The sequence below is a fragment of the Salmo salar genome, chromosome 19, assembly GCF_965601325.2.
Source record: "Salmo salar chromosome 19, fSalSal1, whole genome shotgun sequence".
Lineage (NCBI taxonomy): Eukaryota > Metazoa > Chordata > Actinopteri > Salmoniformes > Salmonidae > Salmo > Salmo salar.
The window spans coordinates 9651861-9940218 of NC_138309.1; the positions used below are offsets into that span (position 1 = coordinate 9651861).

The following is a 288358-nucleotide window of genomic DNA, read 5'->3' on the forward strand; positions in this document are numbered from 1 at the left end:
GCTCAAAGTCGCTTAGGTCACTAATTTCGCCCATTCTAACGTTCAATCAAACCGCAACTGAATGCCTCAATGCCTGCTTTATATAGTAAGCCACGTGACTCACTGTCTGTAGGAGCGATCCAATTTTGTGTACGGGGTAGTGTACCTAATAAGATGGCCGGTGAGTGTATATCAGCTCTTTCTGAGAACAATGATGGAGTGATAATTTTGTTTACTGGAAGAAACGTCTTGGCTAATTTGGCACGTCTGAGGACATCTCTCAATTTTCACCACATCCTGTTTCAGTTCTGTTGAACAGCCTTGTCTCTCACCAGATGGATTACACACTCACACACAGTCTATCTTATGAGGCTGAATAATGATGTATGGAGCTGCTCACAGCCTTTGTAAACCCTTTGAAAGACTTTAATATAGAGTCCATCCAGAGAAAGACACGGAAAGTTCTCTCTCTCTCTCTGTCAGTGTGGGTGCATAGAGCCGGTCAGAGGAAGTTGTCAGTTCTGTGGCTGAGCTGCCATATGTGTAATCCCTTTTCGTGAGTGTGGTGTTGTGTGTGCTTCTGACTCTGCAGACAGTATGCAAAAAGGACCTGTCAAACGCACTGTGCTGTTTTACAAAGAAAAGGGGGTGGTGAAGCAACTCTGGTAAAAGTGCAGGGGTCACACTCTCTCTCACACACATACTGTATGCCCTGGCACTCACAAAAACGTCCTGACACTCACACCACCCTGGTTTCCTTCTCTGTGGAAAGTTTTTACCTGATCCATCAGAAGGTAGGTCTAGAGAATGATTTGATTTGCTATTGCTATATACTCTGTCATTTTTCAGAACTTAAGACTTCTGTAATGACATGAGACTTATTTGATAGATTTTAAGGTTGTGAGGAGGATTGTGTTGCGCATTGGTTGTTTTCCTAATAGTTGAATTTTCATTATTTTGTCACTCCCAGTAGATATGGACAGGTACAATCAGTCACTGTATTACAATATGTGCCCACTGTGACCGACAGTATGTATATAATGCAGTGCTGTAGTACCCGAGACCACATATTGTGTGTCTCAGTGTTGGATACATTTGTACTCGGTCTGGGACAGTGAGGACTGGTCATTTCTTCCCGAGACCAGCCAAAACCAGCAGAGTAAAAACTCAGAATGATCAGCTTCCTTTCAGTCAGCGCATAAAACCGCTTCACCAGGCCAAATATATACACTCCTTTCTTGAAACATTAATATCTTAACAGCCTTTATAGACATGTTTGCGCAGTGGTGAACCTATAGGCCTTTAGATTGTGACAGGTTGGTGATTCTGAAAGGACAGCAACCGTAATACCAGCGCACTCATGTAGGAGAGGACACTTTTTGTAAAACACAAAGGGCCAGTGGTGTAGTGGAGGGTATACACAGGTATACCCACTTGTTTTTCAGTGGGCATTGTGTATACTCACTTCTTAATCCCTACTGGTGCGTATCAAAGTAGTGTAGTGGAGGTATACGACTTATCAATTACGTAGTACAATAGAGAAATCATGCACAAAGTAGCCAACACAATCGCAAAGCCCGTGAAATATATTCACATGCATGTGCGCTGCACACATAGCCTGGTTACAGCAGAATATCATCTGCAGGCAGCAAGAGTGTGCAGCTCTCAACTGGTTTTGCCATGGAGCAGCTCACAGAAGAATGACATCGGTAGCCCGGTGGGTAGGAAAGACGTTTCAACGTATGATATCTACCAGTAAATGTTAATGTCAACTAAGGCAACAATGGGTGTGTAAACCAGGTATTGAAGAGTTTAGTCCGAAGTGTTGGTTAGCAGGCTATTTGTGATGTGCAATTGTCATCATGCCTGTTTGTATCACGGGCGTATACATGGATGGGCCTGGGTGGACACACCCTGACTGGCCCACCCAATCAGATTGATGTGGTTTAAGCATTGTTGTGGACTCTAATTTGTGTATTTTTCCTATAACAAAGTGTCATTTTGAGAGTGAAAATCTGAAAAATGTATAGGAAAACTCACAAAGAAATATACAAAACATGGGATTTTTCCACACGGTACCTTTCCTTCGCTGGGTGGGCAGTTTGGGAACTTTTTGACAAAATTAGACTATACTACTGTCACGACTTCCGCCAAAGTCGGTTCCTCTCCTTGTTCGGGCGGCGTTCTGCGGTCGACGTCACCGGTCTTCTAGCCATCGCCGCTCCACTTTTCATTTTCCATTTGTTTTGTCCTTGTCTTACACACCTGGTTTCATTCCCCCAATTACTTGTTCATTATTTAACCCTCTGTTCCCCCATGTTTGATTGTGAGTGATTGATTGTTTGTTTGTAATACGGTCCGTTATTGTGGGCTCTAATTATTGTGTTGTATTTGTGATTATTGAGTAAATTACGTTTATTACTCATATCTGCTGTCCTGCGCCTGACTCCTCTACACCAGCTACACACAGGCAATATTACAACCACCTTCTCCAGGCATCACTACATAGGGCCGATGGAAAGACAGCAGTAGGTTTCAATCATAAAAATACAAAAAAACAACCATTAAGCATTTCCCAATCGAAATGTACAACTATCACTTCCCATTGCACAAAACATTTCACATTTAGTACAAAGTAACCAGTGACGTAAAGTTTAAAGTGGAACTGACAGCGTTTTAACTTCTCTAGGGTAGGGTGCACTATTTTCACCTCCGGATGAAAAGCGTGCCCAAAGTAAACTGCCTCCTACTCAGGCCCAGAAGCTAGGATATGCATATATATATATATATGGATATAAAACACTCTAAAGTTTCCAAAACTGTTAAAATAATGTCTGTGAGTATAACAGAACTGATTTGGCAGGCAGAAACCTGAGAAAAATCCATCCAGGAAGTAGGATTTTCTTTATTTTTGTAGTTTTCTATTGAATGCCTTTACAGTATCCATTGACTTAGGACTCATATTGCACTTCCTATGCCTTCCACTAGATGTCAACAGTCTTTAGAAATTGTTTCAGGCTTGTATTCTGAAAAATGAGGGAGTAAGACCAGTCTGAATGACTGGACCCTACAGTGTCACAGAGCTTTTTCATGCGCACGACCGAGAGTGCGCCTTTCTTGTTTACCTTTTATATTGACAACGTTTTTGTCCGGTTGAAATATTATTGATTATTTAGGCTAAAAACAACCTTAGGATTGATTATAAACATCGTTTGACAAGTTTCTATGAAATTTACGGATACTATTTGGATTTTTCGTCTGCCTGTTGTGACTGCGTTTGAGCCTGTGGATTGCTGAACAAAACGCGCAAACAAAACAGAGGGTTTTTGGATATAAAGAGAGACTTTATCAAACAAAACGAACATGTATTGAGTAAATGAATGTCTTCTGAGTGAAACCATATGAAGATCATCAAAGGTAAGTGATTAATTTTATCTCTATTTCTGACTTGTGTAACTGTTCTACTTGGCTGGTTACTGTTTGTAATGATTTGTCTGCTGGGCGCTGTTCTCAGATAATCGCATGGTATGCTTTCGCCATAAAGCCTTTTTGAAATCTGACACCGTGGTTGGATTAACAAGAAGTTAATCTTTAAACCTATGTATAACACTTGTATGTTTTATGAATTTTTATAATGAGTATTTTTGTTTTTGAATTTGGCGCTCTGCAATTTCACTGGATGTTGGCCAGGTGGGACGCTAGCGTCCCACAGACCCTAGTGAGGTGATATGAAACAGACAATCATAATATCAGTAAAAAATATAAAATTCCCAGTTCATCCTACAAAACCAACTTTATAAAAGGTTTTAAAAATAGGTTATATTTGAGTCAACGTTCCATGGCGTACACTAAGCCATTGTTGGCAGAATAGATGGATGCAGTTCAATGTATGATTCATATAATTCACCAATACATTTCTTGGTAGTCCAACAAATATTGCTATCAGGTTGTAAGTCACAGCTGACCTGGTACATTGTTTGCTGCCTCCATTCAGGATGTACTGTTTCAGTTTCAATGATTCAATATTCTGGACAAAAACAGACGAATGTAACTAAGGCTGGGAATGTCAATACAATCAAACTAGGAAGAGCAATGATCACAAGTCAGTCATAACGTAGCTAATAAACTAGGTCATCTATTTATGTAGCAAGGTTAAAAACACAGAGCCTAACGTTAGCTAGCTAGCTAGCTAGCTAGCTGCTAGGAGGATGTCATGTCATGCCATTGGAGGAGTGTTTGAGTGACTGACTTTTCCCCCTTATGTACTTTTTCGGTGGCTATACACAGCTTTAGATGCAGGTGTCATTTGGTTAGCTAGCAAGAACTTGAACGATTGTTATCCAGTTAGCATATTTCTTGCGTTCGCAAATTCACTCTGGCTATCTACTCCGATTTCAGAGCACTCTCGTCTGAGTGTGCCAGAGAGCAGAATAACTGATGAATTTACAAATGTGCAACACCCGCTGAATGTGACCGGTGTCAGTAAACGTAGGCAAAAAAATGTAATAGTTAGTCACGAACGCTAGATAACATGCTCTGCTACGGCGAGTAAAACGGTAAGAGTAAGGTGTTCTCACATTTGTGTCTGGAAGTAGCTGGCTAGCAAGCTAGACAACTTTAGCCAGTTAGCTTGGGTGCTTGGTTGGGACAAGAATGCATTAGCAGGCAAGCTGCAGAAGGACGAGGAGGCTACAATTCCACATCGTTTATCTGTGCAATTTTGACAGACAACTATATGAAAAAGTTTGAGAGGGTTTATCTAATGTTCCTTTGTTAGATTTGAGCTCATCTTGCTCTGGCTAGCACTAGTTGTTGATCTTGTTGTCGTTGATGTGCATAACTGAGGGAGAGAGAGCACACGTTTTCATGGTTGTTTAATCAATAGAACTGTGAAGTTCCCAAATGTAAGAGGACTCCCATGGTGTTTACATACTTGCAGAAATCCATTCAGGTGTATTTTGCAGCTTTTGGCGAATGCGTTCTAATGATCTAAAGTCGCGCTGTTGTAACCGCCTGTAAACACACAGTCCAGTTCAAAGTGAATGATGGCGGGCCTGTGTGGCAAATGGCTTATTTGTATAAAGGTCTACTGTAGTTCTGATTGGCTACAGCACACCGGTCTGTGTAGATTCCGGTCCTGGACAAGACAGATGTTTTTATTCGGTTTTATTTAATGCAGTGTTTATTAATTGTCCAAACGCATGGCCGATTCCCACTCTATATTGCTGTAGATTTTTCACAAATGCCTTAGTATACGTAATTCCCAAACATTCTAAGAATTTATGAAAATCTGAAAATGACCAAATCTAAGTGCTCGCTTGTCAAAAAATGTTTTAAAAGTATCATATTCTTCCATGGGGTGTATATGAACAGATTTTAATAAGATTTCATGTTGCTAAAATGCTGTCGTTTCCTCTTTAAATGAAACAATGTTTCACACACAAGTTATTTTCAAAGAGATGGCTGGTCCCGTGTGGCTCAGTTGGTAGAGCATGGTGTTTGCAACGCCAGGGATGTGGGTTCGATTCCCACGGGGGACCAGTACGGAGAAAAAAAATGTATGAAATGTATGCATTCACTACTGTAAGTCGCTCTGGATAAGAGCGTCTGCTAAATGATTAAATGACTGCAATAAAAAGCACAGTTCCACTCACCATATTATGATAATTTTAAATGTAACTTTCTAAGAATTTCTTGTTGAAAGTTATTCTTGAAAAGGAGAAAGCTAACAAATTAGCAACAACATCCTCTTTGATAACACCTGCTGCAGCAACTGCAAACTAGCTGACAACAAAAGTTATCTAGCTAGACTGTGGGAAAACTATTGCTCGCTTTTGCCCATTGGCAGGTTGGCCTTCAAGAAGGCAGAAGATTCCATACGTTTTTGTAAAAACGGTCAAACCCATTGTGTTGCCCTAATACAGTTGAATGGCAGATGCCTTTATCTACAGTAGCTTCTGATGACCTAGCCAATAGCTGACGTAGGTATCTAGATTTATCTCCCCTGAGACCAGCAAACAAACATCCAGATTTGTTTTTCTCTTCAGCATTAACCCTTTCCAACACAAACTGAAGAGATTTAAATCAGAACATCATTGAAAATAATAATATAATTATAATAATCATTATTTTAGAAATCTTCTCAGAAGGTGTAGAAGGCCCATTGTTCCCCACTGTGTTTGGGTTAGTAATAATTTGTAGAGTGGCTATATTTTCCCTCAGCATACATATTTTCACTATTCTGAATTTCTAAAGAATCCATATGTTGTTCTGAAATATGAACACAGAAATACTGGACATTTAGAACTCTTATTATGATGGTGATTTGACTAAATTAGAATTATGGTCTTGAATTGGACTCACATTTTTCTGGTCTCAGTCTTGCCTTGGTCTCGGTCCCCTTGTCCCCCTCCCGGTCTTGACTCTGATTTGATTTTCTCGGGTCTTGGTCTTGAATCGGTCTTACTTTAGGTGGTCATGAACACAACACTGATATATAATGTCACTCACATTACCTACAATAATGATATTGTGTGGTTGGTTGTTTACCCTCCTAATTTGAATTGATTAGAGTGTCTACTTTACTGCATTCTGTTCTGTCTCTCTCTCTTCTCTCCCATTCCACAGCGAAGTTGGCGTCTCATGGTTCCCTCAAACTCTAAAATGTCCGATAAGATGGAATCCCTGTCCGTCTTCAAAAGTCTTACCCTGGTGTCCATCTATAGCCTGGTCCTGGTCATTGGGATCATCGGGTTGGCCCTGATGATCCACATCCTCCAATCCAACATGCGATCAGTCATCACCATTGCTATGCTCAACCTCACCCTGGCCCACTTCCTGTTCCTAATCACCGTACCCTTCAGGATCTACTACTATGCTGCTGGTTACTGGGGGTTGGGGATGATGCTGTGTAAGGTGGTCAGTGCCATGATCCACGTGCACATGTACATGGCGTTTATATTCTACGTGGTCATCCTCGTCATACGACTGCTGGGGTTCCATAGCAAGAAGGATCACTACGAGTTCTACAGGTAGTGAGGTTAACTACGTTCTACAAATAGTTAACTGTGTCCTACAGGTAGTTAATTTAACCGTGTTCTACAGGTAGTCAACCTCATTGTACAGTTAGTTAACTGTGTTCTACAGGTAGTTAACTGTGTTCTACAGGTAGTTAACCCTTTGTGTTCTACAGGTAGTTAACCCTCTGTGTTCTACAGGTAGTTAACCCTCTGTGTTCTACAGGTAGTTAACCCTCTGTTCTGCAGGTAGTTAACCCTCTGTGTTCTACAGGTAGTTAACCCTCTGTGTTCTACAGGTAGTTAACCCTCCAAGTTCTACAGGTAGTTAACCCTCCGTGTTCTATAGGTAGTTAACTACCTGTAGTTAACTACCTGTAGAACACGGTTAAGTTAACTTAACTGTGGTCTACAGCTAGTTAATCATGTTCTACAGGTAGTTAACTTAACCGTGTTCTACAGGTAGTTAACCGTGTTCTACAGGTAGTTAACCGTGTTCTACAGGTAGTTAACTGTGTTCTACAGGTAGTTAACCGTGTTCTACAGGTAGTTAACCGTGTTCTACAGGTAGTTAACCGTGTTCTACAGGTAGTTAACCGTGGTCTACAGGTAGTTAACCGTGTTCTACAGGTAGTTAACTTAACCGTGTTCTACAGGTAGTTAACCGTGTTCTACAGGTAGTTAACCGTGGTCTACAGGTAGTTAACTTAACCGTGTTCTACAGGTAGTTAACCGTGTTCTACAGGTAGTTAACCGTGTTCTACAGGTAGTTAACCGTGTTCTACAGGTAGTTAACCGTGTTCTACAGGTAGTTAACCGTGGTCTACAGGTAGTTAACAGTGTGTTCCACAGGCCATATAGCACAAATATTATATTGTATATTGGCCATATACCACAAACCCCCGAGATGCCTTACTGCTATTATAAACTGTTTACCAATGTAAATAGAGCAGTAAAAATAAATGTTGTGTCATATCCGACCATATACCACGGCTGTCAGCCAATCAGCATTCAGGGCTTGAACCAACCAGTTTATAATGGTAGTTAACTGTGTTCTACAGGTAGTAGAGGTAGAGAGGTGTCTCTCAATGTGTCATGGCATGGGGGATGGGAAAGGCAAATATCTGTTTCTCACAAAATCACTAAGGGTCTCCTCTCTTCTCCAGGAAGTTGCATGCTTTTGGCGCCAGCGTGGCAGTGTGGCTGTTGGTGTTTACGGTCATCCCCCCCATCCTTCATTTCAAATACGGCATGGACGTCCACGATAACACCACCAACAACAAGACAAGCAAAATGTCCAACAATGACTCCCACTGTTTCCAGTTCGGCAACCACCTGGAAGAACACTTTGGTGTCAAGGTGCTGAACTACATCATGAGCTCTGTGATCATCATTGTGGCCTGTGTGCTGACGGCACTGCAGTGTCATGTCATGGTCCTTCTGACCAGGAAGTATGGGCGAGACTGCATGTCTCACCAGGAGTTCTGGGCTCAGCTGAAGAGCCTGTGTTTTGCTTTGGTGCTGCTGGTGTGTTTTGTCCCCTATCACGTGTTCAGGATGTACTACCTGGGACACCTGTACCTGGAGAACACTAACGAGGTATTCCTCAGTCTCACGGCCCTCAGCTGTTTCGACATGCTTACCTTCCTAGGGAGGGGACACTGCTATATGTGTAACAGAGCATGGACTGTGTGACATCTTCTCACACAAACTCAGAGCCAAAACCTTGCTGTAAGAGTGTTTCCCTTTTAAACAGTACTTTAGCGCCATCTGCTGCTTATTCATATAGCTACACAAGAGAGTCTGTGTCTACTGCAGACTTCACTATAATTTATTTATTATCATATTGGAATTTAAAATAACTTGTGCCAATGATTTCTCTCTATATGTGTCGATTTTAATGTTTGCCAAAACTATTTTTAAGGGCGAGATCTGGCTACATATGGTCTAAATATTGTAATAAATAAATACATTGCTAAAAGGTTACTGTTCTACTATTAATTTGTGAAACATTACCTCCTCTTCACTCTTTCCCCCGTCTCGACAGAATTGGCAATGCTGACACCACACACACACACACACACACACCTATATTCCTTTTCCTCTGGGTTTTATGGAGGCTAGTTACTGTTTAACGTCCCCACCCTACTTTCAGTTTGTTTAGTAAATCGATGTAATGAGAGCCTATGCCGGCGCCATCAAATGTGTCGCTCAATGAATTATAGGCCCATAGCTTTCCCTTCCAACCTTCCGTGTGTTGTTACAACTCCTCGCCCACGACTCTCCCATTTCGTGCGGTGACACCGTGGGACAAGTGTCGCTTCAACGCTGGTGGCTAGTTTACAGGTGGACTCACGTTCTGTTGAATTAATGTACATAGCTGACGGACAAAAAAAAAAGGTAAGCGGTCTCCTTTGAAAATCTAAAGAATGAACATGATGTTTGTAGCCTACATCGTATACAGTGACATTATCACAGCGATGATAATTAACGTTGTTGAGTGTTCAAAAGTGAGACATCAGCTGCGTTCGTACGGTTCCTTGTCGGGTCAGCTGTATTTGGGTCGTAGCGCTCCAACTAGAGACATTGACTTGTCACGTGGTCCTGTGTTTGTCTAGTGGGGTGTTACCCCACCTGCACAGGACAGGACAGCTAGATTATGGGAGTTACAGTATGAGTGAGCTAGCTCTCAGGTAGCCTAGCCTATATCCCACAGACATGAAACAGAACCTTTCCATGAATTGCCTACTAAAATAAATATAATTCATGTAGTTCATTCTGAGGAGGATAACCTTTCTCCAAATAGAACAACTAAAGAGGGTGGTAGTTGGGCTACGCCATAGCTTACTTTACTTGTGTGAATTGTAAAACTGTGTGAAGTGAGAACTTCCTCATACAGTTCCATAAAACGTGTGTTAGCGTATGGCTGTAGTCAACCTCGTTGTTCTCATTGCATGTATACCTACCCACCCATCAACGGTAGAGCTAGACCCTGACTTCCTTATATTAGACCAATGTTTTTAAAGGATCATTTAATCAATTCAATGCCTTTGATACGAGACCATTGGCTCTCAGTCAGAAGATGAAAGGATGACACCAGCTTGAGATAGTGAAAGTGTAATATTCAAGATATTCTTTTCAAAGTAATCCAAAAGTTGGAATGCTGCAACTTTTGCTAATATCTAAATTGGATAATTAAGTAATAAGGCACGAGGAGGTGTGGTATATGGCCAATATACCACGGCTAAGGGCTGTTCTTATGCACAACGCACGCAATACGGGGTGCCTGGATACAGCCCTTAGCCGTGGTATATTGGCCATATACCACACCCCTCATGCCTAATTGATATTATAAACTGGTTACCAACGTAATTGGAGCAGTATGAATAAATGTTTTGTCATACCCGTGGTATATGGTCTGATATACCACGGCTGTCAGCCAATCAGCATTCAGGACTCGAACCACCCAGTTTATAATGTAGAATAATCTCCCCTGGTTGGAAGAGAGAAAGACGGTATGTATTCAACACAGGTGTTTTCTTGTGGTAAAACAGATAAGATCTCTTTGTTGCACACAGGATGGTAAAGATCGAATGATAACCCATTCCACGTTCTCTACTTGAACTAAAAGGTACTTTTAAATCGGTTTCATCAGACTCACTTCTAATGACAATCTCTAAAGGAAGACCAAGATCGCTCCATATTTTTTTGCATTGTGTGTGGTCTGTATACCTGTGCTATACAGTGTTTAAAAGGTTTGAAATGTCAAACAGACAGATAGGGTTATGAGTGTTTCACACAGTGCTAGCCTGTTAGCTCTGGGAAGAATGGCCCTGCTGTGGTGTTTTAGTTGCTAACACACCAACCAGACATGTGACTACAGTGTGTGTGCTCCGGGAGAAACAGGCATTGATGCTAGGCAGCAGAGACAGAGACTGTAATATGGTTCGGCTGCTGTGTTTGAAAAGAAAGCTCTGTTTGTTACTAATGTCACTAAGCAAACACATTTTCACTAGCATGGTCTTCATCAGGTAACCTTATGGGTGATGTTATCTACCTTTGTCTATGTCTCTCTCTCCCTCCTCTCTCTCTCTCTCACACACACACACACACACACACACACACACACACACACACACACACACACACACACACACACACACACACACACACACACACACACACACACACACACACACACACACACACACACACACACATGCACACAACTCCTTTTTCTCTCTCCTTTTTCTCTAGTGGATTAGTGCAATAGATGTAGGGTCTTAATTTGAGCCAGTTTGCAACAGCAGAAAATTATCCTGCAGCAACAGGAAATTTGAATTAATGGACATTTTTTGTAGGGGTTAATAATTTTTTTGTCAGGGCAAATCAATTCTGAAATGTGAAAGTGGAAATTACAAACTTTATTAAACGCCTTTTTAAAAATCAAATATACTAGTTTGCATTTTCTGCTGAGCAGGAAAATTCTCAGTAATTAAAGGTTAATCAAATTAAGATCCTACATTTGTATGTGCCATTAGGAAACATTAACCACAGTAACTGCTCTTGGTGTACTGTATATCCCCACACCCTCCTTCCTACCATCATGATTATTGCCCTAATCATAAACGGAATGATGCAAGCCATTCAATTATATTAGATTCATTATATTACCTCAATCAGATTGCATTCAATCTCTAACAGAGGTATTTAGTGCAGTGAAACTATGTGAATAGTGGGAGTAGAGGGTCAACCATGTCTTGTTTATGATCAGCAATACAAAAGGATAGAGAGAAGTTAATGGGAGTCAATGGGTGTTTTTCTCTGTCCTCTCTGCCTCCCTGTAGATTAGATGCTGTTGTATTGCTCAGCTATTGATTAGATTAGGCAGGCTATGGAGGCCACAGAATACTGGCTACAAACACACACACCTAATGACATCATCACCACCCTGTCAAATCTGCCAATATGTCTCACAAACAGAGAATATCTATCTCTCCCATATCTCTCCAACCCTGTGATAAGTGAGGGAAATAAGGACAGATAAAAGAAAGAAAGAGATAAGTAATGTGCAACTAGGTGAGATGCCTTCGTCAAGGCCCACCCACTTTCGTTGTAGGTGACCAATCAAATGGCAGGGACCTTAGGTTACCTTCTGCACTCCGAAAGGTGGAAGAACTGTATGTGACAGAAGAAGGTGAAGAAGAAGAAGGTGAAGAAGAAGAAGAAGGTGAAGAAGAAGAAATAGACAGAAAGTGATAGTGAAAGAAATTGGAACAAATAAACAGAGACAGAGAGAAAGACGGGCAGAGAAAAAGAGAGAGGGAGAAGAGCCAGTAAAAGGATAGAGTGGGAGAGAGAGAGAGAGACGGTGACAGAGGGAAAGAAAGTGAAGGATGAAGTATCCATCTGCGTCAGTGAGTAACTCCCTGTTGGACATGGATGTAGCCAACTACAGTGAGGGACTGGACCCAACGTACAGCACCCTGGGCTTCGATCATGCTGACGTCCTCTATGGTGGGGGAGGTGAGTGGACCCACACGCACACAAACACACACACACACATAGTTTACATACGTAGACATGTAGTTTGTCATTCTACTTATACACTCACACTCATTACTGCACTCAATCCATGAGTGATACGAGGTCTGTTTGGATGTGAATCTACAGTGTGTCATGAAGACAGGTTTATTGTGGGCCTACAGGAAGAGGAGAAGTCATCTCAACACGTTGATGGTTAAAAGGAAAGTTGGTCAAACACTGACTTTCTCCTCTCTGGCATTGGCAAGATGTATTCCTCCACCTTGGACGTGGTTGGTGTATGCAAGAATATTTCTGGTGTGTTTTTATTGCTATATTTATAAGTCTTGATCTCATGGTTTTGGTCTTGACATCACATGGGGTCTGGGTCCATGTTCCAATACTCTGGTTCTTGTTCTAAGTCTGGGTCTGTGGAGGTTGGGACTTGGGTTTTTAAGGCTCTTCTCATCTCTGGAGCCATGTAGATATAGAAAAACTAGATCAACCCTAACCCTGCATGGTTTTGGAGTGAGGTTTAATATTATTGCTGTCCTTCACATGTATCCCAGATAAAAGCACCAAAGGCTTTCCTAATCAAGCCAATTCCCTATCTGTCACCATACAGATACCAGTCAGCTAGTACAGATCTGAATCCCCACTGAGTCCTTCTCTTCCTTTGTCAAGATGCCTTGATTTCACTTGCACAAAGGAATGATTGATTCTCTATTTCAATTGAGGAGGTTTTCTGATGCCAGGAGGATGCGTGTGTACGGGGGTGTGTGTGTGTGTGTGTGTGTGTGTGTGTGTGTGTGTGTGTGTGTGTGTGTGTGTGTGTGTGTGTGTACATGCATGATGAGTAACCTTTTCAGAGGCCATAAAACTTGTATTAGCTCCCTGCACTAATACCTATAGACTTCAGCTCAGCGGTCTAACCCAGTCTTTGGATAATGTGTGTTCCAGACAGTATGCCAGCGGAGCCGGGCCTGTCCCAGGCAGATGTTGGGAACTCTAACTGTGCCATATGTGGAGACAAGGCTACAGGGAAACACTATGGAGCCTCCAGCTGTGATGGATGTAAAGGCTTCTTCAGACGCTCCATACGCAAGAACCACATCTACTCCTGCAGGTAGGGGAGTGTGTGTTTGTGTTTCCAGCCTAAAGCTGCAGCTACCAGAGCCTATGTCTACACTAACAGACACAATATTAGCATTACACTCCTGCAGGTACAGTACACTCTTAGAAAAAAGGTGCTATCTAGAACCGACAAGGGTTCTTCGGAACCCTTTTTGGTGCCAGGTAGAACCTTTTGGGGTTCCTTGACTTTCCACAGAGAGTTCTACCTGGAACCCAAAAGGGTGCTCCTATGGGGACAGCTGAAAAACCCTTTTGGAACCCTTTTTTCTAAGAGTGTAGTCATATTGCAACGAACAGAAGTACAAGGTAGGCCCATAGAGTTAAGACATTGACAGTAATCTGTCTGTGCGTCTCCAGGTTTAACCGTCAGTGTGTGGTGGACAAGGACAAGAGGAACCAGTGTCGGTTCTGCAGGCTCCACAAGTGTTTCAGAGCTGGCATGAAGAAAGAAGGTTGGCCACATCAAACCAGAACCATCAGTATTACTGAATACCAATAGAAATGGAGCTCATCTCCATCAATGTGCAGGCTTTTGTTCCAGCACTAGCTCTGTACTCACAAATGAAACAAATCAAGCAGTCAGTGTGAGGAGGGCATCAGGGCTGGGAGGCTGAAACCAGCGTTGCCATAAACTAAACATGATTATTCAGAGAACACTGTGTTTACGACGGATATCAGAAAAGGATTGTGTGTGTGTTTGTGTGTGTGTGTGTGTTTATGGGCCCTGTAACCTTGGCAGCGAGATTTATGACACCCAATCATGTGCCTTTCAGACATGTTGTTCAGGGCTGCTATTGGTTAACTTTTGACTTCACCTCTCTACACAGCCTGTTCTCCTGCATTGGTCTGAACTAAAAGTCAGCTATTCAAATGATTATTATGATATTGTAGCAAACTGGGACTTGAATATATGTGTTTCTCAGTCCTATACCTTAGATTCTGGAAATGGTAACATGGTAATATCATTCTAATAGCTCGGATCTGATGTGTGTGTGTGTGTGTGTGTGTGTGTGTGTGTGTGTGTGTGTGTGTGTATTTCAGCGGTTCAGAATGAGAGAGATCGTATCAGCTCCAGAAGAAACATTCAGGACAGTCAGGATCTCCCACCTATCACTGTTCTGGCCCAGGCAGAGTCACTGTCTCAACAGGTAAAACGCACCCGTACACACACACACACACACACACACACACGTACACACACACATCATTAGTGTTGCCAATCATCTGCATGACTACTCATTCTCTCTCCCCACTCTAGATCAGTGTGTCCAGTCCCAGGGGTGCAGTAGATGTGTCAGAACAGAAGTCAGCTGGTGTGGGTGATGTCTGTGACTCCATGAGACAACAGCTGCTAGTGCTGGTGGAATGGGCCAAATACATCCCTGCCTTCGGTGAGCTGCCCCTGGATGACCAGGTAAACAACCTGTCTAGTCTGGGCTTAGCTACATGGCCACCTAGTAGTGACTGGAACTAAAACAAAACAGTGGTTATCAAAGTTATGCCATGACTCTTCTAAAGCCTTTTGACTGTGCTTGTGACCTTCCAGAAACACAAAGTAATGGACCTAGCTTCAGTCCGTAGCTAATGGTTTAGAGTCAAATGAGTCTTGAACTGAGATATGTTTGTAGCCTGTGTTCGGTCACTCATGTCATTGTTTCTCACCCTGTGTGTGTTTCCTGTGTCTGTGTGTCTGTGTTTGTCCAGGTGAGTCTGCTCAGGGCTCATGCAGGGGAACACCTTCTACTAGGGGTCGCCAAGAGGTCAATGCCTTATAAGGACATCCTGCTTCTTGGTAAGAACTGACCAATCACCTCTCACCTGTATGCCTCAGTAACACTCAATCAGAACCTGCTATACTGCCGTGCTAAGCTTGATTTAAAGCTGACACATCAAGGCTAACAGGTCGGCTGCCCTGTAAGACTGTTATACAATCAGATAATCATTGACTCAAGTATTTGGAGGCCTCTGACTTAAACATGTTTTATCAGACAGAAAGACATGGAAGACACTTTTTGTGGATCGCCACCTACAGATGATTTGTAGATGGTAAAACTATGAAAATAATTGATAAGTAATGTAAATGGGGATTGTAAGTGACATGCTTCAAGTACATTCACCAACATAGACTCAGGCACTAATGCCACACACACCACACACACACACACACACACACACACACACACACACACACACACACACACACACACACACACACACACACACACACACACACACACACATCCCCCGCAACATGTGGAGAAACACACACTCAACCCCCCTACCCCTCTCCCAAAACACACATTTCCCTCCCCCTCTCTCCCTCTCCAGGTAATGGGTGTGTGATCCATGGTAGCAGTGCGGAGCCGGACATCGGTCGTGTAGCTAACCGTGTTCTAGATGAGCTGGTCCTGCCCTTCCAGGACATCCAGATAGATGACAATGAGTATGCTGCTCTCAAGGCCATTGTCTTCTTTGACCCTGGTAAGCACTTTAACAACCCCGACTCAGGCAGCCTTCCACTTTTACACACCCACATACCACACAATAGCTTCCGTATTCAACCAAACAAAGTTGATTTGAATGGTTTGTTAATCATTGACACGTGACTGTTCTCTGTTGCGTCTGTTTCAGCAGACGCCAAAAGCCTGCACGTATATAATTTCATATCATATCAAAAATGGCGCTGGAGGGGATGGCTGCCGTTTTATGGGCTCCTAACCAACTGTGCTATTTTGTCCGTTTTTCGCGTTGTTTGTAACTTATTTTTTCACTTATTTTGTACATATTGTTGCTGCTACCGTCTCTTATGACCGAAAATAACTTCTGGACATCAGAACAGTGATTACTCACCACGAACTGGACAAATATGTTTTCTTTAATGAGTCCAACGCGAAGGATATTTGCGTGAAGAAAAGATGGAAAAAAAGAGGGCGGATGTCGGGCTGCCTTCTGAGAATCCGTAGGCGACTGAGTAAACCTCTACTACCATCCGTTCTATTGGCCAACGTGCAATCACTGGAAAACAAAATGGATGTTATACGATCAAGACTATCCTACCAACGGAACATTGAAAACTGTAATATCTTATGTTTCCCCGAGTCGTGGCTGAACGACGACACGGATAATATAGAGATGGCGGGATTTTCCATGCATCGGCAGGACAGAGAAGCTACATCTGGTAAGGCGAGGGGTGGGGGTGTGTGTCTATTTCTCAATAACAGCTGGTGCGCGATGTCTAATATTAAAGAAGTCTCGAGGTATTGCTCGCCTGAGGTAGAGTACCTCATGATAAGCTGTCGACCACACTATCTACCAAGAGAGTTCTCATCTATATTTTTCATAGCCGTCTATTTACCACCACAAACCGATGCTGGCACTAAGACCGCACTCAACCAGCTGTATAAGGCCATAAGCAAACAAGAAAATGCTCATCCAGAAGTGGCGCTCCTAGTGGCCGGGGACTTATCTCATTTCTACCAGCATGTCACATGTGCAACCAGAGGGAAAAAAACCCTACACCACCTTTACTCCACACACAGAGACGCATACAATGCTCTCTCTCGCCCTCCATTTGGCAAATCTGACCATAATTCTATCATCCTGATTCCTGCTTACAAGCAAAAACTAAAGCAGGAAGTACCAGTGACTCACTCAATATGGAAATGGTCAGATGACGCGGATGCTACGCTACAGAACTGTTTTGCTAGCACAGACTGGAATATGTTCCGGGATTCATCCAATGGCATTGAGGAGTACACCACCTCAGTCATCGGCTTCATCAATAGCTGCATCAATGACGTCGTCCCCACAGTGACTGTACGTACATATCCCAAACAGAAGCCATGGATTACAGACAACATCCGCATTGAGCTAAAGGCTAGAGCAACCAATTTCAAGGAGCGGGACACTAATCCGGACGCTTGTAAGAAATCCCGCGATGCCCTCAGACAAACCATCAAACAGGCAAAGTGTCAATACAGGATTAAGATAGAATCCTACAACACCGGCTCTGACGCTCGTCGGATGTGGCAAGGCATGAAAACTATTACGGACTACAAAGGGAATCTCATTAACAGCATCATCCCGGATACCTTAGACCCACTCCAATTCGCATTCCGCCCCAACAGATCCACAGATGACGCAATCTCAATTGCACTCCACACTGCCCTTTCCCACCTGGACAAAAGGAAGACCTATGTGAGAATGCTGTTCATTGACTAAAGCTCAGCGTTAGTGCCCACAAAGCTCATCACTAAGCTAAGGAACCTGGGACTAAACACCTCCCTCTGCAACTGGATCCTGGACTTCCTGACGGGCCGCCCCCAGGTGGTAAGAGTAGGCAACAACACGTCTGCCAAGCTGATCCTCAACACTGGGTTCCCTCAGGGGTGTGTGCTTAGTCCCCTCCTGTACACCCTGTTCACCCACGACTGCATGGCTAAACACGACTCCAACACCATCATTAAGTTTGCTGACGACACAACAGTGGTAGGCCTGATTACCAACAACGATGAGACAGTCTATAGGGAGGAGGTCAGAGACCTGGCAGTGTGGTGCCAGGACAACAACCTCTTCCTCAATATGAACAAGACAAAGGATCTGATTGTGGACTACAGGAAAAGGCGGGCCGAACAGGCCCCCATTAACATCGATGGGGCTGTAGTGGAGCGGGTCGAGAGTTTCTAGTTCCTTGGTGTCCACATCACCAACAAACAATCATGGTCCAAACATACCAAGACAGTCGTAAAGAGGGCACGACAACACCTTTTCCCCCTCAGGAGACTAAAAAGAATTGGCATGGGTCACCAGATCCTCAAAAAGTTATACAACTGCACCATTGAGAGCATCCTGACCAGTTGCATCACCGCCTGGTATGGCAACTGCTTGGCATCTGGCCGTAGAGTGCTACAGAGAGTAGTGTGTATGGCCCAGTACATCACTGGGGCCAGGCTTCCTGCCATCCAGGACCTACAGTTGAAGTCAGATGTTTACATACACCTTAGCCAAATACATTTAAAACTCAGTTTTTCACAATTCCTGACTTTTAATCCTAGTAAACATTCCCTGTCCTACGTCAGGTAGGATCACCACTTTATTTTAAGAATGTTAAATGTCAGAATAATAGTAGAGAGAATGATTTATTTCAGCTTTTATTTCTTTCATCACATTCCCAGTGGGTCAGAAGTTTACATACACTCAATTAGTATTTGGTAGCATTGCCTTTAAATTGTTTAACTTGGGTCAAATGTTTCGGGTAGCCTTCCACAAGCTTCCCACAATAAGTTAGGTGAATTTTGGCCCATACCTCCTGACAGAGCTGGTGTAACTCAGTCAGGTTTGTAGGCCTCCTTGCTCGCACAAGCTTTTTCAGTTCTGCCCACAAATTTTCTATAGGATTGAGGTCAGGGCTTTGTGATGACTTTGTTGTCCTTAAGCCATTTTGCCACAACTTTGGAAGTATGCTTGGGACCATTGTCCATTTGGAAGACCCATTTGTGACCAAGCTTTAACTTCCTGACTGATGTCTTGAGATGTTGCTTCAATATATCCATATAATTTTCCTTATGATGCCATCTATTTTGTGAAGTGCACCAGTCCCTCCGGCAGCAAAGCACCCCCACAACATGATGCTGCGACCCCTGTGCTTCACAGTTGGGATGGTGTTCTTTGGCTTGCAAGCCTCCCCCCTTTTCCTCCAAACATAACGATGGTCATTATGGCCAAACAGTTCTATTTTTGTTTCATCAGACCAGAGAACATTTCTCCAAAAAGTACGGACTTTTGTCCCCATGTGCAGTTGCAAACCGTAGTCTGGCTTTTTTATGGCAGTTTTGGAGCAGTGGCTTCTTCCTTGCTGAGCGGCCTTTCAGGTCGATATAGGACTCGTTTTACTGTGGCTATAGATACTTTTGTACCGGTTTCATCCAGCATCTTCACAATGTCCTTTGCTGTTGTTCTGGGATTGATTTGCACTTTTCGCACCAAAGTACATTCATCTCTAGGAGACAGAACACGTCTCCTTCCTGAGCGGTATGACGGCTGCGTGGTCCAATGGTGTTTATACTTGCGTAATATTGTTTGTACAGATGAACGTGGTACCTTCAGGCGTTTGGAAATTACTCCCAATGATAAAACAGACTTGTGGAGGGATACAATTTTTTTCTGAGGTCTTGGCTGATTTCTTTTTATTTTCCCATGATGTCAAGCAAAGAGGCACTGAGTTTGAAGGTAGGCCTTGAAATACATCCACAGGTACACCTCCAATTGACTCAAAGGATGTCAATTAGCCTATCAGAAGCTTCTAAAGCTATGACATCATTTCCTGGAATTTTTAAAGCTGTTTAAACGTACAGTCAACTTAGTGAATATAAACGTCTGACCCACTGGAATTGTGATACAGTGAATTATAAGTGAAATAATCTGTCTGCAAACAATTGTTGGAAAAATTACTTGTGTCATGCACAAAGTAGATGTCCTAACCAACTTGCCAAAACTATAGTTTGAGTGGTTGAAAAACAAGTTTTAATGACTCCAACCTAAGTGTATGTAATCTTCCGACTTCAACTGTATACAAGGCGGTGTCAGAGGAAAGCCCCAAAAATTGTCAATGACTCCAGTCACCCAAGTCATAGACTGTTCACTCTGCTACCGCATGACAAACAGTACCGGAGCGCCAAGACTAGGACCAAAAGGTTCCTTAACAGCTTCAACCCCCAAGCCATAAGACTGCTGAACAATTAATCAAATGACCACCCGGACTATTTACATTGACACCCCCCCATTTGTTTTTTAACTCCTGCTACTCGCTGTTTATTTTCTATGCATAGACACTTCACCCCTACCTACATGTACAAATTACCTCAACTAACCTGTACCCCTGCACATTGACTCGTTACCGGTACCCCCTGTATATAGCCTCGTTATTGTTATTTTATTGTGTTACTTTTTATTTTTTACTTTAGTTTGTTAAATATTTTCTTTACTCTCTTGAACTGCATTTTTGGTTAAGGGCTTGTAAGTAAGCATTTCACAGTAAGGCCTACACATATGTGACAAATAAAGTTTGATTTGATTTGATTCACGTATCCTTTCTCTCCTTCCATCATCGTTCCATCCCTCCTTCTCTCCAGATGCCAAGTCTCTGCGTGACCCGTCTAAGATCAAGGCGATGCGTCTGCAGGTCCAGATGAGTCTAGAGGACTATATTAACGACCGTCAGTATGACTCCAGAGGGAGGTTTGGAGAGCTGCTGCTACTGCTTCCTACTCTACAGTCCATCACCTGGCAGATGATAGAACAACTGCAGTTTGTTAAACTCTGTGGCCTGGCCAAGATAGACAACCTTCTGCACGAGATGCTGCTGGGAGGTGAGTCTATGTATGATAACATACAGGGTTGGGTAGGTTACTTTCTAAATATAATCCATTACAGTAATTGTAATCAGTAACGTAACTTTTGGATTACCCAAACTCAGTAACGTAATCTGATTACATTCTGTTACTTTTAGACTACTTTCCCCTTAAGAGAAATTAGAAGACAAATATACATATTACCAATTTAACTACATCTATTGCAGGATAAATCAATGTTAAAGTTTACATAGCTGGCCTTATATGGATGTTGAATTTTACTTTATTTATTTGATTTATTTAACGTTTATTTAACTAGGCAAGTCAATGAAGAAAAATTCTTATTTACAACGACGGCCTGCCAAAGGGCAAAAGACCTACGGGGACGGGGGCTGGGATTAAATAAAAAAATAAAAATAACATACAAATATAGGACAAAACACACATCATGACAAGAGAAACCACACAACACTACATAAAGAGAGACCTAAGACAACAACATAGCAAGGCAGCAACACATGACAACACAGCATGGTAGCAACACAACATGACAACAACATGGTAGCAACACAACATGGTAGCAGCATAAAACCTGGTACAAACATTATTGGGCACAGACAACAGCACAAAGGGCAAGAAGGTAGAGACAACAATACATCACGCAAAGCAGCCACAACTGTCAGTAAGAGTGTCCATGATTGAGTCTTTGAATGAAGAGATTGAGATAAAACGGTCCAGTTTGAGTGTTTGTTGCAGCTCGTTCCAGTCGCTAGCTATAGCGAACTGAAAAGACGAGCAACCCAGGGATGTGTGTGCTTTGGGGACCTTTAACAGAATGTGACTGGCAGAATGGGTGTTGTATGTGGAGGATGAGGGCTGCAGTAGATATCTTAGATGGAGGGAGTGAGGCCTAAGAGGGTTTTATAAATAAGCATCAACCAGTGGGTCTTGCGACGGGTCTACAGAGATGACCAGTTTACAGAGGAGTATAGAGTGCAGTGATGTGTCCTTTAAGGAGCATTGGTGGCAAATCTGATGGCCGAATGGTAAAGAACATCTAGCCGCTCAAGAGTACCCTTACCTCCTGATCTATAAATTATGTCTCCGTAATCTAGCATGGGTAGGATGGTCATCTGAATCAGGGCTAGTTTGGCAGCTGGGGTGAAAGAGGAGCGATTACAATAGAGGAAACCCAGTTTAGATGTAACTTTAGCCTGCAGCTTTGATATGTGCTGAGAGAAGGACAGTGTACTGTCTAGCCATACTCCCAAGTGCTTGTATGAGGTGACTACCTCAAGCTCTAAACCCTCAGATGTAGTAATCACACCTGTGGGGAGAAGGGCATTCTTCTTACCAAACCACATAACCTTTGTTTTGGAGGTGTTCAGAACAAGGTTAAGGGTAGAGAAAGCTTGTTGGACACTAAGAAAGCTTTGTTGTAGAGCATGTAACACAAAATCCGGGGAGGGGCCAGCTGAGTATAAGACTGTGTCATCTGCATATAAATGTATGAGAGAGCTTCCTACTGCCTGAGCTATGGGGTCTAGGATTGAGCCTTGGGGCACTCCCTTGGTGACAGGCAGTGGCTGAGACAGCAGATTTTCTGACTTTATACATTGCACTCTTTGAGAGAGGTAGTTTGGGGGGTGTACCTGTACCAGACAGGGGGAGACAGGCCAGGGCAGACGGTGAACAGAGAGGGGGGAGTGTGGTGGGGGTACCTGTACCAGACAGGGGGAGACAGGCCAGGGCAGACGGTGAACAGAGACTGTAGCGGCTGTGTTGACTTCAAAATCTGGGGTGTGAACTATGTTTCTATTCAAGCGTTGATCGACATGGTAATGGCTCTATAGTATTGGAGAAAAGTTGAAAAAACTGACCCTCCGTTACATCGTGACGTGTCATGCCGTAACGAACAGCACGCATAAAGCAACTATTTCTGTCTTACAATCGCTCTCCACCAGGTGTAGCACTTCTCTCATCGTTTAAAAACAAGAAATGGACAGTGACGGGGGTAAGGGGGGGGATACCTAGCCATTTTTTACGTCATCACTGCAAGCGATCATGACTCTCAAAAGCCGCTGTTTACTTCTGAAGATCACTTTAGCACCGCCCTAAAAATCCGATTCAAATTCGACACAAACCTTCAAATAGGTATGTAATGACACATTCTATAAACTCTTTATAGTGTTTTATTTACATTTTAGAGACGATAAGGTGATAAGTTGGACAGATCGAGTGATAAAAAGCAGTTTCCCTTCACGACATCTCTCCTTCTCACTACCACGCATTAGTTTCACTTCCCCACCCGCCATTTTTAAAAAGACCTGACGGAGCTCATTGCCTTCTTGAATCATGCAGAAACGGGCAGCGTGGAGGTCTCGGCATGGATTTTGTTGGAAAGGGGAGAAATTGTGCTTTACAATGGTGTTAACATTACAGTTGATCTGGAAGTATTTGTTTTTTGGGGCGCTAAAATAAGGTCAATTGTACGGACCAAGGCGATGTACAAAAGTGAGTGAGTTTACTTTAGATATCAATAATAAGTCATATCCGTATCGCCGTAGACTACACCACTGCTGTCATCCTTACCTCCAAGTGTTTATTCAAGTTGGATAATCTTTGGATGCCGACAGCAGTCGTACTATTGGAAGACATAGCTTGGACTGTAGCCTACAAAAGTCCATTCCTGCTCTTTTCCACGATCCATCACATTTGGTGTATCATCATAGTGGTCTCTGACTTGTGGTCAGACTCGCTTAGGTGGAACAAACTTAAAGTAATCATCTAGTTTTTCAAAAGTATCTGTAATCTGATTACAATATTTTTGCTGGTAACGTAACGTAACGGATTACAGTTACTGTTTTTTTGTAATCCCTTACATGTAACGGATTACATGTAATTCGTTACTCCCCAACCTTTGTAACATAACATCAATATTATTGATAAGCAATATAGATGTTATGACGCTACTTGGAGGTGGGTAGTAGAGTGTACATTAACGGTGGACACAAGCAAATATATTTTCCTGTGTCCTGATTGGCTGGTTTGTCTGTTTATCTCCAGGTCTGGCGGCAGAGCCCGCCCACCTGCACCACCCAGGACACACCCAGTTAGCCCAGGACCCTCTGACTGGACACACACTGGTCATCAGCACTATGCCTGCTACACACACTACTCAGATAGGTAAAATACACACCTACACACACTGGTCATCAGCACTATGCCTGCTACACACACTACTCAGATAGGTAAAATACACACCTACACACACTGGTCATCAGCACTATGCCTGCTACACACACTACTCAGATAGGTCAAATACACACCTACACACACTGGTCATCAGCACTATGCCTGCTACACACACTACTCAGATAGGTCAAATACACACCTACACACACTGGTCATCAGCACTATGCCTGCTACACACACTACTCAGATAGGTCAAATACACACCTACACACACTGGTCATCAGCACTATGCCTGCTACACACACTACTCAGATAGGTAAAATACACACCTACACACACTGGTCATCAGCACTATGCCTGCTACACACACTACTCAGATAGGTCAAATACACACCTACACACACTGGTCATCAGCACTATGCCTGCTACACACACTACTCAGATAGGTAAAATACACACCTACACACACTGGTCATCAGCACTATGCCTGCTACACACACTACTCAGATAGGTCAAATACACACCTACACACACTGGTCATCAGCACTATGCCTGCTACACACACTACTCAGATAGGTCAAATACACACCTACACACACTGGTCATCAGCACTATGCCTGCTACACACACTACTCAGATAGGTCAAATACACACCTACACACACTGGTCATCAGCACTATGCCTGCTACACACACTACTCAGATAGGTCAAATACACACCTACACACACTGGTCATCAGCACTATGCCTGCTACACACACTACTCAGATAGGTCAAATACACACCTACACACACTGGTCATCAGCACTATGCCTGCTACACACACTACTCAGATAGGTCAAATACACACCTACACACACTGGTCATCAGCACTATGCCTGCTACACACACTACTCAGATAGGTCAAATACACACCTACACACACTGGTCATCAGCACTATGCCTGCTACACACACTACTCAGATAGGTAAAATACACACAAGCATGCACGCAGTTGTTTCTCCGGTAGGTAAGATTCATGAGCATTCACAGGCAAGCATTCATTATATTCCACCATGACTGCTCCATATTACTCTTTCTGCCCCTCTGGTGTGAGGCTCATCTCTCTCTCTCCCTCTCTCTCTCTCTCTCTCTCTCTCTCTCCTCTCTCTCTCTCTCTCTCTCCCTCCCTCCCTCCCTCCCTCCCTCCCTCCCGTCTCCAGACACTCCTATCCCGTCTCCGCCTCAGGTTGCAGAGAAGTCCTCTCCTAGCCCCTCCCTCCTCCTGGCTCCACCCCTCCCACACAGACATACAGCCGAATCCCCACTCTGAGTGTACAGCACCCGCCCCCACCACCGAATAACCAAACAAACAAAACATACTGTTTGTCCACCATGAATGCAGCCAAAAAAAATAGCAGAAAGCCTTTTCTATGGGCCAAATCCGAATTTGAGATCTACACCTGTAACCTCTTACATGAAAAAACTTGAATTTGGATCTCAAGTTTGCATTCTGCTCTATGTTTGTAAATGTGTAAAATGCTCAATGTTTCCTCCCCTATTCAGTGCCATAGGTTTTCACTCCAGTTTGGTAGTCTTGAAGTTGAATAATCTGTGTAGATTGTAGCATCTTTATAAATCATTAGATTATTTCTAAACTCAGAGGCTCTCTCATCGTGGTGTAATTGTGAGTGTATTTGAGCTTATCCTAGGCTCATCACTGAATATGGAGCAAGAGATTTGCTAATCAGCATGTACTTTATATACAGTATGTGTTACTCAAAGTGCACTTATTAGTAGTGGACTGTGTCTGGAACACATGACTGTCTGTTAATATTAATGTTCACGTGTTGCGATGTTGCTTTACAAATACACAGACTGGAGTATACTGTATTTGTCAATAATATAATTAACCCTACATTTAGTTCCTAATCAACTTTTCAGTGTCTTTCAGTCTTTTGAGATTACTGTTATAATATGAAACGATATGAAAATGTTCAAATGTAAATTCAATTGTTTGTATGTCAGAACTATTATATTGACCTTCTAAACTGTCAAATAGTGTATACAAATTAGACAATGTAAGCTATATTTTGTAACTGTATATTCTGATAAACACAGAACACTATTTTCAATGAATTGTAACCTAAGCTACACGTTGCATTTTGTACGCTCTTGCATGAACATGGACATGATAAAATAAAATGATAAAATGCACACACGGCATAATCCATTGCGCCACAACGGGGAAAATGAGGGGAAAGGGGCACCCCCATATGGTTTAAATAGAAATAACAATTCAGAATAAGAATGACATTTATTCGCCAAGAGCATTTATACCACAGCAGGCTGGTGAGGGGAGGATGGCTCATAATAATGTCTGGAACAAATGGAAGACATGTGTTTGATGTATTTGATACTATTCCACTGATTCCACTCCAGCCATTACCACGAGCCTGTCCTCCCCAATTAAAGTGCCACCAACCTCCTGTGATTTACACATACTCAGAATGTTACTTGACGATATGGTGCTGCTAGTGATAGACAACATTTAGAGACAGAATACAGAGGAATTCACACAAAGTTTACATACATTATATACAAAATAGATAAAGTGAACATAGAACTGTAAGAGTAAGAGTGAATTTATAGTATACTTTTTACATATGCTCCATGGCCTTTCACCTGACTGCTCCTATCACTGTTCTGTTCTGTGGTGTGCAACCATGGCTGTATGGGTCTGGGTTATGAGGTGTGCAACCATGGCTGTATGGGTCTGGGTTATGAGGTGTGTGTTTATGGCTGTATGGGTCTGGGTTATGAGGTGTGTGTTTATGGCTGTATGGGTCTGGGTTATGTGGTGTGTGTTTATGGCTGTATTGGTCTGGGTTATGAGGTGTGTGTTTATGGCTGTATTGGTCTGGGTTATGAGGTGTGTGTTTATGGCTGTATGGGTCTGGGTTATGAGGTGTGTGTTTATGGCTGTATTGGTCTGGGTTATGAGGTGTGTGTTTATGGCTGTATTGGTCTGGGTTATGAGGTGTGTGTTTATGGCTGTATTGGTCTGGGTTATGAGGTGTGTGTTTATGGCTGTATGGGTCTGGGTTATGAGGTGTGTGTTTATGGCTGTATGGGTCTGGGTTATGAGGTGTGTGTTTATGGCTGTATGGGTCTGGGTTATGAGGTGTGTAACCATGGCTGTATGGGTCTGGGTTATGAGGTGTGTGTTTATGGCTGTATGGGTCTGGGTTATGAGGTGTGCAACCATGGCTGTATGGGTCTGGGTTATGAGGTGTGTGTTTATGGCTGTATTGGTCTGGGTTATGAGGTGTGTGTTTATGGCTGTATTGGTCTGGGTTATGTGGTGTGTGTTTATGGCTGTATTGGTCTGGGTTATGAGGTGTGTGTTTATGGCTGTATTGGTCTGGGTTATGTGGTGTGTGTTTATGGCTGTATTGGTCTGGGTTATGAGGTGTGTGTTTATGGCTGTATGGGTCTGGGTTATGAGGTGTGTGTTTATGGCTGTATTGGTCTGGGTTATGAGGTGTGTGTTTATGGCTGTATTGGTCTGGGTTATGTGGTGTGTGTTTATGGCTGTATTGGTCTGGGTTATGAGGTGTGTGTTTATGGCTGTATGGGTCTGGGTTATGAGGTGTGTGTTTATGGCTGTATTGGTCTGGGTTATGAGGTGTGTGTTTATGGCTGTATGGGTCTGGGTTATGTGGTGTGCAACCATGGCTGTATGGGTCTGGGTTATGAGGTGTGTGTTTATGGCTGTATGGGTCTGGGTTATGAGGTGTGTGTTTATGGCTGTATTGGTCTGGGTTATGAGGTGTGTGTTTATGGCTGTATTGGTCTGGGTTATGAGGTGTGTGTTTATGGCTGTATTGGTCTGGGTTATGAGGTGTGTGTTTATGGCTGTATTGGTCTGGGTTATGAGGTGTGTGTTTATGGCTGTATTGGTCTGGGTTATGAGGTGTGCAACCATGGCTGTATTGGTCTGGGTTATGAGGTGTGTGTTTATGGCTGTATTGGTCTGGGTTATGAGGTGTGTGTTTATGGCTGTATTGGTCTGGGTTATGAGGTGTGTGTTTATGGCTGTATTGGTCTGGGTTATGAGGTGTGTGTTTATGGCTGTATGGGTCTGGGTTATGAGGTGTGTGTTTATGGCTGTATTGGTCTGGGTTATGAGGTGTGTGTTTATGGCTGTATTGGTCTGGGTTATGAGGTGTGTGTTTATGGCTGTATTGGTCTGGGTTATGAGGTGTGTGTTTATGGCTGTATGGGTCTGGGTTATGTGGTGTGCAACCATGGCTGTATGGGTCTGGGTTATGAGGTGTGTGTTTATGGCTGTATTGGTCTGGGTTATGAGGTGTGTGTTTATGGCTGTATTGGTCTGGGTTATGAGGTGTGTGTTTATGGCTGTATTGGTCTGGGTTATGAGGTGTGCAACCATGGCTGTATGGGTCTGGGTTATGAGGTGTGTGTTTATGGCTGTATGGGTCTGGGTTATGTGGTGTGTGTTTATGGCTGTATTGGTCTGGGTTATGAGGTGTGCAACCATGGCTGTATGGGTCTGGGTTATGAGGTGTGTGTTTATGGCTGTATGGGTCTGGGTTATGTGGTGTGTGTTTATGGCTGTATGGGTCTGGGTTATGAGGTGTGTGTTTATGGCTGTATTGGTCTGGGTTATGAGGTGTGTGTTTATGGCTGTATGGGTCTGGGTTATGAGGTGTGCAACCATGGCTGTATGGGTCTGGGTTATGAGGTGTGTGTTTATGGCTGTATTGGTCTGGGTTATGAGGTGTGTGTTTATGGCTGTATTGGTCTGGGTTATGAGGTGTGTGTTTATGGCTGTATGGGTCTGGGTTATGAGGTATGTGTTTATGGCTGTATGGGTCTGGGTTATGAGGTGTGTGTTTATGGCTGTATGGGTCTGGGTTATGTGGTGTGTGTTTATGGCTGTATTGGTCTGGGTTATGAGGTGTGCAACCATGGCTGTATGGGTCTGGGTTATGAGGTGTGTGTTTATGGCTGTATGGGTCTGGGTTATGTGGTGTGTGTTTATGGCTGTATGGGTCTGGGTTATGAGGTGTGTGTTTATGGCTGTATGGGTCTGGGTTATGAGGTGTGTGTTTATGGCTGTATTGGTCTGGGTTATGAGGTGTGTGTTTATGGCTGTATGGGTCTGGGTTATGAGGTGTGCAACCATGGCTGTATGGGTCTGGGTTATGAGGTGTGTGTTTATGGCTGTATTGGTCTGGGTTATGAGGTGTGTGTTTATGGCTGTATGGGTCTGGGTTATGAGGTGTGTGTTTATGGCTGTATTGGTCTGGGTTATGAGGTGTGTGTTTATGGCTGTATTGGTCTGGGTTATGAGGTGTGTGTTTATGGCTGTATTGGTCTGGGTTATGAGGTGTGTGTTTATGGCTGTATGGGTCTGGGTTATGAGGTGTGTGTTTATGGCTGTATGGGTCTGGGTTATGAGGTGTGTGTTTATGGCTGTATGGGTCTGGGTTATGAGGTGTGTAACCATGGCTGTATGGGTCTGGGTTATGAGGTGTGTGTTTATGGCTGTATGGGTCTGGGTTATGAGGTGTGCAACCATGGCTGTATGGGTCTGGGTTATGAGGTGTGTGTTTATGGCTGTATTGGTCTGGGTTATGAGGTGTGTGTTTATGGCTGTATTGGTCTGGGTTATGTGGTGTGTGTTTATGGCTGTATTGGTCTGGGTTATGAGGTGTGTGTTTATGGCTGTATTGGTCTGGGTTATGTGGTGTGTGTTTATGGCTGTATTGGTCTGGGTTATGAGGTGTGTGTTTATGGCTGTATGGGTCTGGGTTATGAGGTGTGTGTTTATGGCTGTATTGGTCTGGGTTATGAGGTGTGTGTTTATGGCTGTATTGGTCTGGGTTATGTGGTGTGTGTTTATGGCTGTATTGGTCTGGGTTATGAGGTGTGTGTTTATGGCTGTATGGGTCTGGGTTATGAGGTGTGTGTTTATGGCTGTATTGGTCTGGGTTATGAGGTGTGTGTTTATGGCTGTATGGGTCTGGGTTATGTGGTGTGCAACCATGGCTGTATGGGTCTGGGTTATGAGGTGTGTGTTTATGGCTGTATGGGTCTGGGTTATGAGGTGTGTGTTTATGGCTGTATTGGTCTGGGTTATGAGGTGTGTGTTTATGGCTGTATTGGTCTGGGTTATGAGGTGTGTGTTTATGGCTGTATTGGTCTGGGTTATGAGGTGTGTGTTTATGGCTGTATTGGTCTGGGTTATGAGGTGTGTGTTTATGGCTGTATTGGTCTGGGTTATGAGGTGTGCAACCATGGCTGTATTGGTCTGGGTTATGAGGTGTGTGTTTATGGCTGTATTGGTCTGGGTTATGAGGTGTGTGTTTATGGCTGTATTGGTCTGGGTTATGAGGTGTGTGTTTATGGCTGTATTGGTCTGGGTTATGAGGTGTGTGTTTATGGCTGTATGGGTCTGGGTTATGAGGTGTGTGTTTATGGCTGTATTGGTCTGGGTTATGAGGTGTGTGTTTATGGCTGTATTGGTCTGGGTTATGAGGTGTGTGTTTATGGCTGTATTGGTCTGGGTTATGAGGTGTGCAACCATGGCTGTATGGGTCTGGGTTATGAGGTGTGTGTTTATGGCTGTATGGGTCTGGGTTATGTGGTGTGTGTTTATGGCTGTATTGGTCTGGGTTATGAGGTGTGCAACCATGGCTGTATGGGTCTGGGTTATGAGGTGTGTGTTTATGGCTGTATGGGTCTGGGTTATGTGGTGTGTGTTTATGGCTGTATGGGTCTGGGTTATGAGGTGTGTGTTTATGGCTGTATTGGTCTGGGTTATGAGGTGTGTGTTTATGGCTGTATGGGTCTGGGTTATGAGGTGTGCAACCATGGCTGTATGGGTCTGGGTTATGAGGTGTGTGTTTATGGCTGTATTGGTCTGGGTTATGAGGTGTGTGTTTATGGCTGTATTGGTCTGGGTTATGAGGTGTGTGTTTATGGCTGTATGGGTCTGGGTTATGAGGTATGTGTTTATGGCTGTATGGGTCTGGGTTATGAGGTGTGTGTTTATGGCTGTATGGGTCTGGGTTATGTGGTGTGTGTTTATGGCTGTATTGGTCTGGGTTATGAGGTGTGCAACCATGGCTGTATGGGTCTGGGTTATGAGGTGTGTGTTTATGGCTGTATGGGTCTGGGTTATGTGGTGTGTGTTTATGGCTGTATGGGTCTGGGTTATGAGGTGTGTGTTTATGGCTGTATGGGTCTGGGTTATGAGGTGTGTGTTTATGGCTGTATTGGTCTGGGTTATGAGGTGTGTGTTTATGGCTGTATGGGTCTGGGTTATGAGGTGTGCAACCATGGCTGTATGGGTCTGGGTTATGAGGTGTGTGTTTATGGCTGTATTGGTCTGGGTTATGAGGTGTGTGTTTATGGCTGTATGGGTCTGGGTTATGAGGTGTGTGTTTATGGCTGTATTGGTCTGGGTTATGAGGTGTGTGTTTATGGCTGTATTGGTCTGGGTTATGAGGTGTGTGTTTATGGCTGTATTGGTCTGGGTTATGAGGTGTGTGTTTATGGCTGTATGGGTCTGGGTTATGAGGTGTGTGTTTATGGCTGTATGGGTCTGGGTTATGAGGTGTGTGTTTATGGCTGTATGGGTCTGGGTTATGAGGTGTGTAACCATGGCTGTATGGGTCTGGGTTATGAGGTGTGTGTTTATGGCTGTATGGGTCTGGGTTATGAGGTGTGCAACCATGGCTGTATGGGTCTGGGTTATGAGGTGTGTGTTTATGGCTGTATTGGTCTGGGTTATGAGGTGTGTGTTTATGGCTGTATTGGTCTGGGTTATGTGGTGTGTGTTTATGGCTGTATTGGTCTGGGTTATGAGGTGTGTGTTTATGGCTGTATTGGTCTGGGTTATGTGGTGTGTGTTTATGGCTGTATTGGTCTGGGTTATGAGGTGTGTGTTTATGGCTGTATGGGTCTGGGTTATGAGGTGTGTGTTTATGGCTGTATTGGTCTGGGTTATGAGGTGTGTGTTTATGGCTGTATTGGTCTGGGTTATGTGGTGTGTGTTTATGGCTGTATTGGTCTGGGTTATGAGGTGTGTGTTTATGGCTGTATGGGTCTGGGTTATGAGGTGTGTGTTTATGGCTGTATTGGTCTGGGTTATGAGGTGTGTGTTTATGGCTGTATGGGTCTGGGTTATGTGGTGTGCAACCATGGCTGTATGGGTCTGGGTTATGAGGTGTGTGTTTATGGCTGTATGGGTCTGGGTTATGAGGTGTGTGTTTATGGCTGTATTGGTCTGGGTTATGAGGTGTGTGTTTATGGCTGTATTGGTCTGGGTTATGAGGTGTGTGTTTATGGCTGTATTGGTCTGGGTTATGAGGTGTGTGTTTATGGCTGTATTGGTCTGGGTTATGAGGTGTGTGTTTATGGCTGTATTGGTCTGGGTTATGAGGTGTGCAACCATGGCTGTATTGGTCTGGGTTATGAGGTGTGTGTTTATGGCTGTATTGGTCTGGGTTATGAGGTGTGTGTTTATGGCTGTATTGGTCTGGGTTATGAGGTGTGTGTTTATGGCTGTATTGGTCTGGGTTATGAGGTGTGTGTTTATGGCTGTATGGGTCTGGGTTATGAGGTGTGTGTTTATGGCTGTATTGGTCTGGGTTATGAGGTGTGTGTTTATGGCTGTATTGGTCTGGGTTATGAGGTGTGTGTTTATGGCTGTATTGGTCTGGGTTATGAGGTGTGTGTTTATGGCTGTATGGGTCTGGGTTATGTGGTGTGCAACCATGGCTGTATGGGTCTGGGTTATGAGGTGTGTGTTTATGGCTGTATTGGTCTGGGTTATGAGGTGTGTGTTTATGGCTGTATTGGTCTGGGTTATGAGGTGTGTGTTTATGGCTGTATTGGTCTGGGTTATGAGGTGTGCAACCATGGCTGTATGGGTCTGGGTTATGAGGTGTGTGTTTATGGCTGTATGGGTCTGGGTTATGTGGTGTGTGTTTATGGCTGTATTGGTCTGGGTTATGAGGTGTGCAACCATGGCTGTATGGGTCTGGGTTATGAGGTGTGTGTTTATGGCTGTATGGGTCTGGGTTATGTGGTGTGTGTTTATGGCTGTATGGGTCTGGGTTATGAGGTGTGTGTTTATGGCTGTATGGGTCTGGGTTATGAGGTGTGTGTTTATGGCTGTATTGGTCTGGGTTATGAGGTGTGTGTTTATGGCTGTATGGGTCTGGGTTATGAGGTGTGCAACCATGGCTGTATGGGTCTGGGTTATGAGGTGTGTGTTTATGGCTGTATTGGTCTGGGTTATGAGGTGTGTGTTTATGGCTGTATTGGTCTGGGTTATGAGGTGTGTGTTTATGGCTGTATGGGTCTGGGTTATGAGGTGTGTGTTTATGGCTGTATGGGTCTGGGTTATGAGGTGTGTGTTTATGGCTGTATGGGTCTGGGTTATGTGGTGTGTGTTTATGGCTGTATTGGTCTGGGTTATGAGGTGTGCAACCATGGCTGTATGGGTCTGGGTTATGAGGTGTGTGTTTATGGCTGTATGGGTCTGGGTTATGTGGTGTGTGTTTATGGCTGTATGGGTCTGGGTTATGAGGTGTGTGTTTATGGCTGTATGGGTCTGGGTTATGAGGTGTGTGTTTATGGCTGTATTGGTCTGGGTTATGAGGTGTGTGTTTATGGCTGTATGGGTCTGGGTTATGAGGTGTGCAACCATGGCTGTATGGGTCTGGGTTATGAGGTGTGTGTTTATGGCTGTATTGGTCTGGGTTATGAGGTGTGTGTTTATGGCTGTATGGGTCTGGGTTATGAGTTGTGTGTTTATGGCTGTATTGGTCTGGGTTATGAGGTGTGTGTTTATGGCTGTATTGGTCTGGGTTATGAGGTGTGTGTTTATGGCTGTATGGGTCTGGGTTATGAGGTGTGTGTTTATGGCTGTATTGGTCTGGGTTATGAGGTGTGTGTTTATGGCTGTATTGGTCTGGGTTATGAGGTGTGCAACCATGGCTGTATGGGTCTGGGTTATGAGGTGTGTGTTTATGGCTGTATGGGTCTGGGTTATGTGGTGTGTGTTTATGGCTGTATGGGTCTGGGTTATGAGGTGTGTGTTTATGGCTGTATGGGTCTGGGTTATGAGGTGTGTGTTTATGGCTGTATTGGTCTGGGTTATGAGGTGTGTGTTTATGGCTGTATGGGTCTGGGTTATGAGGTGTGCAACCATGGCTGTATGGGTCTGGGTTATGAGGTGTGTGTTTATGGCTGTATTGGTCTGGGTTATGAGGTGTGTGTTTATGGCTGTATGGGTCTGGGTTATGAGGTGTGTGTTTATGGCTGTATTGGTCTGGGTTATGAGGTGTGTGTTTATGGCTGTATTGGTCTGGGTTATGAGGTGTGTGTTTATGGCTGTATGGGTCTGGGTTATGAGGTGTGTGTTTATGGCTGTATTGGTCTGGGTTATGAGGTGTGTGTTTATGGCTGTATTGGTCTGGGTTATGAGGTGTGTGTTTATGGCTGTATTGGTCTGGGTTATGAGGTGTGTGTTTATGGCTGTATGGGTCTGGGTTATGAGGTGTGTGTTTATGGCTGTATTGGTCTGGGTTATGAGGTGTGTGTTTATGGCTGTATTGGTCTGGGTTATGAGGTGTGTGTTTATGGCTGTATTGGTCTGGGTTATGTGGTGTGTGTTTATGGCTGTATTGGTCTGGGTTATGAGGTGTGTGTTTATGGCTGTATTGGTCTGGGTTATGAGGTGTGTGTTTATGGCTGTATTGGTCTGGGTTATGAGGTGTGTGTTTATGGCTGTATTGGTCTGGGTTATGAGGTGTGTGTTTATGGCTGTATTTGTCTGGGTTATGAGGTATGTGTTTATGGCTGTATTGGTCTGGGTTATGTGGTGTGTGTTTATGGCTGTATTGGTCTGGGTTATGAGGTGTGTGTTTATGGCTGTATTGGTCTGGGTTATGAGGTGTGTGTTTATGGCTGTATTGGTCTGGGTTATGAGGTGTGTGTTTATGGCTGTATTGGTCTGGGTTATGAGGTGTGTGTTTATGGCTGTATTGGTCTGGGTTATGAGGTGTGTGTTTATGGCTGTATTGGTCTGGGTTATGAGGTGTGTGTTTATGGCTGTATTGGTCTGGGTTATGAGGTGTGTGTTTATTGCTGTATTGGTCTGGGTTATGTGGTGTGTGTTTATGGCTGTATTGGTCTGGGTTATGAGGTGTGTGTTTATGGCTGTATTGGTCTGGGTTATGTGGTGTGTGTTTATGGCTGTATTGGTCTGGGTTATGAGGTGTGTGTTTGTTTATGGCTGTATTGGTCTGGGTTATGAGGTGTGTGTTTATGGCTGTATTGGTCTGGGATATGAGGTGTGTGTTTATGGCTTTTTGGAAGTTGGAGAATTTTGCCTGTAACACCCTAAACAGCTTCTAGAGCCATAATCATTATGCCTAATTCTATCAACCCCAAGGAAATCTATGCATATTTTTCTGCATAGGTTATATTTAAGCAATAAGGCCAGAGGGAGTGTGGTATATGGCCAATGTACCTGGATACAGCCCTTAGCCGTGGCATATTGCCCATATACCACAAACCCCTGAGGTGCCTTATTGCTATTATAAACTGGTTACCAACGTAATTAGAGCAGTACAAATATTTTTGGGTCATACCCATGGTGGCTTTCAGCCAATCAGCATTCAGGGCTCGAACCAGCCAGTTTATAATAGCTAAGATAGTTGGTCAAGCTACTCTAACTTGATTGATAGCCTAAAATGACTTGTTAGCTGGATATGAGGTTGGAAGATTGGGAACCTTTCTAGCTGGTTAGCTAAAGACAACTTTATAAAATTGCTTAGTGGCTAGTATTACAGAGAAACCACAAAACATTTGAGTTTTCTTTATTCATCAAGAAGTAATCAAATGGCTACAGAGCTTGATCACATTCATGAGCCCATTACCAGAAGCTAAAATCAAATCAAATGCTGTGTGTGTCGCTCTACTCTCTCTCTCTCTCTCCAGTCAGGGTGCCCCCTCTAATTATGATAAAACGTGGGTTATTAATTTAACATCTGACAAAAAAACAGGACAAATCTGACAGGGCACGTGCCATTGTGCCTCTATGTGCATGACGACACTGTGTGTGTGATCTTGGCTCCTGGCCCTCGTAGACAAACCTGTGTGTTAGCATGCTGGTCACATATCTCATCTCAGACACCCCCTCCCCGTGCACACACACACATACACACACACACACACACACACACACACACACACACACACACACACACACACACACACACACACACACACACACACACACACACACACACACACACACACACACACACACACACACACACACACACACACACACAGACAGCTCTGTATTACGACCCAGCAGGCACATCTACCTGCACAGGAAGGAGGGAGGAAAGGAGGGTGGAAGGATGAAAGGAGAGAAGGAAAGATGGAGTGAAATAATCATCTTCCATTTTTTTCCATACATATCTTGGTGTGGATTTGGTGAGGACGATGGCAATGGCAGAAAATTACATTAAATTAAAAAGTGCCCAATCTTCAATCAAGTCCTCCCCAATACCCCCGTGGATATTTTATATTGTACATATTCAATCCTTTTCTATACTTTATATATGCTTCTCCTTCCATGACATAGACTGACCAGGTGATCCAGATGAAAGCTATGATACCTGATTGATATCACTTGTAATATCCACTTCAATCAGTGTAGATGAAGGGGAGGAGACAGGTTAAAGAAGGATTTTTAAGCCTTGAGACAACTGAAACATGGATTGTGTATGTGTGCCATTCAGAGGATGAATAGGCAAGACAAAATATTTAAGTACATTTGAACAGGGTATGGTATTGGGTGCCAGGCACACCAGTTTGTGTCAAGAACTGCAACGCTGCTAGGTTTTTCACACTCAACAGTTTCCCGTGTGTATCAAGAATGGTCCACCACCCAAAGGACATCCAGCCAACTTGACACAACTGTGGGAAGCATTGGAGTCAACATGGGCCAGCATCCCTGTGGAAAGCTTTTGACACTTTGTAGAGTCCATGCCCCGACAAATTTAGGTGTTTCTTAATGTTTGGTATACTCAGTGTATACTCAGTGTATAATCCTTCCAGATCAAGACAGTTCCTCTGCCCAGAAGGGGAAGCATGCCATACAGAACTCTGCCACCCGATGGCAGTAGTACTCTATAGTATTCCACAATGAGAGTGAAGCCTGTCCTCTTTGCCTTTACATAATGGTAATTATGAATAAGCTAGAAACCCTCAGTCAACACTATCTGACCATGCTAGAAAGAATCAACGTTCTTAGTAAAGTTGTTTTACCTTCCTTAGTAACCCTTTAACGTTTAACTCATATTTGGTTGTTATTTATGATAATGTTACACACACACACTTTGGATTCATGGTTCAGGGAATGGAGAGGCGGGAGAAAGAAAAAGCATGCACCCCCCTCTCTTTCTCTCCCCCTCCCTCTCTTTCTCCCCCCCTCCCTCTCTTTCTCTCCCCCACCCCTCTTTTTGGAAGTAATATAGGTACAGTTTAAACTGAATGGTGTGTGTCACCAACTCTAGATTAGGGAAGAGATTTCCTCTCTCTCTGTCTTTCTCTTCTAACCCAGCGGAAGGTGGAATAATCTTTTTGTCATTCCAGAATGCATTTAGAACCGCTACTGTTTATGAAAAGAAAAAAACAACCAAAGATTGATGTCTGTCTGTGTTTTCCTCTCCCTCTGGCACCTTAACTCCCGTGGTGGTATTACCTACAGTATATGAAGAAGGAATCATACAAACAGGCTGGAGACTCGATGACACACTGTCCCTCTTTCCCACTCCCTCTCTCTCGTTCGCTCTCTCTCCCTTCTCTCTTTCTCTCCCTCTCCTTTCTCTCTTTCTCTCCCTCTCTCTCCCACTTTCTCTCTCCCTCTCCACGCTCACACAGACAAAAACATCCAGACAGCTCTTCCATCCAAGAACACCGGTCGACCTGTGGTGGAAAATGTATTCAATTCAATTCAAATTGATGTAGCGAGGAGTAATCTTTCTCTATTAAACCTGTCACTTTTACCAATTGTTCCTTAATATCTTTTACTGCCTAGCTATGAGGGTAGCACATAGCACATAACATAGACACACACACACGTTAGAGCACGCACATACACACACACACACACTTTTGTGCACACATACACACACAGTGTGAGTAAGCTGCCAAAGGAGTCAGTCAGACTTAACCTTCAGATAGGAGCTCAGAAAGACCTTGGTTAAGATAGGAAGTCGTGTGTAAAATCACTATACCGCTCACAGCTATACAGATGCAGGAGGTATTGCGTGGGGTATAATGATACGCAGGTTTGTGTGTGTGTGTCTATCGAAATCTGAATGATAATGAACCAAGTTCTACTTAAATAGTCGTATGAAATAAATTACATGCTTACAGTGAGTCCCTTTGTACTTATGAAGACAGTTCCATTGTCATTTATATGTAAACTAATTAGATCTGGAGGTATTTGGAGAACAAGACGTGCCACTGAAAGGTAAATGATTTGCACTTGGTTTGTTTTTAATGACTAAACTGTGAACAGTGATGTAACAGTCCAGTGAACACATGAGAAACCAGACTGTGGTTCACACTTGAGGATTTGATGATGAATTTGCCCCTATACAGGACATGACCACTGATAGTTCATCCCCGATCTTTCATATCCCTTTCTGAAGCACGCTCATGACAATCTACTATCAAAGTGCTTTTTAGTCCAGGAGTCGGTTCAATACGGATCCAGGAAACCATCCCTTTAGTTTAAGTATCTCATGGAACATTCCCAGATCTACATTTACATAACAACACTGTCCCTTTATGCTTTCTATTCACTTTCTATGAACTAGTATCTGTTTGAGTTGATGTTAAATAGAGGTGAGGCCTTTTATCTTTCTCTCCAGCACATATTGGTTGCTGAAAGGTTGCTGGTTCGAATGCCAGAGCTGTCAAGGTGTAAAATCTATTGATGTCCCCTTGAGCAAGGCACGTAACCCTAATTTGCTCCAGGGGCACCGTGCTACTATGGCTGACCCTGGAAAACAACACATTTCACTGCACCTATCTGGTGTATGTGACAATAAAACATCTTTATTTTATATTGACCTCAGGATACTAAAGCAGTAAAGGCCTCTTCAAACAGAGAAGAAACATGTACTGTACATTATATTTATGTTAGTTTATCATGTCTATTAATGAGGCTATTTATGTTGATGTCAAACGGAGGTGAGGCCTCTGATCTGTCACACACAAACACACACACACACACACACACACTCAACATTGACACGAGGCCTCATCCCTCTCGCATCTTTTCATCAAAGTAATCCTCTCTCGCTCTATAACTCTATCCATCTACCCATCTCCTCCTGAGTGATCTAATTTGATTAAAGGGTCTTAAAGAGGGGAATTCACCAGATGAGACACAATTTAAAGCCAGGTAACTCAAGACTCCAGTCCTTCTTATGCATATTGAATGCTCCAATTTACACAATGTGACCGAATCACCCGTAGATGGCAAACCAAGCTTCACCCTCTCTGCTTTGCTGGCAGAGGACCAATAAACAAAAGCTAGGTTTCGGCGGTGAACAATTACCCCTCCATTTGGAGAGCGAAGGAGCAAGTTCCTAATTATTGGGGCTGGCTAGAGAGAGGGATGGAGAGATGGAGAGATGGAGGGTGTAGAGTGCATTTCTACAAATGCCAGGTAAACCCACAATTAGCAGGAAGCCATCTCCTCAAGTGCTCTCTTGTACCTTCCAACCTCTCTCAATCCCTCTCCTTTCTTCTCGCCCTCCTTCTGAGAACTGTAAGATGGTCTATATCACATCCAAGTCAGGGCCCATCTTCCCAAAAAATTGAGCTGCGTTCTCAAATGAATCATGCCTTTAATCTCATTCATACAAAGCTCTCTACTTCAGAACTCAGTACTTTTAATGGATTTTTAAATGGAAGAAGATGTAATTTCGCTGGTAGTGGGTGATGTGTTTGTATCGCTGAGTGTTTTGTTGTGATGTTGTAGTTGAATAGTTGAGTGTAGCGAGCTATATGATGACCATTTCGGAGGTTTGAAAAGAAGACCCTGATCCTTTACCGAAACTCTTCAAAATTGCCTGTTACCTAAAAGGCCACTGATGTTTTTAGTCTCATAGACGTCAATATATGCTCAAACTTTCAAGAAAATATTAACTGCAACTCTGTTGATATGCAACGACTTGGTATAGCTATCGGGTTAGGGCTAGGTTTATGGTTAGGGCTAGGTTTATGGTTAGGGTTAAGGGTACTGAAGTAGGGTTAGGGGTACTGAAGTAGAGAGGGTTAGGGTTATGGTTAGGGGTACTGAAGTAGGGTTAGGGCTAGGGTTATGGTTAGGGTTAGGGGTACTGAAGTAGAGAAGGTTAGGGTTAGGGTTATGGTTAGGGGTACTGAAGTAGAGAGGGTTAGGGTTATGGTTAGGGGTACTGAAGTAGGGTTAGGGCTAGGGTTATGGTTAGGGTTAGGGGTACTGAAGTAGAGAGGGTTAGGGTTAGGGTTATGGTTAGGGGTACTGAAGTAGGGTTAGGGTTATGGTTAGGGTTAGGGTTATGGTTAGGGGTACTGAAGTAGAGAGGGTTAGGGTTAGGGCTAGGGTTATGGTTATGGTTAGGGGTACTGAAGTAGAGAGGGTTAGGGTTAGGGCTAGGGTTATGGTTATGGTTAGGGTTAGGGGTACTGAAGTAGGGTTAGGGTTAGGGGTACTGAAGTAGAGAGGGTTAGGGTTAGGGGTACTGAAGTAGGGTTAGGGTTAGGGGTACTGAAGTAGAGAGGGTTAGGGGTACTGAAGTAGGGTTAGGGTTAGGGGTCCCGTGTGGCTCAGTTGGTAGAGCATGGTGTTTGCAACGCCAGGGTAGTTCGATTCCCACGGGGGACGAGTACGGAGAAAAAATGTATGAAATGTATGCATTCACTACTGTAAGTCGCTCTGGATAAGAGCGTCTGCTAAAATGACTAAAATGTAAAAATGTAAAATGTACTGAAGTAGAGAGGGTTAGGGTTATGGTTAGGGGTACTGAAGTAGGGTTAGGGATAGGGATAGGGGTACTGAAGTAGGGTTAGGGTTAGGGGTACTGAAGTAGAGAGGGTTAGGGGTACTGAAGTAGAGAGGGTTAGGTTTATGGTTATGGTTAGGGTTAGGGGTACTGAAGTAGGGTTAGGGTTAGGGGTACTGAAGTAGGGTTAGGGTTAGGGGTACTGAAGTAGGGTTAGGGTTAGGGATAGGTGTACTGAAGTAGAGAGGGTTAGGGTTATGGTTAGTGTTAGGGGTACTGAAGTAGGGTTAGGGATAGGGATAGGGGTACTGAAGTAGGGTTAGGGTTAGGGATAGGGATAGGGGTACTGAAGTAGGGTTAGGGTTAGGGGTACTGAAGTAGGGTTAGGGATAGGGGTACTGAAGTAGAGAGGGTTAGGGTTAGGGTTATGGTTAGGGTTAGGGGTACTGAAGTAGAGAGGGTTAGGGTTATGGTTAGGGTTAGGGGTACTGAAGTAGGGTTAGGGATAGGGGTACTGAAGTAGAGAGGGTTAGGGTTAGGGTTATGGTTAGGGTTAGGGGTACTGAAGTAGAGAGGGTTAGGGTTATGGTTAGGGATAGGTGTACTGAAGTAGGGTTAGGGTTAGGGTTATGGTTAGGGGTACTGAAGTAGAGCGGAGATTCAGCAACACTGGGAGGAAAACAGAATGAAATAAAAAGCGTCTTTATTGCTAAAAGTAGAACCAACATGGTTGGGCTTTTGGATTTCATCAGAGTTTTTACAGAAGTAAAACAGAATGACATTTATACATTTCAAAGGACCAATCACAATGAGTAAGGAAATAAAAACTTGACGAAATTGTTAAAACAGTTGTAGAATGACCAACCAATAGATTGTGAGTACAAATAGGGTTAGGGATACACCAGACTGTCGTGTGATTGTATTCATGGTGTCATATAGAAAATTGATGAACTGGCAGTACGACATTGACAACCTCATATAATTACCCAGCTGTAATTGACTGATATTCTCACATTCTTCCCCAAAGAGTAATGTCATCTAATTAAAGAGAGAGTTGACAGCCTGATGTCACCTTCATTAGGTCCCCACTGGAAGTGTGATGTCCTCAGACTTCCTGTCAGACACATACTCAGCATGCAGTATGACGTGATGTCTCTGTCCACGTTGCTCTTTGGGCAGTATTTCTGTTACATGTATTCAAAATACATATTTTAAATACAAAAAAATTGTATAGAAAAGTGACCGAATATATTTTGTAAATTGTCTTTCACCAGCCTGAGCTACAATCCAATGGGATTTGTAACAAGATACTTTCAAGACCTGTAATTTATATTCTCAAAATACTTTTCTATAAGAAAAAATGTTTGCGGTTCACCATTTTGTGGCCCCCTTTCCCTCTGCATTGGTATCAGAAGTCTGATGGCATTTTCACATTTAGATGAACATTTTGGTCATTTAGCAGACACAACTACATATCCCAGTCATATCAAGTTCAACAATGTTTCGTTACCATTACAATGTTGTTGTAGTGAAGGCATGTACTTGCAAATGCATTTTGCATTTCAGAAATGACAAAATACCTCCATTTTATCTAAATACAATACTTTGCAAAAGTATTTTCTATTTTAGTTTGATACAATGGTTTTAAGAGTATCTTGTATTTGTAACAAGATCCATTTTGATGTATCTTTTGCCCATCTCTACACGTGTGCACGTACGCATGTTAAAGAGAGTGAAAGAGAGAGAGAGAGACTTCATTTGTCTTTGCAACGTCGACACAAACGAGTGCTCTCCGTTGTCTCTGTCAGCTAAGTTTCATTATCTTGCCTGACTGTAGCGCTGTGTATTACAGTGTGTGTGTCAACTCATCTAGTCACTAGCTCACCAGAGTGTTTGGTGTTAACTCTCCCTCGTTGACCTTTAGGGGTGGCGATCGATAGGAGGATATTTGGCGTGTGTTGTACCATCTTCACGGACTGAAGAGGCTCACCCCACTTCACAGAGTCATTTAGGAGGGCCTGGGGGGAGGAGAGGAGGTGTGTGTATGTGTGTGTGAGAGAGAGAGAGAGAGAGAGACAGCGAGAGTGTGAAAGTGGATGATTGTGTGCGTGCTCATGGTAGAAACAGAGCTAGAAGAGAGGAGTGATGTTGCAGTGAGTAGTTGAATTGGTCCTACATGCCTTTTAGGTGAAATCAATAATGATCCATTCATTCAGGGTCTATCTCCTGGCCAAGCTGCCTCGTCCAATAACAGCTGGGGAGAGAGGCAGGGGGTGGGGAAACGCACACCAAGCCCACACACATTTACACACCAAGCCTACACCTCGGGGTGCAGAAGCAGTCTACAGGGAGGCTGTGACAGGGAGCTGTCTGTGACAGGGAGCTGTCTGTCTGTGGCTTACTGAACACTGAAGGAGCTTTCCCTCTAAGCTCTCTCCCCCTCTTCCTTCTCTCCACATCCCCTCATCTTTCTATCTCTCCATTCTGACAGACCTAAATCCCTATTTTCCATCTTTAACAGATGGATAATCCTTGGCGGGTTCTGGGTATCTTGCTGTTTCGGGCTAATCATCTCACATGACGTTTTAATATGATAATGGCTGTTAACACCTGTCCAATTAGCTGGATTGTTATGCACCTCAACCTCCGAGAGGACGCCATGCCACGTTGCTAGCTGCTCACACATTGGTAGATGTAAACACTCTGGCTATGGTATTTTGGTATACATTGAATGCTAATATTCTATTCAAATCCTAGTTTAAGGAAGTGTAATTGATGGGGCTTATGAGAGACAGGGAGGAAGGTAGGCACAAAGGATTTTAAACTATGGTTGATTTGGGTAACGGTTGTCATGTTATTTCATTTATTATTGAACTTTTTATGTGGTGTTTTTGAGTCTCGTCTTAGTTTCTCTATGTTTCTCGCTGGATGTCATTGATTACTTTTTAAAGACGTAGTGACCGAAAATTCCAGACATGTCCCAATGTGTCTTCAACTTTCTGTTGAAAACTGAGAACAAAGCTGATACTTGGTTCTTTTTGCATACCAGATTAGTGGAGCAGCAGCCTAATGAAGAGTTTTGAAACCGCATCGAACTAATCTTGTGGCGACATTGGCTACATCCCAATAGCCTACAGTCCTAGAAGTAAGCATTGTATATGCACACATCCTTTGGGGAGAATAGCATTTATTAAGCATTTCTAAATGAATATTGTCGGTAGCATTTTCATCACTCACCGCATGTTATCTTGACCTGCGTTCAGCATTTACCCAGCTGTCAATCAATCAATCAATCAATCAATCAATCAATCAATCAATCAATCAATCAATCAATCAATCAAATGTATTTTATAAAGCCCCTATTTGTGTGTATGTACGTATAGCTGTAGCCTATATGTGTATACAGACCACATGTATAAAGGACTGTATGTACCGTAGGCCTGTGTGTATATTGGATTTGTAATATGGGTGTGTTGTTAGAGATAGATGGTGCTAGACGGTGGACCGTTGCCACACTTTAAAGGCTGGGTGTGATTGAGAAGCACAGCTTGACAACAGCAATCTGAAAATCCCAGTAGGACCTCAGACTGGTCAATCCCACTCACAGCTTCTGACATTCACTGAATATCAAAAAACTGAAGATAGTTTGGATTGAAGTTCACCACTACGGTAGAGTGCCCGCACCACTACACGCACAAGCTCACAGTCAAGCACACACGCATGCACACGCACACACACACAGACACTGATCATACTGTAGTTAATGAGTATGTATTATCCCAGCCAAACCCTCAAACCCACAGACCGTGTTTCTCTGTTTGGAGAGGAGGCGACTGGGTGGGCTGAGGTTGACACACGGGAGAAAGTCTAAGTACTCACTGTGTGTGCATTTGTGTTTTTTCATGTGTGTTTGTGTGTGTCTGTGAACTATAATAGCTTTCTAATGGTTTTACAGGAACACAGTGATGCTATTCACCCCAACAGGGCAGCTACTGGGTGGTCCAAAGTTAGACAATACATGTATCCACTTAGTAAAATATAATTTCACTGTTTAATACTTCACTATTAAATATTAAACTATTACCTGTGTACAAGTCTATACTATAAGAGCTGATTCCATAAATCTATCACCCCCATAAATGTCAATTTTTTTCTTCATTGGAGGACGAAGGGAAGAAAGAGGGAAGAAAGAGGGAGGTAGGAATAGATGAAATCTAGATGGAGAGGAGGACAGAAAGGGAACAGGATACAGGATCTATCTGTGCTCTGACATCTCTACGTCCTGTCTTACAACAGAAGTCACTAGGAGGGAACATAATAACAGGGAAACAAACATCAATAGCATCTTCAGCTGTTATACTATGGCATATAGATGTTTGTTTACATCCATAGCAGGGTTCTTCTCCTCCCCTATGCCAATGGAGACAAGGAAACACTGTCAACCAATGTTATTGTAGAGAGACAGTGTGTGTGCTTATTAACGCAGCATCTTCACCAGTCAACATCCCTGGTTCAAAATTTCTCTCTCACTTCTCTCTCACTTATGGTGTAAATGAACATTTACAGACTCCCGCCATTTTATGGTTTGCCCTGCCTTATTAGTTCATATATATATATATAAGTGTGTGTGTGTGTGTGTGTGTGTGTGTGTGTGTGTGTGTGTGTGTGTGTGTGTGTGTGTGTGTGTGTGTGTGTGTGTGTGTGTGTATATAACCGGGGTAATTATGAGTGCTAGGGGAGATCAAAGGAGCCACATTACAGCACTAGTCTCCATGTTTCAACTGGGGTGTGTGTGTGTGTCTCCAGTGGGCCTTGATGCTGTAAGCTCTCCTGGTTAATATTACAGGATAGAAACACTACAGCGTGTAATCTGGCAGTTATCCCAGCAGAGCTGCACAGCACACTGTCATACATGTCAAGAGGAGGGGAGGAGGAGGGGGATGGGAGGGTGGAGGGAGAGAGAGAGAGAGGAAGAGAGAGAGAGAGAGCGGGATAGAGCGGTATGGGGTATCAAGGAGAGACAGAGAGAGAAAGCTGAGAGAAAGATGATCAGTGAATGTAAGTGAGATAAAGAATAGAGAAATTAATTGATGATTCAGGGGAAATATCCACTTTTTCCACAAATTACATTTTCTCCCTCTGTTTGTAGTCGTTGTATCATAACTGTATTGCTAAAAACCTTATCAAGTGTATTTTGTCTAGTATGGCACCATATAGTGTGCGTGTGTGTGGGGGGGGGGGGGGGGGGGGTGACAAACTGCCCGAGGGCCAATAGAAAGAACGTCCGTCTCATGTCACCTTGGCAACGGGAGTGAAGGAAGATGTGAGGAGAGAGGAGAGGACCCTGTTGTTTTATCCCTTCCTGCCACTACCAGGCTTTCCTCAGGCTTCTGTCCATCCTCTGGTTGCTAGGCGCCCACCTTGCGGTGTGTGTGTGAGACATCTTTATGATAAACATCGTATGCAGAAAAACTGTATTAAAGAACACAAATGATTATTACATCCTCAGGGCAATGGTACTACCGCTTCCCAGTCTGATGGATGAGAGGGCTGTAGGCGAGAGAGAGAGAGAGAGAGAGACAGATTAATGTATAGAGTAGGGGTGAAAATCAGATTTCTGTTATGAGAATAATTCAATAATTCAGGGATGCAATATATGATCACAATGATAAAGATACAGGGATATAATTGTATGTAATTGTTTGTGTATGTGTGCATGCGCTAGTGTGTGTGGTTGTGTTTGTGTGTGTCATTTGGCTTAATAACAAATGTCAGGGCCCCCTGATTGGACAATTAAAACCAGCAGGGTTCCAGTGTTTGACGGGAGAGAGTGTGACATCCATCATAGGAAACAATCACCCTCTACCCTGCAGGAAACCTGTGTGTGTGTGTGTGTGTGTGTGTGTGTGTTTCACCCTAGCTAAAGCTCCTATCCCACAGTAATAATTGTCTCTCCATTCTGCAGCTGCCTAGAATGTCATAGTGTCTGACCATTCAGAAAGAAGTGAGGGAGGAAGGAGGAGCTAGGGGATGGATGGAGGGAGCGAAGGAGGGGAAGACGTGTGGGAGGGAGTGAGGGAGGGGAGGAGAGATGGAAGGGATAGTGGAGGACATAGAAAAGAGGTTTAGATGTGTTTAATAAAAATGTATAAACATTTCAGACATGGAATGAAGCTTTTAATATTTTTTGGGGGGGTTCTTAATTGAGGACCCTATCGTTTACAACAGACTATTTCAGATGTATCCACCGTACTAGCTCAGAATACTACCAGGATTATCCTTTCCTTGCTTCATCAGCAGACAGAGACAGGTGACACGATTAGTGGATGAGAACAATAGGGGGCAGTATCAGACCAGAGAACTCTCTGCTCTGAAACCTCACTGACGCACACACAAGCACGTATAAACACGCACACACGCAACTAATCTGCAGTCTAACAGAGCGTTGTGAAGAGCTGTAAAGCATGTCATTAGAAAATAATAAAATGCATTTCAGTTTTCATTAATACATTTCATTGATTGGCTTTGGGTCTTTGTTATTTGTTTTGATTAAGATAACTTTGAGTTGGGTAAACACATTGCACTTCAAAACACTGTGTGTGTGTTCCAGTGGAGGCTGGTGGGAGGAGCTATAGGAGGACAGGCTCATTGTAATGGCTGGAATGGAATAAATGGAACGGACTCAAACATGGGACTTCCATACATTTGATGTGTTTGATACCGTTCCATTTATTCCATTCCAACCATTACAATGAGCCTGTCCTCCTATAGCTCCTCCCACTAGGCGCCACTGGTGTGTGCATGTGTGTAGGTGTGGATGTGTGTGTGTAAACACCATGAGGAGTGTATTGTGTCTTTGGGTGGTCTATGGTGGTTCAGCTCTTAAATTTACCCAATAATGGAACAGAAAACCAGGCCCAACCACAAAAAGTACTGTACAACACACTCTGTTAGTTAGAGAGGAGGGGAATGCCGTAGGGGAAATGAACAGGGGTTTCTGGGAGGGGTGAACCAAAGTGGTGGGGTGAACCAAAATAGAAAACATGGTTGCAGTGTTAGAGAAGATGAAGAAAGGGAGTGCCGCGAAAGACCAAAATTAAAAAGGATAGCTGGTAGAAAACGACAAGAAAATAAACTGAAAGGCGAACATGAAAAAGGAATGGCTTTAGAGAAAGAGAAGATTGAAAAAGGGAAGGGGTGTAGAGAGAGACGTAATCGTGGTGGCGTTTAGGGAAATATCTGGCTGGAGCAAAATAAACTCAGAATGAATGTCTTACACAAACACAGAGGATTCCAAACTGTGTCCCTAGCATAATAAGTACCCCTGGTGTGTGTGTGTGTGTATATGTGTGATAGAAGAGGCAGCAAGCCCAGCGGAGCCCAGACAGGAAGTGGTGTGTGTATGTTCTGAACTAGAGTCTGTCAGCAGCAGTAGACATCTTCTCTAAAGCTATGTAATTACAGTCTAGAATTTTGCCATTCGTTCATCCAATCTCAGGTTTAAACTTAGAGTACGCACATTCACGTGTACCACAGGAGGTTGGTGGCACCTGCATTGAGGAGGAAGGGCTCGTGGTAATGGCAGACATTTTTATGAGCCGTCCTCCCCTCAGCAGCCTCCACTGTCGCACACACACACGTAGTGAACTTCAATTTGCAGTCGTTTGGTGGTAGTTCAAATCTAGGTAGTGTTTTCAGTAGTTAATTACTTATTAGCCATGTAGCGATGTAGCTAACTACTGGAACTACACACTACTTTCTTTTCAAATATACAATTAAATTGGTGGTGAAGTAGGAAATAATTTCTGACAATACAGATTTACGTACATATGATAATTTTTCACCAAGTGGTTTGGATGTAGTGAACTTCTTTTTCAAAGTAACTTTAGTTAAGTAAACAATATTTTTTCTTAAGGGCAGCTTTAATGTAGCTTTAACTTGTTCCAGTGTGAAGTAATTGTTAGCTTGGTAAACTATGTTTTTAGAGTAGTTTCCCCAACACTGCTCTTCTAACACACACACACACACACACACACACACACACACACACACACACACACACACACACACACACACACACACACACACACACACACACACACACACACACACACACACACACACACACACACACACGGCCAAGGTAAACTACAGGAAATAATTAGATAGAAATGTTTCCATCTCTGTTACTAATGTAGAAAATATGTCAGAAAAGAGAGAAAGAAGAGAGAGAAGAGAGACAGACAGAGAAAGAGAGTGAGAGAGAAAGAGAAAGAGAGAGGAAGACAGAGAGACAGAAGGAGAGTGAGAGATAGAGAACGGGAGAGAGAAAGAGAGAGAGGAAGAGAGAGAAAGAGAGAGAGGAGGAGGGAGAGAGAGAGAGAGAGAGAGAGAGAGAGAGAGAGAGAGAGAGTGGGAGAGAGAAAGTGAGAGAGAGTGGGAGAGAGAAAGAGAGAGAAAGGGAGGGAGAGGGATGAAAAGGGAGAGTAGTTAGACTGGATCAGTTAAATAAACGTGTTAATCATCTCCTGCCTTCTCTTATCTCTTGACCTGCTGACTGCTGCAGAGGAAGAACATGGCTGAAGCACTAGATCATGAAATACACTTGTGAAACAGTACATATACACTGAGTGTACAAAACATTAAGAACACCTTCCTAATATTGAGTTGCACCCCTTTTGGCCTCAGAACAGTCTCAATTCATCAGGGCATGGACTCATGTTGACTCCAATGCTTCCCACAGTTCTTAAAATTTGGCTGGATGTCCTTAGGTTGGTGTACCATTCTTGATACACACGGGAAACTGTTGAGTGTGAAAAACCCAGCAGCGTTGCAGTTCTTGACAGGTGATCACTCGGCCAGGCACCTACTATCACACCCAGTTCAACGGCACTGATATATTTTGTCTTGCCCATTCACCCTCTGAATGGCACACATACAGTATACAATCCATGTCTCAATTGTCTCAAGTCTTAAATATCATCTTTAACCTGTCTCCTCTTCATCTACACTGACTGAAGTTGATTTAACAAGTGACATCAATAAGGGATCATATCTTTCACCTGGATTCACCTGGTCAGTTTATGTCATGGAAAGATCAGGTGTTCTACATGTTTTGTACACTCAGTGTAGATATCCTACAGTATACAGACTTAACCGTTAACAGACAGGTTAGATTGTTTTTAAATGCAGAATAGGGGTATATGGAATAAGCTTGTCAGCTCAGCATGAAAGTCTCTAGTTAACAAAGACAAAACTTTGTTACCCTGACGTTGGAATGCGACCAGGACAAAAGCATTTGGGAGTCTCTTTATTTAGCGATCTAATTCCAGTCTGGTTGAGATGTGCACATTTCTGCCATGCTTTGATAGGACCTTAGGGACAGACACGTTTTAGGTAAATGTGAAGAGTCCAGTTGAACAGTTAATAAGAACGTTTCAGCGTTCGGAGAGGGAACGTCTCAGCTTATGACAGCCGTAGGTAATTAGTAGCATATGGTCATTTGCATACGCGAACCCAGTGACAGGTTGCATGTATGTGATTAGAATAAGCAGACATGTCTCAATGTGATATATTCCCCAACCTGAATACATGAATATGTCCTGCTAATTATCTAAAATCTTGCAAATGATCTACTTAAATATTAATTTCCTTTCACTTTGCATTGTTTGCTGCCCGCAAGCTATTTTGTCAGTGAGAGCAGTGTGCGTGCTTGCATGCGCGTGTGTGCATTTTGTATAACCTGTGGTGTGTACTGTGATCCCAGATGGCCTGGTGCTGTGTGAGTTTTGATTACACTAACAGGATTAAAGTTCATATTTAACACAGTGATGTCTGACAAGCAGTGACATCTGAAAACACAAGCAGGACACCAGGTGGAACAGAACCCCATAACCCCTTTCCTCCTCATTGGATTTCAACATGAATAGAGTCCAGTTAAAAATAGCCATGCCTTCATAAACTCTCATGACCAACCCACAAGGCCTAGGATATAGATAATTCAGAAATCATTCAAATACAAATGCCATGCAAAAGGATTATACCACATTTGGCAAAGCAGCAGATGGAGGGAACATTTTGTATCAGCCTTTATGTAGTGAGTTTGTCTTTAACGGATTCCTGAACCATTTATGTAGTGCTTATGTAGACTTTACAAATCCAAAATAAATGCCTTTACAAACCTTTAATACAGTATAGTTACATGTTAATTGTTACCCAAAGATATGACTTTTTCTGTGTGTTTGATGGTTAGGTACGTATGGTTACCATTTGTCAATTGCATTCATACATGTCAACTGCAGCCGTACATATGTAATGGAGAATGACTTTAGAGTGCTTTGGACCATCCACAATTGAGGTTAATTGAGTGCTTTGATTGATTTGTGATTGAAGCTTGTAGCATTCATGTTTGCCGTCCAGTGCATTGAGAAATTAAAAGCTTCTGCATTAAACCAGGCAACAAAAATAGGCCTGATGATGATGACTTGTCTGCCTTAATTGCCTGCTAGGTTTGATGTAAGGCAATCATAATGTTCTCAGTGAAGTGGATGGATTTGTTTGATGGATCAGAAAGCGATTGGTACGTGTGTGTGTGTGTGTGTGTGTGTGTGTGTGTGTGTGTGTGTGTGTGTGTGTGTGTGTGTGTGTGTGTGTGTGTGTGTGTGCGTGCACGTGGTACAGCTGAGGGTTAATGGGGGTCTGAGTGTAACTATCCAAAGCTGTGTTACACCTGAAAGCATAAATCAATCATCAACAAAAATGACAGGACATCGCTGTTTCCATCCAGACTCAATGAGCCTAACACTACACAGACGTACTTCCATCCAGACTCAATGAGCCTAACACTACACAGACGTACTTCCATCCAGACTCAATGAGCCTAACACTACACAGACATACTTCCATCCAGACTCAATGAGCCTAACACTACACAGACGTACTTCCATCCAGACTCAATGAGCCTAACACTACACAGACATACTTCCATCCAGACTCAATGAGCCTAACACTACACAGACGTACTTCCATCCAGACTCAATGAGCCTAACACTACACAGACGTACTTCCATCCAGACTCAATGAGCCTAACACTACACAGACGTACTTCCATCCAGACTCAATGAGCCTAACACTACACAGACGTACTTCCATCCAGACTCAATGAGCCTAACACTACACAGACGTACTTCCATCCAGACTCAATGAGCCTAACACTACACAGACGTACTTCCATCCAGACTCAATGAGCCTAACACTACACAGACGTACTTCTACCGTGCATTACGTTGCGTACCGTAATTGTTTTCTTGCTGGTTGTTTCAGCCTGCATTGCAAGGCATTTCTTGTTTGATATGTCTGCAGTGCCACAGGCATTTGTTTTATGATCATTATAATTTAAATGAGATGGCGTTTTTTTTTACGTCTTAAATCAGTGAGTGTAAATCCAGAGGGCTGGCATTTACAAATGACTCTCCACATAAACAAAGCTTTCAGCTTTCTGTTTAGTCCAATGAGCTCTGGGTACATGAGGAGCATTAGCTATGAAATCACAGTTAACTATTTACTAGTGGATTAACATTGTCAAAGGAAAATGTCACCTAAAAACTATCTTTTGGTATTTGTTTCATTAGTCCATTGTTGATATAGTCCCAAAACGTTTTGCATGTCAGCAATCAAGTTTTCAAGATATATAACTTTCAAAATACAAAAAGTTATATATCTTGAACACTTGATTGCTGACCACAAAACATTTTGGGAATATATCAACAATGTACTAATGAAACAAATACCAAAACAAATAGTTTTCCTGTAACTCTTGAAAGTTGTATGAAAATAACATTTGGTAACATCTTTACACCATGGTTAAATTAAATCACAAGATGTTTGGTTACTGTAAAATCCTACTACTATTTCTACCAATATGACTCCCCCAGGGTTTCAAATCAAATCACATTTTATTTGTCACATGCTTCATAAACAACAGGTGTAGACTAACAGTGAAATGTTTACTTACAGGCCCTTCCCAACAATGTAGAGAGAAAAAAAGAGAAATAATATAAAAATAATAACACGAGGAATAAATACACAATGAGTAAGGACAACATGGCTATATACACGGGGTACCAGTACCGAGTCCATGTGCAGCGGTATGAGGTAATGCAGGTAGATATATACATATATGTAGAGATAAAGTGAGTAGGCAACAGGATAGATAATAGACAGTAGCAGCAGCATATGTGATGAGATAGTGCAAAAAGGGTGAATGCAGAGAGGGTAGATATTGGTCAACTATTTTATCTAACTATTTAGCAGTTTGGGGGGTAGAAGCTGTTCTGGATCCTGTTAGTTCCAGACTTAGTGCATCGGTACCGCTTGCCATGCGGTAGCAGAGAGAACAGTCTATAACTTGGGTGGCTGGAGTCTTTGAAAATGTTGAGGGCCTATAGGTCTTAAGGCTAGGGTTATGTCTTAAGACTAGAGTTAGGTCTTAAGACTAGGGTTAAGTCTTAGGACTAGGGTTAGGTCACATGGCTAGGGTTAGGTCTTAAGGCTAGGGCTAGGGTTAGGTCTTAAGGCTAGGGCTAGGGTTAGGTCTTAAGGCTAGGGTGAGGGCTAGGTCTTAAGGCTAGGGCTAGGGCTAGGTCTTAAGGCTAGGGATAGGGCTAGGGTTAGGTCTTAGGGCTAGGGTTAGGACTAGGTCTTAAGGCTAGGGTTAGGACTAGGGTTAGGTCTTAAGGCTAGGGTTAAGGCTTAAGGCTAGGGTTAGGTTTAAGGCTAGGGTTAGGACTAAGGTTAGGTCTTAAGGCTAGGGTTAGGTCTTAAGGCTATGGTTAGGTTTTAAGGCTAGGGTTAGGTCTTAAGGCTGGGGTTAGGTCTTAAGGCTAGGGTTAGGGCTAGGTCTTAAGGCTAGGGTTAAGGCTTAAGGCTAGGGTTAGGTTTAAGGCTAGGGTTAGGACTAAGGTTAGGTCTTAAGGCTAGGGTTAGGTCTTAAGGCTATGGTTAGGTTTTAAGGCTAGGGTTAGGTCTTAGGGATAGGGTTAGGTTTTACGGCTAGGGTTAGGTCTTAAGGCTAGGGCTGGGGTTAAGGCTAGGGTTAGGTCTTAAGGCTAGAGTTAGGTTTTACGGCTAGGGTTAGGTCTTAAGGCTAGGGTTGGGGCTAGGTCGGCTAGGGTTAGGTCTTAAGGCTAGGGTTAAGTCTTAAGGCTAGGGTTAGGGTTAAGGCTAGGGTTAGGTCTTAAGGCTAGGGTTAGGGTTAAGGCTAGGGTTAGGTCTTAAGGCTAGAGTTAGGTTTTACGGCTAGGGTTAGGTCTTAAGGCTAGGGTTGGGGCTAGGTCTTAAGGCTAGGGTTAGGTCTTAAGGCTAGGGTTAGGTCTTAAGGCTAGGGTTAAGTCTTAAGGCTAGGGTTAGGGTTAAGGCTAGGGTTAGGTCTTGAGGCTAGGGTTAGGTCTTGAGGCTAGGGTTGGGTCTTGAGGCTAGGGTTAGGTCTTGAGGCTAGGGTTAGGTCTTGAGGCTAGGGTTAGGTCTTGAGGCGAGGGTTGGGTCTTGAGGCTAGGGTTAGGTCTTGAGGCGAGGGTTGGGTCTTAAGGCTAGGGTTAGGTCTTAAGGCTAGGGTTGGGTCTTAAGGCTAGGGCTGGGTCTTAAGGCTAGGGCTAGGGTTAAGGCTAGGGTTAGGTCTTAAGGCTAGGGCTAGGGTTAAGGCTAGGGTTAGGTCTTAAGGCTAGGGCTGGGGTTAAGGCTAGGGTTAGGTCTTAAGGCTAGAGTTAGGTTTTACGGCTAGGGTTAGGTCTTAAGGCTAGGGTTGGGGCTAGGTCGGCTAGGGTTAGGTCTTACGGCTAGGGTTAAGTCTTAAGGCTAGGGTTAGGGTTAAGGCTAGGGTTAGGTCTTAAGGCTAGGGTTAGGGTTAAGGCTAGGGTTAGGTCTTAAGGCTAGAGTTAGGTTTTACGGCTAGGGTTAGGTCTTAAGGCTAGGGTTGGGGCTAGGTCGTAAGGCTAGGGTTAGGTCTTAAGGCTAGGGTTAAGTCTTAAGGCTAGGGTTAGGGTTAAGGCTAGGGTTAGGTCTTAAGGCTAGGGTTAGGGTTAAGGCTAGGGCTAAGGTTAGGTTTTAAGGCTGGGGTTAGGGTTAAGGCTAGGGTTAGGTCTTGAGGCTAGGGTTAGGTCTTGAGGCTAGGGTTGGGTCTTGAGGCTAGGGTTAGGTCTTGAGGCTAGGGTTAGGTCTTGAGGCTAGGGTTAGGTCTTGAGGCGAGGGTTGGGTCTTGAGGCTAGGGTTAGGTCTTGAGGCGAGGGTTGGGTCTTAAGGCTAGGGTTAGGTCTTAAGGCTAGGGCTGGGTCTTAAGGCTAGGGCTAGGGTTAAGGCTAGGGTTAGGTCTTAAGGCTAGGGCTGGGGTTAAGGCTAGGGCTAGGGTTAAGGCTAGGGTTAGGTCTTAAGGCTAGGGCTAGGGTTAAGGCTAGGGTTAGGTCTTAAGGCTAGGGCTGGGGTTAAGGCTAGGGTTGGGTCTTGAGGCTAGGGTTAAGGCTTGCAAAGCTCCGCCAAATACAGCACTAGAGCTGTGATGTACTTTAGTAATACACCCAGTCTCTATAACTGCCTCTGAGTAGTCACAACTGTGGTCTTCAAACTGAACTAAACTAAGTCCCATCAAAAGGAAGTATACTTAGACTGAGAGGGAAGGTAACTGACCAACTCATTTCCATTAAGTGATTCATTGGTGGGGTAGCCTATATTTAGTCTATACTGAGTGTATATTTAGGTTTTCACAGTTCGTAATACTCTACTCTTTATCACTTCCACGGTCATTTCAGGTTCCTTCCTCTCAACTCCTACATTGCCAAGCGCTCCACACACACACACGCAGACCAACCCACTGGTCCCCTACGCCCCAACACACATCTCATCCGGGATAGATCCTGATTGGTTTTCCTCTCTGTGAGTATTGTCTGTAATTGAGTTTGACAGTGGAAGCCTGCATGTCCTGTAGCTATGTTAAACGCCCAATTTACATCTTCATTTACAATTCTACATGGATAAAAACCAATTAATTACACCAGACCGGGAAAGAGATTCCAGTCATGGATTTTTCCCCGTTTTGTATTTTAATTTTGTCTTCCGGGCAAATGACAAGGAATTGTTTTACTAGAGCTTAGTAGTTTAAGTACAGAGAAGAGTCCAGACATCACAAGTAATGGAATGCATCCTTTGTTAAACCTACAGCTACTCTACTGACTATGGTATTGAATAAAATATGGCTGTTATTAAGTACCCATGTAAACTAAATACATACTGAAAATATTATAGTGAATTGCCTATGGCCAAGGTAAGTAGAAAATCATGTTAGGTGGTTTTTGAGTGTACAAGCCTTTAACTGCATGGCCAATTTCATTAGCCTACATGTAAATAACTCAAATCAATGTCTGGAAGCAAAACAAATGAGAGGATTACTAAAGTTTTTCTGCATGTCATGCAAATAACCTGACACTACAACAGAAGAAAGCAAACCCTGCCAACAACATGGTAGTTTGTCTCCAAAGTGAAATCAAAAGGCAAAACCCTAAAAAGATATAAAGAAATAAAGGCTAAATGTATCTGTATACTATACATTTGGGTTGCCTTTTATGCTTTGGGATCAAGCAGGTTGTTGTCAGGTGCATCAAGGCAGCTTCAAAGCGTCTGTAAGTGGATGGGAAGTGGTTTCTCTGAGCGTTGGGGAGAACAAAAGCATTTCAGTCAACATCCCCTCACCATTCAAACACACCAACGCACGCACGCACACACACACACACACACACACACACACACACACCGACGCACGCATGGACACACACACACATACACACACACACACACCACCGCGTTTGCTTTTCAGATGAACCGATCAACGACAACACTGACCATATAATACACTTTATGAAGTTAGCACGGAGAGAACCAGAGAAAGAGGGAAAGTAATGGAAGAAAAAATCACATCACAAACGCAACTATCTTTAGAGAGGAAGACGGGGGGAGAAAAAGAGAGGAAGAAAGAATATATGATATGTCGGTGGTGAAGAATTTGCGAACCAACTCCGTCTGTGTGGGGCTGTGCTGGGATGTGTGAATGAGAAAGCTAAAAGGTAATTTCACGGATAAAGAGGAGTCCTAATGCAGAAGGGTAATGTAGCAGGGGATGGAACAAAGGCAAACTCACATCTCTTTAAGCTTGGCTGGAGAGAGAACCTTTGATGCTTTGAAAATGATAATACAAATCTCAAAGTCAGCCTACGAACACAATACTATACCCCCATATCCCCTCTGCCCTCCTCTACAGCCCCCCACCCAACTCATCTTAATGCAGCCGCATACAGACCATCTACAGGGAAGAAAGACCCCAAATTGTGACACTTAGGGTCCTTAAATTACCCGGTGAACAAACACAAAAGTAGAAGGAATAAAGAAACTCATTATAGACGAGATTAGATGACTCCTGTGGACGCAAAGAGATCAATTTATGTTAAGAATGGTATCTTATATATCATATAATGCTTTATTAAAAATAGAAATTGCAATAAAAGATTCATAGATCGCTCTCATGACAGAGAGAGATTATAGAATGGGTCTGATGACATCGTTGGGAGCCATTTTGGAGTCTGTGCTTTTCTGTTTCCTGCAGAGCTAGAGGAAGGTAAACCTTCAGTCATATTCTACTCTTTGTCCTGCGGACAGACAGACGATGAGAAACCTCCTTCCTCTTCCTCTTCCTCTTCCTCCTTAAGTGCCAGAGCTCCTGATCTCCTGACCTCCTCTTGCAGTGAAATTACCCATTAACCAACCTAATGTGTTTAGCTAAGCCAGTGTGTGTGTGTGTGTGTGTGTCTGTCCATCGCCTCTTCTCCTCCCCGTTTCTCTTTCTTATTCTCAGAAACATCATTTAACTCTGGGTTTTCAACGATTCAACCCATTTACTCTAAACTACCCTCCATCCCTCCATCCCCCAGTTCTGGGTGTTGGATGCACATCACCCAGGGAGCTTTCCCTTGCCAAATCACCTCTGCTTGTTCTGTGGAGATTTAGGCCTGGGTTGCTGTCAAGCAGTTTGTAACAAATCGAAATATAGGGTTTTGATTGATTGATTGATTGACCGATCTGTGAACTCCGGACATCAGCTCACAGGGTAGCTCCAACTGGAGTCAGACAAAGTGGACATTTAAAGTGGAACTGACAGCATTTTAGCAACATGAAATCTTATTCAAATCTGTTCCAGGAAGAATATGATGCCCTTTTTTACCTTTTCTGACAAGCGACTACTTAGATATTGTCATGTCTACTCCCGTCTCCCAGCATCATTGTTACAGATATGGTCCTTTTCATAGTTTTATAGAATGTTTTGGAATGACGTAGAGTAAGGCATGTGAAAATTCTATAGGAATATAGAGTGGGAAAGCAGCCGTGCGTTTGGACAATTAATATACACTGCAGTAATAAAACCTAATAAAAACATCTGTTTTGTCCAGGACCGGAATCTACACAGACCGGTGTGCTGTAGCCAATCAGAACTACAGTAGACCTTTATACAAATAAGCCATTTGCCACACAGGCCCGCCATCATTCACTTTGAACTGGACTGTGTGTTTACAGGCGGTTACAACAGCGCGACTTTAGATCATTAGAACGCATTCGCCAAAAGCTGCAAAATACACCTGAATGGATTTCTGCAAGTACGTAAACACCATGGGAGTCCTCTTACATTTGGGAACTTCACAGTTCTATTGATTAAACAACCATGAAAACGTGTGCTCTCTCTCCCTCAGTTATGCACATCAACGACAACAAGATCAACAACTAGTGCTAGCCAGAGCAAGATGAGCTCAAATCTAACGAGGGAACAGTAGATAAACCTTCTCAAACGTTTTCAGCTTGTAGTTGTCTGTCAAAATAATAAAGGATGGGGAATAGTAGCCTGCTCACCTTTCTGCAGCTTGCCTGCCAATGCATGCTTGTCCCAAACCACATTTTCTACAGCTGAATGGGAACTTGCCTGTCTGCCCACCCTTTTAATCAATACCAAATACATTTGATTGACAACTAAGAGATATGCTAACTGTAGATAACAGTTGTTCAAGTTCAGCATAGCTAGCTAGCAAAGTGAGTCACATTTCTTGCTAGTTAACCAAACGTTAGGCTCAGTGCTTTTAGCTTGAGAACAGAGAGCTACATAAATAGATGAGCTAGCCTATTAGTCACATTTTGACTGACTTGTGATCATTGTCCTTGCTAGTTTGATAGTGTTGACATTCCCAGCCTTAGTTACAGTCATGCATTTTTTGTCCCAAATATATATATATATATATATATATATTTTTTTTTTACCGGGTAAGTTGACTGAGAACACATTCTCATTTACAGCAATGACCTGGGGAATAGTTGCGGGGTGAGAGTTGATGAATGAGCCAATTGGGTGCTTGGGATGATTAGGTGGCCATGATGGTATGAGGGCCAGATTGGACATTTTAGCCAGGACACCGGGGTTAACACCCCTATTCTTACGATAAGTACCATGGGATCTTTAGTGACCACAGAGAGACAGGACATCCATTTAACATCCCATCTGAAAGACTGCACCCTACACAGAGCAATGTCCTTAATCACTGCCCTGGGATGTCCTTAGACCAGAGAGAAGAGTTCCCCCTACAGGCCCTCCAACAGTATCTGATCTCCCATCCAGGGACCAACCTGGACCAACCCTGCTTAGCTTCAGAGGCAAGCCAGGGGTAGGATTTTGGATGGTATTGAAACTGAAACGGTGCATCGTAAATGGCTGGAGGCAGCAAACACTGTAACAGCTGTGATTTACAACCTGATGGCAATATTTGTTGGACTATCAAGAAATGTATTGGTGAATTATATTAATCATGCATTGAACTACATCCATCTATTCTGCCAACAATGCCTTAGTGTACGTCACGGAAATTTGAGTCAAATTGAACCTATTTTGAAAACCTCTTAAGAAGTTGCTTTTGTAGTATAAACTTTGATACAGTATTTCTGACTGATATTATGATTGTCTGTTTGTTTCATATCTGCAAAAAACTGTCAGTTCCACTTTAAGGGTTCACGGTAATTGGAATGGTTCCACACTGAACTGACAATTTGTTTGTTATTTACGGTAAGATGTTAACGTTGGAAACATATTTCATTATATAATCATGAAAAGACATCCTGGTGTATCTGCTGCTTAGCTCCATCAGTTCAACGTCTGTATATTCTCCACAGCATGAGGTTCCTCTATCATCCTAACCCTGGCTGTCGTAAGATACATGTTTTAGACTTCCCATCATAGATTGAATTTCAGCATGAAATGTCCTTGCACGGTTTCTCATTGCTTATTCTGTCTTGGTTTTAACGGCAATTGCACATAGAGAAAGGCTTTCTCTCTCAGTCCTTTCTCTCCCCTGACCCCTCAGAGTATCACTAGACCTCAAAATTGCATTGAATATATAAATGCTAATGCTAATAAGCACTAGCAGGAGAAGATAATGTCCTTGACTGGAACAAGAAAAGATTCCTTTCTCTTACATGACTCGTTGGCTCTGAATAACATTATAAAGGTTCACATTCAAAGCTCTCATTTCTGTCTTTCTTTTTTTCTTCATTTATTTGACTCTCCAGTTCTCAAAGAATCTCCTCCTGGAGCAGAATTCAGCCGAAGTGTAAAATATTAATTCATTTATCTTTGGGTGAGAAGCACTTGCTGTCTCCGTAAAAAATAAAGAAATCCAATGACATCCGTTTGCCATTAGTGGAAGCAACAGAGAGGCAATGGATTCCTTGGAGCCTGACTTCATTCCTCCACACATATCTAACAGCAACGTTCTTAGCTCTTTGGAAGCTTTTCATTGCAGGAATTAAACTATAATGCTTGTTTCAATGGCATGGATGTTAATGTCTGGGGCGCAGTTTTGTCATTTAGAGAGAACATAAAGAAATACCATTTACAAAAAATGGCCTCTTGTGGAATGTCGAGGCCCTCTTTGGAATCATCAGATAGAACACATTGACAGAATCTCATACTCCACATGTCCTCTCTCCTTCTCAAAATCCCATTGGAGTAGAAGGTCAGAGGGGAGGGAACTCTGGTTTTCTCATCCAATGGGTTTTGAGAAGGATGCGAGGACAGAGGACATGAGGTGTATGCAATTGAGATTCTCCCCAAGAGTTCTAGAACGGAACCTCATCTCATCGCAGATGCTGATTGGTCTAATGTTAAAACTGTCCAGAGGGGTCCTGTAAGCTACCTAGGTCTGCACAGATGGGGCCTGTCGGCAACAATGGAGGAATTAGATGAGTCTCCCATTGCAGGCGAAAGCACAAACCAGCCATTACTGGGAATCAACATATATTGTTTCACATTAGATCTCAGCACCTTTTGAAGAAAGAAGTAAGCTGTTCGGCAGACTTTCCAGAATGTTTCTTTAGAAATAAATTATTACCCCGGCTTTTAGCTCAGAGAAGAAACCTCTCTGGAGAGGGTGAAGGCAACCAGGTACCAGTCTCCCACCTCTCCAAGTAATTGCACCGTTTGAAGGCAAAGACATCAGAGACCGAACTATTAACATTGTGCTAACTTTATATTTCTTCTCCCAAACTTTTCCTTTAATTTGGCTTCCTCTTCTCTTGTTGGGGGAAACAGAGGAGAGATTCATTATATATCATTCAATCCCTGGGTTACTCCATCAACCTTCAATCACTCACATCCTTAATTCTCTTGATGCCCAACTTTACAGCCATCATCAAAACATCACTCCCAGATACAATATGCATTGCAGTTACAGTAGTTTGTTGGAGCAGTTGTCTTTAGGGTTTAAGAAAAGTTCATCATGTAAGATAAATTATGAAATAAAACGGTAACAAAAAGCAAACTGTGAAATTAATATCTAAAAGTGTACTTACAGTACCAGTCAAAAGTTTGACACACCTACTCATTCCACGGTTTTTCTTTATTTTTACTATTTTCTACATTGTAGAATAATAGTGAAGACATCAAAACTATGAAATAACACATATGGAATCATGTAGTAACCAAAAAAAGTTAAAAGTATGTTTTATATTTGAGATTATATTTGAGAAGTAGCCACCCTTTGCCTTGAAGACAGCTTTGCACACTCTTGGCATTCTCTCAACCAGCTTCATGAGGTAGTCACCTGGAATGCATTTCAATTAACAGGTGTGCCTTGTTAGAAGTTAATTTGTGGAATTTCTTTCCTTCTTAATGTGTTTGAGACAATCAGTTGTGCTGTGACAAGGTAGGGGCGGTATACAGAAGATAGCCCTATTTGGTAAAAGACCAAGTCCATATTATGGCAAGAACAGCTCAAATAAGCAAAGAGAAAGGACAGTCCAACATTACTTTAAGACATGAAGGTCAGTCAATATGGAACATTTCAAGAACTTTGAAAGTTTCTTCAAGTGCAGTTGCAAAAACCATCAAGCGCTATGATGAAACTGGCTCTCATGAGGACCGCCACAGGAAAGGAAGACCTAGAGTTACCTCTGCTGCAGAGGATAAGTTCATTAGAGTTACCAGCTTCAGAAATTGCAGCCCAAATAAATGTTTCAAAGAGTTCAAGTAACAGACCCATCTCAACTTCGACTGTTCAGAGGAGACTGCGTGAATCAGTCCTTCATGGTTGAATTGCTGCAAAGAAACCACTACTAAAGGACACCAATAAATATATTTTGATTTGTTTAACACTTTTTTGGTTACTTTATGATTCCATATGTGTTATTTCATAGTTTAGATTTTTTCACTATTTTTCTACAATGTAGAAAATAGTACAAATAAAGAAAAACCCTGGAATGAGTAGGTGTCCAAACTGTTGACTGGTACTAAAAATCCATCAGTTTGATTGGAGCTGTTGCTAGGGACAACATATGTTGTCAGATTTCTAAGTGCTGGGCTGGAACAGATTTCTTCCCACCCTGTGGGTCTCCATTCTCCAGGACCATGGTTGGACCACTACTTTAGTCTGGTACAGCGACAGAGAGAAATCTCAGTGGAGGAGAGGAAACAAGGGAAACAGTCCGTAGGCCAAGCTTGAGAGGCAGCACACGTTTCCTTCCTTCATTAATAAGGTCAGAGTTCAGTTCAGCTCAGTGCTAGTAGCCAAACACATACAGTCTTCTAGGATAATGTTCACCACTAGCAGCCCAACACACCCAGTTCAGTCCAGATGAATGTACTAATGAGGTCATATCAGCAGGCCGGAACAGAGCCGAGCAGCCCTGAATGTTGATAGAAATGCAACTAGCTCCTCCTTGATTATTAACCACATTCACCCTAAAACATGCCCAGGTACTTTTAAGCCCTAAAGCCAAGTAATGGGCCTCTACTAAGTTCATAATGGGCTCTCCCCTTACACGCTGCATTAAAAACAATCAAATAAAACCTTGTAATTTTTGGTTGAAAAGTAAGAAACACTCACCAAAATGCATCATGAGGGCCCCAAATGCCCACAGTTTAAGACATTAAGATCATTTAACATCGTCAGCTGGTCAGGGTAATGGGTTAGATGGGGCTTCATCTATCTGACTGTCTGCTCAGTGGTGGCTAATATTTTTATCCCTCTTTCCCCATGTACTTTAGCCATTAAAGAGTTGAAATGTATGAAAATTGTGTGTCAATTTGTCAGTTATTTCTCGCTAAATGTTGTAGCACTTTACTGTCATTTGCAGTGATCAATGCTTAATGAATTAGCGATATTTCACCTCGGCTTTAAGGCAGACGTGCTTAGCACCTTCCCAACCCCTCAGAGACTGTAGCTGATGGAGGCTTCCACCCCTAATTTATGAAAAGTGAGGAGCTAAGCAGGACCAGCCAGTCTAGAAGTGCTAGCTTTTTGCTAAATTGCTTTTCGTAAATTCACTTGAGTTGAAACGGAACTCAACCTCAACTTTCATTAAACAAAAGATGAAAGTATGTCTTGAGAAGTGGGGGAAAAAACTGAAAAAAAAACAGGGAAAGAGAGAGAGGGAGGGGGGGTAGAAAGAGAGGAAAGAGAAATGACTGTAGCTCAAAGCAGTGTTTACATAGTGGCTTGGGCGTCCTAATACCCTGATGATTGCAGAGTGTCTAGAGCGATTCCATTTACCATATTGAATTAGCCAGGGCCCAGTGTCGATGCACTAGCCATCTCCCTCCCACCAGGACACGGCGTCTAAGCATCACAATCCAATTAAAGACATTTGTTAAATAATGTAATGATTGCCTAACCATACTCTCCCTCTGAGTCAATTCATTTTCCAGAAGTAAAAATGCCATAATCTTAGAGCTCAGGGAAAGGTTATGTAGATTGATATAATTAATTGTCAGGCTGGGGAAAAATGGCATTAGAACACTTAGTGTTGGTTCGTCATGATGGGCCATTCATTCCTCTAGTCAGTTAGCATCAAGCCGTTTTAATTTGTAACTCGTGATCATGTCTGAGTCTCTCTCTCTGGCAAAAGGGAAGCAAATATCCCTCAAATTGATTCAATGGGACCATTTGATCTCCAGATAGCTGGACACACACACGACTTTTAATACAAGCAACTTTGGTACTACTTTAAGGTGTTGTTATCACGGTGTAATTATCGCTGAATGTACAGTTGAACAGCTATTACACATTGTTCAGCACTACAAAGAAAAACATAAAAGACGAAGCAATAGGGGCAGTCGAGGAAGATTTGAATTCTGTTGAATTCATTGATGTGTTTCTGTTTAAATGATGCTAAGAAACCCGTGAGAAAAGGTCTAGATGGCCAAACGAGTGAAGACGCAAGCAGGTTTCCACGGCAACATATTCACGGTACAGTGAGGATGGGATCAATAAATCTGACTAGAGATCTCTAGGGGTTCACACTTGCAAACATTAGAAAAAGTTCAAGTTTCAACTTTTCCCTCAGTCTGAAAATACTAACACAATAAATGTAATTCTACATTTCAAAGGAACAAAAACTATATCTCACCTGGGATTCAAACTTGCCACATATTGCAAAATTGACTAGGAGTCAGGCTTGCTACTCTACGAGCTATTCAACCAGTTGAAAAGTTGTGCGTGTTTAATTAACTTTGATTAGCAGATGGTGCCGTTTCACTTCTGTTCAGGACACTCATGAAAAAGTGTTCAATCACGCCCAACTACGTCAACATTTGTATTTGGCTGATGCAGAATTTGTTACAAGAAAGAATCCCTGCCAGCTGGTCAGGTTAGCATAGGGCTAAATGTGCCATGTTATCTAATGGGAACATCTAAGATGTAGCGTTTGATCACGTGCAACTATGTCAACGATTTGAATTGGCTGATGCAATATTTTGAGACAGAGAAAAATTATAAAAACGTAAACTTTTTCTAATATTCGCAAATATGCACCCCAGAGGTTAGTAGTTGAGGACTGCTATGGCCCTATGGGAGCAGCCACACACACACACACACACACACACACACACACACACACACACACACACACACACACACACACACACACACACACACACACACACACACACACACACACACACACACACACACACACTATACCCTAGACAACAACTTCTGAATTTGAATCGCAGGACCGCTAAGTCTACCACATCTCTCTACTTCACACACTGTTCTTTGTTAAGCTGAGACTAAATACAGTACATCATACTTTCGCTTTGCTTACTTTCCCTGTCCATCGATGCTGTTTTCCCAGAATGCTTGAATTGACTGTAGCTTGCGTCTGTGCCATTCCATATTCTCTAGCATGCTTAACCAGCTGTCGCCCACTCTTTACCTGACAGAAAACAAAACCCAGCTGACAAAAGTAGGCTGCTACAAATTGTGTTCACCTGCAGAATGCGGTGTCTTTGAAAGGGACAAAACAGAGTCAGCCGCTTTGAACGAGAACACTCAAAAATACATGAATGCTTTTTAAAAGCCAAACAACAATATGTATAGTGTTTGTCGAACATCTCTCTCTTCTCTTCTCCCTTCCCAATGTCATGATTGCTCAGCTCGCTCGGTGACATGTTTCTTATTCTTTCTTTGAAAATGAAAAACCAAAATGATCAAACCGTTTCGTATCAAAGCGAGAGGCTGTGGGGTTTTGTCAGTGTGCTGTGTAACTGTGGGCTCATACACAAATAGTCTACATGAAAAAGAAAGGACGGTTGAAAATGAAAAATCTGGCACACTCAACTCACACATACTGCAGCCGTCATGGCTACCAGTTCAGCATGAGATTCTATTTTTCACATTACAAAAAAAAGAGGGAGGAAGAAATAACTGCAATTTACACTAATTTTCACCTTTCTGTTGTGAGTGTTACTCTGTTTTGGGGTTGGTGTGGCGGGGGCCATGCGTGTGTGCACGTGTGTGTGTGTGCATTTTTGCAATGAGAATGAATACCGTACCTCGTTCTGTACCATTGTCTGTCTGTCGGTGTCATTTCACACCCCAGTTTCCCTGTTTTTACAAAAAACGACAGGACGAAGGACGGAGAGTTCAGCACACAGCAGTATATATGTTATCCATACTATATGTTCTCCATACTGACCCACTGTTCCCTCCCTGGGTCTTCCTTCCGTATCATGTCCCCTAATCACATTTTTGAAAACGCGGTCATTTAAGATATTTTTCTTAAATTACATTTGTGTTTGTGGATGAATTTACTTCTGCCAGATGCCTTTAACAAACTTTTTGGAACTGAAGACCATCACGCTACGTTTTTGCCCTTTGAATACCATTCAAAAAGCCCACAAAAGTTGAAGAACTACAAGGCTACATGTTGGAAAACAATGTTCCACTTCCACTGGACAATTAGCTGCAAAATGTGAGCAGTGAGTGTCTGAGATGGAGGTTAATATGTAGGTGGAGAGAGAAGATCCCCAAGGTCCTGTGGGCCAATGATTACAAGTTAGATAGCAGCTCATCTGTTCATACTGGAATCTATACCCACTGCACTGTGTGTGTGTGTGTGTGTGTGTGTGTGTGTGTGTGTGTGTGCGTGTGCGTGTGTGTATGGGTTGTCTTAATGCGATGGAAAGGTCAGCTCATAATCACTCTCTTTAGCCCACTTCACATTTTAATTGACTGTCTCTCTCTCTCACACACACACACACACACACACACACACACACACACACACACACACACACACACACACACACACACACACACACACACACACACACACACACACACACACACACACACACACACACACACACACACAGGGAGAGCGCGGGAGAGAAGAGAGAGATACTTACCACATGCAACATGAATTCAAATGAGTTAAAGCCACTTTTGCGCAAGAAGGATCAGTAGCTTTGATCTGTCTGTTTACCTGCCTCCCAGTAAGAAACAACAGATCTGTATCTAATCGTACAGGAGGGGGGGGGGGGGGGGGGGGTTAACACACAAACATTCCATTTCACACACACTGTGTAATGAAGGTAGAGGGAATACACGATTACGTATCTACAATATGATTGACTTCAATGTCATGGAAACAATACAAAACAAATGTCGTGTGTGGATGTGTTTGAAGGTTAGAGAGTGACCGTAGACCACATACTATAGACCATATATACTCAGGAAAAAGGTTGTATGGTGGAGACAGAGAAGGAGCCAGCCAGAGAGAGGTAAAGGCAATCAGAAAGCTCAGGTCTACATGAGGTCTTTCTGACTGGCACAGCTCACAACACAGCTGGCTAAGCGTTTATATTAACACTCCATATCAGGGCCGCCATCACATCGGTGCAGTCAATGATACAGAGAAAGCAGGCCTAATTATCCCTGCTCCAAATGAACTGTCATCAGCACCTTCATATAGAGAGCGAGAGAAATCTAATTTCCCTTCTCAAATCACATTCATAGTCTGGGACTGGCAGGTAGCGCAGGAGGGAGGGAGGGAGAGGGGAGATAAAAAGAGAGAGTGTGTGTTTGTGTGTGTGAGTATGTGCGAGTGTGTGTGTGTGTGTGTGAGTATGTGCGAGTGTGTGTGTGAGTATGTGTGTGTGTGTGTGTGTCTTCCGCAGTAGGGACTGAGGGCCATCGGAGCCAGGGGACTAGGGCTTAGCACAGATTGCCAAATATTATGGTAATACAGACGTCCATCTATAGAGCTGCAGCTAATCAGCCGGAGCCACTATTAAAGAGACAGATAATTAATTCTAGAGTACGGGGTTATCCTGCACGCCTATTGTCTCGCTCAGAAAAAGGAGAGACAAGGGAGAGAAAGGGAGAGAGAGAAGAGACAAGGGGATAGAGGGAAGAGAGAGAGAGAGAGGAGACTGGTCCCGGAGTCTGTGTTTAACATGGGAGAGATAAGAGATGGACCCTGACTCGCCCCTCAGAGGGAGGAGAGATGGGAAAGAAAGAGGGAAAGGTGGAAGGAGGGGAATGAGGGCGAAGAAAGTGTCAAAGAAACTTGAAAGAATGTCATTAAGGCAAGCAGAAAAAGGGCCACTGTGTGTAAATTATGTCCTTACAATGTCCTATCTCTCATTCTTTATTTCTCTCCCTCTCTTTCTTTCTCTCTGTAAAAAGGGAATGTGTGGTGTGGACTGGCTTGTTTGGACAGGAAGAATGGGCTATCTGGGCTGGAGGTGTGATATTGGCTCATGGCCGGTGCACATCTCATACGCCCATTGACCTTTCTTTACAAAAGTGTTTTTCCTTTTCTTAGATTTTCTGAGATTTACTGTTGTCTGTGAGTTCACATAACATCCTTCTGCAAATCATTTTTTTCCCATGTAAGATTGTGTGAGAAAGGAGGCCTATGTTAAATTGTGCTTCTAGCGTGCGTGTGTGTGTGTAATATGGCCTCTGTGGCAATAGAAGAGGGACTGAAATGTAATGAGACTTGTTCATGTTTTATTCATGAGGAGGAGGTCTGGCAGAGACAGAGAGAAATGGAAAGACAGGCCTGCAATCCCCCCAAACACACACACACACTCACACACGCAAGCGCGCACATGCACACACACACCTAAACATGGTAGAGATTAGGCCCTGTTTACATCTGCTAATGTCTCTTAGCAGGTGTTTACTTTGAAGTATCGGCTCTGCATAAGAAAGCTGATGTTGAGGCTGTCACCAGTGGCAGACACACAGACCCACACACGCACGCACGCAGACACACACACTCGTAAATGTATGTCTAGTCGGTCTCTGAAAAGGTCTAAAAACAGACTGTCTTACAGGGGGTGTATTATTGCATTACCCCTCAGACTTCAATAGGGGATGAAAATACAGCCCCATGTATCCCACTACACTTGAGAAGATTATGAGAGGGAGGTGTTTGCCACCCTAAACGTTTCTGCTAAAATGTAATTTTCACAAAACATAATGCTTCTATTGTAGAGGGGTCGAGTGAGTGAGACACACAAACGAGAGAAGATGGAATATGACACACGAGACAGAGGTGGATGAGAGAAGAGAAGATGAAAGGAGGAGAGAGGGAAGACTTTGATAGGCTATGAATAGACTGGTGGTGAGAAGAGACTAAACGTGTTGTCAGTACACATCTGCGATTAGACAAACCTGTCGGAGGATAGGAGAATGAAAACTGTGACGGGACAGCTTCTGACGTTCACCCTCTCCCTCTTTCTTTCCCTTTACACTGGCCTGAGTTTTGTCTATGTCTCTGCTCCTCTCTCTCTCTCTCTCTCTCTCCCTTCTCCTCCTCTCTCTTTTGGACCCCAGGAAGATTAGCTGATGGTATGGCCTCAGCTAATGGGGATCCTAATAAAAATACTAATTTAAATTCTCTCTCTATATGTCCATAACTTTTAATGCTAGCAATCAATTGACCTCTATTGTCAGATAATCCTTGACCATGCTTAATTCATTTAGCCCTACTCAGTGTTTCATTTGACTTTGTCCCCTATCTCTACAATGACAGACCACCAAAATGTAGGACTTCTCTACTCTCAATAGACTCCCTTCATTTCCATCTCTTCACTATGAATAGAGCTCTGCGTTTTTTTCAGACTTCTTTTTTAACCTGTAATAACTGTTCAAACTTCTGCCTTTAAAATGGCAGAAATAGGTTTCATTTTATTGTCCGTATTTCAGCCCGACAGAGACTAAGTCATGTTGTTTGGAGCGAATATGAATGTGATCCTGATTCAATGCTAATGAAACTCTAAGACTACTGTATCCTTCCTTCCTCCATTTTAGTCCTCCTTTCGGCTGAAAGATACTGTGTCTTATTGAAACACGTCCCCTCCTCCTCTAACCTCCCCATTTCCCTTCTCCCTTCATCCTTCTTCTCCTTCCTTACCCCCTCTTTCCCTAGTCCCCTTCCCTCTCTTACCTCAATCTTCCTTCTCCTACCCCTATAACTGAAAGAGAGAAAGAAAGAAAAAAGAGAAAGAGATTAAAAAAAAGAAGAGAGAGAGAGAGAAAGAGAGATTTAATAGTCCTGTGAGGGATGGGATGGATAGATCTGAGGAAGGAAAGGTACATTGTAATGTCATTACCACAGAGGGGGAATCTCCTATGGATCTATAAGGGGACTTCATCACTTTTTATGGCCTGTTCAGGAATCTAATGAATATAATATAGTGCTCTATTACAGGCATGGAAGATGATAGGAATAGAGCTGCTGCTGATTCACCTACCAGCACCAGGCTGATCATCAGGTTTCATTTCACTGTTCACTGTTCATCTGGTATTTACATCAACATTCAATTATGTATGATAATATTGATGATAATGAGCCATGTCATAATGCATGCATGTAATTAAATTGCCATTGAATATTATAATTTTTCATTGAAACAATCACTGAAGCATAGATTTATTCAAATACACATTGTTTTGTAATTTGTTATGCCTAGTGTTCTTTGAATTCTTTGAAATAATGACCTAGCTTATGTTACAAGTTAATGTCCTAGTAAATAAATAGCAGGTAAAAGTGTGCCTCAGCAGGGCAGTAAAACCAAGTGTTTTCCATAAGTCTGTCTTGATAGTGAGAGACTGAAAACACAGATATTAACTGGGAACATTATTAGCGGTGGTTGGCAACAAGGAAACATTTTGTTCCTCAGTACAAGGTCAGAGGAGATCCATAATTGTCTAAAGTTCCTTTCTGACGAGCAGTTTGTACAATTATACCAATTTCAAATGTCAGATTTATAAGCAATTTCAGAGGGAGCAGCTTTCGGAGGGAAAAGAGTTGGCTATCCTAATTTAAAAATGCATTAAAACAATAATGATACTCTGCTTGTCAGAGAATAGCGTGCATGCGCGCGCGCGCACACACACACACACACACACACACACACACACACACACACACACACACACCACACACACACACACACACACACACACACACACACACACACACACACACACACACACACACACACACACACACTAAGAGGTGTTCCCACAGATAGCAGAGTCAATGTTCCTAATCTGAAGCAGACCTCATCTGGGTCCCATTATAAAGATTCAACCCCCGTCTTAAGAATGTCTACATTTTATAAATATGATCAGTGTGTGTCTTTGTGGAAAACTCATCTGTACAAGAGCCAGGCCAGAGAGCATTCATCAGGCCACATCAGCACATAATTAAAAATCACAACATCATACAGTACATACCATAATATACTGTTCTCCGCTTTGGCCTACTGCAGATCCACATCATTACATGAGCTAGTCAGTGGGACTGGCTGTACTGTGGGGTTTTAAAGAGCAGGAGCCCCCAAAGACAATTAGACTGAATGAATAACAACTTAAAAGTGGGTCAAGAAATCTACAATAAAAACAAAAGTTTAATGAAGTTAAAGCAAAGAGGCAAATTCTCTCCGCTTCAAATCTGTCGTTCATCCTCCACTCAGCATGAGTTTCCCCAGGGGAAAAGAGAGTGAAGGCTGGGCAGGTCAAACATACATGCTATGTCTACATGTTTCTCTTTCAGGATGAGACCAGAGAGATGGAGGGAAACAGATAAACCGTTGACTTTCGCTCAACTCTGGTTTTAAACATCTGCATTGATTCCTGCTAGGAAGAAAAAGATGACAGGAATAACTTTAAAATCCCGAAAGAAGAAAAGGTATATAGAAAAAAGGAAAAAGTTAAGTACTTCCTGAAACTTATTTCTTTGAGAGCTCTGGTTCCTCTCTCTCCCTTCATTTCTCTCTTTGAGTTAGAGAGAACGTAATAGTAATGAAATGACCCTGCGAGGCGAACGGCAGCCCTCACCTGATAACTTGTTCCTGACTGCCTTTCAAGCGGCTGTCAAGCAATTTCCCTTGAAACCCTGCTTTGTTTTTTAGGTAGGGGGGGAAGGGTGCGCTTTGACACCCCTGCCTTACTCCCAGAGGGGGCGCAGACGACAAGCTTTCAGACAGTGAAACGTGAGAGGCAGGGGAAATGGAGGCGGTTGGTTTGGTGACGAGTGTAGTAGACATCTCACAGATGACAATCCTACTAATTGAAATGACAGATTATTTTAATGTGCAGAAAGTCATTAAAAATCCCAGCTATGCTTTTCCCCCTCAGTCTGTCTGTCTGTCTATTTTCTTTTACTGGAATATCTTGCGGCTTCTGAGAGGGGAAGATGGAGAATCTGCATTTAAAAGTTGATGATGTTGCCTCTTATTTCTGCAAACTGATTATTCTTAAATCATGTAGGGAGATGACCTAGCTGGAGACGTTATTTGGGCTCCATGAATTACCTCTACAAGATAGTGAGTTAGTAAACCTCTGTTGATGGTGTGTGGACATCTAGCAGTGGCTGCCTACATGAATCATTAGCTCTCCCTTCCCAGACTCTGGGAGGTAAACCAGGTGAATTCCGAGCAGCTCTGGGATATTGTCTTCCTTACTGACAGAATCCTAAACATCCACCTCATTCTAAATTCTAGAAATAATCTCATTATTAGGGGCCGAGCAGAGAACACACACGCTGCATGCTGATAGAACATTCCATTTGGCGGGGTGGAATGTCTCCCGGTTAGCCTTGTGGCACATTGAGACGGTAAGCACCGACCGGGGACGTACCGTTTCCATCTTCCCCTCTCCTCCTTCTCCATCCCTCTCCTCCTCCACCATCCCTCTCTCCCTCCCCCATCCCCCCCCACCATCCCTCTCTCCCTCTCCTCCCCCACCACCCCCCCCCCCAATCCCTCTCCCCCCCACCATCCCTCTCCTCCCCCACCATCTCCCTCTCCTCCCCCACTGTCATTCAGTGGGAGTAAATATGAAAACCACTACTAAGCACAGCGCATGCGGCATGGCAGATATGTATATAGACAACAGACATTTTTATTAAGAGAAATAGCTGCCATATTAAGGTAGAGTATGGCTGACACACAGGCAGGAAACTGACACTATATGACACCATTCTTCAATCCTGTGGCAGCCATGTGTTCAGTGTAATATTCCAGCGAGGGTGACAGAGAGAAAGCGAGAGATACAGAAAGAGAGAGAAATGGAGAAAGTGCGAGATCAATATGTATGATGGGATAGTTGAGACAACCGTGGGTTTGTAATTACCATCTCTGTATGAGGAACTGGGCCCTCGATAGGACTGTTGGTACAAGCTATTTGTGGACATACAGGTGTGTGTGTCTACCTGCGACATCACTCTAGAGTGATGTAGAAAGCTCTCTATGGCGACATGGCTTACACTTTATCAGACAGTGTACTGTACATAAAGATTACAGCCCTACCAAGTTATAGTGTAGTCTAGTATCGGACGCTGGCCAGACAGGAGGGATGCTTTATCAATACTGATATTCTTAATTATGATAATCATCAATAAGATGCTTAGTTAAAAGTATCTTATGTTGTTTTTTTGTCTGATATAGAATACAGGGAGTAAGTCAAGCAGAGAGATGCTATCCCTTCACTGAGACATAGAGGGCGCTGTTAGCCACAATCTATCTATCCTCACAGTGCTGCTCCATTGGCCTGCGTTTCTCCTCCTCGTTAACTGGCCAATTCACCACAATCACACTAATTAAAAAGAACAACCTAATTAACGAGAGGGAATGTATTTTATAATTCTGTAATATTACCACGATGATACTGGGCTTGTAAACGATTAGCGATAAAAGGGGAAAGCATAAATTAATGTCAGTGGGTAATTAAAAAGAGAAAGATAAACAGAAGTGGGGATGTAAAGGACTTTATAGTTTGAAGTAGATATTGTTACCATGTCAAATATGGAATTTGAGCCATGAACCCTTTGAAGACTAAGCTTGAGAGGAAATTAGTTCAGAAATGGAACATGGCCCAGTAACCTCAGAGACAAACATTTAAAGGTCCAGTGCAGTAAAAAACGTGATTTCCCTATTTTATATATATATATATTTCTACACTATGCTGTTGGAATAATACTGTGAAATTGTTCAAATTATGATAATGCCCTTTTAGTGTAAGATGTTTGAAAAGACCGCCTGAAATTTCAGCCTGTTTTGGTTGGATGGTCAAATCAGGCAGTAAATTAGTTAAAGAGATTCTCTGGTACTTTTGTATATTTTTTTGCCAGTAGTTGAAAGCAATGCTCATGAGCCAAAAGTGGTCCCCGAAAATTGCATATTACGTCACATATGTGCAGATATATGCACCGCCTCATTGCTCTCTCTCTCGCTCTACTGTGTGTGCATCTTGCTAGATGTCATTCAAATAGCGAAGGGCTGAAGTTCATTGGCTGAAACTCGAATTGGTAGTGGGCCGACCCACGTGGGAGAAAATGTAGGGGAAATGGCGCAGCACAGCTTCCAGAAAACGGTCCCTTTCAAACTAGGGATTTCATGGGAAAACAGTAATTCTGCTCATAGGTTATACATGTATGAACTACACACAGTCAGCCCAAAGTGGGAAGTAAAAAAAATACTTACTAGTAGCCAAAGTTCCGGAGCATGTCTTTAATAGACCAATAAGAAAGAGAGTTCCAAACCTCTCTGCCAATAACAGGTCGTTTTCAGTTTTCCCCTCCCCACTCAGACACCTCCGAGACAGTCCTAGATAAAGTCTTGCTTGAGAAATTGCCCTTTGCTTGAGAAGCCATTTTGGTTAATTCTAGACAATTTCAATAGGAAACAATCACAGTAAGGTAGATAGTTACCCCAAAATTATTTGAAATTTAGATAAAAATGGCTGCATTGGACCTTTAAAACAAAGCATTATTTATTTTTAACATAATATCTGAATGGAACTGTCAAAGGGAAGGGATCACTGCCGTTATCTTGCTGTCCAACCAAGGTGCATGAATTGAGGAGCAGACTGAAGCAGAGAGGAGATTCAGCAACACTTGGAGGACAAAATTATTAAATAAAAAAAGCTTCTTTATTGATACAAGTTGAAACAACAAATTGTCTTTAAGCCTTCATCAGGGTTTTTCTCTGACATCGTGTTCATCAGAGTAACTCTCAGACAGTGCTAAGAAGAAATATAAAATGTAAACAGTATGCGAATGCTAGTTTACCCTTCCTGCGTGTATTAATGAATCACAACCGTTCAAAATGTTATCAGTGTCTCTGCCGTACCTCGCACAGTATGTGTGTGCGCCGGTGAGCTAGACTCAGTTAGAATCAGTGAGCAACCATTCTGCTAACATTAACCATTAGGACAAAGACTCACAAGAAATCCTAACATACTCAAAGCTGACTCTACTCAAACTCATATGTTTGACAAACCCAGCTGACAAGTTCAGCCCCAAGTCTTTTCCCACCACCCCACAACATTTGCATAACTTCATGCATATTCTATGTCCTAGTAGTACATATTTAAGTGCTGGTCACATTTAATTTGAGTACTTTGTAAAATGTAGCATTTGTTTTAATAAATTATTCTGTTACTACAGAATCCAAGCATGTCTTAGGCAAATGCAACATCCCAGAATTAGCAGGAAATATTCTGGAGTGTTCATGTCCTCATGTCCTTTATTAAAAATGCAATATAACATGCATGTGTTGCCATGATTACAATTACTATTTCATAAAGCTACTTAATTAAATTTATCCTTACAGGGGACCAGTTTTAATCTCACACATTCTGTCTCTCTCACACACACACACACGCACACACACGCACACGCACACACAGACACACACACACACACACACACACACATTACAAGAGGCCCTCCTCCCTTGGTAGGAGGTAGCATAAACCAAAGAGTGAAAGGCTGGTTTCCTGGACACTCACAGAGCCCACTAACAGGCTCCACTACACAACCATCTCTAACTGCTGCATGGGGGAAATACAGAGGGAAAGAGGGGCAGGAGGGGAATAGGGGAAGAGAGAGGAACAGAGAGAGACAGGAAGATTGAGAGATGCTACTTTTAAGCACATGACCTGATTGTGGTTCTGATAATTAGTTCTGACAGCTCTGCCCTTAATAGGAGCCTACATGTCATTTGGAATGTTTTGGTACTTATTTCAAATAAATGAATAATATAAAAGTACACTAAGCATAATACAGTATATCAAATGCGCGGGCGGGCACGCACACACACACACACGCACACACACACACGCACACACACACACGCACACACACACACGTGCGCACAAGCACGCACCATACATGAATGTCACCAGCCAACACTCAACAAACACAGCCAAACAGCAAAACAATTTGTTTAATCATAAAGTGCATTTGCATAAAAGCAGAAGCACACATAAATGAATGTATAATGGCACAGGTTAATGCATAATGTAGCATTCCCCTGGGTCGGTAAATAAAGTGCCTTTTGAAAATGAGACAAAGAGAGAGAAAGAGAGGGGGAGAGAGAGGGAGCAAAAAAAAAACATTTTGCAAGACAATGTGGCAAAACAGAGGTAGCTAGATAAATAAATAAAATAGATAAATAAATACATGGGAAAGGTAGAAGCCTAATAAAGACCTGCTTAGTTTATTTTCTTAATCTGCCTATTAACACCAAAGGGTTTGTGATTCACAGAACCTTGACAGGGCCACTACTAGTGACAAACTCAGAGCTTAGACTTCCATCCCCTGAGAATGCCTCTCTCCCTCCGCTCTCTCCCTTTCTCCTCTCCCTCCCACCGATCTCTTTCTCTCCCTCCCACCGATCTCTTTCTCTCCCTCTCCCCCTTTCCCTCACTCCTGTACCAGACATCAGAGAGACAATAAGCAGAGATGCTTCATTAGTAGGTGTGAGATGTGTCATCCCCAGTCTGGTCCAGTCTGTATGGGAACACACTCCCTCAGATCCAGTTTAGTTTGAATTCTTCCACACCGTCAGGGAGGATCTCCTTGCTTGTCACTTAACAAGCCAGCAAAGTGAAGAACAATAATTGCATTTGTAAATGAATAACACTACATGACAACGTTCCGTGACAGTTTGGGTGGATTTCACCCTCTCCACATTTGATACGGTTGATCTTTATTCCTGTTCTCATTGTTGTTGTGTTGTGGTGTTAACTACTGCTGGAGGAGCTTAACAACGTTTTGTTTGCTGTGACTTACGACTGAACATGAAGAAGATAACTGTCGTACTGAACATGATACTCACCCAGGACGAGTGAATGAACAAAACGAAGGAAAGGAACACGACTTTCTTAGAAAGAGGATGACGTGTTCTGTTGTATTCTGGTAATGACATACTAGTGACATACACTACCAGTCGACCCAATGAGGCTTAAAGTTAGAAGATGTTGATTCTACACACTTCTGTCTTCAGCCTGAAGACACACAGAGAGAGGTTGTAGTCGTATCTGAATCATGTGTGATATGCCGTGATAAACACACCAGTCTCTTCCCTGCGCCTCCCCCTACAAACCCACATCTAAAACCACGCTAATGTATTCAAACAGCAACACTAACAAATGGCATATACATTAGGGACCACGATACATCCTTAGAATACATTCAGAAAACTGACAATGTCTATTTCCATCTGAATTGTTATGCTGTTCTCTCTGTGCGTGTGTGGCTGTCAGATGAGATGGGAGCGTTTTGCCTCAATATGTCAGACCTGATTACAGATGCTGCATTTCGTGGTCAGTATAATGCTGCCGCCTGTGTGTGGTGAGTGTATGTGTGTGTCTTTCATCGCTTGCGTGGCTGTCAAGCCAAGACGTGACACACATCAGTGAGGCTTCGCTGATGATGACAATGTGCAGACCTCCATTTTGTCATCCAGCGAGTGGAGATTACCTTCAGCGCCATCTTGTATACTATATATGGTAATGAACTGAGAGAGATGGAGAGAGAGAGAGAAAATGGTAGAGGGGTATTGAGGTTCTTTCTGATAAATGGGACAGACGGGAGAAGGTTTGGGGTTCGGGGGCTGCAAAAGGGAAACATACTCTGACTTGTATAAAAAGGGAAGATAGGAGATGTGGGAGTGGGGATGTCTGTGAGGGAAGGAAAACAACCCTCTGAATGATTTTGAATAAAACAAGGGGGACATGGGGGTGTTTAGGTGTGGGGGTTTGGAGGTATTGACCCTCTGAATTTTAATATGGTTTTTGAAAATGAAGGAGGGGGGATGGGATGGGCTTGAAGGTGGGAGTACCAGGGGTGAGAGGAGGGTAATGTAGGGAAATAGACTATCTCACATTTTCAATTTCAAACAAGGACACCATGCAACCATCCTCTGTCACCAGTCTCTCTCTCTACCCTCAGCAGGGTCAGAAAGGACAAGACACCTGGCAGACACATGTGTGTGTGGCTGGTATAATTCCTCCAGTCATAAGTAACAGGACTTCCCTCAGACATCGTTAACAGAAGTTTCATTGAATTATTCCTCTAATATGGAGAATGAAGGTCTGTGGCATCTCTGTCCCTTCACCCTTCCTCCTCCCCCTTCTTCCTCCATCTCTCTGTCCGTTCATCACCCACCCTTCCTCTCCTCTCTCCTCATCCACTTTTCTCCCTGAAAGCCCAATCTGTCAAGGTTGAATAAAATGGTGGCTGTGTGTGGCAGTGTCTGGGGTCCCAGGGAGAGAGGAGGTGATGGTAACTTTAACCTTCATCTCTCCCCTCTCTTCTTCCCCTCCTCCTCCTCTCCCTCCTTCCCTCTCTTTCTTTGATGTGTGTAGAGTCGATGGGTAATCAGCCTCCATCAGGCCAGGCCTCATTTCCCCTCACACTGCCCCATTAGGGACACACACACACAGGTTCTGGAGCATGCTGATAAGGACAATAATCTTACCCTGGCATACACTCTGTTCCTCTATCCCTCTGCTCTTCCCTCCCTCTATTCTCTCTGTCCTCTTCCACCTCTGGCTTGTCCCCTCCTTCTATGTCTACCTTTCTCTCCCTCTATCTCTTTCTGAGTCAGACAAACAGGTTGACAGTCAGAGAAACCGAGATACAGCCAGACAAACTGGGAGACAGTCAGAGAAACCGGGAGACAGTCAGAGAAACTGGGAGACAGTCAGAGAAACCGGGAGACAGTCAGAGAAACCGGGAGACAGTCAGAGAAACCGGGAGACAGTCAGAGAAACCGAGAAACAGGGAGACAGTCAGAGAAACCGGGAGACAGTCAGAGAAACCGGGAGACAGTCAGAGAAACCGGGAGACAGAGAAACAGAGACAGTCAGAGAAACAGAGAGACAGTCAGAGAAACAGAGAGACAGTCAGAGAAACCGGGAAACCGGGAGACAGTCAGAGAAACCGGGAGACAGTCAGAGAAACCGGGAGAGAGTCAGAGAAACCGGGAGAGAGTCAGAGAAACCGAGAGACAGAGAAACAGAGACAGTCAGAGAAACAGAGAGCCAGTCAGAGAAACAGAGAGACAGTCAGAGAAACCGAGAGACAGTCAGAGAAACAGAGAGCCAGTCAGAGAAACAGAGAGCCAGTCAGACAAACAGAGAGACAGTCAGAGAAACCCGAGAGACAGTCAGAGAAACCGGGAGAGAGTCAGAGAAACCGAGAGACAGTCAGAGAAACCGAGAGACAGTCAGAGAAACAGAGAGCCAGTCAGACAAACGAGAGCCAGTCAGACAAACAGAGAGCCAGTCAGACAAACGAGAGCCAGTCAGACAGAACATCAGACAAATTGAGACAGTCAGACAAACAGAGAGACAGACAAACAGAACAGAGTGACAGACAGACAAACAGACAGACAGACAGTCCCTCTGTCCTCATTAATAGTCCCATCAGATCCACATGGGCATCAGAAAAATTGACTGTTTATGCCCTTCCAGTCTCAAGGAGTCAATTTAACACACACACACACACACACACACACACACACACACACACACACACACACACCACACACACACACACACACACACACACACACACACACACACACACACACACACACACACACACACACACACACACACACACACACACACACACACACACACACCCTATAGGAGAAACCCAGAGCTGTGCAAGGCTCATAATGTTCCTCTTTAAAAAGGACAAGTTGACTATTATTCACATCCATTCTCATATCCTGATCATTTCCCATTGGCCATTATGTCTCTAATAACAAGGAGTGTTCAGTATCTGCTACTCAGCTTATTGCTTCCAGTCCTCTACTGAGATAGTCCCCTAAGAAAACAGACAATATACATCAGCTAGTTTCCCCTGCATGAGGAGAAACCTTTATAGCGTACTTCTGGTCAAAAATAGTGTACTATAAAGGACTAGGGTGCCATTTGGGATGCCCACCTAAGGATTGCCTATGCGTAGCCAGTGTAGCTCCTTCCACAATGGCCACTTACGATGCTGATGCTAGTTCAGATGATGCTAGTTCAGAGGATCCAAAATAAAATAATGCCTGGTAATCATAATCATCATTCATATAAGCATCAACATCCCTCTCTCTCAGACAGAGGGCCACACACTCCACAAACAGACCAGGGCTAATTTGGGATGAAAATAAAATAGTGAGTGGCAATATTTTGTAGGTGTACCACAGATTTCTAAAAGACCACACACACAGATACACACACGTATAAGTGAAACACACACTGTCAGCCAGTCGAAACTACACATTCATTTAGTAAACTAAGGGTGGGAAGTTAGGGGATGAGAGAAAAAACAAGAAACTCTGTGTCAAATGAGCTTCCTGTGTAGAACATACATGTCAGAGCCTGTCTACTGTAAGTCTGTGAAGATGTCTGAATAATCCTTCCACAGAGCTAAAGACAGTTAAAAACAGATCAAAGACAAGCTTAACCTCTGTAAAACCTCACTGCTTTTTCAACAACAAATGATCATTCCCATCGTTGTTTCCAGGGGACTATTTTCACCGTCGCGCAGCTGCCTTAGTTTGGGCCTGGGAGTCCTTTAAATGTCTGTGGTTTCACTTTTAATGACTGTGCTCTGGTGTGTGAGAGTCTATATATGTGTGTGTGTGTGTGTGTGTGTGTGTGTGTGTTCGTGCATAAAAGCGGTGTATTTTTGACTGTGACAGCGATACCACTAACAAGCCAAGCTCTGCCTCATTAAAATGTAGAATCCTGAGAGAGAGAGAAAGAGAGAGAGAGAGAGAGACAGAGATAGTGTAATGTTTACTGCTCATTTTTTATTGTTTATTTCACTTTTATTTATTATCTATTTCACTTGCTTTGGCAATGTAAACATATGTTTCCCATGCCAATAAAGCCCCTTTGATTGAACTGAATTGAGAGAGCGAGAAGGAAAGAGTCTGTGGCTGCACGCCTCAATGTTTCTCTTTGAATAGACAGAGGGAAAGAGAGAGGTCTGAGGAAAGATAATGTTATGTGTTTAGCCGTTATCATTATCACAGTGAAATCTCCCTCCCTCCCTTTCTGTCACATGTAGGTCTTATTTAGCCAACACTGGCTTCCATGTCTCAACTATCTGGCCTACATTCTCAACTATCTGGTCTTCAGGCTCAACTATCTGGTGTACAGTCTCAACTATCTGGTCTACAGTCTCAACAATCTGGTCTACAGTCTCAACAATCTGGTCTACAGTCTCAACTATCTGGTCTACAGGCTCAACTATCTGGTCTACAGGCTCAACTATCTGGTCTACAGTCTCAACCATCTGGTCTACAGTCTCAACCATCTGGTCTACAGTCTCAACCATCTGGTCTACAGGCTCAACTATCTGGTCTACAGGCTCAACTATCTGGTCTACAGGCTCAACTATCTGGTCTACAGGCTCAACTATCTGGTCTACAGGCTCAACTATCTGGTCTACAGGCTCAACTATCTGGTCTACAGGCTCAACTATCTGGTCTACAGGCTCAACTATCTGGTCTTCAGTGACAACAATTTGGCCTTCAGTGACAACAATCTGGCCTTCAGTGGCAACTATCTGGCCTTCAGTGACAACAATCTGGCCTTCAGTGACAACAATCTGGCCTTCAGTGACAACAATCTGGCCTTCAGTGACAACAATTTGGCCTTCAGTGACAACTATCTGGCCTTCAGTGACAACTATCTGGCCTTCAGTGACAACTATCTGGCCTTCAGTGACAACTATCTGGCCTACAGTGACAACTATCTGGCCTACAGTCTCAACTATCTGGCCTAAAGTCTCAACTATCTGGCCTACAGTCTCAACTATCTGGCCTAAAGTCTCAACTATCTGGTCTACAGTCTCAACAATCTGGTCTTCAGTCTCAACCATCTGGTCTACAGGCTCAACTATCTGGTCTACAGGCTCAACTATCTGGTCTACAGGCTCAACTATCTGGTCTACAGGCTCAACTATCTGGTCTACAGGCTCAACTATCTGGTCTACAGGCTCAACTATCTGGTCTACAGGCTCAACCATCTGGTCTACAGTCTCAACCATCTGGTCTACAGGCTCAACTATCTGGTCTACAGGCTCAACTATCTGGTCTACAGGCTCAACTATCTGGTCTACAGGCTCAACTATCTGGTCTACAGGCTCAACTATCTGGTCTACAGGCTCAACTATCTGGTCTACAGGCTCAACTATCTGGTCTTCAGTGACAACAATTTGGCCTTCAGTGACAACAATCTGGCCTTCAGTGGCAACTATCTGGCCTTCAGTGACAACAATCTGGCCTTCAGTGACAACAATCTGGCCTTCAGTGACAACAATCTGGCCTTCAGTGACAACAATTTGGCCTTCAGTGACAACTATCTGGCCTTCAGTGACAACTATCTGGCCTTCAGTGACAACTATCTGGCCTTCAGTGACAACTATCTGGCCTACAGTGACAACTATCTGGCCTACAGTCTCAACTATCTGGCCTAAAGTCTCAACTATCTGGCCTACAGTCTCAACTATCTGGCCTAAAGTCTCAACTATCTGGTCTACAGTCTCAACAATCTGGTCTTCAGGCTCAACTATCTGGTCTACAGGCTCAACTATCTGGTCTTCAGGCTCAACTATCTGGTCTACAGTGACAACTATCTGGTCTACAGTCTCAACAATCTGGTCTTCAGGCTCAACTATCTGGTCTACAGGCTCAACTATCTGGTCTTCAGGCTCAACTATCTGGCCTACAGTCTCAACTATCTGGTCTACAGGCTCAACTATCTGGTCTACAGTCTCAACTATCTGGCCTACAGTCTCAACTATCTGGCCTAAAGTCTCAACTATCTGGTCTACAGTCTCAACAATCTGGTCTTCAGGCTCAACTATCTGGTCTACAGGCTCAACTATCTGGTCTTCAGGCTCAACTATCTGGTCTACAGGCTCAACTATCTGGCCTACAGTCTCAACTATCTGGTCTACAGGCTCAACTATCTGGTCTACAGGCTCAACTATCTGGTCTTCAGGCTCAACTATCTGGTCTTCAGGCTCAACTATCTGGTCTACAGGCTCAACTATCTGGTCTAAAGTCTCAACTATCTGGTCTACAGTCTCAACTATCTGGTCTACAGGCTCAACCATCTGGTCTACAGGCTCAACCATCTGGTCTACAGGCTCAACTATCTGGTCTACAGGCTCAACTATCTGGTCTACAGGCTCAAATATCTGGTCTACAGTCTCAACTATCTGGTCTACAGGCTCAAATATCTGGCTTACAGGCTCAACCATCTGGCCTACAGGCTCAACCATCTGGCCTACAGTCTCAACCATCTGGCCTACAGTCTCAAACATCTGGCCTACAGGCTCAAACATCTGGCCTACAGGCTCAACTATCTGGCCTACAGTCTCAACCATCTGGCCTACAGTCTCAACTATCTGGCCTACAGGCTCAACTATCTGGCCTACAGGCTCAACTATCTGGCCTACAGTCTCAACCATCTGGCCTACAGGCTCAACTATCTGGCCTTCAGTCTCAACTATCTGGCCTACAGTCTCATCCATCTGGCCTACAGTCTCAACTATCTGGCCTTCCGTGACAACTATCTGGTCTACAGGCTCAACTATCTGGTCTACAGTCTCAACTATCTGGCCTTCAGTGACAACAATCTGGCCTACTGTCTCAACTATCTGGCCTTTAGTGACAACTATCTGGCCTTCGGTGACAACTTTAAACATAAAACGGGATTTTTTATTTATTTGGATTTATTATCAAACTGGAACTCAGAGAGACAACAATAACTATCAATATTACTACAGTTCTCTCCATGTTACAAGGCAATGTACGAGTGCAGGCACACGTACACACATGCACACACGGCACTAACCACAAATGACGCGCAAACTCAAAATAGATTTAAATGTTAACATTTGCAGCACACGGTACATGGTCATACAGTGATCAGAGACAATGATATGGCTTCTTAACTAAACCCATCCAAAACAACAGCCAAACAAGGAAGAGATGTCAGGCATTAGAGGACAGGGGTCAGGGAACAGGGTTTATAGGTCAGCAGGAGGTCAGGTGAGGGGCGAAGCGTCCTTGGTCTGTCGTATCTCTGTAGCGAGGTGGTTGATCCTACCTGACCAGTAGAGCTCTCTGTCCTGCAACTGTACTGATAGTTCTCCCACCCTCCTCACCCAGTAGGCCTCATTAACAGCCTGGGCCTCGCCTGGCTCCCGCGGCCCAGCCACGCTCAACTCTGCTCGGGTCAGGGCACTGTCCTTCTCCCCTGGCCTGGGACTGGGGCTGTGGCTGGGGGGGTGGTGAAAAGGGGAGGGGGAAAGGTGGGAGGCAGGGGGAGGGTATCCTGTGTCTCTATCCAGAGAGGGGGAGAGGGAAGGAAGGGAGGAGGAAGACCCGTGGGTGAGGGGAAGGAGGGAGGTACCCCTCCGGTGGTTGGTAGGCGGTATCAGTTGCTCCACTCGTCTGCGCTCTGCTCTCTCCTCCTCCAGCTGCAGACGCAATCTCTCGTTCTCTCCTCCCAGAGCACTCAGCTAGGGGAAAGAGAGAGAGAGAGTTTGAGAGACAGAGATAGAGAGATACAGTTTGAGAAAGAGAGCGTTTGAGAGAGAGTTTGAGAGAGAGGGTGAGAGAGAATAAGGGAGAGAAAAAGAGAGAAAAGGCGAGGGGAATGTGGAGGGTAGAAGAGAGGAAAGCTGTTAAATGTTCCTGAGAGCTGTCATCATGTTGTAGATGTAACCAGAAATCAACAGAGACAGTCAGAGACAGTCAGAGATGAGAGAAATGGGTTTACGGCCCCTACACACTGTCAACACAAAACTCATCAGGCATGGTCAGAATGGAACTGGGCTCCAAAAACAATCATGTCCAAAACTTTAGATCATTTTATGTACGTAACTGGCAAGTTTAAGGTATGTTTTGGTTTTGGTAGGTAAGATGCATGTCAATGTGTGAGATCTGCAATGACACAGTGATCAGAGAGAGAGAGAGAGAGAGAGAGAGAGAGAGAGAGAGAGAGAGAGAGAGAGAGAGAGGGAGAGAGAGAGAGGAGCTGGCTGATTCCTGGTTATTTTGAGATGTACGGTAAGCAGACAGAGATGAAAAACAGACATATGGACAGAGAGAGAGTCTGTAGTGACAGTGACACTCATCCCCATCTGTTCCTCAGACATGTGTATGTAAGAGTGAGGGGGTGTCTGTGTGGAAGCTGCGGTTAAAGAATGATGTCACACACACACACACACCCTTCCTCTTCAAAGAGTATCTGAATAACACACTCCCCCCCCCCCCAAGTACTCGCCCCACGGCCGTTGTTATCGGTTTTGTTTGGTTGATAAAGCAGAGGTGAGGAGTGTTGCACAACCCAACAACCCAGTAAAAAACACTGCAGTACACATTGTGCTCTTCTGTTGCGTGGGCAATGATGTCAGAGGCTGAAAAAATAGTGTTCATTGTTTGCAGCAACAAACAATTGTTGTTGTAATTTCGCAAACGTATGTGGCTTTTTCACCATTAAGGATTCTTTCACCATTATGCATGCACTAATTGTAAGTTGCTCTTGTATTTGAATATTTGTTATTTAAATAATTATTTTCTGTGTATTTGAGCATTTTCAACTAATGTGGTCCGAATTAACTACTTAAATTGGAAGTATTTTAAAGTATTTTCAAAGCATTTCAGATAAATAGCCTACTATTTGAAAGTATTTTCAAATACTTATTTCAAATATTATTTTCAAATATCTAGGTTTAATGCACAGGAGTGTATTTGAGTCAGTGTATTTTAGTATTTTCAATTACATCTCAATACTTTCAAAGTGTTTTTCCAAATCCATTTCAATATTCAACTACTTGTCTGAATACTTACTTCAAAATGTATGTGGAAGCAATTGACAATTTGAAATAGTATTTGAACCTCGGTCTGACACACACAGTAACATTTCCGTTACATCTCTGTACTCTAGCCAGTGGTTCCTAACCTTATTTGATGGGATAAAAAATTCTGTGGCACACCTAAACTTTTCCTAATAATGTATTTAGTGGTAATGACCTCCATCTCATCTGATCCATACTGCAAATCATCAATTTCCTGTGACCCAAAAAAATGAATTGATTAAATACATTTAAATAGGTTTTTTAAACTATTTTCACAGCTCCTTCCTCAAGACGGTTCATTTGTGTGTACCCCTTTAAGAGCGTCCCGTAAATATCCAATAGAAAGAAAAACATAGCTCCGGTAAAATAGGTATTACTTTTGAACGTAAAGGTCTAGAAACTAGTGGTTTGTAAAGGTTTTCTGCATTTTAAAATGGGTTTGGCCGGTGTAGGACGTCATTGTAAATAATAATTTGCATAGTTAAATAAAAAAAGTACATTTTATGCAAGTATCTGGCCCAAACAGCAACAACATTTTCAGCAACATTTACAGATCCTTTTTACTTGCTATGACTGTGATACTGTATGTTATTGTTTAACTACCTTAGTTGGCTACCTTAATTCACTCTGGATAAGAGTGTCTGCTAAATGACCAAAATGTAAATGTTTATGTGAAAATGAACATACTAAAATGAACTGCAAAGCACACTGGGTATTATTTTTGGCCTTGTTATGGGGTCATGTCTAGATGGGATACAGCTTAACCTAATTCTCCTAACCTGCTACGCTCTTATCACACAATAGTGCCTTCAGACTTCAGATGCAGGGTGAAAGGGGGCCAAAATGGTATAGAAATTTATTTTGTATTTTGAAAATACAAATTATAGCTCTCAAAAGCATCTTGTTACAAAATACTCAGAAGTAATTGAAATACATATTTCAAATACATCAACAGAAATGCTGCCCACCTCTGGTGCCAGCACCACTGGTGTTCCTAAGCCAAAATCCCATGTTCATTTTGTCACGTTTACAAGTCAGTTAAAAAAAAGATTAGGTAAAGTTTTGAGGCACCCCTGAGAGTTTCTCAAGGCACAGCAGTGTGACGAGGCACCCCTGAGAGTTTCTCAAGGCACAGCAGTGTGATGAGGCACCCCTGAGAGTTTCTCAAGGCACACCAGTGTGACGAGGCACCCCTGAGAGTTTTTCAAGGCACACCAGTGTGACGAGGCACCCCTGAGAGTTTTTCAAGGCACACCAGTGTGACGAGGCACCCCTGAGAGTTTCTCAAGGCACACCAGTGTGACGAGGCACCCCTGAGTTTCTCAAGGCACACCAGTGTGACGAGGCACCCCTGAGAGTTTCTCAAGGCACACCAGTGTGACGAGGCACCCCTGAGAGTTTCTCAAGGCACAGCAGTGCGACGAGGCACCCCTGAGAGTTTCTCAAAGCACACCAGTGTGATGAGGCACCCCTGAGAGTTTCTCAAGGCACAGCAGTGTGACGAGGCACCCCTGAGAGTTTTTCAAGGCACACCAGTGTGGCGAGGCACCCCTGAGAGTTTCTCAAGGCACAGCAGTGTGACGAGGCACCCCTGAGAGTTTCTCAAGGCACAGCAGTGTGGCGAGGCACCCCTGAGAGTTTTTAAAGGCACACCAGTGTGACGAGGCACCCCTGAGAGTTTCTCAAGGCACACCAGTGTGACGAGGCACCCCTGAGAGTTTCTCAAGGCACAGCAGTGTGACGAGGCACCCCTGAGAGTTTCTCAAGGCACAGCAGTGTGGCGAGGCACCCCTGAGAGTTTTTCAAGGCACACCAGTGTGACGAGGCACCCCTGAGAGTTTCTCAAGGCACACCAGTGTGACGAGGCACCCCTGAGAGTTTCTCAAGGCACAGCAGTGTGACGAGGCACCCCTGAGAGTTTCTCAAGGCACAGCAGTGTGACGAGGTACACCGGTTAAAAACCACTGTTCTAGACATCTCTCCTCCCCTATCCCTCCATCCCATCCCTCGTTCACAGGAAAGACAGACAGACGGCAGTATTGGGATTATTAGGAAATATGTCTATCAGATGTGAGGCTTCAAATCTTTCTAGTAATGTGCGTGTTTGAACCCAAACTGAAATCTTACTCCCTTCCTTCTCTCACCTCTTGATGATTCCTCCGATCTGAAACAGCCTGAATAGGTTGAAGAAATAAGGTATAAACTCTTTCCACCTATCCTGTATATCCACAGATCCAGTAGAATCTAAGACCAACCTTATCTGTAGCCCTGCAAAAAGCCATATCCCCTGCCTTGTCCAAAACCTCAGCCATATCTCCAACCCACAGTTTAAATCCAGTAATACCTTCTTGTGAAAATATCTCCTCCCCCGCCCAGCCCAAATCAAACCCCAGTTATGTGTCTATGAAAACACAGTATGATGTAAATTAACTAATTAACTCTAACATTCTTGGGGACATGTTTCATTTCCCATCATCTTTACAAAGACTGGACATTTTCTAATTAAAAATCCCTGCATGAGTCTCTAACCCTGAACTGGTTCCGTCTAGGTGGGTGGAGTGTGTGTGCGTGTGTGATTGGTTTAGCTGATCATAGGCTAAAACCCACTGGTGACCAGTGTGAAGGCTGTCTACTACTCTTAGCAGAAGCAATAACAACACATTCAATATCCAAATGAAGAAAGGAGATTAGCTATTATTCTGAGCCACTAATCTATGGAAATTAAACGTGTTATTCTATGGAGATTAGACAGCTATAATTGAGCTTCATCTGGAGTTCTCTAGCTGCAGAATGAAGTAAGACATTTCATTAGTCTTTTGACAAGGACATGGATAGGCGTGTGTGTGGCAGATGGTGGGCTGGTGAAATAGAGTGGGAGGTTGCCTGTCTGTCTAGGTGTGTGTTGGCGTCCTCATTAAGTGTTCTGTGTAGGAGCGGACGGCTGGATCGATATGTGTAATGATTCACACAGCAGATTAAGAGGTGTCTGAGACCCAGGCTATTAAACACAAAACACACACAATGAGGTGTCTGAGACCCAGGCTATTAAACACAAAAACACACACAATGAGGTGTCTGAGACCCAGGCTATTAAATACACACAATGAGGTGTCTGAGACCCAGGCTATTAAATACACACAATGAGGTGTCTCAGACCCAGGCTATTAAACACAAAAACACACACAATGAGGTGTCTGAGACCCAGGCTATTAAACACAAAAACACACACAATGAGGTGTCTGAGACCCAGGCTATTAAACACAAAAACACACACAATGAGGTATCTGAGACCCAGGCTACTAAACACACACAATGAGGTGTCTGAGACCCAGGCTACTAAACACACACAATGAGGTGTCTAAGACCCAGGCTATTAAACACCTGACCTGTTAGCAGAACACCTTATTGGACCCCCCCCCCCCCAAAACCACAGACACTCCACAGATGATATTCGGCTGAAACTACGTGTGGTTGCTGTCTTTTCAGAATCAGGAACCTGTCACACACTGAAATTCCAATAAGTTCCCCACTGTACTAACCTGTCACACACTGAAAGTCCAATAGGTTCTCCACTGTACTAACCTGTCACACACTGAAGGTCCACTAAGTTCTCCACTGTACTAACCTGTCACACACTGAAAGTCCAATAGGTTCTCCACTGTACTAACCTGTCACACACTGAAGGTCCAATAGGTTCTCCACTGTACTAACCTGTCACACACTGAAGGTCCAATAAGTTCTCCACTGTACTAACCTGTCACACACTGAAAGTCCAATAAGTTCTCCACTGTACTAACCTGTCACACACTGAAAGTCCAATAAGTTCTCCACTGTACTAACCTGTCACACACTGAAAGTCCAATAGGTTCTCCACTGAACTAACCTGTCACACACTGAAGGTCCAATAAGTTCTCCACTGTACGAACCTGTTACACACTGAAAGTCCAATAGGTTCTCCACTGTACTAACCTGTCACACACTGAAGGTCCAATAAGTTCTCCACTGTACTAACCTGTCCACACTGAAAGTCCAATAGGTTCTCCACTGTACTAACCTGTCACACACTGAAGGTCCAATAAGTTCTCCACTGTACTAACCTGTCACACACTGAAAGTCCAATAGGTTCTCCACTGTACTAACCTGTCACACACTGAAGGTCCAATAGGTTCTCCACTGTACTTTTTACATTTATTTTATTTATTTATTTCACCTTTATTTAACCAGGTAGGCAAGTTGAGAACAAGTTCTCATTTACAATTGCGACCTGGCCAAGATAAAGCAAAGCAGTTCGACAACATACAAAAACACAGAGTTACACATGGAGTAAAACAACATACAATCAATAATACAGTAGAAAAATACGTCCATATACAATGTGAGCAAATGAGGTGAGATAAGGGAGGTAAAGGCAAAAAAGGCCATGGTGGCAGAGTAAATAAAGTATAGCAAGTAAAACACTGGAATGGTAGATTTGTTATTTGAAGAAAGTTCAAAGTTAAAATATAAATAATATGGTGCAAAGGAGCAAAATAAATAAAATAAATAAATACAGTAGGGGAAGAGGTAGTAGTTTGGGCTAAATTATAGATGGGCTATGTACAGGTGCAGTGATCTGTGAGCTGCTCTGATAGCTGGTGCTTAAAGCTAGTGAGGGAGATAAGTGTTTCCAGTTTCAGAGATTTTTGTAGTTCGTTCCAGTCATTGGCAGCAGAGAACTGGAAGGAGAGATGACCAAAGGAGGAGTTGGCTTTAGGGGTGACCAGAGAGATATACCTGCGGAGCGCGTGCTTTTGGTGGGTGCTGCTATGGTGACCAGTGAGCGGAGATAAGGGGGGACTTTACCTAGCAGGGTCTTGTAGATGACCTGGAGCCAATGTGTTTGGCGACGATTATGAAGCGAAGGCCAGCCAACGAGAGCGTACAGGTCGCAGTGGTGGGTAGTATATGGGGCTTTGGTGACAAAACGGATGGCACTGTGATGGACTGCATCCAGCTTGTTGAGTAGGGTATTGGAGGCTATTTTGTAAATGACATCGCCGAAGTCGAGGATTGGTAGGATGGTCAGTTTTACGAGGGTATGTTTGGCAGCATGAGTGAAGGATGCTTTGTTGCGAAATAGGAAGCCAATTCTAGATTTAACTTTGGATTGGAGATGATTGATGTGAGTCTGGAAGGAGAGTTTACAGTCTAACCAGACACCTAGGTATTTGTAGTTGTCCACAAATTCTAAGTCAGAACCGTCCAGAGAAGTTATGCTGGACAGGCGGGCAGGTGCAGGCAGCGATCGGTTGAAGAGCATGCATTTAGTTTTACTTGTATTTAGGAGCAGTTGGAGACCATGGAAGGAGAGTTGTATGGCATTGAAGCTCGTCTGGAGGGTTGTTAACACAGTGTCCAAAGAAGGGCCAGAAGTATACAGAATGGTGTCGTCTGCGTAGAGGTGGATCAGAGATTCACCAGCAGCAAGAACGACATCATTGATGTATACAGAGAAAAGAGTTGGCCCAAGAATTGAACCCTGTGGTACCCCCATAGAGACTGACAGAGGTCCGGACAGCAGGCCCTCCGATTTGACACACTGAACTCTATCAGAGAAGTAGTTGGTGAACCAGGCGACGCAATCGTTTGAGAAACCAAGGCTACTGAGTCTCTCGATGAGGATGTGGTGATTAACAGAGTCAAAAGATTTGGCCAGGTCAATGAATACGGTACTAACCTGTCACACACTGAAGGTCCAATAGGTTCTCCACTGTACTAACCTGTCACACACTGAAAGTCCAATAGGTTCTCCACTGCCACTATAATAGATATAAAGACTGTTATAATTCCCTGTCTCCTCTTACTAATAGTGAGCGCACAACTTTCCTACAATTTCCACCACTCTACCCTACCAGCGAGTCAAGGAAATGTAATGAAAGTAAAGGACAGTAATGTTTCTAGTAAAGTATGAATCCCAGGTTTCAATAGGCCATAAGATATTCATGTTTCAAGAAAGGAGTGTATATATTTGGCCTGGCGAAGCGGTTTTATGAGCTGACTGAAAGGAAGCTGATAATTTAGTTTTTTACTCTGCTGGTCTCGCAAAGAAATTACCAGTGCTCACTGTCCGAATCAAGACCGAGTACCAATGTATCCGACATCGAGACAAGACCAAGACACTCAATATGTGATATCGAGACTGGATTTGAGTACTACAACACTGTCTATAACTATACTAAACAACTCAAGAGCAAAACAGTTGACATGCTGCTGATACTTTTCATACCCAAAACATTCACAACAGCCAGGTGATTGATTCTAAAAGCTTTGTTCAAGAAGAGGAAGAGGAGAGAAAATAAACATTAATCTTCCTGCACGTTGTGGATTTGTTGACCATTTCTTTTGTGAAGTGACAACCCAGATAAACGACGGTGCACTTCTCTTTTGGTCAGGAGATTCTTCTGTTCTTCCTTTCTGTCTTTTATCCCAGCATACCATTTTTCTTCCCCGTCAGAGAGTGATGGGCTACAACACCATATTGATACTTCCCTCTCTCTGGTATGAAAGAGAATCATTTAGTGGTGAAGAAACGTCACCGTTATCTACTGATGAGATTGGTTCCCTCATTCCTCCCTCCTTCAGAGGAAGAGGAAATGGATGTGTGTGTGTTTGATGTCAGACGCTTTAAGGCTTCTTCTTCAGTCTGAACTACACAGCAGGTGGGCTGGTCTGTGTGTGTGTTGGGCCAGATGGACCCAGTGTGTGTGTGTGTGTGTGTGTGTTCTTACCTGTTTGTTGAGCAAGCCTATAGCCTCCAGGTTGCTTCTCAGTCTGACCTGCATGTATTGGATCCTACTCAGGTTGGTGGTCACAAAGCTCTCCCTCTCCCTGCCACACACACACACACACACACACACACACACACACACACACACACACACACACACACACACACACACACACACACACACACACACACACACACACACACACACACACACACACACACACACACACACACACACACACACACACAGGAAAGAACACTGTTAAACATTGTTACACACCGTCTAATGATGACAAATAAGAAGTTGATACCGATGATAATGATGAAGATAGAACATTATAAAGATGATATATACTGCTCAAAAAAATAAAGGGAACACTTAAACAACACATCCTAGATCTGAATGAAATAAATAATCTTATTAAATACTTTTTTCTTTACATAGTTGAATGTGCTGACAAAAAAATCACACAAAAATAATCAATGAAATCCAATTTATCAACCCATGGACGTCTGGATTTGGAGTCACTCTCAAAATTAAAGTGGAAAACCACACTACAGGCTGATCCAACTTTGATGTAATGTCCTTAAAACAAGTCAAAATGAGGCTCAGTAGTGTGTGTGGCCTCCACGTGCCTGTATGACTTCCCTACAACACCTGGGCATGCTCCTGATGAGGTGGCGGATGGTCTCCTGAGGGATCTCCTCCCAGACCTGGACTAAAGCATCCGCCAACTCCTGGACAGTCTGTGGTGCAACGTGGCGTTGGTGGATGGAGCGAGACATGATGTCCCAGATGTGCTCAATTGGATTCAGGTCTGGGGAACGGGTGGGCCAGTCCATAGCATCAATGCCTTCCTCTTGCAGGAACTGCTGACACACTCCAGCCACATGAGGTCTAGCATTGTCTTGCATTAGGAGGAACCCAGGGCCAACCGCACCAGCATATGGTCTCACAAGGGGTCTGAGGATCTCATCTCGGTACCTAATGGCAGTCAGGCTACCTCTGGCGAGCACATGGAGGGCTGTGCGGCCCCCCAAAGAAATGCCACCCCACACCATGACTGACCCACCGCCAAACCGGTCATGCTGGAGGATGTTCCAGGCAGCAGAACGTTCTCCACGGTGTCTCCAGACTCTGTCACGTCTGTCACGTGCTCAGTGTGAACCTGCTTTCATCTGTGAAGAGCACAGGGCGCCAGTGGCGAATTTGCCAATCTTGGTGTTCTCTGGCAAATGCCAAACGTCCTGCACGGTGTTGGGCTGTAAGCACAACCCCCACCTGTGGACGTCGAGCCCTCTTACCACCCTCATGGAGTCTGTTTCTGACCGTTTGAGCAGACACATGCACATTTGTGGCCTGCTGGAGGTCATTTTGCAGGGCTCTGGCAGTGCTCCTCCTTGCACAAAGGCGGAGGTAGCGGTCCTGCTGCTGGGTTGTTGCCCTCCTACGGCCTCCTCCACGTCTCCTGATGTACTGGCCTGTCTCCTGGTAGCGCCTCCATGCTCTGGACACTACGCTGACAGACACAGCAAACCTTCTTGCCACAGCTCGCATTGATGTGCCATCCTGGATGAGCTGCACTACCTGAGCCACTTGTGTGGGTTGTAGACTCCGTCTCATGCTACCACTAGAGTGAAAGCACCGCCAGCATTCAAAAGTGACCAAAACATCAGCCAGGAAGCATAGGAACTGAGAAGTGGTCTGTGGTCCCCACCTGCAGAACCACTCCTTTATTGGGGGTGTCTTGCTAATTGCCTATAATTTCCACCTGTTGTCTATTCCATTTGCACAACGGCATGTGAAATGTATTGTCAATCAGTGTTGCTTCCTAAGTGGACAGTTTGATTTCACAGAAGTGTGATTGACTTGGAGTTACATTGTGTTGTTTAAGTGTTCCTTTTATTTTTTTGAGCAGTGTATAATGCAGACAATTTTGTTGTCTGACCTCCGTTTTCTCCATAACAGAGTTGAAAAGCATAAAGCTGATATTTCAATGATAAACATGTGCACTTGTCGAACAAAACGTCTTCATCAAATTTACTTTGCTTTACAAATTCAGGGCAAAGAACAACAAATTGGCAAACATCTTGATAAAGCACATCAAAATATGTTCTGAACATGGCTGGAGGACGGAGCTAAATGGATTCCAGAATTCATTAAATCATATATAAGACATTTAACAATTTATTTACATTTTTGGGAAATTACAAACAAATGTTCCCTCTGATATCCCCAGCTCCTCGGAGACTGAGTGAGGAATGTCCATTAAATTAACGACGTACAGTAAAATAATGGTAGCCTGTACTGACTCTGTGTGTGTGTGTGTGTGTCAGTACTCTCCCAGTCCTGTGCTGTGGCTTTCATGCACCGATGGGTCCAGTTAGGAGGGTAGTAACATTAGCATGCAAGCCTTGTAAATACTTTTACTAGCCCTCTCGTCAAGCCAAGACTCCTTAGCCTATTAGACTACTGCAGTGGACCCCAATCTTCATTTTCTTGTCAAGAGGAACTAAGGGTCTGTATCTCATGTTGATAAAGAGCAGTGAATGAAAAGGCAGGGGATCATGCTTGACTTGTTTAACGTAGTCATCATATTGCTAACGAATAACAATCTCCATACGCACGCGTGCGAGTGAGCACGCACGCACGCACACACACACGCACCTACACGAACACACACACACCCTATTAGCAACAACTTAAAGAAGAAGCCAAGATGCTAGGAGCCCATTATGAAGATGAACATAGATCAGAAGTCACAGCGATATGTCTCTGAAATGTAGTCTCATGAACCACATCGACCTGCTTTATCTCAATCAATATTAAAAAGCTCAGTGGGGTCGAGACACGGGTACATATAGGACAATAATGACTTAAACTTAAAACAACAATAGGTGTCCTTCATTAGAGAAGGACATCTGCATACGGAACCCTACTGTACCTTCTCCAGGGTTATTATGGAAGTCAAGCTGTTTTAAATACCTGTATGGGACATGTACGTGAATAACTCAAATGTCTTGTCACAGAATAGCACACATCTGCATGGATATTGGGTTATTCATAATGGTTAACATCCATGCATATCATGTGATTTGTTACATGTGATTAATAAGCTGTTTGTGTTATCAGAAATATAAATAAAGCTATTGGAATACCTCTTCAAAACTGTCCTGAAAGTGATAGAGTTTTACAGTGTCCACAGAAATCCTCTGTTATCTTCATGTTTCCCAACATGTTGTTTTGGTTTTAACCAGAGCCTTCACCAGGTTGTAAAACATCTCATCAACACTGAGAAAGAGGAGGCTGAGGCTGATAGATTTATGTTCACACACTTAAACCAGTGGAACACGCTTAGTTGCTGTGTGTTTGGCACTGGGCCTGTATACGCTTATGTGTATTTGTTTGTGTGTGTGTTAAGTGTCACTGTGTGTGTCAGAGTGTGTTTGTATGTGTGTGTGAATGTGTAATTATAGGCCTAACCCAATCAGTGTGTGTATAATTACAGTCATTAGTGTTGGAGACAAGCTGACATCGCCACAGAACAAACACTAACGAGTTCGCTCTCCCTCTCCCTATCTCTCTCTCTCTCTCTCCCGTCCCGCTCTCTCTCTCTCTCGTCCGCCCCTCTCTCTCTCCCTCTCTCTCTCCATGTCCCTCTCCCCCGTTCTTCTCTCTCTCTCTCTCTCTCGCTTTCTGGCTCTTTCATTCATCACTCTTTCTTGCTCTCTGTGTCATATCTATTCATCTTTCCTGCTCACTCTCTGTATCTCTCCACCACTCTATCCCTTCTCCTCTCCCTCCCTCTAATCCTCATCTGGAATGACTGTGGTGCTAATTAAGAACATGATGGTATTGGTGGTAATTTAACGACCTTCTGGCTCCGTTGAGAGACTGGAGCTGACAGACAGATGTGACACAAGTGCCCCTAGCTGTTTTAGTGCAGCTGGAGGGAGAAACTCTGTAACACAGAATGAGACAGAGACAGAGAGAGAAAGAGAGAGAGCGATAGAGGGAGAGAGAGAAAGCGAGATAGCGAGAAAGAGTGGGAGAGAAATATATATTTAAGGCCTAGTTTCACTTTTTCCTCTCATCTTCTATCCTGCCCTTTTAGACTGAAGAAGAGCTTTCAGGGGTTTTAGTCTTCTTGCTTCTCTCATATCCTGCATGCTTCATTCTATCGCTAGAGGACTCCTGATATCTCCAGGTGTGATAAGTAGGATTTTTTGTCTCTTTATCTGTTGTGGTGTACTACTGTCTTTCTGCTAGCTAGGGTCATCTACTTTAAATCCTGCCTGTCATCCCAGTAGCCTCCTTAGTGTGTGAACTGCTGACTGCTCATAACTTACAGATAGTTGTTGACACATCAACCAGGATCAAGGGGCAGGGCAACTTGTTTTGGTAATCAGTGGCTATCAGTGGTATTGGGGGAGGAGTGGTTTCACTTCTCCTAGGCAATCAGCAATTAGTACAGGGAGGTGTGCTCTCCACCTCTGCTAGTCAATTAGCAATTAGTGTTAGTTCTTCAGTCTCCCCTTGTTTCTCAGCGGCAGCCATGTTGCTAAACTAAGACCGTCGCCGCCGAAACAAAGACTGTTCTGCTGAGTTATTAAGAAAGAGAGGAAGGCTCCACACCACTCTCTCACTTGAGTATCTTAACTAGTTATTTACAGATTCTCATTTTGCTCTTCTGTAGCTTTGTCAACTGTGTGTTTTCTATACCTGTCCGCACCTCTCCCTGTAGGCTTTACAGACACTCCCCACCCCTTGGCTGCAACTCTTCTAATTTAGTGTACCCTGCGCGCACAACCCATGTGGAATTCCGGGTCTCTGGCTGCTTTTGGAGTTCATCTCACCCTTCAGTCCCCTGTCTTTACTGCCCTGACAGAGACATGGATCCCCCAGAGAACACTGCTACTCCAGCTGCTGTTTCTTCATCTGACTATGTTTTCTCTCATAGTCCGAGAGCATCTGGTTGTCATAGTGGTGACACAGGTCTACTCATTTGTCCTAAGTGGAGATTTTTCTATTTTCTCCCTCTTACCTGTTTCTCCTCATTTGAATTCCATACTGTCACTTGTCCACTCAAGATTAACAGTATGGCCACCAGGTGCCCTTGGAGAGTTCCTCAATGAGTTGGACACTTTGATAAGCTCATTTCCTGAAGATGGCTCACCGCTCTTAGTACTTAGCGACTTCAACCTCCCGACGTCTGCCTTCGATTAATTTCTTTCAACTTCTCACCCTTTCCCAATCCCCTCCTACTCACAAGGCAGGCAATGCACTTGGCCTCGTCTTTACTAGAGGCTGCTTACCTACTAATCTCACTGCAACCCCCCTCCAGGTCTCTGATCACTACTTTCCTTTTCTGTCTCCCTTTCCTCCAACCCTAGTCACTCGGCCCCTATGCAGATGGTCATGTGCCGTCACAATCTTTGCTCTCTCTCCCACTACTCTCCTATTCTTGGATTGCTTCCTACCTGGCAGGCCGCTCCTACCAGGTGACGTGGAGAGGATCTGTCTGCACCACGTACTATCACTATTGGTGTCCCCCAGGGCTCGGTTCTAGGCCCTCTTCTCTCTATACACCAAGTCACTCGGCTCCATCATATCCTCACATGGTCTCTGCTATCATTGCTATGTGGATGACACTCAACAACTTTCCTTCTGACACCAGATGGCGCTCCATCTTTGCGTGCCTGGCAGATATCTCAACTTGGATGTCAGCCCACCACCTCAAGCTCAACCTCGACAAGACGGAATTGCTCTTCCTCCTTGGGAAGGCCTGCCTGCTCAAATACCTCTATCACGGTTGACAACTCCACAGCGTCCCATAGTGTAAAGAACCTTGGCATGACCCTGGACAACACCTTGTCATTCTCTGCAAACGTCAAAGCAGTGACCCGCTACTGCAGGTTCATGCTCTATAACATCTGTAGAGTACAACCCTACCTCACACAGGAAGCGGGTGCAAGTCCTAATCCAGGCAATCCTCCTCTCCCATCTGGACTACTTCAACTTGCTGTTGGCTTTGCTCCCGCTTGTGCCATCCAAGCCCTGACACTTACCCAGACTCCTGCAGCCCACCTGGTTTTCAACCTTCACAAGTTCTCTCATGTCACCTGGCTCCTCTGCACACTCCACTGGCTTCCAGTCAAAGCTTACTTCCACTACAAGACCACTGTGCTTGCTTGTGGAGCAGCAAGAGGAACTGCCCCTCCCTACCTTCAGGCTATGCTCAAACCCTATACCCCAACCCGAGCACACTGTTCTGCCACCTAAGGTCTCTTGGCCCTCTCCTCCGATGGGAGGGCAGCTTCCGCTCAGCCCAGTCCAAGCTCTTCTCTGTCCTGGCACCCCAATAGTGGAACCAGCTTCTTCCTGAAGCTAGGACAGCAGAGTCCCGTCCGTCCTCCCACCCACTAGCTCTGACGCTACGATAGAGGAAACATGTACTTTCTATTCCTGTGATATGTGGAAGTCCCACCTAGTTATCTTAAGATGAATACAGTAACTAAGTCACTCTGGAAAAGAGCATCTACTAAATGACTAAAATGTAAAAATATCTGCCTCTCGTCCCTTCTCACCCCTCTTCTCATGCTTCCTCTTCTCTCCTCGTTTTCTGTCCAAAATCAATAAATATACAGCTTAATGGGTGAACTTTATAATCCTGATAAAAGTATATTGTACTACGTAGCATATATTACACAGCATGTGTATATAGTAAGCTATGTAATCATCATGGACTAACCAATGATTAGAGATGGATTTCAGAAAATATTTCTAATAACTGACTCCTTACTAGGTTGATCACTGTCATGATTATACCACCTTATCCCTAGAGACTTCCTTCATAATGCATGATCATAATCATGTATAGGCCAATAGGTATATGACAGCCATGCAAATATCACTTCTCATATAGCAAGTATTCCGATTCATATATGCTATGGGGAAATTGTAATAATGACATGAAGGGGTTTTCCCATAATAAGAGACAATAGAAGACAGTTTCATTCACTGCATCTTATCTCAGTCTACATTAATATTCATCCCATCAAAAACCCTCATCTACACATCTATATGAATCTCTTCTCTCGGGAGCAATTATTCAGAAAGACAGAGATGTGACTCACCTTTCTGTCAGGGCCCTTAATAATATCATTAAAATGACTGACAGCTTTGAACTGTGTTTGAAACCAATAGGAGTCCAAACAAATTAGATCAGTTTGGAAATAAAGCCTGTTGGTTCATGAGGGGGCGTGGTGGAGGGATGCATCGTTAACAAGGTGGGGGGTGATTGCTTCAGGCAGGTACCTCTTGCCCCCCCACAACCATGCCATCTGTCCATCATTCTTTCATCCTCTTAATGAAACTAATAGATGAACCTCTCCAGTACAGATGAAACTTCATCTGACAACAATGAGGAGGACTCTGGTCAGAGACTTATCATTGTTAAAGACTCAGCATGATTTAGTTATTCAGTGTGTGTGTGGGTAGGTCACGTCACACACAGACACAGGTGGGGTCGCCTGAGGGTATTTTAATTGGCAGTACACCCCCTCCCCCTAATGTCATTATCCCAGTCACAACTTTTCATTGGTAATAACATCATTAACAGCTGCTGGGGAAGAAGCAGCCTGAGTGTATGAAACACCTGTCTGGATGTGCTCATGACTACTATGGTGACTGATTGGGAGTATACTTCCACACATGACCACACACTCACACACACCGTGTCCAGACAGAACAGACACACAGACAGTCGGTACTTACTCCTCCTGCTGTTGATCCCGGTCTTGAACCTGGGCCTACGGAAAAAAATGACAAGCTAAATATTCATCTAAGCCAACGATAGTCTTATCGGCGCTACATCCATGTAGAGTTTTGTTCTATTCTACAATATTCTATACTAATCCCTGGTGTTATTCTGAGTTCCAGTCATTAGGGTCATTCGTTTTGAGACAGGTTTTTGGTGGCTGTATGCTGACATATCAGACAGAGTGATAGGACTCAGATGCTGTTACCATTGTCTGATCAAAGTATTGGGAAATATGACATATTACAGAGACTAAATGGCATGTGTGGTTAGACCAAAGGCTTCTAAAAGAGAGAGACACAATAAGAAGAGTGGTGGGGGGGTACAAAATGTTCTACACAAACAACTGTGCATATGTCAAACTACAGAAATTCTATATCTTTCTTTCCTCTTTCTCCCGCTCTCTCAGTCTAGAACATCTCTCTCTTCTTCCTCTCATTTACCTTTAAGCGTTCCATCTCTCTCTCCTTCTCCTCCCCCTCATCTCCCAATTTCCCCAGCTCCTCCTCTAGGGCCCTGTTAGCCTCCTGAAGATGTCTGAGAGAAATAGAGACACAGAAACAGAGAGAGACAGAGAGAGAGAAAAGCGATCCATATAGATTTGTGGATGAGAGGAGAGAGACAGAGAAAGGCAACATAAATGAAGGAGATGGAGAGAGGAACACAGTGCACTCAAACCACTGTCTGGCTATAATGATGTCATTTAGGTGGAATGGCAGGCGAACACGCTGACCCAGACAGACTGGACCTTTGGTACAGAAGGAGAAGACATAGTGAGAGGACAGAAGGATAGAGAGGACAGATGGCTAGAGAGGACAGAAGGACAAAAGGATAGAGAGGACAAAAGGACAGAGAGGACAGAAGGATACAAGGCTAGAGAGGACAGAAGGCTAGAGAGGACACACGATAGAGAGGACAGAAGGATAGCGAGGACAGAAAGGTAGAGAGGACCGAAGGGTAGAGAGAACAGAAGGATAGAGGACAGAAGAACAGATAGGATAGAGATTACATAAGGATACAAGGACAGAGAGGACAGAAGGATAGAGAGGACGGAAGGATAGAGAGGACAGAAGGACAGAGAGGATAGAAGGATAGAGATGACAGAAGGATAAAAGGATAGAGGACAGAAGGCTAGAGATGATAAAAGGATAGAGTGGACCGAAGGGTAGAGTGGACCGAAGGGTAGAGTGGACCGAAGGGTAGAGTGGACAGAAGGGTAAAGTGGACAGAAGGACAGAGGACAGAGAGGATAGAAAGATAGAGATTACATAAGGACACAAGGACAGAAGGGTGGAGAGGACGGAAGGATAGAGAGGATAGAAGGATAGAGAGGATAGAGATGACAGAAGGACAAAATTATAGAGAGGACAGGACAAAATGCTAGATGGGACAGAAGACTAGAGGACAGAAGGCTAGAGAGGATAGAAAGATAGAGATTACATAAGGACACAAGGGTAGAGGACGGAAGGATAGAGAGGATAGAAGGATAAAAGGCTAGAGAGGACATAAGACTAGAGAGGACGGAAGGATAGACAGGACGGAAGGATAGAGAGGATAGAGATGACAGAAGGACAAAATGATAGAGAGGACAGGACAAAATGCTAGATGGGACAGAAGACTAGAGAGGATGGAAGGATAAAAAGGACGGAAGGATAGAGAGGACAGATGACAGAAGGATAGAGAGGACGGAAGGATAGAGAGGACAGATGACAGAAGGATAGAGAGGACGGAAGGATAGAGAGGACAGATGACAGAAGGATAAAAGGCTAGAGAGGACAGAAGGCCAGAGAGGACAAAATGATTGTAAGGACGGAAGGATAGAGAGGACGGAAGGACAGAAGGATAGAGTGGACAGAGAGGACAAAATGATAGAGAGGACAGGACAAAATGCTAGATGGGACAGAAGACTAGAGAGGACAGAAGGCTAGAGAGGACAGAGGACAGAGAGGATAGAAAGATAGAGATTACATAAGGACACAAGGACAGAAGGGTAGAGGACGGAAGGATAGAGAGGATAGAAGGATAGAGATGACAGAAGGATAAAAGGCAAGAGAGGACATAAGACTAGAGAGGACGGAAGGATAGGCAGGACAGAAGGATAGAGAGGATAGAGATGACAGAAGGACAAAATGATAGAGAGGACAGAAGACTAGAGAGGACGGAAGGCTAGAGAGGACAGAAGGCTAGAGAGGACGGAAGGCCAGAGAGGACATAATGATTGCAAGGACAGAAGGATAGAGAGGACGGAAGGATAGAGAGGACGGAAGGCCAGAGAGGACAAAATGATTGCAAGGACGGAAGGATAGAGAGGACACAAGGATAGAGAGGACAGAAGGACAGAAGGATAGAGAGGACAGAAGGACAGAAGGATAGAGAAGACGGAAGGATAGAGAGGACAGAGATGACAGAAGGACAAAATGATAGAGAGGACAGGACAAAATGCTAGATGGGACAGAAAACTAGAGGACAGAAGGCTAGAAAGGACGGAAGGATAGAGAGGACCGAAGGGTAGAGAGAACCGAAGAGTAGAGAGAACAGAAGGATAGAGGACAGAAGAACAGATAGGATAGAGATTACATAAGGATACAAAGACAGAGAGGACAGAAGGGTAGAGAGGATGGAAGGATAGAGAGGACTGAAGAATAGAGGACAGAAGGACAGAGAGGATAGAAGGATAGAGAGGATAGTAGGATAGAGAGGACAAAATGATAAAAGGCTAGAGGACAGAAGGATAAAAGGCTCGAGAGGACAGAAGGATAGAGAGGACAGAAGGATAGAGAGGACAGAAGGATAAAGAGGACAGAAGGATAGAAAGGACGGAAGGATAGAGGACGGAAGGAGAGGACAGAAAGGACAGAAGGATAGAGAGGACGGAAGGAAAGAGAGGACAAAATGATTGCAAGGACGGAAGGATAGAGAGGACGGAAGGACAGAAGGATAGAGAGGACAGAGAGGACAAAATGATAGAGAGGACAGGACAAAATGCTAGATGGGACAGAAGACTAGAGAGGACAGAAGGCTAGAGAGGACAGAGGACAGAGAGGATAGAAAGATAGAGATTACATAAGGACACAAGGACAGAAGGGTAGAGGACGGAAGGATAGAGAGGATAGAAGGATAGAGATGACAGAAGGATAAAAGGCTAGAGAGGACATAAGACTAGAGAGGACGGAAGGATAGGCAGGACGGAAGGATAGAGAGGATAGAGATGACAGAAGGACAAAATGATAGAGAGGACAGGACAAAATGCTAGATGGGACAGAAGACTAGAGAGGACAGAAGGCTAGAGAGGACAAAATGATTGCAAGGACGGAAGGATAGAGAGGACGGAAGGATAGAGAGGACGGAAGGATAGAGAGGACAGAAGGCCAGAGAGGATAGAGATTACATAAGGATACAAAGACAGAGAGGACAGAAGGGTAGAGAGGATGGAAGGATAGAGAGGACTGAAGAATAGAGGACAGAAGGACAGAGAGGATAGAAGGATAGAGAGGATAGTAGGATAGAGAGGACAAAATGATAAAAGGCTAGAGGACAGAAGGATAAAAGGCTCGAGAGGACAGAAGGATAGAGAGGACAGAAGGATAGAGAGGACAGAAGGATAAAGAGGACAGAAGGATAGAAAGGACGGAAGGATAGAGAGGACAGAAAGGACAGAAGGATAGAGAGGACGGAAGGCTAGAGATTACAGAAGGATAGAGAGGACGGAAGGAAAGAGAGGACAGATAACAGAAGGATAGAGAGGACAAAATGATTGCAAGGACGGAAGGATAGAGTGGACATGAGGATAGAGAGGATAGAGTGGACATAAGGATAGAGAGGATAGAGTGGACATAAGGATAGAGAGGACAGAAGGACAGAAGGATAGAGAGGACAGAGAGGACAAAATGATAGAGAGGACAGGACAAAATGCTAGATGGGACAGAAGACTAGAGAGGACAGAAGGCTAGAGAGGACAGAGGACAGAGAGGATAGAAAGATAGAGATTACATAAGGACACAAGGACAGAAGGGTAGAGGACGGAAGGATAGAGAGGATAGAAGGATAGAGATGACAGAAGGATAAAAGGCTAGAGAGGACATAAGACTAGAGAGGACGGAAGGATAGGCAGGACGGAAGGATAGAGATGACAGAAGGATAGAGAGGACAGAAGGACAGAATGATAGAGAGGACAGAAGGCCAGAAGGATAGAGAAGACAGGACAAAATGCTAGATGGGACAGAAAACTAGAGGACAGAAGGCTAGAAAGGACGGAAGGATAGAGAGGACACAAGGATAGAGAGGACAGAAGGACAGAATGATAGAGGACAGAAGGATACAAGGATAGAGAGGACAAAAGGATAGAGAGGACAGAAGGATAGAGAGAACCGAAGGGTAGAGAGAACAGAAGGATAGATAGGATAGAGATTACATAAGGATACAAAGACAGAGAGGACAGAAGGGTAGAGAGGATGGAAGGATAGAGAGGACTGAAGAATAGAGGACAGAAGGACAGAGAGGATAGAAGGATAGAGAGGATAGAGATGACAGAAGGATAAAAGAATAGAGATGACAGAGAGGATAGAGATGACAGAAGGATAAAATGCTAGAGAGGACATGACTAGAGAAGACAGAAGGCTAGAGAGGATAGAAAGGACGGAAGGATAGAGGACGGAAGGATAGAGAGGACAGAAGGACAAAATGATAGAGAGGACAGGACAAAATGCTAGATGGGACAGAAGGATAGAGAGGACAGAAGGCTAGAAAGGACGGAAGGATAGAGAGGACAGAAGGATAGAGAGGACGGAAGGAAAGAGAGGACAGATAACAGAAGGATAGAAGGATAGAGAGGACAGAAGGATAGAGAGGACGGAAGGAAAGAGAGGACAGAAGGATAGAGAGGACGGAAGGATAGAAAGGACAGAAGGATAGAGAGGACGGAAGGAAAGAGAGGACAGATAACAGAAGGATAGAGAGGACAGAAAGGACAGAAGGATAGAGAGGACAGAAGGCTAGAGATTACAGAAGGATAGAGAGGACGGAAGGAAAGAGAGGACAGATAACAGAAGGATAAAAGGCTAGAGAGGACAGAAGGCCAGAGAGGACAAAATGATTGTAAGGATGGAAGGATAGAGTGGACATAAGGATAGAGAGGACAGAAGGATAGAGAGGACAAAATGATTGTAAGGATGGAAGGATAGAGTGGACATAAGGATAGAGAGGACAGAAGGCCAGAGAGGACAGAGAGGACAAAATGATAGAGAGGACAGGACAAAATGCTAGATGGGACAGAAGACTAGAGAGGACAGAAGGCTAGAGAGGACAGAGGACAGAGAGGATAGAAAGATAGAGATTACATAAGGACACAAGGACAGAAGGGTAGAGGACGGAAGGATAGAGAGGATAGAGATGACAGAAGGATAAAAGGCTAGAGAGGACATAAGACTAGAGAGGACGGAAGGATAGGCAGGACGGAAGAATAGAGAGGATAGAGAGGACAGAGAGGACAAAATGATAGAGAGGACAGGACAAAATGCTAGATGGGACAGAAGACTAGAGAGGACAGAAGGCTAGAGAGGACAGAAGGATTGCAAGGACGGAAGGATAGAGTGGACACAAGGATAGAGAGGACAGAAGGACAGAAGGATAGAGAGGACAGAAGGACAGAAGGATAGAGAAGACGGAAGGATAGAGAGGACAGAGATGACAGAAGGACAAAATGATAGAGAGGACAGGACAAAATGCTAGATGGGACAGAAAACTAGAGGACAGAAGGCTAGAAAGGACGGAAGGATAGAGAGGACCGAAGGGTAGAGAGGACCGAAGGGTAGAGAGAACAGAAGGATAGAGGACAGAAGAACAGATAGGATAGAGATTACATAAGGATACAAGGACAGAGAGGACAGAAGGATAGAGAGGACGGAAGGATAGAGAGGACAGAAGGACAGATAGGATAGAGATTACATAAGGATACAAAGACAGAGGACAGAAGGGTAGAGAGGATGGAAGGATAGAGAGGACTGAAGAATAGAGGACAGAAGGACAGAGAGGATAGAAGGATAGAGAGGATAGTAGGATAGAGAGGACAAAATGATAAAAGGCTAGAGGACAGAAGGATAAAAGGCTCGAGAGGACAGAAGGATAGAGAGGACAGAAGGATAGAGAGGACAGAAGGATAGAGAGGACAGAAGGATAGAGAGGACAGAAGGCTAGAGAGGACAGAAGGATAAAGAGGACAGAAGGATAGAAAGGACGGAAGGATAGAGAGGATAGAGAGGACAGAAAGGACAGAAGGATAGAGAGGACGGAAGGCTAGAGATTACAGAAGGATAGAGAGGACGGAAGGAAAGAGAGGACAGATAACAGAAGGATAGAGAGGACAAAATGATTGCAAGGACGGAAGGATAGAGTGGACATAAGGATAGAGAGGATAGAGTGGACATAAGGATAGAGAGGACAGAAGGACAGAAGGATAGAGAGGACAGAGAGGACAAAATGATAGAGAGGACAGAGAGGACAAAATGATAGAGAGGACAGGACAAAATGCTAGATGGGACAGAAGACTAGAGAGGACAGAAGGCTAGAGAGGACAGAGGACAGAGAGGATAGAAAGATAGAGATTACATAAGGACACAAGGACAGAAGGGTAGAGGACGGAAGGATAGAGAGGATAGAAGGATAGAGATGACAGAAGGATAAAAGGCTAGAGAGGACATAAGACTAGAGAGGACGGAAGGATAGGCAGGACGGAAGGATAGAGATGACAGAAGGATAGAGAGGACAGAAGGACAGAATGATAGAGAGGACAGAAGGCCAGAAGGATAGAGAAGACAGGACAAAATGCTAGATGGGACAGAAAACTAGAGGACAGAAGGCTAGAAAGGACGGAAGGATAGAGAGGACACAAGGATAGAGAGGACAGAAGGACAGAATGATAGAGGACAGAAGGATACAAGGATAGAGAGGACAAAAGGATAGAGAGGACAGAAGGATAGAGAGAACCGAAGGGTAGAGAGAACAGAAGGATAGAGGACAGAAGGACAGATAGGATAGAGATTACATAAGGATACAAAGACAGAGAGGACAGAAGGGTAGAGAGGATGGAAGGATAGAGAGGATAGTAGGATAGAGAGGACAGAAGGATAGAGAGGACAGAAGGATAAAAGGATAGAGGACAGAAGGATAAAGAGGACAGAAGGATAGAAAGGACGGAAGGATAGAGGACGGAAGGATAGAGAGGACAGAAAGGACAGAAGGATAGAGAGGACGGAAGGCTAGAGATTACAGAAGGATAGAGAGGACAGATGACAGAAGGATAAAAGGCTAGAGAGGACAGAAGGACAGAGAGTACAGAGAGGATAGAGAGGACAGAGAGGATAGAGAAGACAGAAGGACAAAAGGATAGAGATGACAGAAGGATAAAATGATAGAGAGGACAGAAGGCTAGAGAAGACAGAAGGATAGAGAAGACAGAAGGATAGAGAGGACAGAAGGATAGAGAAGACAGAAGGGTAGAGAGGACAGAAGGATAGAGATTACAGAAGGATACATGGACAGAAAGGTGGAGAGGACGGAAGGATAGAGCGGATAGAAGGATAGAAATTACAGAAGGATAAAAGGCTAGAGCGGACAGAAGGATAGAGGACAGAAAGACACACACAACGGCGGTATGGAGCTACAGGGGGTGGAATGATGGATGACGGGAAGACCACTTTGATCTCTGAAGAACAGTGTGTGTGTGTCTGTTTGCTGACGGCGGGCAGGAAGTAATGTGTGTGTCAGGTGTGTGTCTTTCTCTGAGATTCTGAATCAGAGAGGAGTGTGTAACACGCACACACCTACGAACACACACACACACACACACACACACACACACACACACACACACACACACACACACACACACACACACACACACACACACCCGCTGTGATCACACTCTCCCCCCTGGTGGGAAAGGTGACCTAGTTAGCAGGTGCAGCGTTTAGCTGAGCTGAGTTTCCTGTCTCAGAACATCCAGTCATCTTTAGTAAACAAATTCCCCGTTCAGGGACAACACACAAACTGTCAAGGACACACAAACACATACATATGTAATAGGTGTACATGATGTGTTTCTGGTAACGGGGTCCATACCTTGTTAAGAGGCTTTACGTCACTGTTTCTCCATCCTAGTCCTGGGGACCCCAGGGGGTGCACAGGTTTGTATTTGCCCTAGCACTAACATTAACGCACCTGATTCCTAGGGATGTAACGGTTCTCCGATACGCATCGGTCCCTGATTTAAGATACTAGAGCATTGGTCAGCAGACGCCAAACCGATCCAAATGTAGCATGCATTTGTCAGAACATCGATTTAAACGTTACGAATTGCCGGTTACACATTTATTTTTTAATTTTTTATTGTACCTTCTGAAAATACCTCATCTTTTGTGACAACTGATGCGTCCTGTCCTTCAGTGTCGAACTAAGCATGTCATTTTGAATGCCGAACAACCCCAGGTAATATCAGTAGCCTGTAGTCAAACTGTGTCCAGCTTCATGCGCTGACTAACGCGAGGTAGGCAGCATCTTACACATACTAAAATGTTTGTGTTGAGTGACAACCTATGTAATGTGCTAGGTTATTATTGTTATCTATGTGCTGAAAATGGTGTTTTCCCAGAACCACTCATCTGGCAATACCTGCTGAACAGAGCTTACAATAGATTTTATTTTGATTGTTCAGGTTCACCATCAGCAATAGTTTTGGCATATTTTTTTAATATAATTACATAACAAGGACCGAGGTGCACTGCATAGCCGAAGGGAGAAGAGATGATCACTCTGTAAAAACGTCCAAATGGTCAAAACCATTTGATTTTGAAATGGGGGTGAAATCCAAAGTTGTGCTATATATTCATTGGCTATGTCATAGTTCATTTGTAAACAATAAATATTGATACATTACTATCTCAAACACTTAATCTGCAAAAATGATGTCTTGCCCATTCACCCTCTGAATGGCACACATACATAATCCATGTCACAATTGTCTCAAGGCTTAAAAATCCTTCATTAACCTGTCTCCTCCCCTTCATATACACTGATTGAAGTGGATTTAACAGGTGACATCAATAAGGGATCATAGCTTTCACCTGGTTAATTTGTCAAGGAAAGACCAGGTGTTCCTAATGTTTTGCGCACTCAGTGTAGCCAGTATAATGATATATAATGTTAAGATAGACAGTATAATGATACAGTTGAAGTTGGAAGTTTACATACACTTAGGTTGGAGTCAGTAAAAATCATTTTTCAACCAATCCACAAATTTCTTGTTAAAAAAACTATAGTTTTGGCAAGTCGGTGAAGACATGCATGACACAAGTAATTTTTTCAACAATTGTTTACAGACAGATTATTAGACTTATAATGCACTGTATCACAATTCCAGTGGGTCAGAAGTTTACATACACTAAGTTGACTGTGCCTTTAAACAGCTTGGTAAATTCCAGAATATTATGTCATGGCTTTAGAAGTTTCTGATAGGCTAATTGACATAATTTGAGTCAATTTGAGGTGTACCTGTGGATGTATTTCAAGGGCTACCTTCAAACTTTGCTTGACATCATGGGAAAATCAAAAGAAGGCCTACAAACCTGACTCAGTCACACCAGCTCTGTCAGGAGGAATGGGCCAAAATTCACCCAGCTTATTGTGGGAAGCTTGTGGATGGCTACACGAAACGTTTGACCCAAGTTAAATAATTTAAAGGCAACGCTACCAAACACTCAATTAGTATATGTAAACTTCTGACCCACTGGGAATGTGATGAAAGAAATAAAAGCTTAAATAAATCATTTTCTCTACTATTATTCTGACATTTCACATTCTTAAAATAAAGTGGTGATCCTAACTGACCTAAGACAGAGAATTTTTACTAGGATTAAATGTCAGGAATTGTGAAAAACTGAGTTTAAATGTATTTGGCTAAGGTGTATGTAAACTTCCGACTTCAACTGTATATAATGATAAGATAGAAAGTATAATGATATTTAATGATGAGAAGATAGACAGTATAAACGGAAAGGGGGATACCTAATCAGTTGAACTGAATGCATTCAACTGAAATGTGTCTTCCGCATTTAACCCAATCTCTCTATACATAATGATAAGATAGACAGTATAATGATATATAATGATAAGATAGATAGTACTACATGATTCCATATGTGTTATTTCATAGTTTTGATGTCTTCACTATTATTCTACAATGTATAAAATAGTAAAAATAAAGAAAAACCCTTGAATGGGTAGGTGCTGTAAAACCTTTAACCGGTAGTGTATATAACGGTAAGATAGACAGTATAATGATAAGTACGGTACGCTGTATACAGTATGTGAATGATGTACTCACTGTTTCTCCTCACTAATGATGAGCAGCACCTTGTTCTGACCTCTGATCTTAGCAGCTAGACTCTCACTGGCAACCCTGATACACACACAGAGAGAGATGCATCGTACACTGGGCTGGCAATCAGAGAGTGTGTGTGGGTGTTTCCTGCTATGTATCTGCTATGTGTTGTGTCCTACCCACCTCTGCTCTTTCACCCAGCGGTTGACGTTGGCCATGACCACCTGGCTCTCCTGGCGTAGGTGTGTGTTGTCAGAGTACGCCCCCTCCACCTCCAACCGCAGTGTTTCCAGCTATAACACACACACACACACACACACACACACACACACACACACACACACACACACACACACACACACACACACACACACACACACACACACACACACACACACACACACACACACACACACACACACACACACACACACACACACACACACACACACACACACACACACACACACACACAGCCTTGTACAGCTAACCTTGTGGGGACACACAATTCAGTCCCATTCAAAATCTTATTTTCCCTAACCCCTAACCCTAAACCTAACCCGTACTCTTACCCCAACCTTAACCCAAAAACCTAACCTTAAACCTAACCCTGGCTCCTAACCCTAACCCTTAACGTAATTCTAACCCTTACAGAGATATGACCCACACACACGATACCCCACAGACAACTCAAATGTGCTGGGGAATCAGTTAAGAAATAAACGGTTGGATTGTTGATCGGTTTTCCTAAACTTTTAAGGGTCTAATTAAAGATCTTGGTTGAGTTTTAAACAAAAACATAGCTTCACAGCACCAGTACAGACTTGACGGAGATAAAGACAGAGCTTCAACTGAATAACAGGTTGAGTTCTCAGCCTTTTACAGTGTCAGATTGCCCACCCAGTGTTCCACGTTATCACAATATTTGGCTTTAGTTGTACAACTTATGTTAGTAACATATGTTAAATTCTCATCCTTTGGCTCACTACGTTGTGCATATAAGGGGATTGTGCCTATAGAATACATGTCTAAAAGATGTATCATTTCAGAATAAGTGGTGCTGTAGCTCTGCTGGTGTTGCTGGTCTGTCAGGGAGAGAGTGGAGGTGTCAGAGAATTACATCACTCAACAGGGTCACAGTGAAGGGGGAGAGAGAAAGGTGAGGGGTTCAGATTGAGAGCCAAGGGACTGAAGCTACAGAGACAACCCACAAACAGATGGCTGGTCAGACTACCACCCCTGACATCTGGACTGAGCTGAAGGAGATGAGACGTGGTGATGGAGCATAGTAGAGCTGACTGTCACTAAGACTGAACTGAATAACATTGAGTCCAGACTGAAGGACAGTGAGCACATGGTAGAAGAGCCACGATTTTAGCTTAGGCTCACCAAGTTGAAGGTAGAGGAACAGAACGCAGGTAATGAACAGATAGATATGTATGAATTATGTAAGATAATTATGTAAGAACATTAAAATATTAACAGATTTTGTTCCCATAATTCCAGGACAAGCAGCTGAACTGTCAGCCATGGGGGCCAGAGTGACAGCCAGTGAGAAGGAGGTAGAGGAACAGAAAAAGGAGGTGACAGCTCTTAGAGAGGAGCTGAGCGTCACCACTACTGAACTGTCAGCCATGAGGGCCAGAGTGACAGCCAGTGAGAAGGAGGTGGAGGAACAGAAAAAGGAGGTGACAGCTCTTAGAGAGGAGCTGAGCGTCACCACTACTGAACAGCTCTAGAAGAACAAGGTGGAGGAGCTGGAGAAAGACAATACAGGTAAAGCACCATTATGTAGAAACATGAACATTTGTTTGGTTCATTGTGAAGTCAGTACAGTAAAAGATCTACAGATAATTCCAGGACAAGCAGCTGAACTGTCAGCCATGGGGGCGAAAGTGACAGCCCGTGAGAAGGTTGTTGTCACGGATTCCCCCGGTACCGCTGCTCATTCCGCGCACCAGCTCCGGAGGTCTACGTCACCGGCTTCTAGGCATCACCGAACTGTCTCATTACGCACACCTGGTTCCCATTCCCCCTGATTAGTAATTGTATATATATGCCCTCTGTTCACCAGTGTCCTGGTTGGTTATTGTTCCCATGTCCGTTGGTCTTGTGAGTACCTGTGCTTTGTAGTTTGGGCTTTTGTGTTGCGTGTATTGTGTAGTCGTTATTACGGGTCTCGTCCCGTGTATTGTTGTGTACTTGTTATTACTGGTCTCGTCCTGTGTATTTATTAGAGGTTTGACCTCGCTCTTTTGTTTGGGTTACATCCCTGTGTTTTGTATCCATGTTTGTTTTGGGCTTCGTCCCCGTGCCTTTTCATGGCATGTTGTATTTTTGGGTGGAGTATTAAAACCCCCTATTATGTATTCCTGCGGCTGTCTCCAATCATTTATACAACGTGACAGAGGTGGAGGAGCTGAAGACAGAGAATGCAGGTAAAAAAAAATATATGAACTTTACAAAACAAGTTTCACACTGGAAATCTTCGTACACATACTTTATATTGGGATCTCTAAATTCTTTAGGATTTGTTCATCTTTCATTTATTGTCAGACTACATGGTTTCTTCCAGATCTTGTGGTTAGTTAAAGTCAACACTAAATAACAGAACAAAATGAATCTGGGTGCAGTTTGATCTGAAAGTGACACAACGTACACACATGCCCAGCCTGACAGTAGAATGAATGGAATAGATTAGAACCATAAGACAGTCTCTTACAAATCATACAGCGCCTTCAGAAAATATTCACACCCCTTCACTCTTTCCACATTTTGTTGTATTACAGCCTGAATTTAAAATGGATTAAATTGAGAGATTGTAATACTGGCCTACACACAATACCCTATAATGTCAAAGTGGTATTATGTTAATTTGTTAAAATACTCATTAATAAAAGCTGAAATGTCTTGAGTCAATAATTATTCAACCCCTTTCTTATGGCAAGCCTAACTAAGTTCAGGAGTCAAAATGTGCTTAACAAGTCACATAATAAGTTTCATGGAGAGTGCAATAATAGTTTTTAACATGATTTTTGAATGACTACCTCATCTCTGTACCACACACATACAATTCAAACACAGATTCAACCACAAAGATCAGGGAGGTTTTCCAGTGCCTCACAAAGAAGAGCACCTATTGGTAGATGGGTAAAAAACAAAAACAAGACATTGAATATCCCTTTGAGCATGGTGAAGTTACTAATGAAACTTTGGATGGTGTATCAACACACCCAGTCACTACAAAGATACAGCCGTCCTTCCTAACTCAGTTGCCGGATAAGAAGGACACCGCTCAGGGATTTCACCATGAGGCCAATGATGGCTTTAAAACAGTTACAGAGTTTAATGGCTGTGATAGGAGAACACTGAGGATGGATCATAAGGCACGAAAGTAAAACAAAAAAATGTGGCAAAGAAATGTACTTCATGTGATGAATACAAAGCGTTATGTTCGGGGGAAATCCAAAACAACACATCACTGAGTACCACTCTTCATATTTTCAAGCATGGTGGTGGCTGCATCATGTTATGGGTATGCTTGTCATTGGCAAGAACTAGGGAGTTTTTTTAGGATAGAAAGAAAAGGAATAGCGCTAAGCACAGGCAAAATCCGAGAGGAAAGCCTGGTTCAGTGTGCTGTCCAACAGACACTGGGTGTCACGCCCTGACCTTAGAGATCTTATTTATTCTCTGTTTGGTTAGGTCAGGGTGTGACTCGAGTGGGAATATCTATATTTTCTCTTTCTTTGTTTTGAGCCGAGTGTGGTTCCCAATCAGAGGCAGCAGTTCCCAACTTAGGCAGCCTGTTTTCCACCTGAGTTTTGTGGGAGTTTGTTTTCTATTTAGTATTCTGTTACCTGACAGAACTGTTGGATTTTTGTTTTGTTACTTTGTTCGAGTGTTTTTTGATCTAATAAAATTCGGAACACTTTCCACGCTGTTACACTGGGAGACACATTCACCTTTCAGCAGGACAATAACCTAAAACACAAAGCCAAATATACACTGGAGTTGCTTACCAAGACAACATTGAATGTTCCTGAGTCACCTAGTTACAGTTTTGTGACTTAAATTGGCTTGAAAATCTATGGCAAGATTTAAAAATGGCTGCCTAGCAATGATCAACAACCATTTTGACAGAGCTTGAAGAATTAAAACAATTATAATGTGCAAATATTGTACAATCCACGTGTGCAAAGCTCTTAGAAACTTACCCAAAAAGACTAAGAGCTGTAATCGCTGCCAAAGGTGATTCTAACATGTGTTGACTCAGGGGTGTGAATACTTACGTAAATGAGATATTTCCTAGTTTACTTTTCAATACATTTGCTAAATTTTCTAAAAACATGTTTTACGTTTGTCATTATGGGGTATTGTGTGTAGATGGATTAGAACATATAATATATTTAATCTAATTTGAATTCAGGCTGTAACAACAAAATGTGGAATAAGTGAAGGGGTATGTATACTTTCTGAAGGCACTAAGTTCTCATCATATTCTTACAGCTACACACTCCAATAATAGTTTGGTACTACAGAACAAATCAAAATGAATATCAATTAAATAAGTAAACCCTGTGAGACTGAATCCTTAGACTCTTGTGTTTTCTTCCTGTGTTCAAACAGACCAAAGGTGGCCTTCTCTGCTGCTTTGACTCATTCAGGAGGGGTAGGACCCTTCAATACTGACACCACACTGATCTACAGTAAAGTCTTCACCAACACTGGCAGGGCCTACAACCCAACTACAGGTACTGACCACACTAATCCAACACAGACTGAATCAGGCTACAGTCCAGTATTACTAATGGTGTCTGAGAGATGGACAGTGATGATCACTCCCTGCTTCTCCTCTGATGCAGGCATCTTCACAGCACCAGTGAGAGGAGATCATTGCCTTTGAAAACCGCACTGGGAAAGCCATGGCTGTTTACCTTTACCACAATGACGAGACGGATGTTTAATAATGACACCAATGATCAGTATTATGAGTACATATCTAATGCTTTGTCTCTAGAGCTGGATGAGAGGGATGTGGTCTACATGCGTCTCCCTGCAGGCCGTGGACTCTGGGATAATAGTAATAACCACAACACCTTCAGTGGCTTCCTGCTCTTCCCTGTGTGAATACACCACCATGACATAATGCTGTAATGAACTAAACTTTCTGATGATGAACAGTTCTGGGGTTAAACACCCCAATGTTCCTCTCTAACCAATAAATAAGCATTAGAAAAGCCAGATGAATCTCTCTTGTATTGTTGATATTTTAGTATCAGCAACATCAAGTGATGACAATTCTAACTTCTGCATCCTGATGATTGTAATGTCATTATCATACAGTAAGTACTGAATAGTACATGTGTAATATATCATTAATTATACAAATAATTGATTGGACTTAAATAGCGCTTTTTCTAGACACCCAAAGGGTGAAGCTCACCTCATCCACCACCAATGAAGGACAGTATGGTGAATGTTGTCTCACCTCCTGCACCTTGCTGCTGTATTTCTCCTGTAGCGTCTCTGACTCTGTCCTCAGTACGACCAGACGCTCCTCCTGACTGGCTAGCCGCTGGATGTTGTCTTGGCCCTGGCTCTGTGACCTCAGCAGCTGAGTGGTCAACGAGCTGTACTTCTCCTCCAAAGTCCTCACCTGATTGGTCAATGAGTTGTTCTCCTCCTCCAATGTCTTCACCTGTGGAAGGAGGGCGAGATAAGCAATGTCAGGGTTGTGTTCATGTAGGCAACACGAACAAAATGTCTGATGTTGAACAATCTTAGCTAGCACCTCCCTGTTTTGCTCTGCTTTAACCTGTTAGGGCTAGGGGGCAGTATTGACACGGCCGGATAAAAAACGTACCCGATTTAATCTGGTTACTACTCCTGCCCAGTAACTAGAATATGCATATAATTATTGGCTTTGGATAGAAAACACCCTAAAGTTTCTAAAACTGTTTGAATGGTGTCTGTGAGTATAACAGAACTCATATGGCAGGCAAAAACCTGAGAAGATTCTGAACAGGGAGTGGCCTGTCTGACAAGTTGTTGTTCATCTTGGCTCTTTTTATTGAAGACTGAGGATCTTTGCTGTAACGTGACACTTCCTACGGCTCCCATAGGCTCTCAGAGCCCGGGAAAAAGCTGAATGATATCGAGGCAGCCTCTGGCTGAAACACATTATCGCATTTGGATAGTGGCTGGTCAGAGTACTCTGAGACTCAGGCGCGTGCATGAGTCGACCCCGTGCTTTATTTTCTTTCCTCTTTTTACCTAAACGCAGATTCCCGGTCGGAATATTATCGCTTTTTTACGAGAAAAATGGCATAAAAATAGATTTTAAACAGCGGTTGACATGCTTCGAAGTACGGTAATGGAATATTTAGACATTTTTTGTCACGAAATGCGCCATGCTCGTCACCCGTATTTACCCTTTCGGATAGTGTCTTGAACGCACATAACAAAACGCCGCTATTTGGATATAACAATGGATTATTTGGGACCAAACCAACATTTGTTATTGAAGTAGAAGTCCTGGGAGTGCATTCTGACGAAGAACAGCAAAGGTAACATTTTTCTTATAGTAAATCTGACTTTGGTGAGTGCTAAACTTGCTGGGTGTCTAAATAGCTAGCCCTGTGATGCCGGGCTATCTACTGAGAATATTGCAAAATGTGCTTTCACCGAAAAGCTATTTTAAAATCGGACATATCGAGTGCATAGAGGAGTTCTGTATCTATAATTCTTAAAATAATTGTTATGTTTTTTGTGAACGTTTATCGTGAGTAATTTAGTAAATTCACCGGCAGTGTTCGGTGGGAATGCTAGTCACATGCTAGTCACATGCTAATGTAAAAAGCTGTTTTTTGATATAAATATGAACTTGATTGAACAAAACATGCATGTATTGTATAACATAATGTCCTAGGGTTGTCATCTGATGAAGATCATCAAAGGTTAGTGCTGCATTTAGCTGTGGTTTGGGTTTATGTGACATTATATGCTAGCTTGAAAAATGGGTGTCTGATTATTTCTGGCTGGGTACTCTGCTGACATAATCAAATGTTTTGCTTTCGTTGTAAAGCCTTTTTGAAATCGGACAGTGTGGTTAGATTAACGAGAGTCTTGTCTTTAAAATGGTGTAAAATAGTCATATGTTTGAAAAATTGAAGTTTTTGCATTTTTGAGGTATTTGAATATCGCGCCACGGGATTACACTGGCTGTTGAGTAGGTGGGACGCAACAGTTTATTTACAAATCCTCTCCTTCTTTCGTGTGTGTGTGTGTGTGTGTGTGTGTGTGTGTGTGAACCAGAGATATGGATATAATGACCCGATGCTTGTGTCTCCGCCCTAACAACAGAATTTTTCAGTTTAATCCACCTGAAAAGACAGAACAAATAATACAACAAATATTGTGGTTAAACTCAAATATACTAATTGATAAAAAAAACATTTTTCGATGACATTTTTAAAAAAGGTATAATTTTAGTGAACGATATCATACATAGGACTGGTGGAGTTATGTCACACATGCAGCAAACAGACAGACATATGGAAATGTCTGCTCTACCCAAAATTACAACCAACTAATTGCAGCATTACCACAAAAATGGAAGAGGCAAGTAGAAGGGGAAAAAATAAGGAACTTGTCTGTCGGCCCTGTATTAAAGAACATAAATGGTTAAAGAAATGTGAGAAGAATAAAAACATATACCAATTTCATTTAAGGAACAAAAAATTGACAGCTGTGCCATATAAATTGCAAAATAGTTGGGAACAGATTTTCGATGTACCCATTCTATGGCACATGTTTTATGAATTGACACGCATAACAATGGCGGATTCAAAACATCGAATTTTTCAATTTAAATTACTATACAAAATTCTTGCAACTAATAGAATGTTATATATATGGGGGATCCAATCTTCCCAGCTCTGCAGATTTTGCTGTGAGGAGGCAGAGTCATTAGATCATTTATTTTGGTATTGTCCATATGTAGCTCGTTTTTGGTCACAGGTCCAGGAATGGCTGAAGAATTGCAACATTTGCCTAGAACTAACACTGCAGATAGCAATACTGGGTGATTTGAAAAGTCATAGTCAATCAATCAATAATATAATAATTATTTTAACAAAAATGTTTATCTTTACTTTACAACCTGTAGAAGCTATGAGAATAGAAAGGTTCAGTACTTTTGTGAAGCATCACAGCACAGTGGAAAAATATATGGCAAATAGAAATCCAAAATGGATGGTGTTGAGAGATAGATGGGAGGGGTTGAATGGAGCTGAAGGGTGGGACTAATAACAAGATAACCAATGTAAAACATACGGGGTCTGTAAAATGTATATAGGTTCAGAAATGTTGTGAAATAGCACAGTTACAAATAGAAATCAAACTGGATGGACATCAGAAATAGAGGAAGGACTAAAAACAAACAAAATATAACTATTGTAAAATAGATTGTGTCTGTAAAATGTGTATAATATGTATAAACTGAAGGTAGAAGCCTAAGTGTTATTGTTTATTAGTTTACTCCAATTGGGGGAAGGGTGGTAGGGTTTGCGGGGAATAATAAAGATACTTTTTTTTAGAATATATGTATATCTATATATGTGTATATGTATGAATGTTTATGTATGTATGTGTAAATGTATGAGTATTTACGTGTATGTATATGGATATATATATTTACCAAAAAAAGACATGGGGGATTGGAAGTGATGCAGACAATTACATTGATGGAAGCAACAATCTTTCCGCAATAATAAGCTGATCCACCCCCCCCAAAAAAAAAAAAAGAATTTGGGTAACACTTCACTTGACACACAGCATCATAACACGGTCATAACCATGTCATAATAGCTGATATAACTTCACATAACAAGTCATAGCACATGGTCATAACACTGTCACATATCACATATTTAGACCTGTAGTAGGCCATACTGTTGTAGACCACACTGTCACATATATTTAAACCTGTTGTAGACCACACTGTTGTAGACCACACTGTTACATATACTTAGACCTGTTGTAGACCACACTGTTGTAGACCACACTGTCACATATACCTAGACCTGTTGTAGACCACACTGTTGTAGACCACACTGTCACATATATTTAGACCACACTGTTGTGTGGTCTACAACAAAGGACTTAAGAAACAAACTTTTAAAGGAAAGTTCTTGGCAGGATTGACACTCTTATGTTGATGTCATAACCATCCATAAAATAATGCAATATATGTCACAACAGGTGTAAATATATGGGTCATGACAATGTTCTGACCATATTAAGTTGTTATGACATGGTTATGACCATGTTATGACGCTGGGTGTCAAGTAAAGTATTACCAGGATTTGTCGTCCACAGAGCGGAACGGCGGGCTGTCAAGCACCCGCCTACTCCTCTCTTTGCATTGGTGGATACATCTCGTTATTTGAATACTTTTTTGAATATTTGATGAGGGGTGTTGATGTCAACTGTCTGTTTTCAATGGAGAGTGAGATGCTATGTTAGCCTCATGAATATGCATCGACCTTCTCAAATTTCAACAGGGACAACTCCGATATAAAGTCTTCTTTCTCCAAGTTGCCGGGATGTCACATACATCACACTTATCAGTACATTGGTAACAACCTAAGCATTACCAAACTTCTATTAGATCATATAAGCCTCACATATCAAAATAGCAATTCATGTTAATCTTGACTAAATTCGACACTCTCTCATTGCCCCTCATACAAAAACTGATTTTGGGCAGAGATCGGGGTCTCGCGTCGCCCCCCCTCGCTCTGGCAGAGCCTGTTTTGGGGTTCTGTATTTCTAATACATACACTGTAGCACCAGACCCCTAGGCATGACAGCAGACCCCTCTCTCTGAGCGCTGAAGGATCCCTCATATCCACTGCCTGCCACACATTAATTCACCATCAATTATACAGCACGTCCACACACACTCTAGAGTGTTCTAATGACAGTAATTACCTACCAGTCATAAAGAGACCGGTTTCACATGAACATCTCTCTCCTGGCTGGCTGATGTGTGCGGTCTCACTCTGACTGGCTGGATGGCTGTGAAGGGACGGTGTTATGATTAAGACTAAATTACACATGGATCCTTGTTTCCACCGGTGTCAGGGGAGGATAATGAAGAACGAGAGAGTGAGAGAGAGAGAGAGAAAGAAAGGGGGAGAGGGGGAAAAAGAGGGGGAAGAGAAAGGAGAGAGAGGTGGGGGGTGAACGCACACGAGATGGGAACCTGTTTAACATTTAGATTGTTTTTTTTTCTACTCACATTTTTTCAGGGGGGTATTGGCGGTGATGTTGGTGGTCTCATCGGGAAAAAATACAAAAAAAATCACACTCGCGCGCAAAAAAAAGAATGTGTTGTGAAAGGTAGGCCTTGAGAGAGGTGTTTTGGTAAATCCTCACACTGAGTACAGTTACATGCACACAATAATACGATTCTTGTGGAAAGTCAGATGAATATAATAGTTTGTTTAAAACGTTTACATGCTTAGCAAGAAGAACGGTTTCCCTTATAATCCTTTTTGCATGGACACGTCTGAAATCAGACTACTGATGGGACTTCAATAAATGCAGAAAATCGGCAATCAAAATAAACGTTCTACCACAGCGAACGTTATTTTTGCGTAGCCTATTTGATTCTGATTTCGGACATATAAAGTTTGTATGTGAGAACTATTTCTCCAATTAATAATTTGAAAGAGTGCTCAGAAAACCAGGTGTTTTAATCAGTGTATACTTACTTTGATTTTGACCTTTTGCTGATTAAGTTAAGCAGAGTAAAGTATTTACATGACTATTACCATACTCAGCCTACTGCCATAATCAGTTTAATATCCAATTATTAGTCTGCACGTAAACATACTCACTGAGTAGGTGGTGGGGTAGGAGAGGAATCCAAACATTAACTCTAAAAGTCTAAAATCACGAGAATAACCATTTTGAAATGTCCTGTCCTGTGGATAGAACAACACCAGAGATTATCAACCCCTAAGCCCTGTCCTGTGGATAGAACAACACCAGAGATAATCAACCCCTAAGCCCTGTCCTGTGGATAGAACAACACCAGAGATAATCAACCCCTAAGCCCTGTCCTGTGGATAGAACAACATCAGAGATAATCAACCCCTAAGCCATGTCCTGTGGATAGAACAACACCAGAGATAATCAACCCCTAAGCCATGTCCTGTGGATAGAACAACACCAGAGATAATCAACCCCTAAGCCCTGTCCTGTGGATAGAACAACACCAGAGATAATCAACCCCTAAGCCATGTCCTGTGGATAGAACAACACCAGAGATAATCAACCCCTAAGCCCTGTCCTGTGGATAGAACAACACCAGAGATAATCAACCCCTAAGCCCTGTCCTGTGGATAGAACAACACCAGAGATAATCAACCCCTAAGCCATGTCCTGTGGATAGAACAACACCAGAGATAATCAACCCCTAAGCCATGTCCTGTGGATAGAACAACACCAGAGATAATCAACCCCTAAACCCTGTCCTGTGGATAGAACAACACCAGAGATAATCAACCCCTAAGCCCTGTCCTGTGGATAGAACAACACCAGAGATAATCAACCCCTAAGCCCTGTCCTGTGGATAGAACAACACCAGAGATAATCAACCCCTAAGCCCTGTCCTGTGGATAGAACAACACCAGAGATAATCAATCCCTAAGCCCTGTCCTGTGGATAGAACAACACCAGAGATTATCAATCCCTAAACCCTGTCCTGTGGATAGAACAACACCAGAGAGGACCCTTCATCCATTAGCCTTAAACCACTCAGCTCATTTTAGCAGATACCTTCATCAAATTAATGAAGACATTTATTGTTAAACACGTTTTTATAAAACATTAATTTTATAAAAACTTTCTCTCCAATTAAACCCCCCCCCCCCCCAGCGGAGCTGACATCAGTTAAATATGTATACTCATCACTAAGAGATCTGAATTATATATCTGGTGTGTGTGTGTGTGTGTAGGTTTGAATTCCTGAGTATGTCTCACTCTGAGCTGATTACTTAATGGTGATGATCATGATGAGTGTGTGTGTGTGTGTGTGTGTGTGTGTGTGTGTGTGTGTGTGTGCATGTGAGTCCTCCTCTGCTTAATGCTGATGACATGTCCCTACATTAGGTTGGCCAGTGAGCCACGGCAGATCAGATAAGCCATATTAATGAGTCTGATGGCTTTCTTCATTATGTCTGCTCTGACACGTAGCCTCATCAAAATGTTTCGAAAATCTACGCCAGAAAAAGAGAACTCGTCAATCGAGCTGGGCTGGCACAGGGAACAGCCGTACAGTCCTGAGAAAAAGCCCTAGAAATTATAACATCAATAGTTGGATGGTTTGTTTTGAACTTTTCTTCAAGGTTTTGTCTCGGACATACAGTATATGTTAGTTAGGTCCCGCCTCAACAGTCCCGCCTCAACTGTGCCTTTCTAGCTGACGCTCCAGCGCCAACACTGATGGTGTGTAAACAGGGCCAGAGGGAGGGGCTAGTGAAAAGATAGGGGTGGTGAAATTAGAATCTGTCCATGCTAGCACAGATCAATCCTGGGTCAAATACCTTCAAATAGCTAAGAACACGCACCTTTTACACATCCTTTTTCCCCCAATGAGATAGTGTCCAGGTCTCAATTTCCTATGATCAGAGTGAGATACCCGTACGTGTGTACGTGTCAGACAGTGGCCAGTTTGCCTGTCTAACCATCACCTCTCTCAAATGAAGAACAGGATTCCTGCCTAAGCAGTCTGAAGACTTCTGGTTGTTCATCAGGTAACATATCTGAAGAGGTCTGGTTGTCCATCAGGTAATGTATCTGAAGGGGTCTGGTTGTCCATCAGGTAATGTATCTGAAGAGGTCTGGTTGTCCATCAGGTAATGTATCTGAAGAGGTCTGGTTGTCCATCAGGTAATGTATCTGAAGAGGTCTGGTTGTCCATCAGGTAATGTATCTGAAGGGGTCTGGTTGTCCATCAGGTAATGTATCAGAAGAGGCCTGGTTGTCCATCAGGTAATGTATCTGAAGGGGTCTGGTTGTTCATCAGGTTATGTATCTGAAGACTTCTGGTTGTCCATCAGGTAACATATCTGAAGAGGTCTGGTTGTCCATCAGGTAACGTATCTGAAGAGGTCTGGTTGTCCATCAGGTAACATATCTGAAGAGGTCTGGTTGTCCATCAGGTAATGTATCTGAAGAGGTCTGGTTGTCCATCAGGTAATGTATCTGAAGAGGTCTGGTTGTCCATCAGGTAACATATCTGAAGAGGTATGGTTGTCCATCAGGTAACGTATCTGAAGAGGTCTGGTTGTTCATCAGGTAATATATGTGAAGAGGTCTGGTTGTCCATCAGGTAATATATGTGAAGAGTTCTGGTTGTTCATCAGGTAATATATGTGAAGAGGTCTGGTTGTTCATCAGGTAATATATCTGAAGAGGTCTGGTCGTCCATCAGGTAATATAGGTGAAGAGGTCTGGTTGTTCATCAGGTAATATATGTGAAGAGGTCTGGTTGTCCATCAGGTAATATATGTGAAGAGTTCTGGTTGTTCATCAGGTAATATAGGTGAAGAGGTCTGGTTGTTCATCAGGTAATATATGTGAAGAGGTCTGGTTGTTCATCAGGTAATATAGGTGAAGAGGTCTGGTTGTCCATCAGGTAATATATCTGAAGGGGTCTGGTTGTTCATCAGGTAATATATGTGAAGAGTTCTGGTTGTTCATCAGATAATATATGTGAAGAGTTCTGGTTGTTCATCAGGTAATATATCTGAAGGGGTCTGGGAAGCAGATGAGGCCGTTTCAGACACCATTTCAACCTGATTCATCAGAACACCTCATCAGGCTTGACCAGAAGGATCTATCACCTGGACAGTGGACACATATAAACCCAAGAATGCGCGTGCGCACGCACGCACACAACACATGCACACACACCGATGACAACACAAGCCTTTTCAGAATCCTGCCATATGATACCTCATATTGCCTACTGACCAAGACAAACAACAACATTTGGTTCAATCTGTACTTTCTCTCGTTGACTTAATTACTCAATAAAAATTTGACCTAAACTTTTCAGATGGCGAACTGATATTTACAGTAAACACAACATCTGTGACATCAGAGCAGGCAATATTTATACAGGCCTGCTGGAGGCGGAGGAGATAAAAGTTTGACACACTAACGAGCGGCTAACGCTAACTAGCAAAAAGTTCACTTTAGACTCTCATTAAAACACTTAAACACACACACACGTATGTGTGTGTGTGTCACAAAGCCATCACTAATGCTGTCAAAAACAGCATGAATGACTCTGATCAGCTCTGTGTCAGTGTGACCGGTCTAATCAGTTATGGGGATGTGTTTGAAGAAGATGGCTGCAGAAACATCTTCACTGAACACCTCAGGGCTTTGATTGGAACTGGACCCATGCAGAGACACACAACCATTGATGTGTGTGTGCGTGTACAGCTTTGGCTTTTAAAAACACTTTAGTTCAATACATTGAAAAAAAAACATCTAGCACTGAGCTGTGTGGTACATACTTTAGCCTACAGAATGAATGATTCAACATTCCAACTTTACACTGACAGGAGGATAAGAACTGGAAGACTGGAATAAACTTTTTCCTTTAACAAATTTGACGAGAAGGATATCCTGCTTTCACTGGAACAGGCCCAGATCCCCTCCTTTTGCGTGAAGAAAAGACACAGGAAAAGGGGCTACAGGTGGGGCGGCCTTCTGAGAATCCGTAGACGAGCAAATAAACTCACACTACCATCCGTTCTTCTTGCTAACGTGCAATCATTGGAAAAGAAAATTGATGACCTACGATTAAGATTATCCTACCAACGGGACATTAAAAAAACTGTAACATCTTATGTTTCACCGAGACGTCGCTGAACAACGATACGGACAATATAGAGCTAGCGGGATTTTCCATGCACCAGCAGAAGACAGACGCTACCTCTGGTAAGACGAGGGGTGGGGTGTGTGTCTATTTATCAATAACAGGTGGTGCGCGATGTCTAATATTAAAGAAGACTTGAGGTATTGCTCGCCTGAGGTAGAGTACCTTATGATAAGCTGTAGACCACACTATCTACCAAGAGAGTTCTCATCTATATTATTCGTAGCCGTCGATTTACCACCACAGAACGAAGCTGGCACTAAGACCGCTCTCAACCAACTCTATAAGGCCATAAGCAAAGAAGAAAATGTTCACCCAGAAGCGGCGCTCCTAGTGTCCGGGCACTTTAGCCTGTTAGGGCTAGGGGGCAGCATTGACACGGCTGGATAAAAAACATACCCGATTTAATCTGGTTACCACTCCTACCCAGTAACTAGAATATGCATATACTTATTACATATGGATAGAAAACACCCTACATTTTCTAAAACTGTTTGAATGGTGTCTGTGAGTATAACAGAACTCAAATGGCAGGTCAAAACCTGAGAGATTCCTTTACAGGAAGTGGCCTGTCTGACCATTTGTTGAACTTCTTTTCCATCTCTATCATTTACTAAGGATCTCTGCTCTAACGTGACACTTCCCACGTCGTCCATAGGCTCTCAGAGCCCGGGAAAAAACAGAATGTCGTCATTCCAGCCCCAGGCTGAAACACATTATCGCCTTTCTCAAGTGGCCGATCAAGAGACACTGGCTTATGCGCGTGACCCCGACCGCCCCCGCCTTTGGGATTTTTTCCTCTGTTTGCCGAAAAGGAGATTCCCTGTCGGAATATTATCGCTTTTCTACGAGAAAAGTGTCGTAAAAATTGATTTTAAACAGCGGTTGACATGCTTCGAAGTACGGTAATGGAATACTTAGAATTTTATTGTCACGAATTGCGCCAAGCGCGTGACACTTCTTTACTATTTCGGATAGTGTCTGGAACGCACGAACAAAACGCCGCTATTCGGATATAACGATGGATTATTTTGGACCAAACCAACATTTGTTATTGAAGTAGCAGTCCTGGCTGTGTATTCTGACGAAGACAACAAAGGTAATGAAACTTTTATAATAGTAAATATGATTATGGTGAGTGCTAAACTTGCCGGGTGTCTAAATAGCGAGCCCGTGATGCCTGGGCTATGTACTTAGAATATTGCAAAATGTGCTTTCACCAAAAAGCTATTTTAAAATCGGACATATCGAGTGCATAGAGGAGGTCTGTATCTATAATTCTTAAAATAATTGTTATGCTTTTTGTGAACGTTTATCGTGAGTAATTTAGTAAAATGTTAGCGAATTCCCCGGAAGTTTGCGGGGGGTATGCTAGTTCTGAACGTCACATGCTAATGTAAAAAGCTGGTTTTTGATATAAATATGAACTTGATTGAACAAAACATGCATGTATTGTATAACATAATGTCCTAGGGTTGTCATCTGATGAAGATCATCAAAGGTGAGTGCTGCATTTAGCTGTCTTCTGGGTTTTGGTGACATTATATGCTGGCTTGAAAAATGGGTGTCTGATTATTTCTGGCTTGGTACTCTGCTGACATAATCTAATGTTTTGCTTTCGTTGTAAAGCCTTTTTGAAATCGGACAGTGTGGTTAGATTAACGAGAGTCTTGTCTTTAAATGGCTGTAAAATAGTCATATGTTTGAGAAATTGAAGTAATAGGATTTTTAAGGTTTTGAAAATCGCGCCACAGGATAGCAGTGGCTGTTACGTAGGTGGGACGAATTCGTCCCGCCTAGCCTAGAGAGGCTAATGCAGGCAAACTTAAATCAGTTTTACCAATTTTTTACCAGCATGTCAAACCATCAAAGCGTAGATACAGGATTAAGATTGAATCCTACTACACCGGCTCTAACACTCGTCGGATGTGGCAGGTTTGAAAACTATTATGGGCTACAAATGGAAAACCAGACGCGAGCTGCCCAGTGACGCAAGCCTACCAGACGAGCTAAATGCCTTTTTTATGCTCGCTTCGAGGCAAGCAACCCTGAAGCATGCACGAGAGCACCAGCTGTTCTGGATGACTGTGTGATAACGCTCTCGGTAGCCGATGTGAACAAAACCTTTAAACAGGTCACATTCACAAAGCCGCTGGGCCAGACGGATTACCAGGACGTGTACTCAAAGCATGCGCGGACCAACTGTCAAGTGTCTTCACTGATATTTTCAACCTCTCCCTGACCGAGTCTGTAATACCTACATGTTTCAAGCAGACACCATAGTCCCTGTGCCCAAGGAAGCAAAGGTAACCTGCCTAAATTATTACCGCCCCGTGGCACTCACGTCGGTAGCCATGAAGTGCTGTTCATTGACTACAGCTTAGTGTTCGACACCATAGTGCCCACGAAGCTCATCATTAAGCTAAGGACTCTGGGACTAAACACCTCCCTCTGCAAATAGATCCTAGACTTCCTGACAGGCCGCCCCCAGGTGGTAAGAGTGGGCAACAACACGTCTGCCACGCTGATCCTCAACACTGGGGCCCCTCAGGGGTGTGTACTTAGTCCCCTTCTCTATTCCCTGTTCACCCACGACTGTGTGGCCAAACACGACTCCAGCACCATCATTAAGTTTGCTGATCACACACAGTGGTAGGCCTGATCACCGACAATGAGACGGCCTATAGGGAGGTGGTCAGAGAACTGGCAGTGTGGTGCCAGGACAACAACCTCTCCCTCAATGTGAGCAAGACAAAGGAGCTGATCGTGGACTTCAGGAAAAGGCGGGCCGAACAGGCCCCCATTAACATCGATGGGGCTGGAGTGGAGCGGGACAAGAGTTTCAAGTTCCTTGGTGTCCACATCACCAACGAACAATCATGGTCCAAACATACCAAGACAGTTGTGAAGAGGACAAAACCTTTTCCCTCTCAGGAGACTGAAAAGATTTGGCATGGGTCCCCAGATCCTCAAAGGTTCTACAGCTGCACCATCGACAGCATCCTGACCGGTTGCATCACCGCCTGGTATGGCAACTGCTCAGCATCTGACCGTAAGGCGCTACAGAGGGTAGTGCGAATGGCCCAGTACATCACTGGGGCCAAGCTTCCTGTCATCCAAAACCTATATAATAGGCGGTGTCAGAGGAAAGCCACTGCTACTCGCTGTTTATTATCTATGCAGGCACTTCACCTCCACCTACGTGTACAAATGATCTCAACTAACCTGTACCCCTGCACACTGACTCGGTACCAGTGCCCCCTGTATATAGCCTTGTTATTGTATTTCTTATTGTGTTACTTTTTATTATTACTTTTTATTTTAGTCTACTTGGTAAATATTTTCTTAACTCTTCTTGAACTACACTGTTGGTTAAGGGCTTGTAAGTAAGCATTTCACGGTAAGGTCTACACTTGTTGTACTCGGCGCATGTGACAAATAAAGTTTGATTTGATCAGAGAGAGAAATAGTGTGTCTGACAATCAAAATCAGTTCCTAGCCCCTTCCCCGTGTCCTAGCCCCTTCCCCTTCCACGTGTCCTAGCCCCTTCCCCATGTCCTAGCCCCTTCCCCTTCCCCGTGTCCTAGCCCCTTCCCCGTGTCCTAGCCCCTTCCCCTTCCACGTGTCCTAGCCCCTTCCCCATGTCCTAACCCCTTCCCTAAGCCCCCTACTACTGTGATGTTTACCTGTGTGTGTGTGTGTGTGTGTGTGTGTGTGTGTGTGTGTGTGTGTGTGTGTGTGTGTGTGTGTGTGTGTGTGTGTGTGTGTTTGTGTGTGTGTGTGTGTGTGTGTGTGTGTGTGCATGCAAGAGTTCTCCCAGAGGATTCCCACTCACTGGGAATGTTACATTAGGGAACATATGGGAATATTACAATTCCAAAGTACCTTTCTAGGTTTATAAAACAATCCATGCTCTGCCAACCAATTCACAGAACTAATTAGAAGTAGGGAGAGAGAGAAGGATATAAGTTGAGGTGTGTGTGTTTACTTGTTCCTGTGTTGTGTGGTTGTCTCTCTGTGTGTTGAGTGTGTTCTCCATGGCCTGCTGTAGGGCCAGTCTCAGCTCTGCAGACTGCCTCTCCAGCCTGTCCACTGTCAGCCTGCAACACACACACACACACACACACACACACACACACACACACACACACACACACACACACACACACACACACACACACACACACACACACACACACACACACACACACACACACACACACACACACACACACACACACGTAAACATCAAAGTAGTAGGGGGCTTAGGGAAGGGGCTAGGACTCAGGGAAGGGCCTAGGGACTGATTTGGAACTAGGCCGAATAGTGTCAGTAAGAACAGAGGGGAATCTGAATGTGATCGATAGAGGGTCTATTTCTGCTCTGCCTCAATAGAGACTGGCTGCCGTGGTTACTCGATCAATACGACAAATTATGAGCATTTCCTCAAGCTCCCGACCAACCCCATCCCCAGAGCAGCCCCAGCGCAGGCAGCCCCAGCGCAGCCCCCATGGACCCCACTGGCAGACCGACTGGGCACAACACAGCTAAATATACACACAATATATAGGACGACTAAATATACAGATCCTATAGCAAACCTAAATATACAGGCTATATACACATCCATAGTACGGTCTCAATATGCACCAATTTCAATGTTATAAGTATATTCAGGAGTGCTGTACATATGTGTTATAAATTGGCTATAGAACCCAAAGACAGTTTTCTCAGTTCACAATAAAAAAGATGGAAGAGAGAGGGGTGGAGAAGGGGATAATGGGGGAATCAGGGGACGAGAGGGGAGGATGGGATGGGGAACTTCCCAGAAACAGCTGAAATCCATTTAGCATCATGTTCATGTTTAGTTGAATAATGACCATTTGGGAGCTCTTTTCTCATACAGACTGACTCCTCTTAGCTATTGGCCCATATGGATGTTAACAATTTAAAGAGAGGGAGAGAAAGAGAGCGTGAAAGAGGGAGAGAGAGAGAGTAGAGAGAGAAAGGGAGAGAGCGCGAAAAAGGGAGAGAGCGAGAGAAAGGGAGAGAGAAGGGGTGAGAGAGAGAGAGAGAGAGAGAGAGAGAGAGAGAAGGGGTGAGAGAGAAGGGGTGAGAGAGACGGGGGCAGAGAGAGGGTGGGGGGGAGGATTCTGCATTAATGTGATGAGGTCACCATACTGGCAGAGATCTAGACCACAACCACAGACAGACACCAGACATTTCATGCTGCATTTATGCTGATGTCATCACAATGCTGAAGAGACACGGGCCAACCTGTGAACTTTGAACTTGGTGACCTCATGTACGGCACGGTACGAGGCAGGCCAACATGCACATTCTCTAATATGTCCATAATATGCCCATTTGGAGAGGATGGTAATCTATGAGTACTGCTGGCGTGTAGAGTAACCTTGTCTGAGACCTGAAGAATTGTATTAATTCCCCATGTTCCCTTCTTACCTCCTCCTCTCCTCCGCCTGTCTTCCTTCTCTCACACTCCCCTCCAACCGCCAAACCTCCTCTCCACGACATGACAGCTCCTCCACTGATAAAGGGAGAGAGACAGAAAGAGAGAGAGACAGAAAGAGAGAGACATCATGAAAACTATTGGCTCCAGTTCAACAGGGAGCAGTACAATATGAACGCATAGGAGGCAAAATGAAACCACATTTGAAAGATGTTTGTCAGTCTAAACATTAATTCATACTTCCCCTGAAAATTACTTCTATAAATTCTAAACCATTTTCATATGCCACAACTAATAACCCATCATCTTTATATTAAAAAGTAAGTGCGGGTTCATGTATAATGCATTCTTCAACTATTCAAGGTTCTACAGTGTGACTATTATTCCTAAAAACCAAATTGTAGAACGTAGCAAAGAGATGAGCGATGAACCTTAGATGAAAATAAAATAAAGCTCTAAATAAAATGCAGTCAAATTAATTAAAACGAGAACAATGCAAGTAGCTTCTCATTAAAGGCACACAAAGCCAGAGAACAAACATTTAGCCACTATGAACCCTGTCAAAACAGGGCTTTGTTGTGTCACACAAAGGAAACACTTCCTCTTTCGGTCAATAGATGGCACTCCTCACCTTACACAGCACACAAAGCGTGCACCCATCCATTCAATCATTTTGTTTCCCTATCTTTCTCTCTCTGTCTCTCTCCCTCTCTCTTTCTCTTCTATCTACATGGAATAAAATCATATTGTCCACCACGTAGTAGGTTTAGCATAGTGTGTTTATAAAGCATATAAAGGTTTTTGCTCTTTGTGAAACAGAATAGCCTTGCATTTTCATGCCTCTGTTTTTCAGCGAGTCACCATTTGCTTAAAAGACACATTTTGGGATAACCTCTGTCGCCCCTTTTATTCATTGTGGGTTTAAAACCATTGTTTTAGACAGTTTTTGCCACTCAGTCAGGATGCAATATGGTACACTAAACTCCAGGTCACCTGTGTGTCATGGATGTGTCTGCTTGCATTTGTGTGTGCATTTTAAAATGGTTAGAAATGGGTATGATGCTATTAGTGACATATGCAGTGATTGTGGTGGGAGGACTGGAGAGAAAAGGACGGGAAAATGAATACTAAAACATCAACACTTGATAAATCCATGATTCATTTATGGCTTTGCAGAATCCAAACGGTTTAAATTGCAGCCGTAGGAAACTGGAACCTGTAAATATTTTACGATGCACAAACAGACTTTGATTTATTTTCATTATTTTATTCCAGCCCACCTTGGCTCGATTGCTGAATCTCAAGGTAAAAGTTTGTTATGAATCTAAATAATCGATATAAAGAGAACGAGTAGAGATGCATCTCAGGTTGATTCACATTCATCAGGAATCAGTTCAATATAACCTCTCTCACACTGACCATCCAGGGAGGGCAATTAATGCTGCACAGGCTTTCCTGTTTACAAACACACAGGCAAAGGTTAGGAGAGCAGACTGTAACCCAAAACAACACATGCAGAAACTAGAAAATGCTATTTCAGTTATTTGGGATTAATATTGTCAATTTCTATGGAGACTGTAGGAGCAGAACAGACCCAAAACCAGTCGGTGTCCTGGCTGAGTGGGTTGTATCTTCCTTCTTTATTTTGAGGGAGTTGGGTACAAAAACAGATGGGCCTTTGCCTTACTTCCATCCAGTGATGCACACACACACACACACACACACACACACACACACACACACACACACACACACACACACACACACACACACACACACACACACACACACACACACACACACACACACACACACACACACACACACACACACACACACACACACACACACACACACACACACACACACACTCCCTCTCTCTGTCAGTGTTGTATTTACAGTGATCTGGCAGTGGAAGATGAGCCCCGGGCTATAACACTCTAACACACTACCTAATGCTCAGACTAGCAGGTAATCTGGTGTCTCACATCCTCCTTTGATACACACTGATCAATACACTGCTGTAACACCAGTCATTTTCTTCTGCTTCTACCTGCCTTTTCGCTTTCTTTTTATTAGGCTACATTTATAATTCATATTACACTGGCTGGATACGCAGACACAGACCTGGGTGTGTGTGTGTGTGGGTGTGGGTGTGTGTGTTCTAGAACAATAATAGCAAAGATCAGTGCAAATGACAATGCGTTTGGTTGTCTGTGTTCGGGCCCAAAAACGCATTTTGATTAAAAAAAATATATAATTACGTTCAAACGGCTCTCCGGTGAAGTCGTGGCTTGCAACATAAGCCTAGTTTCATGAATCGGGTCACATATACACTATACATACAAATGTAAGTGGACACCCCTTCAAATTAGAGGATTTGGTTATTTCAGCAACACTCATTGATGATTGGTGTATAAAATCAAGCACACAGCCATGCAATCTCCATAAGAAACATTGGCAGTTGAGCTTCCCCGGTCAACTGTAAGAGTTGTTATTGTGAAGTGGAAACGTCTAGGAGCAACAACGGCTCAGCTGCGAAGTGGTAGGCCACACAAGCTCACAGAATGGGACCGCCGAGTGCTGAAGTGCGTAAAAATAGTCCGTCCTTGGTTGCAACACTCACTACCGAGTTCCAATCTACCTCCGGAAGCAACAGTCAGCACAAGAGCTGTTCATCGAAGCTTCATGAAATGGGTTTTACACCAATCCAAGCGTTGTATGGAGTGGTGTAAAGCTCGCCGCCATTGGACTCTGGAGCAGTGTAAACGCGTTCTCTGGAGTGATGAACGGCTCTTCACCATCTGGCAGTCCGGCAGATGAATCTGGGTTTGGCGGATACCAAGAGAACTCTACCTGCTCCAATGCATAGTGCCAACTATAAAGTTTGGTGGAGAAGGAATAATGGGCTGGGGCTGTTTTACATGGTTTGGGCTAGTTCCAGTTAAGGGAAATCTTAACACTATAGCATACAATGACATTCTACACAATTCTGTGCTTCCAGCTTTGTGGTAACAGTTTGGGGAAGGCCCTTTCCTGTTTTAGCATGACAATGCACCTGTGCACAAAGCGAGGTCCATACAGAAATGGTTTGTCAAATTCGATGTGGAAGAACTTGACTGGCCTGCACAAAGCCCTGACCTCAAACCCATCAAACACCTTTGGGATGAAATGGAACGCAGACTGCAAACCAGTGATAATCACCCAACATCAGTGCCTGACCTCACTAATGCGCTTGTGGGCTGAATGGAAGCAAGTCCCCGCAGCAATGTTACAACATCTAGTGGAAAGCCTTCCCAGAAGAGTTGAGGCTATTATAGCAGCAGGGGGGGGGGGGCAACTCCATATTAATGCCCATGATTTTGGAATGCTTTTCTGCAAGCAGGTGCCCACTTACTTTTGGTCATGTAGTCAATACATGTTAGAATCCCCTTAAGGCAGTGACTACAGCATTGAGTCTTTCTGGATAAGTCTGTAAGAGCTTTCCACACCTGGACTGAACAACATTTGCACATTGTTATTTTCAAAATTCTTCAAGCTCTGTCAAATTGGTTGTTGATCAATGCCAGACAATAATTTTCAGGTCTTGCCATACAGTTTTTACTTAAAACTGCCTGAAAATGTAACTCGGCCACTCAGGAGCATTCACTGTCTTCTTGGTAAGCAACTCCAGTGTAGATTTGGGCTTGTGTTTGGGTTATTGTCCTGCTGAAAGGTGAATTAATCTCCCAGTGTCTGGTGGAAAGCAGATCGAACAAGGTTTTCCTCTAGGATTTTGACTGTGCTTAGCTCCATTCCGTTTCTTTTTTATGCTGAAAAACTCCCCAGTCCTTAACGATTACAAGCATACCTATAACATGATGCAGCCACCACTATCCTTCAAAATATGCAGTGTGGCACTCAGTAACGTGCTGTATTGGATTTGACCCAAACCTAACGCTTTGTATTCAGGGAAAAATGTAAATTGCTTTGACAATTTTTTAAAAGTATTACTTTAGTGCCTTATTGCAAACAGGATGCAGGTTTTGGAATCTTTTTTATTCTGTACAGGCTTCCTTCTTTTCACTCTCTGAATTATGTTAATATTGTGGAGTAACTACGTAGTTGATCCATCCTCAGTTCTCCAATAACAGCCATTCAACTCTGTAACTGTTTTAAAGCCATCATTGGCCTCATGCTGAAATCCCTGAGCGTTTTCCTTCCTTTCCGGCAACTGAGTTACGAAGGGCACCTGTATAATTTGTAGTGACTAGGTGTGTTCATACACCATCCAAAGTGTTAGTAATTATCTTCACCATGCTGAAAGGGATATTCAATGCCTGTTTTTTGTTTTTTTACCCTTCTACCAATAGGTGCCCTTCTTTGCGAAGCATTGGAAAACCTCCCTGGTCTTTGTCTTTGTGGCTGAATCTGTATTTGAAATTCACTGCTCGACTGAGGAACCTTACAGATAATTGTATGTGTGGAGAACAAGGGTAGTCATTCAAATATCACTGCACACAAAGTGAGTCCATGAAACTTATTATGTGACTTGTTAAGCACATTTTTTATTATGTGACTTGTTAAGCACAAACCCTTTGTTATTCAACCCCATAACAAAGGGATTGAATACTTATTGACTCAAGACATTATAGCTTTTCATTTTTAATTAATTGGTAAAATGTTCTAACAACATAATTCCACTTTGACATTATGGAGTATTGGGTGTAGGCCAGTGACAATAAATCTCAATTTAATACATTTTAAATTCAGACTGTAACACAACAAAATGAGGAAAAAGTCAAGGGGTTTGAATACTTTCTGAAAGGCACTGTAACGGGTGTGTGTGTGTGTGTGAGTGGAGGTTGATTTGAGGGCTGCTATGTCTCTCTCCAGGGTCTAAACCAGGAATATACGCTGGTCATTTCATCATCTTTAAACTCCAAACTAGTGTTAAAGACAGGGAATAGAATGGTGCCTCTGAAGCAACTCAGATCCACAGGTTGTATATACTGTACGTTATTACAGCTAAACCATGCTTGTTTCTGTGTGTGAATATTTCATGAAGGATGTAAATAAAAATATTCTCCCTATCAACATGATGAGGGATCAGTGTTTAAAACTGGACAAGATATATTGCATGTATATACACGCACGAGGTAAAAACAGTTAATTGGTTTGTTCTCTAATTGTGCAACAGAATTCATAAGTGGTTTTAATTGTATCAACATCAGTATATACACATACCATATTCTGACGATTATAAAGGCTTTACTAAAAGACAAACTGAGTAGTACTTAGAGCTGGGACGATGAACCCAAAATGATCCACACCGACCATACTGATCATTTACCACAGGCATTTTGCCGATATCGTTCAAGTACAATAAGTAGCCTGTGCTAAAGAAATGTGTTTAAAATGAAATATGGGGGATTGTTAAGGCCTTTAAGAGATGAATAGGGTTCAAGTAGTAGGGTTCTTCATTAATGTCTTAATGGGATAATTGATGGCTACAACCACCAAACTAGCAGCAGTAGTTTACTGTATGTAACGCTAGGGCGTAGTGGGTGCAGCGTCAGGAGAACCATCAAACTAGCAGCAGTAGTTTACTGTATGTAACGCTAGGGCGTAGTGGGTGCAGCGTCAGGAGAACCATCAAACTAGCAGCAGTAGTTTACTGGATGTAACGCTAGGGCGTAGTGGGTGCAGCGTCAGGAGAACCATCAAACTAGCAGCAGTAGTTTACTGTATGTAACGCTAGGGCGTAGTGGGTGCAGCGTCAGGAGAACCATCAAACTAGCAGCAGTAGTTTACTGTATGTAACGCTAGGGCGTAGTGGGTGCAGCGTCAGGAGAACCATCAAACTAGCAGCAGTAGTTTACTGTATGTAACGCTAGGGCGTAGTGGGTGCAGCGTCAGGAGAACCATCAAACTAGCAGCAGTAGTTTACTGTATGTAACGCTAGGGCGTAGTGGGTGCAGCGTCAGGAGAACCATCAAACTAGCAGCAGTAGTTTACTGTATGTAACGCTAGGGCGTAGTGGGTGCAGCGTCAGGAGAACCATCAAACTAGCAGCAGTAGTTTACTGTATGTAACGCTAGGGGCGTAGTGGGTGCAGCGTCAGGAGAACCATCAAACTAGCAGCAGTAGTTTACTGTATGTAACGCTAGGGCGTAGTGGGTGCAGCGTCAGGAGAACCATCAAACTAGCAGCAGTAGTTTACTGTATGTAACGCTAGGGCGTAGTGGGTGCAGCGTCAGGAGAACCATCAAACTAGCAGCAGTAGTTTACTGTATGTAACGCTAGGGCGTAGTGGGTGCAGCGTCAGGAGAACCATCAAACTAGCAGCAGTAGTTTACTGTATGTAACGCTAGGGCGTAGTGGGTGCAGCGTCAGGAGAACCATCAAACTAGCAGCAGTAGTTTACTGGATAATAAAATGTGGTGCACATTCATGTTATACACGTATCATTCTATTTATCATTATCACATCAATTCATGCAATTTATCATGATATGCATTTTTGCCCAACTTTAGTAACACTTACAGTATGTAACATTGATTTATTGATCAGTGAGGTATGCCATTGGAAACATGCTATTTTGGAAAAAGTGAATGAATTATTGAGTTGTACTCATAAGCAGGATGGTGGTGGGGCATTGACAGGAAAGGCCTTATTATCTCTGCACTGGAGAAAGCTTTAGTATATAAGGCTTTCCTATCTATATGCATCACCAGCTGTCTTGTCCTCTCCTATCAGACTCTCCTCTCCTCCATCATCCCTTGCTATCGCTCTTTCCCCCAGAACACTCATATTAAATGTTATTTACATCGAAGTGTTTCCACGGTTGCGAGGGTTCTAGAAACAGAATGTGATGGATCATTCTTTCCTCCGGACTCCGCCTACCTGTCTGATGATCATCTCACAGTCAGCCAATCATAGACCGACTCCTCTGCAGTCTGACGTGGCTTATTTCTGCTCGTGACACATTCAGGGCCAGTTTCAGTCAAACAGGCCTTGGTGATGTATATTACTGTACATGCAATAACTTAGTTTACCTCAACATGTTGTGTTTTTTCTCTCTCTCTCTCTCTCTCTCTCGCTCTCTCTCTTGCAGATAAAAGGTGTGCGTTTCAACTAAGACAATAAAGATATGTTGATTGATTAGTACCTGTCTGTCTGTGACTCCTGCGTAGTTCCAACAGGGCCTCTTTGAGTGTCTGCGCCTCCTCTTTCTCTTCTTCCAGCTCCCTGGTTCTCCTCTTCACCTCCTCTTTCTCGTCTTCCAGCTCCCTGGTTCTCCTCTTCACCTCCTCTTTCTCTTCTTCCAGCTCCCTGGTTCTCCTCTTCACCTCCTCTTTCTCCTCTTCCAGCTCCCTGGTTCTCCTCTTCACCCCCTCTTTCTCGTCTTCCAGCTCCCTGGTTCTCCTCTTCACCTCCTCTTTCTCTTCCTCCAGCTCCCTGGTTCTCCTCTTCACCTCCTCTTTCTCCATTTCCAGCTCCCTGGTTCTCCTCTTCACCTCCTCTTTCTCTTCCTCCAGCTCCTTGGTTCTCCTCTTCACCTCCTCTTTCTCTTCCTCCAGCTCCCTGGTTCTCCTCTTCACCTCCTCTTTCTCCTCTTCCAACTCCTTAGATCTCTTCTTCACCTCCTCTTTCTTTTCCTCCAGCTCCCTGCTTCTCCTCTTCACCTCCTCTTTCTCTTCCTCCAGCTCCCTGCATCTCCTCTTTAGCATCTCCCTGGCCTCCTCACCAAGTCTGTGTTCCTCCTCTCTCTGCTCCTGCACCTCCTTTCTGAGCCTCTGCACCCAGTCTTTCTCCTCCTTCAGATCCTTGGTTCTCCTCTGAAGGAGCAGTTTGGTTTCCTTCAGGTCCTCCTCAACTTGCTGGAGCAAGACATCCTGCCCCTGGATGGTCTGGCCAGAGAAAGAGTGTGTGACTGTTAGTTACTATCTAAACAGTCGAAAAGGTCCCAAGGTGTGTATGTGTGTGTGTTGTGGTGGAAAAGCTTCATTATTGCAATAACGAATCAACGTTAAATAAAGATTGTTTGAATAACTGTCCAAGTCTCTCTCAGTTTACGTGAATTTCCACGACAGTGTGCGCAAACATTATGTCATTAACAGAGGTGATTAAGTAACCCTAAACAAAGACTGACGTAATAAAATATGATACTATACAGAATTATTATCAAAATCATTCTGCGCACATGGATCACATCCAATGGCCCTGACTTTGTAGACTGGCTGCTCCCTAATACCAACTCCCTAACTGTCCTACTGTGTTGTAGCCATGTTGAAGGAGCATCTAGCTCTGTCCATACATACACACAGGCCCATGTTAACTATAGCTCATCTATGTCTAGGGTGCCATTAACTTCAGATGTACATTAACACAATATATCATCGTTCATTAATAATAATCAACCATACATGTAATCAGAGTTGTTCCACGGCCCTCTCTACGCATGTATTATGTTTGCATATGTAATTAATGTAGATTTACATGTGTCGTTACATTACACAGGCTCGTCAGCTAGAGCAGTGGTTCCCAAACTGTTGGTCGGGACACACTGGCGGCATTGGTCCAGGTGGGTCACGGGACAACATTGCAAAAACAATTTAATTTTTATACATTAATCGGGATTAAAAAAAAACGTTTTCAGTGTAAACTTAAACGACTAAAACCAGATATAAAGTATGTAGAAAAGATAATGGAGCTATATATTTTAAAGTAATAGCCTATAATCTTTGAGAATTTACAATCAACAAAGTAAAAGAAAGACAATTAGGCCAACATTGATTTTCAGCAATAGAACACAGCATTAGCCATGCCAAAATGCGTAGAATTGTAGGAAATAAAGCTTAAAAAACGGAAAATGTTTCTCTCAGGTTCATGGCAGAATGTATACAATTACAGGAGATTAGCTTTGAAACTACTACCTTTTTCCTCGGCTGCCAAGATTATATTTTTGACTTATTCTTTGGTCTGTGCATGTTTTTTTTTAAACGGTCAACCCCTATGGTGGGTCGCGACTCAAAACACACCTCAATTTGTGGGTCATGAAGCAAGAAGGTTTGTGAACCCCTGAGCTAGAGCACACAGTGTCCCTTCATGACGACGGCTGAGTGAACTGACGTGAAAAGGACAATCACAACACACACGCTATCCTCCCAACACACACGCTATCCTCCCAACACACACGCTATCCTCCCAACACACACGCTATCCTCCCAACACACACGCTATCCTCCCAACACACACGCAATCCTCCCAACACACACGCTATCCTCACAACACACACGCTATCCTCTCAACACACACGCTATCCTCCCAACACACACGCTATCCTCTCAACACACACGCTATCCTCCCAACACACACGCTATCCTCCCAACACACACGCAATCCTCCCAACACACACGCAATCCTCCCAACACACACGCAATCCTCTCAACACACACGCTATCCTCCCAACACACACGCTATCCTCCCAACACACACGCTATCCTCCCAACACACATGCTATCCTCCCAACACACACGCTATCCTCCCAACACACACGCTATCCTCCCAACACACACGCTATCCTCCCAACACACACGCTATCCTCCCAACACACACGCTATCCTCCCAACACACACGCTATCCTCCCAACACACACGCTATCCTCCCAACACACACGCTATCCTCCCAACACACACGCTATCCTCCCAACACACACGCTATCCTCCCAACACACACGCTATCCTCCCAACACACACGCTATCCTCCCAACACACACGCTATCCTCCCAACACACACGCTATCCTCCCAACACATACGCTATCCTCCCAACACACACGCTATCCTCCCAACACACACGCTATCCTCCCAACACACACGCTATCCTCCCAACACACACGCTATCCTCCCAACACACACGCTGTCCTCACAACACACACGCTATCCTCCCAACACACACGCTATCCTCCCAACACACACGCAATCCTCCCAACACACACGCAATCCTCTCAACACACACGCTATCCTCCCAACACACACGCTATCCTCCCAACACACACGCTATCCTCACAAGTCATTAGGTCGCCTGCTGGGGGTGTGTGACACGCGTGTCATGTGTTTGTGCTAAGGGGGTAGACCCACACACAGGACACCCAAGTGCCCTCGACTGGCAGCTTTGTCTTGGCACCGTGCCATGGCATCAGTCGTTATGGCACCCTCGTCACCACTTAACCTCATTTGAAAATTTAGTGTCCATTTCACATGTTAATTGGAGTCAATTGAGCCGGGCCTGGCACCACTTGGAGCTTTAATTAATGGCAGGGTAATTTGTTTCTGTCAGGCAATCGGAGGATCGGGGTTAGAAGTGTGTGTGAGAGAATCTTTTTTTTAGATCTGGGTTCATATGCCATGTCTGTTAGGCTGAAAAGGCTTCTATTGCATCCTACAGTCAGCCTACTAATCTCACTTTTCCACTTCCTTCAAATCTGCTAACCCTGATAGGGGCAAGGGGCTATAGGGTAGGAGCTAGGGGCTACGGAAGGGGTCACCTACCTTTTCTAGTATGAGAGCTACTTGAATGAAAAATGTTGTGAGCTACTTTTGTTCTAGCTTTCAAATAGGCACATTCTTCTCCTCTCCCCTGCAACTCTTCCCAAGGTCCTTAGTGTACAAGAGCAAGTAGCGCACTGTTTTCTATCAATATACCTGGTAAAAAACTTTTTCACACTCAAAATTACAACTGTTCATATAGAAACAACGAATTTGGATTGTTCTGAGGCCATGTCAATGGTTAAATCACATAAAAAGGCCATTTTGTTTGTGTAATTCCCCTTTAATTGAGCATCTGGCCCTTTAATTGCACATCTAGCTAGTGAGGAATGTGCCATCTAATGTGCTGGTCTAGTGATGGTTCTGTACTGCTGCTGCTCATTTCATGGTAAAGTTTGCAAATAACAAATAGATACAAATTATATACTTCCTCATGATACACTTCTACTAGGTAAGCCTACTCCGCAGTTAACAGTTAATTGAGAAAGTTTTGGGGAAGGTATTTCTGTCAACCCATAAGTTATCACATCAACTGGCTACACAACTGGATTGATAGACAAACACTCACACCACACACACAGACAGGGTTAATATTGCTGGAAATGAATTGTCAGATATTGTGTTAGGTTTGGCTTTTTAATCCAATAGTGGCTAACCAGGGGTGTGATAATGTCAACATTGCGTTGATTAGATAATAGTTGAGAGCTCGCTGTGTCAGATACTTGTGAGATTTGTTTATGACAGTTTGTGATGGATCATATGAAAAATGACGTGTACTTTGGGAATTGTTTGGCGAGCGACTCATAGGTGGGTTGTCAACCTGTTGGAGACCCCTGGGCTAGGTGTGGACACCTGGGTGTGGACACCTGGGTGTGGACACCTGGGTGTGGACACCTGGGTGTCCTAAAGATTTCCTAATCCTAACTGACCTGTTGTCTCTGTGTACAGGTGTCGTGTATGTCGACCAGCTCCTCCTGTAGGTGTGTCACTTCCTCCTGTAACTGTGTCACTTCCTGCTCCAGCTGGGTGTGAGTGACCAGATGTTTGCGGTGGGAGGCGGCCAGGTCCAGGTGAAGAGATTGCAGGGTCCTCTCTAGCCCCGCCTTCTCCTGGCTCTGCTTCTCTAGTTCCTCCTCCCTGCGAAGATACTCTGCCCTCAACTGTAGCAGGGCATGTTCGCAATTGGCCAAGCGCTCTACCTGCTCTGTGGATTGCTGAAGAGAAGTCAATACACATTATTATTTATAGGGATGGTGGTACTGGTATTCTGAAAAATAACATAGATCTCCACACTGCTATATGCTCCCAAAAGTGCTCTGTTCGATTGATGCCCATTGGTTTAACGTTTCAGTACAGTTAGGGTGACCACTTCCTGGATTGTGCGGGACCGTTACGCATTTTGGCTCTTTGTCCCGCAACCAAAACAATTATGTCCCGCATTTTATCATCAAATTCAAACACCACTAATTTAGAAAAAATGTGGATGTGTCCCATATTTCAGTCAGACATTCCAACCAGTCTCTTGAAGTCATGTTGAGCTCATATACAGTGCCTTCGGAAAGTATTCAGAACCCTAGACTTTTTAAACATTTTGTTACGTTACAGCTTGATTCTAAAATGGAGGTCCTTTGTGGAGATGGGAGAACCTTCCAGAAGGACAACCATCTCTGTAGCACTCCACCAATCAGGCCTTTATGGTAGAGTGGCCAGAGGGAAGCTACTCCTCAGTAAAAGGCACATGACAGCCTGCTTGGAGTTTGCCAAAAGGCACCTAAAGGACTCTCAGATCATGAGAAACAAGATTCTCTGGTCTGATGAAACCAATATTGAACTCTTTGGCCTGAATGCCAAGTGTCACATCTGGAGGAAACCTGGAAACCTGGCAGCATCCCTACGGTGGCAGCATCATGCTGTGGGGATGTTTTTCAGTGGCAGGGACAAAGATGAACGGAGCAAAGTACAGAGAGATCCTTGATGAAAACCTGCCCCAGAGTGCTCAGGACCTCAGATTGGGGCGAAGTTTCACCTTCCAACAGGACAACGCAGGAGTGGCTTCGGGACAAGTCTCTGAATGTCCTTGAGTGGCCCAGCCAGAGCCCGGACTTGAACCTGATTGAACATCTCTGGAGAGACCTGAAAATAGCTGTGCAGCAACACTCGCCATTCAACCAGACAGAGCTTGAGAGGATCTGCAGAGAATAATGGGAGAAACTCCCCAAATACAGGTGTGCCAAGCTTGTAGCGTCATACCCAAGAAGACTCAAGGCTGTAATCGCTGCCAAAGGTCTGAATACTTATGTAAAAGTGATAGTTTTTTATTTTTAATAAATTACCCAAAAATTATAAAAAAAATGTTTTTGCTTTGTCATTATGTGGTATTGTGTGTAGATTGATGAGGGGAAAAAACTATTTAATTAATTTTAGAATAAGCCTGAATCCTAAAAAAATGTGGAAAAAGTCAAGGGGTCTGAATACTTTCCGAAGGCACTGTGTTTATATATATATATATATATATATATATATATATATATATATATATATATAAACTGGGTGGTTCGAGCCCTGAATGCTGATTGGCTGAGACCGTATACCACGCGTACGACAAAACATTTATTTTTACTGCTCTAATTACATTGGTAACCAGTTTATAATAGCAATAAGACACCTCGGGGGTTTGTGGTATATGGGCAATATACAACAGCTAAGGGCTGTATCCAGGGACTCCGTGTTGCGTCGTGCGTAAGAACAATCCTTATCCGTGATATATTGGCTATATACCACACCTCCTCTGGTCTTACTGCTTAAATATATACACACACACACACACTGCATATATCATAAGGATATGGTACGGGTGATATTAAAACACTTCTCCAATCTCTGATTTTCTGCGCAGCGCAAGACAAGAGGTAGACCAATGTCATATGCCTATCGTCAACCAATCATTTTTCTCAAATCCTTTCTGGTTAAATTACAGCAAAACCTGGAGGACATTGAGGCTTAATTACTTACAAAGAGCTACAAAGGTAAGTAAATAGCAGTATTAGACTGGAACATAGAAGACCATTTTGTCAAACTTGTGAGGCTCACCAGTTGTTCATTCAACATATTTGCTTCTACTTCTTTGTGTGTGTATGTGTGTGGTGGAGGGGGGTCCTGCCAAATGTTTTTATTCATGTAGGCTACTACCTTCTGCAGTTGTAGTCTCTGTCTCTGCAAGGCACAATACTGCTCATCAGAGTAGGAGTGATTCTGCTGGTAGGACTTCAGTGAACTCTCATACTTTAGTATCTGTGGGGAGAGGATAGTCTGTTACTAAATGGACATGACCTGGGGCTACACCTCAACGTACCTTTTCTCAAAGCCATGCTGTAACTATTGTCTATCATAGAAAGATACTTGATTGACAGATAGACAGGCAGACATGTAGGGACACAGACAGACAGGACAGACAGACAGACAGACAGACAGACAGACAGACAGACAGACAGACAGACAGACAGACAGACAGACAGACAGACAGACAGACAGACAGACAGAAACAGAGAGAATTACTGAAACACCAACTACAGAGAGATTCTCTCCTCAACAGAACCCACTCACATCTAACTCATTACACAATGTAATAAAGTATCAAATACAGACATTCTTCAAACAGCTAACTCTTTTATAACGCACAGATTCAATTTGATTTGATCAGAATGACATTCCGCCGTGTTGACCTTGTCAGCTGAGCTGAACCAAATTACATTTTCCCGTAATAAAGATTATTCATTTGTAGACAGACTCAGTAAATATCCTCAAACAGAGGCACACCCACACACACACACACCCACACACACACACACACACACACACACACACACACACACACACACACACACACACACACACATCCTCCACTGTCATTTCTGTTTTACTCAGGATCGCTATCAATATAATATAATTTCACTGAACTTGCACCCATAACTCATGAACAGAACGATCATTATAGTTGCTACAATTATGAAAAAGGTCACTCAGATTACTTTTATTTAACTTGGCATACTGCACAGACAATTTTCTCGAAGAGACTCACAAATTAAAATAAATATGGAACTAGGCATATGTATTATTGTCCTTACTTCAGGTTAGGATATTGGACAACGCAGGGCAGAAAAGCCCACAATGTACTGGAAAAGGAAAAGCGTTATAAATATGTAGTATGGGGATGATATATCTACATACAATAGATATTTATTCCTTTCCACTCTCTATATAGGTCTACTGTCAACCATAACATTGACAGACCTGAGTTTTCTGTGTGTCCACCTCTTGCTGTAGATGTTGTATGGTTCCTTCACACTGTTCCATTCTCTCACACCCCTCCCTCAGAGCCATCTGATTGGCCTGCAGCTCATCAGTCAGTTGGTCCAGGGCTTCCTCCGAGTGCTCCCATTGGCCAAGTTTTTCCTCGTAGCGCCCTTCCAGCTCTGTAAGCTCCGCCTTAACCCTGTCTACCGCTGCCTTGGATTCAGTCAGCTGTCAATCAAAACCAAATAGAACAGGTTGACATTGGTCATTGGAGTAAAACTTGCATTTTGAAAGTGAGTGGTCAAATGCTATAAACTAGCTTAGACTACCTGTTGTTGTGTGTATCTGAGCTCCTCCTCCACACACTCTATGTGTCCCTGGAGCTGCTGCACCTTCTCCATGGCAACGCAGTACTTCTGTTTAAAGATGGCCGCCTTCTCCTCCTGGCCCTGAGTCCTGGACGTGGTTTCACTCAGGTCCTCCTGGAGGTCCGTCAGTTGTTGTCTCAGAAGCTCCATCTCAGTGTCTCGTGTGTTTTCCAACCCTTTAGCCTCTTCAACCTACATCCACAGCAATACAAAAACATCACATTGGATATGAGAGACAAAGATCAAAAGGCAACAAAAATATATATCATGAGTCATAATGTGCATCCACACACACTCGTTCGGTCACTAACAGACAGACCCAGTAATACTGTACACTCCTAGTTGAAATAAGGGCCAAGCTATCTGAGGTGGGAGTGAATGGGTCCTACTCTACAGATAGGATCTATCAGCCACAGAAGACACAGGAGCTGAAATGTCCTTTCTAGAAACAATGTCTTCATAATTCTCTCATTGAACACGATTATTATTATTATTTATTTGATTTCAATGTAACCTTTATTTAACTAGGCAAGTCAGTTAAGAACAAATGTTTATTTACAATGACGGCCTGCCGGGGAACAGTGGGTTAACTGCCTTGTTCAGGGGCAGAACGACAGATGTTTACCTTGTCAGCTTGGGGATTCGATCCAGCAACCTTTCTGTTACTGGTCCAACTCTCTAACCACCAGGCTACCTGCCGCCCCTATTATTGTTTGGTGTTGGGTGTAAATCTTTTCCTGTCCAGTTTGGTGTTGATCACTGAAAACAAGTGCGCAATAGTAGTAAAGAGTAGAACTGGTGGTTGATTCAGCTGCTAGAGAATCATTGTCCTATCCTTCTTAGCTTTCTTATTCTAATACTCAGATGAATCCAGGAAGTGAAATCTGACTGATCCTTGTGTTAAACTCAGACCCAGCCCACCTTGAGAGATCAGTGTTAAACTAGACTAACTTCATTAATCCAGCTAACTGTTAAGGTTCAGAGTTAAAATTTGACAAAACTAGATTAACTCCTAATACAGATCAGCCGGTGGGTTAACTCCCTCAGTACTGACAGCAGGCAGACCAGTTAGAGTCACTGGTTCACTGGAGTCCTCTCAGCTGATTTAACTGGAGATTAACACACGCTAATACCAGTAATACCAGCTCCCCAGCACCGCACCTCTATGGCTGGGTAACGAGAGAGAGAGAGAGAGAGAGAGAGAGAGAGAGAGAAAAAGAGAAGAAATGTAGTGTTTTGTAATAGGCTTTTCAGAGAAGTACCACACCTTCACTCCATTCACATGTTCAAAAAGAAAACACTACTTAATGTAGTTCCACTTTCTGAAACTGTGGACATATTTGACAGAATTATCCAGTGTGTGTGTGCGTGTGTACGTCCTGCAAACCCTCCTCTGTCTCCCTCCCCTCTGTCTAGTTATTCATAATGGAGTGTGAAGACGCGTGTCGTTCCCAGCACCAGCAGACGGAATGTGAGTCAAACACAATCCCACAACATCATTCTGATCTAAGACAACACACCACCATCCCTCTGGCCCAGTGGTGCATTACACACACATATACTGCTCACACACATATACTGCTCACACACATATACTGTACACACACATATACTGTACACACACATATATACTGTACACACACACGTATATACTGTACACACACATATATACTGTACCACACACATAATACTGTCACACACATATATCACTGTACACACATATATACTGTACACACACATATACTGTACACACCCGTATACTGTTCACACACATATACTGTACACACATATATACTGTACACACACATATATACTGTACACACACATATACTGTACACACACATATACTGTTCACACATATATACTGTTCACACATACTGTACACACATATATACTGTTCACACATACTGTACACACCCGTATACTGTTCACACATACTGTACACACCCGTATACTGTTCACACATACTGTACACACCCGTATACTGTTCACACATACTGTACACAACCGTATACTGTACACACCCATATACTGTTCACACATATTGTACACACCCATATACTGTTCACACATACTGTACACACCCCAATTCATTTAAACCAGAGATGGGCAAATGACACCTCTTTTGCAGGCCTTCGGATCAGTCGGGATATCAACTTACTGTTGCACGTTAGAATAGTAAAAACACACAAGGTTTTGACATTTGCTTGTACATCAGCAGTTTTTCTCTTGTTATGTCAGTCACTGACCGTCACTCAATTAGCCCATGTCAGCTAACATTTATAGATTGGTAAGTTAGTCTAGCAGCCAGCTATCTAAACTTAGTAATCATGGCCGAATTACCGGCAGAGGGGGTCCCCATTGACACAACACAGTTTGGCTTATGGCCCCCAAAAGGCTAGGGCTGGCTCTGAATACGTGTGGGTATGGATGTGAGTACACAGACACGCGAGACACTGCACCCCCTCATGAGGAGTTTAGATTGTCTGAGTCCCCCACCCCCATCAAAGATGCCCATCCCTAATTCAAACCATTCCATTTTGTATGTTTTTAATCGAAGCTGAAGAACATAGCTGTTTGATAAGCGACATACAATGAGGGTAATAGAAGTGATGTGATATTGTTGTGGCCGTAATCAGGAGCTTGTGGTCCACAGGGAAACTCCTCTCATTAGATCAACACATCTTAGTGACCTTTCAGACCTGCTTGTAGAACTGATAGTGTCCTTTAGAACGGACGGGTCTGTGTCTATTTGAGTCCATAATCACATGTTGTTTTTCCTAATGCTTTAACTCTCTTCAGCTCAACTACGCACTTCATCCTGCTATGACTGTAATGAGAGAATTAGTGACGTTCTTGCCACAAGATGACTATTGTTGTTTGGTGTGCTAGTGATGTGAAACACATCAGTTATACAGTAAATACACATGTATATTGTATCAGTTTCTTGGTGTAAATCAGACACACCCCCCCTCCCCTCCGGACATACTCCTCACCTTCTCCAGAGCCTCCTGGTATCCCTCCTCTGCCAGTTGGAGCTTTCCCCTCAGCTCTGTGACCTCTGACCCGTGCTCTCTGACCTCGGCCTGGGATTGGCTTAGCTCAGAGGAGGCCTGCTCTAATTGGCTACTGAGCAGGAAGTGCCTGTGGCTCCAGCGCTCTGTGTCAGTTCTGTGGTTCTGTTTCATTGAGTCTAGATCAGATGTTAGCTGCTCTATGGACATGGTCTGGGACTTCACCTGGACACAGAGGAGGGGGTTACGTGTGTGTGTGTGTGTGTGTGTGTGTGTGTGTGTGTGTGTGTGTGTGTGTGTGTGTGTGTGTGTGTGTGTGTGTGTGTGTGTGTGTGTGTGTGTGTGTACCTGTTGCTGTGCGATACAGAGTGCGTTCTGTATCTGTTGTCGTTCTGTCACTTCCTGGTCTCTAAGCCCCTCTGTCTCTCTGACCATCTGCCTGAGAAGACACGCCTCTTCCTGTTGACCCTTGACCTTCTGGTTCAGACGGCTGACCTCAGCCTCCAGCATGGCCAGCTGAGGGACACACACACATAGACAGTGTACACATACACAAAAGGTGTTGAAATACATGTAGACCAATTAGAGATCTGAAATGCAGTCTCTCACCTCCTCCTGTGTCCCTTGATACTTCTGCTCCACTTTACTCAGCTCTGTCCTCAACTGTAGAATCACCTGGTCCCTACTGCTCACCTGGAACACACCTGGTTTTAGACACACACACACAACAAGGAAGGGTTTTAGGAGATGGTGTTGTACACACTCTACCTAACAGACCCACCTCTCCTTGTGCGGTGCAGTGTTTCTGGTTAGTAAGTGTGAGGTTTGTCTCCAGTCTCTCTTTCTCCCTGTTCAGAGCTGAACATTGACTGGAACAGTCCTCCATCTTAGATCTCAGCTGAGCCGTCTCCTCCTGCTGTTTTGCCAATGCAGACTCTCTACTGACCAACTGGACAGAACATGTTGGTGTCAGCTGCACTAAAATAACTGTTTAAAAAGACATGTTACTATGAGGTGTGAATTACTATTGTACTTACCTCTTTTTTACAGTCAGAGAAGTTCTTTCTAACCTCTGCTAGCTCCTTCAATAACACAGACAGCTTGCTGTCCTTCTTGTGGATCTGCAGAAACACAAACAGACATACATAAAAACACATTTCAATATATCACATATTTGAAATAATCCAACAGTCTGCTTTTCATCCACTTACAAATATACACAAATGACAAGTGGGCAAACAGAATCAAACCAACTCCTTCAACTAATGACATCCCATCAACAATGTGTTGGTTTTCCAAAGACAAAGCCACAAATGTATTTTCTGTCTACTAAAATACTATGAATAAAGGGTATTTTCTGTTGGTAATTAGTGTTTGTGTCTGTCGGTTTAGTGATGGATTGATGGATGATAAACATTTATAAGTAATTTATGTTTCTCTCTTGAGTGTGTGTCTGGCTATTATTTGTGTTACCTAGCTATGGATGGTCCTCTATAATAAACCACTTTATATGCTGAATAGGGTTATGGGGGGGTGTGTGTGTGTGTACGTGTTGTTTCGGCTCCTCGGGTGTGTGTGTGTGTGTGTGTGTGTGTGTGTGTGTGCGTGTCATCTCTCATCCTCTCCTTTCAGTAAGATCTTCAATCTTTTGCAGCGGAAGTGAAGAGCGAACGTGAGAGAGAGCGAAAAGGGCCTTTTTATATGAGATATTAGTTCCAGTCAGAGTGTTGAGGTGAAAGGACCATTAACATCCAAACACACGCCGACGAAAAGACAAACAGCACAGCACATCAGAGCCAAACACACGCTGTTTTCTTCTATCTTTGGCTCTCTTCCGTTCTCTCTCCGTTTCCTTCTCTCTCTCTCCCTCTCTCTGAGAGCTGGTTTGTAACTGTCATTCAGATTGATGAAGTTAAGATGGCTCCTTGACCTTCAGGCTCCTCTCATGACCAACACTCTCACATGATGGAGTGGCGCGTGCGCACACACACACACACACACACACACACAAAATACAATGAATAAGTAGCTAAAAAATCCCATCCAGCAAACATGTTGAAGTCCTCCACAGTGTCTCATAAAAACAGCTCTGTGTGTATATGTGTATGTGTGTGGGTGTGTATGTGTATGTGTGTGGGTGTGTGTTATTCCCATTGTAATACGTGACAGGCAGGATCTTTACAGATAACCACAAGAGGATGTTGTGTCAAAACAGACATCCCGTCAAAATATATTCTCCTTCCTAAAACTGGGTCAATCACAGACAACTTCTAGAAAAATAATACTTTGGAGCGAAGCATTCCAATGTGTGTGTGTGTGTGTGTGGAGGGGGGGGGGGGGGCATCCCAGTGGTTTCTGGGAGGGGGCCTCTGATATGGAAGGTATTTCTATATCAATCAGATCACACTGTGTTTTAGTACGTCTCATACTCCACACACCTCACCGCACACACCATTTTGAGCTTGTCACTCACTGACAGAAAATCCCCATTGACGGGCAGCAACACGATCAAGAGAAAAGGAGGAGAGGGGGAGAGAGAAAAATAAAGAGACCAATCGAGAGGAGGGAGACAGAGAGAGAGAGACAGAAAGAGAGAGAGAGGAGGGAGACAGAGAGAGAGAGACAGAAAGAGAGAGAGAGGAGGGAGACAGAGAGAGAGAGACAGAAAGAGAGAGAGAGGAGGGAGACAGAGAGAGACAGAAAGAGAGAGAGGCCGAGAGAGACAGAGGCCGAGAGAGACAGACAGAGAGAGAGACAGAAAGAGAGAGAGACAGAAAGAGAGGCCGAGAGAGACAGAGAGGCCGAGAGAGACAGACAGAGAGAGAGACAGAAAGAGAGAGAGGCCGAGAGAGACAGAGAGGCCGAGAGAGACAGAGAGGCCGAGAGAGACAGAGAGAGAGAGACAGAGAGAGAGAGACAGAAAGAGAGAGAGAGGAGGGAGACAGAGGCCGAGAGAGACACAGAGAGAGAGACAGAGAGAGAGAGACAGAGAGGCCGAGAGAGTCAGAGAGAGAGAGAGACAGACAGATGGAGAGGCCGAGAGAGACAGAGAGAGAGGCCGAGAGGCCGAGAGAGACAGACAGAGAGAGAGACAGAGAGAGAGAGAGACAGAGGCCCGAGAGAGTCAGAGAGAGAGAGAGACAGAGAGAGACAGACAGAGAGAGAGGCCGAGAGAGACAGAGAGGCCAAGAGAGACAGAGATACAGAGAGGCCGAGAGAGAAAGAGAGGCCGAGAGAGACAGACAGAGAGAGAGACAGAGAGAGAGGCCGAGAGAGACAGAGAGGCCAAGAGAGACAGAGATACAGAGAGCCGAGAGAGAAAGAGAGGCCGAGAGAGACAGACAGAGAGAGAGGGAAAAGGATGTAGCGACAGAAAAAGGAAAGTAAAAAGATAAGCTAGCCTCTTATTGGACTCTGTTCATAACAATGTCTAAAGACATTACAGAGTATAATAATTTGGTAGCGCCAAATAAAACACTGAAACATGACCCATCTTCGGTTAAAGCCTGTCTCATTACTATCATCAAGGAGCTGGGAGAATCTATCAAAACACATCACTTCTGTACCAAGAGAAGAAGAAAGAGAGAGAGAGAGACGGGGGGATAAAAAGAGAGGGGGGGACGATGGATGAGGTTCCAGATGAAGGGAAGAAAGTGTTTAGTCTATTTGTTCAGCTGTACTCATGTTAGGACGTTTAGGGAACAGAAAATGTTATTGTTCGGGAGAATTCTTATGACACACACAGACACACACACACACACATGCCCGCACGCATGCAGGGCAGGAAATGGTCAGTGGCAGAGCTGCAGTAGCAGTGTGTGTGTGAGATCAGAGGTAGGTTTGGTCAGTGAAACAGAGCTGCAGTAGCAGTGTGTGTGTGAGATCAGAGGTAGATTTGGTCAGTGAAACAGAGCTGCAGTAGCAGTGTGTGTGTGAGATCAGAGGTAGGTTTGGTCAGTGAAACAGAGCTGCAGTAGCAGTGTGTGTGTGAGATCAGAGGTAGGTTTGGTCAGTGAAACAGAGCTGCAGTAGCAGTGTGTGTGTGAGATCAGAGGTAGGTTTGGTCAGTGAGACAGAGCTGCAGTAGCAGTGTGTGTGTGAGATCAGAGGTAGATTTGGTCAGTGAAACAGAGCTGCAGTAGCAGTGTGTGTGTGAGATCAGAGGTAGGTTTGGTCAGTGAAACAGAGCTGCAGTAGCAGTGTGTGTGTGAGATCAGAGGTAGGTTTGGTCAGTGAAACAGAGCTGCAGTAGCAGTGTGTGTGTGAGATCAGAGGTAGGTTTGGTCAGTGAAACAGAGCTACAGTAGCAGTGCTGCAGAGCCTTCTAGCTGAGAAGTACAGTTGTCTGCACTGTTAATGCTACTGGTCTACACAATCACACACAGTAATTACTGCTATTTGGCTATGTAGAGAGGGAGGAAGAGAGAGATGGGGGAGAGGGAGGAAGAGAGAGATGTAGAGAGGGAGGAAGAGAGAGATGAGGGAGGAGGAGAGAGATGGGGAGAGGGAGGAGGAGAGAGATGGGGAGAGGGAGGAAGAGAGAGATGGGGAGGAGGAAAGAGGAGAGAGATGGGAGAGGAGGAGCGAGTTGGGGGAGAGGGAGGAGGAGATGAGGGAGGAAGAGAGAGATGAGAGATGGGGGAGAGAGGAGGAGAGGGAGGAAGAGAGAGATGGGGAGGAGGAGAGAGTTGGGGGAGAGGGAGGAAGAGAGAGATGGGGAGAGGGAGGAAGAGAGAGATGGGGGAGAGGGAGGAGGAGAGAGACGGGGTAGAGGGAGGAGGAGAGAGATGGGGGAGGGGGAGGAGGAGAGAGATGGGGGAGAGGGAGGAAGAGAGAGATGGGGGAGAGGGAGGAGGAGAAAGATGGGGGAGAGGGAGGAAGAGAGAGATGGGGGAGAGGGAGGAAGAGAGAGATGGGGGAGAGGGAGGAAGAGAGAGATGGGGGAGAGGGAGGAGGAGAGAGATGGGGGAGAGGGAGGAAGAGAGAGATGGGGGAGAGGGAGGAGGAGAAAGATGGGGGAGAGGGAGGAAGAGAGAGATGGGGGAGAGGGAGGAAGAGAGAGATGGGGGAGAGGGAGGAAGAGAGAGATGGGGGAGAGGGAGGAGGAGAGAGATGGGGGAGAGGGAGGAGGAGAGAGAGGAAAAGAGAGATGGGGGAGAGGGAGAAAGAGAGAGATGGGGAGAGGGAGAACGAGAGAGATGGGAGCAGAGAACTACCTCTCCAGCTTCACACGTTGTGAGGAATCTGATTAGAAAGGAAAGAAAATAAGAAAAACAACAATTTTGCTCTGTGGGAAAAGGAGAAAGACAAAGGTGAAAAAGAGGGCGGGAAATAAAACATGTGTTTCTCTCCTCTGTGTTACCTTCCTGCCAGCGGCCCTGCGTGTGTCAGTGAGTGTGTTGTTGGCCCGCTCCAGATCCTGACTCTGCTGTAAAACCTGGTCATGGAGATGCAGACACTGATCTCTCTCTTTACCCAGACCGATCTTCAACTGATCCAGCTCTACTGACAGAGTACACACCCTGTCCTCACTAACCAGGAGCTGGGAGGGGGGGGGACAGAGAAAGAGAGAGAGATAGAGACAGGAATGGAGAGGGACTTAAAGAGAGAAGCAGGATCTTAAAAACAATTCAAATCAAATCAAATTGTATTTGTCACATGCACCAAATAGAACAACACCTTACAGTGAAATGTTTACTTACAAGCCCTTAAAAAAATGTAGCTGCATTGTTGGTTAAATAAAAAATAAAAAAAATAAAAAAATAAGGAACAAAAGTAACAAATAATTGAGGAGCAGCAGTAAAATAACAATAGCGAGGCTAAATACAGGGGGTACAGATACTGAGTCAATGTGCGCGGACACTGGTTAGTCGAGGTAATTGAGGTAATGTGTACATGTAGGTAGAGTTAATAAAGTGACTATGCATACATAATAACAGAGAGTGTAAAGGGGGGGGGGGGGCAATGCAAAAAGTATGGGTAGCCATTTGATTAGATGTTCAGGAGTCTTTTGGCTTGGGGGCAGAAGCTGTTTAGAAGCCTCTTGGACCTAGACTTGGCTCTCCGGTATCGCTTGCCGTGCGGTAGCAGAGAGAACAGTCTATGACTGGGTGGCTGGAGTCTTTGACAATTTTTAGGGCCTTCCTCTGACACCGCCTAGTATAGAGGTCCTGGATGGCAGGAAGCTTGGCCAGTACGCACTAACTGGGCAGTACGCACTAACCTCTGTAGTGCCTTGTGGTCGGAGGCCGAGCAGTTACATTACCAAGGCAGTGATGCAACCAGTCAGGATGCTCTCGATGGTGCAGCTGTAGAACCTTTTGAGGATCTGAGGACCCATGCCAAATCTTTTCATTCTCCTGAGGGGGAATAGGTTTTGTCGTGTCCTCTTTACGACTGTCTTGGTGTGCTTGAACCATATTAGTTTGTTGGTGATGTGGACACCAGGGAACTTGAAGCTCTCAACCTGCTCCACTACAGTCCCATCGATGAGAATGGGGGCGTGCTCGGTCCTCCTTTTCCTGTAGTCCACAATCATCTCCTTTGTCTTGATCAAGTTGAGGGAGAGGTTATTGTCCTGGCATCACAAAGCCAGGTCTCTGACCTCCTCCCAATAGGCTGTCTCATCGTTGTCGGGGATCAGGCCTACCACTGTTGTGGCATCTGCAAACTTAATGATGGTGTTGGGAGTCGTGGCTGGCCGTGCAGTCATGCGTGAACAGGGAGTACAGGAGGGGACTGAGCACGCACCTCTGAGGGGCCCCAGTGTTGAGGATCAGAGTGGCGGATGTGTTGTTACCTACCCTTACCACCTGGGGGCATCCCGTCAGGAAGTCAGGATCCAGTAGCAGAGGGAGGTGTTTCGTCCCAGGGTCCTTAGCTAAGTGATGAGCTTTTGAGGGCACTATGGTGTTGAACGCTGAGCTGTAGTCAATGAATAGCATTCTCACATAGGTGTTCCTTTTGTCCAGGTGGGAAAGGGCAGTGTGGAGTGCAATAGAGATTGCATCATCTGTGGATCTGTTAGGGCGGTATGCAAATTGGACTGGGTCTAGGGTTTCTGGGATAATTGTGTGGATGTGAGCCAGGACCAGTCTTTCAAAGCACTTCATGGGTACAGACGTGAGGGTCGGTAGTCATTTAGGCAGGTTACCTTAGTGTTCTTGAGTACAGGGACTATGGTGGTCTGCTTGAAACACGTTGGTATTACAGAATCAGACAGGGAGAGGTTTAAAATGTCAGTGAAGACAATTGCCAGATGGTCAGCGCATGCTCGGAGTACACGTCCTGGCAATCCGTCTGGCCCTGCGTCTTTCTGAATGTTAACCTGTTTAAAGGTCTTGCTCACATCGGCTGTGGAGAGCGTGATCACACAGCCGTCCGGAACAGCTGATGCTCTCATGCATATTTCAGTGTTACTTGCCTCGAAGCGAGCATAGAAGTAATTTAGCTCGTCTGGTAGGCTCGTGTCACTGGGCAGCTCTTGGCTGTGCTTCCCTTTATAGTCTGTAATAGTTTGCAAGCCCTGCCACATCCGACAAGCTTTGGAGCTGGTGTAGTACGATTCAATCTTATTCCTGTATTGACGCTTTGCCTGTTTGATGGGCATAGCGGGATTTCTTAGCAGCGTCCACGTTAGAGTCTCGCTCCTTGAAAGCGGCATCTCTACCCTTTAGCTCAGTGCGGATGTTGCCTGTAATCCATGGCTTCTGGTTGGGGTATGTACGTACAGTCACTGTGGGGGATGACGTCATCGATGCACTTGTTGATGAAGCCAGAGACTGATGTGGTGTACTCCTCAATGCCATCGGAAGAATCCCGGAACATATTCCAGTCTGTGCAAGCAAAACAGTCATGTAGCTTAGCATCGGCTTCATCTGACCACTTTTTTATTGACCGAGTCACTGGTGCATCCTGCTTAAATTTTTGCTTGTAAGCAGGAATCAGGAGGATAGAATTATGGTCAGATTTGTCAAATGGAGGGCGAGGGAGAGCTTTGTACGCGTCTCCGTGTGTGGAGTAAAGTGGTCTAGAGTTTCTTTCCCTCTGGTTGCACATTTAACATGCTGGTGGAAATTTGGTAAAACGAATTTAAGTTTCCCTGCAATAAAGTCCCCGGACACTAGGAGCGCCGCCTCTGGATGAGCGTTATCCTGTTTGCTTATGGCGGTATACAGCTCATTGAGTGCGGTTTTAGTGCCAGCCTCTGACTGTGGTGGTATGTAAACAGCTATGAAAAATACAGATGAAAACTCTCGCTAGATAGTGTGGTCTACAGCTTATCATGAGATACTCTACCTCAGGCAAGCAAAACCTTGAGACTTCCTTAGATATCGTGCACCAGCTGTTGTTTACAAATATACATAGACCGTCACCCCTTGTCTTACCAGAGGCTGCTGTTCCATCCTACCAATACAGTGTAAAACCCGCCAGCTGTACGTTATGTCGTCGATCAGCCACAACTCGGTGAAACATAAGATATTACAGTTTTTAATGTCCTGTTGGTAGTTTAATCTTGCTAGTAGGTCATTGATTTTATTTTCCAATGATTGCATGTTTGCCAATAGAACGGATGGCAATGGGGGTTTACACGCTCGCCTACGAATTTTCAGAAGGTTAGCCCGACCTCCGGCCCCTTTTTCTCCGTCTTCTCTTGACGCAAATGAAGGGGATTTGGGCCTGTTCCCAGGAAAGCAGTATATCCTTCATGTTGGACTCGTCGGACTCATTAAAGGAAAAAGCTTCTACCAGCTCGTGGTGAGTAATCACTGTTCTGATGTCCAGAAGTTATTTTCGGTCATAAGAGAGGGTAACAGCAACATTATGTACAAAATAAGCTACAAACAATGCAAAAAAACGAACAAAATAATTGGTTAGGAGCAAGTAAAACGTCAGCCATCCTCTCCGGCGCCGTTCTACATGACAATGACTAGCAGTTGTTGTAGTGGTGTTGGAGGTCCGGTGGGAACAGTTTGACTGGCCCAATAAAGAGCTGTGTTGGTGCTAGTTAAGCCCTGTCCAAGACCACTAGCTGGGATAGGAAGCTGATCACTGTATTACTCTCTCCGCATGGAATGATGCTAGTCAGCTAGATATGAAGCAATATGTCTAGCCTTGTCTAAAGTAGGAATTGACTAAAACCCACTAGGGTCCACACACTAGTGCAGAGGTGTTAAACTCATTCCATGGAGGGCCTAGTATCCGATAGTTTTAGTTTTTTCCTTTTATTAAGAACCTAGACAATCAGGTGAGTGGAGTTCCTTACCAATTAGTGACCTTAATTCATCAATCAAGTACAAGGGAAGAGCAAAAACCAGCAGAAATTCGGCCCTTCGTGGAATGAGTTTGACGCATGTGCACTCGTGTATAGTGCAGGAGTATTCAAATCCTACCCTGGAGGTCCGGAGCCTGCTGGTTTTCTGTTCTACCTGATAATACATTGCACCCATCTGTTGTCCCAGGTCTAAACCAGTCCCTGATTAGAGGGGAACAATGAAAAAACAGTGGAACTGGCTTCGAGGTCTAGATTTGAATTTGAGGGGTATGGAGTAGAGGTCGACCGATTATGGTATTTCAACGCCGATACCGATTATTGGCGGGCCAAAAAAAAGCCGTTACCGATTAATCGGCTACCGATTTTTTTGCTTATTTGTAATCATGACAATTACAACAATACTGAATGAACACTTATTTTTATTAATATAATACATCAATAAATCAATTTGGTTTAAATAATGCAAAAACAAAGTGTTGGAGAAGAAAGTAAAAGTGCAATATGTGCCATGTAAGAAAGCTAACGTTTAAGTTCCTTGCTCAGAACATGAGAACATATGAAAGCTGGTGGTTCCTTTTAACATGAGTCTTCAGTATTCCCAGGTAAGAAGTTTTAGGTTGTAGTTATTATAGGAATTATAGGACTATTTCTCTCTATACCATTTGTATTTCATATACCTTTGACTATTGGATGTTCTTATAGGCACTTTAGTATTGCCAGTGTAACAGTATAGCTTCCGTCCCTCTCCTCGCTCCTACCTGGGCTTGAACCAGGAACACATCGACAACAGCCACCCTCGAATCAGCATTACCCAGGCAGAGCAAGGGGAACAACTACTCCAAGTCTCAGAGCGAGTGACGTTTGAAACGCTATTAGCGCGCACCCCGCTAACTAGCTAGCCATTTCACATCGGTTACACCAGCCTAATCTCGGCTTGAAGTCATAAACAGCACAATGCTTGAAGCATTGCGGAGAGTTGCTGGCAAAATGCACGAAAATGCTGTTTGAATGAATGCTTACGAGCCTGCTGATGCCTACCATCGCTCAGTCAGACTGCTCTATCAAATCCTAGACTTAATTATAACATAATAACACACAGAAATACGAGCCTTATGTCATTAATATGGACGAATCTGGAAACTATCATCTCGAAAACAAAAGGTTTATTCTTTCAGTGAAATACGGAACTGTTCTGTATTTTATCTAACGGGTTGCATCCATAAGTCTAAATATTCCTGTTACATTGCACAATCTTCAATGTTATGTCATAATTACGTAAAATACTGGCAAATTAGTTCGCAACGAGCCAGGCGGCCCAAACTGTTGCATATACCCTGACTCTGCGTGCAATGAACGCAAGAGAAGTGACACAATTTCACCTGGTTAATATTGCCTTCTAACCTGGATTTCTTTTAGCTAAATATGCAGGTTTAAAAATATATACTTCTGTGTATTGATTTTAAGAAAGGCATTGATGTTTATGGTTAGGTTCAGTCGTGCAATGATTGTGCTTTTTTCGCAAATACGCTTTTGTTAAATCATCCCCCGTTTGGCAAAGTCAGCTGTCTTTGTTAGGAAGAAATAGACTTCACACAGTTCGCAACGAGCCAGGCGGCCCAAACTGCTGCATATACCCTGACTCTGTTGCAAGAGAAGTGACACAATTTTCCTAGTTAAAAGAAATTCATGTTAGCAGGCAATATTAACTAAATATGCAGATAAAAAAATATATACTTGTGTATTGATTTTAAGAAAGGCATTGATGTTTATGGTTAGGTACACGTTGGAGCAACGACAGTCCTTTTTCGCGAATGCGCACCGCATCGATTATATGCAACGCAGGACACGCTAGATAAACTAGTAATATCATCAACCATGTGTAGTTAACTAGTGATTATGATTGATTGTTTTTTATAAGATAAGTTTAATGCTAGCTAGCAACTTACCTTGGCTTCTTACTGCATTCGCGTAACAGGCAGGCTCCTCGTGGAGTGCAATGTAAGGCAGGTGGTTAGAGCGTTGGACTAGTTAAACGTAAGGTTGCAAGATTGAATCCCCGAGCTGACAAGGTAAAAATCTGTAGTTCTGCCCCTGAACAAGGCAGTTAACCCACCGTTCCTAGGCTGTCATTGAAAATAAGAATCTGTTCTTAACTGACTTGCGTAGTTAAATAAAGGTGTAAAAGAAAAAAAAAACGGCCAAATCGGTGTCCAAAAATACCGATGTCCGATTGTTATGAAAACTTGAAAGCGGCCCTAATTAATCGGCCATTCCGATGGCAAAACTCGTCCCTCAACCAATCTATCTTCGAGGACATGAACTCATCTAAAAAAAAATCTAGATTTTGCTTCTATAGCACGCTCCCCGTAGTTATGACGCACTGGCTACTATAGCAAAAAATGCTCCAGCTAGCAGCCTAATGCAAACTTGTTTGAATGGCCATATGGTAGCTAGTTTGCCATCTTGCCATCTTGTTGATGAAGTTGTAAGGTACCAACGTTATGGGGCTGTTGGTTCTCAGAAATCAGCATGTATCTGATATCTGGCACTGTGCCTCGCTACTTTGTAACATTTGGCCAACACAATAACATGGCAGACAACAGTCAGCTGTACTGTAGAACTTGGACCACTAATCACGGCAGAACAGATATCATAAACTAATTTGTGCATTATCTACAACTTCAGCTAGCAAGAGGGAGTATTCATCATTGACTGTAAACTGGCATTGTTAGAGTCTGCATTTCATTTCATTTGGATTGATTTGAAACTGGTTCTGCCAGCAAGCAGAAACTAATGCGTTAGCTAGCTAATTTCTGTGTACATTTTCACATTTCATAAATACTGACACTACAAAACACCTTAGCTAGATGTAGAATTACGTAGTTAAGACTTGCTCGCAAAAAAAAACCCGTCAATATTAGCTACAGCTTTATAGTTTTGGGCAAGATTAACTCTGACCCTTTAGAGGATGAAAGGGGAATTCAGTGGACGATGTCACCTTGGTAACGTTTCGAATAGGACATATTGTAGCTGGACTTCTTTTTAGCTATCCCATGAGTGTTTGCGAGTTATCAGACAGATCTGACGTGAGACAATGCAAGTTATACATGACTAAATGGTCACTTCTTTAAAGTAATAGTAGCAAGTCATTGTTTGGTGGACACAGCATATGGGTTACATTACCAGAAAACCACATTAGTGTAGAGCAAGTGAAACAATGACAAAAATACACCATGTAGAGGTCAGAGGAAAAACCTGAAGTCAATTACATGAATCATTAATATCATCTAATGTTGTCATTCATTACTGTATCGCCATTATACAGACAGAGAGAGAGAGATTCCCTCTATATCTAAATTATATTGAAATCAGCAAAGTAGGTCCTTCATTTGAACAGGGACCAAATCCTCAATGGAGGTAAGATGGATGAAATTATAGAATTATTAAATATGGAGGAGGAGGAGGAGGAGGAGGAGGAAAAGGTGATTAAGGGTAGAGGAAAATAGAAATGAGCAGAATTCCCTGTCGCCCTTCACTGATTTGATTAAAAAAAGGGGACACTGGTTTAGTGCGCATGTGTGTACCTTGTTCTCTAGCGTGTCCAGGTTTTGTCGGAGGTGTGTGTTGTCGTGTGTTAGCTGGTGTGTGTGTTGTTCCTTCATACTGAGGGTTCTCTTTAGTGAGTCCTGAGTGGCCTTCAGAGCAGACAGGTCCTGCTTCATGTGTCTCAGCATCTCCCCACGCTCATTCACCTACACACACACACACACACACACACACACACACACACACACACACACACACACACACACACACACACACACACACACACACACACACACACACACACACACACACACACACACACACACACACGACAGAGAGGTTAGCTAGCTGCACACTCAGACCAACAGAGACTACAGTAGTAGACCAGACAGAGGTTGCACTCCTGACCTGTGTGTGTGTGTGTGTTCATTGTCTGTCTAGCCTCCTCCTCCCATAGCTAATCTAACACAGAGCTCATGCAACACTGTAATTAATTTGACTTGGCTAGCAGCATCCAGCAGCAGACAGACTGCAGCTCCCAGTTACAGACTGACAGAGAAAGTTTCATTATCACTGTGACTGATCACTGAGCACCAGCCAAAACATACAGGAAATGGTGTTTGTGATGAAGTGTGTGCGGATGCACACACACACCTCTTCCACAGATTTATTCTCAGCCAGTGTGAGTCTCCCCAGTTCTCTGCTCATCTCCTCCAGTAGTGTAGTCTGAGTCTGGACCTCTGTCTTAGCAGCAACACAACTCTCCTCAGCCTCCTTCAGAGAGTTCTTTAGTGTAAAGATCTGGAAGACACAACACCGATCATGAAAATACATTCTATTTACATATTCTAACATTTCTATTGAGATATGAGAGTGCAAAATAACAAAAACTAAGATCAGATCTGTTGTTTTCTTGAAGATATGATGAACGTTGACATGCATTGGCCATAGTACTATAGCGATGACAGTAAAGTCGTGTTGTAACATGCCTTGTTAGTAGCATTCTCCAGCTGACTGTCTCTGTCCTGTAGCTGCATCCTCAGAGACTGGAGAATATCCTCTGTACTCCTCAACTAGAGGGAGAGAGAGAGTTAGAGGGTAAACACACAGATGCACACACATCAGTGTGTGCGTTTGTGTGTGTGCGTGCGTGCGCACCAAGGTTGGGATCAATATCATTTAAATTCAGAAAGTAAACAAAATTCCAATTCCACATTTTCCTCATTGAAAACCATTGAGGAGAACTGGAATTTCAGTGTACTTCTGGAATTGAAATGGTATTGATCCCAACCCTGGTGCGCACGCACGCACGCACGCACGCACGCACGCACGCACGCACGCACGCACGCACGCACGCACACCGCCTGTGTGAGTATTTCCTGTTGGTTGTGTGAGGTGAGTGAGTGAGCCACCAGTCTGGCTGTCAGTCTGCCATTGTCCTCTACACTGCCCTGGTAGTGATGCTGTAACTCCTTCAGCTGCTCCTCCCCCCCCACACACACACACACACACACACACACACACACACACACACACACACACACACACACGCACGCACGCCCACGCACGCACGCACGCACGCACGCACGCGCGCACACACACACACACACACACAATAAAAACATATCCTTAGTTACAAATACTTACTTACTAGGAATAAACATGTGGAATTGCTAACAAAACCCTATTCTCTATCCAGAAAGAGCTGAATTTGCCTAGGTTTGAACCTGCTTTCGACTGACCACATTCACAATACTTACTTACTTCCGTCAAGGTCTTTATAACTATCAGAAGAAAACTGGAACCTTTTTAGCTTTAACTCTGATTCTGTTACATCACTCATCCATATCAATACTGCCTTTGATGATACGGCCAAAGTCATTTTCCTCATCTTAAATCCAGCACATCCAAATTATTAAAACTTCACATTTCCCAATCTCAGGTCTCAATTCTCTAAAGGCATAGGCAGGAAGTTGGGAACTCCCAAAAGAATATGAGATTTGTGAATTTGTTCAAACGAAGGTGCTTAAATGTGAACGATCATATTATCTAGCCTCTATGGAGAGAGAGACCAATCTGAGGAGGACTAGAATGGACTCATTACTTCTGCAATCAAAGTGGGTTCCCACCTCCCCTTTCCTCTCTTCCTCCCTCTCCTTTTCTTTCACTGTCCTACGTTCTCTCTATCAAAGTGGAGGAGGAGGAGGAGAGCAGCTTGCGCAAATCCTTGATTGGCTGAAGTCTATCCTGTATTTAGGATTAAAATGAATAGGTAGAGAACAATGTGTGGGTTAGAAAGAAAGAGAGAGAGGGGGAGAGAGGGACAAAGAGACAGAGAGAGATAGACAGAAAGAGAGGGGGTGACCAATATAATTGAATTAAGAAGGTTTGAAGCCAGAACATTTCTATAAGCAGTTAGAAGTATGAGGCGAGAACAAGCAGAGATATAATTACCATCTAATAAAAAAGAGATTAGAAACTCACTGAGTACGGTTATGTCTACCCACGGGACAACCTTCATGTAACCTTTCTCAGTTCAGAAGTGTGACACACTGTATACGGCTGTTCTTATTCAGACTGCCAGGCACAACACGCAGTGCGTAGGCGCACACCATCAGATAATAAAGAAACAGTTGAGATGGGAAGCTGCTGCTACAGACAATTCATTAAGTCATTTGTCTAATGAGCTCTTTAGAGCTGCTTTTGGCAGCAGATAGGAATTCATTAACATGGCTAATTGAATTAAACAGGTGCTGATTTCACAGCTGCTTTGCGTTCGCGAACACATGCTGTTGAGACGGAACTACAGGTGGTGTGTGAGGGAGAGAGCGTATGAGGGGTGGAGCGGGTGAGTGCTTGTCTTTGATGGTCTCTCTCAATGGAACCTTGGCACTCAACCAAAAACCAAATGATATGCAGATCAAGTGGTGTGTGTGCGCTCCTGCTTCTCGCTGAGTGTGTGTGTGTGTGTGTGTATATATATGTGCTTGAGCTTCAATGGAGCCTGCATGCCCTTGAGATAAACACATGGCATATTAGTAAACACTAAATATGACCTATTGTCTATGGCATGGTCTATGGAGATGAGATGGCATAGGAGTATTGTTGTGTTGAATATACATTAGAGACACTTACAGCTGGCTGAACCACATTGGAATCAATTCCATTTCAGTCAGTTCAGGAGACTTGAGGAGATAGAAAATAAGGTGCACTTTTCAAAGAGTACTTTTCAACCTCTGAATTACCTGAATTGAATCGACTCCAAGCCTCCCAAAATTCTCTCTCGTCTTTCTCTCTCTCACCTGATCCCTGGCGGAGGTGTGTTTCTCCCTCACATTTTTCAGGTCTTCGGTTATCTGTTTCATTCGTTCTTCCTTCTCCTCCAGTCTCCTCCCATACTCATCACTCAGTTCGGTCCTCACCTCCACCATTTTGGCCTCCGCCTGAAACACAGTCGTACTCACACTCAGTATTACAGGCACCCACACTCAGTCACTGTCACACAGTAGGGTCTAAATTACTGCCGCCATTTTATTTTGACAATTCAAATACGCTGTCACACAGTGAAAGAGAAATACTAAGCTTACAAAAACTTGATGATTTTGACAACTATTACAACGATGATCTAACTATGTAGCAGAGAAAGGAGAAATTAGACATTAGATATGGAACCTTGATATGAAACTAATCACACATCTTCAGTTTCTTGGCAATTTCTCGCATGGAATAGCCTTCATTTCTCATAACAAGAATAGACTGACGAGTTTCAGAAGAAAGGTCTTTGTTTCTGGCCATTTTGAGCCTGTAATCGAACCCACAAATGCTGATGCTCCAGATACTCAACTAGTCTAAAGGCCAGTTTAATTGCTTCTTTAATCAGGACAACAGTTTTCAGCTGTGCTAACATAATTGCAAAAGGGTTTTCTAATGATCAATTAGCCTTTTAAAATGATAAACTTGGATTATCTAACACAACGTGCCATTGGAACACAGGAGTGATGGTTGCTGATAATGGGCCTCTGTACGCCTATGTAGATATTCCATAAATTATTATTTTTTTAAATCAGCCGTTTCCAGCTACAATAGTCATTTACAACATTAACAATGTCTACACTGTATTTCTGATCAATTTGATGTTATTTTAATAGACAAAAAATGTGCTTTTCTTTCAAAAACAAGGACCTTTCTAAGTGACCCCAAAATGTTGAACGGTAGTGCATGTATCTATGTATGTACAGTTGTCTCTACACTTCCATTAATTTGTATGGATTACCTTCAGACTAGTCCCGTGACACTTATGGGGGTCGTAGAGCAAAACAGAGAACACCGTCGTGTTCATGAGAGTCTCCCCTTTTCATAGAGTTTGTAGCCAAACTGTTCGGATGCTACAAACGTTTTCGTGAGAAGACCGATTTTTCGGGATGTCTCCTGGTCTGACAAACACCGCTGTAGCTCGGCTACCATCCACCGCAGATGCGGAATGCCGACATAGGCGGATGGAGATGCAGTCCATGCAAAACTGATATCGCTAGATAAAACTGACCAAACATACAACAACACACAGATTCATTTCACCCTCTCACCCTCCCGTCCGTCCTACTTTTCAAGCCCTCGGCTAAGGGTGAATATCAAATCAGTTCCTTTTTTAATTTCTCAATAGCGAAGTGTAATTTGTTATTATGAGACAGTATATACATATACCCGAATACAGATTGTGTGTGTGTGTGTGTGTGTGGTGTCAGACACAGGGGCTGACGAATGACTTCACTCCAGATTGCTTTACATCACAAATCATTGTCACATTATAATACCCCTATACCCCTAATGCAAATACACGTGTGCGTGCGTGTGTGGTGCATGTGTGTGTGTGTATGGTGTGCATGTGTTTGAGTGTGTGTGTGTGAGTTTGTGCGTGTGGTATCCCTGTATCGCTGGAGAGCTCATTGCTCTCAGAAATCAAAGTTAAATGGGTCATCTATCATCAGAATATACTGTATGTCTGGAACACTTGTCTCCGTCTCACTCTGTGTGGGTGTGTGTGTGCGCGGTGTGTGGTTGTGTGTGTGTGTGCCTGGTTGTGATTAATGTGCTGCATTGGGCTGTTCAGCTATGCATGTTGGTGAGTTTATCGTTTGATGCTGGCTCCAATTAAACTCCTCTAAAGTGACTGATGGCTTTAAGACTCTGTCCATCAATAAAGGCCATCCAAGCCTCTGCACCAGGATATGTCATTCTCACACTAACTAATGTCCTCTTGACTCGCCGGCACCGTGTGTGTGTGTTTCAACTCCACCATCTTATAGAAGACCACAATATATCTTGCCCAGTTGTCCTATCCCCAGACCCAGTAATCTGATATATCATAGATATTAATTATCATGTAACTCTAATGACAGACTCTGATATTGTTATTATGCCTGCATCAGCCAAAATACACACACAGACAAGAGAAAACGGCATATGTGTCTTACAGGAGGGGGGATTGAGTTGTGTTTGAGAATAGGCTGTTGGCAGGATTTGCAAGAAGGGATTTTCATTTGTAGAGGGGAGGAGGAAGGGAAAAAGGGTGAGGAGAGGAATACGGAGATGGTGGGGGGTGGAGAGGACATTGAATGATGACACTCGGTGTGTGTGTGTGTGTGTGTGTGTGTGTGTGTGTGTGGGGGGGGGGGTATATAATAGGGTATCTATATGGGGTTTAACATTTGATGGCTACGGCACATGGCTCAGGCCTATCTTACACTCAACTGAATACCACACGCCTGGGAATCTCACTCTGTGTGTGTGTGTGTGTGTGTGTGTGTGTGTGTGTGTGTGTGTGTGTGTGTGTGTGTGTGTGTGTGTGTGTGTGTGTGTGTGTGTGTGTGTGTGTGTGTGTGTATGTGTGTGTGTGTGTGTGTGTGTGTGTGTGTGGATATAGGGTAGTAATATAAAATAGACAGTATAGCTCAGAAGACTCCAGAGAAGACATGTCTCTTAGGAGAAACACCCATCTCCCCCTCGGTCTCACCCCTACCTCTCAGCCCTCTACCACCTCACCATTAAACCTACTACCCCTCACCCTCTCTCCCTCACCCTCCACCTGCCCCTCTCTGTCCTATGCTGTGTAGTCCAATGGTATTAGCTGTGTGTTGATATTTAGATGGATGAGTGGAGAGTAAGGAAGAGAAAAGCCCACACCCCACACACCCACACCACACACCACACACACACACACACACACACACACACACACACACACACACACACACACACACACACACACACACACACACACACACACACACACACACACACACTCTTACAGCCCCTCAGCGCTCTCCTGTCCTCACAAGCATGGTTTCCCCCTCTAATTGCTGCCATTCGTCAGGGTGTGTGTGTGTGTGTGTGTGTGTGTGTGTGTGTGTGTGTGTGTGTGTGTGTGTGGTGTGTGTGTGTGTGTGTGTGTGTGTGTGTGTGTGTGTGTGAGTGATATAGGGCTGCCACAGCACCACCTGATGTCCCCTGTCAGTACTACAGTGTTTGCTACTACCTCAGTCACACCTCACCACCTACAGCAATCTACCATTCTACTGTCTCACTGCAAGGTTGCCTCCAGGCACGCACACACACCTCTCATTTAACACACACACACACACCTCTCATTTAACACACACACACACACACACACACACCTCTCATGTAACACACACACACACCTCTCATTTAACACACACACACCTCTCATTTAACACACACACACACCTCTCATTTAACACACACATACACACACACACACCTTTCATTTAACACACACACACCTCTCATTTAACACACACACACCTCTCATTTAACACACACACACCTCTCATTTAACACATACACACACCTCTCATTTAACACACACACACACACCACACACACACACCTCTCATTTACACACACACACACACACACACACACACACACACACGTCTCATTTAACACACACACACCTCTCATTTAACACACACACACACCTCTCATTTAACACACACACACACACACACCTCTCATTTAACACACACACACCTCTCATTTAACACACACACACACACCTCTCATTTAACCCACACACACACACACACACACACCTCTCATTTAACACACACACACCTCTCATTTAACACACACACACACACACACACACACACCTCATTTAACACACACACCTTTCATTTAACACACACACACACCTCTCATTTAACACACACACACACCTCTCATTTAACACACACACACACCTCTCATTTAACACACACACACACACCTCTCATTTAACACACACACACACACCTTTCATTTAACACACACACACCTCTCATTTAACACACACACACCTCTCATTTAACACATACACACACCTCTCATTTAACACACACACACACACACCTCTCATTTAACACACACACACCTCTCATTTAACACACACACACACACACACACCTCTCATTTAACACACACACACCTCTCATTTAACACACACACACCTCTCATTAACACACACACACACACCTCTCATTTAACACACACACACACCTCTCATTTACACACACACACACACACACACACACACCTCTCATTTAACACACACACACACACCTCTCATTTAACACACACACACACACACACCTCTCATTTAACACACACACCTTTCATTTAACACACACACACACACACACCTCTCATTTAACACACACACACCTCTCATTTAACACACACACACACACACACCTCTCATTTAACACACACACACCTCTCATTTAACACACACCTCTAATTAAACACACCTCTCATTTAACACACACCTCTCATTTAACACACACACACCTCTCATTTAACACACACACACACACAACTCTCATTTAACACACACCTCTCATGTAACACAAACCTCTCATTTAACACACACACACCTCTCATTTAACACACACACACACAAACACATTTAACACACACACACACACACACACACACACCTCTCATTTAACACACAAACACACAAACACATTTAACACACACACACCTCTCATTTAACACACATACACACACAGCTCTCATTTACACACGCACACAGCTCTCATTTAACACACACACACACACAGCTCTCATTTAACACACACACACCTCTCATTTAATACACACACAGCTCTCATTTAACACACACACAGCTGTCATTTAACACACACACACACACACACACACACACACACACACACACACACACACACACACACACACACACACACACACAGCTCTCATTTAACACACACACACACACCTCTCATTTAACACACACTCAGCTCTCATTTAACACACACACACACACACAGCTCTCATTTAACACACACACCTCCCATTTACACACACACACACACACACACACACACACACAGCTCTCATTTAACACACACACACACAGCTCTAATTTAACACACACACAGCTCTCATTTAACACACACAAACACACCTCTCCTTTAACACACACACAGCTCTCATTTAACACACACACACACCACACACACACACACACACACACACACACACACACACACACACACACACACACACACACACACACACACACACACACACACACAGCTCTCATTTAACACACACACACACACACCTCTCATTTAACACACACACAGCTCTCATTTAACAAACACCCACACACCTCTCATTGAACACACACACACACACCTCTCATTTACACACACACACACACACACACACACACACACACACACACACACCTCTCCTTTAACACACACACAGCTCTCATTTAACACACACCACACACATATCTCCTTTAACACACACACAGCTCTCATTTAACACACACACACACACACACACACACACACACACACACACACACACACACACACACACACACACACACACACACACACACACCTCTCATTTAACACACACACAGCTCTCATTTAACAAACACCCACACACCTCTCATTTAACACACACACACACACACACACCTCTCATTTAACACATACACACATACCTCTCATTTAACACACACACACACACCTCTCATTTAACACACACACACACGCACACCTCTCATTTAACACACACACACTTCTCATTTAACACACACACACATACACAGCTCTAATTTAACACACACACACACACCTCTCATTTAACACACACACACACACACACCTACCTCTCATTTAACACACACACCTCTCATTTAACACACACACACATACCTCATTTAACACACACACACACACACACAGGAACACAATGAACACAGCGTATTGTATATTATCTAGTATTATTGTTATCATATGAGGGACATTATCATTGTTAACGGTCATTAACCACCAGATCAATCTAAATGAAAAACACACACACACACACACACACACACACACACACACACACACACACACACACACACACACACACACACACACACACACACACACACACACACACAGGCAGACAGACAGAAACTAAAGACAAACTCACACAGTGCTTCAATACACTGCAACCTCATACAACACTGATACATATTTCCATACTGGATTAAAACCAATTCAGATATTTTAATCTCTCTCTCTGTCCATCTCTCTGTATCTCTAGCTCAGTGAATAGTCGAAGCAAACTGTATTTGAATGGTTAAACAACAAGAGTTAATGTTGTCTATTATTCTTTCAATCACAATCACATTAGAATGTGGTGATTAGTTACACTGCCTGGCTTCTATGTTCCTATAAGAAGCCTTTAAGTATTTTGTAATGTAGTAATTTATAGATTTTTTTATTCATATTCTACATCATTGTCTGTCAGTTTTACGTCCAGTGCCAGACAATCTACAATTTAATATGTAATCTTGTGTTGATTATAAATGAGTGTTTCCCTCACAACCAATCAACTACAGCAATCTACACCTAACACAGACACCTTATCAATCAGAGGATCACACACACTCACACACACACACACGCACACGCACACGTACGCAACCATCAGTCAGCTTCATCAAACTAACTCATCTATCTTACGGTCTGTCTGTGGAGCCAGGGAGGAACAGTTGTCCAACCTTAGCATTCGTCAGAATTACAGTCTGATATTAACAACACACAGAAATATTCATCTTGGAGGTAAATACTAACCGGCTTAAAAAAGAAAATGAGATTATTTTACAGGAATATCCTCACAGAGGACCTCAGGGGTAATGAGGAGAACAGGAGACTGTTTACATCTCTCCCCCTCTCTCTCTCTCTATAAGTCTCTCTCTCCTCTACACTCCCTCACACTTTTCTCAGGTGAGATTTGAAAAGGTATGATTAATTTGTATGTACGTTCACATTTACATGTTTGTGCACGCACGCATGTGTGTGCGAGAGAGTAAAAAGGTAGGATTGCCTAGGATCCCCGTCTCACTCCCTCTCTCTCTCTGTCCTATTCATATTTCACCTTCAATTTAATTTTTTCATCAGTCAGGGAGCTGCCTGCCGCAGTGATTCAATTATGCTTTGTGATTGGCCCGCTGGCATCCTGAAGGGTCACGGAAAGGTTAAATAATTCAGTGGCACAAACATGATTATGGCTCTGTAGCGTCTGATCAGAACCGCTGCTTATCACAGAACACCGGACCTGCCTGGCTGGTTGTGTGCCTAGAGGTTCTGAGTTGGAGGGGTTTACATGTTCACTGTTCAAAACAAATGTTTACATGTTGTGGTAGTTAATATTGAACTCGTAGGCACACACAGCCGAGGACCCAAATTACAGCTACTCAATGACGCTGAGGCTGGCAGACATGAAATCCTTCTTATACACGGAGCGAATAGGCAATGTAATGACATCAACTCTCAATGTCCCCAATACTACCTAGAGACAGGAGCTATATAATAAGTCTGATTAATATCCAGCTATGTTTCTTGATACTACGGAGATACTGAATAGGTTGCAATACAAACATGTAGACTCTGCCCTCCCTGCACACCAACAACATGAAGCATCTATACATATCCTCACTGGGGCCGAGCTCCCTGCCATCCAGCACCTCTGTATCAGGTGGTGTGAAAGGAAGGCCTGGAAAATCGATAAAAAAAGACTCCAGTCACCCAAGCCATAGACGGTTCTCTCTGCTACCGCACGGCCATAGGTACAGGGTTTCTGAACAGCTTATATCCCCAAGCCATAAGATAACAAAATGGCTACACAGACTATCAGAGTTGACCCTTGTAATTTATTTCTATTTTTGCGCTGTCTGTATGCACATTCACAGGGCCCTAAACCCTCACACGGACACACACACAAATTCACTCCATCATCTGCTCACACACACATAACATGCACATAGAGTACCAGTCAAAACTACTCACTACAAGGTTTTTTGTTATTTTTACTATTTTCTATTCTATTGTAGAATAATAGTGAAGACATCAAAACTATGAAATAACACATATGGAATCATGTAGTAACCAAAAAAGTGTATATTTGACATTCTTCAAAGTAGCCACCCTTTGCCTTGATGACAGGTTTTCACACTCTTGGCATTCTCTCAACCAGCTTCATGAGATAGCCACCTGGAATGTATTTCAATCAACATGCGTGCCTTGTTAAAAGTTCATTTGTGGAATTTCTTTTCTTCTTAACAAGGTTGGGGTGGTATACAGAAGATAGCCCTATTTGGTAAAATACCATATTATGGCAAGAACAACTCAAATAAGCAAAGAGAAATGACAGTCCATCATTACTTTAAGACATGACGGTCAGTCAATGCAGAACATTTCAAGCACTTTGAAAGTTTCTTCAAGTACAGTCGCAAAAATCATCAAGCGCTATGATGAAACTGGCTCTCATTATGACTGCCACAGGAAAGGAAGACCCAGAGTTACCTCTGTTGCAGATGATAAGTTCATTAGAGTTACCAGCATCCGAAATTGCAGCCCAAATGAATGCTTCACAGAGTTCAAGTAACAGACCCATCTCAACATCAACTGTTCAGAGGAGACTGCGTGAATCAAGCATTCATGGTCAAATTGCTGCAAAGAAACCACTACTAAAGGACACCAATAATAAGAGACTTGCTTGGGCCAAGAAACACGAGCAATGGACATTAGACCGGTGGGAATCTGTCCTTTGGTCTGATGAGTCCAACCGCTGTGTCTTTGTGAGACGCAGAGTAGGTGAACGGATGATCTCTGCATGTGTGGTTCCCACCGTGAAGCACGGAGGAGGAGGTATGATGGTGTGGGGGTGCTTTGCTGGTGACAATGTCAGTGATTTATTTAGAATTCAAGGCACACTTAACCAGCATGGCTAACACAGAATTCTGCAGCAAACAACACCATCCCATCTGGCTTGCGCTTAGTGGGACTACCACTTGTTTTTCAACAGGTTCAACAACCTCCAGCCTGTGTAAGGGCTATTTGACCAAGAAGGACAGTGACAGAGTGCTGCATCAGATGACCTGGCCCCACAATCACCCAACCTCAGCCCAATTGAGATGGTTTGGGATGAGTTTGACTGCAGAGTAAAGGAAAAGCAGCCAACAAGTGCTCAGCATATTTGGGAACTCCTTCAAGACTGTTGGAAAAAGCATTCCAGGTGAAGCTGGTTGGGAGAATGCCAAGAGTGTGCAAAGCTGTCATCAAGGCAAAGGGTGGCTACTTTGAAGAATCTCAAAAATAATTGGATTTGTTTAACACTTTTTTGGTTACTATGTGTTATTGCATAGTTTTGATGTCTTCACTATTATTCTACAATGTAGAAAATAGTAAAGATAAATACAAACCCTTGAAAGTGTAGGTGTGTCCAAACTTTTGACTGGTACTGTATATTTATACTGACTCTACCTACACACACAAACCCACTCACATACAGTTGTAGTCAGACGTTTACATACACCTTAGCCAAATACATTTAAACTCAGTTTGTCCCAATTCCTGACATTTAATTCTAGTAAAAATTCCCTGTCTTAGGTCAGTTACCCCTTCATTTTAAGAATGTGAAATGTCAGAATAACCGTACAGAGAATTATTTATTTAAGCTTTTATTTCTTTCATCACATTCCCAGTGGATCAGAAGTTTACATACACTCAATTAGTATTTGGTAGCATTGCCTTTAAATTGTAACTTGGGTCAAACGTTTCGGGTAGCCGTCCACAAGCTTCCCACAATAAGTTTAGTGAATTTTGGCCCATTTCTCCTGACAGAGCTGGTGAAACTAAGTCAGGTTTGTAGGCCTCCAGTTCTGACCACAAATTTTCTATAAGATTGAGGTCAGGGCTTTGTGATGGCCACTCCAATACCTTGGCTTTGTTGTCCTTAAGCCATTTTGCTACATCTTTGGAAGTATGCTTGGGGTCATTGTCCATTCGAAAGACCCATTTGTGACCAAGCTTTAACTTCCTGACTGATGTCTTGAGATGTTGCTTCAATATATCCACATAATTTTCCTTTCTCATGATGCCATCTATTTTGTGAAGTGCACCAGTCCCTCCTGCAGCAAAGCAGCCCCACAACATGATGCTGCCACCCCCGTGCTTCACGGTTGGGATGGTGTTCCTCGGCTTGCAAGTGACCCCCTTTTTCCTCCAAACATAACAGTTCTATTTTTCTTTCATCAGACCAGAGGACATTTCTCCAAAAAGTATGATCTTTGTCCCCATGTGCAGATGCAAACCGTAGTCTGGCTTTTTTTATGGCGGTTTTGGAGCAGTGGCTTCTTCCTTGATGAGCGGCCTTTCAGGTTATATCGATATAGGACTTGTTTTACTGTGGATATAGATACTTTTGTACCCGTTTCCTCCAGCATCCTCACAAGGTCCTTTGCTGTTGTTCTGGAATTGATTTGTACTTTCACACCAAAGCACGTTCATCTCTAGGAGACAGAATGCGTCTCCTTCCTTAGTGGTATGACGGCTGCGTGGTCTCATGGTGTTTATACTTGCGTACTATTTGTTCATACAGATGAACGTGGTACAGACTTGTGGAGGTCTACAATTTGTTTTCTGAGGTCTTAGCTGATTTATTTTGATTTTCCCATGATGTCAAGCAAAGAGGCACTGAGTTTGAAGGTTGGCCTTGAAATACACCCACAGGTACACCTCCAAATGACTCAAATTATGTCAGTTAGCCTATCAGAAGCTTCTAAAGCCATGACATAATTTTCTGGAATTTTCCAAGCTGTTTAATTAAAGGCACAGTCAACTTAGTGTATGTAAACTTCTGAACCACTGGAATTGTGATACAGTGAATTATAAGTGAAATAATCTGTCTGTAAACAATTGTTGGAAAAATTACTTGTGTCATGCACAAAGTAGATGTCCTAACCGACTTGCCAAAACTATAGTTTGTTAACAAGAAATTTGTGGAGTGGTTAAAAAACAAGTTTTAATGACTTCAACTGTACATTCATCATATACACTGCTGCTACTCTGTTTATCATACATCCTGATGCCTAATGACCCCTATACCTTTGTACCTCTATCACTCCAGTATCCCTGCATATTGTAAATATGGTATCATAAACTGGGTGGTTCGAGCCCTGAATGGTGATTGGCTGACAGCCACGGGTATGACAAAACATTTATTTTTACTGCTCTAATTACATTGGTAACCAGTTTATAATAGCAATCAGGCACCTCAGGGGTTTGTGGTATATGGCCAATATACCACGGCTAAGGGCTGTATCCAGGCACTGTGCTTGTGCATGTGACATTAAAACATGAAACATATGTTCTAACAGAGGATATCCTTGTTGCATAACTAAATGGTAACGTCTTCACAAGACATAATCTAATGCAATGTGATGAGAAATAATCATGATGCTTTTGTTTCCTGAGCCTGTTTTTGACAGCATTAGTGATGGCTTTGTGATGAACGAACGAACGAACGAACAAGCACACACACACACATTCCTCCAATGGGAGTTGAGATGTGAATAATACATTAGCAGATTCATATTGGGAGTGACGCTTGTCAATCAAACTCCCCCCAAAAACATAAGCCATCAGGGAGGATTCAGAGAGACTCTATTTAGGTCTGGTGTGTGTGTGTGCGCGAGCGCGTGCGCGTGCGTGTGAAAGTGAGACACGGTCAGTCGATGGGGCTGTTTGGCACTAGATTCCCCTGGCGAGGCCTAATTGACGGTGCGACGGCCAAATCTGTCCCCCTCTCCAACGCCTCCCTGTACTATATTCAATATGGCTATTTACATGGCCCACGTCAGTGAGCAAACAAGCTCATTTAAAAGTTCACATGCTAATGTGTGACATTTAAAGCAAACTTTACACGGGGAAAGGACACGCAACAATAGATTTTGATTCTTTTCTTGTCCGTGAATCTCATCAGGCATCTTCCATATTTATGAGCGGGAGAACAAAGGGACACCTTAGCAGAGGAGAGGAGGGAGGGAGGGGTGAGGAGCGGGAGTGTGGTTTGGAGGGTGACAACACACATGTTGACAAACAAACAAGTTCTCCATTACATCAGGAGTAGTGTGTGTGTGTGTGTGTGTGTGTATGTGCACTCATTGTGTGTATGGAAAGCCTGTGTGAGCTGTATCTATTGTGCGCACATGGAAGTGTGTGTGTGTGTATGTACCTGGCGCATAGTTTGCGTGTGTGAGATCTGGACTTGATCCAGCTGAGACTGTAGCCGAGCCGTGTCCTCTACCCTCATTCTGCTCTCTCTCTGGGTCTCACACAGCCTCCTCTCCTGGGTCTGCAGCTACACACACACACACACACACACACACACACACACACACACACACACACACACACACACACACACACACACACACACACACACACACACACACACACACACACACACACACACACACACACACACACACACACACACACACAAAGGTAGAAAGAGACAGATATTCAAACTACCCTATCCCCAACTCCAACACCAGCCCTATCTCTACCTACCTCTGATAGAAGAGTCTTCTCTCTCTGTCTGAGAGTCAGAATCTCCCTCCTCTGTCTCTCTTCCTCCTCCCTGACACTCTCCACCTGGAACAGACACAAAAAGAGACAGATAGGAACAATTAAAACAGAGACCTGCTAAATTATTGTGAGTATTAAGGTCTTTTTTGGCAGAGATAGTGCATGTTAGCGTAGGTAAAATGCAGAGAGAGAGAGAAAGAGATAAAGGGAGAAAGAGAGACCACTGTATGACGCCTCCAGCCATCCTCACTCCACTACCCCCAGACATCGACCAGACCCAACCGAGACAGGACAGGGATGAGTGGAGCCCATCACACCCCATCTCCCCAGCCAGAACAGGGCTATATCCTCCCTGCTCTGTTCATTCACTAGAGCATGCTCCCACCATGATCCTGCCTATTGATTTCAGCTTAAGTAATGAGCCAGCTTATCCAAAAATCTTTAGCGTTTGGGCTCAAGTTAAGAGAGTCGATGGGGGCCATTTCCTTTTCTGAAAAGCACATGCAGACTTTTTATGTACGGAGGGACAAGACAAATCCTGAAGCTGATAAATCAATAGGGCTTTCTGTCGATGGACACACACACACACACACACACACACACACACACACACACACAGCTGACTAATGGTCTTTTTTAAGGCAATTAAAGTGAGCTGTAAACGTATGAAGGCCAATCAATGTGGATGTGGGTCTATTATCAGTGCTTTAACACTGATATACTGTGTGTATGTTTGTGTTTTAGTCTATTATCAGTGCTTTAACACTGAATTAGAAGAGGCTTTAAAGAGCAGCTAGGGGTCTAGCTGAGGTGTGTTGAAGTCATTTATCTAGAATGGTAGAGACCTCAACATGTTACTACAGGACACTATTCTACTGCACTGCCCCCTTCTGCCAGAACTCAAAGTGAATCCAAGCCAATTCATTGTAGAACAATACCAATGTTTATTTGTATTTTCTATTTCCGGATTAATTCAATGTTCACACCAGTAGAAAACATGGAAATGTAGTAAATTGAAAATGTAAGGAAAACTAACTCCGCCAGCTTAGTCCGTCGCTTTAGGCTTTCCCTCGCTGTTCTCAGCTTTGCCAAAGATGAGGAGCGCGTTGGTAAAACCAGCATACAGACAACATTTCCCTAAGGTAATTGGTTCCACATTAATATATTCATTCAACTGTGATTTGTACATCAGCAAAAAAGCTTCCCCTTTGATGTTTCATGCTGTGCCCCCCTCATTCACACACACACACACACACACACACACACACACACACACACACACACACACACACACACACACACACACACACACACGTCCATATTCCCTCAGATATGAAACCAATGAAATTGACATTTTATATCTGGGGGGGGGTCTACAACCTAAATCAGTAAAATATAAGATAGTGAGACTTGGTCATGCTGTGTGGAGAATGTAGATTGGCATGGTGATCGATTAGGCTTGGTTCAGAGGGTGGCTACAGGGGTGACTGGGAGACTGGCCATGCGGAAGACAGAAGCAGCGGACTACGGAGCCCTGGAACCAGGTCAACACAACGTCCATCCTTAAGAGTCTATGGCGGGGGTAGGGGTTCTACGAAGCTAAAATATGAAATTGTGTTAAGATGGTCATGCCTAGGATCATTTAGCTATTTGATGAAACATTGAATTTGGCCTTACTGCTATTAGCCCATAGAAACACATTGAATAACAGATTCATACATGGAAAAACAGATAGTCAAAAGGAGGTTTGTTTTAAAGTGTCTGTCCTACTGTACATGTGAACGATATAAGAAAGGTTAGGATTTTTTTTTTTTTAATGGACCCATATTTAACCCCTTATTTTTGGCACTAAACTACTTCCATATATACTTCCATAAATGTTTTAAACTGGTACCAGGCTACCATTAGAGGACTCTTGTGAGGCTTGTCTCATCTTTACATAGAGTGGGCATATTAGATTGTAGGCCAAACCATTTTCTGTCAAACACTGCTGTACCCCGTAACCCCGGCCACCTTCCACCGCAGACGCGGAAGGCCGACATTGACGGATGCTGTGGATTGAGCTGCAGCCCACGCAAAAGAAACCCTTCAGATATCTCTAGTTTAAACAGACAGATTTTGCTGGGGATTTTCGTGTTATGCTAATTAGATTTCCGTGGGGGGCGCGGACATCAACTCTAGGGGGTTTTAACAGAGATAATAGAACTAAGGCACATGCTTTTTAGATCCCCAAAAAATGCATTGGTTTTAGATATGGTAGTAGCTCCACATTTCCCTCTGATAGGCCTATAAGCAATGGCAAAAATCCCACCTTGCCTATCTATCTATCCATCCATCCAATCATTTGTGTCTAGGGTCTAGGAGCTGTTTCTGGACAGAGCCATGGAAAAAGAAAAGGAAAAACATTTGAGGTGATTTCTATTTCAAAGTCACATCGTCCTAATAGAATGTCAAACAATTTGACCTGGGATCGAAAATACATCCCTTGACATTTTTTAGATAATTGTTTTTAATCAAAGTGATGTTTTTGTGGCATTTTGGTCAATGGACAAATAGTGACCTTACCTTGAGAAGAATGGTGCATCACATTGGCTGGGTTTTGATGAACAAACAAGTTGAAGGTGTGTCAAGGCTTGATCCTTTACTGGCCAATCAGAACGTGCTCCAAATATGTGGTTGCTTCAAGTTGTGTATTTATGGTCTTTTATGTATTGCATTGTCATCAACTCCAATTGAAATGTTAGTCCGTTATAGCTTAGTTTGTGAAATAGCCTACAGAAACAAAATAACAAAATGTAGGCCTATCTCATATTTGCTTAATATGTTGAATATGTTTTTGAACAGTAATTGCATGGCTTCAAAATGTAAATACATTGTTAACATAGCATTCACACTGATATTGGCCTACTGTAAAGTGCATTATGTCTAAGCCATGGAAATGCCTAACGTTGTCAATAAGCAATATTAAATTCACTATTGATAAGACCTAAAAAATAAAGTGAATAATTCTAATCAAATTCTAAACAAATGTAACAACAACTTGTTTTGAATAGGCTATGTATAAATATAGTTACTGGCACCATAATTGCTCCCCGTGGGAATATAATATTAGGCCTATGACAACGTAGAATATGGAGGGTGACACGCACGTCCAAACTTCTGACAGGAGCTGAAAACAGATCTAATATAAAGACATAAGGGGGGATGTCAAGTCACCGTTACTGCTCTGAAATATACACGGACTGTACAAAACATTATGAACTCTTTCCATGACATAGACTGACCAGGTGAATCCAGGTGAAAGAAAGCTATGATCCCTTATTGATGTCACTTGTTAAATCCACTTTAAATCAGTGTAGATGAAGGGGAGGAGACAGGTTAAATGATTTTCAAGCCTTGAGACAATTGAGGCATGGATTGTATATGTGTCCCATTCAGAGGGTGAATGGGCAAGACACTTCTGGTTTTTTTATGCTCACCAGTTTCCTGTGTGTGTCAAGAATGGTCCACCACCCAAAGGACATCCAGCCAACTTCAAACAACTGTGGGAAGCATTGGAGTCAACATGGGCCAGCATCCCTGTTGAACGCTTTGTAGAGTCCATGCCCCAGACGAATTGAGCCTGTTCTGAGGGCAAAAGGAGGGGGTGCAACTCAATATTAGGAAGGTGTTCTTAATGTTTTGTACACTCAGTGTATATAGCTATTGCCCATCATCACCGTTGATATGGCCAGTAGCCCTAGTGACTTTCCCACGTGAAAGGTAAACAAACAGGCAAATATAGCCTATAAGCGGATTCAGCACCACGGACAGCGATCTGAATTCCCACGATTTGACAAGGTGGAAGATGCAAATTTTTACAAAATGATGAACAAAAAACAATAAGCAGTCTTTTTAAATAACAATGTTATTTAAACGGAATGTCCTTACAGTCACTGACACCATTCATGCAAAGGGCATCGCACATAATGAGTCCAAACATTTCACAGAAGCTGGACAAAAATAATGTCCAATATAAATAAAAAAACAGGAATGTCTTGACTGTTTTGCTGCTGGGGATATTTTTATAAAACCTTGGTGATGTACATAAGGTTACTGTGTGGGCCTCCGCTGGCTAAATCCATGCCATAACCAATTGCATTATAGGTAAGACCAGCTTTTGGTCGGTCTTAAATATCCCTTGTTGCGCTCACTGAAATTGGCATATTGGCGCACGTTCTTAAGGACACACTTCAAATATTTCCACCCTCCCACCTCACCGCAAGAGAGCGGATGTTAGACAGGTAAATTGACGAACCTGGCGTAAGGGATGGAAAATGCCAGTGCACCAGTTTTTACATAACAAAATTGCAAACTAACGTGCATTTGAGACTTGCGCGTCCTTACCGGCAGCTGAAAATAGAGCCCTCAGTTTAGTTAATGTCATAAATAGCATGAAATAAAGGAAAGTGCATAGAAATGCAGCATCGTGGCTTTTTTTATACCTGGATAGGAACATGTCAACTTAATCTAGTTTACAGCCAGGTCAAGCAATTGATATTCAGAGGAGTATGTGTGTCTAATCTGGGTTAAATCAGTTTACCTAATAAGAGAAGGGCACACAGCATCTGACTCAGCGATTAGCATGTAGCATAAGCATTAAAAAAAGTAGCATTAGCATCCCATTAGAACACACTGTAGTTAGCAAAGCATGTTAGAGTCCTGCACAAGTCCCTGCCTTTAAACATGCAGTTGCTGTGGTTAGCATTCAGTGCTAGCATAGAGCGCTATAACGTCCCAGTCAAACTAAAGGCACTCTCTTTCATTAGTGCATTAGCTCAGCTAATGGCTAGGCTAATGTTTATGCTAAGTGGAGAAAGGTGAGGACTTCACTTTAGAAATTGGATTAACTCTGTGAAGTACTTTAGATTTAACAACAGTAGGAAAGTGCCTTGGCTCTAACTAAAGACAAAGCAACTGTTTAATCACAAAAGTTGGTTGAGAACTGAGAAATAGTTGCAGGGAGAGGAGAGGGGTCGAATGAGCCAATTGGAAGTGGAAGAGGATCAGGTGACCAAAGACTGTGACCTAAAATGTTGTGTATTGTGGTGCAGGAATGAAGCACTAGGAAGCAGCATTTACAGAACCGTGTGAGTGGGCTTCTCTTTCTTTGTTCTCACTGTTTTGGCCCCCCCCCCAAAAAAAACAGTTTCCAAAGTCACTTGGGCTACATTACAGTGGGTGCATATACAAGGTTTGGATCCTTGGGATGTGCAAATCACCCAACTGCTGTTTGATGACGATGATTGTAACCATGATATCATCTGATTCTAATGATGAACCCTTCCAGACACTATAAAACTACCCACAGCAGAGCAGAAGACTCCCCTCGTCTTTAACATTGACCGCACTGCATAACCCATCCATCTGCACAACCAGACACACAGTCAAAACCAATCCATATCTACAACGCACTCTGCAACAACACAGCCCAAACACACGCAGACAGAGTTGTAAATTAAGAGAGCTTTTGGTTTGACTTTGTGAGGGTGGTGGTTACAGATGGGAGGAGTTTTCCTGTCAGACATGAATCTTCGTCTGTCCTACTCTCTCTCTCCGCATCTGTCCTGCCACCGCTAACTGGAGCCTGAACACTGTCTGTCTGTCTGTCTTTCATATGGTCAGAGACTAAGGAACGCCCTAGCTGACTAAACTAAAGGAAACCCATTGCACTATTAGAGGGGAAGCGTCCTTGGACTTCAAATAAACAGACACCACTACAGACATATTGAATGTCCCAGAGCACACACAGTAACATCTGTCCCTCTCCACTCACATCTTACTCAGCAGTAGCACACAAGCATGCAAGAGAGAGAGAGAGAGAGAGAGAGAGAGAGAGAGAGAGAGAGAGAGAGAGAGAGAGGGAGGACTGGAAATCAAACATGAAACCCTCTTGAGAGCCCTCATTCATAGCCTCATTTGCATATTTAATTAGGCTCTTCGTTACAGGATAAGTAGCGTTTATTCAATTTGCTGAGTCTCGTTTGCTGGCACACGTTCAATGAAACCCCAGCGAAGACAAGCTGGCACTGAAGAAGGGGGGGGACAGAGAAGGGAGAAAAATTAACTGCCATTCATCAACAGCTGTTCACCATCAGGTGGCTTCTCACCATGCATGCACAAATTCACTGGCTCTTCAGCCACTCATTATCATTAACATGATGAGCTCTATGCAGTGACAGTTTGTGATTCTCTCTCTCTCTCACTTTCTGTCTCTTATCGTGTGTGTGTGTGTGTGAGAGGGCTCTTTAATCCCTCATCATCATTAGGCCAGTTTAGCGTAATTAGCATCGTTAGCCAGATGAGCTGTGTAGTGCCAGGCTGTGCCAGCCTCCATTTCTCTCTCTCTGCCTGCCACAGCAGTGGTTTCAAGTCATTTTGCAACAGACATTGGCCATTAAAAAGACAAGAAAAAGTATCTTAAAATGTGTATGCTCAGAACATAGGCCTAACTATTGCTTCATTACCTATATAACACAAGGATTTTGTGTGAATTATAAATTACCCTACATAATTCTACTTAATCCTACATACATAATTATATTCATAGAGGCTGGTGTTAAAACCACAAGTGAATTAGATACAGTATGTTTATTGGATAGATACAAATCAGAAGGTGGGCCACAAACGGCCCCAGGGCCACGTGTTGAGACCCCTGCTCTCTGTCAGCTCAAGTAGACACCTTCTCAAAGCATCAACACACAAGTGACCACTCCTGTCTCTGTACAACACACAACACACTATGACAGCACACGAGTAGGACAAAAGCTAGAGCTCGGCTTCATTCAGTGAAATTAAACATGCTCTCGTCAGCCGCAGGGAAGCGAGCCGAGTAATGCATTATTCATCTGTACTTCACAAAGGAACATTAATCAATTATGAAGATATGAAGAGCGGTAAGTAGGAGACGGAAGACAAGGCCAGCAGTATTAATATGCGGCTGCATCGTGAGGCTAACGCTTTCCTCGCAAATCAATACTTTGTAGATTCATTTTGAGCGTTGTGCTAAGATGAGGGAGGGGGGACGTCTTAGGGTCTGAACTAACATGACTCACCCGTTCTTTTCTGCTTGTTTTTATTGTTTACTGTATTTTGTCTTGGTTTACACAACGGAGGAGAAAGGCAAAAGACCTTCAACAGGGAGAAAAGGAGAAGTATGAAGAATGTGGCTGAACATCATCGAAATGAAGAGGAGAGACAAAGACAAAAGAGACAGAAAGAGACAAAAGAGACGGAAAGAGCGACCATGAAGTTTGAGTATTGAACTTAGACAATAAAAGATCTCCTTTTCGAGCAAGATGAAACTCTGAAATGTTGTCACCACACACTTCAAAATCACTTCTATGGCTTCCTTATTCATGAACCCAAGTGCCGGATGATAACCAATCTTTATATAAAGTGCATCCTAAGCTAGGCTAAATAAAACGAAGGCTTTCTATCCACACAGGAAGTGGCTAAATCTGACTCACCTAACCGACTCTCTCAGGAAGTTTTCTGGCAAAAGTTTTTTCGGGTCACTTAAGTCCAAAGAGTGTAATATTTTGTATTTATTCATTCATTTTGGGATGGAAAAACATTTCCAGTGTAAACTTAAATGACTAAAACCAGATATAAAGTAAGTAGAAAAGACAAATGGACCTAGACTTATATATTTTTCAAAAACATAATCTTGGAGAACTAACAATGACCAAAATAAAAGCTAGACAGTGAAGAAGAATTGTACATTCAAAAAACAACAAATTGACAGAAGGCTCTAATAAAACTAAGAGAACCGAGAGGCACGTTTCACTAACGCCATATAAGGAAACGTTTACGGGTTGTTGTTTAAATCATTTAAAGACCACTAGGCCTTGTACTTACATAAGAACAAGGTTGTGAAGCATCCTGTGTAGGGAAAAACCTTTTTTAGTGTAGATATTACACAAAGAACAGGAAGTAAAAACATATAAGTCCAGCCAACCATGTACTGCCTTCGTACATATTGATATAGCAGCAACATTATACTGTATACTGTTATGATACTTAGTGTCTAACCCCTTGACATTGAGTGTCTAACCTTAACATTGAGTGAGTAAGTGGCTGACCAAGAGGTACAGAAAGTATTGTGAGTCATGCCAAGGTTGTGATCTGGCCATATTAGAATACAATACAAGTGTAGTGATTTCTGAACAACAAATGTCATTCAACCACTAACCATAGTCTTAACCTTAACTACCCTGACCTTAGAACTAACAATCGATAACGGAACAAATACTAAGGGAGAGGAAAGAGGGACAGAGTGAATGAAAGAAAGAGAATTGAAAGAGAGAGTGGTTATGAAGATTGCACCCTAATGGCAGTTACGTTGCCTATGTTCTCGCATTGTATATTCATATAAGCAGAAGTATTCTAATATTCCTAATGACATTTCTGTCTATGACTGGGTGTGGTGGTGCTTATTCCATTACATAGCCCATTAAGGGAGGAGATCATGAAAAATGCATAGAATGTATGAGTGAAGGTACATGGGACATTAACCACATTGTAGGGAGAAAGATGGAGAGAGAAAGAGAGGAAGGGGGAGAGAAAGAGAGAGCCCCCACATTAACTGGGCCATATGGTTGAAAGACTCCTCATCCCACTGGTCAACTCAGGGCCAAACCGTTGCCCCAAGACATTGAACTAAGGTCATTTTATAATTTTACTGCCTAATGTTAAAGGATAGGATTGAGGGATGGTAAGCTGATCCAATATCTGTGCCTAAGGGTACCAATCTTATCTACCTCACCCCTTACCTCAGCATTCAAATTGGATGCTTTCTCCTCCCATTCCTTCCTGGCAAGGGCCCAGGCCTCTCTCTGTTCCTCCTCTCTCTTTTTCCACTTCTCTTCTCTCTTTCTGTGCTCCTCCTCTTTCAGTCTCTGGTCCTCATCATGTTGTCTCTCATCCTCTCTCTTACTCTGCTTCTCTTTCCTTCTCTCCTCTTCTCTCTTCCTCTGCTTCTCTTTCCTTTCGTCTTCCTCTCTCTTCCTCTCCAGCTCTCTCTGTCTGTGTTCTTCCTCTCTCTTCCTCCACTCCTCTTCTGCTTTCCTATGTTCCGCCTCCTGTTTCTTCACCTCCTCCTCTAGCTGTCTCATCCTACCCTTCTGTTTGGAAAGCTGAGGGGAGACCACACAGAAATACTCAAATGTTCTATAAGAACATACAGTGCCTTCGGAAAGTATTCAGACCCCTTGACTTTTTTCACATTTTGTTACGTTACAGCATTATTCTAAAATGGATTAAATCGTTTTTCTCCCCTAATCAACCTACACACAATACCCCATAATGAAAAAGCAAAAACCTGAAATATCACATCTACATAAGTATTCAGACCCTTTACTCAGTACTTTGTTGAAGCACCTTTGGAAGATATTACAGCATTGAGTCTTGGGTATGACGCTACAAGCTTGGCACACCTGTATCAAATCAAATCAAATTGTATTGGTCACATACACATGGTTAGCAGATGTTATTGTGAGTGTAGTGAAATGCTTATGCTTCTAGATCCGACAGTGCAGCAGTATCTAACAGGTAATATCTAACAATTCCACAACAACACCTAATACACACAATCTAGTAAAGGAATGGGATGAGAATATATAAATATAAAATATATGGATGAGCAGTGACAGAGATGCAATAGATAGTATAGATAGTGTAGTATTCAGTATACTGTATATACAGTGGTTGCTCCACTTAAAGTTTTACGATTATGCTGCGGGACTTAGAGGTAATTTGTGGTTTAGTACGGTACCCTGCGTCACTACTTCATTGCTCCAGACCTGCGCAAGGGGGAGTTGGAGCGCTGATTATGCTTTTGGGTCCCAAGGCGCTACTGTGTCTCCGTAATACTGTAGCGTACTCCCGACCGGTCACGTTGTACAGCGCCTTAGTGGTGCAGCGTTCTAAGACTCTGCATAGCAGTGCAAGCTGTGTTGCTACAGATGCTGGTTCAATACCCATGACCCCCTCGACTGGGAGACCCATGAGATGACTGTAGGTTTTTGGTTTCTCTCCCTCTAAAAACGGAATAAATAATTCTAAATAACAAACTGGTTTTATTTACAAATTAGCCCATGGGGAAGGGAGGAGGAGAAAGGAGGGCAATGCCCCTTAAAGTGTTGCTCTGTGCTACCCAGTGGGGCGGGGTGGGGGTAGCACAGCAACACTTTTACCCCCACCCCGCCCCACTGGGTAGCACAGAGCAACACTTTTACCCCCACCCCGCCCCACTGGGTAGCACAGAGCAACACTTTTACCCCCACCCCGCCCCACTGGGTAGCACAGAGCAACACTTTTACCCCCACCCCGCCCCACTGGGTAGCACAGAGCAACACTTCAACCCCCACCCCACCACACTGGGTAGCACAGAGCAACACTTTTACCCCCACCCCGCCACACTGGGTAGCACAGAGCAACACTTTAAGGGGCATTGCACTAATAATGTCGCTGACTAGGGAAACGTTCCCGCTGTTCTCAGTGCCTGTCTGCACGTTCAAACTAAAATGCCCCTTAGATATGAATTCGGAGGGCAGATATTATTAAATATTAAAGTATTAGACCTCTCACTAAAGGCATCAGTGAAAAGTTGTACTTAATTCCGAACTGGATTTAACAAAAAATGACATGAAAAGCACACATTTGTAAATTGTAATTGGAAAGTAATTGGAAAGGTAGATACAAATGATTTGTGTCTAACCCAACTGCTCACCAGGCACAGCAAGGGCCGTCCGGACCGTTATGCTGTTCTGCTATAGCCTAATAAACAAATGCCGGTGGCTTATATCTTCAAAATGCTTTAAATGCTTTATTATCCAAATGTAAAAGCATATACTGTACAATACTATATTTCCTTGTCAGCATCTTTATGCTTTTGTTAATAAAATAATGATTAAAAAAATACTTTCAAAATACTGATGTTTATTTAGTTATGGATCCATAACGAATTACTATGGGAATAAATATCACTGAATTACAGATATATTGGAACAAAGTTGTCTAATGAAGGTAAACAAATTGTTGCTTACTGGAAAATACTCTTTCAAACACACATGGTCATGTTGTACAGCGCCATTATGGCTATTAGCAGGTAGCTGGACAATAGACTTGCCTAGAAGGAGGGTAGGGGGAGAAGTCTTATCGTCAAATGTATTTCTTAGTTAGGTTGGCTGTATCACAACCGGCTGTGATTGGTTGCAATTTCAGTTTAATCCACCAGAAAAGACAAAAAAAATAATACAACAAAAAGTATTATTATTATTATTACGTATCACATCCGACCGTGATTGGGATTCCCTAGGGCAGTGCACAATTGGTCCAGCATTTCTCTCCCTCTAAAAAACAGAAATAAATGTTTTGGCCTTTACAAAATATTATTTTGGCCTTTATTCAGATTACAAATCACTCACTTTCATTTTTTGAAAACAAAATAACCTCCAAAATATCATTATATATTATCAACTTGATGGCACAGTCATATAGCCGGCACCTACATAAAGCTGAGTGACTCACTCATTCATGGCTTTGGATCAAAATAAATAAGTACCAACATTCTTTCTGATAGTCTTTAATAAAGAAATGTTTTGGTTATGCTGACCTGGACACCATGTACAGTATTATAATAGCCCATTATGGGCTATTAGCAGGACAATATACCTTTACCAACATCTCACTGTATTTTGATACTTTGTGCACAGGTCCTCCCCAGTGGCGCATTGCCACAGATGCAGGTTCGACACCCGTGCCGGCCGCCACCGGGAGACCCATGAGGCGGATTTTGGTTTTAATTTAGAATCCTCCAATCCTCTATATGTAATTATTGTCGGAGAGTCACGTCATATTTTTAGATATACTGTAGGCCTAACGTAGGCGACATGAGTCTCACTAGTGTTGAGTAATGTGCTGTTAAAAAGTGGTGTAGGTCTTATTTATTTAAAGAGCATATTGAAGTTAGAAGCAAAAGCCTACAACTATTTTAGCACTGTTTCGCCCTGCTCTTAGACAAGCATGGGGACTGGCCTTGATAAATCAATGAGATTTTTATTTTGACTGAATCTCCGTTTGGGTATTGGTTAGACTACAATTATACAATTACGGTGTAGAAATGTTATGCTCTTAGTGTAACCTTTATTTAACTAGGCAAGTCAGTTAAGAACAAATTATTATTTACAAGGACAGCCTACTCCTTCCTCCCCATCGGGGAATTGAACCCCGGTCTCCCGCGTGACAGCACGACACGGGATTCTTTAGCTAAATAGCCCAGTACTGTAGCCTACTCCCAACCGTAATGTCGTACAGCGCCATATTTTACGGAAACCCAGACGTTTTTTTTTTTTCTTGGAATAGAAACACCATAATATTAATCAAATGAATGAAGCAACATTTCTTAAAATCGGTCCCATTTACTATGTTCGTACAAAAAAGGTTTTAAATTCTCCAGTACAGCCACTATTGAAGGCTATAAAATGCTTCTCAAAGATGCCCTCTGGTGGTCAAACTAGCACGAACTAGCATTAATGGTACCAGTGGTTCACACTTAAATAACGTGCCATAGAATTCTGCGTCACCATGCAAGCTGTGCTTCTACACTGCAAACTTTTAAAAGGACAAACCACTGTACATATGAGATAGTAATGCAAGATATGTACACATTATTAAAGTGACTAGTGTTCCATTTATTAAAGTGGGCAATGTGCTGGTGATGGTTGTTTAACAATCTGATGGCCTTGAGATAGAAGCTGTTTTTCAATCTCTATGTCCTAGTTTTGATGCACCTGTACTGACCTCGCCCTCTGGATTGAAGCGGGGTGAACAGGCAGTGGCTCGGGTGGTTATTGTCCTTGATGATCTTTTTTGCCTTCCTGTGACATCGGGTGTTGTAGGTGTCCTGGAGGCCAGGTAGTTTGCCCCTGGTGATGCGTTGTGCAGACCACACCACCCTCTGGAGAGCTCTGCGGTTGTGGGCGGTGCAGTTAACGTACCAGGCAGTGATACAGCCCTAACAGGATGCTCTTGATTGTGCACCTGTAAAAGTTAGTGAGGGTTTTCGGTGACAAGCCACATTTTTTCAGCCTCCTAAGGTTGAAGAAGCGCTGTTGTGCCTTCTTCACCACACTGTCTGTGTGCGTGGACCATTTCAGTTTGTTGTGATATGTACACTGAGGAACTTAAAACTTTCCACCTTCTCATCTGCAGTCCCGTTGATGTGGATAGGGGGGTGCTCCCTTTGCTGTTTCATGAAGCCCATGATTATACTTTTTGTATTGCTGACATTGAGTGAGAGGTCATTTTCCTGACACCACACTCTGAGAGCCCTCACCTCCTCCTTGTAGGCTGTATTGTCATTGATGGTAATCAAGCCTACCACCTACCACGCCGTCTACAAACTTGATGATTGAGTTGGAGGCGTTCATGCCCACGTAGTCGTGGGTAAACTTGGAGTACAGGAGGGGGCTGAGCATGCACCCTTGTGGGGCCCCAGTGTTGTGGATCAGCGGAGTGGAGATGTTGTTTCAGGAAGTCCAAGATCCAGTCGCATGGGGGGGGGGGGGGTTTGGAGGGAACTATGGTGTTGAATGCTGAGCTGTAGTCAATGAACAGCATTCTTACATAGGTATTCCTCTTGTCCAGATGGAATAGGGCAGTGTGATGGTGATTGCATTGTCTGTGGACCTATTGGGGCAGTATTAATTTGAAGTGGGTCTAGGGTGACAGATAGAGTGGAGGTGATATGACTAGTCTCAAAGCACTTCATGATGACAGAGGTGAGTGCTACGGGGCGATAGTCATTTAGTTCAGTTACCGTGGCCTTCTAGGGAACAGGAACAATGGTGGCCATCTTGAAGCATGTGGGGACAGCATACTGGCATAGGGATTGATTGAATATGTCCATAAACACACCAGCCAGCTGGTCTGCGCATGCTCTGAGGACGTGGCTAGGAATGCCGTCTGGGCCGACAGCCTTGCGAAGGTTAACACGTTTAAATGTTTTACTCAAGCCGGCCACCGAGAAGGAGAGCCCACAGTCTTTGGTGGCGGTTCGCGTCAGTGGCACTGTATTGTCCTCAAAGCGCGCAAAGAAGTTGTTTAATTATTCTGGAAGCAAGACGTCGATGTCCGCGACGGTGCTGGTTTTCTTTTTGTAATCCGTGATTGTCTGTAGACCCTGCCACATACATCTCATGTTTGAGCCATTGAATTGCGACTCCACTTTGTCTCTATACTGACACTTTGCTTGTTTGATTGCCTTACGTAGGGAATAACTAAACTGTTTGTATTCGGCCATATTCCCAGTTGCAGTGCCATGATTAAATGCCGTGGTATGCGCTTTTAGTTTTGTGCGAATGCTGCCATCAATCCACGGTTTCTGGTTAGGGAAGGTTTTAATAGTCACAGTGGGTACAACATCTCCTATACACTTCCTAATAAACTCGCTCACTGAGTCAGCGTATACGTTGATGTTGTTATCTGAGGCTACCCGGAACATATCCCAGTCCACGTGATCGAAGCAATCTTGAAGAGTGGAATCCGATTGGTCAGACCAGCGTTGGATAGACCTAAGCACTGGTGCTTCCTGTTTAAGTTTCTGTCTATAGGAGGGGAGCAACAAAATGGGGTCATGGTCAGATTGCCAAAAGGATGGCGGTGGAGGGCCTTGTATGCATCGCGGAAGTTAGAGTAGCAATGGTCGAGTGTGTAACTCGCTCATGTACTGCAATCGATATGCTGATAGAATTTAGGTAGCCTTGTTTTCAAATTAGCTTTGTTAAAATCCCCAGCTACAATAAATGCAGCCTCAGGATATATGGTTTCCAGTTTGCATAAAGTCCAGTGAAGTTCCTTGATGGCCGTCTTGGTATCCGCTTGCAGGGATTTATACACGGCTGTGACAATAACAGAGGAGAGTTCTCTTGGGAGATAATACATTCGGCATTTGACTGTGAGGAATTCTAGGTCAGGTGAACAAAAGGACTTGAGTTCCTGTATGTTGTTACAATTACTCCATGAGTCGTTAATCATGAAATATACACCCCGCCTTTCTTCTTACCGGAGAGATGTTAATTCCTGTCGGTGCGATGCACTGAAAATCCCATTGGCTGTACTGACTCCGACAGCATGTCCGAAGCTAGCCATGTTTCCGTGAAACAGAGTACGTTACAATCCCGGATATCTCTTTGGAAAGCAACAGTTGCCCTAATTTTGTCGGCTTTGTTAACTTGGGATTGGACATTAGCGAGTAATATACTCGGAAGCGGTGGGTGGTGTGCATGCATCCAAAGCCTCACGAGAAGACCACTCTGGCACCGTCTAATCCGGCGGCGTTGTTTTGGGTCGGCTTCTAGAATCAGTTCGAATGCCCTTGGAGGTGCAGACAAAGGATCCGCTTTGGGAAGGTCGTATTCCTGGTCGTAGTGCTGGTTCTGCTGGTAAATTGACGTCTCTCTGATATCCAATAGTTCTTCCCGACTGCATGTAATAACACTTAAGGTTTTCTGGGCTAACTATGTAAGAAATAATACATAAAAAGTTTTTCCCATTCTTCTCTGCAGATCCTCTCAAGCTCTGTCAGGTAGAATGGGGAGCATTGCTTCACAGCTATTTACAGGTCTCTCCAGAGAGGTTCGATCGGGTTCAAGTCCGGGCCACTCAAGGACATTCAGAGACTTGTCCCAAAGCCACTCTTGCGTTGTCTTGGCTGTGTGCTTAGGGTCGTGTGCAAGGATCTCTCGATACTTTGCTACGTTCATCTTACACTCAATCCTGACTAGGCTCCCAGTCCCTGCCGCTGAAAAACATCCCCACAGCATGATGCTGCCACTACCATGCTTCACCGTAGGGATAGTACCAGGTTCTCCCATCTCCACAGAGGAACTCTAGAGCTCTGTCAGAGTGACCATTGGGTTCTTGGTCACCTCCCTGACCAAGGAGCTTCTCCCCCGATTGCTCAGTTAGGCCGGGTGGCGAGCTCTAGGAAGAGTCTTGGTGGTTCCAAGCTTCTTTCATTTAAGAATGATGGAGGCCACTGTGTTCTTGGGGACCTTCAATGCTGCAGACATTTTTTGGTACCTCTATACCAGGCAGTGTCAGAGGAAGGCCCTAAAAATTGTCCAAGACTCCAGCCACCCTAGTCATAGACTGTTCTCTCTGCTACCGCACAGCAAGTGGTACCGGAGTGCCAAGTCTAGGTCCAAAAGGCTTCTTAACAGCTTCTACCCCCAAGCCATAAGACACCTGAACAGCTAATCAAATTGCTCATCATTGATTGAATGATTAGCAATTTGATAAGCTGTTCAGGAGTCTTTGACTAGAACAGTCTATGACTGGGTGGCTGGAGTCTTTGACAATTTTTAGGGCCTCCCTCTGACACCACCTGGTATAGAGGTCCTGGATGGCAGAAAGCCAGTGATGTACTGGGCCGTACGCACTACCATCTGTAGTGCCTTGCGGTTGGAAGCCGAGCAGTTGCCATACCAGGCAGTGATGCAACCAGTCAGGATGCTCTCGATGGTGCAGCTGTAGAACTTTTTGAGGATCTGAGGACGCATGCCAAATCTTTTCAGTCTGCTGAGGGGGAATAAGCTTTGTCGTGCCCACTTCACGACTGTCTTGGTGTGTTTGGACCATGATAGTTTGTTGGTGATGTGGACGCCAAGGAACTTGAAGCTCTCAACCTGCTCCACTACAGCCCCGTCGATGAGAATGGGGGCGTGCTCAAACCTCCTTTTCCTGTAGTCCACAATCATCTCTTTTGTCTTGATCAAGTTGAGGGAGAGGTTATTGTCCTGGCACCACAAAGCCAGGTCTCTGACCTCCTCCCCATAGGCTGTCTCATCGTTGTTGGTGATCAGGCCTACCACTGTTGTGGCATCGGCAAACTTAATGATGGTGTTGAAGTTGTGCCTGGCCATGAAGTCATGAGTGAACGAGGAGTGCCTGGCCATGAAGTCATGCGTGAACAGGGAGTACAGGAGGAGACTGAGCACGCACTCCTGAGTGGCCCCTGTGTTGAGGATCAGTGTGGCGGATGTGTTGTTACCTACCCTTACCACCTGGGGGTGGCCCGTCAGGAAGTCCAGGATCCAGTAGCAGAGGGAGGTGTTTAGTCCCAGGGTCCTTAGCTTAGTGATGAGCTTTGAGGGCACTATGGTGTTGAACGCTGAGCTGTAGTCAATGAATAGCGTTCTCACATAGGTGTTCCTTTTGTCCAGGTGGGAAAGGGCAGTGTGGAGTGCAATAGAGATTGCATTATCTGTGAAGTATTTACAGCGGTTTCCCGAACTGTCCTCCACACAATACCCTATAATATCAAAATGGAATTAAGTTTTGAAACATTTTTACAAATTAATTTAAAATGAAAAGCTGGAATGTCTTGAGTCAATAAATATTTAATCATTTTGTATGGCAAGCCTAAATAAGTTCAGGAGTAAAATTTGCATAAGAAGTCGCATAATAAATTGCATGGATTCATTCTGTGTGCAATAATAGTGTTTAACATGATTTTTGAATGACTACCTCATCTCTGTACCCCACACATACAATTATCTATAAGGTCCCTCAGTCGAGCAGTGAAACACAGATTCAACCACAAAGACCAGGGAGGTTTTCCAATGCCTTGCAAAGAAGGGCACCTATTGGTAGATAAGTAAAACATAATAATAATAACAGACATTGAATATCCCTTTGAGCACGGTACAGTTATTAATTACAGTTTGAATTGTGGATCAATACACCCAGTCACTACAAAGACACAGGAGTCCTTCCTAACTCAGTTGCCAGAGAGGAAGGAAAACGCTCAGGGATTTCACCATGAGGCCAATGGTGACTTTAAAACAGTTACAGAGTTTAATGGCTGATCGGAGAAAACTGATCAACAACATTGTAATTACTCTGCAATACTAATGTAATTGACAGAGTGAAAAGAATGAAGCCTGTACAGAATGCTAATATTTCAAAACATGCATCCTGTTTGCAACAAGGCACTAAAATAATATTGCAAAAAAATGTGGCAAAGCAATTAACTTTTTGGCCTGAAAACAAAGTGTTATGTTTGGGACAAATCCAATACAACACATTTTTATTTTATTTATTTTACCTTTATTTAACTAGGCAAGTCAGATAAGAACAAATTCTTATTTTCAATGACGGCCTCGGAACAGTGGGTTAACTGACTTGTTCAGGGGCAGAACGACAGATTTTTACCTTGTCGGCTCGGGGATTCAATCTTGCAACCTTTCGGTTACTAGTCCAACGCTCTAACCACTAGGCTACCTGCCGCCCCAACATTAAGAGTACCACTCTTCATATTTTCAACCATAGTGGTGGCTGCATCATGTTATAGGTATGCTTGTAATTGTTAAGGACTCGGGAGTTTTGCAGGATAAAAACATTTATGGATTGGAGCTTAGCACAGGCAAAATCCTAGAGGAAAACCTAGTTCAGTTTGCTTTCCAACAGACACTGGGAGATGAATTCACCTTTCAGCAGGACAATAACAGTTTTGACTTAAAATTGGCTTGAAAATCTATGGCAAGACTTGAAAATGGCTGTCTAGTAATGATCAACAACTGTCTTGACAGAGCTTGTAGATTTAAAACAAGAACAATGTCCAAATATTGTACAATCCAGGTGCGCAAAGCTCTTAGAGACTTATCCAGAAAGACTCAGAGCTGTAATCACTAGCAAAGGTGATTCTAACATGTATTGACTCAGGGGTGTGAATACTTATCTAAATGAGATATTTCTGCATTTAATTTTCAATACATTTGCAAAAAAGGTTTAAAAACATGTTTTCACTTTGTCATTATGGGGTATTGTGTGAAGATGGTTGAGAAAAAAAATATTTAGAGAGAGAGCGCGAGAGAGAGCGAGAGCGCGAGAGTGAGAGAGAGAGCACGAGAGTGAGAGAGAGTGAGAGAGAGAGAGAGAGAGAGAGAGAGAGAGAGAACGGTGTGCTAGCACTAGCCCCATGCAGTTAAACAGCAGTGGGTGTAATTTCGTGACACTTCATAAGGAGGTGTGGGAAAGCTGTAAAACTCCCTGGTTTAATCTGGGCGGCCATTTTGTAACCTGGGGGCTGGACATGTAAGTCATTCATCACACGCTGAGCACACGCTTTAACACACAACACATGTAGCGCTGCTGGCTACACTGCCACAGCAATATCGTAAAAACTACCACATCCAAGAAAAAAATGTCTACAACAACAACAAAACTGTTCCAACCACGGTATCAAGGAATAAGGAATTAAAAAGATCAGAACAAGCACGATGGTTGCAGTTCCGAATGTGCTTCCTCTCTTCTCTGTATCTCCTCCGTATCCCAGTCTCGGTGTATGTGTGACTCTCTCCTCCATACCTCAGTTTTGTTGAGTGTGTTATTCTCCAGTTGGAAGGTCTTGATGTCTCTCTCCAGACAAAGGATGGTTCTGTCTCTAGTCCTCAGCTGGCTCCTCAGATCCTCTACCTCAAGGTTAGGGCTCATAGGGCTGCAGCAGAGAGACGTAGAGGTATGTTGACTTCAAAATGGGATTTACAAAATAATTTCAAAGGCAATACAGGCACAGATATGGTTATCCTCAGACAGATCTGTCAGTTAACTACTATTTTTAGAACTTAAACCCAATGTTAAACACAGATACACACACAAACTCAGTTGGGAGACGCCTGTGAGCTCGACAGCTGTCAGAGGTGTCGGCATAGGGAGAAGATCGACAGACGGATCTCACCACACACTCCCAAAGTCACCAAGCTCATATCAAATTTGGATGTTAAATATTTCTAAAGTTGTACAAGCAGAGACACGCACACACACACACGCGCCCCCCCCCCACACACACACACACACACACACACACACACACACACAATCAAGAAGAAACAGAACAGAGTTGTGAATCCTGCTAAACTCATGAGGAATCAGACATGCTGGTAAGAAAGAAATTGACTGATAAGAACAAGATGATGATTTCTGTTCTGATTTCACCAGACAAAGTACATATATTAGGAGGCAATATACCAGTCAGACATTTATTATATCAAATATTCAGTGCCAAGTTTTAGTCCTCAACTTCTCAAAAGAGCCAATTTATCTGTCTTTTTTTTAACCTATTTCTAGAGGTTTTTTATCCACCATTTCCCAAATAGCCAGAATTTCATCTCAATTATCTACAATTTCATTATCTTGTCTGACCTAGCTGCCGTTCTACGGGTGGAAATCTCTGGAAATATAAAACCACCTGAAATGTGGAACAGGATACTTGAGAAAGGACATGTCTGAAATGAGAGAGTTGAATAGAGAAATGGGCCGGTGAATGGGAAGTAAGTGCAGCCAATTTTGGGGCTATTTTGTGAAACAGGGCAGTTTTTCTAAGGACTGTAGATTGTCCCAGGGCTGAAACACTCTCACATGCTGGGATAAGAGAGCCTGTTTATCTGGGCTCTGACACACGCACGGACACAGGCTTGCATATTCACACCACACACACACACACACACACACACACACACACACACACACACACACACACACACACACACACACACACACACACACACACACACACACACACACACACCATCTCTGTCTCCTTGAGCATGCCAGTCTAGCTCAGACACAGGGACAGTGGTACTGTGGGTATCTTTGCACCAGACCAGGACTACAGAGCTTTACTGCACCTGTATCCTTATCATCTACATCTAATTAACCTGCATTATGTCATCACAGAACTCTTCAATACTCTGGTTATATATATTGAAACAGCGTTGAAAATAAACAACAGGCTATATCTTTTTTTCCCTTCTCATATTCTTTTTAATATAAAGCCGAATTCAAGAGAAAAGGCATTCCCTGTTGACATGAAATGAAACCGTTTTTTTCCCCCCTAACAAAATGGCCTGGCAATTTCATATTTTCAAATCATGAAAATTGCACCCTGCATTATCGATAAATGCACAAGCAAGTTAGGGCAGAAAATGTATCCCGCTAAACTGTAGCATTCGTTAAAGGCTTATATGTTTTGCCGCTTTTGTGAGGGAATACAATTTGGCACACAGCTATCGGTCTGTTAGGAACGTCCCATGACTATTATATAAGAAATGTGGGCTGTACATTGAGAGAAAATGATAAGTGTTTAATAAATTACATTATGCCATGAGGAGAGATGAGGGAAAAAACTCAATTTAGAACCATGAGTGTTATAATGATTATTTACAGGGCTGAGAGACGGACAGGGAAAGAGGATATTGGTGTGTGTTGAAACAGCCTCTCGATTTTCTCAACCTGTCACTCAGAGTTATTATCCAAGCCTAACACAATTAGCTATGAATATGCAATAATAACATGCAAATTGCCACCACCCCTCGGCGTGCGTGTGTGTGTGCGCCTCCAGGGCAGTAATCTTTGGTTCTGTAAATCCATTTTTTTCTACATCATTACAGCAGCAAGGCATAATTCATCAGAATGACACACACACATAAGCACATGCACAAACAAAGACACACACGTGCCAGGGTTAATATAAATCCTGGCAGGTTGTTATTAACCATGTGTGTGTCAGTGGTGACACACACACCACACTGAGCCCTCTCCTCTAGTGTGTCCCGAGGGTGATGTTAGACACTAGCGCTGAGCTGCCACTCCTATTAACCCCTGTGTTAATGAGAGCAGCCCTGCCAGGCAGACAGATGGCACAGCTGCCACCCTGCCACACACTCGTACACACATGCACACTTCCTCGTGTCTCCCTTCCATAAGCCAAATGCGTTCTCTCCTCACCGTCTCCTCCACCCCTCCCCCTCCACCCCTGCTGTCCCCCAGCTGGTGAGTTGTGACATCTGCTGGGCCGGGACACGACTGAGCATCTGGCAGCAACAGAGAGAGGGAAGAGGGAAGAGAGGGAGGAGGGAGAGCGTAGCGCTACTGACAGCAGGGGAAGGAGGGATGGAGGGAGGGAGAGAGAGAGAAGGAGAGAGGGAGGAAGACACTCTCGATCACAACAGAAGAGGAGGGATGTGAGAGAAAACAAGAAAAGGAGAAAGAGGGATTTATTTTGACCATCCATGACAGAGAAAAGAGACTTAGCCTTCTGCAATGTTTAGCTTTAACTATGTTCAACTACTCATTTGACAAACATTTTAAAAAGTATAGGCTTTTCAATTACAATTTAATATTTTTTTTCCTGAGACATTTTCTGTATGGCATAACAATGTGTCTCTGCCGTACTTTTAAAAGATAAACAGTCGTAAATAAAAAGTTATTTTGTGGATCTGCATAGAGAAGTGTACATACATCTGTGTGTGTGTGTGTGTGTGTGTGTGTGTGTGTGTGTGTGTGTGTGTGTGTGTGTGTGTGTGTGTGTGTGTGTGTGTGTGTGTGTGTGTGTGTTAATGACTGTGGCAGCTGACAATATAGAGTTCACCGTATCCACACTGACCCACTGTACTGCTAGGTATTGATTTGTTAGCTTGGCCTAATAACAGCAGAACATACACACACAGCCAGGACCTAAGAATGTCAATACAGGAAGAACAAGTGGTATCTATCTCTCCTGGTTCCCTCAGGGGGAAAATAAATCTCTCTTTTACCACAGTGACATACTGAGCCTGGGGAAACATATGGCTCATCACTGACTTACTGTACATTATCATTCATGTTAAATTTTCCTTCTTCCTCCACTTTGATAAAAACATACCGTACAGTATTCTTGTCCACTGAAGATTCATAGCTGTGTTTCTTCATTTAAATGGATAGCATGGTTCCAAGAAAGGTTCAGATAAGACATGAAATGATGCAGGTAATTTTCCTTATTATTTTAGCACTTCAACAACAACAAAAAATTCCACTTTACTTACAGTATTGAGCACATACAGTTGAAGTCGGAAGTTTACATTTACATTTTACATTTACGTCATTTAGCAGACGCTCTTATCCAGAGCGACTTACAAATTGGTGCATTCACCTTATGATATCCAGTTTACATACACTTAGGTTGGAGTCATTAAAACTTGTTTTTCAATCACTCCACAAATTTCTTGTTAATAAACTAGAGTTTTGGCAAGTCGATTAGGACATCTACTTTGTGCATGACACAAGAAATTCTTCCAACAATTGTTTACAGACAGATTATTTTACTTATAATTCACTGTATCACAACTCCAGTGGATCAGAAGATTACATGCACTAAGTTGACTGTGCCTTTAACCAGCTTGGAAAATTCCAGAAAATGAGGTCATGGCTTTAGAAGCTTCTGATAGGCTAATTGACATCATTTGAGTCAATTGGAGGTGTACCTGTGGATGTATTTCAAGGCCTACCTTCAAACTCAGTGCCTCTTTGCTTGACATCATGGCAAAATCTAAAGAAATCAGAAAAAAAATTGTAGACCTCCACAAGTCTGGTTCATCCTTGGGAGCAATTTCGACTGAAGGTACCACGTTCATCTGTACAAAAAAATAGTACGCAAGTATAAACACCATGGGACCACGCAGCCGTCATACCGCTCAGGAAGGAGACGTATTCTGTCTCCTAGAGATGAACGTACTTTGGTGCGAAAAGTGCAAATCAATTCCAGAACAGCAGCAAGGGACCTTGTGGAGATGCTGGAGGAAACAGGTACAAAAGTATCTATATCCACAGTAAAACGAGTCCTATATCGACATAACCTGAAAGGCCGCTCAGCAAGGAAGAAGCCACTGCTCCAAAACCGCCATAAAAAAGCCAGACCACGGTTTGCAACTGCACATGGGGACAAAGATCACACTTTTTGGAGAAAAGTCCTCTGGTCTAATGAAACAAAAATAGAACTGTTTGGCCATAATGACCATTGTTATGTTTGGAGGAAAAAGGGGGACGCTTGCAAGCCGAAGAACACCATCCCAACCGTGAAGCACGGGGGTGGCAGCATCATGTTGTGGGGCTGCTTTGCTGCAGGAGGGACTGGTGCACTTCACAAAATAGATGGCATCATGAGGAGGAAAAATTAGGTGGATATATTGAAGCAACATCTCAAGACATCAGTCAGGAAGTTAAAGCTTGGTCACAAATGGGACTTCCAAATGGACAATAACCCAAGCATACTTCCAAAGTTGTGGCAAAATGGCTTAAGGACATCAAAGTCAAGGTATTGGAGTGGCCATCACAAAGCCCTGACCTCAATCCCATAGAAAATGTAAAGGCAGAACTGAAAAAGCGTGTGTGAGCGAGGAGGCCTACAAACCTGACTCAGTTACACCAGCTCTGTCAGGAGGAATGGGCCAAAATTCACCCAACTTATTGTGGGAAGCTTGTGGAAGGCTACCCGAAATGTTTGACCCAAGTTAAACAATTTAAAGGCAATGCTACCAAATACTAATTGAGTGTATGTAAACTTCTGACCCACTGGGAATGTGATGAAAGAAATAAAAGCTGAAATAAATCACTCTCTATTATTCTGACATTTCACATTCTTAAAATAAAGTGGTGATCCTAACTGACCTAAGACAGGGAATTTTTACTCAAATTAAATGTCAGGAATTGTGAAAAACTGAGTTTAAATGTAGTTGGCTAAGGTGTATGTAAACTCCCGACTTCAACTGTATAAATTATTAGCATGATATTATAAAGATATAAAAAAAATAATCTCCAGCCCACTCTGTTTTACCATACCTGAAGGTTATTTTATCAAATAAATTATTAAATAACTGAAAATATGATATAAATAAAATCTTAACAAAGTTTATATAAATGGAACTAGATGAAAGGCACACACACACCTGGTGCTACCCCTGAGGGTAGTGGTGTGTGTTCCAGTGTGTTGTGTTTAATGTTGATGCTGGTGGCAGGTAACAACCCAGAGCTTCATATCCACCCGCTGCTTTCACACACCGCTACTGTTATTGCATTTCATTTGATCACATTTACCTCATTTATTTCATTCTTTTCTTGATTTGTCACTTTTTTACACATATCCATCACACTCTCTTCAGAAGAGAACAGTAAGTATTGTTTCATTTATTTAATTCTACATTATATTACCTACTTTTGTTGAAAATAAAGTTTTTTTGTTTTTTATTCACAGATAGTTTTTATTATTGGATGAATTAATAACATGTTTAACTAGATAGAGAGACAGAAAGGGAGAGAGGGAACGCAGGAAATGGAGCCGCACTACATTCTGGGTATAATGCAAATCGCTTTGCATATCGCCGTGGGGACAGCCTTGTTGCCGTGGCTCCCCTGGTGTTACAGAACCCCCTATAGACCGACCCCCTCACCAGGTACCAGCCTCATCCCTCAGGTGAAACACAGTCCACTGTGGAGAAGAAATCTCATTTTCTTTTCTAAGAGAAATGATCACAGCAACCCAGGTGGAAAAAAAAGCAACTTCATGTGCTGTTATGTAGACATCTATAGGCATGATAATGCCTTGAGGTGAGTTACGTTGAGAGGTTAGTTTGAGGCTTCCTAACTTACGTATGAGTCGAGGTTTCAATCATCTTCTCCAACGAGCCTGTCCTTAGAGTGACCCCAGAAACCTGTCACATAACAGAGGGGAAAAAACCATGGGGGAAAGAAAGGAAGAAAATTAAGTCCTAGTTAAAGTCTAAAGCTATCCATCAGATTTATAACAGTTATAATGTAAGAGTTATTAACGGGGGCATGGATGGATCAGCAGACTCACATTAGCTCTCTAACGGTCCCACTCAGAAATAGCAAAACATGGACAAGATGAAAGCAGATACTTGATGAAATATGATTATGCTAATAACATTTAGTTATGCATCATTCTCTACGGGGATTAAATCAAAAACGTTGACGCAATCTCTGACATGGAATAGAGTTGAACTGAAAGGAGTTAATTCAGACTAAAAAGGAGAACACACACACAAACACTTCAATATCCGTACACACAGAAGTCTTTGATTTTTCCATACAGGGTTCATCCTCTGATCTACTTTGTCCACTACTGTATGTTCACAAGCCCTTAGAATCATCAGAACAGTGAAACACCCAAGAAGACATGCCTACTCAAAAAGCTGTATGGAAGAACGTGTGGACATTGGACAAATGTTGCCCAAACAAACAAACATAGAAAGCTCCATGGGAAAACACAGTACGTAGACAATAGTCTGACTCTGGACTGAAAAGACTGACGTGCTATACTGTTCAGTACACGTTTCCTCAGTAGATAAAGACATGTCTGCACTTTGATATCTACTGTACAAACAAGGACAATGTAACAATTAGTTTTACAGACCTTCAGACTGTATTCAGTGTGTGTGTGTGTGTGTGTGTGTGTGTGTGTGTGTGTGTGTGTGTGTGTGTGTGTGTTTGTGTATATGTGTGTGTGTGCGTGATAGAGGGAGACACTCGCAGCGCTGTCTGGGGGTGGAAGCTGTCGTTGTCGTGCCGACGGTAGAGCTGGTGAAATACGACCCAGCATGCACTCTATCGCCGCGGTGACAGGGGTCGCTCTGGGAAACGGAAATCAATGCTGACGGAAACGACTCACAGGTCAGCAGGGTGTGTGTGCGCGCGCGAGTGAGCGAGAAAGAGAGAAATTGCCTAAGTAAGGCTGTGCTTATGCCCCCGCAAAGACACACACACCAACTTGAGAATTTGTGAATTGGTGATCCACACTGAAAATCCAATCAAATTTTATTTGTCACATGCGCAGAATACAACAGGTGTAGACCGTACCCTGAAATGCTTACTTACAAGCCCTTAACCAACAATGCAGTTTTAAGAAAATGAGAGTTAATGAAATATTTATTAAATAAACTACATTTAAAAAAAGTACCACAATAAAATAACGAGGCTATATAGAGGGTACCGGTACCGAGTCAATGTGTGGGGGTACAGGTTAGTCAAGTTATTTTGTACATGTAGGTAGGGGTAAAGTGACTATGCATAGATAATAAACAGCCAGTATTTAAAAAATATATATAACCTTTATTTCACTAGGCAAATGAGTTAAGAACAAATTGTTATTTTACAATGATGATGACCTACCCCGGCCAAACCCTCCCCTAAAGCGGACGACGCTGGGCCAATTGTGCGCCGCCCTATGGGACTCCCGATCACGGCCAGTTATGATACAGCCTGGGATGGAACGAGGGTCTGCAGTGATGCCTCTAGCACTGAGATGCAGTGCCTTAGACCGCTGAGCCACTCGGGAGGAGCAGCACTGTAGCGGGGGGAGGGTCAATGTAAATAGTCCGAGTGGTCATTTGATTAATTGTTCAGCCGTCTTATGTCTTGGGGGTAGAAGCTGTTAACGAGCCTTTTGGACCTAGACTTGTCGCTCTGGTACCGCTTGCCGTGTGGTAGCAGAGAAAACAGTCTATTACTTGGGTGGCTGGAGTCTTTGACAATTTTTTGTGCCTTCCTCTGACACCGCCTAATATAGAGGTCCTGGATGGCAGGAAGCTTGGTCCCAGTGATGTACTGGGCCGTAGGCACTACCCTCTGTTGAACCTTACGGTCGGATGCAGAGCAGTTGCCATACCAGGCTGTGATGCAATCGGTATGGATCCTCTCGATGGTGTAGCTGCAGAACTTTGAGGATCTGGGGAGCCATGCCAAATCTTTCCAGTCTCCTGAGGGTGCCCTCTTCACGATTGTCTTGGTGTGTTTGAACCTTGGCGATGTGGACACCAAGGAACTTAAATCTCTCGACCCGCTCCGCTACAGCCCCTTCGATGTGAACGGGGGCGTGTTTTGCACTCCTTTTCCTGTAGACCACAATCAACCCCTTTGTCTTGCTCACGTTGAGGGAGAGGTTGTTGTCCTGGCACCATTCTGCCAGGTCTCTGACCTCCTCCCTATAGTCTATAGTCTCATCATTGCTGGTGATCAGCACGCACCCGAGGGGCTCCTGTGTTGAGGATCAGCGTGGCACCGTTGCCTACTCGGCAGCCCGTCAGGAAGTCCAGGATCCAACTGCAGAGGGAGGTGTTAATTCCCAGGGTCCTTAGCTTACTGATGAACTTTGTGGGCTCTACGGTGTTGAATGCGAAATGACCAGATAGAGTCCAGTCCATGTCCATTAGGTTAATATTTCATGTATGCTGTACGAGGACTCTGTGTGCTGTTATTCTAATGGATGACTGCTTTTAGGTCACGGCCCAAGGGTAGTATTGTCTTGAGGTAAACAACAAACAAGCAAGCATGAAATATCCTGAAATTCTGAGCTGCATTCATTCGTGTCTTTAAAAAATATATATTTAAGTGACATTAGCTTTCCTGACCAAACCAAATCATAAACAGATTCTAGTTCACTGCCATTGTAAGGGCTAAAGTGTTTTGCGTGAATGTATAGGTGTGTGTGTGTGTGTGTGTGTGTGTGTGTGTGTGTGACGTCACCAGTTTTCAACAGAATAAAACATTCACACATTCCCCTTATAATTAAATCCAGTCTCCGACAACAAGGTGACCCCACAGACACAGAGGTCAGGGTGTGTGTTTGTGTGTGTGCACGCGTGTCTTAGCACGTGTGTGTGCGTGTTTGCAGGGAGTGTGTGCACCTTTTTGTGCATGTGTGAGCCTTCAGAGGTCAGTGGATTACAGAGCATACTATGTGTATATGCCTGCCCTGCTCAATAGTAGGAGCTTTGACCCTGTTCCATTATTAAGGTAAGTAGTACACCATGCCAGTGGTTCCCAAACTTTTCTATGGTATGGTCAGATGACATGAAAATAGAGTGGTGGGTTTGGCTTTGAAAAACAGAAGCATATGGAGAAAATCTACCTCATACCTACTGTAAAATACAGTGGTGGATCCTTGATGTTATGGGGCTATTTTTGCCAAAAACCTGATTGCCTCTGCCAGATCGCCTCTGCCAGATCGCTGACACTTGGCCACGAGTGGATCTTCCAGCATGACAATGACCCCAAGCACTAATCAAAATCCCAAAAGAAAATGTTTAATTGACCACAAAATCAACATTTTGCAATCTCAGTCTCCAGACTTGAAGCCCATTGAAAACCTGTGGTTTGAATTGAAGAGGGCAGGCCATAAGAGCAGATGAAGGATATCAAGGATCTGGAAAGGTTCTGTATGTAGGAATGGTTTAAAATCCCACCCAACGTGTTATCCAATCTCATAAAACATTATTTGGTAGTATTTGGTTTTGACCCCCCATATGGTCTGAACACAATACTAAAGTAGCCATGTAAACAGAGACAGACTGCAAATGTGTTCATGAATGAAAGCGCCAGTCATTTAGATAAATCAGACAGCAATGTAAATGAATAATAAGAAATAAAACAACATTAGCTGATTAACTATGTATGTATGAGAGAGTGGAGGAGTAATTTACGGGCAGTGGGGCCTCGGTGTCCGGAACAGGTCCCCCGTTCATGTGTGTGATCCTTCACAGCAGGTCTACGGCTTTATGAAAAGGTATGCAATCTCTGGTAATGAGATGTGTGAAGGTTATGACCAGGGTAAACTCATTTGTTAGAGGGACGGACCGCACAGGGTGTGTGTGCGTGTGTGTGTAAAGCGAACACCACTCCATCATGAAAAAAAGGGCTATGGAGATGAAATACTATTAAAGTAATGGTCAGCAGCACACACACACACACACACACACACACACACACACACACACACACACACACACACACACACACACACACACACACACACACACACACACACACACACACACACACACACACACACACACACACACACACACACACACACACGCGCGCAAACGCACACACACACACACACACACACACACACACACACACACACACACACACACACACACACACACACACGCACACACACACACACACACGCGCTTGTACAAACGTGCAACATTGACGTCACATCACACAGATTACTTTCCATGATCAGTTTTAATACAAATATATCCCGATGAGACATGGTCCCATTCCTTCCTTCCCTAATCCACTACTGATAGGACACTGGGCTAGATGGGGTTCCTTTCAGAGTCGTGGTCATAAATGATAGGACACTGGGCTAGATGGGGTTCCTTTCAGAGTCGTGGTCATAAATGATAGGACACTGGGCTAGATGGGGTTCCTTTCAGAGTCGTGGTCATAAATGATAGGACACTGGGCTAGATGGGGTTCCTTTCAGAGTCGTGGTCATAAATGATAGGACACTGGGCTAGATGGGGTTCCTTTCAGAGTCGTGGTCATAAATGATAGGACACTGGGCTAGATGGGGTTCCTTTCAGAGTCGTGGTCATAAATGATAGGACACTGGGCTAGATGGGGTTCCTTTCAGAGTCGTGGTCATAAATGATAGGACACTGGGCTAGATGGGGTTCCTTTCAGAGTCGTGGTCATAAATGATAGGACACTGGGCTAGATGGGGTTCCTTTCAGAGTCGTGGTCATAAATGATAGGACACTGGGCTAGATGGGGTTCCTTTCAGAGTCGTGGTCATAAATGATAGGACACTGGGCTAGATGGGTTTCCTTTCAGAGTCGTGGTCATAAATGATAGGACACTGGGCTAGATGGGGTTCCTTTCAGAGTCGTGGTCATAAATGATAGGACACTGGGCTAGATGGGTTTCCTTTCAGAGTCGTGGTCATAAATGATAGGACACTGGGCTAGATGGGGTTCCTTTCAGAGTCGTGGTCATAAATGATAGGACACTGGGCTAGATGGGGTTCCTTTCAGAGTCGTGGTCATAAATGATAGGACACTGGGCTAGATGGGTTTCCTTTCAGAGTCGTGGTCATAAATGATAGGACACTGGGCTAGATGGGGTTCCTTTCAGAGTCGTGGTCATAAATGATAGGACACTGGGCTAGATGGGGTTCCTTTCAGAGTCGTGGTCATAAATGATAGGACACTGGGCTAGATGGGGTTCCTTTCAGAGTCGTGGTCATAAATGATAGGACACTGGGCTAGATGGGGTTCCTTTCAGAGTCGTGGTCATAAATGATAGGACACTGGGCTAGATGGGGTTCCTTTCAGAGTCGTGGTCATAAATGATAGGACACTGGGCTAGATGGGGTTCCTTTCAGAGTCGTGGTCATAAATGATAGGACACTGGGCTAGATGGGGTTCCTTTCAGAGTCGTGGTCATAAATGATAGGACACTGGGCTAGATGGGTTTCCTTTCAGAGTCGTGGTCATAAATGATAGGACACTGGGCTAGATGGGGTTCCTTTCAGAGTCGTGGTCATAAATGATAGGACACTGGGCTAGATGGGTTTCCTTTCAGAGTCGTGGTCATAAATGATAGGACACTGGGCTAGATGGGGTTCCTTTCAGAGTCGTGGTCATAAATGATAGGACACTGGGCTAGATGGGGTTCCTTTCAGAGTCGTGGTCATAAATGATAGGACACTGGGCTAGATGGGTTTCCTTTCAGAGTCGTGGTCATAAATGATAGGACACTGGGCTAGATGGGGTTCCTTTCAGAGTCGTGGTCATAAATGATAGGACACTGGGCTAGATGGGTTTCCTTTCAGAGTCGTGGTCATAAATGATAGGACACTGGGCTAGATGGGGTTCCTTTCAGAGTCGTGGTCATAAATGATAGGACACTGGGCTAGATGGGGTTCCTTTCAGAGTCGTGGTCATAAATGATAGGACACTGGGCTAGATGGGTTTCCTTTCAGAGTCGTGGTCATAAATGATAGGACACTGGGCTAGATGGGGTTCCTTTCAGAGTCGTGGTCATAAATGATAGGACACTGGGCTAGATGGGTTTCCTTTCAGAGTCGTGGTCATAAATGATAGGACACTGGGCTAGATGGGGTTCCTTTCAGAGTCGTGGTCATAAATGATAGGACACTGGGCTAGATGGGGTTCCTTTCAGAGTCGTGGTCATAAATGATAGGACACTGGGCTAGATGGGTTTCCTTTCAGAGTCGTGGTCATAAATGATAGGACACTGGGCTAGATGGGGTTCCTTTCAGAGTCGTGGTCATAAATGATAGGACACTGGGCTAGATGGGTTTCCTTTCAGAGTCGTGGTCATAAATGATAGGACACTGGGCTAGATGGGGTTCCTTTCAGAGTCGTGGTCATAAATGATAGGACACTGGGCTAGATGGGGTTCCTTTCAGAGTCGTGGTCATAAATGATAGGACACTGGGCTAGATGGGGTTCCTTTCAGAGTCGTGGTCATAAATGGAAAGAACCAAGGGAAGTAAGAAACGATTCAATACTGTCGAGAAGGGGGGAGAAAGGATATCTACAGTTCCAAGATAGGAAAAAATAAACAATGGAGGAAAAGAACAAGGGGGAAAAGGAGTGTGAGGCTGAAAGTGGCCAGTCAAGGTCAGAGAAGCAATTAAGTCCCAAATCAGGTCAGACGTTTCTAGACCTTTGTCCTCTAATGCTGCTCCTTCCATCCTCCTCTCTCTGTGTTCCCTCCTTCCTCATCTCTATCCTCCTCCTTCTCTCCTGTCTGTGTTCTCTCCTTCCCCTACTCTGTCCTCCTCCTCTCTTCCCACTCTGTCCTCCACCTCTCTTCCCTCTCTCCACCCTCTCCTTCCCCCCCACTCTGTCCTCCTTCATACCTCATCCTCTCCTTCCCCCTCTGTCCTCCTTCATACCTCCTCCTCTCCTCCCTCTCCTTCCCTCTCTCCACCCTCTCCTTCCCCATCTGTCCTCCTTCATACCTCCTCCCTCTCCCTACCCTCTCCTTCCCCCAATCCGTCCTCCTTCATATCTCCTCCCTCTCCTTCCCTTTCTCCACCCTCTCCTTGCCCCACTCTGTCCTCCTTCATACCTCCTCTTCTCAATCCTCATCTTTTTCCCCTTCCTCCCTCCTGTAAGAAAATAGCCCTCTCTTTACACACTCATCCCATCTTTGGCTTTGTTTTAAGATGGAGAGGTGGAATCAATGTGGCATGGAAGAAAACAAAGGAGAGGCCAACATGAATCATCAAATGATGTAAAGGGGATTGAAAAATAAAACATGATGATTGCAGGAAGTAGCCAGTCTTATTTACACAACCTGGATGTATTTGTCCTGTAAGAAAAAAGTAGACAAAAACCCAATACATGGTTCTATTTGTAGTTTGGTAAAGTCATTTTCATCAGTCATTTCAATAGGTTGTTACATGTTCATAACCATTTCCAGAATACACTCAACTGAATGTAGCCTCATCACTGAAACAAACAAATTCCTGCAATGTTTCTAGAATCCCTTTTGTAAAATCTCCCGTGGAGAAGTATAGCCCAACGCAGGGCTAGCGTTTTCCCTTCTACTCTGTGAGAAGGGAACGCTCTCTGTGTCCATCCCGTCCTGATATATGAACAGAGGTTTATAAGGGCAGGCCAGTACATATGTAAGTTGGGCCTTATGGTTGACCTTACAAAGCACTTAGTCCCCCCCAACCCTAGCCAGAGTAATGCTGCCTGGCCTGCTACAAGCCATTTATTCACCTAACCACCGTCAAGACCACATCAATCAGCATTAGGAACCCTCTGTCTTTCTCGCTATCGCTCATTAGTTCATTCTGTCTCTCGCTCTCTCTGCGTAGCTCGTTCATTTGTTCATTCTCTCTCTGACTGCAGTGTCCATTTCACCCCCCCTCTCTCTTTCTTTGTCAGCAAATCTCTCTCTCTTTCTTTGTTAATTGTCTATCCCCATCTCTCTCTTTTTTCCTCCTTACAGATATAGAGTGGTCCCTGAGCCCTAACCTTTTATTGGCACCTCTATTGATTTTAATTAGTCTAATTAGTTCATTATTGCAGGGTTCAGGGAGGCCATCCATTACAGACCATCCCAGAGTTAATATGCTAATGAATCCGATCAATTATCACTCAAAGCTAAAGTCATTAACAACCGTATTAGCATAATCAACGATCGCAACCCCATGACCCCTTTTGTTCTCTCTCTCTCTCTCTCTCTCTCTCTCTCTCTCCCTCTCTCTCTCTCTCTCTCCCTCTCTCTCTCCCTCTCTCCCTCTCTCTCTCCCTCTCTCTCTCCCTCTCTCTCTCCCCCTCCCTCCCTCTCTCCCTCCCTCCCTCCCTCCCTCCCTCCCCACCTATGGAATCTACAGAGGTTAGTAATTTCTATGGCTGATGTCTACAAGCCATATGGCTGTCACAGGGTTTGACAGATGCAGAAGAGACAGAAAACCTCTGGGATAGGGTGTCCTCTCTCCGGTCATCCAAGGACCCAAGCTGGAGAAATGCTTTTCCTCAGAAAGAGGGGATGGGAAAGGAATAGGTTAAGAATGGTGGAGAAGAGCAGTACAAACTTGCCTCTAGACAGTCATCTAAGGTCAGTTTAGTATTTTCCTCCCTAATTGTTGAGGTTAGGATTAGGGGTGATTCTAGTTTTAGGCCTAAGGGGAACTGCTACCCTAAAGGCATGGGATGGGATAGGACTAGGATGGTCATTCTGGGGTGGGAAAGTGGGAGTGATCAGTGGACAGAATCAACGGATCAAAGAGGGATCGACTGATCCCTAATGACCTGTTCCAATCTCTACTGATCTCCCCTGATCCCTCAGTGATCTGAACTGTCCTTTACTGCCCCCAGGGCCAGAGCCAAGCAGAGGGAATTAACATTCACACATGATGCTTAGGAAGAAAAATTAGCTTTGATAAGACTATTTGTTTATATGGAGGGAGTTAGGGTGGAGGGACAAAGATTGAGAGACAAACAGGGAAGAAGACAGCTAGGAGAGAGAGAGAGACGAATATTATGACTTACGACCAAGGTGTGTTGGTGTCTCGCTTGTTGGATGAAGTTTGTGAGGGAGTCCATGTCAGTCTTCAGGTCCTGGTTCTCAGAGCGCAGACTATACACACTCTCCTCCAGAACCCTCCTCTGCTGCTCCAGACCCTGACAAAACCACATAAAGAAGTACACTTCATCCACCGGATCATATAATAATGATATGCTAATGCTTTCTTCTACAAATAGGCAATACAAACTCGAGCACAGAAAATAGGCTTCTTCAGTAATTCACTGAAGTATGGAGAGAGTGGATTGATGTGTAGCAGCTCATTTAAAAAACACCACAGGACAGAAAACTCTGTTAAAACCATTACAACACAACATTACTGCTACTTAAATGAGAAAATATATTACAACCATTCAATCAGGCATTGCCTCTCATATTACACTGCTCATTGCATAGTTTACATTGTAGACTAGCACATAAGTAGCTCTAAATGCTCAGCAATCGGTTTAATTTCCAATTATGGACATCAGTAGAGGGATGCCTACCCAACAGGCAGGGGGACAAGTGTGTAATATTCTGTTTGGCACAGTTCATTCCTTACTGACAATCTAATTGACCACCGGATCCACTCTACAGAGACTAGAGAACATCAACAGAACTTTATACCTCGCCGAATGACTCGAAATCTAGTTACCTGACTAATAAACCAGAATAAATGTGAATAATGCTGTATTATTTGCTGCAGTGTATTTGTTAGGTTACTACACATACTGTTGTAAGTTGTATAACTATACACTTTTAAGGAAGGACTGGTATCGTTCCTGGAATATAAGCACTTTATTAAAAGGATCTAAATAGTATGTTAGTATGCTGGGATGACAGAACAAATGGACCTGAAACAGAGAACAGAAGTCTGTACTAGCCCATAGCCAGACAAAGGCAAGGGGATAGAAGATGGACTTCTTATTGGATGGACACTAGTCTGGGATCATTCTAAAACATGCATTTTGGGGTGAGAATTCAGCCAATTACATTTTGATTTGATGTGCAAGAGCCCTTAAGACAGGTGTATATTCATCCATATTGTTTCTGTATTTATTAGACAATCAGTGAAGGGCTAGATGTCTTCACAACTCAACAACAAACACAACAGACCTATGGAAACACAGTCTGTCATTGTCAATGGAGTTAGTTTACCCCTCAAGAAACAGCACCAACACAACATTTTACATTTACATTTTAGTCATTTAGCAGACGCTCTTATCCAGAGCGACTTACAGTAGTGAATGCATACATTTCATTTCATTTTTTTATTTTTTGTACTGGCCCCCCGTGGGAATCGAACCCACAACCCTGGCGTTGCACACACCATGCTCTACCAACTAAGCCACAGGGAAGGCTGAAGTGAACCACTCAATATATGGTTATTCATTAATAACTAAAACATATAGATCAGCTATGTGCATGCTAAACAGAGGTCACTAGAAACATAATGAGAGAGATAGTATTCATATTTAATGGATCAAGGATTTAGGCCCACACACATGATCAGGGGTTATGAAGGTTACGATCTCTGTCTTACAACACACTGCTAGCCCTACTGCTCTCTGAAAAGATCCTTCAATCATTCCTGAGAAGGAACCACATATCTTTGATTCATTTTCTACAAGGGCAAATCACATTTTCACTAATTAGAGATAAAAGGACAAAGGAAGAAAAAATCGTACATTTGAAAAGGAAAACGGATAGAAAGAACTACATCTCTCTGACCTCAGAGTTCTATAAAAACGGCGCCGTCTGACCACTTGACCTTTCCTGTAATGCTTGGTAAGTGATGTGTGTGATAGAATAATATAACGTGATTAGTGTTGTGTATGTAAAACTCTCTCAGGAGACCAGAACGATAATATATGGTATTCTAGAACACCACAACACATACAATACCATAAGGTCACTATGGTGACCATCTTGTTTACACAATCTATTCTAAAAAAGAAGAAGAAGAAAAAGAAGAAGAAACCACATATGTATTCAGCTTTTTACATCTGACAGCTAAAGCATATTATATCACAGAGAATAATGCCCTATTGGAGTCTTAAGGAAATGGATTAACCAGGAGAAAGGCAAGCCTATTGAAGTTCTCAACCTGTGAATTATAATTAGGATACTATTGCTCACTATGAATGGTATTGTGAAGCTTTTTACCTGAAGGCCCAAAGTTCGGTATTATTCTCTGCCTGTCTGGGGGCCTTGAACGAAGCTTCTATGGTCACAAAGACATGCATCTCAGCCTCATACTCTCATAATTATATTGTTACATTTCTCTATTGGGCTGTTTTGTTAAGAATAAAGGCCTTTCTCAACAACTGTGTTGCAATCTTTTCGTCTGAATTCCCCAAAAATACAGATTCCGATTTTGGCACACTAAACCATTTACACCAAGTCCGATGCACATACATTTGCATAACGTCACCAACGCTGCTGCGGTCATTCTCAGTGGCAATATGTTGTTCAAAGTGACCTAGAGAGGATGCAGCAATGAGAGAAAGATCCTATAGCCTACTACCGGAAAAATAAAATGCTACTGAAAATATTAGGATAGGCTATTCATCCTATAGGATGAATCATGAAAGGAGCTTGGCTACGTTTTATTTAGTTGCACCCCATTTAATGAGAGGAAAGGGAAAACTGGCACGTTGTCATTGCTCGCACATACAGTATGCTGCTGACCATCAGGATGCTTGCTACCTACAGTTATCTTTCTATCTGATTAAAGAGATTAAGTCCAGACAGGTTGGGCCTATTTTAGGCAACTTTCTGAATGGACATAGAGAATTAGCGAACTCCTACACGCACACCCACCCACCTAAAAGGACCCATTATTAATTAAAGAGGCCTGCAGCACATCTCACTCAGACACAAAATCACATTTCTCCTTTCCCAAAAATGTATTAAACACCTTGCCTTAGCTTCACATCCTTTCTGTAGGATATCAAAAATGAGTCTACATTATAGGACAATGCTAAATTAATAGCCTACTGTATCATAAATTGACAAGTAAAGTTTCAAGGGGGAGATATAGAGACAGCTGTGATATAGGCTATATGAATCTAAAATTGACAACCATTAGAAAATAGAAACGCAACCTGTCCATAGCCTAATTATCAGCCGTTCACCAATTTTAGGAAAGCAATTGGTGGTTATGTTGACACTACATTTGAATTTGAGTGCTTTATCTAAATCTGTGCAACCACTTACTGATAAGGGTCAGCTCCGATGGAATGTTTCATGGTTGTTTACAGCACAAGTGGTCGCTTAGATTCACTTTAGCAGTCCTATAATACACAGCCTAATAGAGGGGTCTCCAACCTTTTCTAGCATGAGAGTTACTTAAAAAAACTAATAAAATGTTGTGATATACAGTTGAAGTGGGAAGTTTACATACACCTTAGCCAAATACATTTAAACTCAGTTTTTCACAATTCCTGACATTTAATCCTAGTAAAAATTCCCTGACTTAGGTCTATTTTAAGAATGTGAAATTTCAGAATAATAGTAGAGAGAATGATTTATTTCAGCTTTTATTTCTTTCATCACATTCCCAGGGGGTCAAAATGTTACATACACTCAATTAGTATTTGGTAGCATTGCCTTTAAATTGTTTAACTTGGGTCAAACATTTCGGGTAGCCTTCCACAAGCTTCCCACAATAAGTTGGGTGGTTTTTGGCCCATTCCTCCTGACAGAGCTGGTGTAACTGAGTCAGGTTTGTAAGCCTCCTTGCTCACACACGCTTTTTCAGTTCTGCCCACAAATTTTCTATAGGATTGAGGTCAGGGCTTTGTGATGGCCACTCCAATACCTTGACTTTGTTGTCCTTAAGCCATTTTGCCACAACTTCAGAAGTATGCTTGGGTTATTGTCCATATGGAAGACCCATTTGCGACCAAGCTTTAACTTCCTGAACGATGTCTTGAGATGTTGCTTCAATATATCCACATCATTTTCCTGCCTCATGATGCCATCTATTTTGTGAAGTGCTCCAGTCCCTCCTGCAGCAAAGCAGCCCCATAACATGATGCTGCCTCCAAACATAACAATGGTCATTATGGCCAAACAGTTCTATTTTTGTTTCATCAGACCAGAGGACATTTCTCCAAAAAGTACGCTCTTTGTCCCCATGTGCAGTTGCAAACCGTAGTCTGGCTTTTTTATGGCGGTTTTTGAGCAGTGGCTTCTTCCTTGCTGAGCGGCCTTTCAGGTTATGTCAATATTGGACTCATTTTACTGTGGATATAGATACTTTTGTACCCGTTTCCTCCAGCATCTTCACAAGGTCCTTTGCTGTTATTCTGGGATTTATTTGCACTTTTCGCACCAAAGTACATTCATCTCTAGGAGATAGAATGCGTCTCCTTCCTGAGCGGTATGACGGCTGCGTGGTCCCTTGGTGTTTATGCTTGCGTACTATTGTTTGTACAGATGAACGTGGTACCTTCAGGCATTTGGAAATTGCTCCCAAGGATGAACCAGACTTGTGGTCTACCATTTTTTTTCTGAGGTCTAGGCTGATTTATTTTCATTTTCCCATGATGTCAAGCAAAGAGGCACTGAGTTTGAAGGTAGGCCTTGAAATACATCCACAGGTACACCTCCAATTGACTCAAATGATGTCAATTAGCCTATCAGAAGCTTCTAAAGCCATTAGATTATTTTCTGGAATTTTCCAAGCTATTTAAAGGCACAGTCAACTTAGTGTATGTAAACTTCTGACCCACTGGAATTGTGATACAGTGAATATAACTGAAATAATCTGTCTGTAAACAATTGTTGTAACAATTACTTGTGTCATGCACAAATTAGATGTCCTAACCGACTTGCCCAAACTATAGTTTGTTAACAAGACATTTGTGGAGTGGTTGAAAAACATGTTTTAATGACTCCAACCTAGGTGTATGTAAACTTCCGACTTCAACTGTACTCCTTTTTTTCTAGCTTTCAAATAGGCATATTCTTATTTTCTGTGGGTCCTTAGTGTAGAAGAGAAAGTAGCGCACTGTTTTCTGTAAATATATAGTACCAGTCAAAAGTTTGGACACACCTACTCATTCAAGGGTTTTTCTTTATTTTTACAATAGTAAAGACATCAAAACTATGAAATAACACATATGGAATCATGTAGTAGCGAAAAAAAAGTGTTAAACAAATCAAAATATATTATGTCGTTTTTCACTCTCAAAATTACAACTGTTCATAGAAACAACAGAATTGGATGTTCTGAGTCCATGCCAATGCTTAAATAACAACAGAATACGCTTTTTTTTTAGGTCTGGAAGAAAACTAATACATTTAGATTTGAGTGTAATTCCCCTTTAATTGTGCATCTGGCCCTTTAATTGCACATCTAGCTAGTGAGGAATATGCCATCTAATGTGCTGGTCTAGTGATGGTTCTGTACTGCTGCTGCTCATTTCATGGTAAACAGCCCAACACTCATAACCGCTAAGGTTACCTGCAGCCCTAATGAACAGCAATGTATATTGAAACTTATTTCGAGCAATTTTTACAAACTAATAGGCCTAGGCCTATTGGAGGAGAGAAGCATCAATCCATCCTCTTGCTTGCTGAATGGCTATAAAAAAGGCTACAGCGTTGGCAATGAACTAGAGAGGACGTTTGAATGGCGAGAGTGACGTGTAGCTCTGGTGTGAGCACATTGGCTAAATTGATACATTGCTGCACTGATGCATTGCAAATGTAAAAAACAGGCGGAGAGAAATGTATTCATTAATTCACACAACAAACCCACAGACCTGTCAGTGGCAGTGTGCGGCCTGCCACTGGCAATGTCCCATATAACAACTTCTATTGGTCAACAGCTTATTTTCACATGCAGAAATATGCAAAAATCAAACCTGTTCCTGAATAAATAACTGACGGATTGCGGCAGGACAATATTTAGCAATTGGTTTAAACGGCGTCATAAACAAGACGTGCTCGTACTTATTTTTTTCTTCCAAATTATTTGGATGAAAATAACAGACTTTGTGAGAACGGGCCTTAAATGATCATGCTCTTTATGTTGTCGTTGATTAGCCCTTGAATATCTCTAGCATTCTGCCATGATTAGATTCCAACAATGGGGCTGTGTAAAACTACATTCACATATGAAATCTATAGGGAGGCAAGCCCACGGCCACTCACAAGCCAGCTGAAGGCAAAAGCATGCAAAAGCAAAGCAGGGATGGAGGGAGGGCAACGTAGGCCTAACACAAAGGAAGAAAATAGACATGAGGCTTACATGAATGATTTGATCAGAGGTGCGTAGCTTGGCCTCTATGGTGCAGACTCTGTTGTTGGCTTCTGTTTCCAGGTCCTCCACTGTCTGGACCAGCACTTGGTTCTGGTCACCCAAGTCGTTCACATAGGACTGGAGGATACGGACCTTCATCTACAAACACAACAACAACAGAATAACAGATGTGATAACTATATGTGATGCTGTGTGTCTCTGTGAACAACAGATAAGTAGCCTAGACACGATGTTGTGTGTCTTTGTAAAGCACAGATAAGTAGCAGACATGTTGCATTGCATGTGTTTATGAATGGTTTTAAATTGCACTCCCAATATAGCAACATACTGTTCATACATGAATGATGTTTCATCATAAAAGGCATTTTCAACAACAGAACATACACAAAAGTTGAAGACAAGAAGACCTCTTGACGTAAACAACTGCTTTTGTGTGTTATGTTGGTAGTAATGTATTTTCTAAAGGTGCACAGTAGCTTTGAATTGACAGACAATCTAGACTCTAGAGAGATGCTGGTGTACTTACTACTGTTTATATGTAGGCCAGGCCTGGGTCTAGGTCTCAGCCTCACGTCATTCTCTCAATCTAATTCTTCTCAAGTATCTTACAATGTTGTTATAAATAGACTACGTTATAAATATGTTATGCCTGTGTAGCGGACGTGAGATGGCCTCATGGTTTTGTGATGAGGTTTCCCTGCCTGCGACATCAAAATCAGTGTCACCACGCTCACATGATGCATAGGCTTTAGCTCAGCAGCTAACACAGTCTTGCAGCACGTAGATGACCCAGGTTGAAATCTAGTCAGTCACATATACGGCCTAGGCTTACATTTGGAGAGCAGGAGGTTGAAGAGTGACTGTCCACGTCATCCTTGGGTTATGGCTAACCTTGTTAGATATCTCCAGTACTGGACCAATTGACCAAAGTCCATCTTTGAAACCTTGTTACATTTCCTTTGATGTACAGCCCCCTGACTTACAGGCTGTGTCTAAATGATCTCACATGACAAGCCCTGATGATTAGAATGCTTTTAAACAAGGCTGCCGGTCCACGTCTCTGTTTCAGCTGCTCAGATGGACGACTAATGTAATTTACCACCTGTTACAAGTGCTGTGGCTTCATAAAACCAGCTCTGTGCTTCCCTCTGTTATTTGTCTAGCAATAATCATCATGATTGTGCTCACTGACTGTAGATATTGTTTTGTTCTTTTTTATTTGTCACAATTGGTTACAGAGAAGGAGTAGGCATATGCAGAGGACAGAGAGCTAACGTTAATACAGTAACTTGAGTGGCCTTGTCCAAGTGGTTACCTGGCTTTGTTGCCAGCTTGCTCGAATGTTATGTGAATTGATATAACACCATATATTGTAGCAGTTGAGAGTGGGTCACACAGTCTTAAACTGGCAGCAACCATGCCTGAGGGTGGGGTTACGGTTTAGGTTATTTATGGAATTAGGTTAAGGTGAGAAAATTGTTAGGGTTAGCTAAAATGCAAGACATTTTTTACGTCAATTTGACATAAACGGTATCCCATTTAGCTATGACCATAATGAAGACATGATGATAGAAAATGACCTGCTGTGGAATTAAGTGACACTTCACCAGGTTCACCTACCTGTAAAATGTCCTCATGTGTGCCCCCTCTTGTGTCAAACTCTAGGCGTCTCAACCTCTCCTCATACAGCCCCTTAAACTCATCCAGGAGGTGTTTCATGTTCTTGGTAACAAAACAGTGAATGATCCCACCACCATGATCAGCATCAACTCTTGACGTCGAGTTGTTCTGCTGTGGCTTGTCACTTTTGTGACCAGACCCCTGTGATTTTTCCCCGGACAGAGTGGACTTTTTGCTCTTATAATCCATTTTGCTAGTTCGTCCCACTAAAAACTGAACTGTCTTTTTGGTTAACTTGCTAAAACATTACTCAAATGACCTCACAGGTATTCGTTATCTAACGTTAGCTTGCTAGCTATCATGCTTTGTTTATCATCACTCAGAGTTGCTCTCTTCTTGTTTCGGTCTGTTGTCTCGATAACTATGCTGTATAATGACAAACAAAACTCTACTGTCAACACTGGCTTATAGACATGGTTTTTCAAAAAATATTATACTTTCCATGTGTATCGTTAAAAAGTAAAAGTGATTGGAGAAAAGTTGGTTGTTAGGTCGGTAACTACAACCATCAGTTTCCAGTTTTGACGTGTGCGAGAAGAGCTTGCAATAGCTAGTAGACCGCCCTTTGAAGGGATACGATTGGCTCAAGCAGCTTTCCGTCTGCAAATGTGCAGTGTTGATTGATCGAGATACTATAACGTCATCGTCGATTGAGCTAAGTTGAGGTATCTTCCCTCATGGACTTCATGCGGTTGTTACCCGCCGTGATTTTAATATTTACCTCGCTGTTGCGTTACACGTTTGTTCAATTTCAATTAAAGGGGCTTTATTGGCTAGTGAAACATCAAATGTCATAGTATGTCTATATACAGTGTTATATAGTGTGCAAATAGTACAAAAGGGTTCAAATATAAACATACATTTCGGTTGTATTTACAAATGGGATTTGTTCTTCACTGGTTCCCTTTCCTTGTGGCAACAGGACACACAAATATTGCTGCAGTGATTGCACACTGTTATTTCACCCAATAGATATGACGGTGTGCACCCTCAGAAATCAGCGACCTAACGCAATTGGCTAAACTTGCTTGCTGCTGGGCACTCATTTGTCGATTGGCCCGTTCGCTTTTAGAGGAGTGGTTAGCGTTGACAACCCGGAAATGAAGAGTGCTTTCACGTCTAGGTGACAAACGGTCGATTTCAAGCAAAACAATGGGTAAATATCGGTCCCCTTTTTGTCATATGAAATACAATGCATTGCCAAGTTATATTAGCTGCATATTCCAATTACATTTAAACGGCAATCGATATATTTGCGCCAGACATATTGCAAACAGTGGCCAATGCATATGCTACTTCGTTGGAACGTATACTCACATGTATACTCATGTGCTTTGATTTGCATTATGTACAGTTCAGTATCGATGAACTGTGTCGCTTATCAAAATGACAATATGACGGTCCATCTGGGGTGTATTCACTAGGAACGAAACGGGGGACCTACCTGAATCTGTCCAATATAAACTATTGTTTTCGTTGCAAAACGCTACTCTTTGGACTAACGATTACATCCCTGGTGTGTATAAATTAGGTCTTGCAATGGGAACCATTTAAGAACCAAACGGAAGCAAATATGGGAAAAGGGAGGGACCTACCTAAATTAGTCCAATAGAAACTCTCGTTTCGATGCAAACCATCTCTCTTTTGGCGTAAACGGTTTCTGTTGCAAAACGTTTTGCAACGGAGGAAAGGTTCTGCAACAATCGACGTAATTAATACAAACGTGTGTTACGTTTGTTTGCTAGAAATTCCAATGACGTGTTTCACCTTGACAGCAAGCTGCAGTTGTATCATGACAAGGGCTGGGAATTGCTAGGGACATCAAGATCCAGATATTATCAAGATACTTAGGTGTCGATAGGATATGTATTGTGATTGGATTTTCAAAGCATATTGTTCACCATATGCCTGCTGCAGAGGGACAAGAGAGAGCCATGAGAAAACGAGTTTTGATCAGTTGTGGAAATAAAAGTGCTGAAAACAAATTGGCTCCCTATTTACATTTACATTTAAGTCATTTAGCAGACGCTCTTATCCAGAGCGACTTACAAATTGGTGCATTCACCTTATAATATCCAGTGGAACAACCACTTTACAATAGTGCATCTAAATCTTTTAAGGGGGGGTTAGAAGGATTACTTTATCCTATCCCAGGTATTCCTTAAAGAGGTGGGGTTTCAGGTGTCTCCGGAAGGTGGTGATTGACTCCGCTGTCCTGGCGTCGTGAGGGAGCTTGTTCCACCATTGGGGTGGCAGAGCAGCGAACAGTTTTGACTGGGCTGAGCGGGAACTGTGCTTCCTCAGAGGTAGGGAGGCGAGTAGGCCAGAGGTGGATGAACGCAGTGCCCTTGTTTGGGTGTAGGGCCTGATCAGAGCCTGAAGGTACGGAGGTGCCGTTCCCCTCACAGCTCCATAGGCAAGCACCATGGTCTTGTAGCGGATGCGAGCTTCGACTGGAAGCCAGTGGAGAGAGCGGAGGAGCGGGGTGACGTGAGAGAACTTGGGAAGGTTGAACACCAGACGGGCTGCGGCGTTCTGGATGAGTTGTAGGGGTTTAATGGCACAGGCAGGGAGCCCAGCCAACAACGAGTTGCAGTAATCCAGACGGGAGATGACAAGTGCCTGGATTAGGACCTGCGCCGCTTCCTGTGTGAGGCAGGGTCGTATTCTGCGAATGTTGTAGAGCATGAACCTACAGGATCGGGTCACCGCCTTGATGTTAGTGGAGAACGACAGGGTGTTGTCCAGGGTCACGCCGAGGCTCTTAGCACTCTGGGAGGAGGACACAAGGGAGTTGTCAACCGTGATGGCGAGATCATGGAACGGGCAGTCCTTCCCCGGGAGGAAGAGCAGCTCCGTCTTGCCGAGGTTCAGCTTGAGGTGGTGATCCGTCATCCACACTGATATGTCTGCCAGACATGCAGAGATGCGATTCGCCACCTGGTTGTCAGAAGGGGGAAAGGAGAAGATTAATTGTGTGTCATCTGCATAGCAATGATATGAGAGACCATGTGAGGATATGACAGAGCCAAGTGACTTGGTGTATAGCGAGAATAGGAGAGGGCCTAGAACAGAGCCCTGGGGGACACCAGTGGTGAGAGCACGTGGTGCGGAGACAGATTCTCGCCACGCCACCTGGTAGGAGCGACCTGTCAGGTAGGACGCAATCCAAGCGTGGGCCGCGCCGGAGATGCCCAGCTCGGAGAGGGTGGAGAGGAGGATCTGATGGTTCACAAAAGAAGATGGAGAACACGCTATGAAGGAAAAATACTGGAGTTTTGGTGCAGGTATAGCCAACTAGCGGCAAAATAATATTACGATATTGTCAAAAAGATATCATACGATATATCGTCAAAAATAACAATATGTAACTGTATCAATTTTTCCCCATCACTAATCGTGACCTTAATACCTATTACTTGAATATCATAAGAACACCACTTGAATATCAGGATTAATCCAACCACCGACTGTAATTTATTTACAAAAAATTATATATATACAGTACCAGTCGAAGGTTTGGACACACCTACTCATTCCAGGGTTTTTCTTTATTTCTACTATTTTCTACATTGCAGAATAATAGTGACAACATCAAAACTATGAAATAACATGGAATCATGTAGTAAGCAAAAAAAGTGTTATTTTATATTCGAGATTCTTCATGAGGTGGCCACCCTTTGCCTTGATGACATCTTTGCACATGCTTGGCATTCTCTCAACCAGCTTCATGAGATAGTCACCTGGAATGCATTTCAATTAACAGGTGTGCCTATTAATTGTCAGTATTATGGCAAGCTTGAAAATAAAGGAGAGCCATACACTCTAAGAGCTCAGATGCAAAAAGTTTATGTCCAAAGTTTCAACAGGCAAGCTGTCTTCATCAGGGTATAATCACAAACACTGCAGGGTGACTCGTTTATATAGTGTCAAGACACACACGTACAAAAAACAAATGGATAGCATACGATCATAGATTCAATTTATACTACAGTATTATGGCAAGAACAGCTCAAATAAGCAAAAAAAAAAAAACGACAGTCCATCATAAGTTTAAGACATGAAAGTCAATCAATCTGGAAAATTTCAAGAACTTAGAACGTTTCTTCAAGTGCACTTGCAAAAACCATCAAGCGCTATGATGAAACTGGCTCACATGAGGACCGCCACAGGAAAGGAAGACCCAAAGTTACCTCTGCTGCAGAGGATAAGTTCATTAGAGTTACCAGCCTCAGAAATTGCAGCCCAAATAAATGCTTCACAGAGTTCAAGTAACAGACACATCTCAACTTCAACTGTTCAGAGGAGACTGTGTGAATCAGGCCTTCATGGTCGAATTGCTGCAAAGAAACCACTACTAAAGGACACCAATAATAAGAGACTTGCTTGGGCAAAGAAACACGAGCAATGGACATTAGACCGGTTGGAATCTGTCCTCTGGTCTGATGAGTCCAAATTTGTGATTTTTGGTTCCAACCGCCTTGTCTTTGTGAGATGCAAAGTAGGTGAACCGATGATCTCCGCATGTGTGGTTCCCACCGGGAAGCATGGAGGAGGATGTGTGATGGTGTGAGGGTGCTTTGCAAGTGACACTGTCAGTGATTTATTTAGAATTCAAGGCACACTTAACCAGCATGGATACCACAGCATTTTGCAGCGATATGCCATCCCATCTGGTTTGCGCTTAGTGGGACTATCATTTGTTTTTCAGTAGGACATTGACCCAAAACACACCTCCAGGCTGTGTAAGGGCATTTTGACCAAGAAGGAGAGTGATGGATTGCTGCATCAGATGACCTGGCCTCCACAATCACCTGACCTCAACCCAATTGTGATGGTTTGGGATGAGTTGGACCGCAGTGTGAAGGAAAAGCAGCCAACAAGTGCTCAGCATATGTGGGAACTCCTTCAAGACTGTTGAAAATCATTCCAGGTGAAGCTGGTTGAGAGAATGCCAAGAGTGTGCAAAGCTGTCATCAAGGCAAAGGGTGGCTACTTTGAAGAATTTGAAATATAACATATTTTTGGTTACTACATGATTCCATGTGTTATTTGATAGTTTTGTTATCATCACTATTATTCTACAATGTAGAAAATAGTAAAAATTAAGATAAACCCTTGAATGAGTAGGTGTGTCCAAACTTTTGACTGGTACTGTATATATAGTGAATACTGTATATAGGCTATATTATAACAGGAATTATCCCCATAGGTATTAATTAGTGTACTATACATTTGATTATTGCAGTAGGCTATACTGCCATTTCAGCCTTAAGCTTAACTCACTCCAGGCCAGTCTAAAAGCAGAGAGAGAGAAAGAGATGTCATTATTTCTGTACAGTAGGTGATTTTATTGATTTTCAAGAGGCCACTCACTCCATCCCTCTCCCTTCAATCATCGTCCTCTATTCTATTCGTTTTTTTTTTCATTCTATCTCTCTTTTACAATTACTCTGTAGCTGGCCATTTTGCCTTGTGCCAACCTAATCCTCTGACTGATTATCACATAATGCTCTTGCCTTATTATCAAAATGGAGGAGCTTTGCGTTTTTTGTTAAATGGCTGATATGTGTAGACTTTACGAATTAAGAACTAAGAATGAGTGTTGTTATCAAGAGAATCTAGAGCAGATGATTACACTGGATGAGAGAGAGAGAGAGAGAACACTTAGCATATTGAGTGGGTTTTTAAGGGAATCTGTGAAGTTAAACTGGGGTGTGATCTCAGCTAGAGGTCAAGAGGTCAGCTATAGATTTCTCTAACAGGCATTAACATGGACACAGCTTTGTCTGCTGCACTCATTTGAAAAAGCTCTCTACTCTCCGGCCCTGTCCTCTAAAAGGGTTGTTCAGTAGGAATGTTTGTAATGAATCCACAGTTCAAATGCCGGCAGGGGTAGTCGTCTGACAGACTGTGTTTGAACTTGGTTCGTCTAACCTAAAAGCCTCAACACTCTGTTAGCCTGCTGAGCTAAAGCCTAGGCATTTGCTTGAGGAGCTAACGCAAGCCTTCAGGCCTCAGACGAGTTTAGGCTACTCATCACGCCAGCACGTTTCTGTGAAGTGTTTTTACTGTGATGAGTGACTGCTCCAGACATGAGCACATCTTTTAACAGCATTCTTTGTCCGCTTTAGAGAGAAAAAAAACATTACTTGGGTCTTCACAAGCCAGGGTCTGTCTGGCACTCTAGCACGTTAAACATTCCATTTGCTCAATCGTTTTAATTGCTGTGTACAACTGATAAAACATGAGAACAAAAGTTTGCACATCACCGTTTGTCTTCTGTCATGCATTAGTTGATCAAATATTCTTAATGCTACACATTTTATTTGCATGAGGTTAGGCCACAGCAGTTGCGCATTACTTCATCAGACACAACAAAAAATGTCTCATTCATTAACTGTTCTTGCTTCACCATTCAATGCGCTTCTTTGGCCTCCTAAATGTTTCATGAGTTTTTAAGTTGTTTTCCTGCAAACCCTGCTGTACTTATTACTCATACAAGCTTTGTATCTTCCACCTTTGTACTTACAAAATCAATTAATTCTCCTAAATAATTTACGTTCTGAGCAAACCAGATTAAGCAGAGCACAAATCTTTGTGTCAGGCAGAAGGGATATATTTTTTCAGGCATTAACTAGGCCCCCCTTGCCGCTGGCTCTCTATGGTGTTAGGTAGAGGGTTACAAAATTCATTCAACTTTCAATAAATTCCCTGGTTTTCCCAAAATCCGAGTTAGAGGTTTCCCGGAATCAGGAGGGAATAAGCAGGATATCTGGGATCCTCCAACCAGGATTTCTGGAAAACCAAGAAATGTATTGAAAGTTCCAACCCTAGTCAGTTTGCAACCCTAGTCTTAGGTGAGTAGGGGAGTCCTGATAAAGCATTTGAGTGCACACACACACACACACACACACACACACACACACCAAGAGAGAGAGGGAGCCAGGGTCTAGGACCACTCTCTGCATTTACACGCATCCATTTTTTATGAAACAGACTCATAACAATTAGTCCTCTTACCGCCTGGCTAATCTTAGCATACCTGTAATGGCCATGACATCACTTTTTAAAAGTTCCAAAACTGACATTCTCATTAATTTTCATTGAGAAAACATTAGTAGGCCTAGCACTCTGGCCAGAGAGAGAAGAGCAATAAAGAGAGGAATAAAAGAGGTTTGAGTGCTTAGAATGGAAGGTTACATTCTCCAGACCTTTTACACAAATTCATTTACATGAGAGGAGAAATATAGGGTGAGAGCCAAAGGCATATTCCACACAGTAGGAGAGCCAATTGTAACAGTTTATGTTTTAGTTCAGAGAATGTAGGCTAACAAGCAAAGCTAACTGCCTTGGTATTTGTGTACGAGAGTCTAAGCCAGGAGTTTGATGCATAATAAATTGCTTATATACAAAGCCAGGCATACATATATTAGACATTTTATATCTGAAGGAGGCATGTATATAATTATGCCTCAGTGATCAGAAAAAGATGGGGATAATATCACTATTATGTGTCCTGTCCTTTGGGGATATAGACACCCACCCCGTCCCCTCTCTATCTCTTGTCCTAAAGGTACCATTCCTGGCACTATGTCTAAACCCAAGGTCAAGATAACAGTCTAGCCACCCTCCCAAATTCCCTTGATTCCTTATAGCCTTGCTTCGAGCTGAGCTGCAATGTTCGCTTCAGGAATGTTCTGTCCTGTCCAGTTGTGACAGCCAGACACACTCAAGGTCAGGGTGTTGTCGTTGAGCAGTTTGTGCTTATCTGTTTTCACTCGTTTTTTTTTTCTTCTGTTCTTTTATTTCCTATCCCTTTTTCCATCAGTAGATCGTAGCCGACAGGATGATGCCTAGGGGTGGGGGTGACAGTTGATATGCCGCAATCTTATCTGTCACTCATTCGTCACTTTGCGCCAGTTGTCATAAGCCCTGATTTGAGCAGCAGACTACAGCTTGGATGCCACGGAGCGCTTGTGTTTTTATCCTATTATTTCTCATGGTGCAGTAGTGGTTTTTCCTCCATATAAACCCTTTGTGCTAGTGTTGTTGTTGTGGCAGTATATCCATATGTTGTGTATTGACATTGTCCTAGTAATGATTCATTTGGCCTCAGACTTCCCTAAATCTCGAAATATCCCCAAAATGCTGTTTGAAGCAATCGTAAATATAGAATTTAAAAATCATTACATTTACCCCATGAAATGTGTAGGCTTCTAGCTTTTTACTTGTTTTGTATTGATTTCAGAACTAGGCCTATAGTAGATAACTTTAGGCAATAACCCACGCTCAGTCAGTCAGTCCTCTCTCACTCTCACTCTACTCACTCACCAGCTCCAGGAGAGGGCATTCTCCCTGTGTTGATCCATTATGAAGTCGATGGCTCCTGTTCAATGCTTGAACATAATCTTTGTGTGTGTGTTTGCTCTTTCGTGCCTCTGTAAGTGTATGTCCTTTATTTACAATAAGCCTAACCACTGCCCATTGATCGGTGACTTCTGACCATTACATAAGAGCCATAGATTTCCAGTTCTGTGGTGAAAGCCCTGTAAATTTCACTACTTCATTTTTATAGGCAGAGAGTATTGACTGAAGTGTGGGGCTGTTATGTATTTGGCATATAGCTGAGAGTCTGAGGGTTGCTGTCAATAGTAATCCTGCTATTGATGTGTGTGTGGTGTGTGTGTGTGTGTGTGTGTCTAGAAGACGTTACAGTGGCCTGACTCTAACATCTCTCTCATCCTCTTACATCATAATTACATTAATATTGACAGGCCCCTGACAATAGCCACAGTACTATTGATAGCCGGCTGTCAATACTGTGTTCCCAAATAAAACATTTTCATTCATAACTTGTCAACTGCTCAATAACAGCGTTGAAGGGAGTACCAAGCCAGGGGATTCTCCCGAGAGGGAGGGAAGGAGGAAGGGATGGAGAGAGGGGGATATTTCTCACACTTGGCACTGTGTGGCTATATGGCGCTGTGGACCGGTGGATTATCTACGTATGCCCCTGCCTGCCTACCTGATTGACACACACATGCAGGCATGCGCATACGCCCACACTGAGGCAGTGCATACAAACGTGAGGCTACTACTTCATTTGTTTCTCAGTAGAGCTTTGAGATAATTCTAATGAAAAGCACTATACAAATTAAATGCATTATTATTTACCAAGGACCAATTATGCTTAACTATGTCACCTAAATGATGTGACATAACAAATTAGGTTATATATATTAGAATCTTTATGTAATTATTTGATATTCACCTACTTATTTTCTTGTAAGTTTTAGGCTACTTTATAAATTTAATTCTAAATTCGTATAATAGACATTGTATGCCGCACTCGTAAATAGTGTCATGAATTAAATTAAACTTGAATGACTTATTACCTTTAAAATGTCACCAATTTCATTCATTTCTAAATGTAACTGGGTGGTACTGTATCATCTGAAGTCTATTGAAACATCATGAATGAAAGATGTTCTTATGGACCAAAATAAACTCTTAGCACCGCAGTGCTGCTATTAGAATGTAACTCAGTCTAAGTGTCACAACTGTCCCCTTTAGTCGAAGCTGCCATATTTCCATTCCAGAGCTGAAATCTCTTAAAGCCACGTAACAAATCCTGTTCACCACAGCACAAAGGTCTCTCTCTCTCTCTCTTTTTCTCTCCTTCAGCCTTTCATTTCTAAACCATTTCATATGGGTGGGGGGGGTAGTGGGAGATAGAAACATGGACTCACACAGACACTCAGTGAGGAGTCATCCAGACGTCACAGTGGTGGGATCTCATATAGAGTCCACCGGGGAGTGAAGTAGTTCCATATTGGCAGATGGTTACGGTGTAGCCAAGACTGCGCCATTAGGCTAATCCCTGTTGATGTGATTCTTCCGCACACCCCTATCTCGGCTAAGACCGTGTGTGTGTGTGTGTCCATGTGCATCTTAAGACCCCATGTGCCTCCGCATTGCAACGCTCAAAGGCCACATTTAGGATGGGTTTTACATGTGAAAAGTGATTTCAGATCCACTTTAAAAATGCATAATAGGATGGACTTCTCATCTTAAAGGAGAATTTAACTTTTTTACAACCAAATCTACATTTTTAATGTAAATGGCATGTTATAGAAGGGTCTAGACAAAAACAATTTGCAATTTCACTTGTTTTCCTCGTTGTGGCAGTAAAGGGGCTTTGAAAAAACATGAGCAAAGGCTCCAAAAACACCCAAATACGTCCTTTTAGAAACTGAAACGCTGTCAGTATAGTGATGTAGGTCTTTACATGTTGTACACATGAAATTGTCATTCCAAACTTTATCTGCAATGTGCAATGATTTTGTTGCGACTCGAGCTGAGGCATGCAAATTTCCTTAGAAATTTCCTCTGTCCAGTGTCTGTGTTCTTTTGCCCATCTTAATCTTTTCTTTTTATTGGCCAGTCTGAGATATGGCTTTTTCTTTGCAACTCTGCCTAGAAGGCCAGCATCCCGGAGTATCCTCTTCACTGTTAACTTTCAGACTGGTGTTTTGCGGGTACTATTTAATGAAGCTGCCAGTTGAGGACTTGTGAGGCGTCTCTTTCTCAAACTAGACACTCTAATATACTTGTCCTCTTGCTCAGTTGTGCACCGGGGCCTCCCACTCCTATTCTGGTTAGAGACAGGTTGCACTGTTCTGTGAAGGGAGTAGTGCACAGTGTTGTACCAGATCTTCAGTTTCTTGCCAGTTTCTCGCATGGAATAGCCTTAATTTCTCATAACAAGAATAGACTGATGAGTTTCAGAAGAAAGGCCTTTGTTTCTAGCCATTTTGAGCCTGTAATCGAACCCACAAATGCTGATGCTCCAAATACTCAACTAGTCTAAAGAAGGCCAGTTTTATTGCTTCTTTAATCAGAACAACAGTTTTCAGATGGCCTAACATAATTGCAAAAGGATTTTCTAATGATCAATTACCGTAATTTCCGGACTATTGAGCGCACCTGAATATCAGCCACACCCACTGCATTTAAAAAAAAGTATTATTTTGTTCATAAATAAGCCGCACATGTCTATAAGATCTGATCAGGCCCTACACCCAAACAAGGGCACTGCGTTCATCCACCTCTAGACTGCTGGCCCCCCTACCTCTGAGGAAGCACAGTTCCCGCTCAGCCCAGTCAAAACTGTTCGCTGCTCTGGCACCCCAATGGTGGAACAAGCTCCCTCACGACGCCAGGACAGCGGAGTCAATCACCACCTTCCGGAGACACCTGAAACCCCACCTCTTTAAGGAATACCTAGGATAGGATAAAGTAATCCTTCTAACCCCCCCCCCCCCCCCCCTTAAAAGATTTAGATGCACTATTGTAAAGTGGTTGTTCCACTGGATATCATAAGGTGAATGCACCAATTTGTAAGTCGCTCTGGATAAGAGCGTCTGCTAAATGACTTAAATGTAAATGTATAAGCCGCAGGTGCCTACCAGTACATTGAAACAAATTAACTTTACACAGGCTTTAACGAAACACAGCTTGTAACAAAAATAAATAGGCTTTAACGAAACACGGCTTGTAACAAAAAAATTATAATTAGCAGTAAACAGTAGCCTACCAAGAAAGTAATTGGTCACTATCTTCCTCCTCCTGTGCACTGAAACCACTGAAGTCATCTCCTTCGGTGTCAGAGTTGAATAGCCTCAGAATTGCTTCATCCGATATTGGATCGTTTTCATTGTCGCTCTCGTCACTGTTTGACCTTAACCCGTTCGGCAATTTCATTGGTCTAATGAAAGCTTCATGCCGCCAAAAAACTGAGCACATCACAGAATGTGTTTTTTTGGAGAAAAAAAAATGGAAAGTGGGAAAAATCCATATATTAGCCGCGTCATTGTTTAAGCCGCGAGGTTCAATGCCTGGGAAAAAAGTTGCGGCTTATAGTCCGGAATTTACGGTAGCTTTTTAAAATGATAAACTTGGATCAGCTAACACAATGTACCATTGGAACACAGGAGTGATGGTTGCTGATAATGGGCCCCTACGCCTATGTAGATATTCCCTAAAAAATCTGCCGTTTCCAGCTACAATAGTCATTTACAACATTAACAATGTCTACACTGTATTTCTGATCAATTTGATGTTCTTTTATTGGACAAAAAATGTGCTTTTCTTTCAAAAACAAGGGCATTTCTAAGTGACCCCAAACTTTTGAACTGTAGTGTATGTATCTATGTATGTACAGTTGTCTCCAACCTTTTCTAGCATGAGAGTTACTTAAAAAACAAACAAAATGTTGTGAAGTCAGAAGTTTACATACACCTTAGCCAAATACATTTAAACTCAACTTTTCACAATTCCTGACATTTAATCCCAGTAAAACTTCTCTGTCTTAGGTCAGTTAGGATCCCCACTTTTTTTTTAAGAATGTGAAATGTCAGAATAATAGAGAGTGATTTATTTCAGCTTTTATTTCTTTCATCACATTCCCAGTGGGTCAGAAGTTTACATACACTCAATTAGTATTTGGTAGCATTGACTTTAAATTGTTTAACACGTTTCAGGTAGCCTTCCACAAGCTTCCCACAATAAGCTGGGTGAATTTTGTCCCATTCCTCCTGACAGAGCTGGTGTAACTGAGTCAGGTTTTTAGGTCTCCTTGCTTGCACACGCTTTTTCAGTTCTGCCCACAAATTTTCTATAGGATTGAGGTCAGGGCTTTGTGATGGCCACTCCAATACCTTGACTTTGTTGTCCTTAAGCCATTTTGCCACAATTTGGAAGTATGCTTGGGGTCCTTGTCCATTTGAAAGACCCATTTGCGACCAAGCTTTAACTTCCTGACTGATGTCTTGAGATGTTGCTTCAATATATCCACATCATTTTCCTGCCTCATGATGCAATCTATTTTGTGAAGTGCACCAGTCCCTCCTGCAGCAAAGCACCCCCACAACATGATGCTGCCACCCCCGTGCTTCACGGTTGGGATGGTGTTCTTCGGCTTGCAAGCATCCCCCTTTTTCCTCCAAACATAACAATGGTAATTATGGCCATACAGTTCTATTTTTGTTTCATCAGACCAGAGGACATTTCTCCAAAAAGTGTGATCTTTGTCCCCATGTGCAGTTCCAAACCGTAGTCTGGCTTTTTTATGGCGGTTTTGGAGCAGTGGCTTCATCCTTGCTGAGCGCCATTTCAGGTTATGTCGAAATAGGACTCGTTTTACTGTGGATATAGATACTTTTGTACCTGTTTCCTCCAGCATCTTCACAAGGTCCTTTGCTGTTGTTTTGGGATTGATTTGCACTTTTCGCACCAAAGTACGTTTATCTCTAGGAGACAGAACGCGGCTCCTTCCTGAGCAGTATGACGGCTGCGTGGTCCCATGGTGTTTATACTTGCGTACTATTGTTTGTACAGAATAACGTGATACCTTCAGGCGTTTGGAAATTGCTTCCAAGGATGAACCAGACTTGTGGAGGTCTACAATCTTTTTTCTGAGGTCTTGGCTGATTTTTCATTTTCCCATGATGTCAAGCAAAGAGGCACTGAGTTTGAAGGTAGGCCTTGAAATACACCCACAGGTAATCAAATCAAAGTTTATTTGTCACGTGCGCCAAATACAACAGGTGTAGACCTTACAGTGAAATGCTTACTTACAGGCTCTAACCAATAGTGCAAAAAAGGTATTAGGTGAACAATAGGTAAGTAAAGAAATAAAAACAACAGTGAAAAATAACAGTAGCGAGGCTATATACAGTAGCGAGGCTACATACAGACACCGGTTAGTCGGGCTGATTTTGAGGTAGTATGTACATGTAGATATGGTTAAAGTGACTATGCATATATGATAAACAGAGAGTAGCAGTAGCGTAAAAGAGGGGTTGGCGGGTGGTGGGTGGCGGGACACAATTCAGATAGCCCGGTTAGCCAATGTGCGGGAGCACTGGTTGGTCATGCCAATTGAGGTAGTATGTACATGAATGTATACCGTAAATTCCGGACTATAAGCCGCAACTTTTTTCCCAGGCTTTGAACCTCGCGGCTTAAACAATGACGCGGCTAATATATGGATTTTTCCCGCTTTCAATTTTTTTTTTCTCCAAAAAACCACATTCTGTGACGTGCTCAGTTTTTTGGCGGCATGAAGCTTTCATTAGACCAATGAAATTGCCGAACGGGTTAAGGTCAAACAACTTTTTAGTTTACTGTTTAGATTAAATCGAGCGCTCTCAAACTTCCCATCATTGATTACTGTAGTCATTTTGTCACCCTCATCATGGCAAAGACACGGAGAAATGCATATGATGCAGCTTTCAAGTTGAAGGCGATTGATCTGGCTGTTGGAAAAGGAAAGAGAGCTGCTGCACGGGAGCTTGGTCTTAATGAGTCGATGATAAGATGTTGGAAACAGCAGTGTGAAGAATTGACTCAGTGCAAAAAGACAACTAAAGCTTACTGCTAATTTTTTATTTTTTGTTACAAGCCGTGTTTCGTTAAAGCCTATTTATTTTTGTTACAAGCCGTGTTTCGTTAAAGCCTGTGTAAAGTTAATTTGTTTCAATGTACCGGTAGGCACCTGCGGCTTATAGACATGTGTGGCTTATTTAAGTTTAAAATAATACTTTGTTTTAAATTCAGTGGGTGCGGCTTATATTCATGGTTTGCTTAATAGTCCGGAAATTACGGTAGTTAAAGTGACTATGCATATATGATAAACAGAGAGTAGCAGCAGTGTAAAAGAGGGGTTGGGGGGGCACACACAGTACAAATAGTCCGGGTAGCCATTTGATTACCTGTTCAGGAGTCTTATGGCTTGACGGGTAAAAACTGTTGAGAAGCCTTTTTGTCCTAGACCTGGCACTCCAGTACCGCTTGCCATGCGGTAGTAGAGAGAACAGTCTATGACTGGGGTGGCTGGGGTCTTTGACAATTTTTAGGGCCTTCCTCTGACACCGCCTGGTGTAGAGGTCCTCGATGGCAGGCAGCTTAGCCCCAGTGATGTACTGGGCCATACGCACTACCCTCTGTAGTGCCTTGCTGTCGGAGGGCGAGCAATTGCCGTACCAGACAGTGATGCAACCAGTCAGGATGCTCTCGATGTTGCAGCTGTAGAACCTTTTGAGGATCTCAGGACCCATGCCAAATCTTTTTCGTTTCCTGAGGGGGAATAGGCTTTGTCGTGCCATCTTCACGACGGTCTTGGTGTGTTTGGACCATGATAGTTTGGTGGTGGTGTGGACACCAAGGAACTTGAAGCGCTCAACCTGCTCCACTACAGCTCCGTTGATGAGAATGGGGGCGTGCTCGGTCCTCCTTTTCCTATAGGCCACAATCATCTCCTTAGTCTTGGTTATGTTGAGGGATAGGTTGTTATTCTGGCACCACCCGGCCAGGTCTCTGACCTCCTCCCTATAGGTTAACCTCCAATTGACTCAAATTATGTCAATTAGCCTATCAGAAGCTTCTAAAGCCTTGACATCATTTTCTGGAATTTTCCAAGCTGTTTCAAGGCACAGTCAACTTAGTGTATGTAAACTTCTTCTGGAATTGTGATACAGTGAATTATAAGTTCAATAATCTGTAACAATTGTTGGAAAAATGACTTGTGTCATGCACAAAGTAGATGTCCTAACTGACTTGCCAAAACTATAGTTTGTTAACAAGACATTTGTGGAGTGGTTAAAAAACAAGTTTTAATGACTCCAACCTAAGTGTATGTAAACTTCCGACTTCAGCTGTATGTATGTATGTATGTATGTATGTATGTATGTATGTATGTATGTACAGTAAGTATATTTTACTGCTCTAGGGATGTAAGTATTGTTTGGATAACCTTATTTACTATTATGTATTGATTTTTTTTTAAATGTATAGAATTGTTTTTCACTCTTTATGCGATACGCAATGTAGAGAACACCTGAAGAACAATGATCATGTAATTACCATAGTGAATTATTGTAATGTTTGTGTGTGTCAATTAATCCCATAAAGGATGGGTTGCCAATTGGCAATCTGACACGAATATAAAATGTAATGAATTCATATAGAATCTATGCCAAGGTGCAATGAAGCTGTTCTGGCGGCACGTGGTGGCCCAACCCCTTATTAAGACACTTTATGTTGGTGTTTCCTTTATTTTGGCAGTTACCTGTAGCAGCAGGCTACACAGAGAATGGAGTAGCTGGATAGGGGAAATGGCTCAAGTCACACAAAATGGAATATAACATTGCAGATAAAGTTCAAAATTACACAATTTCATGTGTACAACTTCCAAAGACCTACGTCACTACTGACAGCGTTTCGGTTTCTAAAAGGATGTATTTGGGTGTTTTTGGAACCTTTTTTAGAAGCCCTGTACTACACAACGAGGATGAGGAAATGAATTGCTGGTTGCGTTAAGTTTCTCAAAAACAAGTGAAATCTGGACCTTTCTATAACATGCAATTTACAAAACAATTGATTTGGTTGTAAAAAAGCAAACTTCTCCTTTTGAGATGTTGGCAATGCAGACCTTTATCTACTGTACTTCCTCAGACAGATGAAATCGGGAATACCATTTTTATGTCTCTTGTGTGCAGTTTGAAGGAAGTTGCTGGCTAGCGTTAGCGCAAAGACTGGACGTCTATATGACAGCTAGAATGCCAGCTGTTCCTGTAGACTTCGTCATTACACTAAGATTGCACTTTGCATTGGCTCGCGAAACTACCTCTAACTTCCTTCATTCTGGACGCAGAGACATTAAAATTGTGTCCACGAGTTCATCTGACTCAGGGGGAGTACATAAAGGGCTTCATTGCCAAAATGTCAAAGTATCCCTTTACATCTGGTCCCTCTCAAGGTTTCGTCCTTCCAAGACAGTTTATTCTTGCCAAAAGTTTCGTTTGGGATTAGGCCTATGTTACTGTGAAGCACCTTTGATAAATCCTTGCATTGCATACTGTATGTATGTGATGTAGCCTACAAGTACAATTTTTGATTCTCATCTTCCTCTTCTTTTCCAGCTTCTACCGGAGGAGCCCATCCCCCACCAGAGGGAGGTTCAGGTCCAGACCCTCAGACTCCTGTCTTGAGGATCAACCAGCTGGATGCCTTTGAGCTGGACTCTGCTCTGGACCAGCTGGTGTGGAACCAGTTCTCCCAGTGTTTCCAACACTTCCGCCCAGGCCTGCTCACTCCCGTGGAGCCTGAACTCAAGGCCCTGCTCCAGCTCCTTCTCTGGAGGTTCACAGTCTACCCCAACAGTGCTACGGTGGGCCAGTCTATGATGAACCTCCGTTACCACAACACTCTGTCACTATCCCAGCGCTACAGGGCCCTGAGCAGGAGACAGAGGCTGGGCCTGGCCCTGCTGACAGTCGGCCCCCGCTGGCTGACAGAGCGATCCCATAGCTTGCTCCTCTCCCTGGGGTTGGGGCTGGGCGGCAGTCCCCCTGCCGATGGAGGTCTGCGTCTGGGACTGCGTCGAGTTCTTTCTCTGATCACCGGCCTTACCCAGGTAGGGTCATAAAGTAAAGTTCTGAGTTTTGATTGGCTAGCTCAGCGTTTTCCATACTTTGTCCTCGGGACCCCAAGGCATGCACATTTTGGTTTTTGCCCTAGCACTACACAGCTGATTCAAATGATCAAAGCTTTATGATTTGTTGATTATTTGAATCAGCTGTGTAGTGCTAGGGCAAAAACCAAAATGTGCATGCCTTGGGGTCCTGAGGACCGAATTTGGGAAACCCTGGGCTAGCTGTTACTCATGCCGCTAATATCTCCCCAGGTAGCCAACGTGATCAACTTCCTGGTGTTCCTGAGGAAGGGGCGCCACCCGTCTCTGACAGAAAGGATCCTGGGTATCCGTGCGGTGTTCACTAAGCCCCAGGCAGTCCGGGATGCAGCCTTCCAGTACATGAATAGAGAGCTGCTGTGGCACGGCTTCGCTGAGTTCCTCATCTTCCTCCTCCCTCTAGTCAACATGAGGAAGATCAAGACAACCATGTATTCACTGCTCTACCCCCTAGGAGTGGGTAAGGGAGGGGAGGAGGGGGTGAGAGAGGGCTCAGCAGTGTGGAAGGAGTGTGGTCTGTGTGGGGAGTGGCCTACCATGCCTCACATGGTAGGTTGTGGTCATGTGTTCTGTTACTACTGCGTCAAGAGTCACTCCATCGCCGACGCCTACCTGACATGTCCTAAGTGTGGCGTGGAAGTCGGGGAGGCAAAGGCTGTCAAACTGCAGATGGAGATGACTGACGTCCACACTAGATGATACCGTCACATCCAGTCACGGGAACACACAACACGGCTTTACTTGTAAAGTGAGCTTTTGGTAACACTCAAGGTCACAGTGAATGGACTTCAATACACAGTGTCTATAGAAAAATTGACATTTGCACATGCGCACACACACAAACACGGACAGACATTCAGAAATACACACACACAAAAGGTCTCAGAGGGACCCTTTAACTGAGCAAGGTTTCTTTGCTTAAGATACTCTGGGTGACGATGGAAGATGCACTGGAAAGACAAGATGATGATGACTGAGATTCAGTTTGTTGTATGAACAGACAGGGCCTCTCTGCCCATGTATAATGTATGTGAGCACACACACACTGACCATCCTGCTCCTGTTACCCCTCCATTCCTACTGTTAGACTTTGGACAGGCCTGTTTGTTCACACAGCTCTGAGTGACTGTTGGAGAAACACAGAGCATATATTTGATGAAGAAATGTGTTGATTCTGCCCCAAATTGGCCTTGTGCTGCTCTGTTCTGTTCAAATGGGAATATTTGTTCTGATGAAAAATGCAAAAACATGACTGACGGGACTAATAAATAATGGATGATTTTCTGTTGCTCATCACCGCTAACGAAATTTGCATCTGTTTGTATTTGTGCCTAAATTCTGTTCATTAAAATGTAGTCAATTTAATTAATACCCAAATAATGACCCCATTTAATGGGTGTTTCTTGTTTTAAAGTGAAGAGAGAAATTTAGGAAAGTTATAACATACACACTTCTCCCCATCTCTCCTTCTCTTCCCATCTCTCCTCTCCCTCTGCTCTCTCCTTCTCTCCCTCTGATCTCTTTCCATCTTTCCCCATGCTCTCTTCCCATCAGCTCTCTCTCCATCTTGCCTTCTCTCCCTCTGCATCTCTCCTTCTCTCCCTCTGCTCTCCATCTTTCCCTCTGCTCTCTCTCCATCTCTCCTCTCCCTCTGCTCTCTCTCCATCTCTCCCTCTGCTCTCTCTCCATCTCTCCCTCTGCTCTCTCTCCATCTCTCCCTCTGCTCTCTCTCCATCTCTCCTCTCCCTCTGATCTCTCTCCATCTCTCCTCTCCCTCTGCTCTCTCTCCATCTCTCCTCTCCCTCTGCTCTCTCTCCATCTCTCCCTCTGCTCTCTCTCCATCTCTCCTTCTCTTCCCATCTCTCCCTCTGCTCTCTCTCCATCTCTCCTTATCCCCTTTCACACTGCCAAAACATGCAAAAGATCAAGGGGCAGCCAGGGGCTCAGATTGGAGACACACTTATACACTCTCTCTCTCTGTCTCTCTCACACACACTCAGTAATCTCGGCGGGCCTCTCCCTATAAGTCAGGCTGTGAACTGTAGTGAACCTCTGGCAGCCTCTTGGTTCCTTGCAGGCGAATCACTGCCTAATCCCTGTAATGACTGCAAAGATGCTTATTTATGCTGGAGTTAACCTCCTCCAATGAGCCCAGCCCCGGGCCAAACGTAGCCCTGCCCAGTGAGGCCTTCTCTGGGCTTGCGGAGAGCAGAGACCCCCTCCTCTGGATGATCACTGGAGCTTAATTGCTGATTGCGGAGGCGATCAATCAGGACTCTAGGTGAGTTGGGGCCTTGTGGAGAGATGGGTTTGGTCAGGCTGGTTCTCTCTCTCACACACAGACACATACACACAGACACATACACTACTGACGGCTTAGTTTCTTTTGAGGCCTGTTTGGTTTGGTCTAGCTTACACAAACTCGCTAATACACATAAATACACTCATCCTGACTGGTTCACTTCTGAAGGGGTTGATGAAATTTGTTTGACACAAAGAAAATATTTGGTGTTTCTTGGCTTGAGGACTTTTGCTCATGAGATCAATACACAGGGATTCTACAGTATTTACTGATGATGTTCATGTTAATTATTAAAATGCCTAACCACCATGCTTTTTATGCTGCCTCTGATTCTGTATGTTGGGGTGTTTATGAGCATGTGCGCACGTGCCTGTGTCTGTTCATGCGTCAAATAGGCCTACCTGTCCTTGGATGATTTTAATGAATTAAAATATACTGTACAGAAATATAAACGTAACATGCAAAGTGTTGGTCCCATGTTTCATGAGCTGAAATAAAAGTTCCCAGAAATTGTGAACACATTTGTTGACATCCCTGTTAGTGAGCATTTCTCCTTTGCCGACATAATCCATCCACCTGACAGGTGTGGCATATCAAGAAGCTGATTAAACAGCATTATCATTACACAGGTGCACCTTGAGCTGGGGACAATAAAAGGTCATGCTGAAATGTGCAGTTTTGTAACACGACACAATGCCATAGATGTGTCAAGTTTTGAGGGAGTGTGAAATTGGCAATGCTAACTGCAGGAATGTCCACCAAAGCTGTTGCCAGAGAATTGAATGTTCATTTTTCTAACATAAGCCACCCCAACGTAGTTTTAGAGAATTTAGCAGTATGTCCAACCGGCATCACAACTGCAGACCATGGTGTATGGTGTCATGTGGGCCAGCAGTTTGCTGATGTCAAAGTTGTGAACAGAGTGCCCGATGGTGGCGGCGGGGTTATGGTATGAACAGGCATAAGCTACAGACAACAAACACAATTGCATTTTATCTATGGCAATTTGAATGCACAGAGATACCATGACAAGAGCCTGAGGCCTTAGTCCAGCCTCTCTCAGCCTATTGCGGACAGTCTGAGCACTGATGGAGGGATTGTGCGTTCCTGGTGTAACTCGGTCAGTTGTTGTTGCCATCCTGAACCTGTCCCGCAGGTGTGATGTTCGGATGTACCGATCCTGTGCAGGTGTTGTTACACGTGGTCTGCCACTACGAGGACGATCAGCTGTCCGTCCTGTCTCCCTGTAGCGCTGTCTTAGGCATCTCACAGTACAGACATTGCAATTTATTGCCCTGGCCACATCTGCAGTCCTCATGCCTCCTTGCAGCATGCCTAAGGCACGCTCACGCAGACACTAAAGGCCTCTTTAGTGTCCTAAGTTTTCATAACTGTGACCTTAATTGCCTACCGTCTGTAAGCTGTTAGTGTCTTAATGACCGTTCCACAGGTGCATGTTCATTCATTGTTTATGGTTCATTGAACAAGCATGGGAAACAGTGTTTAAACCCTTTACAATGAAGATCTGTGAGGTTATTTGAATTTTTACGAATTATCTTTGAAAGACAAGTTCCTGAAAAAGGGATGTTTCTTTTTTTGCTGAGTTTACATTTGATGCGGTATTAGCATTATATTTAGCTAATTAATAATGGGTTATGCATAATAAGCTTCTAACTTATAGCCTATGTCTCTTGCGCAATATGTAAGCACCTGTGCTCCTCTGGCCTCTCCTTAAAAAACGCTCCCATGCAGTGAAAGCTAGACTAGAGTCCCATGCAGTGAAAGCTAGACTAGAGTCCCATGCAGGGAAAGCTAGACTAGAGTCCCATGCAGGAAAAGCTAGACTAGAGTCCCATGCAGGGAAAGCTAGACTAGAGTCCCATGCAGGGAAAGCTAGACTAGAGTCCCATGCAGGAAAAGCTAGACTAGAGTCCCATGCAGGGAAAGCTAGACTAGAGTCCCATGCAGGGAAAGCTAGACTAGAGTCCCATGCAGGAAAAGCTAGACTAGAGTCCCATGCAGGGAAAGCTAGACTAGAGTCCCATGCAGGGAAAGCTAGACTAGAGTCCCATGCAGGGAAAGCTAGACTAGAGTCCCATGCAGGGAAAGCTAGACTAGAGTCCCATGCAGGGAAAGCTAGACTAAAATAGCTTGCTGGACATAATGTTTTTAGCATTTCTTATACTAATAGACTGTTCGAAGAGGGACGCAAGCGCATGTTTTGCTTCGTGTTAAATACAGCAGCTAATAGAACTAGAACGGGGAGTTTGAAAGAAGAGCGAACGCGCGATGGTGGTCGGCTATAGCAGTTTTTATTCAGACCCATAACCATCCAATCTTCTTGAAGAGAAGTTAAAGCCTTCTGCATTTACAGTGGAAAGAAAAAGTATGTGAACCCTTTGGAATTACCTGGATTTCTGCATAAATTAGTCATACAATTTGAGCTGATCTTCATCTTACTCTCAACAATAGACAAACACAGTCTGCTTAAACTAATAACACACACATTATTGTATTTTTCTTGTCTATATTGAATACATCATTTAAACATTCACAGTGTAGGTTGGAAAAAGTATGTGAATCCCTAGGCTAATGACTTCTCCAAAAGCTAATTGGAGTCAGGAGTCAGCTAACCTGGAGTCCAATCAATGAGATGAGATTGGAGATGTTGGTTAGAGCTGCCCTGCCCTATAAAAAACACTCACAAATTTTGAGTTTCCTATTCACAAGAAGCATTGCCTGATGTGAACCATGTCAAGAATAAAAGAGATCTCAGAAGACCTAAGATTAAGAATTGCTGACTTGCATACAGCTGGAAAGGGTTACAAAAGTATCTCTAAAAGCCTTGATGTTCATCAGTCCACAGTAAGACAAATTGTCTATAAATGGAGAAAGTTCAGCACTGTTGCTACTCTCCCTAGGAGTTGCCGTCCTGCAAAGATGACTGCAAGAGCACAGTGCAGAATGCTAAATGAGGTTAAGAAGAATCCTAGAGTGTCAGCTAAAGACTTACAGAAATCTCTGGAACATGTTAACATCTCTGTTGACGAGTCTACAATACATAAAACACTAAACAAGAATGGTGTTCATGGGAGGACGCCACGGAAGAAGCCACTGCTGTCCAAAAGAAAACACTGAAGTTCGCAAAAGAGCACCTGGATGTTCCACAGCACTTCTGGCAAAATATTGTCCAGACTGTTGGAAAAGCATTCCATGTGAAGCTGATTAAGAGAATGCCAAGAGTGTGCAAAGCTGTCATCAAGGCAAAGGGTGGCTACTTTGAAGAATCTCAAATATCAAATATATTTTTGATTTGTTTAACACTTTTTTTGCTACATGATTCCATGTGTGTTATTTCAGAGTTTTGATGTCTTCACTATCATTCTACAATGTAGAAAATAGCAAAATTAATGAAACACCCTTGAATTAGTTATTATTTCTCAATCCTAATATTGCGCAAAATACACTCATTGGAGCACATACACTGAATTATCTTACAAAAGCACCCGCAAATAGGCTATCAGTGTGGCAAGTGCTGCTGGATGCTAATATGCTTTCTTGACATGGGCATTCATTTTTGCCAACACATAGCTAACCACCTAAACAGGTGCTCTTTGAAAAAATGTGTCGAGTTACCTTCCTAGCTATGTTAGAGTGCCAAATGAATTAATTTTAAAACGTTGATTACTCCTTTCCACTATCATTCAGCCTGATGATTAACAAGATGGGAAATGTTTGTTGTTTTGCCTGGGAGGGGTTCCCTGGGCAAAGAAAAGATGAATACCGCTGTCTTATAGTGTTCTCTCAAATATGAAGTATGTCTAGATTCTGAAATACACATTTTCACATGCGTTTATTCAACATTGAACATATTAATAACCTTTTATGCAGTAGACTAAATCAGGGTCACACAGAGTGTTTATTGATTGTCTTAAACAAATCTACTTTGAAACAAAAGTCTACACCTCACACACATGGTTATGTGCTTAAAAAAAGACACCTGTACAATGTCAGATGTAGAGTTGAAATGTATCCACCGTTTGATATAGAAACACTGGATTTTCGTCTGTTTAAAAAAAAACAAGGTTGACTAATTCTTAATTAATAATTTTAATAACATTCCACTCATGAGACCACTGGAGGGTGATTTGGTAATTTGGCTGCAGGAAATGGGTACTACTATTAATATCAAAACGACCCTTTTTGATTTAGCTTATTTTTTGACATATTGTTTGTGACAATATACAATATACTCTTCAAACACATAACACTTCCATAGTGGAATCGCTGATATTTTTAATAATCTGACCCATTTTTTACATAGAAATTGACATTATAGGTCATCAACTAATCACAGCCCTCCTTTAGGATTGCACATTCAGCATGCCACCAGCAGAGGGAGTTCCCTTTGAATCCATTTTCCCATTCACTGTGTTGATGGTACTCATAAAATGTATCAAACCTTCATAATTAGCAGAAATTCCACTCTGGAAATGTGATGTACTTGTAGAGTATATTGTTCCAAATAACACATCTTAAAATGAACAAAATCAAAATGGGTACTTTTGAGATATTAATACGAATATGTTGTTATGTTGAATAAATTCATGTGATTTTTTTCTTCTTCTCAGAAACAAGACATAATCCATGGCACATGTTGTCTGTATCATGTAGGGTTCACAGATCATAGGGTCTTAAAGTATGCATATACAGGTCTAAAAAGGGCCTAAAACGGCCACTTTCATCATGATTTTCCCCAAAATGGTTTGTGATACAAATGTAAAAAGCATTTCAAACATCCTTCCTACCAATGAAGTTTATATTTGAGAATTGACAGAACAATTTGAGATAGCAAAAATATTTTCTGCTCCCGCTGGCGTGGAATTGCCCCATTACAGAAAACATATGCTCTACAATATGTCAAGGGCATCCACTAATGAATCTTGCAGTGATGTCTAAGGCCATAGAAAAGGTTGCTAGTCAATATTTAATGCATTACACATTGCATTAATGTACAGCAACTCCCGGAGAGAGATCTAGTATGGAGCAATATGATGAACATTAATGCCAAAAACATGTTTTGTCCTAACAGTAGGACATGATAGCCTATTCTGTATATTATATTATATTCTGTATATTACCACACAGTATGTCCAAATCTGAGTCCTATCAAATCCCTTAGAAAACAGAAACTGTATTACACTTATTAATTGACTTGCAATTGAATTAGTTTGAGTACAGCTACAATAGGATTTGTTCTTGGAGGTATTATGTCTCTCTCTGGAGCTCTCTCATTCACTGACCCTGATTATCTTTCTGTGGATCTTTCTATATTATTATTCTCTCTCTCTCTGCTGCAGATTCCTTGGCTATGCAAAAGCAATCTGTACATCCAGACAGAGCCATTTAGGGAACAGATTGCCCCCGTGCCCCCTCTCACGTAGAGGTTTAAGAGAATGGAATGATGGTGGAGAATCCCACTGACTAGACTTTCTCTTTGATGAGCAGCTCTAGCCCCTCCTCCATCTAGCCCCTCCTCCATCTAGCCCCGCCTCCATCCTGATCCTCATCTTCATTGCTTTGATGGAAGAACCTTGATTTTCCTGATTAATAGTTTAAAGAAGTAAAAGCTCTTTTTTAGTCAGAGTAAGGCCTTTGTACTTTACCTACTACTGTGTGCGTTGAGAAGATTGTGTGCGTGCTATGTGTTGCCTAATTGGAGCAGGGTCCTGGGCTTGCAGTCAGAGAATGTATAATGAGTATAGCACAATAACTTGATTCCTCCACGCTTCCATTCACTAGCAGAAACTGGTGTCATTTAGTCTTCTGAACTACTATTACCTGATGGTGTGAGATGACTAGTAATGATTAGAGGTCTGTGTCAGTAGCAGCATTAGGAAACTGTACATTTACAGAACAGATTGAACTGTAAGATACCGCAAAAGAACACTGGAATATAAAAACAACACACAAAAATAATAGTCATTCCACAAAGGGTTACACTGAGTACACCAAACATTAGGAACACTGAACACCTTCCTAATATTGAGCTGCAATTCGTTAGGGCATGGACTCTACAAGGTGTTGAAAGCATTCCACAGTGATACTGGCCCATGTTGACTCCAATGCTTCCAACAGTTGTGTCAAGTTGGCTGGATGTCCTTCGGGTGGTGGACCATTCTTGATACAGACGGAAAACTGTAATACGAAATGCTCTGAGACCAGGTTGCCTGGAAATGTGTACTGTATGAGAGGCCTCTCCTTTCCTACCTGGCAGGCATTAGCTACTGCAGGGCCCAATTGGCTCAATCATCCCCCCTGTAACTATTCCCCAGGTCATTGCTGTAAATGAGAATGTGTTCTCAGTCAATTTACCTGGTAAAATAAGGATTAAATTAAATAAATCAAAATAAAGATTATACCATCTAGTTTCCCTGTCTGCATTCCTCTCACTCCTACAGGTCAGAGCAATGACCAACCAATCATCAATCTCAACATTAGGAAATAATTAAGTGTTTGTAACCGGATTTATATGATCAACAGCCACTTTGAGGGGTGAAGTAGGAGAGTTTAGTAGAAGTATATTTAGGATAGTTCTGTTTGTCTCTTTCTCCTCACACCTTGGGGCAGTCTGTGTTTATCTTGTACCAAACTCTCTGTCTGTGGGCAAATACAGATTAACATTTGCTTTATCATATAATACCTCTAACAGATACTTTACCATAGAATACCTCTAACAGATACTTTATCATATAATACCTCTAACCTCTAACAGACACTTTATCATGTAATACCTCTAACACATACTTTATCATAGCATACCTCTAACAGGTACTTTATCATTTAATACCTCTAACAGATACTTTATCATATCATACCTCTAACAGGTACTTTATCATAGCATACCTCTAACAGGTACTTTATCATAGCATACCTCTAACCTCTAATAGATACTTTATCATAGCATACCTCTAACCTCTAACAGGTACTTTATCATAGCATACCTCTAACCTCTAATATATACTTTATCATAGCATACCTCTAACCTCTAACAGGTACTTTATCACAGCATATCTCTAACAAATACTTTACCATAGCATACCTCTAACAAATACTTTATCATAGCATACCTCTAACAGATACTTTATCATAGCATACCTCCAACCTCTAACATATACTTTATCATAGCATACCTCTAACAGGTACTTTATCATATAATACCTCTAACAGATACTTTATCATAGCATTCCTCTAACCTCTAACAGATACTTTATCATAGCATACCTCTAACAGATACTTTATCATAGCATACCCTCTAACAGGATACTTTACCATAGCATACCTCTAACCTCTAACAGATACTTTATCATAGCATACCTCTAACCTCTAACAGATACTTTATCATATAATACCTCTAACCTCTAACAGATGCTTTATCATAGCATTCCTCTAACCTATAACAGATACTTTATCATAGCATTCCTCTAACCTCTAACAGATACTTTATCATAGCATACCTCTAACAGATACTTTATCATAACATACCCTCTAACAGATACTTTACCATAGCATACCTCTAACCTCTAACAGATACTTTATCATAGCATACCTCTAACCTCTAACAGATACTTTATCATAGAATACCTCTAACCTCTAAAATATACTTTATCATATAATACATCTAACCTCTAACAGATACTTCATCATAGCATTCCACTACCCTCTAACAGATACTTTATCATAGCATTCCTCTAACCTCTAACAGATACTTTATCATATAATACCTCTAACAGATACTTTATCATATAATACCTCTAACAGATACTTTATCATAGAATACCTCTAACAGATACTTTATCATAGAATACCTCTAACATATACTTTATCATAGAATACCTCTAACCTCTAACAGATACTTTATCATAGCATTCCTCTAACCTCTAACAGATACTTTATCATAGAATACCTGTAACCTCGAACAGATACTTTATCATAGCATACTTCTAACCTCTAACAGGTACTTTATCATAGAATACCTCTAACCTCTAACAGATACTTTATCATAGCATTCCTCTAACCTCTAACAGAAACTTTATCATAGAATACCTCTAACCTCTAACAGATACTTTATCATAGCATACCTCTAACAGATACTTTATCATAGCATACCCTCTAACAGATACTTTACCATAGCATACCTTTAACAGATACTTTATCATAGCATACCTCTAACCTCTAACAGATACTTTATCATAGCATACCTCTAACCTCTAACAGATACTTTATCATATAATACCTCTAACCTCTAACAGATACTTTATCATATAATACCTCTAACCTCTAACAGATACTTTGTCATAGAATACCTCTAACAGATACTTTATCATATAATACCTCTAACCTCTAACAGATACTTTATCATAGCATACCTCTAACAGATACTTTATCATAGCATACCTCTAACAGATAGTTTATCATAGCATACCCTCTAACAGATACTTTATCATAGCATACCTCAAACCTCTAACAGATCCTTTATCATAGAATACCTCTAACCTCTAACAGATACTTTATCATATAATACCTCTAACCTCTAACAGATACTTTATCATAGCATTCCTCTAAACTCTAACAGATACTTTATCATAGCATTCCTCTAACCTCTAACAGATACTTTATCATATAATACCTCTAACCTCTAACAGATACTTTATCATAGCATACCTCTAACAGATACTTTATCATAGCATACCTCTAACAGATACTTTACCATAGCATACCTTTAACAGATACTTTATCATAGCATACCTCTAACCTCTAACAGATACTTTATCATAGCATACCTCTAACCTCTAACAGATACTTTATCATATAATACCTCTAACCTCTAACAGATACTTTGTCATAGAATACCTCTAACAGATACTTTATCATATAATACCTCTAACCTCTAACAGATACTTTATCATAGCATACCTCTAACAGATACTTTATCATAGCATACCATCTAACATACTTTACCATAGCATACCTCTAACCTCTAACAGATATTTTATCATAGCATACCTCTAACCTCTAATAGATACTTTATCATAGAATACCTCTAACCTCTAACAGATACTTTATCATATAATACCTCTAACCTCTAACAGATACTTTATCATAGCATACCTCTAACAGATACTTTATCATAGCATACCTCTAACAGATACTTTATCATAGCATACCTCTAACAGATAGTTTATCATAGCATACCTCAAACCTCTAACAGATCCTTTCTCATAGAATACCTCTAACCTCTAACAGATACTTTATCATATAATACCTCTAACCTCTAACAGATACTTTATCATAGTATTCCTCTAACCTCTAACATATACTTTATCATAGCATACCTCTAACCTCTAACAGATACTTTATCATATAATACCTCTAACCTCTAACAGATACTTTATCATAGCATTCCTCTAACCTCTAACAGATACTTTATCATAGAATACCTCTAACCTCTAACAGATACTTTATCATATAATACCTCTAACCTCTAACAGATACTTTATCATAGCATAGCTCTAACAGATACTTTATCATAGCATTCCTCTAACCTCTAACAGATACTTTATCATAGCAATACCTCTAACAGATACTTTATCATAGCAATACCTCTAACAAATACTTTATCATAGCAATACCTCTAACCTCGTCTTTTAAAAGATGCTTGTCATCAGAACAGACAGCACTTTCTCTTTCGCTGGGTTTCAGGAGGTTCTAGAGCTGCTAGGATAGCTTCATCAAATACATTCTTCAAATACTTTACCATAGCATACCTCTAACAGGTACTTTATCATAGCATACCTCTAACAGGTACTTTATCATAGCATACCTCTGACCTCTAATAGATACTTTATCATATAATACCTCTAACCTCTAACAGATACTTTATCATATAATACCTCTAACCTCTAACAGATACTTTATCATAGCATTCCTCTAACCTCCAACATATACTTTATCATGGAATACCTCTAACAGATACTTTATCATTGCATTCCTCTAACCTCTAACAGATACTTTATCATAGAATATTTCTTACCTCTAACAGATACTTTATCATAGAATACCTCTAACAGATACTTTATCATAGCATACCTCTAACCTCTAACAGATACTTTATCATAGAATACCTCTAACCTCTAACAGATACTTTATCATAGAATACCTCTAACAGATACTTTATCATAGCATACCTCTAACAGATACTTTACCATAGCATACCTCTAACAGAAGCTATTGATTTAGTACTAAACTTTTCACGTCTGATGTTTTATGCTCAGGATAGAAGTTGCCTGTAGGCACAGATATAGGATCAGCTTTTCCTCATCCCAAACCTTACCTAAGCCAGTATAGGGGAAACACAAAACTGACCTTAAATCAGTGTCTGGGGGCAACTTCATCCTACTCCTCTGATAGGCTGAGCCAGGGAAGGAGTAGTGAGGAGAACTGATGAACTACAGCAAGGAATTATGGAGGATTAGACCGTGGTGTGTTTTCAGATGAGCCTGAGGTGAGGCGTGTGTGTGTGCCCTCCTCCTACTGATGTCTAATACACAGTAAATGAGCAGTAATCTGGCCCCATCCCTCCAGATGTCGGAGTGAATTTCCTGTGGCTTAGGGCCGACTGGGAGCACTTTGAAAGTTTTGATAACTCCTGCAAATGTGATTGAAACCGTGCGCGTGGAGGAATGTGGCATGTAGGAGTTTTTATTAAATAGATGTCTGGTTGGCTTCATTATAATTACGGTCATGGTGGGTAACAGAGGAAAGATGAACTACTGTTTTGGGAAAGACATGTTTTCCAACTACAGACAGAAAAGTGGGCTTAAAATAGGGAATTGCATTTATTTTGATTATCAGAACAGAACCGAGACGATTGAGATACTGTATATATTTTGGACTAGGCATATACTATATGTTATCCAGGTGATAAGGGGAATGTTTTAATGACGTGTATAGCCAACACGCACACAGCGGTAGTGGTACGCAAGAGACAGAGTAAGCTGGAAAAGCCTAAGCTGTTATGCTGATAAATAATCACAATATAGTTGTGCATTTCAGCATCTCGGAATCTTCGGCTCCATGGGAAAATGATTTTCCGGTTTCCATGGAGACTGAGGCTGTGAAGGATCCGCTGTATGTGAGTCTGAACTCCTCTCTCTTGGAGATCACTGAACCACATATGTCTGGCAGTATTAACCTGCCCAACACAAGGTACTGTGTGTGCAATTTACACACACACACACACACACACACACACCACACACCACACACACACACACACACACACACACACACACACACACACACACACACACACACACACACACACACACAAATGCAGTACAGACACACATATAACCTACATGTACAAATTAACTCAACTAACCTGTACCCCTGCACATTGACTCGGTACCGGTACCCCCTGTAAATAGCCTCGTTATTGTTATTTTATTGTGTTACTTTTTCTTATTTTGACTTTAGTTTATTTGGTAAATATTTTCTTAACTCTTTATTGAACTGCACTGCTGGTTAAGGGCTTGTAAGTAAGCATTTCGCGTTAAGGTCTACGCATGCTGCATTCGGCACATGTGACAAATAAAGTTTGATTTGATTTGAAATTACACGTAACGCAAACACTCAAGCCAGGTCAAAAATGCATTTATTTACATATTGTCAGGTTTCTATAATGACGTGGTGATGTAGTAGACAAACCTGGTCCCTAACCGAACCACAGATTCTGGATAATATAAACCCATCCCTTGTCCTGTACAACCACTAGTGGTATTATAAAATATCAGGCCCTGTATCAGGCCCTGTATCAGTGGTTGGATGCAGTTTCTTCCTTCTCCTATACTTCTCCTATACTTCTCCTATACTTCTCCTATACTTCTCCTACACTTCTCCTACACTTCTCCTACACTTCCCCTATACTTCTCCTATACTTCTCCTATACATCTCCTATACTTCTCCTATACTTCTCCTATACTTCTCCTACACTTCTCCTACACTTCTCCTACACTTCTCCTACACTTCTCCTATACATCATGCCAAGATAAGGAGGGAGACATTCTATGAAAATGTAACTGTAGGTCAACTCAAAAGCCTCTTTTCTTCCTACAGAACACAAACAGATCAAGATGTTTTCACTATGTATGTCTTGTGTAAAGGAATGAGCATGTGTGTGTGCGTGTGACTAACTGTTAACTACTAAGTTCTCCAGTGAATTGTGACTTTCAATGCCAAGCTGCAGGAGTCCACAGCCCCATCCACTAAGTTTAAAGAATTCACATGGTGTATCCCTCCCTCCCTGTCTCTCTCTATCTGTCCATGTGTTTGGCTTATTTCAGGCCCTTCAAAGTCAAATTAAAAAGGTATGCCAGAGCCAGAGTGTATCTGCAATTCAGAACACATTTTTCTATCAGACAGGAGATGTATTGCTGTCTAAGTATTGTCAGATGCTGGCCAAATTCCGTGCAGTTTTCATATCCGGCCCGAGACTCTGAGACTCTCACAGGGATGCCTGGTACCATGACCTGCACATCATCAGTACAACTGTATCTGACCGTAAAGACACAATCTGTAAGATTTCCTGCTGTTCCATGGTCATTTAGATGAATGATAAACAGCCTACACAGCCTATATTTATTGATTCTTGAAGTTTATCTCTCAGAAATGCCTTTAAGAGCTTAGTTTTACCATAACACAAAACGCTAGGTTTTCTTGCCGTCTATGTTTTTGTCATCATTTGACAAACAATGTATAGCTTCAAAATATGTTTCAAATATGTCGATACTTTGGACTGGCAGTTTATAGCTCAGTGTTGACATCTTGGACTGGCAGTCCTTATAGCTCAGTGTTGACATCTTGGACTGGCAGTCCTTATAGCTCAGTGTTGACATCTTGGACTGGCAGTCCTTATAGCTCAGTGTTGACATCTTGGACTGGCAGTCCTTATAGCTCAGTGTTGACATCTTGGACTGGCAGTCCTTATAGCTCAGTGTTGACATCTTGGACTGGCAGTCCTTATAGCTCAGTGTTGACATCTTGGACTGGCAGTCCTTATAGCTCAGTGTTGACATCTTGGACTGGCAGTCCTTATAGCTCAGTGTTGACATCTTGGACTGGCAGTCCTTATAGCTCAGTGTTGACATCTTGGACTGGCAGTCCTTATAGCTCAGTGTTGACATCTTGGACTGGCAGTCCTTATAGCTCAGTGTTGACATCTTGGACTGGCAGTCCTTATAGCTCAGTGTTGACATCTTGGACTGGCAGTCCTTATAGCTCAGTGTTGACATCTTGGACTGGCAGTCCTTATAGCTCAGTGTATAAATGTATGTGTGCCTGGTTACATTTCCCGAGGAAGTAGCTTTTTCTGTTACAAACCAAATGGCGGAACTACTGTTGAAACACAGATTCCGGATTGTGGCTTAACATTAAATGCACAAAAATAAATTATATTGAAACATCAATTTTGTCCCTTAAATATTTCTGCCCTAATATTAATGCAATATGCCAGTCATAAATAATTTAGAAATACACATTTTTGGGGGGGAGTCATCAATATACTGTATGGACCCTTTTAGGATAAGTTTTATTCATTTATTTATACATGCATTTATTCATGGATTCACTCATTCACAGGCGCAGTCAGTGGCTGTACAGTCCCTGGTGTGTGTGTGTGTGAGACCCGCGACAGTGCCCACCACTCTGCTCCAGTGTTATTCCCTGGGGGCCTCTCATCTTTTACTGAGCTCTGACAGAGAATGGAAGCTGGGAGTAGAGAGCGCTGCATTAAAAACCCTTTACCTACCAACTGATTTATCACCACACACACACACGCCCCATCCTGTCCCACCGCACCACGCCATCTCCCCGCTCTGCAACGCACCTTCACACTCCATCAAAAACACTCTCTCTCACACACACCGCACATACTCGTCATAAGATGGCGGCCTCCGAGCAGGTGAGTGATGCGCTGCGGTGGTGATTTTCCATTTTAATGGTTATTCTCTCCTTCTCCTCTGGTTGGTGATTCTAGGTGCGGGCCTGGCCACAGGAAGACAGAGTGATGTAAATTATGGAGCGCTACTTCCTGTTGATGTCACCTGCAAGTGGTGCATTTCAATGTGACAGTCAGGCGGTGGGTTAGGGTGGGGGGTTGTCAGACTGTTGGGAACAGAAGAGGGTGAGGTTGGAGGGGACGGTTCTACTGTGTCACTGCAGGTAGAGTGGACTCCATCAGACAGACAGACATGACACCCTCTAGAGCACACACACGTATGCACACACACACATACACACATATGAACATAGATACACATATACAAAAAGGCTAATTGACATCATTTGAGTCAATTGGAGGTGTACCTGTGGGTGTATTTCAAGGCCTACCTTCAAATTCAGTGCCTCATGGTTGAAATCATGGGAAAATGTAAAGAAATCAGCCAAGACCTCAGAAAAAAATATTGTAGACCTCCACAAGTCTGGTTCATTCTTGGGAGCAATTTCCAAATGCCTGAAGGTATCATGTTCATCTGTACAAACAATAGTACGCAAGTATAAACACCATGAAATCACGCAGCCGTCATACCGCTCAGGAAGGAGACGTGTTCTGTCTCCTAGAGATGAATGTACTTTGGTGCGAAAAGTGCAAATCAATCCCAGAACAACAGCAAAGGACCTTGTGAAGATGCTGGAGGAAACAGGTACAAAAGTATCTATATCCACAGTAAAATGAGTCCAATATCAACATAACCTGAAAGGCTGCTCAGCAAGGATGAAGCCACTGCTCCAAAACCGCCATAAAAAAGCCAGACTACGGTTTACATCTGCACATGTGGACAAAGATCGTACTTTTTGGAGAAATGTCGTCTGGTCTGATGAAACAAAAATAGAACTGTTTGGCCATAATGACCATTGTTAGGTTTGGAGGAAAAAGGGGGATGCTTGCAAGTCGAAGAACACCATCCCAACCGTGAAGCACGGGGGTGGCAGCATCATGTTGTGGGGGTGCTTTGCTGCAGGAGGGACTGGTGCACTTCACAAAATAGATGGCATCTTGAGGAAGGAAAATTATGTGGATATATTGAAGCAACATCTCAAGACATCAGTCAGGAAGTTAAAGCTTGGTCGCAAATGGGTCTTCCGAATGGACAATGACCCCAAGCATACTTACAAAGTTGTGGCAAAATGGCTTAAGTACAACGAAGTCAAGGTATTGGAGTGGCCATCACAAAGCCCTGACCTCAATCCTATAGAAAACGTGTGGGCAGAACTGAAAAAGCGTGTGCGAGCCAGAAGGCCTACAAACCTGACTCAGTTACACCAGCTCTGTCAGGAGGAATGGGCCAAAATTCACCCAACTTATTGTGGGAAGCTTGTGGAAGGCTACCCGAAACGTTTGACCCAAGTTAAACAATTTAAAGGCAATGCCTCCAAATACTAATTGAGTGTATATAAACTTCTGACCCATGGAAATGTGATGAAAGAAATAAAAGCTGAAATAAATCATTCTCTCTACTATTATTCTGACATTTCACATTCTTAAAATGAAGTGGTGATCCTAACTGACCTAAAACAGGGAATTTTTACTAGGATTGAAAGTCAGGAATTGTGAAAAACTGAGTTTAAATGTATTTGGCTAAGGTGTATGTAAACTACCAACTTCAACTGTACATATGTGAATAGACACACACACACACACACACACACACACACACACACACACACACACACACACACACACACACACACACACACACACACACACACACACACACACACACACACACACACACACACACACACACACACACACAAGACACACATCAGTTTGTCATTGGAAGAGTCTCAGTCCTGATAATCCTATTCGTTCATAGGTTGGAATACGTTTACTTCCTCTCCTTTCCTCACAGTTGTGATACATTGGGTTCAGGATCATGTGACTGGTAGTCGCCATTTAATGTCATCTGCTGCTGTCCTGTGGTTTTATTTTAAAAACAGAGATGAGTGTGCGTGTACGTGTACGTGTGTTTTGTCCACAACTTCCTGGGATACCACATCATCGTCTGAGACAGGCAGATTGTTTTTGTAGCTCCCGTCGTGAGCTACCAAAATGTGTTTCTTTACAGTACAGCAAATAGCAGTGACACAATCCAGAAGACAATTTCATTTCCAAAAACACTTTGAACCATTGAAAAACCTTTGTTGAAAAATCTATTAAAATATAAATCTTTGATAATAACAGTCAGTGACCAATCAGACTAATCACAGTCAGTGATCAATCAGACTAGTCACAGTCAGTGACCAATCAGACTGAATATGAAACACTGAGCTCATGTTTTTTTCATGAGGAGATTATTATTCCATGTTGTCTGTCACTACTCAATAAAGCTTTATTTCCAATGGTCTGACTAAAGCCTTCGCAGTAATAATCTGTGTGATGATAATAATGTGTGTGTGTGTGTGTGTTAATGTGTATTTTGTTAGGCACGTCATCAAGCCTGCAGTCTGAAACATCACTATTCGTCTACCCATAATCTCCAGAACTGGACTGATAATGGGGTTTTATGTGTGTGTCTGTGTGTGCATGCGTTCATGTTTTTATGTGTGTATGTGTGTGTGTGTTCATGTTTTTATGTGTGTGTGTTCATGTTTTTATGTGTGTGTGTGTGTGTGTGTGTGTGTGTGTGTGTGTGTGTGTGTGTGTGTGTGTGTGTGTGTGTGTGTGTGTGTGTGTGCATGCGTTCATGTTTTTATGTGTGTGTGTGTGCATGCGTTCATGTTTTTGTGTGTGTGTGTGTGTGTGTGTGTGTGTGTGTGTGTGTGTGTGTGTGTGTGTGTGTGTGTGTGTGTGTGTGTGTGTGTGTGTGTGTGTGTGTGTGTGTGTGTGTGTGTGTGTGTGCATGCATTCATGTTTTTATGTGTGTGTGTGCATGCGTTCATGTTTTTATGTGTGTGTGTGTGTGTGTGTGTGTGTGTGTGTGTGTGTGTGTGTGTGTGTGTGTGTGTGTGTGTGTGTGTGTGTGTGTGTGTGTTTGTGTATGATATGGTGCGACTGTAGCTGTTGCCTCCAAGCCCATTATTCATTGTTTAGAATGCTGCATTCAAGATTACATCTCTAGCGGCTTAAAGTGTATTTTCCTATAAACAGCAATCTGCAGCTCATAAAAATGCATTATTTTACGGCATCCACAATTCCCTTCTCCTTCTGACTGTGTGTGTGCGTGCGTGTGTGTATCACGAGCACAAAGTGAACCATCAGTTTTCCTCGGAAAACCAATTTCACTGGAGATTTCTCACCGACGTGCACCACCTATACTGGTTAGTGCTGAGCGATTAGTGTTTTTTGAGGTCGGTTCGGTTTCGGTTTGATTTATTACAAAAATAATCATGGTTTTCAATTTCGGTTTTGATTATTTGGGTTGAATACTGGAACAACACAGAATAAAACAATTCATAAAGTCCCATGATGGTAGTGACTGCCCATTACTGCTTGTCACTTCTTAACCATCACTTATTCACATTACTTTACTTTAATTCAATATTTCAGTTGTTGTGTTTTATTTGATGACTTTTTTATTTCATTCCAAGTCTTCATCTCTATAGAGTTGCGGCCTATGCTGTCTGAAAGTATTTATTTAATAAGACATACTTTTATAATTATGTATTTTCAGGTAGAGATACCTCAAAGCAACAGCTGCTCTCTATATCCCCTCACGATCATGCATTCTTCTGTCTCTTCCTTCTGTCTCTTCTGTAGCAGGCGTAAATGAAACACAGACCTGACAAGTAGACGCTCAATGAATTTTGGTCATTGTAGTTAATTACCACGTTTTATGTGCTAAACTATGTTGAATATTAGCCTGCTGGAAACTACAACTTCCTACTACATCGGACAGTTCAGGCTGGATATGATTTTTCTCTTGCAGAAAAAACAGAACTAAATGGAATTCAAATGATTTAACCAACATAGCTCAATTAGTTGTTTAAAAACTGAAAAATAACCTACATTTCGGTTAATCGCTCGGGACTAATACCGGTACAGGAAGGAGAGAGGGGAGAGGGTGAGGGAGAAAGGAAGGAGAAACAAGGAGACAGAGACCCTTTTGGCTATGGCGTTTTAAATGGCACATACTGTTATTTACTCTCATCACTTCAATAACTAAAAACTGTTCAGCTGTTCACCCGCACTCTCCCTCTCCCTCCATCTCCCTCTCTCTCCCTCCATCTCCCTCTCTCTCCCTCCATCTCCCTCTCTCTCCCTCGTTCTCACTGGAACTTGACACATAACTTCTGTCACAGACATTTTATATTAGAAGCCTGAAAACACTCAGCTTTTACTCTCTACATATTGCTCTCCGAGACAAAAAAAAAACAGGAGAAATCTTGCTTTTGACCATAAAAAAAGTATAGAATTATTTGCTGGGAACAAAGCAAGCTCTTGTGGCCCAGTGAGTCATTTCATAACATGTGATTTAACAAACAACGCCTGTCGTTAGCGCATAACATCTCTGGGTTACTGCTTCTTTGTTTTCCAGAGAGCTTCTCCATTCCATTGAAATAGGAGTGGCGTGTGGTGTGCACGCTCATGGGAAAACATAACACAGACGTGCACGCATTCACGTTTGCATGCACGCACGCGGACACACACACACACACGCACACACACACTGCGGTTATGCAGTGGAGAAAAGGCCATGTCTGAAGTAATGGGGTAAGAGAGACTGTGCTCCGGCCAAGTAGGGTAAAATAGTTTACTAATGACAAGAAAAACCTCTGACTGTTCGCCTACTCTGGCAATAATGAAGCAGAGATGGTAACGCAAAATAAATGTGCTCTGTATCTGGTTTGAAGCTCACTAATGAAATCAAAGAAAGGAAGTTTCATAATGAATAGAAAATATATAACAATTGGAAAGAAATCAAGGATTGGTCTTCATTAAAATGGGCATATCTCTAAAGTAAAGATTACTTTAGAGATATGTAATTTAGGTATACATAGTCATATAACTAACCCTATTCATTCTGTTGATACTGTGTTTGCTGGCATTATTCAAGAGAAATTGGTAAATAATATTAAGTCACTTAAATAAGATTTAGTGCTAGGTTCAATCCGTAGCGCTGAAGATCTGCGTTGTAGCGCCATGGATATTTAAAGGCTATGTTCCCGCGTATGCGGAGACTGCATTCACCATAAATGCCGTATACTGTATGTATGCCGGCTCAATCGGAAATTACCTTTCAAATTCAATCGTACTTTAACCCGGAACTTCCCGCGATATGGATTTAATCGAGCCCCTATTTACAGTAATACATTTGGCTTAATAACTGTTATTGGCAGGTATTACACAGCCAATCTTATGTGTACTGTGCCTTTTCCCCTGTCTCCTCTCTCCTCTTATGCTGATATTCACAGTCTTGACTGCAACCAGCCTTGAACTGCACCAACAAACTACATGTTTTCTTTGTGTTTTCAAAAAACAGGAAATCAGCCTTTTGTCCACTGGAGATGGCATCAAACACAACACCTTGTTTCATCTGTCTTAAACAATCCCATCTTCCCTCCCTCGTTCATAAACCACACCCCATGTGGGCTGTGTTACTGCTCAGAACAGATTGGGAAACAACGCAAACCATCTGCCTGCAAAGTCCCAAAGGGCTGTGAAAACAGGCTGGTTTGTGAAGGCACCTCTGCTGTGTTGTGTTGCTGCTTATTTGATTGATTTCTCTCAGGTCTCCCCGTCTCTATCTCCTTCCATCCTAGCCCCCTCTCTTACCTATTCTATTTTCTCAGTCTCTTCCCCTTCCTCTCTCCTCTTCTCCTCTGTGACATTCTTTAGATAGTTTGTTGACGGTGAAGCCAGTGGTGGATATTTGAAATGCCAGGAGTGTCTTTCTCTCACAATGCCATAATACTGCAGGTGGAGAAATATTTTTCGCATCATTTTTTTTCCCCATCCGTCCGTATATATTCATTCTTCAGATGTGTTTCGAATAAGCAAACATGCTTGAATAAGCAAGAGATAGATTAAATAAAGAGAGTGAGATAAAACGAAATGTGATTGCTGTGAGTTGTGCTGTTTGTTCTTTGTTCTTTCAACAAACTGCAAAAAAAATTCCAATCAACACTGTCAAACAGCAATTAAGTGTTTTTTTGTGTGTTTGAATTCTGTTGATATCTCATGGTGCACTTTACCTTTCATTCAATGTAATGTTCAGTGGACCAGTTATTTAACAAGGATTTTATAACCGTCTGCATTCAGTGTGTCAGTGAAAAATGCACTTACATTTGGAGAACAACTTAATATAATGTTTTTATGTCCTTCCAACAGCAGAAACCTACAGTATCTTCAGAAAGCATTCATACCTTTTGACTTATTCCACACAATTGATTAATTGTTTCTCTCACCCATCTACAGTCAATACCCCATAATGACAAAGTGAAAACATGTTTTTAGACATTTTTGAAAATGCATTGAAAATGAAATACAGTAACACTTAATTTACATAAGTATACACACCCCTGAGTCAATACTTTGTAGAAGCAATTACAGCTGTAAGTCTTTCTGGGTAATTCTTCAAGAGCTTTCCACACCCGGATTGTGTAACATTAGCCCATTATTCTTTTCAAACTTCTTCAAGCTCTGTCAAATTGGTTGTTGATCATTGCTAGACAACAATTTTCAGGTCTTGCCATAGATTTTCAAGTAGGTTTAAAGGGAAATGTTAAAAATGTTCAACTTCATATTCATCATCTCCAGCATCACCCCCAACATCAACATTATGTGAAAATTGTGCGTTTTATGTTTTATCTAGTAAAGAATTAAGAGGAAGATAAGTGTTTCCAACGACATCTCAAATTCACAGCAGATAGAAGTGGGGAGAAAATAGACTTCTTGTATCTTACATTCCACAAAAATAAAGAAAACAAGTTGGAGTCTACTGTCTTCTTCATGCAGACAGTAAACACCCGGTACACGTTAAGCAGAACATATAGGTGGGTCAGTTCCTTAGACTCTGACATAACTACAGTAAACACCCGGTACACGTTAAGCAGAACATATAGGTGGGTCAGTTCCTAAGACTCTGACATAACTACAGTAAACACCCGGTACACGTTAAGCAGAACATATAGGTGGGTCAGTTCCTAAGACTCTGACATAACTACAGTAAACACCCGGTACACGTTAAGCAGAACATATAGGTGGGTCAGTTCCTAAGACTCTGACATAACTACAGTAAACACCCGGTACACGTTAAGCAGAACATATAGGTGGGTCAGTTCCTTAGACTCTGACATAACTACAGTACAGACATAGATTTCCAGTGCAAAGCTAATGATATGCTCACCAGGTTCCTGCATCCCGGGTATGATAAGGGTGTCATTGAACAGGCCTATATCCGTGCTAGAGAGACTGAACGTCAAAGCCTACTTAGTGGCACTAATAGAAACCAGGACAAAACGCCTCCACGTTTTTGTTTTTCCATGAAGTACAGCCCGTGTGCCGGTCGCGTCAAATCCATTGTATTGAAACACTGGAACATTCTCAAATGTGATCGAAATCTACCAGAGTTCCCAACATTGCCAACCTCTCATTTGTGCACACAATCTAGACGAATCCGTTACGCACAGCATGCAGCTACCCAAGAGGCATGTCACTTGGCTCCCAGGCCTGCCCAATGGCAATTACAAGAGTGGTCACTGTGTACATTGTGACAGTATGACCAATACTAAAGTTTTGTACCATCCGAGAACAGGTAAAGAATACAAAATCCAAAGCTTCATTAATTGTAGCACCACAAATGTCATATACATGCTGAAATGCATCTGCTGCTTATACTGGTCAAACTAAACAAGCATTGAAACTTTGCATTGCAGAACACAAGGCTGCTATTCATAATAAAAACACAGATTATGCTATTGCACACCACTGCATCGAAGCCAACCATGGCTCACCTTCCTCCCTGCGTTTTGAACACGCCCAAATTTCACCAAGAGGAAGTGACATCGTACGTCAACTAAAACAAAACGAAGCATTCTGGCAGTACTCCTTAGACACTGTTGATCCAAAGGGCCTATAATGGTGTTGATGTTTTGGGTCTCTGTGTCTCTGGATACAGACACCCAACTATTACCTATGTATATTTTGACATGGCCTATTGATTAACGAGACACACTATTTCTATTTTTATTTTGTGCTATAATTTGCCATTTACTTTGAAACATATTATTATTATTATAATTTCTTTAATATTGTTGTGTCTCAATGAGCCACTAGGATATAATTAGGAGCTAAGTGCAATGGTCAGGTCACTCTGAGGAAGACATCAGCTTGACGTCGAAACGTTAGTCACTTGTCCACATCCTGTACAATGGATTAGAGTGAGCAATAAGAAACCAATTCTGCTTTTTTTTTTGTTGAGTGCTCTAACTCCTTTCCACCTTAAATTAGTCCTTTTGGAAGTTTTCATGGTAAGCTCTTCTCATTTGTCATTGTTGTTGAGCCCCCCTCCTTTCCTTTATTTGCTAATGCGCGAAGGCACACCCAAACTCTGATATCATTAACCAATTAGTAGACAATTACTAGGCAATTAGTATGCTGTGCCTACTCATAATTGGTTAAAATCACAAGATGCACACTGATGATGTCATTGGAAACACTTATCTTCCTCTATCTTTTTTACTACAAAACACAAAAACGCAATTTCCCTTGAAGTCAAAACTAACTCAGTGTTCTTGGTATGCAACTGCAGTGTAGATTTGGCCTTGTGTTTTAGGTTATTGACCTGTTGAAAGGTGAGTGGATTTGCCCAAAAGATAACACTGTATTCAGGACAAAAAGTAAATTGCTTTGCCACATTTTTGTAGTATTACTTTAATGCCATGTTGCAAACAGGATGCATGTTTTGCAGTTGTGTAAAGTACTTAAGTAAAAATACTTTAAAGAACTACTTAAGTAGTTTTTGTGGATATCTGTACTTTACTTTGCTATTTATATGCTGCTCAAAAAAATAAAGGGAACACTTAAACAACACATCCTAGATCTGAATGATATAAATAATCTTATTAAATACTTTTTTCTTTACATAGTTGAATGTGTTGACAACAAAATCACACAAAAATAATCAATGGAAATCCAATTTATCAACCCATGGAGGTCTGGATTTGGAGTCACACTCAAAATTAAAGTAGAAAACCACACTACAGGTTGATCCAACTTTGATGTAATGTCCTTAAAACAAGTCAAAATGAGGCTCAGTAGTGTGTGTGGCCTCCACGTGCCTGTATGACCTCCCTACAATGCCTGGGCATGCTCCTGATGATGTGGCGGATGGTCTCCTGAGGGATCTCCTCCCAGACCTGGACTAAAGCATCCGCCAACTCCTGGACAGTCTGTGGTGCAACGTGGCGTTGGTGGATGGAGCGAGACATGATGTCCCAGATGTGCTCAATTGGATTCAGGTCTGGGGAACGAGCGGGCCAGTCCATAGCATCAATGCCTTCCTCTTGCAGGAACTGCTGACACACTCCAGCCACATGAGGTCTAGCATTGTCTTGCATTAGGAGGAACCCAGGGCCAACCGCACCAGCATATGGTCTCACAAGGGGTCTGAGGATCTCATCTCGGTACCTAATGGCAGTCAGGCTACCTCTGGCGAGCACATGGAGGGCTGTGCGGCCCCCCCAAAGAAATGCCACCCCACACCATGACTGACCCATCGCCAAACCAGTCATGCTGGAGGATGTTGCAGGCAGCAGAACGTTCTCCACGGCGTCTCCAGACTCTGTCACGTCTGTCACGTGCTCAGTGTGAACCTGATTTCATCTGTGAAGAGCACAGGGCGCCAGTGGCGAATTTGCCAATCTTGGTGTTCTCTGGCAAATGCTAAACATCCTGCACGGTGTTGGGCTGTAAGCACAACCCCCACCTGTGGACGTCGGGCCCTCATACCACCCTCATGGAGTCTGTTTCTGACCGTTTGAGCAGACACATGCACATTTGTGGCCTGCTGGAGGTCATTTTGCAGGGCTCTGGCAGTGCTCCTCCTGCTCCTCCTTGCATAAAGGCGGAGGTAGCGGTCCTGCTGCTGGGTTGTTGCCCTCCTACGGCCTCCTCCACGTCTCCTGATGTACTGGCCTGTCTCCTGGTAGCGCCGCCATGCTCTGGACACTACGCTGACAGACACAGCAAACCTTCTTGCCACAGCTCACATTGATGTGCCATCCTGGATGAGCTGCACTACCTGAGCCACTTGTGTGGGTTGTAGACTCCGTCTCATGCTACCACTAGAGTGAAAGCACCGCCAGCATTCAAAAGTGACCAAAACATCAGCCAGGATGCATAGGAACTGAGAAGTGGTCTGTGGTCCCCACCTGCAGAACCACTCCTTTATTGGGGGTGTCTTGCTAATTGCCTATAATTTCCACCTGTTGTCTATTCCATTTGCACAACAGCATGTGAAATTTATTGTCAATCAGTGTTGCTTCCTAAGTGGACAGTTTGATTTCACAGAAGTGTGATTGACTTGGAGTTACATTGTGTTGTTTAAGTGTTTTTAGCAGTGTATTTGTGTTACTTTTACTTTTACTTCACCACATTCCTAAAGAAAATGATATACTTTTCACTCCATACATGTTCCCTGACACCCAGAAAGTTACATTTTAAATGCTCAGTAGGACAGGAATATTGTCAAATTCACGCACTTATCAAGAGAACATTCCTGGCCATCCCTACTGCCTCTGATCTGGTGGACTCAATAAAAACAAATGCTTCGTTTGTAAATATGTCTGTGTTGGAGCGTGCCCCTGGCTCTCTGTAAAAATAAAACAATTTAGAAAATGGTGCTGTCTGGTTTGCTTAATATGAGGAATTTGAAATTATTTATATTTTAACTTTTGATACTTACAGTACCAGTCAAAAGTTTGGACACACCTACTCATTCAAGGGTTTTTCTTTATTTTTACTATTTTCTACATTGTATGATAATAGTGAAGACATCAAAACTATGACATAATACATATGGAATCATGTAGTAACCAAAAAAGTGTTAAACAAAGCAAAATATATTTTACATTAAAGATTCTTCAAAGTAGCCACCCTTTGCCTTGATGACAGCTTTGCACACTCTTGACATTCTCTCAACCAGCGTCATGAGGGATACTTTTCCAACAGTCTTAAATGAGTTCCCACATATGCTGAGCACTAGCTGGCTGCTTTTCCTTCACTCTGCGGTCCAACTCATACCAAACCATCTCAATTGGGTTGAGGTCAGGTGATTGTGGAGGCCAGGTCATCTGATGCAGCATTCCATCACTCTCCTTCTTGGTCAAATAGCCCTTACACAGCTTGGAGGTCTGTTTTGGGTCATTGTTCTGTTGAAAAACAAATGATATTCCCACTAAGCGCAAACCAGATGGGATGGTGTATTGCTGCAGAATGCTGGGGTAGCCATGCTGGTTAAGTGAGCCTTGAATTCTAAATATATCGCAGACAGTGTCACCAGCAAACATACCTCCTCCTCCATGCTTCACAGTGGGAACCACACATGCGGAGATAATCCGTTCCCCTAATCTGTGTCTCACAAAGACACAGCGGTTGGAACCAAAAATCTCAAATTTGGACTCATCAGACCGAAGGACAAATTACCACCATTCTAATGTCCATTGCTTGTGTTTCTTGACCCAAGCAAGTCTCTTCTTATTATTGGTGTCCTTCAGTAGTGGTTTCTTTGCAGCAATTTGACCATGAAGGCTTGATTCAAGCAGTATACTCTGAACAGTTGATGTTGATGTGTCTGTTACTTGAACTCTGCGAAGCATTATTTGGGCTGCAATCTGAGGTGCAGTTAACTCTGATGAACTTATCCTCTGTAACTCTGGGTCTTCGTTTCCTGTGCCGGTCCTCATGAGAGCCAGTTTCATCATAACGCTTGATAGTTTTTGCAACTGCACTTGAAGAAACTTTCAAAGGTCTTGAACTTTTCCTCATTGACTGATCTTCATGTCTTAAGGTAATGATGGACTGTCGTTTCTCGTTGCTTATTTGAGATGTTCTTGCCATAATATGGACTTGGTCTTTTACCAAATAGGGCTATTTTTTGTATACCACCCTTACTGTGCCTTGTCATAACACAAATGATTGGCTCAAACGCATTAAGAAGGAAAGAAATTCCACCAATTTACTTTTCACAAGGCACACCTGTTAATTGAAATGCATTCCCGGTGACTACCACATGAAGCTGGTTGAGAGAATTCCAAGAGTGTACAAAGCTGTCATCAAGGCAAAGGGTGGCTGCTTTTAAGAATCTCAAATATAGAATATATGTTGCTTTGTTTAACACTTTTTTGCTTACTACATGATTCCACATGTGTTATTTCATCGTTTTGATGTCTTCACTATTATTCTACAATGTAGAAAATAGTAAAAATAAAGAAAAACCCTTGAATGAGTAGGTGTGTCCAGACTTTTGACTGGTACTGTAAGTATATTTTAGCAATTCAATTTTCTTTTGATACTTAAGTATATTTAAAACAAAATACTTTTAGACTTTTACTGAAGTAGTATTTTACTGGGTGACTTTCATTTCACTTGAGTCATTTTCTATTAAGGTATTGTTACTTTTACTCAAGTATGACAATTGGGTAATTTTTCCACCGCTGATGTTCTGGAATATTTGTATTCTGTACAGGCTTGCTTCTTTTCACTCTGACAATTAGCTTAGTATTGGGGAGTAACTACAATGTTGTTGGTCCATCCTCAGTTTTCTCCTATCAGCCATTAAACTCTGTAACTGTTTTAAAGCCACCATTGGCCTCATGGTGAAATCCCTGAGCGGTTTCCTTCCTCTCCGGCAACTGAGTTATGAAAGACGCCTACATAGCTCTGTCATAAGAGTTATATAATAACACATTAATAACTGAATGGGGGCTCTGAATGCCAAAAAATGACCTCTAAATAAAGCAAGTGATTAATAATGTGATTTAACATGGAGTACTTCTGCGAGCGGACACCAGTTCTCTGGTTTTCAGCTGTGCTGCAGTGTAGTAGATGATTATCAGCTGTGCTGTAGTGTAGTAGATGATTCTCAGCTGTGCTGTAGTGTAGTAGATGATTATCAGCTGTGCTGTAGTGTAGTAGATGATTATCAGCTGTGTTGTAGTGTACTATATGATTATCAGCTGTGTTGTAGTGTAGTAGATGATTCCCAGCTGTGCTGTAGTGTAGTAGATTATTTTCAGCTGTGCTGTAGTGTAGTAGATGATTATCAGCTGTGTTGTACTGTAGTAGATTATTATCAGCTGTGTTGTAGTGTAGTATATTATTATCAGCTGTGTTGTAGTGTAGTAGATGATTATCAGCTGTGCTGTAGTGTAGTAGATGATTATCAGCTGTGCTGTAGTGTACTAGATGATTCTCAGCTGTGCTGTAGTGTAGTAGATGATTTTCAGCTGTGTTGTAGTGTAGTAGATGATTATCAGCTGTGCTGTAGTGTAGTAGATGATTCTCAGCTGTGCTGTAGTGTAGTAGATGATTATCAGCTGTGCTGTAGTGTAGTAGATGATTATCAGCTGTGCTGTAGTGTAGTAGATGATTATCAGCTGTGCTGTAGTGTACTAGATGATTTTCAGCTGTGCTGTAGTGTAGTAGATGATTATCAGCTGTGTGGTGGATGACTCTCAGCTGTGTTGCTGTGTGGTGGATGATTCTCAGCTGTGCTGCTGTGTGGTGGATGACACACAGGTGTTTATGTGAGACTTTTGTTGAGTTTATTAGGATCCCCATTAGCTGTTGCATATGCAGCAGCTACACTTACTGGGGTCCACAACAGAGGTGTACTCAGAAAAACACCCTAAATCAACAGCCAGGTATTAAAACTCTTCCTTGATTGTCTGGAAAAGTTGAGAGCAACATAGTGAACAGGACAAATAAAGGGAGAGAGTGAATAGCAAAAAAAACATCTTCATCTTGCCTAGCCATCTTGTCTCAAGAGGACCACAATGGGAGTAAGTCCCAGACTTTATTGTGTGTTATCCTCCATGATTTAACAATGGGAGTAAGTCCCAGACTTTATTGTGTGTTATCCTCCATGATTTAACAATGGGAGTAAGTCCCAGACTTTATTGTGTGTTATCCTCCATGATTTAACAATGGAAATGAGTCCCAGACTTTATTGTGTGTTATCCTCCATGATTTAACAATGGAAATAAGTCCCAGACTTTATTGTGTGTTATCCTCCATGATTTAACTCATGTGCATGTATGGCTTTTTCAAGTTTTATGTGTGTTTGTTTTTTAAAATGGTGGAATGAATGAACTGAACTAAAGATGCAGTAGTGCTATGAATGACTATGTTGGTACAGGAAGTCACAAATAGACTGAAGAACATGATCAGTTGAGCAGGTTTTTTACAGTTGGATGGGAGCAAAAGCCTGCATACCCAGTAGCTCTCCAGGACTGGAGTTGACCACCGCTGACCTGCAATGTTCTTTTAAAGGTGTCATGGTTAAAACAGGGTGGAGGAACAACGCTTGGTTTTTCCTTTTAGTTCTGAGCTTGGAAGGGTTGCTGCCATAACTGGTGACAGACGAAAACTTGAGACCGATCACATCCTGCCAGTGTATCACGCGTGTGTGTGTGTGTGTGTGTGTGTGTGTGTGTGTGTGTGTGTGTGTGTGTGTGTGTGTGTGTGTGCCTGTGTGCGTGCATGCGCGCATCTACTCTGTGCAAGTCTCAGAGTCTCGTAGAGGGATGCGTTCACAAGTCATTAAATGGACTTAATGAAATTTCACGAGGCCAAAGGCAAGACGAGGATCTTTTCACTCTGACCGAATCAGTGTCACCTCTCTCGCTTTGTTCCATACATCAGTGTGTGTGTTCGCCGCTCACTGCTACACTCTCTACATCGAAATGGCTCAAAAACAGCTTTTCTTGCTCATGGGTTGACCTCTTGCCCTTGATGAATGTGTTCCCCTTGCAGGGTGTGAGTTCACTGCTGAATGGCCTGTTTTTGTCATTCTGTTCAACAGCGTATAGCTGGGCTTTGAGGTAGGGGTCCCCACACATTATAGGATTCAAGTGCGTTTGACCTTTGCAGAGAACAATGGCGAAAGGTATTTCATTGTTATGGCCTCTTTGATGCTGTGAGAAGTGTGTTTATGTGAGCCCCGTCTGTGTTTTCAGTTGTTTTCTGGTATCTCAAAGGCATGACAGATGCTCTTCTAGGGCGTTCCGTTTTGGATGGATGTTCGGGGGGGGTGTGTGTGTGTGTGTGTGTGTGTGTGTGTGTGTGTGTGGTGTGTGTGTGTGTGTGTGTGTGTGTGTGTGTTCTCTTTTGCCTCATAGCTTCTCCATCAGACAGACAATAAATAATACACAGCTGACATTACAGTCTATGATCATCCCTTTTCAACCAAAAATACCTAACCCTGGTGGGGTAACAATATAATACAATTTATAGAACATATTTATCAATGTTAAATGAAGACAACATAGCATTGCCGATGCACACATCCATTAGTATGTCATACATGTCAATACGTATCGACAAATGAATCATCGTTGTTGTTCTCCCTCGTCGTTCAGAATGCCCAATACTGGTTCTGATGATTTGTGAATGAACGTGATGGGAATTCCAGCCGTCTGTCATTGAATTACCATGTGTGGAATACTGATTCCTGTAGTGTGTGTGTGTGTGTGTGTGTGTTTTAGTAGGGGTGAAGCCAGGGCTTGCTTTCATCTCATGCTGATTTCAGTCTAATTAAATTTGGCACGTGGGGAGATGGATGGATCAGTCCTGTCTAATACATGGTTCTCTGTCTGTCCCAAACATGGCATTATCCAGGGGGAAATCCATTCGCTGCAGGCTATTCAGAGCCAGATCTCTCTCTCTATCTCCACTCTTCTCCATCACAAACCTGTTCTTTCAACTAATACTACTGGGTAGTCAATATCTGCCCATGCTACAAAGGAAGAGTAAGGCTTTCCCTCCAAAAATGTGACTTTTATCCGCAAACCATACGCCTAATGTGAAACATAACTCTTAAGAGCAGGGTGTTGACCCTGGTTGCTTCTGTGTGTTGCTCTGGATGTGAATCTGTTAGATGACTAATGTGATGTAGTTGTTGAGAGGTTTCACTACAAGTATATTGTATGTTATAAATATTCAACAACAAAAAAGTTACAAATAAGAAAAAAATGGTGTGTATTCCCCTTTTCCATGATGGGAGGAGCTTATGACAATACCTGCTGAAACCCTCTCCAGATTAGCCGACATTCCAGATGATCATCCAGTACATCTGGTGAAAGCCAGATTACAACAGAATAACATGTCAGATCGCTGATATTCCATCAATTCCACTCCCCTATTTGACCTAGATAGTCTGTGTGTATGCATTAATATGTGCCTTTAAAAAAGTATGTAGTTCTGTTCTTGTCTATTAATGTTCTGTATTATGTCATGTTTCATGTTTAGTGTGGACCCCAGGAAGAGTAGATGCTGCTTTTGTAACAGCTAATGGGGATCCTAATAAAATACCAAATGCCAGTACTCTCCTGCTCAAAGGAATGCCAGCTCTTGCAGATGCAGGGAAATAAAAATGTGACTAAAACAGGTTTTGATTTCTCTCCATTTGTGGGGGGAAACATGACAGTAATTTTGAGTTGAATCTACAAAGTAGTGCAGCAATGCCAAAAGGTAGCAATGCCCAAATGACCAAAAGGTCAAATGTAAGCAAAGTTTCTACCTTATAAGATGTTGACAATACTGTCAGCACATCCATAGTGAAATGAATTCTCTGCTAATATGTAGAAATAAACACACCCCATTCAATTATTCTGTACAACTAGAAAGGTAACTGTATTCCAAATCAATACACATGAAATAGCTGTATGATGTACGCCATTTATGATACAATGGCTTTATGATCATGTTTATATGGTTTGAGTAAAGCTGATTCAAAACAATGATACGAAACAAATAAATATACTTTTGACGACAGACACAAAACTGGTTTGCAGATACAGTTTTTAATGTATCACAACAATGAGCAACAAACATACTTGATGAACTAATTCCAGAAGTTGTTCAAATACCATCTACAATAAACGTCATTTCAACTATGACAACAGGTCTGTGACAAAAATAAAAAATAAAAGTTTCAAAACCATGTTATTACCGTGTGACGGTACAGTTGAGACCTCAAACATTACAGTAACAAAAACTAATGAGACTACTCTCTATATATAAAACATCAATAACATTTTTGGTTTAGTTTATTTAAAGTTTTAGCCATAGGGGCTTCTTCTTAGTAAACCCTCAGGATGCATTTCCTATGTAACCAGGACGTAGAATACATATTGTGTAGGATATGATTGCGCCGTGAAAATCCCTTTTGACATCCAGAAGAAAACAATCCCAATATCAACCTTTTGAAGGCTGTCCTCTCTTTAGCGTGACACAATCCATCCGTTTTAAACAGTTTTTTTTTTTTATTCTTTCTTTCTTTTTGGCTGCTGTGCAGTTGCAACATTTATGTACAGTTCGTTATGTTATCGGACCATCCTTTTGGTTGTTGGTTTGTTAGCTTCTACCAGTCCTTTAGTGTGGGAAGCATTGTGTTTGCTGCTAACATCTTAGCACGTGATGCTAGCTGACAGTTCAGTCTGGCAATGCTTTAGCCACATTGAGGGGAAAGGCAAGAAGCCAGGTTGTGAAAGCCTTTGGGATCAGGACAGTCGTTGGTGTTTGTACAATGGCAGGATTGCACCTATACGGAGGCCAGGACGTCTCTTATGAAACACAATCATAAAAGTGTCTTCAGGATCAAAGTAAATGTTAAAATACTAAAAATCCAAATCAGAACAATTAAAAAGTTTCACACAAAAAAGAGAATAAAAAACTGAGACATTTTGCATTTAAACTTTGAACGGAAAAACAAAAACACCTGTACTATAATAAGACGCAAGAGGAAATGTTACTGGATTTCATCGTTTGAAACAATAACTAAGCATGATTTGATTTTAACCTGTCAAACAGTTGCATTACATGCTACTTGTTCATCTCAGAATAGGAAATACCAAAAGCAATACAGTTTTGCATTTCTTCATATTAATAAATTTGTACCATGCACAGCCAACTACGAATATGTACAACAGCTTAGCTCTCTTTGTTCACAAGCCTTTTTCTTTCATACAAATAGCCTCTTGTTACTTTGGAATGAATCACATTGGCTTATCTTACCAAACTAGAAAGTGATTCGTAAAAATGTAACACCCTTTGACAGCTTTCACATTCTTTAAGTTCCACTGCAAAATAAAAGAAGACAAAAACAAAATGAACATAGAATGAAAAATGAAAACAGCAAAGCAAAGCGATCCATGGGTCAGTATTCAGTCTGTTGGAGAATTTATGGCGAGCAAAAAATTACATTACACAGTAGCAGCAACATTTTGTTATAAGGTAATACTTTGTAATGCATAAATGTCTAAAATAAACTGAAAAATTTGGGTTGACTTTTCATGATTTATCAACTGAAGTGTCCGGAAAATGTATGCGAGGACGAAGACCTATGCACTAAATGACAGTGTATAGGTTTAACACTATTATCAGTCCTACAAGCACTGGGGAAAACGTTTCATTATATCAAATACATGCTGTAGTCCCCCTTTTTAAAGCAGCATATTTGCTTATGCAAATATTCATACCTTTTGTTAAAAAACAACAACATTTTGACCGACTTATACTTTAACAGCTTCAAGTATACAGTACTACTTTTATGGATGCACCAATTGTTAAATAGGTTACTGGGTTGTTAGGTGTCAATCCTCTTAACACATGTGGACCAAAATGCTGCTGCAATAAACACAAAATAATAATTAAAACAAACAAACATACCAACGGAAAAAATCTATTAAATTAACACATGGGTCTACCAAAATAATACGACTAATAAAAAACAGACAAAAACTAAATAAGTGCACTATAGTCCAGACACAAGCAGGTACCATAACAGTACAGCAATTCACACATGAAAAATGTCTTATTCACATAATTAATTCTCAAGAGTGTATAAAACTAGAGTTATTACCTCTTCAGAAAAGGGTGTGAGCAGAGGTACATGAGAGAAGGTAAGAGTTGGCACAGATTAGTATATTCTACAAGAGAAAAAGGTGGTTGGATATAGACACAGTTTGTTGTAATACAAACTGGAAAACACAGGGGAATCATACACATATACTTCACCATTCTAAAATTCCCTCAGTGGCAAAACCATACTGTCTTTGTAGGGTGGAAACTAAAAGGATATGCACGTTGTCCATTGTAACAGTAATATTGTCTCTCTTGGTACTCTACACACATCAAGGAAATGCGTCCGATAAAGCTTGACATGTTTTGGTTAAAAGCCAAGTGTACCCAGGCTCGTTGCTGCTTTAACAAATGAGAAATGTTATGTTCTGACCTGAGAATTTAAAGCTACTGAATTACACCTATCTAGACTAAGAGAGATTCTCTTTGAGGGTTTTCTGGATCGTCATCCCATACAGTACATGCTAGCATTTGGAAAACAATCCAGCTGAGGTGCAATTTGCTATCATGAGTTTTTGGCTTGAAACAAGCTCCACGGGGGAGCCTGAGAGATCTTTTTCTACTCCATGTTTTTGTATACAATATAAGCTCAGTCAAGCATCTGCAACAGTTCTGTCCATAACAAAAATCTATCAATATCTTGCCAGCATATCAATATGGGAAAAACAATCCTGAGTCAATCATTTGGTACTGTAATTTTTTGGGTTAGAGAAACTTTGGAACTGCAGTTTAAAAGTCTTATTTTTGTATTTTATTTTTTTTAAAGCAAGGGATCCTATTTTTCACCTCCTACACACTGAACATATCCATTCTGATACTGCTGAAGCCTGCGTCTAAGCCGGAGGTTGGCTTAGCCTTGGCCTCCAACACCTTATCTAAGTCATCCAGCTTCTGGCTTAGCTCGTTGTCAGACTCATCTGAACAATTCTTGTTGGGTAGGGAGGTGGGAACCCCTGAGACGCTGCTGCAGGACGTTGAGGTAACCATTAGAGGCAAGGAAAGGGGAGGAAGAGGAAGAGGAGAAGCAGACGGGGAGGAGGAGGAAGAAGCAGCTTTCCGGGCGGTGGCCTGGAAAAGGATATTTGGCCAGGACTTGATGGATAAGCGAGACAGATGGGGAAAGGTGTTATTAGAAGGAGGAGCTGCAGACTGCGAGGTAGATGTGGTGTTGACAGGAGTAGGTGTGCAGACAGAGTGAGGTAATAATCTAGCATGCTCTTTGGCATTTCTCATTGCTTGTTTGATTGTTTTCTCTTTGTGCAAGCTCGACTGGAGGTGTTGGCCAAGTGCTTCATTCCCGTTGACCACCACATTACAGGCGATGCACGTGTACTTGCTCACTGCCTGTCTAAGAACTGTCTCCTGCGGGTCTGGAAAGGGGTTTCCGAAGTAGCAGAATGACTTCTGGTGATGCACTGCGGAGCCCTCATCGCCGAATACCTTATGGCACTTCCTGCATATGAACTCGTGCTTGACAGATGGAACAATGAAAGCGTCAGGAAAGTCTGTGGTACTTTTGGTTTCTGTTGGCGATTCTACTTTTGTGCTTTCTGTCAAAGAGCCTTTGTTGTTGTTGGTGTCATCCATAGATTCTTTTGGTTTGAAGGAGTTGGAGTTGCTCTGCACACATGGTGAAGATGCCTTCACAGGGGTTGGCTTCTGCTTCTGCTTCTGCTGCTGCTGTTTATGATGCTGATGTTGTTGCTCAAGCTGCTGCTGCTGCTGCTGCTGCTGCTGTTGCTGCTTCTGCAGGGAGTCCTGGAGAGACTGCTGGTACTGCTGATACTGCTGCAGGAGGGCAGTGGGATTCATCCCCGCCATGGCGGCCTGCGGGATGGCAGCAGGTCCGTATGGGAATAGGTTCTCCATTCCGCCGAACGGAGGGAAGTATCCCCCCGCCTGCATTCCTCCAAGGAGCTGGGGCGAAAAGCTGTTGGCGAAGCCCGGGAGGAAGTAAGGCAGGAACTGGCCTCCCAGGAAGGAGCTTGGGTCTGTGGCGCCGGCCAGAGCGTTCTGAAGAGCCTGTAGTTGAGCGGCATCCAGATGGCCTTCACTTCCTGGCTTGCCCATGGCTGGAGACGGCTTTTCCCTCTTCTTGTTGTTGCTGACGTTGGGGGTCTGTGGACGGCCGCCATTCTCCGCTTCTCTTTCCTTTGCCTTCTTCTGGTGGTGCGGTTTCTCCACTGATTTCTTGCTGCTGCTGTTGTTGCTGTCTCTCTCTTGGTATTTTCTGTGCTGCTCAATGTGGTTGGTTGAAGTCAGAGGGATGGAGGAAACAGAAGGAGGTGGAGGAGGAGGAGGAGGTGGAGGAGTCTGCAGAAGAGTCTTGGTTGGGGTAGTGCTGAGAGACATGGCAGGAGAGGGGGTGGCTGGGGTGGGGAACCCAAGCATACCAGCACCAGGAGACGCTAAAGCTGAAATACAGTGGTATAAATTATATTGAATTATATTCACCCTAACATTACTATTGAAATAGTGTTCAGTATGACATTATGGAAATGTTTGCAGTTATGATTTACTTTATTTTCATTTTTAAAGATTTTGTTATGGATCAAAACTGTCACATGCGCCTTATGAGATACCAACATGAGGATATTATAAATATACCAAACCCACATCAAAGGAGAGAAGGGGAAATACACACCACAAATAAAACCAATGATAAAAATGCATTTGCTTTTAAACTATTATTTTACTTAGCAGTTCCGCAATGAACGTTGAGATCATGCATGCATTAAAGTGTCCTTTACACAATCTCCAACGTTTGGTCAAAATATCTCTATACCCACCAACAACAACACTGTAATGGAATGAGCAGAGAAAGTAGAGTAGAGAAAGAGTCTTTTGTGCATATGGACAATACATTTTCATAATAAAGCTACTATTCTCTGTGTGTTCTATGTTCGTCATACTAACTCACCAGGTGTGTTGGGTGGGTAAACAGGAAGTGAGGACGGCCCGTTGACCCCAGGAAGTAGTACCGGCGGAAGTCCAGAGATCCCGGGGTAGCCTGAGGGCAGGCTGAGGCCGTGAAGTGCATTGTTCTGGTCCACGGCAGTCTGAAGCTGTTGGGCGGCCAGGCTGCTGAACCCGTCGCTCCCAGCCTTTTTCAGACGATCCATCTCCTGCTGAGCCATCAGCTGACGGACCGTGGTGGGCGTTAGATAGTCCTTCTCTCTGTCCACCTGGTTGCCCAGAGTCTCCTGCACTTTAGCAATGTGCTGTTTGGAGAAGATGTGGTCGCGGATGGACATCCGGGCAGTGTACTTCACACCACACAAAGTACACTCCGGCCGGGGCCCATCCGGCCCGCCTTGACTGATCATGAATGGCTTTCCAATGTTGATTTTGAACTTCTTTTCCTTGGCGCGGGCATTCTGGAACCACACCTGAATCACGCGCTTGGGGAGGCCAATCTCGCTGCCCAGCATCTCACACTCATGCATGGTTGGTGTGCGGTAGTCGCTAAAGCAAGCTTTGAGGACTTTCAGCTGAAGGTTGCTCATCTGAGTCCTGAAGCGCTTGTGGCCTGGTCTATCGCCACCACTGCCGCTGCCCTTCCCAGACTTGAAGGGATTTCCACTTCCGAAGGGGCTGGGAGAGCTGGGATCGGTCAGGCTGGAGGTCTCGCTCTGGTCGTTGTTGTCGTCCATGTCGTCATCTCTGGAGCTGTAGTAGGAGTAGGAGTAGGAGCAGGAGTCCCCGTCCTTGCCCGAGTAGCTAAGGGAGGGGCTCACCATGCTGAAGGGGAAGCGGTCGTCGCCACCCCCGTCTGAGCTCTGGGCCTGGTTGCTCTTGCTGTCGCATCCCAGCTTGTCCCCTCCGTTGGCCGTGAGGCTCTCCACCTCATTGTTGCCCTCGTCTCCGGTGGTGGCGTCACTTATGGCCGTGTTGATGGACGAGGTTTCGTCAAAGTCCATTTTGTTGTTGATGTCGTAGGATGAGGCCTCTGCAGAATTAATGTTAAGCCCTTCAGATTCATCACAGTTTTCTGCTTTTAAGGATGAAGGGCTCAATAAGTTTTTTAACGGTGCCTCAGATGGTTTGACTGGCGTTGAGGAGGCTGCGGGCAGCTCGTACTCATTCGGCTCAGTCTTGGTGGGTAGCTGTGGATACTCAAAGAAGTTGTACTTGTGTGGGCTCTCGCCTCCATCGTCTTGGTTCATCAGTGGGCTATTGGGCAGACTAAACCCTGCCTGTTTGGCTTCATGCCAGTGTCTAGAGCGGATATGGCTGTCCAAAGCTGACTTGGCCTTGAACAGCGCCCGGCAAAAAGGGCATTTCTTGTGTGACTGGGAGGGACCCAGAGCTCTGAACTGTCCCTTTCTCTCTCGGGCACGTGTGTTCTGAAACCACACCTGCACCACTCTCTTCTTCAGGCCAACCTCACGGGCGATGTGATCCAGCATCTTCCTTGTGGGATTTGAGTCCAGCAAGTATTTGTCGTAGAGGATCTCTAGTTGTTCTGGGGTGATGGTAGTTCTGAGACGTTTGTCTCTGTGCTGTTCTTCAGTCATATTTCCATTATCTTTTTCATTGGATCCATCCTCTTTCTCGTCTAGTTTTCTCTTCATGGAGCCAGAGCCAGGGCCTGAGGACAAACCAGAGCCGCTTTGAATTGGCATCTGGAGTCCTCCCGACAGCAGCTGGCTAGTCATCAGAGGATTATTGGGGTCGAAGATCATATAGGGCATGTCCATGGGCCTTTCCAAGAACTGGGAATGGAGGAACTGGTTCTGGGCAGCCAAGAAATGCATATGCTGGTGTTCCTGCCATAGCTCAACACTTGGGAAGGCTATCTTGCACTGGTCGCACTGGTATTGGAGCATCTGGGGAGGGAGGCTGTTAGTGAGGGAGGAGAGGGCGAGGGAGAGGGGGCTGGAGGGGACGGCGGCTGACTGAGGCTGGGAGTGGGTTCTGGACATCTGGGGCTGGGGGGTCTTCTGAGGGGGTGGCTGAGGGGTGGAGGCCTTGGAGGGTCTGGGCTCTGGTAGAGACTTCATCATAACTGGGGAAGGGGCAGGTTCTGGCTCTTTAGGTTTGGGCTCAGAGGGAGGTTCAGGCTTGGGTGAGATCTTCCCCAGGTTGGGGCGAGGGGAGGGCATCAGAGGGGAGCTGGAGCCTGAGCTAGTGGCTGTTACATGATGATGCTTGGATGACTCTGGGTGCTTGGCTGGGCCTGGCTCTCCCATATCCATGTACTCTTCAGATTGGTTGTCCTCATTCCCTTCCTCATCCTCGTCCTTATAGCACGTCTTCTTCTGGTGGGTGATCAGGTCAAAGATTCGCGGGAACACCACACTGCATTTCTTGCACTGGTACTGCATGTTACTGGTGCGGATGTAGCGCTCATTCGTCAGTTCTTTCTTCTCGTTGTCTTTAGCATCTGCCTGGTTCTCGTAGCTCTTCCGGGCCTTCTGGCGGGCGTTTTGGAACCACACAACGATGACCCTCGATGGCAGGTTAAGCACAGTGGAGAGCTGCTCAATCTCATCGTCTTTCGGGTAAGCGTTTGTGTCAAAGAAGTCCTGCAGAACCCTCAGTTGGTAGTCAGTGAACCTTGTCCTGGAGGACCTCTTGTTCATAGTGGCATCAGTCCTGTAGTACTCCAGTGTACTATACTGGGACTCCAGCCTAATATCCTCCAATGTGGTAATAGGTGGAATGTTGAAGTTATAAGGAGAATCTTTGCTTCGTTGCCTCTCTTTGAAGAGGGTGTTACGGAACCAGTGCTTGATGACTTTCTGGGGGAGGCCGGACTTGTCGGCCATCTCTTGAATCTGCTCCTCATTGGGCGAGTTGTTGATGTCAAAGTGCGCTCTGAGGACCTTCAGCTGGTCGTCCGTGATGCGGGTTCGAGGGCGCTTGAACTGGGACTGCCTCAAGAAGTTTGGATCGAGGCCTAACTGCTGCTGACAGAGCTGGGTGAGATCAGAGGACAGGGAGTCCATTGTAGGCAGCTGTAGGGCAAGTTGAGGGTGTAACCCTTGGTGCTGGATGGACTGCATCATCAGAGGGGGGAAAAGGGAGAAATCTAGTGGGACGGAAGAGGGAGAAACCTGTGGGGGTGCAGAGGGCGGTGGAGGAGGGGGAGGTGGGGGTGGTGGCTGGGGCTGGGGCTGGGTAGCCTGTTGAGGGGCAGGGGATGGGGCCTGGATCTGGGGCTTGCTCATGGAGTTGGAGGCAGCTTGCTGGGTGGTCACTGGGGCTGGTGGGGGAGGAGGAGGGGGAGGTGGAGGTGGGGGAGTCTCTGGGGAAGGGGGGTTAATGGGGTAAAGCTTGTCATAGGCCTCTCTGTACTGCTGGGCAAACTTCTCCAGCTCTCCATAAGGGAAGAACTGTCCGTGGATGTGCTCTTGGTGGCTTTTGAGAATGAGCATATTGGAGAAGAGCTTTCCACATATCCCACATTCCAGCTTGTCGTTATTGATCTCCACTTTTTGCGGTTGTTGTTGTTGTTCTCCTTCTTTGTTTTTCTTCTGGTTTTTCTGCCTGTTCTCATTGTACTGGATGACCAGCTCAAATCCAAAGTTCTCCAGAAGGGCCTTGGCTGCATTTCCTCTGGCTCCTGACACGATACGTGGAGGAGGAATCAGTGGCTCGGGAAACTTGGACTTTTTGTCTTTGTTGTCCTTTCCTCCCTCACTGACTCCATCCCCTCCGTTCTCCATCTTTGCTTTACTCTCCTGTTTTTCCAGGTGCTCTTCTGCTTCTCTGGACATCTGTATGTCAGACACTGACACAGCATTGGGCTCCATTTTGGGCTTGTGGCTCTGCAGTTGCTGGTTTTTCTGCTGCTGGAGCTGCAACTGGGATGCTTGTTGCTGCTGTTGCTGCTGCTGTTGAGCCTGCTGTTGAGCCTGCTGCTGAGCCTGAGCCTGCTGTAGCTGGTGTTGCTGCTGCATCTGCTGCTTCAGGTCTTCCAGGAAAGAACCAGTCAATCCTGGCATTCCGAAAGCGGCGGCTGAGTGAAGAGCCAGCTCTGGGCTCAGGTTGAATTCTGCCCCAGGGATGTAGAAGGGGAACAGGAACTGTGGCTGCTGGAACTGAAGCAGAGCCTCTGGGGTCATGCCGAACTGGGGGAAGAAAGCCGGGTTAAGGAACTGGGGCTGGAAAAAGGCAGCCTGCTGCTGGAGCTCATGTTGGAGCTGCATCTGTAGCTGAGCTTGGGACTGAGCATTCTGATGGCTTTGCTGTGCAGAGACATGATCAGTAGTTTGCTTTGCGTTGTTGCTGCTGTTTTTGGCTTCTTTGGCATCTACAGTGTTTTCTTTGTTAGCCGACGGCGTCACGCTTCTAGCAGTGTCTGAGTTGGTGTTGTTGCCTTGTACGTTTGGGACTGGGCTGCTGGATGGAGCCACGCCACTAGTGTTCCCACTCCCTCCACTGCTACTGCTGCTGCTTGTCTCTGTTTTGGCAGTTCTAGCTTTGGTCTGATGCAGCACAGACCTCATGTGGATCTCCAGGGTTGAGCTTTGGCTGTAGGCAACATTGCAGATATTGCATTTGAATGGTTTGTTGTCTACATTGCTGTTGGTCTCTGCAGGAACCGGGCTGGAGGCCTCCTGGAGAACCTTCTTCAGCTTGTGCAGGTGAGAGACAGAGTTGTAGTGGACCAGGAGGATGTTTTTCTGGGTGAAGGACTCCTTACACACCGTGCACTTGTACGGCCGGGACGGGTCCAGGAACTTCTCCATGGTGAAGTTGGGGCCTTTCCTGAAGGGGAGGGTTCGCTTAGTTTCGGCTCCCATGTCATCTAGCAACGAGCTACTGTCACTTCCTGTTGGGCTGGCCTTCTCTTCCAGATCCAGCTCATCGTCTTTCTCCATTTCCTGTTCGAAGGCCTGCTGGGCCTCCTCATAGGCCCTGGCCTCGCTCTCGGAGAGGAAATCTCCGTTTACCGGCAGGCTGCCGCAGAGCTGTTGGACCTCGGCTTCGCTCAGCTCCGGATGTCCATTCTCCAAGTGCTTCCGGAGCGCCAAGAATGTCCGGAAGCTGCGTTGGCAGAGGCTGCACATGGTGGCCGCCCGGATGGCATGGTACTGGGAATGTATCTGCAGCTTCTGCATGGTCTTGAAGGCCAGGCTGCAGTGGTTGCAGCGGTATTTGTAGACGTGGCGGTCGGAGACCGAGAGCTGTTGCTGTTGCTGCTGGCATCTCTGGAGGTCGTTCAGATGGTCCTGGAGGGAGTCAGGGCTCTTTCGATCCTGCCCGACCACAACGGACCTCTTCCAGTCTGGGGCATCAGACCCATCCTTGGGGGGTTTGAGTTCCTCTCCATGGAGGTCTAGTTCACTCTTGCCTTGGCCTGTGCTATTCATCTCTTCCTTGGAACTGTTCCCTGAGAAAGGAAAATGAAAAACCAATTAAATTCATGAACAAAAGACATTGTACAAATGCACTGAATATCAAGTCTGGAAACGTAAAACTTGGTCTGGTGAAAATAAATAATATTTTATTTCATTTGTGTAGCAGGGCCCTTCTACGACCCAAGGACACTTACTGTAACTCAAGATGGTGAAATAATTACACTTTCCAAACAACCTCAAAACAGTGCATTCAATACCGGCAGGGGTAATTGTGCTCTGCGTACCTGTGGGCTTTCGATACTTCTCAGAGAGAACAGCAGAAGAATCCATCAGAGACAGAGCGTTGTCTTGTCCAGGTGAAGGATGCATCATGTTATTGGGCACCATCACATCAGGCCCAGCCACCTATCAAAGTCACACAACAAAAACAACTTCATCATCTTAATCATAACCATTCATAATTGCAACATGGATAATAACAAAATGGTATTAAAAAGCATCAAAATATAAAATGTAATGTAATAACAGATAATCTATCATTTAATAACTATAATATTGGTGCGGGTGCTGCTGACAATATTTTTAATTGATATTAACAATAATGATAGTGCAGCGGTTAAGACGTTGAGTCAAAAAGTTCACCGCAAATACCAAAAAACATGTTAATAAAAAGAGCTCATTTTCAGAAAGTGGAATTTGCTTAACTGTCAAGTTTATGACGTATTCTCGGGAGAGTGGGATAAATGCATAGGACATGTTTTCTAGGACTGCACAGTGACAGCACTGACCAGAGTTGGTTATGGGACTGTAGGGAGCACTGGACAGCCAAGCCATTTTTCTATTTGCCATTTCAACATCATAGATCTTAAAAGTGATTAAAGAAAACTCTTTAGAAAAACCTTTAGATCTTGAGAAAAATGTACTGTACGTGCAATGCCATTAGAAGCAAATTAGATTTTTCCACCGCATGTTTTGTTAAGTTATCTATGAATCAAACATACGGTCATAAGCAGTTTCTCAACACAGTCTGGAGCCACGCTGTGCAGGTGTGTGAGGTGGAGCTGCAGGTGGATCTTGTTGCTCAGGACGTCCTGGCACAGTGGGCAGCTGATCACTGGCTGCTGCATGGAATGCTGGGACACCACGTGGAGCTGTATCCTGTTGGCGTCTTTACTGCTGTAGTTACAATAGGGGCACTGCTGCACCTGCTGGGAGAGAAAGACAGCATGCTATTGTTATTACTGCGAAAATACTGGAGAACAGAACAAGTAACTATTGCGAACAAGTAAAAACATATCACTTTTAACAGCACTGAGAAACCTAGACGACAGAGTGCTCCGAAGATGTCTCATGCACTTAGGGCTAAAAGATGAAACTGAATTTCCCCTCAGCTAAACAAATCGTAACCCCCCCCCCCCCCCCCCACCCAGGGGTCTCGTCCCACTTTACCTTTACACACAAAATGTAGATCAAGCGCCTTTCCATGTAATGCACTTAAGCCCCTCGACTCGTGCAATTTTATTAGTGGGAAACATGATTGGAGGGAATTTCTAATCAGGAGATTAGAGACGACAAAGGTGTGTCGCCTCCCCGTCTCCCGCCTAGCCCTCATTACAGGGAGTACTCCTAAAATGGCCGCCCCCAGCCACCTGCCTTAATGTAATCCATTTCTGAAATGACTCAGGCCTCCTTCCACTCAGGGCCCTCCACCAGACAAGCTAATACTTCATAATCTAATTTAAAAACACATATCATTTAAAGACATGCAAAGAGAGGGGGACCGGGAGAGGGCCTAGCCTTGCCTGGTGCAGGCAGGTAGGCATTCCACTTAAGAACACAAAGGAGCGAGAACGTTCTATGGGTGATGCTAAAGTGTTCTGTCAGTGAGGGATTAGTTTGGGGTTAACCCTTTGAGTTCTGTTGACATCACACTACTCTCTAAGACATTTACTCTTAGCATACCTGCTAACTGGTAAAGATAGCTTTACCTGTCGGTTTATCATGGCGCATTAGCAGTTAGCTTAGCATACCTGCTCGCTAACGCTGGTCTTCCCCTCTGCAGACTTGGGCCTTTTGGGCGGGCTGTCATTCTGTCTCTCTGGCAGCATGGAGCGTTTTCCCACAGCGTTGGATCCAGGAGACTCTTTAGACAGAGAGTTCACTCCTAAAACACAAGACAGCACAGAGGAAAAATATTTTATTGTGTGGTATCTCTGTTATAAAAAAATATGTTCTAGTAAAATCATAGTTCTCAATAGATGAAGGCAATAAAATTGTCAATTAATCAATGTCTGTCACAAATAATGTGTATCAAATTAAAATACAGATGGACACGTGGTGATTTTCATCTTGTGACAGACATTGGCTGTGGGGCTAGAAGTGTCGACCTATTGTATCACCCTCCTAATTATCATTCATATACATTGAGTCATTCTGCCCCGAGGACATGGAGAAATGGAGAGAAAATCAAACCAGCCTCATTATCACAGCAAGACATACACAAAATGTTATGGTAATATTATACACTTCATTAGGCCATATGCATCTAGCACCCCTCTTCCTCCACACACACACACACGTACACAATCAGGCAAACATGTACACATACACACGCATCTGCACACACACACACACACGCTAAATATTCAAGCTGTTTCCTGGTCACGGCTGTAGGTGGGGAGGTGGTTTACGTGACTGCAGCAGAACCCAATGCTAAGAGATCAGCCTCTGGTTGTATATAGAGACGCTGCTGCCCACTGATAAATCTTTCATTACCTCATCCTTAGATACAGCCAAACTGTGTATGTATGTGTGTGTGTGTGTGTGTGTGTGTGTGTAGCTACACTCTGCCAGTGCAATTTACTCTCTCTGCACAACACAAAGAAACAGCCGTAGCACCACACTACGCTTCTCTCTCTCTGTCTCTCCTCCTCTCCCTCCCTCCCTCCATCCCTCTCTCTATCTCCTCCCCTCCCTCCCTCCCTCCCTCCCTCTCCTCCCTCCCTCCCTCCCTCCCTCCCTCCCTCCCTCCCTCCCTCCCTCCCTCCCTCCCTCCATCTCCTCCTCTCCCTCCCTCCCTCTATCTCCTCCTCTCCCTCCCTCCCTCCCTCTCTCTCTATCTCCTCCTCTCCCTCCCTCCCTCTCTCTCTCTATCTCCTCCTCTCCCTCCCTCCCTCCCTCCCTCCCTCCCTCCCTCCCTCCCTCCCTCCCTCCCTCCCTCCCTCCCTCCCTCCCTCCCTCCCTCCCTATCCCCTCCTTTCCCTCTTCTCTCTCTCACTTGTCTGGTTACTCAAGGCAATATTGTGAGTCTCATTCTTGCGACTCAACGCTTCACTGTAGTCGCACAAATACAAAAAGGAAAAAAGGAAAGCATTGATACATGGAGAGAAGAAGAAAACAACATTTTGTATTGCATACTATTCCCTGTCCTGTATTTGTGCTCGGTGCATATCAATTCCTCCCACTCGTTCATGCATTTCAATTCTGCTGCATTAAGCGGACTTCCACTTATTTTATATGTAATCCCCCTATATCTGCAGTCTGAAATATTGGCCTGTCAAGAAAAGTGACAGAGTGAGGGGAAGAAGAAAATAAAAAGAGAGGGAGAGAAAAGAAATCACAATGTGAATTTCCAACAGCCTGGAATATGAAGGTAATCTTTTCACCCTCCGCTGGTCTTTGATGGGCCTGCAGGGCTGGTGTGTGCGTGTGCGTGTGCGTGTGTATGTGTTTATGTGCGCATGTTGTGTGTGTGTGTGCCTGTGTGTGCATGCTGGTATGTTTGTGTGTGTGTGTGTGTGTGTGTGTGTGTGTGTGTGTGTGTGTGTGTGTGTGTGTGTGTGTGTATGTGTGTGTGTGTGTGTGTGTGTGTGTGTGTGTGTGTGTGTGTGTGTGTGTGTGTGTGTGTGTGTGTGTGCGTGTGCGTGTGTATGAGCCATGTCACATACATCTCATGACAGTAAACCCTACCAGCTCATTGGCCGGTTGGGTCTGGTCTCGTCGCACCCATCAGAATCACCTGACCTTTTCTCTACTCTCTCCTTCCCTCCTTCCCTCCTTTCCTCCCACCCTCCATTTATTATGACCGTTTCTAATTTCAACTTTCAATTTTCTCCCTCCATCTTCCAGTCAATTTACAACTAAATTACATCCAGGAGGAGAGAGGAGGAGATTGCTGGACAAGAGGTAGTTGCAAACACATTTACAATCTGGCGAGGAGAAGACAGCCGCGAAGCCCCCACTGCCATTGATTGTCATCATATTGAATGTGAATGTATAGCGTGTGTGTGTCCCCTACTGATTTTGTTTCTTAATCATCATGCTGTTTTCATCAACGCTTATAGCTCCATCACAGTCAAGGCGGCACTCCACTGTCTGAAGAAAAAAACTGTCACACAACCTTGAACATGGACAAAATGGAATACCTCTTCAGCCACTTTACACAGGGGTAAGTGGCGAGCGCCGCAAACGCATCATATGCATGCGACCATTTCAAGACCCACACAGTGGAATTCAAAACTATAGATGCCTCTCATCCATATTGTAAGTGGAATTACACAGAGCCTTTCACGAGATGATGTGATCAACTTGAGTAGGGAAACAATGTACACTACATCTATGCACTTGACTGTACATGATAGCTTGTGTCTAATTCTCTGCTACCTATCTCCATCTAACACACTGTCCTTTTCTTCCTTGGCCCCTGAATGGTCATAAAGAAAACAAAAAGATGTGGGGGGAGAGAGGCGGGGGGAGCGAGAAAGAGAGAGAGAGAGACGTCTCATTCTCCTTTGTTTCTGAGCCTCACACTTAATGACACTCCTTTTTTGCTCTCCTATTTTCTCTCTCTCCCTGCGTGTCCTGATGCTGTGCAGCACGGCGGAGAGGCAGTGGGGCGATGAGGCGAAGGCTAGAACAGGCCTGACAAGGTTCCTCCTACAATGACAAATGGCTGGCTACAGCAGGACCTTGGCTGATTAGATAAATCAAAAAGTGATTTATGACGTTCAGACCGTTTGCATTGCAGGAGAGAAAACAACCACGCTACCCACCCATCTTTATTTACTACTGTCAATGGTAGTTAGGACGCCAAGTGTATACACAGTCACACGTATACACACATATATATATATACGCACACACAAATGCGTGCATGACGTACACAGATACACAC

General features: G+C 43.1%; 5 protein-coding genes across 9 annotated transcripts in view; 3 read left to right on the forward strand and 2 right to left on the reverse strand.

Annotated features, from left to right (window-relative positions):
* Positions 1 to 498: 498 nt before the first annotated feature.
* Positions 499 to 8981, forward strand: gpr141 (G protein-coupled receptor 141). Its single transcript, XM_014157160.2, has 3 exons — positions 499 to 773; positions 6607 to 7010; positions 8162 to 8981. Exons 1-3 carry the CDS (start codon positions 687 to 689, stop codon positions 8688 to 8690), a joined length of 1020 nt encoding a protein of 339 aa, XP_014012635.1. The 5' UTR covers positions 499 to 686; the 3' UTR covers positions 8691 to 8981.
* A 175-nt stretch (positions 8982 to 9156) lies between these two features.
* hnf4g (hepatocyte nuclear factor 4, gamma) lies at positions 9157 to 26391 on the forward strand. Of its 2 annotated transcripts, none has more exons than XM_014157149.3 (10): positions 9157 to 9395; positions 13479 to 13644; positions 14010 to 14104; positions 14694 to 14800; positions 14911 to 15066; positions 15357 to 15444; positions 15981 to 16133; positions 20783 to 21019; positions 24068 to 24187; positions 25398 to 26391. In XM_014157149.3, the coding sequence occupies exons 2-10, from the start codon at positions 13484 to 13486 to the stop codon at positions 25505 to 25507; spliced, it is 1227 nt and encodes a 408-aa protein (XP_014012624.1). In that variant the 5' UTR covers positions 9157 to 9395; positions 13479 to 13483; the 3' UTR covers positions 25508 to 26391. The 2 variants fall into 2 exon arrangements, with proteins under 2 accessions (XP_014012624.1, XP_014012623.1); XM_014157148.3 differs by lacking the exon at positions 9157 to 9395 and adding an exon at positions 11228 to 12521.
* A 58279-nt stretch (positions 26392 to 84670) lies between these two features.
* On the reverse strand, positions 84671 to 223438 carry LOC106578416 (uncharacterized). Its single transcript, XM_045702053.2, has 33 exons — positions 221837 to 223438; positions 220205 to 220354; positions 213930 to 214061; positions 204730 to 204791; positions 201055 to 201195; positions 198637 to 198766; positions 188037 to 188399; positions 179206 to 179289; positions 178868 to 178993; positions 166558 to 166698; positions 164245 to 164328; positions 163910 to 164056; positions 163294 to 163461; positions 155798 to 155977; positions 151473 to 151556; positions 151217 to 151384; positions 151045 to 151128; positions 150784 to 150951; positions 150418 to 150660; positions 147383 to 147613; positions 147051 to 147281; positions 145950 to 146051; positions 143690 to 143974; positions 139381 to 140122; positions 132224 to 132308; positions 130749 to 130860; positions 117287 to 117496; positions 111979 to 112088; positions 111799 to 111873; positions 101867 to 101960; positions 101381 to 101415; positions 93605 to 93704; positions 84671 to 85496 (listed from the first exon to the last, which is right to left on the reverse strand). The coding sequence occupies exons 1-33, from the start codon at positions 222083 to 222085 to the stop codon at positions 85020 to 85022; spliced, it is 5793 nt and encodes a 1930-aa protein (XP_045558009.2). The 5' UTR covers positions 222086 to 223438; the 3' UTR covers positions 84671 to 85019.
* On the forward strand, positions 222962 to 242251 carry pex2 (peroxisomal biogenesis factor 2). The gene is made up of 3 exons (XM_014157164.3): positions 222962 to 223052; positions 238882 to 239375; positions 239646 to 242251. The coding sequence occupies exons 1-3, from the start codon at positions 223049 to 223051 to the stop codon at positions 240129 to 240131; spliced, it is 984 nt and encodes a 327-aa protein (XP_014012639.1). The 5' UTR covers positions 222962 to 223048; the 3' UTR covers positions 240132 to 242251.
* A 30547-nt stretch (positions 242252 to 272798) lies between these two features.
* zfhx4 (zinc finger homeobox 4) overlaps positions 272799 to 288358 on the reverse strand; it is a 120795-nt gene continuing 105235 nt past the window's right edge. For 3 of the 4 annotated variants that reach the window (XM_045702078.2, XM_045702079.2, XM_045702077.2), the window contains exons 8-12: positions 285216 to 285349; positions 284187 to 284393; positions 283470 to 283590; positions 277797 to 283217; positions 272799 to 277290 (exon numbers count right to left, since the gene is read on the reverse strand). In XM_045702078.2, coding sequence (XP_045558034.2) covers positions 275666 to 277290; positions 277797 to 283217; positions 283470 to 283590; positions 284187 to 284393; positions 285216 to 285349 — 7508 coding nt within the window. In that variant the 3' untranslated portion in view covers positions 272799 to 275665. The remainder of the gene's footprint in view (positions 277291 to 277796; positions 283218 to 283469; positions 283591 to 284186; positions 284394 to 285215; positions 285350 to 288358) is intronic. The other variant, XM_014157162.3, reaches the window with a different exon arrangement.

Bases quoted from the DNA above. Each gene is read 5' to 3' on its own strand.
- gpr141 (XM_014157160.2), top strand. From the start codon at position 687: ATGCCCTGGCACTCACAAAAACGTCCTGACACTCACACCACCCTGGTT. The intron at 774-6,606 runs GTAGGTCTAGAG...CCCATTCCACAG, and splicing joins TTTACCTGATCCATCAGAAG to CGAAGTTGGCGTCTCATGGT. The intron at 7,011-8,161 runs GTAGTGAGGTTA...TCTCTTCTCCAG, and splicing joins GATCACTACGAGTTCTACAG to GAAGTTGCATGCTTTTGGCG.
- hnf4g (XM_014157148.3), top strand. From the start codon at position 12,392: ATGAAGTATCCATCTGCGTCAGTGAGTAACTCCCTGTTGGACATGGAT. The intron at 13,645-14,009 runs GTAGGGGAGTGT...GTGCGTCTCCAG, and splicing joins AACCACATCTACTCCTGCAG to GTTTAACCGTCAGTGTGTGG. The intron at 24,188-25,397 runs GTAAAATACACA...TCCCGTCTCCAG, and splicing joins TACACACACTACTCAGATAG to ACACTCCTATCCCGTCTCCG.
- LOC106578416 (XM_045702053.2), bottom strand. From the start codon at position 222,085: ATGGATTATAAGAGCAAAAAGTCCACTCTGTCCGGGGAAAAATCACAG. The intron at 151,129-151,216 runs GTGGGTCTGTTA...GGTGTGTTCCAG, and splicing joins ACTGCACCGCACAAGGAGAG to GTGAGCAGTAGGGACCAGGT. The intron at 130,861-132,223 runs GTAAGAAGGGAA...TGTGTGTTGCAG, and splicing joins CAGGCGGAGGAGAGGAGGAG to GCTGACAGTGGACAGGCTGG.
- pex2 (XM_014157164.3), top strand. The intron at 239,376-239,645 runs GTAGGGTCATAA...ATATCTCCCCAG, and splicing joins TGATCACCGGCCTTACCCAG to GTAGCCAACGTGATCAACTT.